Source organism: Podarcis erhardii, assembly GCF_964252035.2.
Source record: "Podarcis erhardii genome assembly, chromosome: 17".
Lineage (NCBI taxonomy): Eukaryota > Metazoa > Chordata > Lepidosauria > Squamata > Lacertidae > Podarcis > Podarcis erhardii.
In genome coordinates this window covers 2,472,001-2,695,065 of record NC_138515.1, presented here as the reverse complement: position 1 = coordinate 2,695,065, position 223,065 = coordinate 2,472,001, and the positions used below count along the sequence as shown (strand labels likewise).

General features: G+C 47.9%; 5 protein-coding genes and 2 long non-coding RNA genes across 13 annotated transcripts; 3 read left to right on the top strand and 4 right to left on the bottom strand.

The window, feature by feature from the left end:
- Nucleotides 1-7,019: 7,019 nt before the first annotated feature.
- On the bottom strand, nucleotides 7,020-33,447 carry LOC309331941 (uncharacterized protein). 2 transcript variants are annotated; one of them, XM_081844527.1, is made up of 10 exons: nucleotides 33,359-33,447; nucleotides 23,969-24,235; nucleotides 19,171-19,479; nucleotides 16,767-17,942; nucleotides 15,498-15,613; nucleotides 15,061-15,193; nucleotides 11,519-11,676; nucleotides 10,018-10,157; nucleotides 8,909-9,235; nucleotides 7,020-8,211 (listed from the first exon to the last, which is right to left on the bottom strand). In XM_081844527.1, exons 1-10 carry the CDS (start codon nucleotides 33,396-33,398, stop codon nucleotides 8,031-8,033), a joined length of 2,847 nt encoding a protein of 948 aa, XP_081700653.1. In that variant the 5' UTR covers nucleotides 33,399-33,447; the 3' UTR covers nucleotides 7,020-8,030. The 2 variants fall into 2 exon arrangements, with proteins under 2 accessions (XP_081700653.1, XP_081700654.1); XM_081844528.1 differs by lacking the exon at nucleotides 23,969-24,235 and having other exon boundaries at nucleotides 33,359-33,443.
- An 11,714-nt stretch (nucleotides 33,448-45,161) lies between these two features.
- Nucleotides 45,162-59,155, top strand: HAUS7 (HAUS augmin like complex subunit 7). Of its 2 annotated transcripts, none has more exons than XM_081845858.1 (10): nucleotides 45,162-45,256; nucleotides 46,147-46,262; nucleotides 48,393-48,460; nucleotides 51,089-51,150; nucleotides 54,670-54,743; nucleotides 56,387-56,545; nucleotides 56,821-56,917; nucleotides 57,400-57,627; nucleotides 58,143-58,254; nucleotides 58,963-59,155. In XM_081845858.1, the coding sequence occupies exons 1-10, from the start codon at nucleotides 45,206-45,208 to the stop codon at nucleotides 59,034-59,036; spliced, it is 1,041 nt and encodes a 346-aa protein (XP_081701984.1). In that variant the 5' UTR covers nucleotides 45,162-45,205; the 3' UTR covers nucleotides 59,037-59,155. The 2 variants fall into 2 exon arrangements, with proteins under 2 accessions (XP_081701984.1, XP_081701983.1); XM_081845857.1 differs by having other exon boundaries at nucleotides 45,190-45,256; nucleotides 46,040-46,262.
- Nucleotides 59,156-76,525: 17,370 nt separating this feature from the next.
- Nucleotides 76,526-160,113, top strand: LOC309331933 (filamin-A). Of its 4 annotated transcripts, XM_081844498.1 has the most exons (48): nucleotides 76,526-76,964; nucleotides 91,286-91,777; nucleotides 101,010-101,258; nucleotides 101,756-101,853; nucleotides 102,235-102,382; nucleotides 103,203-103,321; nucleotides 103,452-103,529; nucleotides 103,629-103,791; nucleotides 105,519-105,719; nucleotides 106,209-106,346; nucleotides 108,779-108,905; nucleotides 110,313-110,449; nucleotides 111,063-111,256; nucleotides 111,938-112,051; nucleotides 112,215-112,358; nucleotides 112,714-112,837; nucleotides 116,099-116,259; nucleotides 116,355-116,445; nucleotides 117,241-117,410; nucleotides 117,882-117,999; nucleotides 120,389-120,651; nucleotides 121,801-122,398; nucleotides 123,138-123,311; nucleotides 123,843-124,005; nucleotides 124,998-125,158; nucleotides 126,339-126,509; nucleotides 126,592-126,715; nucleotides 127,453-127,609; nucleotides 128,404-128,593; nucleotides 128,852-128,875; nucleotides 132,774-133,021; nucleotides 137,098-137,205; nucleotides 140,079-140,169; nucleotides 141,112-141,252; nucleotides 141,376-141,504; nucleotides 141,916-142,089; nucleotides 142,228-142,389; nucleotides 142,524-142,727; nucleotides 143,862-144,014; nucleotides 147,681-147,803; nucleotides 149,293-149,559; nucleotides 151,096-151,233; nucleotides 153,517-153,632; nucleotides 154,378-154,510; nucleotides 157,636-157,812; nucleotides 157,909-158,127; nucleotides 158,525-158,713; nucleotides 159,200-160,113. In XM_081844498.1, exons 1-48 carry the CDS (start codon nucleotides 76,541-76,543, stop codon nucleotides 159,385-159,387), a joined length of 8,475 nt encoding a protein of 2,824 aa, XP_081700624.1. In that variant the 5' UTR covers nucleotides 76,526-76,540; the 3' UTR covers nucleotides 159,388-160,113. The 4 variants fall into 4 exon arrangements, with proteins under 4 accessions (XP_081700624.1, XP_081700625.1, XP_081700626.1 ...); XM_081844499.1 differs by lacking the exon at nucleotides 128,852-128,875; XM_081844500.1 differs by lacking the exon at nucleotides 137,098-137,205.
- LOC309331980 lies at nucleotides 138,185-140,072 on the bottom strand. Its single transcript, XR_014152028.1, has 2 exons — nucleotides 139,042-140,072; nucleotides 138,185-138,878 (listed from the first exon to the last, which is right to left on the bottom strand). It is a non-coding gene; the product is annotated as an uncharacterized lncRNA (long non-coding RNA).
- Nucleotides 160,114-160,197: 84 nt separating the features above from the next.
- On the bottom strand, nucleotides 160,198-181,466 carry LOC309331978. Its single transcript, XR_014152026.1, has 4 exons — nucleotides 181,249-181,466; nucleotides 180,598-180,798; nucleotides 173,770-175,035; nucleotides 160,198-160,293 (listed from the first exon to the last, which is right to left on the bottom strand). It is a non-coding gene; the product is annotated as an uncharacterized lncRNA (long non-coding RNA).
- Nucleotides 181,467-181,594: 128 nt separating this feature from the next.
- Nucleotides 181,595-187,106, top strand: SSR4 (signal sequence receptor subunit 4). Its single transcript, XM_081844578.1, has 6 exons — nucleotides 181,595-181,756; nucleotides 184,037-184,155; nucleotides 184,606-184,680; nucleotides 185,527-185,616; nucleotides 186,120-186,185; nucleotides 186,974-187,106. The coding sequence occupies exons 1-6, from the start codon at nucleotides 181,684-181,686 to the stop codon at nucleotides 187,076-187,078; spliced, it is 528 nt and encodes a 175-aa protein (XP_081700704.1). The 5' UTR covers nucleotides 181,595-181,683; the 3' UTR covers nucleotides 187,079-187,106.
- Nucleotides 187,107-189,336: 2,230 nt separating this feature from the next.
- PDZD4 (PDZ domain containing 4) lies at nucleotides 189,337-215,652 on the bottom strand. 2 transcript variants are annotated; one of them, XM_081844530.1, is made up of 8 exons: nucleotides 215,303-215,652; nucleotides 201,561-201,832; nucleotides 199,598-199,688; nucleotides 198,122-198,199; nucleotides 196,127-196,189; nucleotides 195,932-196,033; nucleotides 193,540-193,650; nucleotides 189,337-191,530 (listed from the first exon to the last, which is right to left on the bottom strand). In XM_081844530.1, the coding sequence occupies exons 1-8, from the start codon at nucleotides 215,360-215,362 to the stop codon at nucleotides 190,196-190,198; spliced, it is 2,112 nt and encodes a 703-aa protein (XP_081700656.1). In that variant the 5' UTR covers nucleotides 215,363-215,652; the 3' UTR covers nucleotides 189,337-190,195. The 2 variants fall into 2 exon arrangements, with proteins under 2 accessions (XP_081700656.1, XP_081700655.1); XM_081844529.1 differs by having other exon boundaries at nucleotides 198,101-198,199; nucleotides 215,303-215,651.
- Nucleotides 215,653-223,065: the final 7,413 nt, after the last annotated feature.

Below are 223,065 nucleotides of genomic sequence, written 5' to 3'. Positions count from 1 at the left end.
AAAAGTAGACAACTGCATGTTACAAGCAAACAAGGAAACCCAAGGCAGCTACTGGAACCCTTTTGCCTCCCTGCTGTTTTCCATTCAACAGTCCCTCACCTGCACCCCATCAGCTCTTGCATGTACTTCAGAGAAAAGAGCTGCAACAGCAGCTAGATGTCTTGTAACAACTAGCTCAAAACCGCGTCTCTTAAGAGAGAAACACCTGAGCATATAAAAACAGCCCTGCCTAGTGGGTGGATCTCTCTCTCTCTCTCTCTCTCTCTCTCTCTCTCTCGTTTGCCTTTCGGATGTTGGGATACCGTGAGGCAGAAGAAAGCAGCTGGCACACGGTTGTACAATTTCTGTTTCCCAAAGAATTCAGGACAGGATGTGCAGGATATTTCTTGACCAAGAAAGTGGGTGAGAGAAGGAGGCGGGTGGTTTTAGAGAAGAGAATGGAATTTCCCCAGCTGGAGTCAGAACAGGAAACAGGGGTTAACAACACACTCCAGCTCTTGAGGCTCTGGAAGTTTGGACAGGCTTCAGTCTTCCTGGGGTACTTGATTACTAGGAGGGGTCTCATCCGCCCCATACATTTAAAGCATTTTTACAGCACTTGGAGAATCCTGGGAACTGCAGTTTGTTAAGGGTGCTGATCTTACAGAACTACAGTTCCAGCACCTGTGACAAACCCAGTCACCACTAGCTAGAGAGGAATAAAGGTTGTGGAGCAGTTGCACTTGCAACCCACTTCTCCCAGTAAGAAATTCTGAGCTTTGGGGATTCAGCCACTCAGAACCTTTAGGATGTAATTTTGAAAGTATAAATAAAGTCATCCACAAAGGGCACAGGCCATCACAGTGGGAGGCAGCAGCACAAACCCACCACACGCAAGGCAGCGCCCTTTTTTGTCCAGGATCAATACCCATCTCTCTCCTTCCTACTAAATGTTTCAGATGGGGGGGGGGTCCTCTCTCTCTCTCTCTGTGTGTGTGTGTGTGTGTGTGTGTGGCCTTGTTGACCCCATTGGGCAGGCAGGCGAGAGGCAAAACAAAGAATTGTATCCGTCATAGTGTTTCATGAACTTTCTGCTTGCACAACGATTTCTGCTTGTACAACTGAACATTTTCCTTCTCTTCCTGCTCCTCCTAAATCTGTTCTAGGGGCTTCTTCTACCTCTATAACATATTCAGGCAGGGTGTAGTGGGGGGGGGGGAGAGAGAGAGAGAGACAGAGAGAGAGAGAGAGAGAGAGAGAGAGAGAGAATATGAAGTAGTCCTGTTGCCTGGGCGGAAATGCCTGCGCTGACAGGATGGGTTGGTTAAGTACCTTCCAAAAATCTTTAAAATCAAGCTAGAGGAGCCATTCTTCCAAAAGAACGGTAGATTTGTGATGAATGGTTTACAACAAAAAATAACACACATTTGTGTGTAAATGTTCTATTCTGTCACAAGACATTCATTTTTGTCTCCCTGACCCCAAGTAAGTTTTTAGGATAACAATTCAAATATTTTAGTGCACTCAGATATTAAATATTCTAAAGGCATCCAGTTGCATAACACTCTAAGCTGGTTTTCCTGGTGAAGAACAGAGGCAGTTCCTGTGCCGTGTTAAGTAATCTTCTACTCTGACTACAGCTGCAGTGATTTGGGGTGAGAATTGTCCATCAGATTCTCAGTTTTCACATTTGCTCACTTTTAGATTCATGTGACATTTTGCTTGTGTTCTAACTATGACTGCAAAGCAGGAAGGACTGAACATAGAAGTTTCTGTATGCAAATCGTGTGCTCATTTTCCTGCATTCATTTCTGCAGAGCTTCTGTGGGAGAACTTACCTGCACAGTGTTCCCCATTATCCAACCTATCTCCTGTTACAATTCGGCTACCCTTACTGGGACCCAGCGTCCAATATCTGGGAGCCAAACTATATCTGGGAGACATCACTGGTTATCAGTGACTACTAACCATGATCGCTGTGCTGGTTGCTGGAATTGCAGGTGGGAAGAGTGTTGTTGTGCTCTGCTTCTGCTTTCAGACTTCCCGTAGGCACCTGGACAGCCACTGTGACACTAGGATGTTGGACTAGATGGGCCTTTGGCCAGATCCAGCAGAGCCTTCCTTATGTCCCCATGAAAATCTCCCTCCCCAATCTGCTATTTGCATCTGGTCCCCTTGACACCAGTGGAAACTCCCCTGCCCTGGAGCTAATAGCAGCTTAAGGGGGGCAGAATGGTAGTCAGAAACAAAGTGTGAGAGGAAGGCTTAACTTCTTTCCCTATGTGCTGCTGTTCCAATCCTGCTGCCTTCAATGACTCCCTCCCCTTTCTCTTTCTGTATGTTTGTGTGAATAGACAGATAAATAGAGCTAGAGATATATTATGCACATAAATTGCTCACAGTAACTCTGTCAGGTCCAGATCCCAGTAACTGGGGGGCATTCCCCAAATCAAATATGGTAAGGGACAAGGAAGTGGGTGGGGGGATAATTGCCTGGGCTGGCACATATCCCTTCACTTCAATAAACAAGAAAGCTGACTTTAACTAAATAGTTATTGCAAAATATTAAAAAGCAGCTCCAAGCAGTGCTCTTAAAAACTCTGTTTTTCTCTCTCGGCTATTTAATATTGTTTATATCCAAGAGCAGGCCTTTAAGCCTTCCTGGAATCTTGAAATAAGGCATGGCACTCTCAGGAATCAGGCACATCTAATCTGATTGTGACTAAACAGGGCCAGGCTAACTTCAGTCTCTTGTGTGGTCTGCTGTTTTCTTCACTAAAATCCCCTATGGCCCTCCAATCTGTTTTTAATGTACGAAAAATAGTGCATCTGTAGGATATCCTAAGGCATGGCTAGTTTATATTAAATGATCCTGAGAATGCACTCCTAGTCAATATTGGAACGGACTCTGTCAAGAAGTGGTGGACTCTTCTTCCTAGGAGGTTTTTAAGGTGAAGTCGGATGGCCAATTGTCAGGGATGCTTCGGTGGAGATTCCTGCATGACAGGGGGTTGGACTAGATGACCCTCGGGATCCCTTACAATTCTGTGATTCTATGATTCTGCCCACCCCCAGTTTAAAGCCCCTGAGTCCATCTTCCCCACTACTGACGCACATGCACACACAAGTGAAAGGGTCTTGGCACAAAATTAGCTCTAGCTGTCTTGTGGGTGGTTCCTCCTTTGCGGGCTGTTGACCAACAGGTGACCCAGCCTTTAGTGCTGCATCGCATCTTATCTGTGGTAACAGGCAAAGCAGCGGCAACAGCAGGTGCTGGAAGAAGAGGCCTCTCCCTGCTGCTCCAGCACTCCTTGCCCTGGAGCACCAGATGGGCCGGAAGCCTGAGGAAAGAGGAGCCGCTTCTGTCGGTGATGCTAATAGGGGCAGACAAGGCTTTGGCTGGTCACATCAGGCACCGCAGCACATGGCAGGAAGCGAAGGCACTGGGAAGGGAGGAACATGTTGAGAAAGGGGGAGACACTCATTTCCTCCGCAATTACAGCAGAACTCCACCTGTTCTTCTGCTATCACCTCAGATGTAATTTCTTTAGCAAGTATTTGGTATATACTTTGGTATATATATATCCAACAAACTAATAGGGGAGATAATTGGCTGCTTTGTTAGGATTGCCTTTCTTAAATATAGGAATGACTATACTAATATTCCACTGAGCAAGGAAGTGACCACTATTATTAATTTCTGTAGCAGAGCTGCAGGGATAGAGGCCCAGAAATTGCAGGCTGCTTTCTACACTTCTCCAGTGATTCCATCTTCCCGAGGCACCTTCCCATTTTTTAGATTTCACTAGGAGTGAAGGCTTTCCTCTGTATTGACAGTAGGGAGGTTGCTATCTGAACAGGGTTTCAGAACAAGGCCTTGGGGAATGGAATGTTGAACAGCTCTCAGAAATGGGCTCCCAAACTTGTGAGGGAATATTTGTCTGCCTCAATGTGCCCCTTGGCCCTCAATAGCTAACCAGCATCACAAATGTCAAATGAAGAGAAACCTTTACAGCTCTACGGCTCCAGTCCACGCACTCGACCAGAGCTGGATGGATGCCATCACCAGATCCCCTATGAAGAGAGAGTTTGCCCATGTGGAAGTACTTGCTTGTTTGTCCCACCTACAAGGACTAAGCAGCAGACTTGTTCAAAGATTTAAATCTCCCAGTAGGGAGATCAATTGGCTATTTGATTAACTTTTTTTTAGGGGACAAGTCCCCTCTGAAAAGTGGTCTGCCTTGCCTTTAGAATGGCAATTCTAAGGAGAAAAGCTTGTGGGGATCATAAGTTCAACACTTATCTGATAAAATGTCTGTTTTTAATAACTTTTTAAACTGTGTAATGTATTTTTTCCTGTTTTGTGTATTTTATTTTTGTAATAGCTTTGGCTAAACAAACAAACAAACAAACAAACAAACAAACAAACAAACAAACAATATTTGTGTTGCATTTGTATTTCCTCAGCACTGAGTACCTTGTTCTAGCTGCCCTGCTGTCTTTTCCCTTCTCACCATCCATTCATCCATGACTTGCCTTTGCTGTGATGAGGAATATGCCACAGTCCTACTGGAGAGTGGAGGCAGGCTTTATATTTGACGGAGGGTCTGTCTGCATCCCACTGGCAGAGTGTGGCCCTCCGGGTCTCTATCTCTGGCCCTTGTTAGGACTCTACCCAAGCCATGCCTCTCCCTCCCTAGGCCATGCCCTCTCACCCCACCCCCCACACGGGCTCTTCTGTCTTCTCCATGTTCTCCTTGGGTGATTTCCCCTGCCTGTAACTTGTCCTTGAACTTTGATAGTGCTTCTGGTTTGCCGAGACAGAGAAAAGTGTGTGTGTGTGTGTGTGTTGCAAAACCTCTGTTCATATCCCATGTGGCAAGGGGGATCCTCTGCCCTTGCCCCATGTTCCTTCAGTCCCCACTACAGCATTTCTTCTCTCAGCTGACGTGCTCCTCTCCCTTCCCCACAGCTGGGCCCCACGAGGGACCCGTCAAGAGCAGGGAACAGTTAATGCCCAGCTTGCAGCTACAATCTCCTCCTGATCTGGATCACAACAAAGGCACTTCCTGTTTGGGGAAGGTCAGAGGGGCCAGCAGCAAATGCTGGCTTTGGCTCAGGCTCCTGCTACGCCTTCCAGTCCCCACGCCGGGTTGACCTAACAAATTGACCTCGCAAATTGGAACCAGCTTGGGAGGCTGCATCATAAGCGTCGAACCCCTGCCCCCACCCCCACCCTGAGCCATTTACTGCGCAGACCGAACAAGGCTGTGCGGTCAGGATGAGCCTCAATGTGTCCTGCCCAGTGAGAGGCTACAGTTGCTCTTACGTGATGCCTCTAAGGGAAAGGCAGTGGTTATTCAAGGAGGTCTCCTTCTGAATCCATAGGGGTCCATGCATTATGAAGTGGCAGGCTGGAGGTTTAACAGATGTTGGCTCTCATTTTTCTCCTTTGGTTTAAAGCAGCCGAGGTGAATGGGAGCATTTGGGTTGGGGCTGCTGGCCCAGAGCCTGAGGCCCAGAGCGGGTTCCCATCCCCCCACTTTCCCTAACTCGATATCCAGCTCTGTGGTTCTGTGATGTCCCTCTGCCAGCAGACTTGCTTCCTCCTCTCTGACATCAAGGGAGAACTTCCCTCCTCCATCCCTGGGTGTCCCCTGTGTTGTCCCACTCTCTGATCCTTCTCTTTCGTCCAGTGCTGCCAAAACATGCCAGATCCTGATGGAGCCAAGGGATCCATGCCCAAGGCTTACCCAAAAACAGGCTTGAGGGTCAAACGGATTATGTCTGAGGGCCAGAGATTCTGCACCTCTTGCCGCTGAGCAAGTTGAAACAAAGCTCAGTCAGTAGAGCATGAGACTCTTAATTTCAGGGCCATGGGTTTGAGCCTTGTGGGCCTTTGCTTAACAAAAAAAGGGCCAAGTGCAGATGTGTTGCCATACAAATTACATTGCTGGGGGAATGTCTTTCTCTGCTCCCCTGGCTGGAGGCAGTGTCATCATGGTGTCTGTGAAAGGGGACAGAAGAGGCCTTATTTGCTCTCTGTGAGAAGTGAATGCTATGGGAAATCTCCATGCGTCTATTGGAATGTTAATGCTGTGACTCTTCCAGTTTGTGCTCAGTTTGTATATGTGTAAATTAAACCTTCTAATCACAGAAATGCCATCAGCCCAGTGACCTTCATTCTAAGGAAACCAAATCTGAGGGACATGTTGGAACTCCTGAAACCTTTTCCTGCTCAGAGATTGGGGTTCATGTAACAGTACACAACGTTTTGCAAAGGGTGATGCAGAAGTTTCAGCAGCTTTTTCAATGTCCACTGCTTTACTGGAAATCAGTTATAAACAAGCATAGTGTGGCCTTTCGCACAGGAGCACCCAGCATCTTTGTTGTTCATGAGTTGCAGCCAAGTTGACTTTTTTACTCTTCATGAGGCATATCAGTGTTTTGAACTTTGGGTCAAGAGCATTTGTTTCGTCATATGGTTTGCAAACCGCAAGCTCATCCTCTCCCTCTCAAAGGAGTCAGTGTTAACTTTAAACTTTGAGATACAGTGATACCTCGGGTTAAGAACTTACCGTAATTCGTTCTGGAGGTCCATTCTTAACCTGAAACTGTTCTTAACCTGAAGCACCACTTTAGCTAATGGGGCTTACCACTGCCGCCGTGGCGGCGTGATTTCTGTTCTCATCCTGAAGCAAAGTTCTTAACCTGAGGTACTATTTCTGGGTTAGCGGAGTCTGTAACCTGAAGCATCTGTAACCTGAAGCTTCTGTAACCCGAGGTACCACTGTATATCCTGGGTCACTGTTAGGAATGATTAAGTAAGGTGCAGCAGAAAACAAAACACTTGAATTAATATGTTTTAAACTATTTTTTATTTTATTTAAAGAAGGTTTTTTAATTCACAAATTGAAAGAGCAAAAACAGTTATACATAAAACAATTGTGAAAGATTTCAACGTAAGTGAAGAAATACAGAAAGTATATAGCACCAGACATATTAATAACATTTACCACATAAAAAGGAGGTTGGATAAGAGCACTGAGCTGTCTGATAGAATTTGTGTTCATTTGTTGTTGTTGTTTTAAAAGAAAACTTCTTATCAAACTGATACACCGGAGAGAAAATGCTACCATATTGTGAGTTTTTGCTGTGGAAAGTCTAAAGAGAGAGAGTCTGGAATGCACCCCCCTCACTCTTTATATGTAGCAGAATTTGGAGGGTTATGAGGTGGTAAAAGCCTCAGGTGCTGACTACAATGGGAGGGAGAGTAGAAACAACGCCCTTGGAAATGTTGTCAGTACCATACAGATGACAAAACACAGACCATCCATAACAAAACCTATCTACCTTCTGGTGCCAGACAGAAGATCTCGTTTAGGGATGTGGAATTGGTGGCCTTTCAGCTGCCTTTGGACTCTCATTTCCCACCAGCCTGAGCATAGCACGGCCAATGGTCAGGGATGATGGGAATTGGAGTCCAGCAACATCTGAAGGGCCACAGGCTTCTCCATGCCTGCACTAGAAGAACTTCTCTCAAGGCTTTTTCACAATTGCTTTGCTAAAGGTTCCTGCTAAAGGCCTTTGATTAACCGGTGGCAACAAGCTAACTGTCCTGTCCACCTGCTTGAAGAAGAGTCTGGTGCTGCAACAGAGTCAGCAAAGGACACGGAAGCCTTGAGTTTTGTAGCAGGATGACAAGAGAGGTTCAAAGATATGCTGCTGTTTTGGGGGCACCGGGTGTCTGTGTGGAATGTTGTCTGCTAGGTATTCGCCTGGCCATCTGTGTTCACCTTTGTACATTTGTAATGTTTCCAGTACTCTCTCATCACAAAAAAACCTGATTCCTTAAAAGACTGCCCCTGAAGCCTCTAGTGGGAAGCATGAAACAAGTGACAGAGAAGAGACAGGTGCCTATTTTCTTGCCCCTGCAGCACTGTGATGTCTTGAAGAGCAATATCTCTCCCCATGCCCTCAGGTTGGGACAGTGTTTGGTCCCATAGCTTGTGACCACCTCACAGCTGTTGTGAGTGATCTGCAAGGCACCTTTAGTAGTCGTCCTCTTCATTCTGTTGCGGCCGCAACACTACACTGTGGTAGGCTTTGATGCAGGAGAAGGCTGTGGGTGGGATCCGGCGGCGGTCAATCAAGTTGTTTTCCAGGTGCATCGACACAATGTTCGAGTCCTCTGCCACTCGCGTGTCACAGACAGAGTTCAGGGGGACATGCCTGCCAGGAAGAGAGACTAAGAACCCTCAGCATCATGCAGCCCTTGACAGGGCTTCACATACAGTACCTTCTCTCCGCAGTACAAACAACAACCCTGTGAGGCGTCTGGGCATGATCCCCATATTACAGGTTTGGTCAGGAGAGGTGCTGACTGGCTTACCCAAGACAATGTAGTAGTGAGTTCATGGATAATAGGAGAATGAAATTAAAACTTCTTGACTCACATAAGTCATCTTTAAAATGAGGGTGAGAGTAGCAAGGCTAGGAATCTGATTTCCCGTGTTTTATCCCAGGAGCAAAATACAACCTCAAGATACCAGGTACTGTATTTAAAATAGTTGCCTGCGGAGCCTGACAATAGATGTTCTGTTGTGTGCTGGTCTGCCTGCGTGCTTGCTTGCTAATTGGTTTATTTATATACATTCAGATTTTACACAAACGCCACCAGTCCCCACAGCACTCTTTTCTCCAAACAGACTGACTGTAATGCCCTAGGATTTCTCATCGCTTGTGGATGCAAGGAGCACAAAGGAGCAAGGAGCAGAGCAGGCTCTCTTTTGGAGATGGAGAACCTGTGCCTTTCTCATTACTGATGGACTCCCACAAGCCCCAGCCAGCATGGCCAATGGTCAGGAATGATGCAAAGTGGAGTCCAATAACTATGCAAAGGGCCACTGTCTCCCCATCCCTGCTTTACCTGATGCGGTTGTGGCTCAGTCTCAGAACCTGCAGCCCCTTTAAGTTCAGGATGCCACGGGGAATGGCTTGGAGCTGGTTGTTGTCCAAGAGCAGCTCAGCAAGGGAGCGGTAGAGCCCTAGGAAGGAGACGGCGTGGATGCCATCGTCCCGCAGTGCATTGTGTGACAGATGCAGAAACTCCAGGCCAGGCTTCATATGGGCAAAGACGTAGCCAGGGATGCGCTCAATGCGGTTGTGGTGCAGAGTCAGCTGCTTCAGGTGCCGGGGTAGAAATGAAGGCACGTGCACCAGGCGGTTGTGAGACAGGTCCAAGGCCTCCAGCTTCCTGAGGAGGAAAAAGACACACACAGCCCTTGGGGATTCCTGAGTTCCCAACACTGGTGTCCTGGATTTCCTCCTATATACATGAATTGCTGCCATTCCCTTCCTTGGGGAAAACATTGCACTTGGGGGCATATTGTAGTTTAATATGGACGATAAACTTCTTTTGTCCATATGACAGTTACCTCCAGCCAGACCTACAACTTTATTATGAGGCATCTTGTCTTTGTCTTTGCTAGCTAGATGAGTGGTTAGTATTGAAAAATACACAGGTGTTAGACTTGGAAGGACATGGCAATAAGTTTGGCTCGCATTCATATTTATGGTATGTTAAAGTTAAAATGTATAAAGGTTTCATGAATCATGTTATCAGGAAGAATTTATATGAGATAAATATAAAAATTGGTTAGAAAAAGACACCTTTGTGGCTTTCTCCCATAGAAGCTATATCAGTGAAAAAATGAAATATGAAAAACGAGTAGGCAACATGTAGAGATTCTTAATGGATGGAGATGTTAAAATAAAAAGGTCTGGAGAAGATAAGTATAGTAACAGGATTACAATATCATCAACTTAATGAATTGTTCAAATTAGATAAAAGAAATAGATTTGTTAATCAAACCTCACAATTTGAAAGAGAACTTAAATAAATTTGTTTTTTTAAAAAATGACAGTCACCTCCAAATCACCTTCCCACACTTTCCCCTCCCCCCTCAATCTGGATTTTTTCATACCCTCTCCTTTTGGAGTATCACTGGTATGAGAAAATGATGCTGAGGTACTCACGGGAGGTTTATCCAGGCACGTGGAGCAATGCGATCTTCCTGCAGTTTGTTGTTGCTCAGAACCAGCACAGTGAGGTTCAGGGTTTTGTTGAGGACACTCTCGGTCACCTCCTCAATGCGATTAGAGTCGAGGTGAAGCTCCTGCAAGGGTGGGAAACTGTTTATTTTAAATCTGTCTTTTAATATGACTTCAGCTTCACACACACACACACACACCACACAGTTGATTCCAGCATCCCCCCCTTCCTTGGTTCCAGTTCTGCCCAGTCCCTGTCCAGCTTTGTGTCGCAAACAAATCCAGTACCTATCTCACACAACCCATCCACCTCTAAAACAACAACATACAGAAGAACTCCGGAATGAGACAAGTTAAATGGGGCTGGACTGGAGACAGTCATCTTTAAAGAGAGATGAAGGTGGTATCACAGGAGCAGAGGGAAATAACCCTGCTGGACCAGCCCTAGTTCAGTATCCTGTTTCACACAATGGCCAACCAGGTGACTCTGGGAAGTCCACAAGGACATGAGGGCAACATATACACCCCTCCCATGGTTGCCGTGCTAGAAACTGAGACATGAAGGCTAGGAGATACAGTAATTGGAATCCTTAAACCTAGGTTTAACAATGGAATGTCTAGGCACACTTTTTTATAACAAGAATACAAAGCTGAAAATGAATGAACTGCAGCTAAAATATTCCCTTTTCACATGGTCTAGTCCTTCCCCTGCCCACCCCCTAATATTCTTAAGAGGGTCTCTTCTCCAGTCTTCATATTGTAGCTGGAAATGGGGAGGCAGAAAATGGTCCTCTTTTCCTTCCACTCTGCAGTTTTAATCTTAGGTGCAGTACTGTGCCCAGTATTTGGCTGATTTGGACAGTGGTGCTGCTGCCCTGAGGAGACAATGCAGACATCACTGGCTCACTTCAGAGCTTCTTTCTCTATCCTGGCTGCTGCCCAGAGGAGAAGCGGCGCCAGGTGAGAGCTCTGCAGTGCATACCACTAGCCCAGCTAGTGACCTTCTAGGGTGGAGCGGGCAGGAGAGACCCACAGACAGACCAGTTTGGCCCAGAGGGGGTCTAAAATAAGCACAGCTTAAAACACATGTGTTAAGGGGGGGGGGCGGGAAGAGTATGTTTAAGCTGAAGAATGACAATGGGTAGATCAGGCATAGGCAAACTCGGCCCTCCAGATGTTTTGGGACTACAACTCCCATCATCCCTAGCTAACAGGACCAGTGGTCAGGGATGATGGGAATTGTAGTCTCAAAACATCTGGAGGGCCGAGTTTGCCTATGCCTGGGGTAGATCACTGCCCGTTTTTGATACTGGGTAGTAGTTCACAGCCTCTTTGAAGTTGGACATTGCTTGCTGTACGGTATTCCTTTCAAATCTCATACATTGCATTATACCCTTTGACCTACCAGGTTTGGCTCCTGGTTCAGCTGACAGCCCCCTGACTAGGGTCTGGTCCTGTTACAAAGAACAACCCCTGCTGTGCTCACCTGCAAGGAGGCAGGCAAACCTGATGGGATGGCTCGAAAGCGGTTCCGATCCAGTCGCAGGTAGATGAGTCTGCTCAGGGGCTTGAAGGTGGTGGGGAGCACGTTCCCATCATGCAGCTCATTTGCCTCCAGCTCCAGAGTGAGCAGCTTGAAAAGGCCTGTGCAGAGGAGAGATGAATCCATGAATGCCCTCTGACCACTTGCAGCCAACCTGCTTATTGAGCATTCATCCTGATGATGTTTGGCAGGAAGATTGTGGGAACATTATATGGTGGCAGCTATTTATTAAGCATTTGTTATTTCTTTGCAGAAAGGTGATATGATGTTGCCTCAAGCATATCCCACACTTTCTGGGGCATTTCCCCATCCGATTGATTGATTGATTGATTGATTGATTGATTGACTGACTGATTGGTTTTGATTGATTTTGATTGATTTTGATTGATTTTGATTGATTTTGATTGATTTTGATTGATTTTGATTGATTTTCAAAATATAAAAGAGCAAGTTCCCCCCACAACTACAATAAAGAAACTTCCCTGTTCCTTCCCATCACATTTCCTTGCTGCAGAAAGCCCAGTTTTTTTGAGGGGAGGACAGTTTTGTTGCACAAGACCACTGAAGCTGTTTTAATTGTGCAATATAAATTTGCTGCTATGCCATTTAATTGTACCTGCAAGAATAACAACAGTCTGGATGTGCCATCACAGTGCTGTGGCAGAATTAATTCTTTGAAGGCTCATGTATGAGATGAGAAGGGGGGCTCCCCAAATGTATTATGAAATGACATTCAGAAATCAGTCCAGTGCTGGAATTATACTGGGACAGGCAGAGCACCCCTTAAGGAAATGCACTAATCTCACTCCCTGAATTCCTTCAGGTTTAACCAAATCATGCCCCCCATAGCCTTTGAAAAACAGCTGCAAAGGAGGACCTCACAGAAGCTAAGAGGGCTACCCCCCGCAACCGAAATACAGGACTGATATGCAGGTCAATATACATTTGAATATGGGTCAAATATTCCCCTCTCTGCCCACCCCCACCCTGCCTCCCATTACCAGCCTTGCTCTTAAGCTTTGCCTTTTCGCTGACATGGAGGGATTTAGCAAAGAATGGAGAAAGCTTCACCTGCCAAATTTCTGCCTCCCCAGGGTGCTTGGAAAGACACAGGGACAACAACAGTTTAACAGGGGATAAATATATCGGCAACACAGCTATCAGAATCCCCCAATTGTTAAGGAACAAAAATTTCAAATTATATAAAATTAATGCATGTAAGCATATTAGTCCAGTTTTTACATTTCCTTTCAGTTTCCACTGCTGGAACACTCTCAGGATGGACAGAGTAGAAACAACGGGCCTCTGTTAGCAACAGAACTTGCTCCCAGGAGGCCCAGTGTGTATCCCAGCTTCCTGTTTAGCCCCCGTTTATCAGCTGCTAACAAACTTTTCAGGAAACAACCCACACACATCCAGCACTGGGCAGTTATAGAAACAGAAAGACACTAGACCAGTAATAGCAGGCTTCCTGGCTTCCAAACTGATAGAAGATCTTCACACCGATATTGGAAATAGCATAACATGTCTGCATGAAAACAGTGCATTGCATTCAGTAGAGTGCTGGCTTTGTCAAAGGACAATGCGGGGGGGGGGGGGACAACATATCTAGATTTGCCTTTGTAGTAGCGATCCATGAGATTTGTTTATGTGGGGGATCTCTTTTTGCTACTGTTGTCTACTTTCAATGTGTCTGGGCAATAGTTTCAGGTCATTTAGACACATGGATGCTGTTAGCAAAATGAGGTCACTTGAAATCGCCGGGCATCCCGTTATGTAATTGTTCTACTGTGCATCTTGATAACATGTGTGTGCACTGTGTATGGCTGCGCCAGACACCGTTATCTGCAATGTAATTTGCCTATAAGGGTTTACAATACAAGCCTATGCATCTCTCCTCAGAAGTTGTTGGCACCTGTCTGTCTTGGGAGACAATGGAGTGTGCCTCCAGGGGGGCAGGGAGCCAAACTGCTGGAGAATCACATTGCCTGAAGTGACCTCCCTGGGGTGCAAGCCTGGTCAGTGTGTCTAGAGCAGGGGTAGGCAACCTAAGGCCCATGGGCCGGATGCGGCCCAATCGCCTTCTCAATCTGGCCCGTGGACGGTCCAGGAATCAACGTGTTTTTCCATGAGTAGAATGTGTGCTTTTATTTAAAATGCATCTCTGGGTTATTTGTGGGGCATAGGAATTCGTTCATTATTTTTTTCAAAATATAGTCCAGCCCTCCACATGGTCTGAGGGACAGTGGACTGGCCCATGGCTGAAAAAGGCTGCTGACTCCTGGTCTAGAGGTCCTGGGCTGCCCAGATGACAAGCCCCTCCCCCTCTTGGCCTCTCCAAAGGAAAGCAAAGAAATGAGTTTGGCACCAGCTGGGCTGCAGGAGTTGCCAGAAACAACATGTACAAAATGGCATCCAACTGTCTTGGAAACTCCACTCCAGATTTGTGTAGGATTTGCTCCTCAGCCTTTTCTTCCCCTGAATATGTTCCACAAGGCAGCAGGGGGGCAAAGGGAAATAAGAATGTGCCCTAGGACTCTGGAGACTAGGATTCAAATTCCCACACAGCCACAGAATTCATGTTGGGCAGGCACTATCATTCAGCATCACCTACTTCGCAGGGTTGTTGTGAGGCTAAAATGGGTGGGGGAGAACTGTATGCTGCCTTGGGTTCCCTGGCAGCAAAGTGGCCTATAAATGTAGCAAATCATGAGCAAAGGAACGAATTCTTAACATCTTATTAAGCGGTTGCCATAGCTCTAGTCCTGCCTAAAATGTGGAGATCATAAAACAGAGAGGTTGTAATCGCCACCACAATCTTAAATATTAATAGCGGCTATTCTACAGAAATGCCCACAAGCAACCTTCTCAAGAGCCCTTTGGCCAATTAAACTATCTGTGGCCTTTTAAGTTGTGTATATGGGGTATTGTTTTCATTTCTTACTATGGTATGTATTTTTGTGTTTTTATATTGTAAACTACCCTGTGACCTTCAGATTAAGGGCAGTATAGAAATTTAATAAATAATGATATAATTTCCATGTCTCAGTGAAGTTCTCTTTGCTATGGAAAATGTATATTTTTTTTCCTAATGATGAAGGGCTTCTGCACACTTCCATTCGTTCCATGCCTAGAAACCATGGGGATCTGAGCAGTTTTCTGCTTGCCCCACTCCTTCTCCAGGGAAAACCTGAACTTTAGTGCTAAATAGGAGCAAACTTCAATCCTAAGAAAATCTGAATTACTGTTTGTTCCGACTGAGTGTTAAAGAGCACCTTTCCCTGAGGAAAGTGGCAGAACAGCAGGAAGTATAGATGAGCCCCTAGGTATCTATCCCAGAGTTTCAGAAATCTATAGGAAATGTGACTTAATAGGGTGCCGCCTTGTGTTTACAAAAATTCCGGCACCTAGGAATGAGGGCCTCTGGTCATATGCAAAGTACACACACACATCCAAGGAAGGACTTCTTATAAAGTGACCCCTACCTCGGAAGTTGTGTCTCTGAAGTCCTTCTAAATTATTGTCATTCATCTTTAGCTCTTGTAGTGAACTGGGCAAAGCTGGGACTGCAGTGAGGTGGTTCCCATCCAGATTCAGGCGCTTCAGCTTGGTGAGATTCTGCATGGAAGAAGAAAGGCACTGACGGGGTTGTGATCGTGTTCAATAGCCATAAAGAAATGATTTGGGTATTATTGTCTTGCAAATGGGCAAATTATAGAGCAATGGCCCAACACATTCTTTGCATGTACAGTCCTAGTTTCAGAATCTCCTTTAATTGAAGAAGTTAGGAGTAATTGATCTCCAAAAGTGCCTGTAATAATCTATTTCCCCCTCAGTCATCCCCACCCCCGAATAAATTGACTTCCCTCTTTGCTTCTGAACCTTCCCTTCATAGCAAAAGGTCTTTCCCGTCTCCACTCACCTTGAAAGCTTCTGGGTGCAGACCTGCAGAATCCAGCTTGTTCTTGCTGAGATCCAGCCATTCTAGATTGGGCAACCCCAAGAAAATCCCAGCTGGGACATGTGTGATCTCATTCTCTGGGAAGCATAAAAGATGGAAGGTTACAGAGAAGATCACGCTCTGGGCCTTGTAATGGCAACTTTTTAAAAAAATCAATTTTATTAAAGGTTTTCAAACTAATATTCTATAAAATTCCAACTAAACTAAAGAGAATAATAGAAAACAATTTATCAAACAGAAACAACTAAAGAGAAAGAGAAAATGAAACACATTAATAATCCTCATATGATCCTTATAAGACACAAAATTATGCATACAGGTATATCTATATAGCCCATCAAATCTCAGTAACATATTTGTCCATGTTAGTCTATAGTTATTTCCCTGTTAAATCATCCTTATGTTCCATCCTCATAGTCTCGTTCCATCTTTTCCCTCCTCATAACCATGGTTTGAATGACCTACGTTCCCACTTCCTGTGCACCAATTCCCTCCTCCAGTCTCTGCTTCCCAGTACCACAAGTTTGCAGGCAAACTATGGTTAGTGCTAACCTCCTGTGATACATTGATGGGCCCCTGTATTTGGGTTCCTGTCGGAGCAAAAGTCATGATATTGATCCCAGCAGCACACAAACCTTTTGGGAATTCCAGATCTAGCTGGCTTCTATCCACCACACAGACATTTGGAAAAGGGGGAGAAAGGGCCCTTCCAAACTGGTGTTTGGCTGCAAGTGCCTTCTGCAACATATCCTCGCACAATTATAGTGGTGGATTTTTTCCTGCTTTATTTTTTGTTCCGTGATGCTTCCCCAATGCTACCACATTATTGCTGTCCAGAGGGGCTACAGTGCAACAAAAGCAAGAGGAAAAACACACCAAAACATTTGTGGTATGAAAAGTTAAAAGGATTTCAGCACTGATTGGAAATTAAACAGTCTGATCACCTGAAAACTTTGCAGGCACAAATAGTATTGAAAGCAGGATCATTAATAATGAGCGCACTGCAGAGTATCGACTGAACAAGGCTGCAATCCTATACACATTTACCTGGGAGTAAGTCCTACTGAGCTCAGTGGAGTTTACTTCTGAGTAGACATGTATAGGTTTGCACGATAAGCCAGTTATTGGGCCCAGAAGAGTGTTTACACTGGGAATGAGGTGAGGAAAGAGAAGCTGGAGAAGCACAGGTTGGTGAAGAAGAAAAATCCCTTTCCTGTCTCAGATATTCACCTGCCAGGTAGAGAGTTCTGAGCGCAGTGTCACTCAGCTTGGGCACATGTTTCAGGCGAGCATTGCCACAAGCGATGGCATGCTCAGAAAGCAGGCAGGTCACAGGCAAGGATGGCATTATGGGTTCATCTCTTTCCTTTGGCACGGCAGGTTGCCATTTTGGTGTGCCTCCTGCTCTGAAGACATTTTTATGAGATACGTTTTGCTCTTTCACAGCCTCAGTTTGGGTGACATTTCTGAAGGGGACACCAGGCAGATTCCTTGCTCGTGCCTGTCCACCTTTCCTGTGCAGGATGGCATGTTCGGCCCCTGCCAGTGACCGACTGACATTTCTGCGGGAAGAACTGGAGTCTTTCCTTGGCAATGCCCAACTGGCGTTCTGGTGAGAAGGTCTGTGCTCCTTGTTAACCTCTGCCCAACTGGTATTCCTTTGCTGGGAGCCATCCTGCTTCCCTGGCAATGCCTGGCTGGCATTCCTGTGAGAAAATCTGGGTTTTTCCTGTGGCGCTGCCTGGCTGGCATTCTTATGGGTAAGGGTGGGCTCCTTCCTGACCTCAACCCAGCTGGTATTCCTGTTTGGGGTGATGAGCCTTTTCCCTGACAGTGCCTGGCTAGCATCTATGTGAGCAACTTTGAGCCGCTTATTCATCTGTGCCTGGCTAGCATTTCTCTGGGAGATGCCCTGCTTTTGCCGTGTCAGTGGCCAACTGGTGTTTACCGATGGAATGCCATGTTCTTTCTCTGATTGTGCCTTGCTGGCCTTTTTCGGGAGAAGCCTGGGCTCTTTCACTCCCTGGGCCTGAGTGCCATTCCTAGTGAGGCCACTATACTCTTTCCGCATTGGGGTGTGACTGGCATTTCTGAAGAAGGGGCCATGGTCCTTTCTTGATGCTGGCTTGCTGGTGTTCCTGTGGGGAGAGATGTTCTCCTTCTGCAGCAGTGCCCGGCTGGCATTGCTTTGGATTATTCTGGGCTCCTTCCCTTCTTTTGCCTTGCTAGTATTTTTGTGGCTAGGACTAGAGAGTGCCTGGCTTTCATTTCCATGCCAAGGGCCTGGCACTTTTCCTATCTGTATCCGAGTACTATTCCTAGATGTGACAGCGTATTCCTTTCTTGCCTTTGCCTTCTGCGGGGTAACAGGTTCCCTCACTGGTGCTTTCTCTACGTGGATCAAACCTGTAGAGAGAAGAGATGCGCAATGAAAGGCAAAGCAGACTAAGACATTTTGGCACCTACATGACCCATCTCCGCTCCACCCCCACCTAACAGGGGGCCCAATACCTAATTAACAGTCCTTGATTAACTTGGGGCACCATTGACCAGGTAGTTGCCCTGCACAAAGGCAGCATGGCTCACTCTCTCTCTTGCCCAGCTGTTCATTCAAACGGGGAGTCATGGGTTAGATCAGTCTTCCACTCAGCCACATGTTGAACTCCACTATCAGATGCAGGTGCCTTGTGCTTGGAGCCAGGTCTCTCGGAAGAGGCCTTCTGCATGCCACCGTTTTACATTTCCCACAGGGCCCCTTGGCAACACTATGTTGATGGTAGCTAAAAATGGCACCTTGCAGCTCCCCACGACTGTTACCAAATAAACACCATTGATAAAGGAAGCGTCCCAAAGGAGTGCACTTCTCTGGGGCTCCCGACAGCCTGAGCATCAACCCTACCTGTATTAACTGTACAGTTAACCTCCACGGAGATTAGTGTGGGATGTTAGCATCCAAAATGCATGTGTCAAGGGCTGATGTTTGAAGGGGCCGTAGGACCTTGTGATTTCCGTTGGTTCTGTTATTCACAGTCTTGTGAGTCTTAGCAGTCAGAGCAGCAGGTGTCTTGTGTTGTGCTGCTGTCTGCCTTGGAGTCAGTATCATCAGTCTGTAAATGTTTGTTAGTCTGCAACAGCTTAATCTAGGTGAGATGTTTTAGTGACTAAAAGAAACATCCACCTGTATTGTATATTTAATCTGAAACTGCAAGTACACTAAGTAAAAGTCATATGTTCTTTAAACTTTAAAAGAGAGTGTATTGCGTAGTTTTTATAGGAGGGAAAAGAGAACTAAAGAGTCAAACAGCCCAGGGCTGCCTTCTGCATACTCTGCAAATGGGAGCTTCAAGTCTAATTCCCACAATTAGAAGTAGTTTGTTAAGGGCACTAGATATAGTAGCTCTGTGAGGAGTGAACTACAGTTCCCAGGACTCTTTGCAGGGTGTGTCTCCTCTAAATGTATGCTGCACACAAAGCCTTACTCAGAAGTAAGGCCCACTGAGTTTCGCAGGACTTACTTCCTAGTAAGCATGCTTGGAATTGCAGCCTAAAACTGGTAGGCAAGCTGAAAAATGAAACTGGTCCAAGCTTATTCACAGGCTGGACTTCATCCATTTATTCCCACTCTTGTTCATACCGTTCTGAGGGTACATACTGCCTGCCTGGGTCAGGCTGAGGTTTGTCGCAGGGGCAGCGGATTCTGGTTTTGCACCCATGCTGCTGCTGGCAGTCTCTGCTCTCTTTGTGCCCAATACCTTCTTTCCAAATTTGGACAACTTCTTCGGCACACCTCCCTGCCCCACATTTTGGCCATTCAGGTACTTGGGGAGCGCTGCCTCCTTCCTCCTCAAGACACTGTTCTTCAGGACCGAAGGCTTTCCACCTTTCTGGCGCAAGCCCTTTTCTCCTGCAACACTCTCTACATTGGCTACAGATTTGAGGGTCTCTGCAAATTCGAAAGGGGAAACAAAAACCACGACATCTCGGTTATTTACTTAGGATTTGAAAAATGCACATCCTGCCTACCTATGTAATAGTCAGCTTCTAAAATTATGCCTCATCAGAGTGATCAGGAAACAGGACCAAAGTATGCATATTATGCTAATTAAGCAGATAGGATCAGATTTGGCCCCTAAGGCCTGGGATCATTAGGGGCAAGAAGCAGGTCAAGGGGCTACATCAGTGGTGTCTCTGAGGGCATTTCCTTTCCCCTCCCATGTGCATCAGCGGCTGCCAATAAGTCCTACCAGAAAATTCAGTGCGCTTCCCTTGGGAGTACTACAGCAGGATGGTAAACCTGACTCTTGGTTCTAATGTGATGAGGGGCGCAGGGCTCACCCAGACTTCCTTTGGCACCCTGCTTTCCAGGCACAGGTCCGGGCTTTAAAGTTCCCTGACCAAGCAGTTTTGTGTTTGCCCCACAGCTTTCCCTGGGAAAGCCCATGTTTTACTGCTGAAATGGAGCAAATGACCATCTGTGGAAAACCTGATTTCCATTTGCACCGATTCAGTGGTAAAATGCAGGTTTTCCTGGGGAAAACGCCGAGATAAAATACAAAATACTTGGACATGAAGCTTTAAAGCCTGGACCTGTTCCTAGGAACTCTGCACAAAATGAAGTCTGTGTGAGCAAGTCCCCAGAGAAAAGATTTTCTCTCTGGGCACTTCCAGGTGGCCGATTGTTTTGGGTGGGATTCACTGGCCAGTCACACATTTACAGTTGATTGGGAGGTCTCACACAAACAAACCCACTTCCCCAAAAGACCATAATTTCTTTGATAAGGAATATGGCAGAAAAATGCATGGGTGATGATCAATATGTGGTGATGATCATTAACCTGGACGGCTTCAGAAGAGAATTAGGCTTATTCCTGGAGAATAAATCTGTCTGTCAAAACCAGCCACTGGGAGAAGGCTGCTGTATTGCCTTTATGTCTGGCTTGTTGACTTCCTCGGAGGCATCTCACTGTCCACCGTGGGAAACAGGATCATGGATCGGATCAGAATTTAGGGCTAGACAAGATAGAATCGAGGTGACCGGGCTTTAAATGCATAGTGCAGATGTAGACATTCCTTCGATATTCACAGTTTATTGGTTCTCCAAGTGGTAGGGAGTTCCAAGGACAGCCATGACACAGCTAATTTCCTTATGACAGCATTTTTGTGACAATGTGTTAGTTACATGTATATAGTTTGAGCTTGTGGGAACAAGCAAGAGCTCCAAACAGAGTTTGGGCAACTTATTTCTTGAAAGTTCATCCTGGGGTTAGTTTGTCTTGCATTCATCCTCATCTGCTATTAGTCATTTGTTCAGCCCACACTCTTCAGTGCATTTCTCCACCATGTCTCAAACAGCAAGAAGGCCAGATTAACAGAATACCTCTTTTCCCATCGACCCCAATTTCTGGCTACATTTTAACCACTAAGTTTTTCCTGGTGCACACACTCTCTCACATTGGTATATAGTGGTACCTCAGGTTAAGAACATAATTTTGTTCTGGAGGTCCGTTCTTAACCTGAAACTGTTCTTAACCTGAAGCACTACTTTAGCTAATGAGGCCGCCGGAGCACAATTTCTGTTCTCATCCTGAAGCAAAGTTCTTAACCTGAAGCACTATTTCTGGGTTAGCGGAGTCTGTAACCTGAAGCATCTGTAACTCGAGGTACCACTGTACACAGACATATACACAGATAGGACACTGATCTCAACTTCCAGCATGGCTGGTAAGATGTGTCTAGTACTTAGTAGCCAGCAGCTATCACAAACCATAAATGCTAATTTAAGCAAGTATCCTCTAGGAGTCAGTGCCCCTTTTAATAACATTCCCCTCACAATACTTTTATGTCCACTTCCCCCTACACTGCACACCTCAATGCTGTCCTTAAATTCTATTTTGGAAACTTCAGCTGGTGTAGAATTCTGCAACCCAGTTGCTTGCAAGGACATATTACTCCAGTTTTTGCTCATCTGCACTGGCTTCTTGCTCGCTTTGGGGCACAATCAGGACCAGCCTTCCAAATGGATTAGAAAGGTCCATATAATATTAATTTATTCTATACTCTCAGTGGAGCTACTGCAGTCTGGGTCAAGTCGATCCTGGGTGAAGCATAACATGATGAATGCTGTGACTTTGTTTGCTGAGTTCGCTGTGCACATCAACAGAATATTTTCTGCTGATTCTTGGGGCTATCCATCAAAAAATCTGGGTCAGCCCTTGCCAGAGGACACATACACAAGACCACACTTTTTTTTTTGACTTTGAATGAATGACTGCTGAATCACAACTGCTCTTTCAGGCTGTATTTCTAAGTTGATTTGCTGCTGGAGTCCTTTAGAACTGCTAACTGCCAAGAATTGCCTTTCCATATTAACTGGAAGTGGAATTAAAGCAGAAGTTCCGCATAGCGTGATATTGGTATTAGTTTGTGGGTGCCTTGACTCCCCTAAACTCCTGGGTCTGGTGGGTCTTGGAGTTTGATCAGTGCTTGGAGTCGTAAGATGGGCTGCCAGGCAGTGTGAAAATACAGACCAGCCTGATGATGTCCTCTAAGTATGAGTCCTTAACAGAGAAGAAGGAGAGGGGGGATAAGCCATCAGCCAGCAAATGGATGGAGCCCAGCCCTGGGCTCTGGGTAGTTAGCAGAAGACAATGCCAGAGTTTTTAGGAGCAAGAAGTTTCAGGATTGCAGTTAGGTATGATGTAAGCAGGAGGAAATACAGCTGCAATTTGCAAGCAGCAACATGCTGAAGGGCTGGGGGAGGTCAGAGCACAATGTGAGCGGACACTTTGAATCTGAGGCTGCAGGAATAGGAGACACATAACCCTCCTGGAGTATGATGCTGGGAGCCCCTCCATTGGAGGCTCAGACGGTACAGGTGAGTAAATAAACCACATCTCATAAAGACACCACAGTCTCTGCTGTTATAAGCACCTGGAGCCTGAAATCTAACTCTGCTCAGAGACTGGGGTGGCATGTAGCAATATTATCCCGTTGTTAAACAATATATACCATAGCTAAAATCTCTCTACAATGTTTGCTGGCAAAAAGTTTTATTCAGAAAAAGTCCTTGCCCATGTAAAATGAAAATCCTGCCCATGTTATTTCTTTCCGTTGACTGGAGGATTGTTGGTGATTGAATAACCTCAATTAATTGTCCCTGTTGCCGTTTCTCTTCCTGTCTGATAGAGAGGCTTTGATTACTGGTTTTCTTGCTCTTTTACTTTTTTATTTTTTATACTAAACAGTGTTATTTTACTATTTTTTAAAAAAAACAAAACCCAAGTACTTAAAGACGACCACCACATCCATGATCAGAACACCACACTGGGCAATTAACAGTCTAAACCTATTTACTTTGATGTCCATCTTACAGAGTCTAAAGCACGTGTTGGATTGCAGCCTAAGAGATGTTATTCAGCAGTAACCCTGCAGACGGAATAAACAGGAAGCAATAATATGGGGAGGACCTGCAAACTGGAACTTTAAAGCTGCAGTAGTCCTCCAACAGTCTGTGGAGACAACCCCCCAAAACACACACATATACCAAGTCTGCAAATTACAGGAGAATAACACAGAAACCAATGGACTACAATGATTTGACAACAGCATAATTTCTTCTCTCCATTAAAAGTATGTGAACAAAGGGTGGCAATTTCAGATACCAGTGTGGAAGTAACCATAAATGTTGAGCAGAGGCTAGCTCCATGCATAAATGTATACTGAAAAAATGTGGGGAAATGTGCGTCCTTTTACCCCAGGAAAAACAACTGACGGCTTAAGGAACATATTTGTCCCCAGATGTTTGTTATCTGGGCCCTAGATTACATTTTGGTTTGCCTGGGGCTCATTAGCATAGCCATAGCCAAGAGGCTCACATGTAGTTTTGCCAAATGGCTCCAGTTGCTGCCATACGCCACTTGCTAAGGGGCTTATTCTCACATGGTAGCGCAATTTACACACATTCAAATTTATGGTCCACAACATCATTTATAGCATATGCAATACTACAAATGGCACTACCACCAACCCCTACCTCTCCAGCGTGTGCAGCTTGTGGGAACGTTTCCTTTTGGTTTTGCATCCTCCAGTTCCGGCAGCGGGGTAAGATTCTAGCTGAGCCTGCCTGCAAAATCCCAGCTGCATGTGGGACAACTCTTATTTGTAAATGTGGGCTGACACACTGCAGGACGGACGGGGCTAGACAAACAGGGCACAAAGTATTGAAGCTGAGCTTCCCTTCTTCACAGTTGCCTTTTTTTCTGCAAGTGTCCACAGGGGTGAGAGACTGTATCAGTTTGGTACATTTCACTATTTTGTGGTAGTCTGCACGGCGGCCCACTTCATGTCCCCACTGCTTCACTTTTCAGCCACGCCCCTTTGGAAGCCCCTCCCTGATGCAGTTCCACCACCCACACGGCCTCCCCCTGACTCACCTTCCGCCACACCCTGCCCCAAGATCAGCTCGCTTGCTGCCTGCTGCTTCCGTCGCTTCCCGGGATGGGCTGGCCCATCGAGGGCAGGGGAGGATGAGGAACTCAAGCCCTTGCTTGGGCTTTCAGGTTTTTTCCGGGCAGCCCAGCCAAGGGGAGCCCACAGAGCCAAGGCAAAGAGAGCAGGGAGAGGGAGCTTCATGCTTTCTCTGCCTTCCAGACTGCAAGCCTGCAGAGCTCCAGGCTGGTTTCCCCACTCGGCGCATATTCCTGCACAGGGAGAGGTTTATATTCTTCATCCCCACAACTCTGACGACGGGGAGGAAGAGGGAGGGAGGGAGGGGGAAAGCAGGGCTTTGACTGGAGCAAATGGAGGGAAAGCTCTGGCAGTAGCAAGGGGGTTCTGGCAGTTAATGTCCGTTGGGGGAGCCGGCTCACCTAAGACAGGGGAGTTTGTCTCTTAGCACCTGGCCAGGCTCCGAGGTCTCACTCCAATGAATGGCCCTTCTGTGCATGCACACAACCAGCTACTGTGCAGAAACCGTGAGCGGCTCTTGTTAGAGAAGGCGATTTGACGCCTCCAGGGCCTAGCTGGCCCATCCCAGCACACTGCCAGGTCTGTGACTACAGAAACCAGCATCTCTCTGGTGGAGGGGCCTGGGGTTTTGCTGGCTGTTGATGCAGCAGAGGGCCCTACAGGGGTCCAACATGGTCTCAGGGATTTGGGCAGGTTGTGAAGCTTCCCTTGAATGAGCCCTTTGTTTGGGGGCACCATAACACTCAGAATGGCCACTGTATCTCTCAAAGCAATGGCTTCCAAGCTGCCTTCTCTGGGGTACCTTGGAGGTTCCTCCTCTGAAGCTTACCAGTCTTACCTCAGTTACAAACTGACAAGTTTACCACAGCCTACTCAGGTCACCACTACTTTCCCTGCAATACCTAGTCCCAAGGGGTGGGTGGGTCTTTAAAATATTTTGCAACCACTGATCTTCAGAAGATTCCAGGGTGGTGTACAGAAGTGTTAATAAAACTGTTCACACAACAAAGGAATACAATCTTATTTATTTTAAAAAACATAACAACAACAACATAATTTGGGAAATGTTTGTCCAGTATTGTTGCCAAACTCAGCACAAAGGTTCCCAAGGTGGGGGGGGGGGGGGCGCAGAGCCTTGTGTGGATTCCAGGGGCCATTTTGAGTCAAGATGGTGGACAAAAGCATCACTTTGGTGCAACATTGCCTGTTTTTTTGGCATAGGTTTGGCCACATCTTGAGATACCATTTCCAAATTCAGCGTATGGGTTCCTGAGGAGGGGGCAGCAATCTTTGTCAATGTTTGGATGCTGGACAGTTGTCCTTTCTTTCTCCACACTGAATAGCTGCCAATCTGCTTTCATGAAGATTAATGCTTTCCAATGTGTATGTGTATATGTGTATGTGTGTGTGTGTGTGTGTGTATGTATGTATGTATGTATGTATGCAGGACATGGGTGGTGCTGTGGGTTAAACCACAGAGCCTAGGACTTGCCGATTAGAAGGTCGGCAGGTCGAATCACCGCAACGGGGTGAGCTCCCGCTGCTCAATCCCTGCTCCTGCCAACCTAGCAGTTCGAAAGCACATCAAAGTGCAAGTAGATAAATAGGTACCGCTCCAGCGGGAAGGTAAACGGTGTTTCCGTGCGCTGCTCTGGTTCGCCAGAAGTGGCTTAGTCCTGCTGGCCACATGACCTGGAAGCTGTATGTCGGCTCCCTCGGCCAATAAAGCGAGATGAGCGCTGCAACCCCAGAGTCGGCCACAACTGGACCTAACGGTCAGGGGTCCCTTTACCTTTACCTATATAGCATATATAATTAGTTTAACGTCTTCTTTCAAAAACCCCACCACACTTCACCATGCAAAAGCAGCTTGAACATAAGTGGGCGCATGATGCAAGAGGCAGTCCCATTACGTCAAAACCTCCACTTTCATCATCCCATGTGAAAGACGTGTGTGCTGCCTGCATTTCCAGCTTCTCACCAGGGGGTCCCAGGCAGAGAAGGCAAAGTACTGGGTTACTGCCTATTCTCCTGTCTCGTCCCAGTTGGTGTGTTGGGCAGTGCAGGCATGATTCATCTGAAGGGGCAGATTCTCCAGACAGGCTAAATGTTGTGTTTGTCTTCTTTGCGACCAGTATTATTTGCTTCCTTCTGCCTCAGTCTACCCATGACTTCCTCATCTTTCATAAATGTGTTCCGTTAGTTTTGCCATTATTGGTTTGAAGTGGCATGTGCCTCCACACAGGGTTGATTTGGGGTGAAACAAGGAGAATATTGTCCATGGTTTACAAATGTCACATTCTTTTATTTATAGCCTGAAGTGGTACTACCCGTAAAAAACTATACCTGAAGCTGGGAGAGAGAGTTTTTCCTCAGGTCTAAACTAGACATGATGGGGTTTCTCCAGGAATACTTTGGGACATCAAATTATTTTGAAATCATCTTTTTCAATATTATCCTGACCTGTTGGTAAAGATCTTTTCTCCACTGCAAAATATTTGACTGCCAACTCCACCCATTAGTGGAAATAATTTTAGGAGGTCATTTTTGCTCAGTCCTACTGCCCTTTTTCAGACAGAGACACCTTACCCCTTTCCCTGGCCGCATGTGAGTGTGTGAAATGCAGATGAGTCATGTCTACCAGCCATTACCTAGACTTCTTAGCTCCCATAGAGTCATGTCACCAGAACACCAGCTCTTCACGGTTTCCATCAAAATTGGAGACTCTGGTCAGATATATCCTTGGCCCTCGGGACAATCCATACTGAGAACCCTTTTCACAGAAATCTGTTGGGCAACTCATAAAAATATCCTACTTTGATACCAATATGTTTTGGCTCACAGGGCAAATTGCAGCTTTGGTGTAATATCAATCAGAAAACTGCTCTATAGAGGAAAAGGTTAAACCCTCTACACACACACACACACAGAGAGAGAGAGAGAGAGAGAGAGAGAGAGAGTGTCACAGTCACAGTATGAATTTAATGGCTGCAATTAACCATATTAAGGAATCTCTTGTATCACAACCAGTTGGCCCTTGAAACTGATCATCTTTCTCCAACTCTGGTTGCCCTTTTTTTTAAATTATTTTTTTTAAAAATAATATTTATTAAAATTTTAAAGGTTACAAAAAGAAAAAGTAAAAACACCACATTGAACAAAAACAAAACAACACATCACAATAAGGAAAAAAAAGGGGGGGGGACAGCTAATCTTTCCATAACTTATGTTTCATTTGCTTGTTTCCTTGACCTCCTCACACCTCCCTTTTTTGTATTCTAGTTCAGTTAACTATTTCAGCAAATCCTTTCCATCTTTTCCAATTTTTGTTCTGTAATTTATCTCAATATAATGTAACTTTACTTTCCCTCCTTTCACCAATTAACAGTCTATTTTTTTCTAAACCCTTATAACATTTCTGCTAAAACCACATAACTTCATTCCAACATCCTTCTAACATTCATTAATTTTACAGTGTTTCTGTAGATAGTCTTTAAATTTCTTCCAATCATCCTCCACCGACTCTTCTCCCTGGTCTCGGATTCTGCCAGTCATTTCCGCCAGTTCCATGTAGTCCATCACCTTCATCTGCCATTCTTCCCGGGTGGGTAGACCTTGTGTCTTCCAATACTTTGCAATAAGTATTCTTGCTGCTGTTGTAGCATACATAAAGAAAGTTCTATCCTTCTTTGACACCAATTGGCCGACCATGCCCAGGAGAAAGGCCTCTGGTTTCTTCAGAAATATATATTTAAATACCTTTTTCATTTCATTATAGATCATCTCCCAGAAATTCTTAATCCTTGGGCATGTCCACCAAAGGTGAAAGAATGTACTTTCGGTCTCTTTGCATTTCCAAAATTTATTTTCGGGCAAATGATAAATTTTTGCAAGCTTGACTGGTGTCATGTACCACCTGTAAATCATTTTCATTATATTCTCTCTTAAGGCATTACATGCCGTGAACTTCATACCTGTGGTCCATAACTGTTCCCAGTCAGCCATCATAATATTATGTCCAACATCTTGTGCCCATTTAATCATAGCTGATTTCACCGTTTCATCCTGAGTGTTCCATTTCAACAGCAAGTTATACATTCTTGACAAATTCTTAATTTTGGGATCTAGCAGTTCTGTTTCCAATTTTGATTTTTCCACCTGGAAGCCAATTTTTTTGTCCAAATTATATGCCTCCATTATCTGATAGTAATGAAGCCAGTCTCGCACTCTATTTTTTAGCTTTTCAAAACTCTGCAGTTTTAATCTGTCTCCCTCTTGTTCCAAAATTTCCCAATATTTCGGCCAATTGGCCTCCATATTGAGCTTATTCTGAGCCTTCGCTTCCATTGGTGACAACCACCTTGGGGTTTTATTTTCAAGCAAGTCCTTATATCTTAACCAGACATTAAATAATGCTTTTCTGACAATATGGTTTTTAAACGCTTTATGTGCTTTGACCTTATCATACCACAAATATGCATGCCACCCAAATACATTGTTAAAACCTTCTCGGTCCAGCACGTCAGTGTTTTCAAGAAGCAGCCATTCTCTCAGCCAGCAAAAAGCGGCTGATTCATAATAAAGTTTTAAGTCTGGCAGGGCAAATCCACCTCTTTCTTTAGCATCAGTTAATATCTTGAATTTTATTCGAGGCTTCTTGCCCTGCCAGACAAATCTAGAAATATCTCTCTGCCACTTCTTGAAACAATCCATTTTATCCAAAATTTGCAATGTTTGAAACAAAAACAGCATCCTTGGCAATACATTCATTTTTATCACAGCAATTCGGCCTAGCAATGATAGCTTCAGATTTGACCATATTTCTAGATCCTTTTTCACTTCCATCCAACATTTCTCATAATTATCCTTTAAAAAATTCACGTGTTGTTTTTTTAAAAAAAATTTAAATTACTACAGATATTTCGATCCTATGAGTCACTGTAGCACTGAAGGAGCCGTGCCTTTCTCAGATCTTTGGAAGAGATGGTGACAGGTCTGGCAACAGCTCCATGTGTGCACTGGTGTGCAACAGCTAATCATTATCCGCCACTAGCGACCAGGATTAGGATGGTGCTGGAGTTAGGGTGATGCACATCGCTGTTTGCTCATTTCGGCTGAAACTGCTTCATAGGCACAGCCATTAAAAGTATGAAGTTGCAATATGGAAATGCATTAAATGCTCATTTAAAAAGAGATCTTCCAGATCTGCCCCTCTAATTAAAGAGAATATTAAAATATGCCTGCAGTAAGTGTGTGTGCTGTAGAATCCAGCCTTCAGAAGACAAAGATTGAAAAAGTCAAAATCATAATTATGCACGTGCTACAATTCCACAGGAATGCAGAAAAATGCATAGAAATCATATTCCCAATAATTTTAGATTTCTTGTTTGAAAAAGCATCTTTCTAGTCTTGAAATGCAGTTATCTGCTAAAGCCTTTGAAACAGGAAAGTGGCTGGAAAAGCCTGTATACACATTACCAACTGTAAGTCATTATTTCTCTCAATTTGAATTGAAGCTGGTTTTGGGGAAAATGCAGTCAAAACACAGTATTTCATAAGAAATGGCAAGATAAATATGAATTGTGGCTAACATCATGTGTACAGCAGTGGGAGTCCACTGGATGCAAACTGGAGAGGACATGAGGCCTAATATTCCCAGTAGTGGGGCTTCAGTGCCCCTTCAGTCCCTGCTCCACCCCCTAACTAGGGAAACAACCCTAAATAAATTAGACAAGTTAATATGAATTACAAATACATGCCCAATTTATATATTTAATACAGGAATTCAACTTTTCTTGGCAAAAAAATTAAATGATCTAGTAGCAGAATTCTTCATTCATTTATTTATTGCATGTTTACTCAGAAATGGTTCTGCTATGTCGTGGAGTTTACACATATTAACTGTGCATAGCATTGCTGCCCTTGTGTTACACTTGTTTTATTTTTCTAATAAATTACTACACCAATCAAAGCTTGGCTTTGTTTTTAAAACATCTCATATGTTCTGAGCCAGTCTCATGATTTCAGTGCCAGCACTTATTAAGTGTTATTAATAAGCCTGCAATTCAGGGCTATTAACCAGCACTTTTCCTAACAAACATGTTATTAAGTACTTGACAGTTCGTGAATGTACTGTAATTCCCTCCTATAGTGAACTGACATTGTTGAAATGAAATGGGGACACCTAGACATAGATATGTCTACATAGAAAATGACATTTTATGAACAGCAAAGGTCAAAACAAAGGCTAATTTCAAAAAGCTTAAGGAACTACTCAGTGAAATCCCATAGTCAGAAATAGAGAGAAGAGGGTCCAAGATGGATCAGAGTTTCTTAAAGGTGGAATCCTGAAGTCACAAAAGCAGACAATTCTAAGAAGAAAGAAAAGTGAGAGGCACCTAAATAAACCAGTATGTCTGCTTAAGGAGCTTAGAGATGAGATTTAAAAAGGGCATGTATCAGAAAGGGAAGAAAGGGAAAATATATACAAGTAACCAACATTTGCAAAGAGAAGGTCAGATGAGCCAAAGTTCAGAATGAACTCAGGCTTGCAAGAGAGGTTAAAAATAATTTTAAGAGGTTTCTTTGGCTATGCTTGAAGCAAGAGAACAAGCAAGTTAACAGGTCCTTTGCGTGGAGAAGATGGAGACATGCTATTGGGTGACAGAAAGACGGTGGAACTGCTCGACACCTACTCTGTTTTCACCCAAAAGGAAAGCAGTGGCCAGCCAAGCTGGTGAAAACTGGGTGAAGAATGCAAGGAGGGAGCTGCAGCCCAAGACAGAAAAAGAGGTGGGAAGGCATTTAGTTGACAGTCCTACACCTCTCTCTTTGGCGATCCCTCGTAGCCGAGTAAGATTGTCTTCCATAAACACGGTTTGAACAATGAGTCCGTAAGTGACTGTGGAGGCCAATTCTGGATCCACACGTCCTTCCACTGTGGGGATATTGGTTTCCGGGCGGGAGTTGATCACGGTGTGGATTTGCCAAGCGTGCCTTCCTCTTAGCACGTTTCTCCCTTGCGTCCTGAGTTAGAGTGTCTTCAAAGCCTATGACACCTTTGGTAAAGGCTGTTCTCCAACTGGAGCCCTTGCAGGCCAGTGTTTCCCAGTTGTCAGTGTTTTATACTACATTTCTTTTAGATTCCTACACCGCAGGGGTTGGACAACATAATCCTGAGGATTGCATCCAACTCTACAGTTCTATGATTCTGTTATTCTAACCTGTGTGACAGAAACCTGTGAGTTCACAGATGCTGCATACCCACCATATATTTAAAGACATGACCTTCTTTAAATAATCAATTAACCAATAGAGAGCTACAATTCTCAGCACCCTAAGTAAAGTAGTTCCCAGGATTCTTGGGTGAAGTCATGTGCTGTAAATGTGCATTGTGTATGTCACCAGAATGTTGATAGCCTGAAGCATACCCTCCAACATGCCCAGAGGAAAACTGGAGCACACATATTTTGGGGCTGTGATCTTGTGTGAGCCAGGTGACTCGTTGCTGCACCACACTGTTGACTCATGTTGAGCTTGTGGTCTACTAAGACCCCTTGATCCTTTTAATGTGTACTACTGTACATGCGGGTGGCACTGTGGGTTAAACCACAGAGCCTAGGGCTTGCCGATCAGAAGGTCAGCGGTTTGAATCCCCGCGATGGGGTGAGCTCCCGTTGCTCGGTCCCTGCTCCTGCCAACTTAGCAGTTCGAAAGCACGTCAAAGTGCAAGTAGATAGGAAGACACAGGATCTACCCACCCAGGAAGAATGGCAGATGAAGGTGATGGACTACATGGAACTGGCGGAAATGACTGGCAGAATCCGAGACCAGGAAGAAGAGTCGGTGGAAGAAGATTGGAAGAAATTTAAAGTTTACTTACAGAAACATTGTAAAATTAAGGAATGTTAGAAGGTTGCTGGAATGAAGTTATGTGGTTTTAGCAGAAATGTTATAAAGGACTAAGTAAAAATGGATTGTTAATTGGTGAAAGAAGAGAATGTAAAATTACAGTATATTAAGATAAATTATTAGGATAAAAACAAAGATGGAAAGGATTTGCTGAAATATCTAACTGAACTAGAATACAAAAAAGGGAGGTGTGAGGAGGTCAAGGAAACAAGCAAATGAAAGATAAGTTATGGGAAGGTTTGATTTGTTTTTTAATTGTTTGTATTTTTCTGGTGTGTTTTTTGTTTGTTTGTTTTTACTTATTGTGATGTATTGTCTTTTTTTTTTTTTTTTGCTTAATTTGGTGTTTTTCCTTTTTTCCTTTTGTAACCTTTAAAACTTGAATAAATATTATTTTTTAAAAAAAACAAAGTGCAAGTAGATAAATAGGTACCACTCTGGCGAGAAGGTAAATGGTGTTTCCGTGTGCTGCTCTGGTTCACCAGAAGCGGCTTAATCATGCTGGCCACATGACCCGGAAGCTGTACGCCGGCTCCCTTGGTCAATAAAGCGAGATGAGCACCGCAACCCCAGAGTCGGCTACGACTGGACCTAATGGTCAGGAGTCCCTTTACCTTTCTTTACTGTCAAGCCAGGTGTCCCCCATCTTATATTTGTATATCTGGTTCTTCCCGCCTAAGTGTAGAACCTTACATTTGTCCCTATTGAAATTCATTTTGTTAGTGTGGGCCCAATTCTCCAATCTTTTAAGGTCATTTTGAATTCTGATTCCGTCTTCTGCCACATTGGCTACCCCTCCCAGTTGGGGGTCATCTGCAAATTTGAGGAGCATCCCATCAATGCCTTAATCCATGTCATTTCTAAAGATGTTGAACAACAATGGGCCCAGGACAGAAACCTGTGGCACCCCACTTGTCACTTATTTCCAGGATGACAGTGAACTATTAGCAAATACTCTTTGTGTTCAGTCAGTCAACCAGCTACAAATCCACCCAACAGTTACCTTGTCCAGCCCACATTTTACCAGCTTCTCCACAAGAATATCATGGGGAACTTTGTCAAAGCCTTACTGAAATCAAGATACACTATGTCCACAGCATTCCCCTGATCCACCAAGCTTGTAACGACAGAGAAAAACCCATGCTGGGGCTTAGTAATCTCAGCATCTTTTTCCAGGTACTCTCCACAAGTTTGGAGTGCGAATGACTGAACTGGGGAACCTCCTATATTTGTGAAGTTGTCCGTGCATTTTAGAACCTTAATATGAGTAAGATATTTAGGGCTGGGGAAAGGTGTCACTATTCCTTTTCCTGTACCTTAAATATGACCCAAAGTCTGAGGGGCCAGTTATAGCCATAAAACAGAAGCATGCCACTTAGTGACTTAGGGATATGCTGCAAAATTTTATTGCAAGTCCCCCTTATAGGAACAATTTATCTGCCCACCTGTACAGCTGTCTGCCCAGATTTCCTCTCCAAGGCTCATCCCTGCCTAGTGAACACATGGCTTCAGTCAGCAGCTCCTGGTCCTCTTAAATGTGGTGATGCAGCCTTGGGAGCAAGAAGATGGGAAGACCGATAAATAGAGAGGTAAAGTTTATTACCATTCTTTATTCCAGAAGGGCTGCTGATGTGTTTCCCTCCCCTTTCCTGTTTTCATTCAACCTGGCCTCATTCTACTGATAGAAACCATCTTTCCCTCAGCCCAAGCGGCTGGTTCCCATTATGACACTACCCCCTCCCTGACCCCCTGAGAAGGCTGCTTATAAAAAACAAAACATTTTATGTAATTTTGTCCAAATAAATTCATGGCACACAAGACACCACCCCAGGCTCAGCATGGGACATTCTGAACTTCTAGCTTGGACGACTTCCCAAGCTTGGCTTGTGAGATAAGACATCAGTCAGAAGAAGAAGAAGAATGGGCTATCTCCTCCACCAAGGATAGAACAGGCCAAGGAAGTAGTTTACTGACTCATGGAAAATGGGGGGGGGGATTTTTGATACAATGCACTCCTCTCCCATCTACATCTCTCTGCCAGGCTGCTCTCCCTTGGACAGTACAAATATTTGGTTTGCCACCACTGCAGAAGCTAGGCTCAACATGGCATGTAGCAGCCAGTAACATCCATCCATTAACATCCATTATTAAGAATATATCTGTGCACAAATCTATATGTATGCTACTCTGTTTTTCACATGCATTTGAGTCCATAGCTCCATACCAGTCAATGATAATAGAAGGTGGCAACTGATCTACCCACCCAAAACTCTGGAAAAAATCCTCTGGAGTGCTTCAGAGCCCATTTGTCCACATCAAATTGGATTATCCACATATTGGGTAAACACAAATTTGTATGGGAAAGGAATCAAATTTGGTGTTGTTTGAGGGTAGCATCATGTGAATTTAATGGAAATGCAAACAGCTGCTAACACACAGTGAAGCCCAGTGTCAATGAGCCCTTAGTGAGGCTAGAATTGTACTTTAAATTGCACTTGTGTTGAGAGAACTGTACTGCCTCACAATTGGATCCCAGGCATAACTGAAAAGTGCTGGTTTTAATATTTAAAGCCCTAAATGTTTGGGGTTTGATAAGCCTTTTCCCATCCAAGTGCACTGATGTTCTCAGGTGGGGCCTTCACCGCGTGCCTGACTTGAATTGTTGGATTTTAGGTTGGCTGGCAAAGTGGCCGAGCCTTTTCTAGGGTGATGTCTGCCCCATGAAATTCCCCGATGACGTGTGATGGGCCTCTTTGGTTATGGTTCCCAGGAAATGAGTGAATATTGCTTTAGCTAAGAAAGCATGTGGAATTTAAACCCCTGTCCACTTCAGACCATATTGTGACTGCAGTGGGAAAGTCTGTAGCTGCTACGGTTTTGTTATACTTCTGCTTTCCTGTTTTTAATAAGTGAAATGTTATTGATGTAACTGTATATCTTCTGAGTTTTTATGTTGTAGGCCATCCTGAGGGATCTGTTAAAAACTGTGCAGCAGAATATAAACATGAATAATAAACAGCAAATCCTGAGCGCTCTTACTCAGATTTAAGTCACCTTGAGGAGTCTGTGGGATTTCTGAGTAAACATGCATACGGCTCATGACCTGTAACCCTCAGCCTGCTTCCTTGGAAGTAAACCCTCTTGGAAGATATGGGTCTAGGGCCAAATTACACATCCACTTCACCCCATCACAGCCATGGCTTCTAGTTTGTCGTGTTGTGGGAACAGCAGAACAACTGGAGGCGTTCCATCGTTTAACCAGGAACAATTTATTGTTATAAATGGTCTGGAAAATCCAGGAAAATAGATTGGTACAGTACAGAAATAGCAAGTTATCTCAGCTTTACTTTGGGGCCTAGCTCTTCCTGTGTCCTTGAGGTGATATACAGTGACACCTTGGTTCTCAAACTTAATCCATTCCGGAAGTCCGTTCCAAAACCAAAGCATTCCAAAACCAAGACACACTTTCCATAGAAAGTCATGCAAAATGGATTAATCCGTTCCAGACTTTTAAAAACAACCCCTAAAACAGCAATTTAACATGAATTTATTTATTTTTTACCTGCACTGATGATAGACATTGTTTGGATGGGGGGCTTTTATCCATTTCTGCAGTCACACAATCAATCAGTAGCTGAATTGGGTTCCACACAGTCACAAAAACAAATTAACTAAAAAAGCCTCAAAAACAAAACCACAAAATAAATAGCAAGAACAAAAGCGCCAAACTTAATCCATTCCGGAAGTCTGTTTGTCTTCCGAAATGTTCGAAAACCAAGGTGCAACTTCTAATCGGTACAGGTCCCTCAGAAACAATAGCTGACAGCCACATCAGACGATCGGCTTCCGAAAAACATTCGAAAACCGGAACAATTACTTCCAGGTTTTCGGCATTTGGGAACGAAGGTACCACTGTACTTGCAGCTGCTACCGCTTCTACTGATGCAAAGAGTTTCCTGACCTGAAGCATTCTGCCATAATGCACATTTGCCCCTGGAAAATGCAGTAAGGCATGGGTTACAGCCAACTCAATCTGTGTGGCGAGATGTTGTTGGTAGTCTACTGTATAGCCATCATGACTATTGGCCATGATATCCTTTTCCGCCACATATTAAGGAATGGGATGTTAAAGAGGCCTATGTAAAGAATAAAAATACTTGTGAGGAGAGACAATATGATGAGCCATTAATTTATAGGAACAGAGGGCAGAAGGGATGAAGATATTGGCTACCCAGCCTTCCTTTTTTCCCTGTGGCAAGGCTATAGTGTTTATCCAAGGTACACTGACTTGGTCTTCCCATTTTGTTACTCCAGGTCACTTGATAGTAGGATGTTCTTTAATATGACAATCTCAGTAAATTATTATGTGTGGCTTGGGATGCCTGAGGGAAGACATTTGTTACGATTGTGCAAGGATCTGTCAAACAACAGTACAAACAAAAATGTTTTCAGACAACTGAGGGACATGAGAAGGCAAATAGGACTTGGTATTATAGATGGAAGGTGCAAGGAAGGAGAGAAGGAAACTAAAAACATCATTTGAGCCAGGCCTCACTGAGGCTTTGCCCCAGAACTTGTTAACTTCTTCATATCAAGCTATGTTTTGCCAAAGGCAAAATGGGTTCTTTATTAGGGATCTCTGAAGCATGGACAAAACACAAGTAGTGAAGAAAGTCTGAAATTTGTTGAGCTGCAATACCAGGCAGAGTAGAATACCAGGCAGAGGGCCTTCTCAGTAGTGGTGCCTGCCCTCCGGAACACCCTCCCACCATATGTCATGGAAATAAGCGGCTATCTTACTTTTAAAACAAAATTAAAAATTCCTTCCAGTAGCACCTCATAGAAGTGTGCATATACACGAAAGCTCATACCAATAACAAACTTAGTTGGTCTCTAAAGTGCTACTGGAAGGAATTTTTTTATTTTGTTTCGACTATGGCAGACCAACACGGCTACCTACCTGTTACTTTTAAAAGACATCTGGAGGCAGCCCTGTTTAGGGAAGTGAGCCACCCAGAGTGGGTGGGGAAACCCAGCCAGATGGGTGGGGTATAAATTATTATTATTATTATTATTATTATTATTATTATTATTATTATTAACAACAACAACAACAACTCCTTGTCAGCATCGCCCTTGAGCCAGTGTCACCAACTGGACTCATCCACTTCAACCCCGACTGGGCTAGGCGAGCTGGGTAGCACTTCCAGAGACCACCTTCTACACAGGAACAGGTCAAAGTGCTGTGGACTCACAGCTTAGAGTTGTGAGCACCGGATTCACTTCCACAATACAGTCATCGCACAGCAGAGTATAGCAGAGTCTAGCAGTGTATACACGACTCGGAGAGCAGCTCTGTAGAATATCTTCTTTTATTCTATAACTACAACTATAATACAAAACTATATACAGAGCTAAATAGGTCTAAGCATAAATGAATGCTGCACTGAGTGTCTGTAGCTGCTCTTAGCAGCAACCTTATCTCTACACATGATCTCTAACACTCAGTCTCTCTCTCTCTCCCCGACACACTGACTGACTGACTGACTGACTGACTTGGTGCTGGAGCTGAATAAGTAGAAAGCAGAACACTGCTCCTCCTCTCTGGAGAATCAGCAGACTCGTCAGGAGATTCTTGGATATGGGAGGGGTGAAATCTCCTCACTCCTTTCTGCTACTGGGAGCCCCAGGGATGTAGAGGCTGAGTAGACCTCCACCTGGCCAGGCTACGCAGCACCTGTATGTTGGTTCAGGCCAGCATCATAGCTCCCCACGCTGCCTCTCTGACTCAAACCCTAAGGTTGTTCTGTGCCCCAAGTCCTGAGGCTTAATTGCTAAGCTAGCCTCTCCTGGCTTGATTGTTCAGCTACCTTGAGCTAGGCCAGCAGGCAAGCAAAGTAATTCATCTACAGCTGTGTTATCTCTGCAACAGGGCATTCAAGTCAGCAAGGAGGCTGCATTAGAGTCACTACTGCTGAGCTTAGGGGAGCCATGAAGCCTAATGTTATGAAGGGTTAATTGCGCAAGGCCAACCACACCTCCTTGTATTAACCATTTACCTTCCACTTTTCCACTGCAATTCCCTGTTAAAGGCACAGGAGCAGAGGTTGGAAACCTTATAGCTACACTCCATTTTAATGTATTTTTTGACCATGGACCAGTTAGGCTGGTCCTTTAACTCCCATCCTCCTGCCCCCCCCCCCCCGCCTCCACTGCCACATAGGCAACTATGCTGGCTAATTTGGCCACCTCCATCTCATACCCTGCAGGCCAAGCTCTTGTTGCCAGGCAACAGTAACACAAAGGCCCAGATGAAAGGAGGTCTTTTACAGCAGCACTTTGCTTGGTGCTGCACTCAACTCATCCTGTGCTGCAGTGGGCAGTGGGGGTTGTTTGTGCAAAGCTGCAGTGATGCCACAGTGCTGTTGTTTTTTTGCAGAGAACCTTCTCCAGATGTGGTTTTTTAAAAATTTCACTCTACATGGAATGGCCAAAGCGTTTCTGAGTGGCACTGACCTCCCTTCCCCCTCCCCATTAATATTCTCTGCCATTCTTTATTTATCCAGACACTTTTGAGTCACAGGTGACCCTGCCAAGCAGTCCGTCTAGACGGAGAGTCATTCCCAAGCTATTCGGCTTTTCATTTCCTCCCTCTTGCAATTGGTGAAAACTACCCCCTTCCCCTCGACTAGGCCAGCTAGGTCTGTTTTACTTTCAGATCGCCACATGCGGAGACTGGCTTGCACCAGGCTACATCTGATGGGTTGCCCAGCAACAAGAGCTGGGCCTGGAGTATGTGAGGTGAAGGCAGCCAAATTAGGGAGCAAAGTGGCCTAGATGGCAGAAAGCAGCATGTGGTCAGGGGAAGGGTCCTAACCAAACACACGGAGGTGTAGGGTTGCCAAATGTTTGATCTGCAGAAATCAGCAGGAGACTTTACAGAACAGAGATAAGAATACTACTCACCATACTGTGAGAAATGTCGGTTAGTAATTTTAATAAAATTTCAGTTAAGGAGGAGTACAGGAGCAGTACAGACTTCTTTCCTAACCAGGTGGCAACCAACATACAAAAGAAAATTAACCTACAGAATATGAGTTAGCTCAGCTAATATACTTATTTATATTACTGACAAATGTGTTGCTGTTTACTCACTGTAGAGTGTAGAAAGTGGTGGATCTTGCCTGTCCTCTGAGAATCTCAGTCTGCAATCTCAGTCATACTTTATAGATTTTAAATTGCCTTCTGGTATATTGTTTTAAATGAAAGCTGGAGTAGAAATTTAAATAACAAGCAAACCAGCACTTTGGTCAATTGAAGTGTTATATTCTGATTACCGATGAATTAAAGAGCCACACGGAGTTTAATATATGAGAACATTCAATGGTTCTGCACAACTGGACTTTAATGCCTTGAGCACAGCTGCCATGCAGAATAGCATTTGGAAAGTTCAGAGTTTCTCCCTTTTTTTAACTGCAGAACAGTTCAGGAAGAAGCTGCAGCTGCAGATGTTCCATTTCCCTCAGACCATTCATGCTTACATGAGCAGGAGTGTGAGCAGCAAGCAAGCCACTATACTTGTATTTCTTGATGCTCAAAACCTGGTCCAGGAGCTGGTGTTCCCACTAAAAAAACTCCTGCCAGATTTGGGCAGTAGCATCAGAAGGGGAGCAGGAGGGTCTGATTCAAATCTGCCCCACTGTCCTCCTCCTGGCCTCACACAGTCTCTTCTTCTGAAAATCATGCTTTTCATTCTCAGGAGGAGACATGCTCACACCAGCTGACTGATGCATACTCCTCTTACACACATGAGACAGAATCCATAGGCTTTCCATGTGTCGGGTTGGAGCAGGAACTGGGAGGATGCTGTCAAACTGGACACAAATGAGCTTGGGGCGCCCCCTGCTGGTGACTGGCAGGCATTACATTAACCAAACCGGCCACTGGTGGCCATTTGAGGCCTCTCAAAGGTATAATAAGGCCAAAAGAGAATGAAAAGTAACGCATAAACGGGGAATGTAATATTGGGGTGTGTGCGCAGTACCAGAGTCTTTTTCTTTTTTATTAATATTTTATTTCATTTATAAAAAGAGTGAGAAGGAAAAAAGTAATAAAAAGCGAGAATGAAAAGAAAGGAAAAATACATTATTACCATACATTAATATACAGATGTGTATATTCTTATTCAGATCTGTGGACATAAAGCTCACACATTCCCCAAACAATTTTGTTTTTATTCACTGTCACACATTATGCTTCTGCTGAATGTACGTCTTTCAAATATTGACCCATGTAGTGTATATGGATATTCACATCTGATGCTTGTTCACAATGATGTATGTACAATTTTCCTGTATCTTTTCTACTTCTTGAAATATTTTTTAAAGTTACAGTAAAACCATTACCATCTATATTTGCATCATCAAGTTGAATCCAACATTTTATCCTATATGAAAGCACATTTTAAGAAAAAAATCAAGGAGAGATGATGGGAATTTGCATGGATGCAATAATTAAAAAAAAAGCTTTGGAGGCAACTGGACAACACTGTATTTGAAGAGACCAGAAAGGCCGCACCCAGAGTAGATCACAATTCTAGGGTTATATGTGTGATATGGTTGCCAAACATAGGCACTACAAAAAACAGCAGAACAATTGGAAAGTGTTGGCACTGGAATTAGAACGGAAAAAAAATTGTACTTTTTTGTTTTTTAAAAATCTCAAAAAGGACTTTAAAGAAACAACTCCATATTTGAAACTATTAACTTGCAAGCTCTTGCTTTCCAAAGGGACAGAGATATGTCTTGACATGTTAAAATGAAATACCTGTGTTTGACTACTCAGAAGGCAATCCTGATAGGCTCTTTGGGGGCTCTTCTACATATGTATGTTTCAAACTTATAAACTTACCATAAAATAAAAAAATGGAAGGGGGTATTACCCAGAATGTGAACTTACAAGACAGATAGTTGTCTTGCTGTTTAGCAGTTGTGCACAAGTCTGGTACATGCATAGATGCATTGAAAAACAAAGGGGAAGGAGGGCAAGTCTAGTAAGGCTCCACCCCACACTGAGAAAGGCAGTAACCCACTTTTGGGGGTGTAAAAAATGTGGGGGGTTCAGTACAATAAGGTTGAAAACAATAGCACAACTTTAGCATTAACTTGGAATGGTGGCTTCACATATTTCTTGATGTGCTTTCTGCAAAACTTTTGCCAGACTTTGGCGGCGGTTTGGAGTGAATCAGACAACACTGGCTTTTGGGTTGACCCCATGACCCCCAGGTTTGAGGGTCTATCGCTCTGTTTGTGGGGCTTCAAAACACAGGGTTTTCGCCACAAAACTTTTGCCAAACTTTGGTGCCAGTTTGAGGTGAATCAGACGACATTGGGGTTTTAGGTGTTAACTACAAACCCCAGTTTGATATATCAATTTGTGGTGCGCTGCAAAACAGTTGCAAAACTTTAGCACCATTTTCAAGGGGATCCCAGATTTTGTGGTTCGCAGTCTTAAAGTGGTTACTAATAAATGCTACAAGATACAAAGGAACATTTTGCTTTTAAACAAGCTAGCAATGTGGTCCCATTTTCCTTAAGTCCTTAACTCACTTAAATACTTTCCTTGCTCTACTCCCAGAGAGATCCTAAGCGACTTGCTTGTTCACCATCTCAGGTTTCAGCTTCCTGCTGTGAGAGATTGCAGCTCAGTTTCCAGGATGAGTCACCAATTAGCCTAAAGGCTGAAACAAACATCCAACTTCTTTTGCCTCATTTGCCAGAGTGAAACCAGCTGCGCCAAATACAAACTTTTCTACTTTGCATTTTAAATACAATGCACATAAACATTGCATTTTATGTGCATTAAATCTTACATCTTTAACATGGGGAAGGTTAAAACAAAATAAAAAAATTCCTTCCAGTAGCACCTTAAAGACCAACTGAGTTAGTTCTAGGTATGAGCTTTCGTGTGCATGCACACTTCTTCAGATACACGAAAGCTCATACCTAGAACTAACTCAGTTGGTCTTTAAGGTGCTACTGGAAGGAATTTTTTTATTTTGTTTTGACCATGGCAGACCAACACGGCTACCTATCTGTATGGGGAAGGTTGTTGAGCCAGTGGTGGCTAGTCAGTTCAGATATGACTGGGGGGGGGGGAGGAAAGGATTGTGCTCCAGATTCAGAACTGAAAAAGCCTTGGCACGTTGGCCGATGACCTTTGAGTAACTCCTGCCTTTCCATGCCGTTTTGGGAAACCAACGCTGTGCAATCACCTTCTGAGAAGGCTGGCAGCTCAAGGTGGCATACCTGGTTCTCTCCCCGCCCCCCATTTATCCTCATAATAACCTTGTAAGGCAGGCTAGGCCAGGCATAGGCAAACTCAGATCTCCAGATGTTTGGGGACTACAATTCCCATCATCCCTGACCACTGGTCCTGTTAGCTAGGGATCATGGGAGTTGCAGGCCAAAAACATCTGGAGGGCAGAGTTTGCCTATGCCTGGGCTAGGCTGAGAGACTGTGACTTGTCCAAGGGTCACCCAGCGAGATTCATATTGTGATAGGAATTTTGAGGTCTTATTTATATGTTAAATGTTCATAAGTGTACCAACCAAGCACGTACATAGATCAGCACAGGAAGACCAACCTGGAACCCTTTTTGATTCCAAAACTGTCCCAAACTGACCAAATGTTTTCTCTGCAAGGTCAAACTGGAAAAAGCCTCCCCATTGTCTCTTTCTTCACAAATCCTGTCTTAAGGGCACATTTAAGATATGAATAGGGTGTGAGCCTGTGACCTGGCCCAGGAACTAAGTATTTATCATTACAAAAGACTGGCCAGGCTCCCCAGGCAATCCAATCAAGTAACCTGCCAGACAGGAGATAAACAAGGACAGGAGAAAAACAACATTCAAATTTCTGTTTTAGACCGCCTTTTCTGTGATGTAGGTATGATGTATCTGGGGGGTAGTCTTAGGTTACACCCCTTCTGTGATGTATGTATGATGTTTCTGGGGGTGGTCTTGATCTACAGGGTGGCAATTTCAAAAGTCTTGATAAGGCCTTGTGCGCCATTTTTCTGGGTTCCTCCTCCTCTCCTGCGGGTGAGGGGAGCACCCTGTTGCAACAGATCAATAAAGATCAGGCTTGCAAGCTGCTTTGCTTCTCAATATTCTCTGGTTGGCCTCTGTTATTTTCTCCTACCAATAGGAAACCTATGTAAGGACTCTATATGGGCTCTTGGATACCCCATAAGGGAAAAGGGCAATTTTTGTTTACAACAGAAAGAATGATTCCTGCTGGAGGCTGCAAGACTCAAGTTCGCCTTGTGCCATGTCTGCCACACGAATGGTAGTTTCTCCCTGTGAGTTTTGAACCCCCTCTCCTGGCAGAACACTGCTTTTATTGTAATTGGTTGCATGTTTTTAATAGATTTTGTTGTTTAGTCGCTTAATTGTGTCTGCCTCTTCGTGACCCCTGGACCAGAGCACGCCAGGCCCTCCTGTCTTCCACTCCCTCCCGCAGTTTGGTCAGACTCATGTTTGTAGCTTCGAGAACACTGTCCAACCATCTCATCCTCTGTCGTTCCCTTCTCCTTGTGCCCTCCATCTCTCCCAACATCAGGGTCTTTTCCAGGGAGTCTTCTCTTCTCATGAGCTGGCCAAAGTATTGGAGTCTCAGCTTCAGGATCTGTCCTTCCACTGAGCCCTCAGGGCTGATATCCTTCAGAATGGAGAGGTTTGATCTTCTGGCAGTCCATGGGACTCTCAAGAGTCTCCTCCAGCACCAGAATTCAAAAGCATCAATTCTTCAGCGATCAGCCTTCTTTATGGTCCAGCTCTCACTTCCATACATCACAACTGGGAAAACCAGAGCTTGAACTATACGGACCTTTGTTGGGAAGTTTTTAATAGATAGGACCAATTAAAAACATGCAGATTTCAGATTTAAATTCGACCGACGTTTACTCGTATTGTGCTGTTGTTTTGTGGCGATCACACAGGGCCCCCGGACGTTTCACGGTCTATTGACCCTGTGCCACCACTGCGGTTGCTTTCTTCGCTGCCACCACCCCGCTTCTCACGGGGACACACGGAGTCCAGACACTTGTTAACATAAACAAATAATCAAGTTTATTTTTAAGTGCAGGAACAAGCGTATGATTGCAGTTTATTTTCCTCTTGTCAGTTTCCTAATCTTAGTGCCCTAACAACTTCAGACTGTATTATTCCAACTAACTATCTGCCTCAACCTAACAAGTCCTCTCACTCTCTCACAAGACAACTCCACCAACCCACACCTATGCCTCCCTCTTCCTTCTCCTGCACCCAAGCCTCAACTCCCAGCTGACAAACCTCAACTGCCTTTCAAAACCTCCCACTCTATTTTTACTCCCCCCCTCGCCTTCTCACTGGCCAATCACATCACACCCATTTTAACCCTTTCCTTGACGCATCCTAGGAGGCAAATGCCACAGCTTTCTATTTTATTTTTTTAAAGGATATTTATTAGAATTTCCAATTTAATACAAAAAGCCAACAGAAAGCAAATAATGCACAAAAAATAACAAAAATACAAAAATACACAATTAAAAAGAAAAACAAAACAAATATAATTCCCATTACTTATTTCCATTACCTTGTTTCCCGGACCTCCTCTCACCTCCCCCCTTTGTATTCCAGTTCAAATTCTTAGCTCAGCAAATCCTTATTGTAACTTAATATAACTTAATTTAACTTATTGCTCAACCTTTGCATTACAGCTGGTAACCACTTAATTTCTGTCCAGCATCATTCTAACATTCATTAGCCACAGCTTTCTATGTTTTGAGCTGTTCTTATTTTATCTGTAAGCCACCTTGAGGGAGTCCCTTTTAGGGAAAAGGCGGAGTGTGCATAAATTCATAATAAAAACTAGCAGGGCAGCCACAAGGGTTCAGCCGACGTCTACGTTTCCCTGGTGGGGGGAGGGGAATGTGTATGATTTTCAAAACTGAACCATAAAAAACCACACCGAACAGTGAGGGAACATACAACACGACGGAAACAACAACACAAAACCCCAGTGTTTGTGAGGTGCGGGTGTGGGGAGCATAAGGCGTTCCGGAGGGGCAAACCAATTTTCAGCCTCCCCCCCCCGTCCCCGGCTTGGTACAGCTCAGAAAGTTATGATTGACGCGGCCGCCCCGCCTCCTCCCCTCCTCTCCCCGCCCTTGCTTCCAATCAGCTTCGAGGTTCCTCGATCCGCGGCGAATAGGAGTGGAGCAGAGGCGGCGCCTTGTACTCGGCGGGAAAATGGCGATGGCTGCTGCTGCTGCTGCTGCTGCGCTGTTCGGGCGCTTGAAGGTATTCCGGGAGCGTCCTCGGGGCAGAGGCCTCGCCAAGCAGAGAGCCTCCCTCTTAAGTGCGGGGATGGGCCTCGTGGGACGCATTAAGACCCTCGGAACCAGGCTGAGCGACGCCCAGTGCCTGGCCCTCAGCGCAGGGGTCTTCCCTTATCGCAGAACTTGGAGACACAAATAAGCCGGCTGGCTGCAAAACGAGGTGGTAACCGTCTCGTGAGCATAGTAGGACACGTGTAAGCCATGCCAGCAAAGGCCTCGAATGCAGACCTTGGGCTGAGGAAATCCTGAAGGATCCTGACATCTTCCTATGCAAGGTTGAGGTCTGGGAACTTGTTCGATGCATTACTGTATTTTAATATTTGGTTGGAAGCCGCCCAGAGTGGCTGGGGAAGCCCAGCCAGATGGGCGGGGTAGAAATAATAAAGTAGTAGTAGTAGTAGTAGTATTATTAGTATTTCTGCAAAGTGGGTGAGCAATGCCCAGTGACACTGGCTGAGCAGGACTGGCCCTGAGCACAGGTGTCTTCCGTTCTGTTGGGTCTGGCTTATCGCATAACTGGAGACACAGCTGGGCTGAGGAAATCCTGAAGGATCCTGACATCTTCCCACCTTTTATGCAAGGTTGATGTCTGGGAATTTGATTCTGGCAAACAAGACCTCCTGCCTGCTACGTTTGGTTGATACAAGGCTGATTTCGGTAACATGCACGAGATTCCTTGAACGCTTGCGATCCTGTATGTTTCCTGAGTATTATCACTGGAGTTTAAAATCGCTTCTTTCTTCAGTGAGTGCATATGAAGGTGGGGAAATGAGCACTGCACGGCTTAAAGAGACTTGTAGGGTGTTGCAGAATGTGATTGGAGTGCACCTGTCCCTGTTTGCCCTCTTACAGGAACTGGGCTGCCCTGCACTAGATGGTGTCTACCTGTCAGAGGCTAAAGACATACAGAAGTTGCTATGCGCTCCCTCCCCGCATCGCCTGGACATACTGGAATGGATTTGCGGCAGGTGACGGCCATCACCGTTCGATCCTTATTCCTTTAGTATTTGCCACTCTCTTCCTACTTCTAGAGCAGTGATTCTCAAACATTTTCTCTGGGCCACACTTTCAGAATAAAAATTTGCTTGCACCACACTGAATTTGTTATGGATAAGAAATGCGTTGGCAAACAAAAAGAATCAACTCCTAGCACTTGTTGATTTATGTTATAGAACACAACTACTTTATTATATGACCATAGGCCGTTCAGAAAATATAAAACAATTATTTTGATTCTATACTACACTGAAATATTTAAATGTTTCTTTGATTGTCCTTGAACCTACCCATCACACTTTGCAGCCTCTCCTTCCACACCCTATTGTGCTAGGATCAGCTTCCCTGAGCAATGCTTGGCTCCTAATGGGAATCTGTAGCTTGAAGCAAACACAGCTTTTGTTCTTCATTTACGTATCGTAATACCACTTCTGCGGCTAGGCCAAAGTCCAGGGTCTGACAGCCCAGTACCCCCAAAATGACCACACGGAGAGCAGCAGATAGTGAGGGCAGCCCTGATCAGGTTTGGCATTGGCTGGGCTCGCTGGGGCTGATGACTGGTCAGTCATTCTTGTTTTTTAAGCCCTCATAGGTGGAGGACAGACATGTACATGGTTACAGGTACACCTTTTATTTTTGCATTAAAATATACAATGTTCTCTTATTTCTACTACAAAACGGTGTTTAACATAAGTTAGCAGAATCGTGATAGTACTGTGATTGTGATAGTACCGTGACTTGAGTGAGTTTTAATGCACTATACTATACCATTCTGTACTGTCAGCTGTCAGGAGCAGGTCAGCAATAAAACACCTGGTGTTCATAGTCAACTATTTATTCAAAGAAACCAAAACAGCTCAGGCCTAGTGATCAGAGCCACTCTTCCCAGTAGATCTTGCCCCAATGAGGCAGTTGCGAGGACTGAAGATCTCTGCCTTCTCACTGCTCTCTGACTCCTCCCCCAGCAACCTGAACCTCCTCCATCTTATCTCTCTTTGCTTTGCCCTCTTCCTTCCTCTTTGTGTTCTGGGAGACCAGGGGGAGGAGAGCTGGTCACAGCAGGAGGGGCAGACCCCCTGGCTTCTTCAGCAGCCTGCCTCCGCTTTGCTTCTTGACCTGCTCTCTGCCACAGCCTCTTCCTGCTCACTAAACTGTGTTGCCTCTTCAGCTCCTGACACCACCTCCTCCTAGTCTTCTCCCTCCTCTCCCGCTGACCCCTCATAGTCATCCCACCACCAGTCCCCTGGCTCTGAGCCTTCTTCCCCTGGGGGTTCCCAAGCTGGTGCCCCCCCCACTCCTCTGCTTCCAGCTAGTCCATGACATATACTATACACTATACTTGCCAAGCAACAACTTACCAGCCACAAGCTGCTGTGCAGCACCATAACAGCCCGCTTTTCTAGGGAAATGGATCTCTGAGCAACCTGGGAATTTTGTGTAGTTGCTCTTGTCCCTTTGCTGTTGACACTTTTTCCCATACTGTGTACCATTCTACTTTCCCTGTCGTTATGATTATCCACCAACCCCCATCAAATTGTGAGCAGGGACACGCTTACATACAGGTTTTTTTGTTATGAAGGCACTTTAGAAAATCATCATTATCGCCTCTGTCAGAACTGATCTGATTCTGAAAGAATCTTAGAATCAGAGAATTGTAGAGTTGGAAGGGTCCCTTGAGGGTCATCTAGTCCAACCCTCTGCAATGCAGGAATCTTAACTAAAACATTCCTGACCGATTGTCATCTAACTTCTGCTTTAAACCCTCTAAGGAAGGAGAGGCCACCACCTTCTGAGGAAGCCTCTTCCACTGTCAAACGGCTCTTACAGCCAGAAAGTTCTTCCTTGTGTTTCTATATAGTTCTGTACTTTTTGCTTTCTCAAGCTTAGTCAGTAGTAGTAGTAGTTTTTAACTGCCCATCTCTCAATAATTAGAATTAATTTGTTATTAGTAGAGGGCTGGAGTAATTTGTCTGGCTTCTCGGGAATCAACTGCAGATGTACTGCTGAATCCAAATTTGGAGCAGATATGTGTCCCTTCTGCAGCTCATCAGCAATGTTGCAGCAAGACTGTGGCCCTCACTTTGTTTTGTTCTTCCTTGCAGTGTGTCTCCAGCCCACCGAAAGCAGTTGTCATCTCTTGGAGAATCGCAGTCAGATTTGAAGATAAAAGGTACATATTGTGCTTTTGTTGGAAGGACAAGCATGTAATAATTGTCAGTCAAAGGGATTTGTTGGAACCGTATTGAAATGTGTTTGCCTTTGTGTGTGGGCATGTATGTGTTCAGAGGACCTGCACGTTACAGGGAGCCTGATGGGGGAAGAGGTGAGGGAGAGTTGCAATGCATCACTGTGCTTTGTATGCAGGCACAAATTGTATTTGCCTATAATAATAATAATAATTATTATTTATTATTTGTACCCCGCCCATCTGGCTGAGTTTCCCCAGCCACTCTGGGCGGCTTTCAACAAAGATTAAAAATACATTAAAATGTCACGCATTAAAAATTTCCCTTCAGATGTCTTCTAAATGTCAGGTAGTTGTTTATCTCTTTGACATCTGATGGGAGGGCATTCCACAGGGCGGGCGCCACTACTGAGAACACCCTCTGCCTGGTTCCCTATAGCTTTGCTTCTCGTAATGAGGGAACCGCCAGAAGGCCCTCGGTGCTGGACCTCAGCGTCTGGGCAGAACGATGGGGTGGAGACGCTCCTTCAAGTATACTGGGCCGAGGCCGTTTGGGGCTTTAAAGGTCAGCACCAACACTTTGAATTGTGCTTGGAAATGTAGGTCTTTCAAGACCAGTGTTATGTGGTCTTGGCGGCCGCCCCCAGTCACCAGTCTAGCTGCCTATAATCTCCTTGGGTCTTATTCACAGTAGCACTGAGCGGCATGTCCTGTTGTGCCAGCAAAAATTGTTGCACACTAAGGTCAAGGTCAAGCAATGTTGGGTGTGATTGGCAGATGTTATTCCAACCTGTTATTTGCCCCATCTAAATGCATGGCTAATATTTACTCCTCTGCAAGGGGAATAAAGTGATAGCATTTGCGACAGCTATAGAAATGGAAACGAAACCTGCTCCTGATGACCACAGATGGGGGCGAGGCAGCACAGCTCTTCTGTCACTTCTATCCTAGATTCCCACTTGTTTAGCTTGTCCCGTAGAACTCCATGGAAACAACTGAAAATCAAGCCAGCCACTGTCTGTATTGCAGACGGAGATGAGAAGCACAACCTCCTCCTGAGCTCTGTTTTTGGTCACACTAGAGTGTAATGGAATGTAGAACTAACTTTATTTACAGATGGCTAGATATATCTGACTAGAACTGGATTCCATCTAGTCTTCTCATTGGATTTCAAGGCTAGGAGGAGGATATCTTAAGCTGCGGGGTTGTGAGTCTTGGAACAGTACACCCCCCAGAACTCTTAACAAGCAAAAGGAAGGTCTTGCTTAATGCTGTGTTTTATGTACCAGTTAAACATACCTTCTAGGTAGGACAGAGGAAATGGCCTGGTACTGAGTTGATTCTTTAATTCACCTAGATTAGTATTGTCTTCACTGACTGGCTGTGACTCCCCAGAGTTTCAGACTGTGAAAATTGCCAGCTTTGCCTGGAGATGCTGGAGACTGAGACCTTCTACGTCTTTAGCTGTAAATCAGAATGCACTAATCTGACAACTAATATGCACTTCTGCTTAGGAAGATGTACAAATTAGAAATTTGTGTGAAGTGATTTCAGTTAACTGAAATCAGTTGCTCTCTCCCTTGCAGATTTCTAAATCAGCCTACCTTCTCTCTCTCTTTTTCACTCACTCACACCAAAGTAAGCAAATATAAAGCAAAATGATGGAAGGATGATAGTTCCCTTGTCCTTTTATGTATGTATGTGTGTGTGTGTGTGTGTATAAAATACTATTTCACTGCCACTCAGCACCATCAAATCAATACTTGTGGGCAGGCCTGCAGCCCACTGCAAATGCATAGCAGATCAGCTGCTGCAAGGCTGAGCTTTCATATCATCTAGAAATGCTTGGGCCTCCTTTCAGAGACTGCCTTTTCTCTCCTAGTCTCAAACTTTATGACATGGTGGAAGATTCAGCCCCATCATTGACCTCTGCCCTTGCCACTTTTATTTCCACCAGGTTCATTTCTGGTCTCTGAGCCTAACAGGGAGAGAAAATGAGTTCTAGTGATAGACTATGGGGAAGTGAACCCACAGATGTGGGGAGCATCCAGGTCTCTTAACCGTCTCCTGCTGCTCTAAAATTCACCACCAGCACCACCTGCTTCCTCTCTGATTGAACAGATGCTTCTGCCCCTGTTGCCTGTAGAATGAACCTCAGAACAGTGAACCAAAGGAGGACCATCATTTTCTCCACAGGAAACACAGGATTCATGGATCAACTAGCATAGTCCTGTAAGCATGCTGAAATGGGGTCTGAATGTAGACTATGTGGTGAAGCAGTTGCAGGAATGATGACTTTCATCAAAATCCCAGTTCTTGGAGACTTCAGTCTCTGGTATCTCCCATTAGCTCCAGATGTGTGAAAGGAAAACCAGAGTAGGAATGCCATGTTAGATTGGCCAGTGGTCTGACCTGTGCAAGGGGACTTCAGAGTGCCCAAAGTGCTTCACAAGCTGCATTATGGATGGGACTTTGGTGCATATTGCTGCTAAGGAAATTGATGGTTTCTTTAAAAAAATAAAGCAGGTGCTCCAGACCATATTTAAATTTAGGGGAAAGACATTCATATCAGTGGCTCAAGCTATTTACCTAAAACTTATTCTGTCCTGACAGCAATGGCAAACTTGGGATATCACCTGATGCTCTGTCGAGCCAATGACTTGGATCTCATTGAGGTAAGCACTGGGGGAATTTCTGCAAAATGAGACTGTCTCTTCATAGACAACTTATTCCATTTCTTAACTGTTCCCTCAGGATCCCCTCCCCTTTTAAAATTTTAAACCGCTGTCCCCTAATTTCGAGACTCCTGCAGCTTGATTTGCCTGCACTGAATGTGGTGAACAGTTGTTCCCCTTCCTGAGATCATTTTAAACTACTTTTGAAAGTTCAGGTTCCAGTATGAAAAAAGACTAATAATAATAATAATAATAATAATAAATTTTATTTATATCCCGCCCTCCCCAGCCGAAGCCGGGCTCAGGGCGGCTAACAACACTAAAACAGTACAACATTATAAAACATTATAAAAATGGATTAAAATGAATTAAAATCAAAATTGATGGCAACCATAAACTAAAGTTTTGTAAAGATTGCCAGAGGAGGGAGTCAGGCTGCGCCCTGACCAAAGGCCAGGTGGAACAGCTCTGTCTTGCAGGCCCTGCGGAAAGATGTCAAGTCCTGCAGGGCCCTTGTCTCTTGTGAGAGAGCGTTCCACCAGGTTGGAGCCGCAGCCGAAAAAGCCCTGGCTCTAGTTGAGGCCAGCCTAACCTCTCTGTGGCTTGGGACCTTCAAGATGTTTTTATTTGAAGATCGTAAGTTCCTCTGTGGGGCATACCAGGAGAGGCGGTCCCGTAGGTACGAGGGCCCTAGGCCGTATAGGGCTTTGAAGGTTAAAACCAGCACCTTAAACCTGATCCTGTACTCCACCGGGAGCCAGTGCAGCTGGTATAGCACCGGATGAATGTGATCTCTAAGCGAAGACCCCGTAAGGAGTCTCGCTGCAGCATTTTGCACCCGCTGGAGTTTCTGGGTCAGTCTCAAGGGCAGCCCCACGTAGAGCGAGTTACAATAATCCAGTCTGGAGGTGACCGTCGCGTGGATCACAGTGGCTAGGTCAGGGCGTGAGAGGTAAGGAGCCAACTGCTTAGCTTGGCGGAGATGAAAGAATGCCGCCTTTGTTATAGCTGCAATCTGCGCCTCCATGGAGAGGGAGGTATCGAAGATTACACCCAAACTCTTAACGGACGGTGCTGGCACTAATTGCACCCCCGCAAGAGATGGGAGTTGCCCCCTCAGCCCCCTGTCGTCCCGTCCCAGCCAGAGGACCTCTGTCTTCGAAGGATTTAACTTCAGCCGGCTCCCACGTAACCATCCAGCCACAGCCTCCAAGCATCTGATCAGTGTGTCTGGGGCAGAGTCCGGGTGGCCGTCCATCAACAGATAGAGTTGGGTGTCATCAGCATACTGATGGCAGCCCAGCCCAAAACTCCGGACAAGCTGGGCGAGGGGGCGCATAAAGATGTTAAAAAGCATTGGGGAGAGTATTGCACCCTGGGGCACACCACACACCAAGGAGTGGCGGGATGACAATTCCCCCCCAAGCGCCACCCTCTGTCCCCGACCGGAGAGAAACGAGCGCAGCCATTGAAGGACTGTGCCCTGGATCCCCACGTCGGCAAGGCGGTGATCCAGGAGTTCGTGATCGACCATGTCGAAGGCTGCTGACAGGTCTAGAAGAATCAGCAGCCCCGACCCGCCTCGATCCAGCTGCCTGCGGAGATCATCTGTTAGGGCGACCAGAGCCGTCTCAGTCCCATGACCAGCGCGGAAGCCGGACTGGAATGGATCCAGAGCCGATGTTTCATCCAGAAACCTACCAAGCTGTTCAGCAACCGCTCTCTCAATCACCTTACCCAGGAATGGAAGATTCGAAACCGGGCGGTAATTGGATAGATCTAAGGGATCTAATGATGTTTTCTTTAAGAGCGGGCGCACCACTGCCTCCTTCAGTTCCCCTGGGAATGTCCCGGTGCCAAGGGACAGATTGATGATATCCCCCAGGGGGGCCCGCACCTCGTCTGGACACGCTCTAATCAGCCAGGACGGGCACGGGTCGAGAGGACATGTGGTGGGCTTTCCAGCTCGGAGGAGTCTGTCCACATCGGCTGGGGATATCCGGTCAAAGTGGTCCAATACTGAACCCGAGGGCAGTCGAGGGGCCTCCAGTTCCTTTATTGTATCCAAATTGGCAGGGAGGTCATGGCGGAGCAACAAGACCTTCTCCGCAAAAAAGCTCGCAAATGCCTCACAGCTGTGTGTCAAATTGTTATTTAAATTTGGCTGTCCGAGGGACGTTAAAGACCGAATTATACTAAATAATTGCGCCGGGCGAGAGCTAGCGGATGCAATGGAGGCCGAGAAGTAAGACTTCTTAGCGGCCTTCACTGCCATCTCATAGGTTTTCATAAAAACCCTATAAGATGTTCTTGAGGCTCCGTCACGGGCACCCCGCCATACTCGCTCTAGCCGTCTGAGGTCCCGCTTCATTTTCCGGAGCTCCTCGGTAAACCAGGGAGCCCGGTTTCTGCGGGGTCGCAGAGGGCGCTTAGGTGCGATCTCATTGATGGCTGCCAGGAGCTGGGTATTCCAGGCCTCAACAAGCTCAGTCAATGAGTCGCCAGGGGGAGAAAGGTCCCGCAAGGCTTGACGGAATCTATCAGGGTCCATCAGCCTTTGCGGGCGAGCCCAAATTGGCTCGCCACCCAAGCAGGGTGGGGGTGGAACGTCAATCCTGGCTTTCAGGGCATAGTGATCAGACTAAGGGGGTAACCTATCCACCTCAACCTTTCCTCCTGGCTTTCCTTTCCTAGAGCCTTTGAAATGTGTCTTGTTTTCAGTGACCCTCTGTATACAAGTTGCTGAACATGGGGAACACATGGTTGTGGGGGTGCCCTGCCCATGGCAGCCTCTGGAAGCCTCTAACAGGCAACAGTTTGGTGCAATGCTGGAGTAGAATAATAAGATGGTAGAGCTGGATGAGACTCCAAGGGTCCTCTAGTCCAGGGATAGGCAACCTAAGGCCTGTGGGCCAGATGCGGCCCAATCGCCTTCTCAATCCGGCTCACAGAAGGTCCGGGAATCAGCGTGTTTTTACATGAGTAGAATGTGTCCTTTTATTTAAAATGCATCTCTGGGTGATTTGTGGGGCATAGGAATTCATTCATTATTTTTTTCCAAAATATAGTCTGGCCCACCACATGGTCTGAGGGATGGTGGACCGCCCCACGGCTGGAAAAGGTTGCTGACCCCTGGTCTAGTCCAACCCCCTGCAATGCAGGAATCTCAACTAAAGCATCCATGACAGATGGCCAGCCAACCTCTGCTTAAAAAGCTCCTGTGAAAGAGAGCCCACCACCTTCTGAGGGAGTCCATTCCATGCAGACCCTCTGCCTGCCTGCCTGTCCCAGCAGGGCTAGTCTCCAAGTTCTTTCCTCCTTGTAGCACCTATGCTGAATGTCATGCTACAATAGATGGGTAGTCCTACTTCCTTTCTCAAAAACCATCTTCCTGTTAACACAGCCCAAATGATCCGTACTTTTTGTATTGTATCAATTGCAGTGTAGTCTTTGTCGCTGTTAATGCTGCCACCCCCCAATAACTGGAGAGCTATGTGTTTATGTGTTGTATTTTTACAGGGAAAGGTCTCTGCGCAGGAGCAGCTCCACTTCCTGGAACAACTAGTGGCTGTGATTCCTGCTCAAGCACTCAGGTGAGAGAGGTTTTTCAAGCACAAAAGGATTGGAATCTCCCTTGCCAAACTGATGAATCTGGTAACTGTTATGCTAGCGGGATCTATTGGACTGATGGCCTTTGTGGGGTATTTAGCTTTACTGTCAATCTTGCTGAGCAGGATTGAATTAGTTGGCAAAGGGTACAGAGTTCTGTGCCTGATAAGATGCCAGCAGATTCCGAAACTTGGATTAAATCAGCACATCACAAGTGTGTCCTTGGCAAGTTAGTCCTGGATATTTTGTGGTCAAAGTTTCAACTGCTGTGGGTATTTTGTTTTGTTTAAATAGTGGACCAGAGAACGAGGAATTAAATATTTGAGGCAGAGTCGTAGATGGACAGGAGCTGGGGGACTATGGTGAGAATCCTGGACATATCCTACATACTGGCAACCCAGCAACAGCCCCTCTCCCTGATTCCTAAGGCCTTCAGCACACCACACTTCTACCCGTCTTTCTCTGTAACCAGGAGGACTAGAAGTATTTCTAGGGCTTGGCTGTAAACACCCAGGGATGCCTTTTCTCAGGCTTCATAAGCAAGGGAGACAAAGAGACCACTCCACAGTGCACAGAAATCAATTTTGAGCTTCACGACTTGGGGGCAGCTGAATAGGGCTGCAGGGGGAAGTGACCTGCTTTATATGGCACCATAGGGCAGGAGGAGAATAGATGAAGGTAAGGATTTGATGTCTTGAGTGGTGTGGTAAGATTATTTCGCAAATTATCAGCCCTAGGGGAGGAAGATTTTGTGGCCTAAACCAGAGCTCAGATGCCAGCACTGAACAGGTTGCTTCAGATTGTTTGTAAACTTTTAAGCAGTTCCTCTGAAGAAACTGGATCAGGTTCCCCTAAAATGTGTTGTGAGCCAGTTTTAGGGTCTAACACGCTTTGGGGCCACTTTCTTCCCTTTGTTTCCTGTGCTCGTGCCTCCCCCTTCCTGCCTCAGTATCACGAAGCTGCCCTATTTTGAGCTAAGCACTGGCTGTGGTATGTGCCATACAGCCTCTACTAGCCCCCTCCAGAATTCATGGGAGGTCCAGGTACCAAGATAGAGCTCTGAGCCTGTTCTTCCTTTTATTATACCCAAAGCAGCATATCCTTCCAATACAGTGGTGCCTCGCAAGATGAAATTAATCCGTTCCGTGAGGCTCTTCGTATAGCGGTTTTTTCGTCTTGCGAAGCAAGCCCATTAACAGCTTAGCGGATTAGCACTATTAGCGGTTTAGCGGCTTTTAGCGGATCAGCTGATAAGCGGCTTATCAGTGGGATCAGCTGATAAGCAGCTTAGCGGCTTAGGAAAAGGGGGAGAAAAGGGGGGGGGACCCGCAGGAACTCGCAAGACATTTCGTCTTGCGAAGCAAGCCCATAGGGGAATTCGTTTTGCGAAGCGCCTCCAAAACGGAAAATCCTTTCATCTAACGGGTTTTCCATCTTGCAAGGCGTTCGTCTTGCAGGGCACCACTGTAATAGGGTTAAACCACAGCTTTCTTGATTTCTTTGCTCCACTGTTCACCTTAGCAGAGCTAGGAATAGACCAGCCTGATTGATGCCTGATAAGCTGTCCTGGGATGTGCTGCCATTGTCACCTGTCTGTAAGTTCTCACCCCTCCCCTTCCTCTTCCAGCGCAGTGGAATCTTTCCAAGAGATAGGTAGGAAGAATGAGGCATTTATGAAGCAGGTTTTCACCAGCCCTTACCTGCAGAGTGTGCTGAACCCAGAGTGCCATCCCTGGCCTTCGGACATCAAGGGCCTCCTGTTGAGAGAAGATGTGCTGCAGGAAAGGTGAGCTGCTCGGTTTCTGTGTCAATGCCTGCATGCGGAAAAGAGCCCACAAGTTCTGACACCGTGTTTCTAAAGCTAGAATGAGACACGAGGCCAAACCAGAGAAAGACTTGGTTGTGTAAGCCTGAAGTGGGCATGGAGCCCCCATGAGATGAATTCCCAGGCCCCATGGCTCCCCCATCTCCTTCATTCCCTATTGCCATATATCCCCTTTGGACACCAGTGGTGGAATCCGGGAGTCGTGATGCCCAACCTCCCTTCCTGTGTCTATCAAGGTCCCTTCTGTCTGTGACTTCTCATGAGGAAACCCTGCTAGAGGCATCGAAGGAGCTGGAAGAGGTGGTGGCAGCTCTACAAGATCTCAGGAAAGAGGTAAGCAGCCTGCAGACTGGTCTGGGTGTCTTCCAGGGAGCAGGGTTGAGTGAAGAAGGGGTTGCTGCTCACCCAGTCACCTCGAACTTAATTAACTCCTGGCCCAGCTGTAAGGTGCATCAGTGCTGTCCGTGGCCCCCTATGTTCTGATGGCTCATGGTGGGATGTTGGGAGACTGGCCTTATAGTCTGAAATTCTCTGATTATTTAGATTTTGCTAAGGATACGCTCACTAAGTGCTGAGCCTGCATATTGAACAATGACCCTAAAGAAGGCAGGAGAGTTGCCATCGCCTTCTCATCCCACCACCTGTGTTTCCCTTGGTCCTTGCGCTCGCATCTGGACTAAGGCTCTTTTTGGGAAAGGCTTAACAGGGCTGGTTTTTTTGCCCTGCAGTGAAGGTGCATAGTATTATTTGTACCCTACCCATCTGACTGTGTGGCCCCAGCTTCCTCTAACCTTCACAAAACTCTGCCTTTTCAGTGTTCCTTCCTGCATGGGGATCCGGCTGGTGCAGATGCATCCTCTGGCCATGCCACAGCTCTGCAGACCCTCAGACTGATGGCTTCCGATTTCAGCCAGCTGCTTGTGGCCTTCAGCCAGGTGTATGAGCGCCAGCTGCAGCAGCATTGTGAGCGCCCGGCTCCTGTGCTGAGCTGCCTTGGCCCCCTTTTCCACGAGGTCCACCTTGGCCTGCAACTCTGTGTGCAGGTGAGACTGGAGGTGGGGGCGGGTGGCAAGGAAGGAGCTCAAGGGTGAGCAGTCAGGTGGCCATAATATAGGGAAGCAGTTTTTTAGTTCTCAAATGATGCCCAATGGCTCCGATATTTAGGGAAATGGAGTGGAGTAGTAATAATACAAATAGCTAAAGCATGTCACAATTGGTTTCCTAGCAATCACCCCGCTGTTTCCCCAGGGCTTTTGTACCTTTCCTAGGTCTGGTGTTCATTAAGTTACTAAGACCTATGTCTAAGTTGTACCACTTCAGTCTGCAGGTAGGGGCTCATGTAATGGACTGCTTTCTGCGTGAAATTAACCCTAGATGAGTATGTGAGTTAGAAGGCTGGTTAGATGATGTTGGGGCAGGTCTTTGCTCCACCCCAACTCACCTGAAATCCTGGAATCTGGAACACAATATAAGACTGTTACTAGTGATTAGGACACCAGGCTAGTGAGATGATGCAGCTGATCAGGCTCTTTGGTTTCATCAATGCTCCTACCTCCAGGAGTTGCAGGCTTTGCTCCAGGTTAAAGAAACTTCAGAGTGCATCGTGAACACCGTGAAACAGAAGGAGCAGGGGAAAAGGTTTTGGAGTGGCAGTGCCAAAGCCACACTGTGTGAGTACTGTGCCCAAGAGGAGATGGTTTATTGGTGTATATCATTATTACTATTATATAGATATATAGACTGCTTCACAGCATAAAGCCACTGAAGAGGTGTACACAGTAAAAACAGAATAAAATGCAGAAACTCAAGCACTCTAGGAACCATGAAGTGGATCCAACAAGTTCTTAATATGCCTGCATGCTTGGTTGTCCCTGCCGCCCTTGGCACAGAGCCTTGCCTATACAGCATTCCAGTCTTCTCCTGCAGGTTGGAATGGTTCCCAGCTGCAGTGCTAAATAGAGAAACTCCATTGCTGCTTAAATCCAAGGAGAGGTCACAGTGTGGAGATGTGATTTGTGACTGGGATGCTTTCTGAGCTCACGTTCCTTCCATCCTAGTCTAATCCTGTGAAAAAAGATCTAACTCTCGCAGGAAGTTTGCATTTTGGGGGAGCTAAAACTCTACCTTTAGAGCTACAAGGAAGAAGGCTCAAGTGCACTGTGTACTGGCCAGGTAGTGGCATCCAGCAGTTGGGTGAGTGAGTTCCTTTATGCCCCTTCTAAGCATAGCCTAGCAGCTTCCATAGCAGCAGTGTGAGGAACAACGAGAATCGAGAGGCTGTCTGGCTCAAAAGGAAAAGGGGGGAAAAGCCAGTGACTTCAGGACCCCAGTGCCTTTTGTAGTCACTACCATAACTAGCCAGTGTTTTGCTTTTCCAGCTTCAAAACTTGAAGAGTTGCAACAGAAGTACAAGGCTATCCATGCAGCACTCAAGAAGTGCCAACAACCCTGAGTTCTAGTCATCTGCAAATTGTGGGATATTATGGAGGAAAAGACTTGCCTGTTGCGTTCCTAAATTTAAATATATTCTTCTGTATATATTCTTTTGTGAGAATAAAGAGCATGTTTGTACTTTTGTCCTTATTTCATCAGGTTGAGGGAACACTCTCTCTCCATGGTCTTCTGGACTGTTGTTCAGGTGCAGTTTAGATTTCTGTAATACATTTTTTTTAACAGCCCAAGTTGAAACTCTCATCTTAGCTACTGGCTTTCCAACATTTTTCTGGTTTTTAGTTTAACTCCTATTGAGATGAATGAGCAACTCTCCTCTGCTGCCCCTGCATCTTCTTGTTATCGAAAGGACAATAGGTTTAGTTTCCACTTCTGTCATTTAAGCACCATGTTAGCTCCCTCTTTGTGACTTCTTACTCATTAGCTTTCGCCTGTCACCTAGTTGGTTGATCTGGCCTTGCTGTGTTGGAAAGAATTAAATTCATCTCTAAATCATGTTAGACAGGCTTGTTCACAGCTTCATAAACCAATAAGCCAGAGTTCCCGATTATGTCTGAACAGGAGAACTCTGGCTTAATGCCAGGCTCTGCAGACAGAAGCCAGCAGGTGGCAGGAGGCAAGTGAGGAATACAGGTGATACCCTGATGTTATAAACAATGGTACAGACATAATATGAGCTATTAACCATTGTTAGGTAATTTAGCTGGCGCATGCAGATGGAGCACTCCTGCTTCCCTCCCCTCCCTAAGGGAAACAACTTGGTTTTCTTGGTTTCTTTCTCCCAATGAGCCTTGGCTTCCTGACCACAGCTTGTTCAGGAGAAAAACCACAAGCGCTAGCTAGTCTGGATGCAGTGCTAAGCAGGAGCTGCCTGTCCAATTTTGCCACCTCAGGTGAAATGGAAAGGTGCCCCCCCCTCCCGCCAAGCCTCATTTACTTGAGTCACATGGCGGCTGCTTCCGGTGACATCTCGCCATACAGTCCCAATGGCAGGTGGCACCACCCCATGAGATTCTGCCACCAAGGTGGGCTGCTTCACTCCGCCTCATGGGCCCTGATGCCCAGTCAGTTGCTCCATGGTTTGTTTCTCACAGGAAGGAGCAAAGCTGGAGTGCTCAGGCTGAGTGCAGTAGCTAATTTCACTGACCATAGCTAATGGCACCGGTTATAGAGAAATGCAGCCAGTATTCCTTGGAGACTAAACAATTCTGTAACTCTAGAGAATTTCATCTTAAGTTGGAAAAGGTCTTCCTAAGGCATCAGATTTCTCCATAAGGTAAATTATAGAACAGGTTTCCTCAACTGCGACCCTCCATATGTTTTGAGATTACAGTTCCCATCATCCCTGATCACCAGTCCTGCTAGCTAGGGATCATGGGAATTGTAGGCCAAAAACATCTGGAGGGCTGAGGTTGAGGAAGCCTGTTACAGAAGGTCAAATTTTCCCTTGTATTCTGAGGGAGTGAGAACTATCAATGGATTTATACACATGGGAGGGCTTATTTTTATACCAAAATGTCACGCTAATTCATATTTCTCATGTCACCATTCCTTCATTATTATTATTATTATTTTTTAAAAGGCCAGCTCAATACTGGAGAGAGAAGTCTCTGAAAGCTATCAGAACTGCTTTGTCTCCTAGCCACAAGCTAAATATGTTTATATATCACCTGTATTGCCACCAGAGAATTGAGGAAACTTGGTGCGGATTGAGGCTGATGGAAGTCATAGGGCAAAACATCTAGAGGGCACCAGGTTGGCAAAAGCTGGTGTAGATGAGCAGGAAAACTAATATGTCTCATTTCAAGCTTGTTTATGTAGAATAGAAGCGGGGCTTTTTTTCCAGCTAGAACTCACCAGAACCCAGTTCCTGCACCTTTCAGGTGGGCGCCATTGCCATTGTAAGAGAACAAGGGAGGTGTTCAGGGTGAGTTCCGGCACCTCTTTCCCCAGAAAAATAGCACTGAATAGAAGCATTTCCATTTTCTGCCAATGATAAGATGAAACATCGTACGTTCTCCTGGCTGTTTTTAAGACTGTTCTCCCTTGCTTCCAAGGCAAGAGTACTGCTCTATAAAGATCTCACTTCAAAGGTTTCCAAAATATCCTTTTCCCTGTTCACCATTAATGGGCATCAGCTTGTTGATAAAATCTGTTGAGTCATACACACAGGATTTGATGTTGGGTATGAAATCCTTAAGTGGAGCACAGACTAAGGAGAGTGGCTCAAAGACTGAGCTGTTTGCTTGATGCAATTGGTTGTCCTGGAGGTAAAAAGCTAGTCTTACAAATCTTCAGTTAAACCATCAGCAGTCCTTGGGTATTATGTTTATATAAAATCTGTATTGATGGATGGCTGTATTCTATTGCCAAGTTGTTTTCCAAAAAATTATTCCAATCCTGGAGTGGACTAGACTCTCCTATACACTAGCAGAGTAACTTCTTATGGCCAGAAGTTGCCAGGAGACATATTTGTGCTGCTGTAAATGTGTGTGCATCTTCCTAGCAGTAGAAAATGCAACATATGAAGTGACCCTTATACAAGTATTTTCCCCATGCTATCTTCAAAGCTAGATAACTGGACCAGCTTCACTTCACAACAAGACCCCCCCCCCCTCGGCCTTGCTAATGTGCAGCTGGCTCACACCACTTATTTTATTTTATCTATTTATTTAGCAACAGTCCCCAGTAAGCAGTAGCTGTTATACACAGTTTCTGCTCATTCCAGATCTACTGTAGTTTAAAGCATTGAGCTCTCCTTTCCTCCTCCCTGGGGTATTAAAAGTTGTGTCGAGTGGGAAGCTGGTCATGGCAGTAGCTGAGAATCTCTGAACTCAGCACACTCCGCACACTGGCATGGAGCTGGTGCAACTCTCGTTCTGTGAAGATGTGGCCAATCTGACCATAAATTGCAAAAGGGAGTGCAGTTGATCACCTTGCATGTAGCAGGTTCGACTGGATGACCTTTGGGGGTCCCTTCCAATTCTACAGTTCTATGAATTGCTCACTCAGGAGGTAAGCCCTGCATTGTGCTTGTACAGTGGTACCTCGGGTTACATACGCTTCAGGTTGCACACTCTGCTAACCCAGAAATAGTGCTTCAGGTTAAGAACTTTGCTTCAGGATAAGTACAGAAATCGGGCTCTGGCGGCAGCAGGAGGCCCCATTAGCTAAAGTGGTGCTTCAGGTTAAGAACAGTTTCAGGTTGAGAACGGACCTCCGGAACGAATTAAGTACTTAACCTGAGGTACCACTGTATGCCCTATTTCCCCCCCCCCCATATTCTGCCTGGGAAAATGAATGATGTTCATGTGCAAAGTGGACCCTTTGGAGCCGTCCGAGATTCTGGCTGCCGCATGAGAAAATAAAAGGCCCAGACTGGAGCCTCCACTACACCAACCAGAGGGAAAACTGGCTCCACTCAGCTGCATTGTTTCTCCTGGTGACTTTCAGTGGGGAAAGCAGGTCAAGTAAAACAATATATTCTAGACACGACTGAGGACAAACTCTGGAAGAGTGAGCTTCGACTGAAAACCTGAAAGGGGGACATTTTATCCCTAACACACTAAACAGTGCCCATGGTGTTTATTCCCATATTACAGACATTCCAGCACCGGATGACAAGCCACATGAGGTAGTTGGGGGTCGACTACAAAGCTGCATGTGGGTATCTGTCTGCACTTCTGCATTAGATTTGTGGGAGCACTTTCAAATGCAGCAGGGTTAGGGATTTTGCCACACATCCAGTGTGATGATGAGCTCTGGAGAACCCGAAAGCTTGCACACTGTTTTGTAAACATTTTGGTTTGTAGCAATCCTGACAATGGTGTAGGAAGATTACAGGCACACGTGTGTGTGTGTGTGTGTGTGTGTGTGTGTTGCCCAGAATTAAGTCCAGCTCACCAGTAGTCCTATAACAAGCCATTCCTCCTTTCCTTTCTTAATACTCTCGGTCTCATCTGTGCACTGCCAAACTAGGTAATCCAGTGAAAGTAAATCATTTCCTCCTCCTCGCTGCAGCCAGATCCAGACTTCAGCCTTGCTTACTGCCAGCAAGCTTCTTGTGTTTGGCTGAAAGATAGACTCAGCAAAATAGTGATGCGGCCCCAACCCACCTCCCCTCTGTACTGTGTTCATAGAAAGGTTGATTTGATAATGCAAAAAACAACGAACACCCAACCCTCATCTTAATCAATGTCATTGTTACATGCAAATATGCAACTTAAGATGCTTGTTGTTTTTTCTAAAGTCAGTGATGTGTGGGGACAAAGCCAAATACAAACATTCAGAAGTGATAATCCGAGTACCATGGAGCAGTCAGTGGTTTCCCTCCATTACTGTAGATCTTTTAACAGCCGCTATGGGGATCCTGTTACCTTCTAGAGGCTGTTGGGACTACATTTCACATAATCCTTAACTCTTGCTGATGCTGATGGGAGTCAAAATCCATAAGCACCCCTTTTCCCTCCCTGTTGTTGGCATCCATCTGTCTCAAGAGACAACGCAATGCACCTTCTGGGGTGAAGAATCACAGCGCCTGCTGTAGTTGCAGAGACCAGTAGTTTGTAACTGCTATGTTAATAGCACAGTAGTGACCTCTTTGGGGGCACAGGTCTGAGCCGTGTGTATGGAGGTCCCCCGATTGGCCTCACTGATGTGGTCCAAAGGAAAGCAGAGCAATACATTTGGCACCAGATTGGGACTCGACTCCAAATCAGTGTAGGGTTTTTAAGCCTTTTCTTCTCCTGAAGATATCCTACCAGGCAGCAGAGCTTTAGGACCAGAGTTTTCCTTCTCCTGATGGGCTACCTTCTCAGGTTTATGAGCCCCACCTGCCCCTCACTTCCCTCTATAGCACATGCAGAAACCGCCTTCTTGACCACTGATTGGACCAACTCTTGCTCTTGTCCGCTCAATCCACTGGAGCCTGTCTTCTCATGCAGGGGAAGTCCCTGACTCACCAAGAGTTTGGGACCCATCAGCTACCCTCATCTAGTTCAGCTGGCCAGTCAAAGCTGTTTCCCAGGGTGTGGCTGCTGTCACATGCCGACAGCTTCTAGGAGCCACAGGTGAGAGCTTTGTGCAGGGTGGGGACCAAAGGTGGATAAACGACCCCAGAAGGAGCATGACGTTTCCCACACGAGAAGTACAACCCCTCCCTTAACGTCCCATGCAGCCCTCCCTGAGATCTACCTATCACATCAGATTGTGCTTCTGAGCTCTTCCATGGAAGGTTTCTCTGGAGCACAGCCTGCTTTATAGCACAAGCAGTAGGAGTTTCATTTCTCTGACTAGGACAGCAGGGGGCACCAAGAGACCATGAGCAATGCTCTCTGTAGAGTCTGTGTAGGTTAAAGTTGTAGGCTGTGCCCCCAATCCTTCCATAGAGCTCAAGATGCCTGAGCCCCATTTCTTCTTATCGCCCTATTCGTTCTTTCTTTTCCCCCTTACCTCCCTCGCCCCCCAAAGAAAAAATAGCAAAAAAATCATGTGGAGGTTTCAGAAGCAAATGTTTCTTGATGTGCAATGTCTCCCTTAGCTGTTCATCTCTGCAAGTCTCTCCTATCCCACCCCCCAGAGCTCAGGAATGCAGGCCTTGAGCTGAGTCACCTTGGCTCACTGTAAACACAGCCCCAAAGTGGAGTGGCTGCCTTATAGGGGAGAGATTCCAGTGCCCTCCCTGCCTGCCTCCCTCCCCCAGCCAGGAACAGGCCTCAACAGGCCTGGCTCTCAGCCCAGCCGCCCACCCCCATTCTGCAGCACTCTCCCCATGTCCTATCCAAGAAGAGAGGCGGCGGCGCCTGGCTTGCCGCTCTTCCTCCAGTTCACTGCAATCTTGGCAGACTCAAATGCTGCTGCCCCAGTAGCTTAGGGCTGCCTGCCTGCGCATGTGCTGTGTTTCAGGCAGCTGGTTCTACAAGGGCAGTAAAGGGCTATTAACCCCTTAGGGGTGCACATGTCTTGTGCTGCTGCATGTCAGAGCTGCGGAGGGCCGAGGCACATCACAATGACAGGCCAAGCATGGGAACCTTCCTTATACTGAGTTCCATCTTGCTCAGTCTCTTCTATGCACTAGCTGGCATCAGCTCTCCAGGATGTTAGGCAGGAGACTTTCTTGGCACAGATACTGGAGGAATGAACATGGGCCCTTCTGCAGGCAAGGCATGTGTCCTGCCCCTGAGCGGCAGAGTTGCTGCAAACTGCTCCCCTCTGCACACAGTTCACCAGGGAACTCTTGGTGGTGAAGTTCCTTCTGCGCTGGGATCCTCAGAGAGAGCTAGAAAGGAAGTGTGTGTGTGTTGATTGACTGACAGGCGGACAGGAGGAAGCTCATCCCTCTCTAACCACCCAACTTTCCTTTCCTTTCGGAGCCAGAAGTCTTGCCTCTGGTCTTTCTGATAACACCATCCCTCCTGCAACTAGGAAAAAGAAGCCAGGAGGACTGCAGGCCCACATCCACCCTGTTCTCATCCGCTCCATTTTCCTTTTCCATGCCAAGGGAATGAACCCAGGAGTCCTGGCTTGCAAATGCCCCCCCCCCAACTTCCCTTTAAGTGAGGAGACATGACCTCCTCACCCAGCTGGTATTTCTCAATGACGCTTAGGTCTATCTCCAGCTTCTCTCCCCCCCCCCTTTTTTTTTCATCCTTGCAAGGCCAGATTCCTGAGGGACTGAGGTAATGGGTGGGAGGGACTGGCTGCCCTGTTCACCCCCATCCTTGCTGTCATCATCTGGCAAGAAGCCAGGCCTGGTCTTGAGCATCCGGCTTGGCTCTCGGTTCCTCTGGGCTGCAGCCAACGCCCAGGCCTGCTGCGGAGCCTCCTGGCTGCTTCATGGCTGCTTCATGTCCTCGCAGTGGGGCAGAAGCAGTGGCAGAGGGGAAGGGCCCTGTGGGCACCCATCAGGCAGCTCCTTTGCATTTCCGCTCAGCTGCTGAGTCGGCAAGTTTCCCCTTTTAAATTACTTTTAAGAAGAAGGGTAGTTGTTGAACCTGCTTCAGTCAGCTCTCCCAGGATCCTTGGGGGAGCCCTCATCCTCCTCTTGCACTGGTTTCAGGATTTGTGGGGGGAGGCTGTGCCTGTGGGGAAGCAGGCCATCATCAGTGGGCCCCCTTAACTGGCAAGGTGAGCCTGAACTGGGAGTGCTTCAGAGTCCTCTGCCCAGAGGACTTATGGAAGCTAGCCAAGCTGCACCACATGCCAAATTGTTTTTCCCCTTAAAAAATAACAACTCTGCACCTTCCAACTCTCCGTCATGCAACTAAAGGTCAGCTTCATCATTTTCTGGAAATGTGCTGCTGCCCAGGAACATTGTCATCCTAGGTTTGTCGAGTTCCTTCACCTCCCCTTTTCCAGTGTTGCTCCCAGCTGCCCACCCTAGAGAGCTGAGCATGCATTATTCTCCCTCTAACCCATGGGTAGGCAACCTTAGGCCCGGGGGCTGGATGCAGCCCAATCGCCTTCTAAATCTGGCCCACGGACAGTCTGGGAATCAGCGTGTTTTTACATGAGTAGAATGTGTCCTTTTATTTAAAATGCATCTCTGGATTATATGTGGGGCATAGGAATTCGTTCATTTCCCCCCAAAAAATATGGTCCAGCCCCCCGCAGGGTCTGAGGGACAGTGGACCGGCCCCCTGCTGAATGTTTTCTGACCCCTGCCTAACCCCACTTACATGGTACAGTCACAGATACTGTGATGCGCTTAGGTGATTTTAGACTCTGGACGGGATGGTCTAAGCCGTTGGGGGCTGAGCTATCTGTAGATGGTTCCTGTTCACTTCAAATGGGCTTAGCCTGTCCCGCGGCATTTGGGAGCCCTCCTACCCATTATGCTGAGTGATGCCCTGGAAACAGCCCAAAAACCTTGCCTCGATGACACCACTGCCTAGAGAAATTTTATCTATTGTTGAATGTAAATCCCGCTTTTCTCCAAGGCATTCAAGGTGATATACATGAGTCTTTGTCCTCCCCACACTCCCCTTTGTCCTCACAACAGCCTTGTGAGGTAGGTTAGGCAGAGAGAATGTGACAGCCCCAAGGTCACCCAGAGAGCTTCATGGCAGGGTGGGTGTGCGTTGAACCCTCATCGCCCAGGTCTTTATAGAGTTGGAAGGGTCATCTAGTCCAACCCCCTGCAATGCAGGAATCTTTTGCCCAATGTGGGGCTTGAACCCGCAGCCCTGAGATTAAGAATCTCATGCTCTGCTAACTGAGCTGGTCCTAGTTCAACACACTAACCACTACACCACATTGGTTCTAGTGCTCTTCCCTGTAAAGTCTCTGTCTGTTCACTTTGAGGGATGCCTGTTCAATGTGCCAGCAGACTATATAGCTGGTTATGGCAAACTGCTTCAAAAGCCAGTGTATGGCAGGCTCTTGCAAAGCGAATAAAGAGCCACCTTTTCAGCTGCCCCCTGGGCTATTTAACACATTTATTCCACAAATTCGGAGAGGAATCCCTAAGATGGTTGGATGGTGCCTTGTACCAGGGCTGCCATATGTTTGGGATTTCCTGGATATGACAACATTTGCGTCCAGATTTTCACTTTTCAAAATATGGCAACGCTATTTATATGCCTCCTCCTAGCAACTCCTGAAGCCAAGCTGGTGCCATACATATTGCTCTGCAGCAAGGCCAAGAGGGGGTCTTGTCATTTGGGCAGCCCAGGACCTCCACACACACAGCCCAGGCTTATGCCCCAGGGAGGTCACTTCAGTGCTGCTAATGCAGTGATTTGACTTCATCCCTGGAGGCACATTCCATTGTCTATCAAGCAGTGGCGTTGCAGCGTTTGCTGGTGCCAGGGGTGCAGAAGGCAAATAGAACCCGCTGTGCCAGCCCAGACCTCCTTCCCAACACTGCCAAATAGGAGTGCCCCCATGCCACTGGAGCCAAGCGGGGCCACGCTGCACCACCTGCCCACCTGCACAGGGAGAAGTCTGGCTGGCCGGCGCAGCCCTTAGTGGGTAAATTCCCTCCTTCCAATGCTAGCTGGGCAGCCATTCAGCAAGGGGGTCAGGGATGCAGCAGAAAAGCCAGTCTGGGCTCTGAGCACCAGGGCCCCGGGGCTCAGCGATGCCTGGTGGCAGGGCAGGGCAGGGATCCCTGCATGAGGGTGTCTGGTTCTGGCCCCCTCAGAATTGGGCACCCGGGGCTGAGGCCCCTCTGCCTCCCCCAACACTATACCTCTGCTCTCAAGACAGGCCAATGCCAACCAATACCAAGTTTATCAGCACACCAGAAAAAGGCCACTGTCTGCTAATTGCTACAGCTATTGCTCTGGTGGAAGGCACAGCTAGACAATGTACCTATGGCAAGCAGGGAACAGCTTTCAGCAATTTGTAAATGTGGAAAAGCGAGGAGAGTAACTGAGTGATCTGCAGTGGGACAATAGAGGGAAGACAAGAGTGTCCCTGTTTTCATCCAGGAAGTGCTGTGGGGAAGAGTGGGCCATACACCCTGCTTTCTGTGCCCTCCATCCCCAGCAGGCAGGTTAGTCCTCTGCCTTTCAATATGGCCATTGAAACCACGTCCCAGCCTTTGTGCAAAACTTCCACTAGCTCCTTCAGGGTATCAATAGATGGACATCCTGTCCGGACATGGGAGACCTGCTCACTGCTCTCTCTGAGCCTTGCAGTGAGATGTGTGCCCCAGAATCAGGGTGGGAGAACAGGAGAATGCACAACCCCCAAAGAGCAAAACCAAAAACAAAGGCTTGCAAAATAGCCAGGGATTTTGGGAGGGAGGGAGCCTTGCTGGTAGTTGTGTTACATTTTCCCAAGAGGCTTAATACTTCCACCCTGGAGATTGCACAGTTGCTGCTCCTTTCATTTGTCTAATGCCTCTTTGGCGATCTTCAAGCTGGTGGTCAACTGGCCAGAGCTTAGCAGCAGAGCATCTGCTTTGTGTACAGAAGGTCTCAGGTTCAGTCCCTGGAGCCTGAAACCTCCCAGGAGCGGTGGGAATGTCTCCTTTCTGAAACCCTGCCAGTCAGTATAGACCGGGGGGGGGGGGGGGACGGGACACCTGGCCCTCCATCTTGCCTAATCACCAGCCATGCTTTCTGGAGGGGGGGGGCAGGATGGAATCCAGCAACATCTAGCAGGCCACAGGTGTGATGCAGCGGCGGCAGCAGCAAAAAAAGAGAATGCTACTCTAGGCCAGGAGGCAAGGCTGGATGAAAAAGGTTCCTCACACCTGACCTGTACCTGAAGAGAGGTTTCAAAACTTGCTATTAACTCTTGTTTTTCAGCTTTGTAGTTTGCTTTAAGAAGCAGCTTGCTTGAAAGCTGGCCTAGAAACTGAGCAAATAATATTTACATTAGAGACAAAACCAAGTGACAAAATAACACATGGCATGAAATGAAAAACCCCGTCCCAATGGCGGTTGCATTGCTGTTGGTGACAAGGAGCCCAGCCCAGCGCAAGCAACAAGAGAGAGAAGGGGAAGGAGCGACCTCCCCTCCCTCCCTCCCTCGCCCCCTCCTTCCTTCCCTCTCCCTGGTACTCCTCCTCAGCTGCAAATCCACTGCCACTTGGCCCCCTCTGACACCCCAACCTGATCTCTCCTCCTCCTCCTCCATGTTCAAGTCTCTTGAGGTGGGAAGCCAAATGCAGAGAACCCACCTGCATAAAGGAGAGGGGAGGATTTGGGGTTATGAGAGTGTGTCTCCACCCCGACCTGTCCTTTATTTTGTTCAACCTGCCCCATATTTTGCATGACCAAAGGTGGCAACCCGAGCTGAGGGCCACTGCCCCAGAAGCACCTTCTGCCTCTCTAGTGTTGCTGATTGCACTTTTGAAAGATGTGTTTCCCCAGCAGCAAAACAGACCGGACCTTCTTGCCAGATTTACAGTTCTGGCCACCACTGGCTGCCTGGGGACTCTATCTGGACTGGATTCCCGCTGCTTGCAGCCTAGTTGTGGGGCTATATAGAGACCACATGGCTGCAATATTTGTGGATTTGCTGTTCCATTGCTCTGGGCTTACCTTGCTTCTCCCCCTCCTGCTGGCTTTCCTCTATTCTAGCTTGAACAAGCCCTTGCCTGGCTCAGAAGTTCTCTCTCTGGCAGCCATCAAGTGAGCAGGTAAGAAAGGTCAAGAAGGCAGGCTTGTTTCACTTTGTCTTTGGCAGGTGTGGCAGCCAGAAGGAACAGGGTCCAGGATGCTGGAAAGGAGAAATCCTCCAGAGGATGCAAAGGGGTCTCCAGGGGATAACTTTGCAAAGGAGGAAGACTAGGAGGTTTAAAGGAGGAAAGGAGACACAGAGCAGCACGGAGCCTTGCAATCTGGCACTATGGTGAGCTCTGCAGATTACGCTGAGAGAACCCAATTCTTGCAAGTCACCATACCAGGAGATAACATGGCACCTCCAGAAGCATTTCATTCTGGTTATTGTCTGACTTATTTCACTTCCTCCTATGTTTCTTCCCTTATTTTGAATTAATTTCCTTTTCCTTGCAATTAAGCAAGACGTGTTCATTAAGCAAGACATAGAATGGGCAAGAGAAGTGAACTGGGGAATTTTTAGGGCAGAGACAGTCCATGATTTAAAGCTCTGTGTCTGAGCACTCTTAAAAAATAAAAAATAAATTAACTACTACATTGCTGCAACGCGACACTCCAACTTTACGACATCTGTGCTGACTCTCAGATTTTGGGATTGGTGAAATATATTTAACAAACAAATAATCCACTTAAACTGTGTAACCCAAATAGGGTCTACTCGACCCAAAGAATTTAAGCAATGTGGACTATAGTCACTTCTGGGGTCCCTCCGGAATCCGGGGCCCTGGACCTAAAGCATCATTAGTTTCATAGTAGATCTGCCTCTGCTGACATACCAACCAAGGACCAGATCTGTCAGGAACCAGACCAGGCTGTCAGGAGGGTCTCAACCTACAAACACCTATTCCTCCTGAGATATTTCAATGCCATAGTTGGGGACGATCATCGTGCATGGGACACCTGCATAGACCATTTTGGTATTGGGAACATGAACAGGAACAGATAAAGGCTGCTGGAGCTGTGATCCTATCACAGCCTCTGCATCATGAACACATTCTACACGACAAGGCAAAATGGCAAGTGTCCTGGAGACATCCAAGGTCACCACTGGCACCAGCTAAACTTGATTATCAGCAGGCAATCAGCACTGAACTGTATTCGCATCACACAGAGCTACCACCGCACTGACTGACACAGATCCCTCCCTGGCAGTGAGCAAGATCAATCTCCAGCCAAAGAGGACCCATAGTACTAGCCTCAAATCGATACTGCCGGAACAGTTACACCTGAACTGTGAACGCTTCTCTGAATCTGTAGAACATGCTCTACTGAACTGCCCCAGAGATCACATCAAAGCAAGGTGGAACCGCATCAAAGAGGTAATCGACAACACAGCTCTGGCCGATGCTCAGGCATGCTGGGAGTTGGAGACCAACAATATCTGGAGGACCACACAGGTTCCCTGTCTGCTTTAGCCAGATCCAGTCATGAGCCTGCAAGCAGCTGAAATAGTGACCAGCAATGCACAACATCCCTATTCCTTCCATGGTCTTAGGAACCACAAAGATAGTGTCTGGGATACTTGCTAGATGAAGCACAGGACTGGAATCCTAGTGTGACTTTTCTCCACTCAGAGAATTGCTCCCTCTTAAAAGACAAAATCAGCCATTCAGATCCAACTCCACTTCCTAAATTTCCCAGGTGTCCTCTGGATCTATGGAAAATGAATAGGAATTCTGGATTGGAAACTCACACCCTGCTGTATGGTGTTCATGGTTGTGAAAGGGCCCTTCCTCTCCCAGCCACCCTCAGACACACGTGGGGGGGGGCTCTTTTCATCACTGTGAGGGTTTTTGTGCCGATTGAAACATAGGAAGCTCCCTCAGACTTCTGGTCCACTGGCAGAGTCTGAACTGACTTGTGCCTCTCCAGAGTTTTAGGCAGAAGTCTCTCCCCGCCCTGCCTGGAGATGCCGGGGACTGAAGCTGGTACCTTCTGCACACAAATTGGATGCTTAGACCTTCCCCTAAGGACTTTGGGCTTCTCCTTCACAAATGGAATGTTCTTGGGTGTTTCCTCTTGCTCCCACCTCTAGTAAACACTGTGAAGTGTCAAGCAGGGAAGAGTCCCATTCATGGATGTAAACACCCTGAATGTCTCCAGGCCTTGGTGTGCAATGGTAACATCACTGCTGCACACCAGGACCTGGAGAGGCCTCAAATATTGCTTGATCTGCATCTGTCTCTATACAGCCCTGAACCCTCCAGTCTAGGGACATCCAAAGTGGACTGGGAGGTTGCAGAAGTCTCCTAATCTTGGTTCAAAATCTAGATTTGTCAGGATTTGATAGGATTTTTTACACCATGTGAGTGCTCTGTGTAAACCAGATCAACATGCAAATCTGTCTAAGGGCTCACAGTTGGGTGTTTACTTACAGCTGAAGGAAGCATATGTCACAAGGAATCTGTTAGTCTTTGTACTGCCAAAAGACACTTTGCTGTTTTTGCTTAGTGCTGGAAGACCCAGCAAGTTTACATTGTTTCCTAGTTGATATCTCAAAGAAAAGGACGTTGCAGAGCAGAGCATCACTTACGGGCAGAAGCAGCTGAGCTGAGAGTCCTTTGCTGGGCAGCCTCATCCACTCACCCCCCACCTAGCACCCCCTATTCAAAGCAAAGGAACATCTAATCTCAGTATTGGTGTGAAACCAAGAGAAGCGGCCGTAGCTTAAACTGGAGTGCTTGCGTCAACCAGACCAAAAGGAAGTACTCTTGCTGAAGGGCGGCGTTAAAGTGGGTCAAGATTCCTCTTCTTTGAAAGCCTGCCAGTGTGAGAGCCTAAAATGTTCACAAAACTTCATTCCAGGTATGCAAATATGGTAATGCGGCAGCTGGAGGAATGCACCCCATTGCACTTCCTATGACTTTGTACCCTTGCACATATACATTCCATTAAACTGACTGGGCGACTTACTGAGCAACATCACGATTGGATTCAATTTTTGACTTAGCCACATATTTTTGCCTAGCTTTGGAAAAGTTTCTCTGGTTCATTTGCTTCGTTTGAGACATGGGCATTATTATCAATAACAATGCTTCCACATGCTCCTCCATTTCAGCTGGTATGATGGTTTTGGGGCTGTGGGGGGCATTTATGTGTATTAGAACCCCAGCACTGTTTCTTTTTTCAAGAAGAGAACAACAGATTGGAGAGAAGCAAATTGCTTGATGTTTCTATATTCACAATTTTCCTGCCCCACATCCTCCCCACAAGCAGCTTATTCAACTCTGCATTCCATATACATTTTTTTAAAAAGGATCTCAGGTTGGAGTGATGGCAGGGGCAGCTGCACCCGAGCCCTTGGAAACCTGCTAGGGGGGAGAACCTGTGGCCCTCCAGGTCAGCATTTCTTAACTTGGTGCCCCCCCATATGTTGCCAGACTCCAACTTCCCTCATCAGTAGCCATGCTGCAGTCTGAAACGTCGGATTGAGAAGCTGCTTCAGATGTGATGGACTCCAGCTCCCATGAGCTCCATCCAGCACAGGCAACAGAACACCTGGAGAGCCAGGGTTGTCGTTCCTGGAGTAGAGGAACCAATGGTCTGAGTCAGTAAGAGCAGCTCCACACTCTCACTCTTGGTTGTCTTTGTCCAGTGTGCACACACCACTGAAGCATGCATGTTTTATTCTACCTCTTTGTTGCAATGAGCTTAGGTGAGTTGAACATATAGGAGCAGGTCCGAGGCAACTCACCAAGTTCATTGCGACAAAGAGGTAGATTAAAGAGGAGGGAGAAAGGTTGTTTTCTGCTGCTCCAGAGAAGCAGACACGGAGCAATGGATCCAAACTACAAGAAAGAAGATTCCACCTAAACATTAAGAAGAACTTCCTGACAGTAAGAGCTGTTCGACAGTGGAATTTGCTGCCAAGGAGTGTGGTGGAGTCTCCTTCTTTGGAGGTCTTTAAGCAGAGGCTTGACAACCATATGTCAGGAGTGCTCTGATGGTGTTTCCTGCTTGGCAGGGGGTTGGACTCGATGACCCTTGTGGTCTCTTCCAACTCTATGATTCTATGATTCTATAGCAATATAAAGCATTTCATTCATTAAGGCTGAAATGGATTTGTTGAAATCCACTGGATTTGTTCCTGAGTCACCATGGAGAGGGCCAGGTTGTAAAACTGCCGTAGGCACAATCCTGGCACTCTGCAGAATGGCTGCAGAGTGTGTGCTGCATGGAGCCTCCTGTATCACATGTCATTTCCTGTGTGCCAATTTGTGCCTCTCCCCCAAATATTATTAAATTTAATAAATTTTAACAAATCAGCTTCAACTTTAATACGTATTTCCCTTAACGGTTTGACTTCCCATCTTTACCTCCATGATATTTTTAATTCCTTTCTCTGCTGCATTATGTTGCATATATATATATATCCTACTTATTTCCTTTATTACAACTGTTATCATTTCTCTTCTCCTACATGTATTTTGAATCCTGCTCATGACTTCATTTGGCCACAATACTTCCTCAAATAGTCCAAAAGGGGTCTCTACTTTTCAATAAAAGTTCATTGTTTTGATCTCTTACTCTTGCTGTCAATTTTGCCATTTCTGCCTAGTCCATTAGTTCTAAGATCCATTCTTCCTTAGTTGGAACTTCTCCTTCCTTCTATTTCCGCACATATAGGATTCTGGCTGTTGCTGTTGTTGCGTACATAAATAATTAAATCATCCTCATATGCAGAGGATCCTGAGGTGTGGATAGTATATGGCAGCGAGACTACAGCCTGTCACTAGATGAGTCAGTACCTTGCTGCTTGGCCCTCAGAAGAGTGGCTCCCTCAGGAAGCCAATTTTGGACACTTTGAAGGGTGACAGATAGGTAGATCTGGCCCTTGGGGCTCAACCCACCAGGAAGTTTTTCTAAGCAAAGGAGCAGATTCAAGAGGAGGCTGTTCCAAGAGAACTTCCCAATGGATTGTGCTTCATTTTACATAGGAAGCTTCCACTGGTCCATCTAGCTCAGTAATGGTCACCAATGGCCCATAGTTCTCCAGGGTTTCAGGCAAGAGTCTGTCACTGCTCTACCTGCACAGGCCAGGGATTGACTGTGGGACCTTCCGCATCATTCTGCCATTGAGATGGGCCCTACCCCAACATTTTCCATATTAATCAATGGAGAGGAAGTGGGACCATTTGGATTTTGCATTTTAGACACCAGAATGCCTGGTCCTCGCTACACAGTTTTCTGGTGTAACAATTTCCGGATCTCCCCTCAATATGGGATCCAGCAGTCCACTTGCTTTTCTCATGTGCTCTGTCTTCAAGGAAATAGATTCGGAAGATCACCTCTCTCTGCCCTGCACTGGGTGTGCAGCTCAGGGCTCCATGTTCCATATTGTACAAGCCTAAAGCATGCATCTGTGCTGCTGACACACATGTGCACACACACAAGCTGCAGCACACAAGTGCCTGCATAAACACCTACACAGACATGCCATGGAGCAGGCAAACACATCGCATAGGAACTCCCGCGCATATAGGCTTGCTCAGCTGCAGACATACATCCACTGACTCAGGTGGGTAACAAATCATGTGCCATTTTTAAAGTTGATAGGTTTGCCAAATTTTAGACGTAGCTCTGGGTTCTTTGTATGTCATCTCTTACAAATAAGTAATTATGTATTCTTAAAACCCAGGCATGGCCAAACTTGGCCCTCCAGATGTTTTGGGACTACAATTCCCATCATCCCTGACCACTGGTCCTGTTAGCTAGGGATGATGGGAACTGTATTCCCAAAACATCTGGGAGGCCAAGTTTGGCCATGCCTGTTATAACTCTTGTCATTCTCTCTCTCAAGTCTTTTATCAGCCATGCCAGCCACTCAGCCGTCTTGACTGCGGCCATTCCCAGCAGCAGCTTATCACCCTCAACACCCAGGCCTGCCATGCCTCACTTCCTGCCACTTCCTGCCCCCTCTGTCTCCATTCCCTACCCCCGTGCCCCACGTCCCTCACGAGCTGACCCTCTTCCTTCCCCTTCTGTGCCCATGATTCATGCCCAGCCCATAGTGATGGGGCACAGAGTGGCACCATGACTAAGCGGAAAGATCCCTGGGTCAATGTGGGCATGGCCATGGGGGTTAAGGGGGCTTGCGGTGGTCTGCCTGGCATTTGGGGGGAAGGAGGTGGCCTAGAGGTGGGGGGTCGTTTTGGGGCTTGAGGAGGCAAGTCCAATTGGCCCTCTGCCAATTGCCACAATGAGGCTCTTCCTGTGTCCACGGGGTAACTTCCAGGAGGCTTCTGCAGGAGGGCAGCCGTGTGAATTGTACCCCTGGGGAGCAGAGCAGATCTGTCCGTTGTGCCCCCCCCCACCCTTCAACAATGTCCAAAGCCCTGCAAACTCGACATAGCGGCTTTGCCCTGCTTGAGGCCTCCACTCGCCAGTCCCCTTCCCCACATGGTGGCTGATGTCCCCTAGTGGAAGGAGGGGGATGCCCCTTCCGTGGCTGAGCTTCCCACGCCCCGCTTGCAGTGGAGGGCGAAAGGCCAACGACCGGCGCGCTCCCCGTGGGGCGCCCTCTAGAGGGGCAACCCTTGTACCCCCGGGTGGACGTCGCTCTGCGCTCCCCCCGGGGGCGGCGCCTGGGTCCCTCCTCCTCCGGCTGCTCCCCCCATCTGCTGCCACCGGCCTCCCCCCGTCCCTCCTTCCTCCCGTCGACTCTGCTCTTTACCAATTAAGGCTTGCTGAGCCGCCCGCCCGCCCGCCCGGTGTCCTCCTCGCCGCCGCCCGCCGCCCGGCCATTCCGAGCCCAGCTCCGGCCCGAGACGCACGCACCGCCCCGTCCCGTCCCGTCCCAGGCAGGCAGGAGCCCCAGCCCGAGCCCTGCCCGCCCGCCCGCCCGCCGGTCCGGAGAGGTGAGATGGGCCAGAGGGAGCGGGCGCCGCCGGGGCTGGACGGGCGGCGGGGACCGGGAAAGGGCGGGGGAAGGAAGAAGGCGCCGGGAAGGAGGAAGACGGAAGGTGGACCAGGCAGGGAAAGGAGGGAAGTCAGGCTGGGGATGGAGGAGGGAGGCCGGGAAGCGCAACCAGGAAGGAGACGTCGGCGGGGAGCACGAGAGCCGGGATGCCTAAGCTGAGAAGAGCCGAGGCGGGGAGCCAGGAGGACACGCGGCGGAGGGACCCGCGTGCACGGCACGTCGGGATGCGGGAGCTGCGCGGAAGAGGGAGCAGGGGAGCGGGAGCGTCCGGAGAAGAAAGGGGTCCGCTGCTAAGCAGAAGAGCGGAAGGCGAGCGGGGTCTCGGGCCTTCCTCCCCTCGCAGCGCCCCCTCCTGGGCCCGGGTCCCACCCTTCATCGCCCCCTGGGTGGGCAACAGGAGGCCTGTTCGCGTGACCGAGAGGGAGTTGTGGAGGGCAAGGTGCTGGTGGGGCGTCCTCGGGTGGACCAGCGGCACGGAACCTCCCCACTCCCCTTCCAGTAGAACCATTTGCTCAGCTGGTTCCTCGGCATCATCCGGCCAGGGGCAAGGGATCTGTGCATCACGCATCAGGTACAACAGACACGTGATAAGTGGCCACCCGCGTGAACTCCTGCTCAGTGCAGAAGCGCGGTAACCCGCCCATTCCGCCGCAGGTGACTTTACCTGCACGCCCTGGTTAAACCCAACAGCCTTTTCAGTTCCCCTTTCTGCCAGCCTGGATTGCAGCTGTGTAGGTTTCGGTAGGCGGGCTGGGAGGACAAGTCTGGAGCTTGTGAGCCTGTGGTTCTTGCAGCACAGCCAGAGCCACCAAAATCTTTTGGCCTTTGATTAGTAGATCAGAAGATAACTAGCATCGGGGAAGGTCGGGAAGTCTCTTGGAATTCGAAATAGACCCGCGCAGGTTCCGTGCGCCACCCTTAAAGTGCCCCCACTAAATAACATGGGGCACAGTCATGGCATCGCATATTACTCGGTTCTGCGCCCCCTAACATGAATCCTGCCCCTCCTAAAATAAATCCAGACTACGCCCATGGGCACAGTCTTCTCGGAAGCCCTGCAAACCGTCGAAGCGGTGGCACCCCTGCCTATTTTAGTGAGGTGGGAGCAGGAGAATTTCCCCGCGGATTTTGTCTTCCGCGGGTGGGAACTTTGCTGGCTCTCACTCTGCTGTCCTTAAGGGGACCACCCCCCAAATCCACCTTAGGGGGGCTGCAGGGCATCGTTTCACAGTGAGGCTGCTTCTCAGGGAGAAGAAGCCCCACCTCTTAGCACCTCTTTCACCACATCTGATTCGGAATACAAAAGTGTGTCATCTGGTCTAAGCAATTTCTGGGTGTGTGCTTCGTGGCTGATGGTGCTGCAAAATGTAGAAGTTTCTGGTCACTTTTTTCCTGTGTGATGGAGAATGTGCAATTATGGGCTCGTGATTGTGCCCCAGGTTGGTTTCTGACACCACTGAGTGTCAGCCACAACTGGGTGTGGCCGGTGAGAACAAGGGAGAAGAATACACATTAGAGCAAATTAGCTACCCCTGAGCATTGTTTTAAACATCTTGTCATCTTCACAATCCTGGAAGCTGTATTACATTGCATTACATTGTTTGGAAATGTAATGTAATGTAATGTAATACATTGTATAGTATTATATTATTTATCCTTTCCCTAGCAAGTTCATGGTGGTGCACATGGTGTTATCCCATCCTATCCTCGTAACAACCCTGCAAAGCAGACTAATCCGAAATGCTCATAGCTACTCACAGCTACAAATTGTTGAGCTCTAAGGCTAACACGCTGCACCACACTGGCAAATGTGAAAATTGTTTTTCCCACCAACAATTTTAATGCATATTTTATTTTATTTATTGAATTTCTACACCACCCTCCATCCAAGGATCACAGGGTGGTTTGCAGTATCAAAGCACAAAAATACATAACATGGTAACAAACAAAAACAATAACCTCCATACATAGTTTAAATGTTATTATAATTAAATATATTATTTCAGGAGTCAAGTGGAAATTCTAATGGCCATTAGTGACTGTAAGCATTTAATCAGGAGAAGGTGATATTTATTCTGGATGAATTAACAAAAAGTCTAAGGGTATGATTTTGTGCCTGTCGTATGAATGCAACCTCATTTAATCCTTGTTCACCACCCATGTGTCAATAGAATTGTGGTAATTAAAGAGTACGGCCCCCACCCCTAGCTCTCTCAGTGCATACTCATAAACGCATGCTCAAGATAATGTAAGGCGAAAACCAGCATGACCTTATGCCGTTTATGCAGAAATAAATCCCACTTTATTCTATTAGGATTACTCCTGGGCATACCATAGTTACTTACAGTAACCATGTCTACTTGCAATTAAAACCTTCTGTATTCATTGGGATTTACTCCCAGGTAAATGGGATTAGGATTGCAGTCAAGCAGTCTGCAATCCTATAATAATTTACATGGAAATAAGCCCCATTAAACTTGTCTGATGATTAGACAAGTATAGGATTGCATTATTAGAAGTCCCTGAAAAGTCATTAACTATTCCTATGTGTTCACAATTAAAGAGAGGACTTTCCTCATTCTTAAAATGCACAATTAAGGGTAGAAGTCACATTACAAATCATGGCTATGCAACCTGGAGGGGGTGATATAATCTCAGTCAATTAATCCATAAAACAGCCATTGGACACCTGGGGCCCTCCAGATGTCTTGAACTACAACTCCCTTCGGCTCCAGGTAGCAGGGCTGATGGAAATTGCAGTCCAAAGCAAATGGAGGGCACCAGGTGAGTGAAGGCTGGCATAAAAGCTTTCGTGAGCCAGTCAAGGGGTTCCAATGTGCTTTAGAATTGTGAATATAGTACAAGTATTGTTATTGCAGATTACCCTGGAAAGAATGAGTATTCCAAAAGTATATTGCATCAGAAAGAAGGGTGAGGTTCGGCAGGTGGAATAATATAGGCAGGGTGGGTGGTGGGTATGGGCACAAGGGATGAGAATGTAAAAACCTAGGACTCTGTTCTAGACCAAGTGGCCCATCCTTCCTATGCCAATCCCAAATGCTATAAGGATGTCCCTAAAATCCCTTTTAGGGATGCAGGTGATGCTGTGGGTTAAACCACAGAGCCTAGGACTTGCCAATCAGAAGGTTGGCGATTCGAATCCCCGCAACAGGGTGAGTTCCCCGCAACAGGGTCCCTGCTCCTGCTAACCTAGCAGTTCGAAAGCATGTCAAAGTACAAGTAGATAAATAGGTACCACTCCAGCGGGAAGGTAAATGGCGTTTCTGTGCACTGCTCTGATTTGCCAGAAGCTTAGTCATGCTGGCCACATGACCAGGAAGCTGTCTGTGGACAGAGCGAGATGAGCGCGCAACCCCCGAGTCGTCTGTGACTGGACCTAACGGTCAGGAGTCCCTTTACCTTTAAGATCCCTTCTAGGAAGTGTAATGTGTTCTGAATTATGCTGCCCTAGGAATGTCCTGGGAATGAGGAAGGATGAAAAGATATGTCCTCAATGCTGGTTTGCTTTGTGACATGTTAAAGCATCGCTGAATACATTAAAAAAATAAGAAAAAGGAAGACCCTGCATGTCTTTTGGCAACTACAGTCCCACTTGCACAGAATCCCTGGTGATGTCCTCAAGGTGCGTTGCCACAGCTTAGAAGGCTTCCTGTCCCATAGCTCTGTCTGTGTGCAGGGAGAAGAGAGGGGGGAAAGAAGAAGAGCCACTGTGTCTTGGTTAGTATGTCAAGCGAGGGCCAAGGAGCTCCAGGCTCAATGCCTCACTCAGCTCACTAGATGATCCACTGCCTCTCATCTTATCCTACCACACAGGGTAAAAAGAAAGGGGAAGCCGTGTAGGCCACCCTAAGGAAACTGCAAACAAAAAGGTACTAATATGGAAGTTGGGGGCTGCCAAAATCTCTTGGGGAAGTACTGGAACATGGAGGGCCACCCCTTTTATGCATGCCTGAGGGAGTAAGTCCCACACACCCTACCGTGACTCCCACTGTTAACACAGGGTACAATGCATAAGAGCCTAAGAAGACCCTGGCTGCTGGATCAAGCCAAAGGCCCTTCTAGGACCAAATCCTGTTTCTGAAGTGGCCAGCCAGATGCTTCTGGAACGGCCACAAACATCCTCCCGGAGGTTATATTGCATGAGCCTCACCAAAATGAACAGGAGCAGACCAGGAGTGTGGTTTGCTTTGCTGTCCTTCATGGCATCCCAAACCTACTGCCTCACTTGGCCTCACTCTGGGGGCTGCCCCTCTGGCAGAGATAGCCGGAGGCATTTTGGTGCCTGAGGGCAGGAAAGCCAAACAGAACTCACCAGGAAAATGCAAGCATAAGAACAACCATTGACATGCTGCTGCTGTTTAATGGACTGTCCCCCTCACAAGCCACCTGAGGCAGCTGCCTCAGATTACCTCATGACAGGCCCACTTTTCCGGCCACGCTGCCCTAGGCTCTTGCTGTGTGCTAAGCTGAGCCTGCGCCCGCTTTTGGCATGCCATCGCAACTGCTCAGAAAGCTGGCCGAGCCCCTGGTGGCTGGGTGACAGGTGGGAAATGGCCAGCTTTTACACAGGCAGCCCAGAGTTTGCAGCCGTGTGGGAGAAAGTCTGTGCTGGAGGCACTAAAAGAACCATGGCCGTCATGGCCTTCAGCGGTTGTGTGAATGGGCTTTTGGTCTCACCGGTGTCAGGAAAAATGAGCAAACAGGTGGGACACTCTCAACCTTTTATTGCCTTGCAGTGTAGTGGTTAGAGTGTCAGACTAGAACCTAGAAGACCAGGACTCAAAACATGCACACTGCCAGTCAGCCCTGAAGCTCATCGAGTGACTTTGAGCCAGTCCCTGCCTCTCAGCCTTGTAGGGTTGTGGTGGTGATAAAATGGGAGGGGAAGAGCCAGGTACACCACCTTAAGCTTATTGGAGGAAAGATGGGATAGGAAGGCAATAAATATTCCCAGTGCTGCATCCTTCATTTAGCCCAGAGCTCCCCTCAACTACGCTGCTTCACACACAATTGGGGTTGTTAAATATTTGGGGTGGAGGGGATGACAGGGATAGACCGTCCCTTTCTTGCCCTTTCAAAGCATGTTCATGAGGAAAGTGGGGATTCCTAAGCCTGGTGAGGAGAGCAGAATAGGGGTGGGGTGGGGGTTGGGATGACTCTTATTCCAGATTAGGTCATGCAGAGTAAAAGAAGTTGTTGTTTTTTCAAACACCAGCTCCAAGAACTCGGCCCCCCACCCTTGCTTCAGCCTTAATTTCTTACAGCTGGGGCTCCCCCTTGCTCTGCCACACACCCGCACTGCCCCCACCCCAACCAAGCCATAGCCTTCTTGCACCCCCAACCCCAGTGCTTCCTTCCTCAGCTGACTGACACCCTTCTGCCCTGATTCGCAGCCCACTGCAATATCCCTTTCCCCCAGGGCCCTGGGGAGGGTCTGGCTGGTTATTTTAAAAACCCAAAGAAATGAAACTCTCCAAATAAGGGGAAAATATGAAGCCAGGTCCCTAGGATGGGAGTTCTTCTGTGTTTCTTGAAGGAGGAGCAGCAGTGGGGGAAAGAGGGGGGAGGGGAGGGGGGAGCTGGGAAGGGAGTCAAGAGGGCCACCTATCGATAGAACCTCAGAACTGCATGCATCTCTTTTACTAGGCACCCCCACCCCACCCTGCCAAGCCTTTTCCATAGAGCAGGGGTCAGCAAACTTTTTCAGCAGGAGGCTGGTCCACTGTCCCTCAGACCTTGTGGGGGGTCAGACTATATTTTGAAGGGGGGGAATATGAACAAATTCCTATGCCCCACAAATAACCCAGAGATGCATTTTAAATAAAAGCACACATTCTACTCATGTAAAAATACGCTGATTCCTGGACCGTCCGTGGGCCGGATTGAGAAGGCGATTGGGCCGGATATGGCCCCTGGGCCTTAGTTTGCCTACCCATGCCATAGAGGGACTTACCTGCTCCGTGGGTTACCATAAGGTGGAAGGGAGATGAAAGGCATTCCTTAAAGTTTATTTTCTGCACCACAAGGAAAATGATTTCTCAATATGAGTGCTCACCAAAGAAGCTCTATAAATCAGGACTGATGAGTAGTGGCTGCTTGGGTGGGGTAGGATCCATAATATACTTTACAGAAGTGTCTTTGGTTCCTCTTCTTGCTGGTGTGTGTGTGTTTGCCCAGCTTGTATTTGCATGAGTGCCTTGGTAGCCAAGTCTCTTCTATGATCGGGCAAGAGCAATGCATTAAGAATTAGCATTCTGTACCAAATCTGGGTGTCCTATGGTCATCTCAGCTCCACAAGCAACCCAATCTCTTGCACTACTTTTAAGGGTTCCAAAGAGGCGGTGTGTGTGATCCAAGAGGGCACAAAGACACACACACACACCCCTTGCAATGTTGTGGTGGGTGCTAGAGCTCAACCCATGAAACCTGTGCAGATACCTTCAAGGGCTGAGCCCATTGGCATAGCCAAGGGGGGACAAGGGGCAGTCCCCCCCCATCCACAAAATTATTGAGAAGCATTGAAAGTACTGTGTTAACTGAGTTTCTGCCCCCCCCCCCAGCAGAAGCCTGCCCCCTGTAATGCTTTCTCTTTGGGGGTATATTTACCCATGATTTTCCAAAGAAAGCTCAACAACTGGGGGGGGGGGCGGAATCTCCTAAAAAATGTTCAACAACTTTGGCTCCCCCCCCCCAAAATTAATCCTGGCTACGCCCATGGCTGAGCCTGAGCGTTATCTCTGTGGCTGGAGTGCATCTCTCAGATTGTGCAGCGGGGGGCACAGCTGTTTAGGGCAGCAAGATGCCCCCTGGCTGGCCAAAGGTGGCTGCTGAACCACAGTCTGGAGCTGCCTTTCCTTGGCGGTATGCCAGAGCCCCAGCATGAGCATATTTCAGGGTCCAGTTACGTGAACCCTTTGGCACCAGTTGCCAGTGCGAAAAGCCTCACTTGTATTGATTCCTAAATACATCACTCAGCAAACACACTGCCGGTCATCATCTGTAAGCATGTTAAAGAATCAACTTTCCCTTTCTGAACGTCTGTGATGGCACACCAGGTGTTGAGTGTGCTCACGGCGACTGCAGAAGCCTGAGCTTAGGTGGGTGGGACTGCAGACTTAATGGTGAATTTGGGGTGCTTTTATGGAGCTGGGGAGCAGTGTGGAAGACAGGCAGCAAAGTGCACAAAAGTACCCCGTTCACTTCAGTGGGCGCTGATGTAGGGAAGCTTTCTGGAGGACTGTGCCTCATGTTGATTGGTAGGATGGGGAGCTAGAAGCATTGCCATGTCAAGCACCAAAATCCTTGGGGTGGCCCACTGACTGGCCTGGAAGAAGCCAATGGTGACCAAAAGCTAACTTGGACAAAATATTTCCTGTCGCTACCAAGTTCTGAAAGTGTTTGGTGAATGGATGTTTCTGTTCATATCTACTTGTTCTTCACTAACATATTCTTACTTGCTCTGGGACTCCAGGATAGAACAGGATTTCAGGAATTTAAGATTTTATTTCCTTATGAAAGCCAGGTCCCAAGACCTGAAAAAATGAACTGTAGATTTGGAGGAGGGGCTGTTCTGGAGAAGGAGCTGGGCTATGTAGATAAGCACAGTCTTGATTCTCAAAGGCTTCTATGGGACCTCTATGGGAGAAAGTAAATAGGTGGCAATATGGGACATAGATGAGAAGGGAACTCACCTGCTTCAGGTGACTTATTCAGGGTGTGGGTAAGAGGGAGCAGGTTTAGCCTCTATCGCAGTGGCATCCCTGAGTGTACCCTGTTACTTTCTCCCCAGATGCTAATAAGAGCAAGTAAAACACTGCATTTTGGCATTAAGGGGGGGGGCAAAGAAAGAGATCCTTCAGGGTGCAATGACCAGAGATGTGCACCAGCACTTGCCCCATCCCTCCATTTGCCACAACAACAGACACTTTGCTGGTAAATGAAACTGCTTTGCAAGCCTCTAAGTGGCTCTGATGCAAAAATGCCCTGATAGAACTGTCTCTCCCAGCCACCCAACACCAACAGAAAAGGCACTGACCTGCCCACCATGACTGGGGTGTATTACTGAGAATCATTCTGAGAACTTTAGCATATGTATTTGCACATGTATACACAGCAAACAGACAACCACCCGCTATAGCAACTTACAGATAAAATTCACACACACAGTCCCATATACAGTATGCATACCCAGAATATGGATATAAATGATTGTGTGCATGAAAAGAATTAATTTCCTCCAATACCAACGCATGGCAGTTTCCATTGTGAGTGGTGCATATTAAATGTTTAAATGGTGAGGCTTTCCAACCATGAACACACAGTATGGGATCCCAATCTTTTTCTGATCACTGTTTTCATGTTGCAAGGACAACATTTGTTTAAATAATTGCATACTGCTCATAGCTAAAAGTGCTGCATGTGCATTTGCTCATTTAAACTCTTGTGGTTTTTCTCCACTTCAATCCGCATGCAAAATGTACATTGGGGGGAAATCTGTTCCCATGATATGTGTGCATGAACAGCAGCCATACATTTCAGACACATGGAAGCCACTTTAACCTTACTGACTGTTCCTGATACACATTTATTTCCTCTTCCTCCACTCCTGCCCTAGCTGACAAATTAGATTTCCAGAGGGGTTACAGTGCTTTAAGAAGTGCCTACTAAAATCTGAAAACTACTCTTCACCAGGAGTGCAACATTCTTAGAAGAGTGGATACACTTTTATTTTGTATCACTATCAGAGGGTGCTATTGAATGGTTCCTAGTGACATCAGTAATTGCAAAATATGGTTCTCCACACATCTGCCCCCAGGACTGCAAATCTAGAAATGTGTGTGCATGCGCAAATACTTAGCTGAAAAAGAAGAAGCAAGCATAACATGAATTAGTTGTATGCTGTGGTATGTGCCACCAGTGATTTGACTAAGGCTGCAATCCTAATCCCACTTACCTGGGACAGTAAGCCCCATTGAATCAGTAGGGGTTACTTTTGAGTAAGCATGGCTAGCCTTTTAACTGTAAGCAACTAACCGCATGTTGATGTCTGTTTTAAACACAAAGTGTATAATTTGCTTATAAATCCCTGCAGCTGACTTCATAGCCTAGGCAAGCTAATAAACTCTTAGTGTTGCATATGCACACCTTGGAATATAGGGGAGGTGATACCGGCTTTCCTTGTAGAGATATTGTTTATTATTACTTTATCCATTTATGCATTACACTGATATCCCACCTTTCCTCCAGGGGCTCAAGGTGGCGGACATAGGTTCCCCTTCCCATTTTATTCTCACAATAACCCTGTGAGGGAGAAAATGCTAAGAATGAGTGAGAGGCCCTAAGTCACCCTGTGAGCTTCATAGCTGAGTGGTGATTTGAACTCTTGTCTCCCACACTCTAACCACACCACCACACTGGTTGCAAGACTCACTTAATGAAAATGCATTATGTAATATGCTCTGAGCACTTGAAATGTACTATATAGATGCTGCTATGTAGATGGATAATGCCTTCCAGACAGGCGCGAGGCCTGTCAAATTTAACGTTAAATGCTGACTTCTAGGCATATTTGTCTGCAAAGAGGCTGTGTGTGAGGAATTTAACCCCCAGGCCTGATTCTTAAAAGGGACCAAGCTCTCAGAGAGAGACACAAAAGTGCAGCATGGCAATTCCTGGCTAGACCAGCAGGGGGCACCCACGTATCCTTTTCCTTCCCTAGCTAGCCCCACCCCCACCCGTGTTTCAGCTGGGGAGAAAAATGGAGGGGACAGGAACACTTATACGTGCTCCAGTCATTCAGAGCATCCCACACTTTGTCTTCATACGCTTTCAGAACAACCCTGCATGGTAGGCCAATAGTATTACTCCCCATATTGCAGAAGTAGGGAGAGCAAGCTGAGGCTGAGAAAGATAGGCTTGTCCGAGGCCACTGCAGTGGGAGTGCAGATGATTTGAAGCAGGCGGCCTGCCCTGGTGAAGAAACAAATCAGGCTGCACGACTCCAAGGGCAGGAAATGGGCTGAAAGGCGATGGACACAGGCAGCACCTCCTGCCCTCATGCTCTACCAAGTGGCCCCTCCCCTCCCTGTCAGAGCCTGTTGATGTTCCAATGCCAGGACTGGCCCTGCAACCAGTGTCTGAACCTGCTTGGTACCAAGTCAGGCCGTGGGTCCGTCTAACACAGGACTGCCTACACTGGCTGGCTGGCAGTGGCTCTCTTGGGTTGCAGGCAAGGTGCCTTCTCCCAGCCTTTTCTGAAGGTCGGGGATTGAACCCAGGGCCTTGGGTGTGCAGAGCATGTGCTGCACCACTGAGCTATGGGACCCATGTTCCTGTGGGATGGAAATGATACTGAGTGCCATGCGGTGCTGGTGCTGGCCCAAGGGGACGGGTAGGGAGGAAGGCAAGGAGCCAGAGTCCATGACAGGCAGAGCCAACACCTGATGTGCAAGGGAGGCTGTGCCCCATTTGCCCTAACTGACCAGCCTCCCCTGGTGGCACCAAACATGTGCTGTGTTCCTTCGCCACTACCACCCCGTCACTGAGTCACTCCAGTAAGCCTCCAAGGCAACTGGAATTAGAAGAGGAATCTCTTCACAGTTAACAGGGCCAGATGTTTTCATGTCTCCCCCATCCAGATAGAGTTTGAGCACTTCCTCTAATCTTCTCTAGCAATGGGGTCCCCTTACTGCACACAGTGCTTTGTCTGATCTGCCCACGACCTTCCCCCTGCCCTGCAAGATGGGGAAGTCCCAGGGTGGGGTGCACAGGAGCTGGTACAAAATGAGAAATTTCAAAACCCGTCTCAGGAAGTCTGGGTGGGGCTGGGGCTGCTTTGACAAAGCCGTTAGGCCACTGCAGCTTGCTGAATCACAGTAGGGCCTGAGAGAATGAGTAGGGCAGAGATGGGAGCTGGGGCAGAACCACAAACACTTCCCACTTGTAGGTGTTGCACTGCTCCTCCAGCACGAGGGACTCTTATGAAGACAGTCCTCCAACTGTCCATCCCAAAGACTGCTGTTAATACACAAGCAAGACCCTGCCTGGTTCCCTCCATGCACAGAAATGCTCTGCTCTCCAATGTTTAACTCAAACTCCCATCATCCTCTGGCTGTCCTACTGGCAGGGGATGATAGGAATTTGAGTCCAACAGCATTGAGAGGGCCGCAGGTTACTCAGCCCTCTGTTAAGGCACCCCTCCACCTTGGACCTGAGCAGGGCTTTTTTCAGCTGGAACTCAGTTCCAGCACCTCTCATGTGGGTGCCATTGCCATTATCAGAGAACAAGGTGACCTCCGGCACATCTTTTTATAGGAAAAGAGCACGGGACCTGAGGAAGTCTTATTAAGCAGAGAAGTGCTGTTCGGCAGCTGCAGACCCCCAGGCATTGCCCTCTTGTGAAAACAAAAACACTGTAGTGTGCACAAAGATACATGCATGTGACTTTATTCCAGGAACTGTAGTTTGTTAAGGGTGATGGGAAGTGTAGTTCCCGGGACTCCTGTTTTGGGAAGCCATGTGCTCACCCGTGTGGCTGGGCTGGGCTGCCACTCTCCGACCTCATGGGAATTCTGGGTGGCCATCTTTGCAGTGGGTGGAGGTGCTGCTTCTGAGTGAGAGTCAACATTGTCTCCCTTCCACAGTGGTTGCTCACAATCGGAATTTACCCCAAAATGCACAGGCTGCAGAATTGCTGTCACTGCAGTAGGTGGTTTGTTTTTGTTTTTTGAACCTGCTGTGTGTTTGTTAGGAAGCATCATCCATGGCACTGTGCCAAGGGCCTCCTGGAAGTCCGGCACTGGCCTTGCCGTCTCCCAGCACCAGCTGCCTCACTCTGCCTAATAGTAGGGCTGGCCCTGGTTGTAGCTGCACATCTCCTCCCTCAGGTCTCTCCCCGTCTCTTTAGCTTTGTGACATGGGAGTGACATAGCAAGTTGGAACAGACTGATAAGGCCATGGCAAAACACACACACACCTGGCCCAGTGTCAACGAGTAAGGCGGCTGAGAATGGACCTCCTTGGCTCTTCTTAGCACTGTTGGTGGAGCGGGAAGAGTGAAGCAGTGATGTGGCGACACCAAGAGGCATGACTTCAGGTGGTGATGGCAGCTCAGCAGGACATGCCTTGCCCAGGTGCAGTCCCTGGCAGCTCTAGCCAAAGGGACCTTAGGTAGCCAGAGTAGACAACACCTGAGCCAAGTCACACAATAGGCCAACTGGTGGCTTCATGTGAGACCATTTTTGGTTGGGTCTAGTTAATTTTCTACAAATCAATGCTGCCAGGGTTTCTCTTTTGTCTGAAAAATTACAGGGCCCTTAACCCTAGAACGCACATGATGTGCAAATGTGTGTGTCTATGTCAGTCTGAGAGTGGCCTTTGCACATGTTCAGAGGTACTCTAGCCTCTACCACAGATGACCCAACACAAACCATTCAGCAGAGAATGGGAATCTTTGGCCATGAATAAAACCTGCTCCAGAATGCCTCTCCCCAAGCCACTTCCCTCTGTATGGTGGGCCCAAGGAGGCTTGTATAGTTGTAAAATAGGAAGGGAGCACGAAGGTCAACTAGTCTGACCCCAACCATGTAGGAATCTTTTGTGCTGCATGGGGGGGCTGGCACCCCCCCCCGCAGCACAAAAGTTTGTGCAGTCACAACTTGAATAAACATTATTTAAAACTTGAATAAACATTATGGGGGGGGGAGTTTGTGCAGTCATCTGCACAAATATCCACGTATTTTAATTATTTACACGGTAAGGATCTTTGAATTTTTTTTTAAAAAAATTGAAGGTTGCTTCTTGTGGAAGCCCTGAGATTAAGAATTTCTCGCTCTACTAACAGAGCGATCCTAGAGCAGCAGCTCAGCCGTGTAGGTGTCGGAGAGGGCGCGCAGCGGAGGGAAGGCAGGCGGGCAGGCGGGCGGGCGAGCAGCTGCAAGCAGATGACAAGCCGAGACCGGCCCTGTCGCCGTGCGGTGTCGAGGGCGAGAAGGAGGGAGACACAGAGAGAGACCCTGGACCGTACCCCTCCCAGGAAGAGGAGACACCCAGGGCGGCCAGAGCCCCAGTCGAGGCAAAAGAGGCGCAGGGCCGGCCGGGGGGCGGCAGGAGGGGCAGGCGAGGGGCAGCTCCCGCCGGCTGGGCCTCATTGCGCAGGAATTCGGGAGACGCGCGCTTCCTAGCCCGGAGGCATTTCTCCGGCGCCTTCCAGCTTGGGGAGGGGGGCTCACCGCAGAATCCCCCCGCTTCAGAGCTGCCTCCCTCATGGGGCAAGTCTCGTTTCCTTCTCTGGGGCGGGGTGTGTGCGGGAGACAGAGAGAACAGCCGGGATCAGGGCCTTCCAGGGCGAGGGCACCTTTCCTCCCGCCTTGCCCCCACAGCATCCCCCACAGCGCCTGGTGCCCGAGATCCTCACTTTTAAAAAGGAAGTGGTGGGCACGGGGGGGGGAGAGAAGGAGGCCCCACGGAAGGCGCGCCCCCCACTCTTTCCCCAGCTGCTCTCGCGCCTCTTTCGAAGGTGTGGGGTGAGCGAGCTGGTCTGGCAGCGTCTGCAATTCCCAAGCAACGCCCCCCCCTCCCCTCGCCAAAGGGCCCCGCGAAAAGGAAAGGCCTTGGCACCCTGCAATTCCAGGCCCATATGCTCCAGAAGAGGGACCCGAGAGGTTTAGGGCCTCGTCCACCCTGCTTCCCAAAGTAGCCTCCGGGAAGCCCTCGCCCGGGCAACCCGCCAACCGCGCCCCCCCTCCTCCTCGCAGGTACACTGCTTCTGCACATGGAGGCTTCCTTGGGCTGCCGTGTCCCTTTTAGCAGATCTTCCGCTTCACTCCTTTTTCAGGACCCCTCCCTAAGCTCGCTGACCCACCTTTAAGTGGGCTAGGCACTTTTGCAGCTGTTGCCTATATATATAAACTTACTCAAGAGTAGATCCCACTCCACCCCCGCACTCCCAATTGGGATTGCGCGCCAAGTGAGCGTGCACAGGACTGCAGAAGCCTCGGGTCTGGGGATTCCTTCCTGCCCCGCCCGCCCGCCCGCCCGCCCGACTACCAGCCCCTGGAGGTGCGCGCAGCTTGGAGGCGGTCGCCGCTTCTGTGGGGCTGCTGCTACCGCCTTGCCCTCCTTGGAGCCCAGTCGCTGCTGCCCCCGAGGTGGGCGTGTGCCTGGCTCTTCGGCGAGCATCGCCGTGCGCCCTTGGCCGCGCCTAACTTCACCGCCTCCCTCTCCTCTCTTGTTCTGCAGGATCCTGCGCCTTTAATCCCGGGCCCAACCTACCCAGCGCCGGGGTCCCACCCACCCCGAGCCCAGCCGTTATAATGAGCGGCTCTCAAGCGCGACTCCATCAGGCCGCAGGAGCGGGAGGCGTTGGTGGCGGCGGCGGCGGCGGAGCAGGCAGCGGCAGCAACAGCAGCAGCAGCATCCAGGGGGAGGTCGCTGCCGAGATGCCGGCCACCGAGAAGGACCTGGCGGAGGACGCGCCCTGGAAGAAGATCCAGCAGAACACCTTCACGCGCTGGTGCAACGAGCACCTGAAATGCGTCAACAAGCGCATCGCCAACTTGCAGACGGACTTGGGGGACGGGCTGCGCCTCATCGCGCTGCTCGAGGTGCTGAGCCAGAAGAAGATGGGGCGCAAGTACAACACGCGCCCCACTTTCCGGCAGATGCAGCTGGAGAACGTTTCGGTGGCGCTGGAGTTTCTGGAAAGAGAGAACATCAAGCTGGTCTCCATCGGTAAGTCCCAGCGAAAGAGGGGAGGGGGAGCGGGGGGGGGCAGAGAGGGCGAAAAGGGGACCTGAAGGGGGCATCCTAAAAGTGGGGGAGTGCGGGGTCTTTGGAGGAGGCGGGGCGGCACCCAAGTTTGTCTCGTACGGCGGGGGGAGACTGGAAAGGCACCCCGCTCGCCTCTAGATGGCGAGGCCCAGGTGAAGAGGAGAGGGGCGCGCTTGGCCCCTCCCGCGAAGGGGGCGTGCGTGGATTCGCGGGGTTGGGCGGGGGGGAGAAGGACCGCTGGCGGCGGATCGGGGCCGCCTCGGAGTTGGGGGTCCCATTTCTGTAGTCCTGGGGTGCCTTTTGGGGAGAGTCGCGCGTGAGTTGCAGGGGGGCGGAAAGCGAAGAGGCCTGGCGGGCGGGCGGGAGGACGCTGCATCTGGGCGTGGCGGGGAGGGTGGCAGGAGGCGGCTCCGGTTTCAGGCTTTTTGTCTGGAGTCTGCAAAAAAGGGGGGAAGCCCCCTTTCCTTCAGCCGGGCCTCGGTTCGCGGTGCTGCGCCCTCCGCCCCGCGCGCCCTCCTCCATCTCTGGCCCGGCCCACCCCGGCGCGCTCCGCTTCGGAAAGGCCCGTTAACTATTTAGGAATGGGAGGAGGGGCGGCCAGGCGCTTGCCTTCCGCTGAGCCATTTCTTGTAGATGCCTTTTGAATCGCCGGTCGAGCGAGCTCCTGACACGCCGCACGCACATTTTCCAAGCTCAAACAGTTTTGTCTTCTCCTTTTCTCCCCACCGGCCGCATCAAATTTGAATTGCTGTACAGCTACATTGAGGGGGAAAGTTGCCCGAGAAGTGGAAGTGGGATGTGGTTGAGCCAATATCTGCTCTCTCCTAGATCACTAGCGGCAGCCCTTCGAACCCACAACCGGCACCTGAGGCAAGGGGAAGCCTTTGTCTTTCTGCTCTGATTTTGGGGTAAATCTTGGGTCAGGGCAGAGTCTGGGCAAAGATTCTCCCTTAAGGAAAGGTGTCAGGAAGTTGATGGACTCTTGAGCTCTTCCAGCTGTAGTAATGCCCTAGTACATACCATCCAACATTTCTACCATGAAAATAAGGACATCCTAAGGAAAAGTGGGACATTCTGGGGTCAAATCAGAAACTGGGGTGAAATGGGGACACTTGGAGGGTCTGATAGTAGTCTGGGATATTGCTACAGTGGCACATGCTGGGGATGAACAATAACACAGAAAGAAGCTATGGCTCCAGATGGGGCCCTTAAGTAGGCTAGACTTTTAAGTACAGTACCCAGTTTGTGGGAGAGCCTCCTTATCTCTCCATAGATCTGGAGCTGCTCATACATAAACTATAACTAATGAACTGACTGGGTTTGTATGGAATGCTAATCCATAGTTAAAGTGAGTAAACCAACAGCCAGCAACAAACCATGGCTTATTTTTGCTAACAAAACCATAGCTAACTGTAGTTAAGGTGTTGGCCTGGGTTTGTATGCAACACCAAACCTTAACTAAGGTTTATTTAAACCATGGTTTAACACTGTATGTAAACTAGACCATAGTATCTCACATTGGAATTATGTGTACTGAGCAAAGATTGCATTCAGTTCACTGATCCTTGTATTCCTCTCGCTTTGCCATGGACCCCTAGCTCCTGAAGCAAAAGTTCAACTACCTCCTGTTTTGGCAGAAATACAAAAAAGCAAATGACTGTTAATTGCCCTTTGCCTTATAATAGGAGCAGCCTTTTCTTGGAAATGGGTGGTGACTCTCAGCTGCTTCCATGCTTGGGCAGCTTGAATTGGCTTGGATGCTTGGCATTTATGGTCCCAGCAAAGGGAGCCTTTTGGATAGCTTACCAGCCATCTAGGTTTGGACTGACTGGTGGTGGCTCCGCTTGTAAAAACTCCATGCAGTAAAAGCTATGGATGGGTGTGTCTCTGAACAATGTAACATTGGCCCTGAGCAGCCTGGCTCTTGCATTGCCTGGTAGAGGAAGTGACCGATTCTAGTTTAGGTCTGACTCATTAATGTGGGAATCCTGGATGTCTCATTAGCTCTTCAGAAAAACCAATGGCTTATGCATACCTTGCTTTTGCAGGGAGCTTCCGGTGGCCTCTCCTTCAGATTTATCATGCCTGCTCAGCCACAGCACTGCTGAAACATCTGCTGTTGCCAGACAATTCACTGGGCCCAGACATCCCCACTGTTGATTCAGGGTCATGAGCCTGTTCTGGGGTTGGGGTTTGCCCATAGCCCTTTGTTGAGGAAGTCAGCTAGACCAAACTTGGATGGAAGACTAAATACTGACTAAATACTGTTATAATTTTTTTTAAAACCCACAGTCATCTCCTACTGCTATCCTTTGGCTCCTGGAATGGCTGGTGTCAATCCATGTTGCCAATATAAGCAGAAAGTATTTTCTGTACTGATGCCCCGGTCTCATTCCTGCTCTGTCCCACACTATCAGTTTGTAAAGACCTGGTGTCAGCTGGGATGTGTTGACATCCCAACACATGTAGCTCCTTGTATTCACTAAAATTGGGCCTGTGACTCTGCAGGCTAAATACAACCCAGCAGCGTCTTCATAAACCTCCTGTTTTAGCTATGTTTGGCCCAGGGTTGCAAAAATGTGGCAGCGTGTTGAATGCCTGGCAGGCCTTAGTACTAGTGGGCTATGATTAGGTGGATCCTACACAAAAGGTGTAGACCTGTGTTACCTTATGTTGGACCTGGTGTGGTTCCTTGTCCACTTGACCAGGAACTCTATATCTTGGGGTAAAGTTGGGGTAACACACCTTGTAATACAGAGACAGCTTTCAAAGGCCTAGTTACTTTGAGTACCTCAAAGTCTTAAGTAGTTGTTCCGGTCACTATCCAGAGGTACAAAACCACCTATTATCCTGAAGCTGCAGGGTTTTTTATTATTTCAAAAAGTTCCCTATTGCCTATTTCTGGCAGCTGCCCATGTACGTTGCTGCAGGGACCACTCTGTTGATGAAACCCTCTTGGTGTATCTGTCTGGGTGTGCTCTACACGGTTGTGAGCTGGTAATGATAGGAAAATCTGGATTAGATTGACTGCTGTGGTAAACTTGCTAGATATTCAGCAATGTGGTGGCTGTGTGTAACACTTGTAAAGCTGTACTGTATGGGAAGATAAGGCCCACCGAAGGGATACTGGCTTTCATTCCAGCTCCCTGTAAGTGAGGCTCTAAACGGGCCCCATGTTGTTCAGCTCCAACTTGCATCTACTCTACCCAGTGAGGTCAAGAAGGGTGGGAGTTGTGGTCCAGCAAGAGCTGGACAGAGGGTTCTACCCCCTGCTCTGTTTGACTCCCCCTGGAGCCTGCAGAAGACCCTGAGGACAGTGGGAGATGAGAATCCTGCGCTGCCCGTCAATGCAGTGAGTCAGTCCCTGGGCCACAGACTCTGACTCAGACAAGGTCTGGCAGCAGTTGCTGAGAAGTGGAAGGGCGTGCGCACACCATAACCATGCCTGTAGGCTAGAGATGGGTAGCCCTGTGCCTGGGTGTGCCTGTCTGTTCCTCCTCCTCCTCCTTGGGTTGGGGAGAGGAGAAGGATGGGCTGGGCAGGTCTTTTGCTCCTCTTCACAGAGAGGCAGGATGTAGGAAAGGCGGGCAGAGAGGGAGGGACCAGGCCAAACATGTGGAGGGGGCGTTCTTTTCCCTCCCCCTGGAAGGAGAATCCTGTTGGGACAGAGGAGCTGCTGCCTGCCGGCCACTCCATATAAGGCTAAAAAATGCTGGAGCGGTCTGCTCTGTGGCTGGGTGGGCGGTGCAGAGCCGGGTGGGGAGGTGGCTGGGATGTGATGGCTTGCCTTCTCCCTGTTCCTCCCCCCCCCCCATCACCACCCAGGGAAAAAAAGGGGCAGGGAAAGCATGGCGTATTTAACCCTGCCAGAGGGATGCATCTGCTCTGGCACTCCAATAACAAAAGCTCAAGCGCATGAGAGCTAATGGGAAGGGGCTCCCATCCCAGCTGCTCTAGCCTTGACTGGGACTCTGCTCCCAGGGAGGGAGGGGGCATGTGGCCTAATGTGGGTGAATCTCAGTGGCCTCTGGGTCTTAGATTCCCTTTGGCCCTCCTGTCCTCTTTGATAATGCTTGTTCTGCAGTTTACAGCTTATTCAGCTCGACAGTGTTGAATGCTCCTCTCCAGCTTTGCGACTGGCCCTGACGCCTGCCCTTTTGAATGCTCCCAGCTGCTATGGGGCTCAGTGGATATGGAGGGCAAAAGTAAAAGTGTGTGTGATGGGGAGGGAAGAATGCAGAGGGAAGCTTGGAAAATGCCTTTTTTCAGGATGGTACTCACTCCATGTTACCTGTAACCAGATCCTGCAATCTGCTGCAGAGGAGGGAGAATAGCAGCTCCCTCTAATACTGTTGAGGGTTGTGTCATGTTAACTACTTGGAGGCCACAGACTGCTTGGGTAGGAAATGGGCTGCAGCCTGTTGGGTCCAAGTGTGTATATTGTGTGGCAGTAGCACATGTGTGGATGCTAGGAAGCTGTAGTTCAAGGGAGGGAGATCCCTTTTCACCGCGAGGGCCACATTCCCATCTAGCCAAACTATGGGAGCCTCATGGAACTGGTAGGTGGGGCCAGAGCAGCAAATGTAAAATTTAGCTTTGTACACTAGGCTAGTAGTCGTACCTCAGGTTGAAGTAGCTTCAGGATGAATATTTTTGGGTTGTGCTCCGCGGCGACCCGGAAATAACGGATCACGTTACTTCCAGGTTTTGTTGCTCGCACATGCACAGATGCTCAAAATGACTTCATGCACGGAAGCGGCAACCCGTGCACGCACAGTCGCATCTTGCGTTTACTTCAGGATGCGAACGGGGTTCAGGAACGGATCCCGTTCGTATCCAGAGAGACCACTGTATCTACAAACACACTCTCTTCTCCATCCAGTACCTGTTGAGTTTCAGTGGCAGACAGAGGCGCTTTGAGGGTTACATTTGGCCCTTGAGCCTGAGATTCCGCACCCTGTTGTAGCAAAAAACAGTTCCATAGCATATGCAACAAAACACACATGCATGGTCCTGTCACTGTGGGGGTCCCTAGCCACAAGCACGTTCCCTGTAAGCATGTAAGTATATTCTTCCAGAAGGTGCCAGATACTTAATTTCTTCCTTCATGGACCATAAAACAGAGTTGCTTGTTTTCCATACCAAAAAGACAACTAACCTGTCTAAATTATGCAAGTTAAACCATTTTTCATAATTCTGCTTCCCCCTACTGTTATGGGGTGGAGGAGCATGTAGACTCCTTCACTGGAGGTCTTTAAGCATAAAATAAATTATTATTTATACCCCGCCTATCTGGCTGGGTTGCCCCAGCCACGCTGGGTGGCTTCCAACACATATGAAAACACAATGAAACATCAAACACTGGAAACTTCCTGATACAGGGCTGCCTTCAGCTTGGGGGAGGCTGTCAGGGATGCTGTAGTTGAGATTCCTGCATTGCACAGGGTTGGGCTAGATGACCTTGGGCTACCTTCCAGTTCTGCTGTTCTATGATTCTATATAAATGTAAAGGGCACTGAAAACCTGACCTCAAACCACTGGAAGGTTTCTTCAGTAATTTTTATGACTTCTGTTGCATGCACACCCACCCACACCCCACATGCACTTGCGAGAAGCCTTTTCCCACTTCAGTGAAAACCACCTTCTTGTGTTTGTGCAGCTGCAGGAATTATTTATTACATTTGTATGCTGTCCTTTATTGGAAAATCAGAGTACAGTGGTACCTCAGGTTACAAATGCTTCAGGTTACAGACTCCGCTAACTCAGAAGTAGTACCTCAGGTTAAGAACAGTTTCAGGTTTAAAAGGATGTCACATAGAGGAGGGAGAAAAGTTGTTTTCTGCTGCTCCAGAGAAGCGGACACAGAGCAATGGTTCCAAACTACAAGAAAAAAGATTCCACCTAAACATTAGGAAGAACTTCCTGACAGAGCTGTTCGACAGTGGAATTTGCTGCCAAGGAGTGTGGTGGAGTCTCCTTCTTTGGAGGTCTTTAAGCAGAGGCTTGACAACCATATGTCAGGAGTGCTCTGATGGTGTTTCCTGCTTGGCAGGGGGTTGGACTCGATGGCCCTTATGGTCTCTTCCAACTCTATGATTCTAGGTTAAGAACGGACCTCCAGAACAAATTAAGTTCTTAACCCAAGGTGCCACTGTAGTTCACCACATAAGGCACTTAAGGATGTGCTTGGCTTGGTGATGTCTTGGACATGGTGTTCCACTTCCATGTTGGGAGTCAAATGGTTGGCTTGGGGAACCACCCTGCCCCTCAGATTTTCCATCTTACACCTAGGAACAGGTTCTGTGCTTCTGAGACTAGACCATCGCTTTGAATTCATTCTAGATTCTCTTCTGTTGCCTTGATCTTCATCAGTCTCTTTCACTTTGTATCTGGAGGTTGATTCTTCCTTCATACCTTGTGCTCCGGAACCCATAGGATCTGTACACTGGCTTAAAAAAAAAAATAGAATAAAAGAATGCACAACATCAAATGCATTTAAAGCAGAAGAATGCATAATAAATAGCAATAGTCAAGCAGTACAATGCTGACATTGAAAATAGCCAGGTCTTCACTGCCTGCTGAAAAAAAGGCAAACCAGTACTAGGCCAGGTGGGTCTCCCTTGGGAGTAAATCCCATAATGGTGGTGCCACAACTGAAGGCAAGGGAATACAGGGCAGGGCCTTGGGCTGTTCCTTAGAGCCTGTGGGAGTTCAGCTTTATCCAGCTTGCCTACCCTTGGGGTTTAGAGGAAGGTTGCTTAAGACTTGTCTGAACCTGAGCTGAGGGAGAATAGTTGGGCCCCTTTCAGCTGCTGTGTCTAGTCTCTGGAGAGGTTAATCTTGGCAGGAGGCCAGTGCATTGAAGGAATTCTTTGTTTCCCTGAATCTGGTGTGTTTACATCAATCTGCTGCTGCGCAATCCTGGCCAGGCCTCTTTCTGCTGCTGCTGCTGCTGCTGCTTTCTCTTCTGTTGTTTCTAACCATATACAAAGGGTGGGATTCCTTCATACAGTTTCACCAAGTGGCTCTTGGGTAGTGTCTCCTCCACATGTACACTTCCCATCCCTATCTTCCTTTGCTCCAAATTCCCTCCATGACTTCTTCTGACTCGCCAATTTCTTCTTTTGAGTCGTCCGGCACGCAGTCAGCGCAGCAGAACACCTGAATTAAGGGCTGCCTGAGTGATGCTTTTGCTTTGCAACATTTCTGCTTTTTCTTGCTTCAAGACCTCAAGGTAACAAAAATCTATGTTTGGTAACAGCCCACATACTGTGGGATTCATGGCAGTATGTTGCAAACAAAAATTGTAGGAGAATCTACATAAGAGATACATATATGGGCATAGAAATAAATAAAGTGGGGCCAACAAAGGGCATGGGGCAGAAGAACATAGCTCTCCCCCCACCCCCAGGCTTCATCGGCTGCATTTCTTTATGGCCTTGTAGCAAAACTGGGCCTAACTGTGGGGGCCATTTTACACATGCATGTTTAGTACTGGATTTTTTCAGCACTTGTTGACTTGCTCCTGAATAGACTCACTGGTAATAATTTTGTGTTTTAGCATTCCTTTACTTAAATTTGTGGCAAAAATGCTGTAGCCGTTAAAATGAACTGAACTGCAAGCAGATAATGTTATTAAAACAAAACAAATTAAAAGGCCTGTGCAAATAAAATGATGTTTACCTAGTCCCTGAAACTCAATTAAGGGTTGGCACCAGATAGGGTGAGCTGCTGAGGGCAATCTAGAGTTTGGGCATCACCTCTTGAAGTATCCCTGGATACAGTCGACTTTACCTCAGGAGGAGGGCAAGGGAGAGAATGACTCTTATGACCTGTTTCAAGTATTTCCAATATTCTAAGGGAAAAGGCTGTTAGGTACAGGGGCAGACACTTTTATACCACTTTAACAGTCATGGTGTCCCCCAAAGAATATTGGGAACTGTAGTTTGTTAAGGCCGCTAAGATCACTATTCCCCTCACAGACCTACTGTTTACCAGTCAATCCTTCTTCCCAAATAACTCTGGGAGTTGTAGCTCTGTGAGGGAAATGAGGTCATGCAACAGCATCCTTAACAAACGTCATTTCCTAGGATTCTCAGGGGGATGTACCATGACTGTTGAAAGTGATACAACTTTATATAGTGTATAATGCCGGTGGCTCCTTACTTCCAAGGACGTGTACCTGAGTCTGATTCACAGCTACAGTAATACTCATCTCACTGTCATGTTGCCAAAGTAGGGGGGCATTGTTGTCACCACCCTTTGCAAGGAAAAGGAGAAAATGAAGCAAAGCTATAGCCACTGAGCTCAGTACAGTCCATTCAGCTTCTGGTGCTTTCAGATTTATCAGGTTTTAAACTAGTTTGCATAAAGTTTGACTGCCATCCTGAGTGGCTGGAGAACTGTATTCGCATCAGATTCAAATCTCTACTCAGTCATGAAAGCTTACTGGGTGATCTTGAGACCATCATTCCCTCACAGCCAAAACTACCTCACAGGGTTGTTGTAATGAAACTTGAGGGAGTATGGACCATGTATGCCACCCAAAATTCCCTGGATGAAGCAGGGGATAAAAATAATAAATAGAACCCGCAGCAAGAACAATACGTCAAGTATCAATTGCAACTTGTTTATTTTCTGTTGTCACTGTTATTTTCAGATAAGGTTAGGAAGTGTAGATGTGGAAGAGACACTACCAAAGAGACTTGAGACTGTATAAAGGAAAGCCATTCTTTGTACATGGTTGGTGGCAATGATGGCGTCTAAAGTGACAGGGAGTGGCCAATGAGTGAAAAAGGCATGGTAATAACCAGCACACACAGGCCACTTTAAAAATCATTTTTAAGTTTCTTCAAACATGTTACCTGCAGTCAAATTATGGCCATTCTTCAACAAAATCCCTCCCACCAACTTCTTCAGGCCTCTAAGGGCAGAGTCTCTTGCTAGAAGCTTGTTCTGTAGGTCTGGGATCTATTGAGGTGAGAAAATGAGGGAGTGGACTTATTACTTGGTGGAAACTGCCTGCAGGCTTCCTCTTGGGTTTCCTTTGGTGTAGAGACTGGCCTTCCTCCTACTAAAGGAGAGAATTCCGAGGGGAGAAGGCCTAGGATGTTTCTGAGTGGGGCTCGTCTTCCCTGAAAGTCCAGACCACTGTCCTCTTTTGCGAATGCTGAACTGTGCTTCTGACTCTCAGACAGCAAAGCTATCGTGGATGGGAATCTAAAGCTGATCCTGGGCCTGATCTGGACGCTCATCCTGCACTACTCTATCTCCATGCCCATGTGGGATGAGGAAGATGACGAAGAGGCCAAGAAACAAACCCCCAAGCAGCGACTGCTGGGCTGGATCCAAAACAAACTGCCTCAATTGCCCATCACCAACTTCAGCAAGGACTGGCAGAGCGGCCGGGCACTAGGCGCTCTTGTTGACAGCTGTGCCCCAGGTAAGCGAAGGAGCAGCACTGTTCATGTGGGGCTGGGAGGGTGAACTTGAGAGGTTTGCAGGAGGGCTCTTCTGACTTGCTCACATGGGTGCTGGAGGCCAGCACTACTTCCTGTGTTAGTTGACCCATAGATCAGGAGTAGCCAATTAGGATCCCTTCAGATGTTTCTGAACTACAACTCTTGTCATCCTTGACCGTGGCCATGCTGGCTGGGGCTGATGGGAGTTGGAGTACATCATCATCTGGAGGGCACCAGCATTGGCTATCCTTGTCATTGATGCCAACTCCATCTTGGCCCTGGGTCTAATATTCCGCTGAGGGTTTGGGATGCCTGTGTTGGAGTGGCCTGTGCTGGATGCCTGCTCCTTTGGCTTTATTTCTACCTTATGTTGTGGACGGATGCTACAGTGCCCCAGAGCACTGTTCCAGAGATCTGTATGGAGGAAGTGTCACTACTGTGTGTGACTGACAAAGAGCTGGGACTCTCTCTCAAATAGGTCTGTGCCCTGACTGGGATTCGTGGGATGCTAGCAAACCTGTCAACAATGCCCGGGAGGCCATGCAGCAAGCGGATGACTGGCTGGGCATCCCACAGGTAAGCAGCACAGATACTTGGTCTGTGCTATACAGAACTTTGTGTTAAGCTGAACTCTGCTATGGGTAGGTGTATTGGCAAAAGTGTTTACTGCTTCCAGTTATGGCCAGGGGCAAGTGAGCAATGTAGAGTCCGAAGGTGTGTTATCCCTTGACCCCCACCCCAGGATGCTGCTTAGATTTCCCAGAAATGCTTAAAATAGTTACATTCTAGGGCCCCCTCTGCAGCCTTTAGGGCTAGAAGTCTGCTTTTTGAAAAACAAGCACTGGGCTTCTTGGGAGGCTGCATCCTGTGCCTGCTCTGTACTTGACTCCTGGCGTGTGAGAGGTAAATTTGGCTCTTCTTTGCTGTCTCCAGCTATTTGCCTTCTTTCCTCTGTAGGTGATCACTCCTGAAGAGATTGTGGACCCCAATGTTGATGAGCACTCCGTCATGACATACCTCTCCCAGTTCCCCAAAGCTAAGCTAAAGCCAGGAGCCCCCCTTAGGCCCAAACTGAACCCCAAGAAAGCCAGAGCTTATGGCCCAGGTGAGTCCAGGACTTCTTAAACAATTGGGAGATTGACCACAGTGGGGGCAGGTGGGTGTTGACAAGGGATCTTTCCTGGGACGGCGTTCTTCAACCTTGGGTCCCCAGATGTGGTTGGACTGCAGCTTCCATAATCCTGCTATTTTAGCCAATGGGATGATGGGAGTAGTAGCCCAACAATCTCTGGGGACCCAGGGTATCGTGAATAGAATAGCTGCCTCATAGGGCTCGACTTAAAGGTGTTTGTACTTGGGTGGCACTGTGGGTTAAACCACAGAGCCTAGGACTTGCCGATCAGAAGGCCGGCAGTTTGAATCCCCGTGATGGGGTGAGCTCCCATTGCTCGGTCCCAGCTCTTGCCAACTTAGCAGTTCGAAAGCATGTCAAAGTGCAAGTAGATAAATAGGTACCGCTCTGGCGGGAAGGTAAACGGCGTTTCCGTGCGCTGCTCTGGTTCGCCAGAAGCAGCTTAGTCATGCTGGCCACATGACCTGGAAGCTGTACGCTGGCTCCCTTGGCCAATAAAGTGAGATTGAGCGCCATAACCCCGGAGTCAGCCACGACTGGACCTAATGGTCAGGGGTCCCTTTACCTTTATGCTTTTTTAACCTCTTCCTTGCAACACCCTGTGATCGCCTTGTGATGGTTTGCTCTGTACCATCTCTGTGGCTCTCCCATCAGCTCTAGCTAGCATGTGTTGGCTTTCCTGAGGTCATCCAGGCTGTACAGTGGAGGTGATGCTAGAACCACTGCTGTACAAATTGATGGCATCATGGGCCAGGGGGTGGTACAGTTACTACTGTGTCTGATCATTTCACAGGCATTGAGCCCACAGGCAACATGGTGAAGAAGAAGGCAGAGTTCACCGTTGAAACGATCAGTGCTGGCCAGGGAGAAGTGCTAGTCTATGTGGAGGACCCTGCTGGACATCGGGAAGAAGTGAGTCCCTCTGGGAGTGTGTCCTTGGAGGTCTGGATGGCCAGGCATTGAGGCGGAAGAGTTATGGGGGGTGTTTTGGGTGGGTTGTACAATGCCAACCACTACTGAACTTCCTCTGTCTGTCCTCAAGGCGAAGGTCATTGCCAACAATGACAAGAACCGGACGTTCTCTGTGTGGTATGTGCCAAAGGTGACAGGAATCCACAAGGTAAGAGTCTGTATATCGTGTAGGTGATTGGGAGAAAATTCTGGAACTGGGCCTTCATCTCAGTGATCAACATTTGATGACCTTCACTTTTTGCTCCAGGTGACGGTACTGTTTGCTGGGCAGCACATTGCCAAGAGCCCCTTTGAGGTGAATGTGGACAAATCGCACGGGGATGCCAGCAAGGTCACTGCCCAGGGTCCTGGCCTGGAGCCTGTGGGCAACATTGCCAACAAGACCACCTACTTTGAGATCTTCACTGCTGGTCAGTGGATGGGGGCGGGGTGCTGGTTCTGAGAGGGTGGAAGGGTGTTGGCCAGCTGAAGCCTGGACACAGCTTGAAAGCAAATGACGTAGTTGGCTGGTTTCTTAGAAACTTGTTATAAATAGTTTAGCCACCATTCCCCAACCTGGTGCATTCTAGGACCACAGCTCCCATCAGCCCCAGCATTCTTGGCCCCAATGGTCAGAGGATGGGAACTGCAGTCCAGCAACACTGGGGGGGGGAGGGAGTACTGTGTTGGGGACACCTGAATTGTTGGGAATGAATAAACTGTTGTTGGAGAACTTTTCTCACTATGAACTGAGTAATTGTGTTGGAGGCTTCAATTTCTCGCCAAAGTGGAACCTTTCTAGCTCTCCTGCTTTCGGAGTTGCTTGTCAAAGCATCATGTCTGCAGAGACTAACAGCTCTGGGTAGGTGGGCTTCCAAGTTGGGAACAAGTCAGGCTACACATAGCATTTTTGAGTGAATACCAAAAGGAAGAGATTGTGAGTGAGTAGCTTGCCTAAGGCTGTCCGTGGAGGAGGGCAGCTTAGTTGGCTTAACAGCCCCACTCTGACTCCTTCAATGTAGGCTGTGGCTGGAGGAACTAAGGCCTGCTGTCCAGGCCTTAGTTGGTCAACATTTTGGTGAAGTTTATGCCTGTTGCTTCAGCATGCCATAGAGTAGGGGGCAGAATGATCAGACATTTATATTAGGAATATACAGTTTCATGATTCCACGTGTTCTTAACTTTCATATGTGTAATTGTGAATTCAGAACTGCCCTGAGTAATATTGTATTCAATGTGGCAGGATATGAAACAAAACAATGATTCAGAGTACACAGTAGAGCTTGCTTTGAGATCAGTCATCCTTGATTCTCTTATCCAGGAATGTCACCCTCTCTCCTTGCCTGCCTTGAAACTCTCGGCTCTTCTCCCTTCAGGCAAAAGGCAACTTCCTTGTCCCAACAGCCCTTTGCAAACAATTGGTCTCTTGTCTTGGCGTTTCATTTTTATTTATAGCTGGATGTTAGAACAGTCTCCTCTGAACTCTTGAGGCTGACTCTTGAGGCTGAAGATGAGTACCTTTGCTTCCAGACTAGTTGCTGCCTAAGCAAGTCTGTCTGAATTGTTGGCCTCATCTTCCAAGCATGAAAGGTCTCCCACTAAATCCTAGCTGAAGCCTATCCAGTGCTAAGTAGAGCATAACTTGCAGCCCACAGTAACTGTAGCAAACAAATCTTCCATTTCTTTGCTTTCAGAAATGGGTCTGTTACCAAAGGCTGAAACATAGCAAAGTTTTAACTTGGGGACATTGTGGTGTTTTCTCCACTAGCTAGAAAGAAGCTGCAAACAAACTTTAAGGCTGCTCTTAAATGTCTTTAATTGCTAGGTGCATGGCTACAGGGTGCACTAAGCATGGAAGGTAGGGATGCAGTATAAATAGCACTTGAATTCTGTTCTTAAGCTGCTGCCCCAAGAAACCTGCAATTCCTACGTAAATTAAATAGAGCAAGCAAAACTTGTATAATGTTGCTCTTGCATAGCACTGCTAATGGCAGAAAATGCCAAGGAGCTGTGCAGGGCTTAATCTTTTCCCTGGAAACTCATTGCTGTGTTCTTGGTCCAGATCAAAGGCCTTCCTGTAATTGAATACTTAAGGTTGCATGCACTATCTCCACCTAACACCTGCCTCTCTTCATCTTACCCTAATCCCTCCCCCCAGGTGCTGGTGTTGGGGAAATCGAGGTAATCATCCAAGATCCGACTGGCAAGAAAGGGACAGTGGAGCAGCAGCTGGAGGATAAAGGCAATAGCACCTATCGCTGCACCTACAAGCCCACTCTGGAGGGCACCTACACCATCTACATCACCTTTGGGGGCATCCCCATCCCCCGCAGCCCATATACGGTCACCATTGGCCAGGGTGAGTCTCCCATCTGGCACGGGGCTTGTTGGTGGGGTCTCTTTTAACCTTAACACCACTGCTGCTGCTTGGTTTCCTCTTTGTGACCAGAAGGGGGGTGGTTCTTTGTTCTGCTCCTAACGCTTCTCCTCTCCTCTCTGCCTACCTCCACCTGTCCTGGCCCAGCTCTCCTCTGCTCTGTCCTCTCTTCCTCTGAAGAGCCATCTCCCTGGATCTCTGCTGGCACTCATCTCCTCCCAGCTGCTCGGCGCCTGGATCCAGGGCCAATGGTATTTCACTCTTGGCAGGTGTGGGTGGGGACCTGTGGCAAGGGTGCATGTTGCTTCTGTCCAGGGGAGCAGTCTATGGGCTTGAGATCCGGCCTCCCTCTCATGGGTGGAGCTAGTTGAATGCCTGGCGTGTTAATGATGGCAAAGACCCACCCAGTTGGGAAAACTGGAGTTCTACTTGGACTCGATAGGGACGCTCACCCTCTCTCTGCTGCTACAGCATGCAACCCAAATGCCTGCCGGGCCGTGGGTCGAGGCCTCCAGCCCAAAGGTGTCCGAGTGAAGGAGACAGCAGATTTCAAGGTCTACACAAAAGGCGCTGGCAGCGGAGAGCTCAAAGTGACAATAAAAGGCCCAAGTAAGTCCAGTGTGTGTGTTTGTCTTCCCCACCCTCTGTGTTTCAGACATGGGAGGGTGGGATTTGCACTTAACCCAGAAGCTCTGCCTTTTGGCCTGGAAGTGGTATAGTCTAATTACTCTGTGTGGGAAATGTTGGAAGCCTGATGACACTTTGCATAGGCTCAGAGGCATTCGGGGTGCAGCTGCTGCACATGTCTTAAAGCAGACCCCTAGCTTGTGTGGTAATGCCCCTTTGGAAGGCAAGCAGTACACTGCAAAGCCCATCTGGCTAGTGCATGCCCAGATCTGTTTGGGGAACATGAAGAAACTGCGGAGCAGTGTTCAAAACACCCATTGTTCTAAGCACATTTTGTGACGGGGAATTTCATTAGTGCAAGAGGTTTCTGAGCTCTGGGCGCAGAACTGTGCCTAAGACTTCAGATTAAAACTGCGGAGTGGAAAGAAAGGAGGACTTTTTTCTGCCTCCTCACTTCCAGCTACTCTCTGAAGACTGGAGAAGAGACCCTCTTAAGAATATTAGGGGGTGGGCAGGGGAAGGACTAGGCCATCTTCAGCTTTGTATTGTTATAAAAAAGTGTGCTTAGCCATTCCTTTGTTGCGCCCATAACCTAGGTTTAAGGTGCCATTTAGCTCCTAGCCTTCATAACTCAGTTTCTAACACGGCTGCAGAGTTATTTATAACCAATGGGGGAACAGGCTGATTGCACAGGAGGCTGTTGCTTCTGCTGTGCTGGAGCATCCATTGATGGGGACGTGGTGATTTGGGCTCCACTGACTCTCAGACATGGCAAGCTCTAGAATCTCTTTGAAGCCTAAGAAGCTATCAATCTCGCTTGCTTGCCCATGGACTGTTTTAAAATTCTTGGGTTTTACAGCAGGAAGTTCTTCTGGTGCAAGTGTAATTGGTCTATAGGAGGGGCTGATGGTGCCATTTGTACTTTGTGCAAGCATGGAAATGTGCTGAGGCAAGGAAGCAAAGCAGTAAATTGAGTGGCTGTTGTGGAGTCATGGCGGGGCAAGCAGAGCCACAAACCACTGTAGAAAACATAATTGGGTTCTTGTCTGGGCTGGAAGGAGAGGCTGCTGCAATGCAGAGAGGTATGTGAATGATGGAGGAGCTGGATTTTGACAGTTCTAACCCTGGGTTCAAACCGCAAGCATTCAAAGCAGAGGTTGGGTAACTAGGCCCCAGGCAGACTTCAGGAGCCTGAGACATTTGTCGGAGCTGAAGATCTCTCCCAGCTGGAAGATAACATCTTGAGAATGTGACTGCATTTTATTCCCTTGGAGGCTCTAGCCTGCAAAGAGCCCTCAAGGGATGCCTGGGTTTGTCGGTGATGGGGAGCAGAGCGCAGTATAATGTTACGACATCCAGGACTCTTTGGAGCTGCCAAACGCAAGCTGTACTTAAGCTGGTTGCAGCTGTGTGTCAGTGTTTTGATCCAGGCCCCTTCCATGGGGCTTTGGTGTAAGTAAGGGCTGCAGTTTCTAGAGAAGTGTGGTGGGGGAATTGAATGCAAATGGGCACCAGGGTGGGGGAAGACCAGAGTCCCACCCACCAGCCCCACCTCCTTGCCAATGTGAGGATGGTAAGAAGCTGCTGGTTCCTTTAGCTCAATATTGTCTAGCCAGGGGTGGGGAATCCTTTTGACCAAACCCTGTGGGCGAACCTGTCAAAGCTGACCAGCAGGAGTGAAGGGAGATAGCGGTCAAGTGTGATCGAACCCCCTGCACATTAGCTGATGTGCTAGAGTTCAGTCCCGCTTTCTGCAGGGAATCTAGCTGAGTCTTTACCTGCCTCACACCTGACATTGCATATGGTGTCAGGTGTGGGCAGGTGGGCATGCTTTGGGGAAATGGCCTGGTAGGACAGATTTCGCCCATGAGCCAGAGGTTCCCCACCCCTGGTCTGAACTGATGGGCAGTGACTCACCAGGATTTTAGACAGGGCATCCCTGGAGACACCAGGATTTGAACTAGGGACCTGCATGCATGCATGCAGAGCAGATGCTCTTCCACCTCTGAAGCACTCTCAGTGGCAACCTATACTTGTTCTTGGCAGCATTCCCAATTGTATTCTCTTGCCTTTCCTCCAGGGTGCTCAGAATAGTGTGCATAAGAGTTGAATCCTCCTTTTTGTCCTCTATTATTTGGGAGTAAGACTGGGATAGTGACTGAGATCAGGTATATTCCGTGTGCTTCATGGACCCAGTGGGCATTTGACCCTAGTAGCTCTCCCTGGGAGCCGCACTGAGATGTGTGATAAACATGATGTACAAGAACTCATTGGCTAATCTTCTGCAAGGTGAGGGCATGCACGCATGATCTTCCTTGGTAATATGTAACTGGCAGGTATATGGGTTTTGTTTTGCTTTTTCTGTATGTTGTGAAGTTCCTTCCACCCTCAACCACCACAATCTCTTCCCACAGAAGGACTTGAGGAACGTGTCAAGCAGAAGGACCTGGGTGATGGGGTGTATGGTTTTGAGTACTACCCCACAGTTCCTGGCAACTACACAGTCACAATCACTTGGGGTGGGCAGCATATCCCCCGCAGGTAAGAAGCAGGAAGGCTGGGGAAGAACTATTTCCATCTGAAAGAGAGGAGGGAGGGGATGCTTGCTGAGACTCAGGGAGATTGAAGGGTGCCTTGAATCTCTTCCTTGCCTTGATCCTTCTAGCATTCAATTTGATGGTCTCAGCTGTAGAGTTTTCATTTCATTTATATTTGAATAAAAATTTAGATACTACTTTTCAGTCCTAAATAGAGGTCCCCAAACACCTTATTTCTGAGGCCTTTTAGTATGTGCCCCCCTCCCCAGGGGAGGTCTGGAGGGCGGCAGCTTGAGAACAGCCCTTTTCGGTGGTGGCTCCCTGCTTGTGGAATTCTCTCCCCAGGGAGGCATTCCTGGTTACCCTCTCTATCAGTTTATGGCAACAGGCAAAACCTTTTATTTCCGCCCATTTGTTGCATCTTCCTTGCTCATCTTCTAGACCTGTCTTTTTATATCTGATTGGTATGTTTTTAGGTTTCTGATCTGGTTGTGGTTTTTTATACTTGGTTGAAATCTTTGCTTTATAATTCACTTTGGTCCAGTTTCCATGAAAAAAGCAACTAACATGCTGTGAACCACCCTGGGAGCTTTGGATCAAGGGTGGTGTACAAATTTAATAAATGTAAGAAATAAAATAAACAGACCATACAACTAAAATCCTAGGTAAAATACACTTAAAAACAGAGCAGACTGGGGGCTTTGATTGCAATTAACCAACAGGAGAGCCGGCATGGCTTCCAGAGGGGGTGGAGATCTAGCGTTGGTGCAGTAGGTCTCCTCTTCTGGGGGAATGAGTGTTCTTTCAGCCTGCAGACTTAGATGTTCCCATGTTTTGCGCAATTCCCTGAGGGGTGAGAGGGGCAAACACAATCTGCTACTCAAGAGATTTATAACTAGGCAAACAGACTAGGTAGGACTTAATTAGGGACCTGTTGTATTTTTGGGGATGGGTGGCTGTCCAATCACAGCAATAGTGCACACGGCCTGACCAAGGCATTTGCTGCTTAAGTGGAGCAATTGATGACTCCGCCTCCAAGCCTAAGTGCTCAATCAGCCAAGCTGTTTTGGCACCGGAGGCAGAAAATCCCACAAGGGCCACTCCTTCTTTCCCTGGCAGTGTACAACTTAGCTGTAATAAATTAACCATTTGCAGTCCTTTTGTGACACACAAAACCAGCTGGCCCCTCAGTCTACCAAATGATAGGGCTGGCCTCCTGCAGCTTTCTTGTTCTGTAGACTGATACCTCCTCATGTGATAACTTGCAAGTGTGCTAGCTGCACTGCTGGAGCAAACTGGAGCAGGCAAGTTTCATTAGCAAATCGGCCTGTTAAAACAATCCGTTTTATCTTAAGGCTGAGATTGAACATTAATGTTTTTTATCCCCCCCGCCTTTTTTTTTTTTTTTTAGCCCATTTGAGGTAAAAGTGGGAACGGAATGTACAAACCAGAAGGTGCGGGCCTGGGGGCCAGGCTTGGAAGGAGGCGTGGTCGGCAAGTCTGCTGATTTCGTGGTGGAAGCCATTGGTGATGACGTTGGCACGCTAGGTAACCGGCAAAGTTGGGAGAGGACCAGTGGCTTGGCGTTTATGGGATTGGTGTTTACGCAATGCGTAACTGACTTGGGGAATTCATTGTCACGGTGTGGTGGCCTCCTAGCTTAGATGGCTCCAAAGCTCAAACAGATTTCTGAAGGACGCGCTTCTCAGTCAGCATTGGCCTTGACGCTAAATGGAGCCTCCAGGTTCCTGGATGGTATGACTTGGTGTTCAGGGAAAAGGGACAGTCAGGGAACCAGTAACATCCTTACCTGGGATCTCTTTGCCTGAGGAAGCCCACCTGCCCCTTCAGCTGCAGCCGCCTTGGGCAGTTTAGGGCCTTTGCTTAGGTGGAGCTTTGTTTAGCCACCTTTTTTTACTTTTACCTTGTCTGTGTATTCAAAAATTGTTTAAATGACTTTCATTTGGTTCTAAGCAGCCTTCAGAACCCGTGTAGGATTAGTAGTCAGCCTTAGACACCGATATGCTATCAGTGTTTAAGCTAAATACAAGCATCTGCAGTCTTCAGGATAACGTAACTGTTGTCTAGTGGCTGGGATAGGCATTTCTGAGTGTTGGTTTAACTGTGAACTAATGCCTGGTTCTGCATGTGCTCCTGGCAGGCTTCTCTGTGGAGGGTCCCTCACAGGCCAAGATTGAGTGTGATGACAAGGGCGATGGCTCCTGCAATGTGCGCTATTGGCCCCAGGAGCCAGGCGAATATGCAGTCCATGTGCTCTGCAACAACGAAGACATCAAGCTCAGCCCCTTCATGGCGGAAATCAAAGCTGCTCCCAAGGACTTCTACCCAGAGAAGGTAAGTGTCTGCATGAAGGAGACTCCTTTTGGGATGGTGCATCCTGGCACTATTGTGTTTCTATGTATAATGCTATGAGGGAAGCAGAACTGAGAACCAGTAACTGGCCCATGTTGGTGGCTTGAGAGCTCGTCACGACCGCGTCCGTAGGAGTGTCTTGCCAACTGCTCTTCTGGTGTGAGCATATGCATTGTTGGAAAGCTGATCTTGGCTGTAAAGGTTTTAGGCCTTATGACTGTGGAAGAGCTTGGGGTAGTTGGAGGTCACAGTTAAGGGAAGGGCTGAGTGGTGCTTCTGGTTGAGGAGTGGCAATGGTAGAAAAAAGGTCTTCAAGCACATTGTGCACTTTGGCAAACTCAACTTTTATTTTGATTTGCTGTCAGCCAGTGGGGTTCTGCTGTCCTTCTCCCCACCACCAAGTGCTCCAGATGGGGATTGTGCAAGACTAGCTCAAGCTACATGGGAGTAGCATCCCAAAAAAACATTTCCAGCATGGAGTTGTGTGCTTGGCACAGCTCTCACAACCTCAAGCATTGTGTCCATGCTCCAGCCACTCCTGCTGAATGAAGGGACCCCCACCCACCATTTTTTAGCTGTAAACCTTATGATGACCAGTGCAGTGTGTTCTAACTGTGCAGAAGTTGCTTTGGAGTTCACACCTCTCTTCCAACCCCTCTCCAGGTCAAAGCCCATGGTCCAGGCTTGGAGAAAACGGGCGTTGCAGTCAACAAGCCAGCTGAGTTCACAGTAGATGCCAAGAGTGGTGGAAAGGCGCCTCTCAAGGTGCAAGTACAGGTGAGACTTGGTGCTTGTGCTACGGAGGGGGCATAGCTTTATCTTGTGCTGTCGCTATGGAGAATGGGAGAAGAGGCTTCCAGAATGCTGATCTTACCACAGAGGATGACTAAGGAAGTGTGCTGGATGCTAAGCTGCTCCTGTTTTTGTTTCTCCGTTGCAGGACTCTGAAGGATCCCCCGTGGATGTCTCTGTGAAGGACAATGGCAATGGCACCTACAGCTGCTCCTACCTGCCCAAGAAGCCCGTAAAGCACACAGCGATGGTGTCGTGGGGCGGAGTCAACATCCCCAACAGTCCCTACAGGGTTGGTGTTCTCTGTATTCCACCCTACTCCCAAATCACACTCTGAGAGCAAAGGACGGATGGATAGCTTAGTTGGTTAGAGCGTGGTGCTGATAACACTAAGGTTGTATATTCCTGCATTGCAGGGGGTTGCACTAGATAATCCTCAGGGACCCTTCCAACTTTGTGCTCCTTTGTGTCTTTCCCTTACCAAGTAGCTAAATAAACTTATTTCCCCTTGCAAGCAGATAGCTAGGTCAGGTGTAGACTATAGCTGTCTGTGTGCAGAGTCTTACTGGGCTGGTGTGCTTGTTGTGTAGATTTTTAAATTACTAAACACATGTTACATCACATTGTTTTTCCGTCTCTCACTCTAGGTCAACGTTGGTGCTGGCAGCCACCCCAACAAAGTGAAAGTGTATGGTCCTGGTGTGGCAAAGACTGGCCTGAAGGCTCACGAGCCAACCTACTTCACAGTGGACTGTGCAGAAGCTGGGCAGGGTGAGTCTAGAAGGGCTTCTGCCACCTGGAGTCCAGGCCAAGAAGCCCCAGGGCAGGACTGGTCATGCTGGAAGCACAGCTCTGATAAAGCTAGTTGTCTTCTGTTGATGCCCCCCCCCAACAGAGCTGGAGGGGGAAGCTCAGATGTTGCTCCGTTCTGGAGGAAGACACTGTGTCCAAAACTGTGCAGGGGGCTTGCTCTGGCCCACTGCCCCAGAATGGAGACCATATACAGTGGGCCCGCAACTTACACTCACATTACATACACAATTGCAACCTATGCGGGTGGGTGAGAGAATAAATAAATGGAGAGCAGGGCAAACTTGCCAGTCGCCTACACTCTCCATTTGTTTAACCACCACCCCCTGCCACTCGGCTGTTTTTTCTTGCTTACTGGGATCAGGGCAGGTCGCAGGAGAGTCCTGGGATGCTCCCTTCCCAGAGCCCAGGATGCAGCCCTCTGCCTTGTTGAGGTGGTGGTTTCCTGACTTTGCACTACTTTCTTTGTGTGTGGACAACTGCAACTGGAACCGAGCCCTTGGGCCAACTCTAATGAGCTTCACCAGGTCCTTGTCCGTGGCCTTCCTACAGCCTCTGCCTTTCAAAATAGCAAAACAAGAGTCTCTGTAACAAATTCTGTCAGTTGAAACCCATTCACTTTTCATCCTTTGAAGCCACAAAAGCTTATGCCATAATGAATTTGTCTGTCTGTCTAAAGACTGTCACAAGACTTTGTTGTACTGTATTTGTTCCCAACAAGCTGGCGCAGCTACCCTTCTGTGTATTTTTTTACCTTTTTTGAGACTCCTCTAAAATATATCCCAGTGGCTTTAGCCCCCAATGGCTAAGTGGAGTGTCCATGTTGGAAGCACTGCCCTTCTGGCCCCATAAGCGGCTTGTGTCATTGTACATGTTGCCTACTATTGGGGAGAGAGGATGCTGCACTTCGCATCAGAGTTTGTCTGCCGCATTGTGTGTTCTTCATATTCTGTTGGAGTGGCTGGAGCAACCCAGACAGATGGGTGGGCTTACAAGTAATTACAAGTGGTGGGGATTGTCAGTTAAGTGGGAGTAGAGAAGAAACTATTTTTCATTGAAGGGTCTCTCTCCCTCTTCTTCTGCTGACAGCTAAGGAAACAATAGACAAAGTTGTGCAATCTGTTCCTGCTCCCTCTGCAGAGATCAGCCGCTCCCTTCTTTATTGCCCAGTTCAGCAGATCCCTTTGTATCCTAATAGCTGTTGCTTACTGCCTCATTTAATGTTTAGAAGCGCTGACCCTTTAGAGTTCCTGTAATTGGGAGGGCTCTCCAGGGCTACGCATCCTACAGTGCGGGGTGAGGGAGAAGTAAGGAGAAAGGGAAGAGCCATGCTTCTCCGGACCCCCAACACTCACTCTTGTGCTTGGACCAGTGACATAGCGTTGGTTGCCAGCACCTGGGGAGAGCGCTTGCCAGCCCAACCCTCACCACCAACGCCGCCAGAGCAAAGCAAGGCTGCCCTGAGACGCCTGCCTGCCTGCCTGCCTGCGCAGAGGGGATCCTGGCCAGGGGGGATCCTTGGCGAGTGGAGAGAAGCACTGAGGTCAAAAATTGTGCGCCTGGGGCCATGGCACCCCTGGCACACTACACCCAAGGCTTGGGCCACACTAAACCATGGCTTTAAGGTCTCCAAACATGCTTTAAGGCTTCCAGGCTTCCAAACATCTGCTTTTGCTCCCTGCTTGGCATTTCACCTTCTAGCTACAGTGAACTGCAAAAGTGGAGCAACAGCTATCAACTGTGCCTTATCTGTTTCAATGTCAATGCTAAATAATAGCTAAACTTCCTTCACTGTTGTCTTGCATTAGATCTGAGTCAGGCCACACTCTAATACTGTTTAAGTGTGTCCCTGAACAGTTATTGGCAATGAGATGAGCAGTCCTTGTTTGTTTTTATCATCATTCTCTTTCCCTCAAGGCCTCTTCCCTGTTAGTTGCTGACTGCTCCTCTGTCCATGAGACACAACAAGGGCATTGTTGCATATGAAGCTAGAAGTGCCTTGAGTTATTTACCCACTCCATTGACATGTATGGCTTGCTAGATTTTCTTTGCTGTCATTTTGACAGTTGTGGTTTTCCCAAAGGGTTCTGGGCATTATAGCTTGTGGAGGATGCCAAGAAACCTATAGCCCTCCCTTGCAGAAATCACAGCCCACACCCCAGCAAGCCTGGATGCTATAGGACAGAATGCTGGCCTCTGTTGCCAAACTGAAACCTGGTCATGAAGACTCTTCCTCTCTACTTCAGTGGACTCCTGAAACTACTTGGAATCACTTCCTTTTGTGTTCAATAGGGCTTACTTTCAGGTCAAGGTTTCATAGTACTGCTGCCTTAGGTCATGATCTCACACTGCATCTCCATCAGAGGCCAAGAATGATTATGATGATTCCCTGCTCTCCACTCCAGCTGCAAACCTTTGGAGCCAGTCAGTAGCTAGGTGTTACTTGAGTACCCACCTGTTGCCTTCAGTATTAGAGACCTGCTACACCAGGAATGCACGTGGCGCTGCGGGTTAAACCATAGAGCCTAGGACTTGCCGATCAGAAGGTCGGCGGTTTGAATCCCCGCAACAGGGTGAGCTCCCGTTGCTCGGTCCCTGCTCCTGCCAACCTAGCAGTTCGAAAGCACGTCAAAGTGCAAGTAGATAAATAGGTACCGCTCCGGCAGGAAGGTAAACGGAATTTCCGTGCACTGCTCTGGTTCGCCAGAAGTGGCTTAGTCATGCTGGCCACATGACCTGGAAGCTATACGCCAGCTCCCTCGGCCAATAAAGTGAGATGAGTGCCGCAACCCCAGAGTCGGCCACAAGTGGACCTAATGGTCAGGGGTCCCTTTACCTTTACCTTTACACCAGGAACAGGGAACTCATGATCCTCCAGATCAGCAGGTCTCAACCTGTGGGTCCCCAGATGATGTTGGACTACAACTCCCATCATCCCTGAGCTCTGGCCTTGCTAACTAGGGGTGATGGGAGCTGTAGTTCAACAACATCTGGGGACCCACAGGTTGAGAAAGGCTGCTCCAGATGGTGATGTTGGACTACAACTCTCATCTTCCCTGACCACTAGCTGTTTTGATTGGGGCTGATGGGAGTGGAAGTTAAATGCCACCTGGAGGGCCACAGGTTCCGCATCTCTGTGCTGCACCTTTGGGAAGGCCACAATAAAGCAACTGGGTTCCAGTTAAAGCTGCTGTCTCACTCCCACTTTTTACTTCTTAAAAGGTGACGTGAGCATTGGCATCAAGTGTGCACCAGGCGTTGTGGGCCCAGCAGAGGCAGACATAGACTTTGACATCATTCGGAATGACAATGACACCTTCACAGTCAAGTACACACCCCGCGGTGCTGGCAGCTACACTATTATGGTGCTTTTTGCTGACCAGGTAAGAGCTCCTCTTACTGCAAAAGGGTGGGGGTGGGGAGGAGGCAACAAGGGTGTAGGAAGCAGTGTTTTCACTTTCTTCATGTTCACCTGCAGGCCACCCCCACCAGCCCCATCAGAATCAAGGTGGATCCCTCACATGATGCCAGCAAAGTCAAGGCCGAGGGACCTGGACTCAACAGGAGTGGTGAGCTGGGGGACGCTCTGTAAATGGGGGTGAATTGGGGCTGAACTTATGGCTAGGTATCAGGATCCTTGGAGCCTAAGCTGGAGCAAGGATGACTAAAATTCCCCCCAAAGGTACCTGTTTCTCTTAAAATTTGTGCAGGAGCTTTGAAGCTCCAACTCTTTAGACCCACTGATTCCCATGCTTAGAAGTATGCATGACTCTGGATCCAGGACGGTGCTTGTGTTATGGACCGCCAAATAGTGGGGGCATGATTTATCAATCCTTGGTGGGATGGGGCTTTGTTAGTCCTCAGTACTCCTTGAGTAGCATTTCTATCCCTCCCTCCCATACTGATAGGATCCTGCGAGTAACCAGGGATTATTGGGAATGCTCCCAGGAGGTCACATGGTGGGGAAGGGGCTGTGGTTGGGTTACAGGCCTTCCTTCCTCTGCTGTCTAAAGTTTCTCTCAAGTTTATGAGGAGAGGGCATCTAAGGGCATTCTCTCTCCAGTGTTGTCCCATCTCTTAGGCAGAAATCCTCAACCACCCCTTTGGAAGTCAAGAGTGGATGGTGTGAGGAAGGAAATGGGAATACTGAGCCTCTAGTATGGACAGCTGAAGGCAGCTGACAAAAGCATTTTATTGAGTGTCCCAATTTGCAAAATCGGTAGAACTCAAACCTAGGCAAGAGGTGGCTTTGGGCGAATGGTTTGTGTCCTAAACTGGATGATTGGGGTGGGGGGATTTTGGTAAGCATTGTACTAAGGAGCTTATTAGAAAAGTTGTTTAACTTTCACCTCCCTTCACTACAGGTGTGGAGATAGGCAAACCAACCTACTTCACAGTCAACACAAAGGCAGCTGGCAAGGCTAAGCTGGATGTCCAGTTCACTGGCCCGGCCAAAGGAGAGGCTGTTAGAGACTCTGAAATAATTGACCACCATGACAACACTTATACTGTCAAATACACCCCTGTGCAGCAGGTGAGTGATGGGGAGGAGACATGGGATCTTAAGGGCTCTCTTATCCCTGAGGCAAGATTTCTTAGTCAGTAGCAGACTTCATCCCAGAATACACAAAGCCGGCTAGGATCTGACGTCTTCAAACTCTAATAAGAGCAAGGAAAGAGGAGCCTGGAGTGGCAGCTTTAGGCAAATGGGATGGTTTGTGGCTTGCATTTAGGGTTGGTGTTCTAGCCTAGTCTTGTCCTGGATGTGCTGTATGCAAGGTCTCCCCCTCCCCTCGCGGAGAAGCCCTTGCTAAGTGTTGGGAGGTGTTGCTGTCCAGATACAGGCTTACAGTCTCAGTTAAAGTAGTCTTTAAAATCTACTCAGGTAAGAAACTAGATTTGGCTGTGGCTTGGAGTTGGCAGGATGAGGGCGGAAGAAGGCTGTCTCTTTATCACTCAAAAATGGTGTCTTTAAGTGATGACAGTCATGGTTCTTGACTTTCAGGGTAACATTGGAGTGAATGTTACATATGGAGGAGACCACATCCCCAAAAGTCCTTTCAGTGTGGGAGTGGCACCCACCCTGGACCTCGGCAAGATCAAGATCTCTGGACTTGGCGACAGTATGTATCCCAGTGACTTAAATGCATTTATGACATCATTATAGCATACTTTTGGCCAGCATGAGGGCTAGAAACCTGCTTCTAAAACAGGCATATGGATCTCCAGATTTTTGCAGCAGTAACAGGACGGGCTCTTTGTGAAGTCACCCTGGCTCTGGTTGCATCACTGCCTCTATTATTTCATCTGTTCAAAATTTCAAGCTGCGGTCTTTCTTGGCTGGTATACCCAAAGAAAATGTCTTTAAAATGTAAAAGTCTTTGCTCATTAGAGTAAGCCTAATTTTATAAAAGTAGCACAAGAGTCAAATTTGGGAATAAGGTAAGATAGCTCTAGTAAAGGTATTGTGTTTCTACAAGTTATAATTTGATCTAAACCCAGCCTTAAATTAGTTAGTTTGTCTCTGCCCCCCTCCATTCAAATGAAGATTGAGTTGAACTAGTTTAGTCTTCCCCCAACTTGGTGTTTTCCAGATGTTTTCAACTACAATGTGCTTGGGGCGAACCATGTTGTAGTCCGAAACATCTGGAGGGCACCAGATGTGGAGGAGGGTGATGCCTGAACTGTACAGCTGCTGTTTACCCAACCCTTGTTGGGTTTATTTTTTTTTTAAAAAAAAGATCATTAAAAGGTAACCACCTAATAAAAAACTGATCTATCACACGCTTAAAGGTCTACTCTGCTTCTCTGCAGTCACTGGCTTGTCTGAAGTAGGTCGGCCATGTCAACTTAATCCCTGAGGATTACAATACAGCCAGTGTTTGCAGCTGGCTGGTAAAGCCTTCTGGGATCAGACCAAGAGCCCATCTGTTCCAGCATCCCTTGGGAGGTTTTGGCCCCTGCAAAGCGGATCCAGGCAGCTCAGAAGAAATGTCCACATTGAGAAGTCTTGCATTAATAGGGTTTTGCAGGCCCGCAATTTTGCAGAGCAAATGTAGAATAGTTTTGCTCTGTTGCTTGCTGTCTTGGGTTTATGAGTTCCAGGAGGCATTGTCCTTCAAGCATACTCACTTTTGCAAAGGTACTTTTACAGCCATAAAAACTAGTGTGGGACCTTTCCTGAGTCTTGGGGCCAAATCACATTGCCCTTAAAACACACAGAGTTCTGCCCAAAATGGCGGCAGCAGCACATCTAGCACTCCTGGTTCTCATCCGCATCCTCTCCCCCAGCAGCAACTCACCCATTAGAACTTGCCCTGGGGTTTCAGTCAGCTGCATTTTTGCCAACCCAGCTCCCGCCATCCTCTTCACCAGCCTGTGATGTGAAGCAGCGACATCATAATTTTATTTGTATGCTTCCCTCCTACAAAAAAATCAAAGCAGCTTTTGCAGCCTAGGAAACTGGAATGCATCTCAATCAGTTGTCACAAGAACAATTTCACGGCAAAAGAAAATCGCAATGGCAAATATAATAATGTACAAAACCCATAATTGCAGTGCTATAAATATAACAAGATTACATTAACACCACATTTCCTGGCAATAGCAGAAATAACAAGGGGAGCTGGGTGGTTTCCCCTTGGTCCTAGCAAATGCACCTCCCATGATGTTGCCTGTTGTGGCAGGGCTAGCAAGTCTCCTGCATGTTAAGGGTGAAGCTCAATGCAATGGCCTTTGGAGTGGCAGCTGTGCGAGTCTGCAGAATGATTCTAAGCTATTGCAGCAGCATTCTCCTTCTGCCCATCTCCACCCTCCCCCTTGACACATTGCAGTTTCTGTGCTATGCATGTGTGTACATTCCTCCCCATACCATGTGGCAGAGCCTCCACACAATAAAAATCCCTGTCAACCCATCTGTGCTACCAACATCAGCAAGCTTTAAACTGGTCTTGTGGAGTCTTGCCCCAACAAGATTGGGGGCATTTTGTCACACAGGCAATCATCTACTACACCCCCCCCCCAGGAAGGGTTTTGGGGTTCCATGGAGGTCAAACCATGATTGGAAAATTCCCCATTTTTAGATACCTCCCAAGTGGCAGCTGGATTAAAAATCTTTGCTTCCTGGAGACCTGCCAGGGCCAAATGATTGGAAGCACTCCAAGGTCTTTGTTTTTTTTAGGAAACATTAGTCATGCCAGTATTTCTCCCTCCCCACAAGTTAACCCCAGCCACAAAGTATTGTCACCTTCTCTAGGCCTTAGGAAGTGGTGCCATAAATCTGAGAAACCGCTGTCTAGGAATCCAGTGGATGGTTCTGTCTTTGCAATTCTTAAGCCGCTCTCTATAGGGCAGGCAGGGCAGTGTACTTGGGGGTAGGAATACTTGGCCCGGAAGAGGAGGATCTCTCCCCTCCTTTTTTAATTCAAAGGGCCAAATACACTTAAGATCTGACACAGACATGCACACGTATGTATACCCCCACTCTACCCCCCCGCACATTGTTTTTTGCAGAAGTGGAAGTGGGCAAGGACCAGGAGTTCACCGTCAAGTCCAAGGGGGCTGGTGGCCAAGGCAAGGTGGCTGCCAAGATCACAGGCCCCTCCAGCAAGCCTGTGCCCTGCAAGGTGGAGCCAGGCCTCAGCTCCGACAACAGCGTGGTGAAGTTCATCCCCCGGGAAGAGGGGCCTTATGAAGTAGACGTGACCTATGATGGTGTGCCAGTCCCAGGCAGCCCCTTCCCTGTGGAGGCTGTACCCCCCACCAACCCATCCAAGGTAGGAGCTCCACACACACACACACACACACACACACACACACACACACACACCAGTTAACATGGCAGAGGGATTGGGCCTTGTTGGCTGATTCATAGTCTCTGTGTGGAGGTGCAGAACAGGCGTCTGCTCACCACCTCCTGTGTTCTAGAACTCTGTGCGGTTTCTTGCAGCATGTATGTGGTGGTGGTCTCATGGGGCATGCACAGAGTGCCCTGTTTTTGAAGTGTCTTTCCTCACCGAATTTGTTTTGTCCTAAATCTTGACTTTTCTTTCTTCCTGTCTCAAACCTTCCATTCTTGTAACTTCACAGTACAATAACATTCTGACCTAGCTAGTGAGCTCTAGCCATTTCATGTACTTAAACCAAGCCAAGTGGGCATACAGAGACCCTGTGGACAGGAAACCTCTATTATGCAGACAGCAAATCCTCAAGAGTCTAGATTAATCTGACAGTGTGGGTGTTGGTTCTTCCAGTGGGTGGGGGGGCTTAAATATTTGTGTGTGTGCACGTGCCTAATAAAGTGTATGTGTGACCATAGTAGGAGAGATGCATCCTCTCCCTGGGCAAATTAGTGCTTGAGTTTCCAAAAATACCCTAAAACCTGAATGCCCTTAATTCTTCTTTTCTGAAAAGGAGGGCTTGTCTAGTAGTGCAGACGAGTCGAGGTGGGGGCTGTACTGACTAATTTCTGGGTGGGAGAGCCTGCTGTTCTCCTCCATATGTTGTAAGACTCCCAAGTCCTATCATCCCTGACCATTGGCCATGCTGGCTGCTGGGACTGCTAGGAGCTTGGAGTAAAATGGCACCTGGAAGAGGGGCCCCGGTCCCCCATCCTCCCTGGACTAGAGCCTTCTCCTCACTGTGTTAACTTGTCTCTGGGTGGTTGCCGCTGTAGATGGAGATCGGCACACATCTCCATGAACTCAGTCACTCAGAGCCCTGCATAGATCTGAAGGGGCAAGTTGACCATTTATAAAGCATTTATCTTCATCTGGGTGCAGCAAATAGTCACCTTTTGAAGGTGGGAGGGTTTGCCTTGATAAATCCTTTTTATTTAAAGGTCTTGTTTGATGGGACAAAGTGACCATGGAGCATTCTTCTTCTGTCTTCTTTTTCCTTTTCCCCCTGCCCTTGGCCTGTCCCAGGTGAAGGCCTATGGACCAGGCCTGAAGGGCGGCTTGGCTGGCGCTCCTGCCCCCTTTACCATAGATACCAAAGGGGCTGGCAATGGAGGCCTTGGCCTGACTGTGGAGGGCCCTTGTGAGGCCAAGATCGAGTGCCTGGACAATGGAGATGGCACCTGCTCCGTCTCTTACCTGCCCACGGAGCCTGGCGAATACAACATCAACATCCTCTTTGCTGACACCCATGTGCCGGGCTCTCCCTTCAAAGCCCAGGTGCTGCCTGGCTTTGATCCGTCCAAAGTGAAGTGTTCTGGGCCAGGGCTGGAGCACGCCACGGTGGGGCAGGCGGGAGAGTTCAGCGTGGACTGCTCCAGCGCCGGCAGCGCAGAGCTCACCATTGAGATCATTTCGGAAAGTGGCACACAGGCTGAGGTCCACGTGCGGGATAACGGCGATGGCACCTACACCATCACTTACATCCCTCTCTGCCCGGGTGTCTACACCATCACAATCAAATACGGTGGGCAGCCTGTGCCAAACTTCCCCAGCAAGCTCAACGTGGAACCAGCTGTGGACACGTCTGGAGTTAAAGTCTACGGGCCCGGAGTGGAAGGCAAAGGTGAGGCTGGCTGGGCCTTCTCCTCGGAAGAGTGTCCCAGTGGGACTTGGCGTTGAGTAGTCTGCAGCCTGTCCTGGGAAGGGTATGGCTTGGGGTTCGGAAAGGAGAAAGGGAATTGCTGTGACAAATTTGTGCCAGCCTAATTTGAATTTACATGGCTTGCCTGAGCTGCAGGAGGAAAACATAATTGCCCGTCTGTATTTTTGGGAATAATGTTCCCCCCTAGTTATAGGGCAGAGGCATTGGAAGTTTCAAACAACCCTCTTGGGGCTTCCTTCAGACTTCACCAGGCATTATCCTTATAGAAATTTTTGTCACAGACAGAAGGGGTAAAAAGTCAAACCTGTTATATTCTGGTGACAAGTGGGCGCAGGATGCTGGCAAACCATTTTGTCCTGAGCCTGGGACTTCATAATAAGGGGACTGGAGGTGTAGGCTAGGGAGGATAGTAATTGGGTTGTGAAGACCCTTCATGTCCAGCTTGGCTGTGATAGATGGTCTCCATCTTGCCCTGAACATGTCTTATTTGGCCTGGGGATACGTCTGGCGATGGGTGCAAACACCTTGGGGCTTTGGCTCAGACCCACATTCCAAATTACTTTCCCAGGTGATGCTGGATACAGTGCAGGGCCTCAGGTCATTCATGAAACAGGATGCAAAATGAGACTGGGTTGGGAGAGTCCTGTTGTGCAGCCTCCTTCTGTATTCTGTGACTTCTGACCCTGCTTGTGCTCACCAGGTGTGTTCCGTGAAGCCACCACAGAGTTCAGCGTAGATGCACGAGCCCTGACTAAGGCTGGAGGCCCTCATGTCAAGACGAGAGTCTCCAATCCCTCAGGAAACCTGACCGAGAGCTATGTGCGTGATAATGGGGATGGGACCTACAATGTGGAGTACACTCCATATGAAGATGGTGAGAGAGCTGTGCAGTGGCAGGGAGGGGTGTTCATGGAGTGGGGAGCCCCCTTGGGTACTGATGGTGCAGACCCTAATGGAGGGGCTGTGGATATCCAAAATCCTATTCAACGCTTGCCTCACAAGCCTGCCCTTTTTGCTTTGAAAATGTGCCCAGTTTCATGGGCAATTAATGCTGTTGTTCAGTCTTCAGTGTTGGTTACCTGAGACTTCTGGCCCTAGCATTGGGCAAGATGAGGTGACCTCCTTTTTGGAAACTGTAGAGAGTGAAAATGTGTGTGTAGCATGCACACATGCTCTTTAATCATGACTGTTAAGCATGTGCTCCATCAAACATTTTTGCCTCATATATCAAAATGTCTTGGGTTGCTTGAACCTGGGCATTAAGGGAATAGTGCCAGAGGTGTGAGCTTGGCTGCCACCAGACTGCACACACTTGAGGTCACAGGAGGGCTTCCGCAATGCATAGGCTTTGAAGTTCGAGGCATAGCACCCAAGAGCTCCAGCTTTCCCCCTTCTTCCTCTTCAGGTGTCCACTCTATTGATGTGACTTACAATGGCAGCCCTGTGCCGAGCAGCCCCTTCCGGGTGCCAGTAACAGAAGGATGTGACCCCACAAGGGTTCGAGTGCATGGTCCTGGCATCCAAAGTGGGACCACCAACAAGCCCAACAAATTCACGGTGGAGACCAGGTAAAACTGGAGAGAGACCAAGGAGGATTGCTGTGCAAAGGGGCCTGAGAAGGGCATTGCTGCCTGGTTTGGGCAGCCGACCTGGCCTGCTCCCTTGGGAGGTGCAGCCCAGCCCTCAAAAGAAGCTGTGCTAATCTGGAATGGGCAGGAAGGAGGTCATCTGCCACCCTCTAATGGATCACCTTGGTGACTGCTAGGAATCTTGCAGGAATGCTGGGCTTTAATATGCAATAGCAAAAAGTAAATTAAAAGTTTTGTGCTTTTTATAATATTGCAGGCGAAGCACCTTTAGTAAAGGTTTTATTCTTTTAGTGTTTTGAATCTTAGTCAGTTGCTTTTGTGTGGTAAGTGACAAATGTAATAAATGTGAAAAGCATCTCTTTAATGAGATGAGATCTTGTCCAGCTTTTTGTAGTCATAGTAATGCAGCACTGAGCTAGTTGGAGAAGCAGCCTGGAAAATGAAGTCGGCTCCTAGCAGTAGCACTTCTAAAGGTGGTGACTTCTAAAGGTCTCTCAGTTGGGATTCCTTTGCTTTGCATCGTATCTGCTCCCTTCATGGCCCAAAGATTGGTGTTAAAAGGATAAGCAGGAAAACATGGTTGAAAGGGCAGATAAGACTAGGCAGGCTGTGATCTGATCCAGCCACCCAGGCTCTTAAGTCGACAAAACAAGATAGCATACTTAGGGTACAACTAATCCTTAAGGCAACCAAAATGGCTTCTTGCTCTGTGAATTTTAAAATGGCCTGTGGGGATTTTAGCTTTTTAAGAGTTCACACAAGATTCATTGGCCCACCCCAGAACTGTTCTTAATGGAAGCACTTCCACTTCCACTGCACTTCTAAGTTGCTTGAACAGGAGCTTCCTAGTTCACTTCCTCGATCTTCTTTGCCTGAGGCAATGAGTCTGTGGCGACTCCCAACTATCACAGGCTTTGATTTGTTGATCAATTGGGGCCTTTTAGAGTCAAAACTGGTTTCTTCTACTACAGGGGTGCTGGTTCTGGTGGACTGGGCCTAGCTGTTGAAGGTCCCTCTGAAGCAAAGATGTCATGCACTGACAACAAAGATGGCAGCTGTTCAGTGGAATACATTCCCTATGAACCTGGCACCTACAACCTCAACGTCACTTATGGTGGCCACCAAGTGCCAGGTACCGATTGGGGCTGGGTTGTGCGTGTGGCAGTGGTAGGCAGGAAGTGGCAGGGGCAACTGATTTATAGGTTGGTGATGGTGGTATCTTCTGTCGCTCTTGGCATACATGGCCCTAGAGAGGGAGAGGGAGCCTCTGGCCCATGGTCCTAGTGAGGCCTGGCAGGAGTCCTAATCTGGCCCACAATAGTTTCCCCTGAGTCCTGCCCACCTGCCATCATACAGCATTTGGTGTGAGGCAGGTAAAGATGCAGCTTCCTGCCTAAAGTGGGATTTGACTGAATTGCTGTTGGGGATTGCAATGTTTTGTGCCTTTGGCCAAGTGCTTTGATTTTGCACTGCCTGGGCAAAGGAAACACATTGCCAGCTGCCATGGTGACATCAGGTGATTGACACCTGGGTGGCCCTGCGCACCTGCCAAAATGGCTGACAAGGTCTGGGTGACCTAAGGATCTGGTCCACTGACCGGAAAATATTGCTCTTCCCTTGGCTCCACAATTCAATTGTTGCTCTTGATTTTTCACCACTTTGGTGTTTTCTTTTTTGCGGGCAGGGCACTGGTGGAAATTTAGGCTGCCTTTCTAGCCAAAAGAGAGGCATATAGTCCCATTAGGCTCTCCTGGTACCTAAATAATGAAAGCAAGATTTCAAACTGCCCGAGGTTCCTTGGCCTAAATATTCTGCAAAACAAGTTCATATCCATCTCTGTTTTGCGTTCTTGGTGCACTTCTTCAGCTCTCCTCTGAGCAATCTCCAGCAAAGCAGGAGTGGGCTGGGCAAGCAGGATGGTGTAATGCTTAGTGTGGGATCAGAGGCTGCGGACCGTAGGGCATGCCACATAGGGGTGGGGGACCTGTGACTCCCCAACTCCCATCATTGCTGAGGATTGGTCCTGCTGCCTGTGGCCCTTCCAGCTCTACAATTCTATGGTTTTATGATTGTATGCTTCACTTGAGTCCCCTGGAAGATCAAAGAGACAGGCAATTGGATTGCAAATAGGACTTGCTGGTTAGGAAAGTTGGCCTCCTGAAACATAAGCGTGGGTGGGACTCAAAAGCAAGAGACTTCTTTTAAAACTGCATTTGATGTAAGGAGTGTGTGCTTTACCTGAAACCCTGAAGTGGTTTCTGGGCTCAAATCCAACTTTTTTCATCCCCTTCTCTCTCTCTCTCTCTGCATAGGGAGCCCCTTCAAAGTGCCTGTGCATGATGTGATAGATTCATCTAAAGTTAAATGTTCAGGCCCTGGCCTGACTCCAGGTGTTGTCAGAGCCAATGTCCCCCAGTCCTTCACGGTTGACACCAGCAAGGCAGGTGTGGCACCCCTCCAGGTCAAAGTTCAGGGCCCTAAAGGTAAGCAAATCTCGGCTTGACTAGACCAGTAGTTCCTTCCTGGGGCTTGGCTCTTCTCTCACCTGTTGAACTCTTCCTGCAGGAGTGGTGGAGCCTGTAGATGTGGTGGACAATGCTGACGGGACTCAGACCGCAAGCTACGTGCCAAGCCGGGAAGGCCCATACAGCATTGCTGTGCACTATGGAGATGAGGAGGTGCCCCGCAGGTATGGGCTGTGGGTTGGCGCTGTAGGGCAGAGGGAAGACAGTGAGACTCTGAAGCCTCCTTAGGACAGAAGCTTGGTACACTGAACATTCATAAGAAAGCTTCTAGCCTCTCTGAGCCAAGGCAGAGACTCTAACAGTGATGGCTGCTTTTTGACGTTTCCAAAGCTTCAGATGATTTTACCATTTACTAGAAATCCAAAGTGTTTGTAAACCCAGCACTTGAGAATCTGAGGCTTGGGGACTTGCCTCTCAGGATAATGTTTTTAAAGTTGCATTGAACACGTTGGGCAAGTTGTTTGAGAGAGGGCCTCTGCAAATCTTTTAAAGAATCCCGTGTAATCAATGTTGGAAGCAAAACCTCATGCCACAGATCTTTTTGTCTCTTGCTGTTGACAGGCAAATTGTGTTAGAGCAAAAACTGGCACAAGACTTGAAAGCTTTTCCTGGAACACTGAGCCCAGTGTACAGTGTCTTGCACTTACCAGTTGTTTCTGCTGAACGTGCTGTCCTGTCAATGGGAACTTCTCATTGGTAGAGGATTCCATCAGGCTGCAGTGGCCTCAGATTGGTATATAATGCCTTTATTCTGTGTAAGAGAAAGATGAGTGACCCTTAATGATCCTGTGGGGGAACACCTGTGCACCCTGGAATTGAGGGATGGGGGTGTGGTCATTTCTGTCAGTTGCCTAACATTAACAGAGGCACTTCTCTCCCTCCCTCTTTTATATGCTCACAGTCCATTCAAGGTTAAGGTTCTTCCCACACATGATGCCAGCAAGGTAAAGGCTAGTGGCCCAGGGCTGAACACAACAGGTGTGCCAGCCAGCCTGCCTGTGGAGTTCACAATTGATGCCAAGGATGCTGGAGAGGGCTTGCTGGCCGTCCAGATCACTGTAAGTGGAACAATGTCCGAAGGGGAGATGAATGCAGGTTGGGGGTTGTTGTGAGAAGGCCTTCAGGGCAGAGGGGTTGGTTCCACGGTAGATACTTGGGGGGAGAAATCAGTCAGGTGGACTGTGAGCTCCTTCATTCATTCATGTGGTGACACTGCCTTGTGGCAACATCCTCACTGATTGCATAGCCATACTTGCTGTCTTGTACAGGGGTGGGAGCTTTGATAGCATTTCCAAATGGCAGAAAACGCTGCCTTGTTCATTTTCCAGAGCTTTCTGCCCTTGACTACCCTTCTCATCCTGTACTTAGAAGGGCCACCAACTCTTCACTTGGTGAGAGTCTCTTGACTCCTGAGTATCCCACTGCAGCAAGACAGTAGATTTCAGTACTCATTTTGAACCAGAGGTCTATAGTGGTGGCAAGCCTTAAGCTGAGCTTGCATCTAAAGCATAACAAGAGTTTTGTGTAGGTCACTGACCAATTTCACAACTCCACCTTGGTAATCCCAGTTTATTCATGCCTTGCTCAGCCCCCCACCCCCTTTTTAAACATAAAATGTCCTTTCAGTGCTTTCCTATGTAACAGCAAGAAATGCTTGTGGCGGCGGCTGTCTTCTTGTGCCATACTGGGTTCAAGTGGGTTTTCACTCATACAAATTCCTGTCAGATTCTCGTGACCATAACAACTTTGGGGCAGGGACCTAGGTTTTGAATGGCTCCTGCAGTTGCCGCCTCTTAACTTGAAATGCTTGCCTTCCTTCTAAACCCTCCTTCCTGGGCTGTGCCGTGGCCAGGATCCTGAGGGCAAGCCCAAGAAAGCCACCATCCGTGACAACCAAGATGGCACCTACACTGTGTCGTATGTCCCAGACATGACCGGCCGGTACACTATCCTCATCAAGTACGGTGGGGATGAGATCCCCTACTCGCCGTACCGCATCCGGGCCCTTCCCACTGGCGACGCCAGCAAGTGCACCGTCACAGGTGAGCGCTCCTCCCAGGTGAGGGTCTTGTGGGGGCGAGGGCTGCTGGAGGGTGGGGTGAGCCACGCTAAAATAATGCCACGCCCTCCCACCACATTGACTGCTTTTTGCCGGGCACATCCGGCCACACCGCTCACCCACTGTGGGGAGGGAAATGCCACATTGCCTACGTTCTCCTGTGTTTTATTTTAATTGTGCACTGTTCCGTGTGATTCTTGTCTCACTCTGATTACCCTTGCTCTTTGCCCTTTCACCTCAGTGTCGATTGGAGGTCATGGGCTAGGTAAGCAGCTTGCTAATGGCTTCCTTCCCCCACCCCAAGTATGCCTGCCTGCCTGCCTGCCTGCCTGCCTGCCTGCCTGCTCTCACTGCTTCCTTTTCTGCTGCATGGTCTCACACTGGCATCGGGCTCCACCTCTGCCCCAGGTCAGAGAGGAGAGGGCAGTCAGGCTTCCCTGCCCAAAGGGCTGGTTGGAATATTCCATCTGGAAGAGACCTCTTGTTCTCAAAGCAGGTGCCTGCTGAAAACTGGGTCAGTTGCTGATATAGAACTTCACAGAACCTGGATAAAAGCTGCCATTTCCCTGGTTAGGCTACAAAAGATGCATATGTATTCCTTGGTCTGTTAAAACCTTGCCAGGACCAAAATGATCAGGCAGGCGCTTAAAGTGCAGTGCCACTGATTTGTCAGTTAAAGCTTCTAGTTCAGGGATTGGGGGGGGGGGGAGGCTGTGGCACTTGCAGTGGTGCACCTCCTCCCAGGCATAGCCAGCATGGCCCAGTGGTCAGGGATGATGAGAATTGTAGTCCCTATATCTGAAGGGACACAGCTCTGCTTTAGTTGTTGTTTGTTTTGGGCTTTTAAAAAAATTATCTCCCCTGCACTTGATGCTAAACAAGAACTGTTTTCAGTAGCTCCCTTTGATACCCGTTCCACTTTCAGCAAACATGTGATGAGTTTGAATGATAGGACTTGTGCCAGCATAAGGAATGCCAGCTTTACAAGTAGCGCACGTGAAGACAGTTGGGGCCTGTACTTTGTCTTAACCCATTATGGACTATTGAAATCAGTAGTGGCTCTTCAGGGTCCCAGGCAGAGGCCTTTTGCAGACCTGCTAGGGAAGCTGTTCCTTGAAGCAAAGATGCTAGGGGTCAAAACAGGGTCCTCCCTTTCTTTTTCATTTTTCAGTTTTTTACTTGCAGAGATGAGCCACTAGTTTGCCCCTGCTAGAACATATTCACTTTTTGCTTCTACCAGCAAGATAGGATTGCTGTGAGCTAAGCCTCTGCTTCAGAGGCAGAAAAGAGACAACTTTTGGGGAGGGGGAGGGAGCGCTGGAAGCCGTGCATTTTCTCCAACCCTAGCCATTGATATGAAGCAAGGAGGTGGATCTGAATGTTAGTGGTGGGTTGGATTATGGCTGTCATGGTACATTTTCCCCTTCCACCCCCTTCTCTCCACCCTCCCTGCCTCCCCAAATAGTCCTCTCCTACCCTTTGCCTCCCTCTCCATCTTCTATCTCCTGCTGTGCTTGCCTAATGAGGGGCGTGAGCTTGTGAATCAGGAAATGGATCAGGTACATGCATGTTTCTTAACTCTGTGGGGAAGGCTTCTGTCTACAGGCAGGCATGTTGCAAGCATTGTGGTGGCTCAGGGGACCACCGAAGTTTGTGGGAGTCCTGTTGACGTTGTCCTGGCTTTCCACAAGAAGTGTGCTTCAGGGGTCTGTATCAGGCACGTGAACGGATTTTGTTTGCCACATTTCTATACTGTCAAATAGCTTGAAAACTCCGAGCAGTTCACAAGAATAAGAGGCTAAAACTAACACATAAAAATCTAAAACAACTACAGAATAAATTATTATTATTATTATTATTATTATTATTATTATTATTATTATTTATACCCTGCCCTTCCCAGCCAAGACCGGGCTCAGGGCGGCTCACACCAAGTATAAAACAATTGATTAAAATACAACTTAAAAACAAGATTAAAATACAACATTAAAATGCAGGCTCATTTCAGTACAAACTCAAATCAAAAACAAAAATGTCATCAAACCAAAGCAAAAGCAACAGAGCAGCAACACTTCTTTTGAATGCAAAGGCCCTGGGAGCATTGAAATGTCTTCTCCTATCATCCAAAAGATCAGTGCAGGTGCCAGGCGAGTCTTTTTGGAGAGGGCATTCCGCAGCCCAGGTGCCCCCACTGGAAAGGTCATCGGGGTGAATTCCTGGAAGAAGCTTCAGACCAGGGAAACTGATAAGTGGTTGCCATCTTCAGGGAAGCTCGGTTCCCCACCCCAAGTGTAAGGGGAAAATAACACCTCATGGTCTTCCTAAGAAGATTAGAGGAGTCATAAGCTGCAGATAGAGCCCGAGACCACAGTGAAGAAACATCATTATTTATTCAATTTATTTACTGTCCTTTATTAATGAACAGAACATCAGAATTAATTACAGAACATCAGTGATAAAAACATAATAAAAAGCATACTGGCAGACAGCCTAATAATAAAATAGTCATCATCATAACAGTCCTCCCCCCCCCCCCCCCCCGCTGCATTTTTCCAGGTTGTGGGCCATAGCCATAGGCCTGGGTAAAGAGGAATGTTTTTGCCTGGTGCCTAAACATGCACTATTATTTCATCTCCCCCCCCCCACTTGCATCCTCCATGCAGCTTGACAGGCAAACTGGTAGCCCACGGCTTGTCTTTGCTATCCAGAGGGCTTAGGAGTCAAATTTGACTGGACATAAATCTAAACATTTCCCCTTCCCAGCACTCATTCCCCAAAACACACTCTCATAGCCAGCACTAGGGGCCCAGTTTTTATTACTGTGTGTGTAGCTTTGATCATGATTTGCCATTTTACAATAGGAACCTAAGCCAACAATAGAAATCTTGATTCAGCTTGAACTTGATGTTGTTGTGATAGGGGGGAGAACCCAAACATGATATTTACAGCAGCTTCTCTGTTTGTTAACAGTGTTGTTGCTTTTGGAAATCTCTTTAAGCCAGAGCCCTCTCTGTAAGAAGGATTAACCCATTGTGGTGCCTTCCAGATCTTGTTGGGCAAACTCCCATTGGCTCCAGTTTCTGTGGCCATTGGTCAGGTAGGATGGGAGCTCAAGGGCGCCATGCTGGCTGCCTCAGGTTAACCCTTTAAGCTACTTTGAAAGTCTGTGGCTCAAAATCTCCTCTTGTGCTTTGATTGCATAGGGTTTGTTCTTCAGTGAGAACAAGCTCTTCCTTGGCATTGGCCGATCCCTAGTCACCCAAAGCTGTAACATCCCTTGCTTTATGAGCAACCAATGCTGCTGCTGCTGCTGGGGTCCAATCATGGCTTTAGTTGCCTTAACTCCATCTTGCTTTAGTCCTTTTAAAAAAATGTTATGTTATCTGACTGTTTCCTTGGGGGGCTTGGTGTCAGATGGCAAGAGTTGGGTCTGATCCAGCTCCCAGCCTCCTGTGCAAGCTGGAAGGGTTTTTTGACCCCCCCCCCACCTCAACACAATTGGCATGGGGGCTCTGACAGCCTCTCCTCTGCACCTCAACCACCTTCTCCCTTGCATGAGCACATCTGAAAATGGGAGTGAGCCACTGAGGTGCATTGGAGAAGAGTGTCTGGTAGATAGTGGTGGGTGGATGGGTAACATATCTTGGCTGAGTTCTAAACATTGTCCTGCCGAAAACTTAACTGCTGACCAGGCTTTGGTATTGGCTGGAACAGCCATCATTTTGAGCCAATTGTGGTGTCTGCAAATGCAGGCCTCTCATGTGAATGCAGGTATTCCTGGAAAGAGCTTGCGTGAGGTGTGAACTGGCCCTAGTGTTCCAGCCTGTGTTTTCCTACTTGCAGAGTTTCCTTTCATTCTCTGTCATCCATTGTAAAAGCCTTTGGCTTTATACAATAAAACTGATCACTTGTACTTGCAACTGAATGGGTGAATATAGTCCATTGGTAAGGTGCTCTGTTTTGACCTACAGTGGCTTAATTCATCTATGCAATATTGGTCCTCCCACAATTTGGTCAACCTGCCCTCTGTCTCAAAGTCCCCATGAGGCCATGTCAGCTGGTATAAGAGGCTGGGGGCTTAGGGAGACCCATGGCGCATGATGGGAAGGAGTTGGGAATTGGACTCAAGTTCTCCATTCCTCATTGGCTTTCCCTTCTGCCAGGAGCCGGCATTGGGCCCACCATCCAAATTGGTGAGGAGACGGTGATCACGGTGGATGCCAAGGCTGCTGGGAAGGGCAAGGTGACTTGCACAGTATGCACTCCTGATGGCACAGAGGTGGACGTGGATGTGGTGGAAAATGAGGACGGCACCTTTGACATCTTCTACACGGCGCCCCAGCCAGGCAAATATGTCATCTGTGTGCGCTTCGGAGGAGAGCACATTCCCAACAGTCCTTTCCAGGTTACGGTGAGTCTTGGGGTGACCAGCGAGCAGTATGTGGCCAGAGGTGTCTGGTTCAGCAAAGGGCTTAATGGCTAGCACGGTGCTGATGTTGGAAGGCTCATAAATGTGTGCAAGGTCAAGTCTTGTCCTGCGGTAGTTCTTCCTCCTTTAAATGAGTGATAATGGAACTTCCTGTCATATTGACTTAGAAGCCCAGAACTGTGGTGGTGAGATGATTTTACCTGAAAGAGCGGGGGCAGTATTAGCAAAGGAGCTCGGTCTTTGTTTCGGATACTTCTTGTGTGTCTGTCCCAAAACTTGTGACATGTTAGATGGAACACTCCTCCTGGCACTGAGTTTGGATCTAAGCCCTGGGCTACATCTGAGCTGGTTAACACGAATGAACATGCATACATACATGGGAAGTGGGAGGTGTGTCCCCTTGTCAAAAAGAAAAGCTCATGTGCTTTCTAGATCTGAGAATTATACGTTCTGGGCTCTGCTTGTTTGCTCTAGGGTTGCATGTTCTCAATGGCAAAAATCCAAAATCCTGCAGAAAGGAGGCTCTGTTCAGACTAATTGGGGTTGTTGGGATTTTTTTAGAAGAAATTGCATCCATGATCAGATTAGAAATATAGTGGTTGTTCCCCGTTCCCCCAAAATAGAGGGTGTCATAAGAGCACAGGCAGAGGGAGAAGTTCTGTGCAGTGCAGCATAGCATATAGAATGCTCCCAGCTGCTTGAAACAAAAGCTGCTGAAAACTCCACCTCAGCCTCAGATTTTGCCACATTGCAGTCTTGGGGTTTTATAACCTGCTGCTTTTTGAGGGTGGGGGTATAGTAACTTCTGGGCAGAACTTGCTCTGTTTCTTGCCTTTAGGTACTCTTTGCAGGAGCAGATGTCTCAGTTTGCTTCAGAATAATCAAGTGGGCAGCCCCCTGCTCACTCCTATGGAGGATACATGTGCACTGGGTGGCAGAAAAAGCTGTGCTGCTCTGATGTATAGATTGTTTGTTTATCTTGTTATTTCATAAAATTTATACACCCCTTGATGGTAAAAACAATCTATATTTGCTCCCTCTGCTCTTATTTGTGTGGTGAGGAGATCAAGTAAAAGGGATCATTACTCAGAAGTAGCAGAATTCTCATCTGCAGATGGGAAATTGCATTTTTGAAGGCTTCTCCATGTACACTCCCTGCCTATGGTGTATTACTGCAGCATAGGGGCCATTTCTGGGGGGACCTGGGTGCCGAGGGACCCACAAAATTTTCACTGGGTCCCGGGGGCACCCCAACGCAGCGCACGCATGACATTTCATGGTGCGCCAAGGCACAGTGGGGCTCGTTGCAGCCACAGGAGGGACAGTTGGGCCCCATCAGCCCCCCTCAGGCCATGTGATGACATGCGTGTAACGTGCTGGGCACCCACAACATGAGGTGGAATCTGGTGTACGTGTACAGCAGCGTGTGATTTTAGTGTACCCCTCTGTCTAATGATCTTCTTCTGTGCTACTATTTTTGAAAAAAATAGGGTTCCTTGAAATGGTGCAAATTCTACTGACTGAGGGCTTATCCACACTTACTTTTTCCTCCAGGCATAAGTGTACTTAAAAACTCGTATGTCAGAGTGTTTTTCTCTCACCTTGCCCTGGAGCTTTCTCCACAAAAACCCGCTCTTTAGTGCTCAATCGGAGCAAAGGTCGATTTGGGTTTCCTGCGGATTGCCATTTGCTCCAATTGAGCTTTAAAGCAGTGGCAGACCTTGGGGTCTCAAATTTCAGCGTCCCCCTCTGCAACACCAAAATTTGGCACACTCCCCACCTCTTGCCTCTTTCATTCTGTGTAATAGTTGTGCTCCCAAGGCTCCATGCCCAGGGCAGCCAAATCGGCCTCGCTACCCTAAACCTGCCTCTGTTTAAAGAGTGGGTGTCCGTGGGGAAAAGTCGTGAGCAAAAAGAAGATGTTTGGACACCATGCCTAGAGAAAGTGGAGGGAAAGTAAGTGTGGATAAGCCCATATTCTGCACAATATGTTTATCTGGAGCCCAGCATCAAATCTGTTACATTCAAATTGCATTGATGTGAATGATCCAAAAAATGTGTTTTGTTTTGTTTTTTAAAAAAATGTGAGCTAGGAACTTGCACACAAATGTTACATGCACGCACACACACAAAACTTGTCCTGCTGTAACATGTGACTCATTGGTTGGCTTTTGTAGACCCAGCCTTCCTGTTTAATGCATTACTCACTCTTTCCAGGTTCCAATGCAAAAGGAACCCTCTGGCTCAGTCACAGAACGTGGAGGAAGGGAGGAAGCGGTTGGGAAGGGACAGTGTCCCTTTTTTCTTTATGGGCATTGTCTTGTGTGTGTTAGAAACAAGCAGGCAAATGTTCCTCTGCCAGGGAAGTTTTGACTCAGTGGAAAGCATTTTTGAACCTGATTTCTTCCTCTTCCTCTCTTACCCCACCTCATAGCCAAGAAACTGGAGTCTCTCCACTTGAGCACAGATTTTTTGCACAACTGAACTTCTGCTTTAACTCTGTTAAAAGCATCACCAGCAACAAAAACCCGCTAATATTTTTCTTCCCCACCTCCATTTCATCCTTAACATTTTTATAGCACTTGCAGTCAGTGCTGGGCATCTTTACTTGGAAATTTACTGAGTTCAATAGACCTAGATGAGTCCCAGAAAAAATTGCCTAGGATTGCAACCAGGACTGGCCCAGAACATTTTTCTCCCTGAGGCTCTGAGTGTGTGTTGTGTGTGTTCTTTCCCCCTAGTTCTGCTGTAATTCAGTCCTACATCACAGTAGTAGCTTATACCCCATGAATTACAGAAGTTCAGAAGGGACCCCAAGGGTTATCTAGTCCAACCCCCTGCAATGCAGGATCAAGGTTCCCCATCCAATTGGAAACCATACCGGACCCTGCTTAGCTTTGCAAATATGCTAGCACCTACCTTATTACCCAGATTTTTCTGGAGTTCTCCTGCCCCGCCCCGCCCCGCCCCGCCCCCTACAAAGTGTCTCTGCAGAATAAAATAAGTCCTGCCTATCTTAACTCTTCTAGTCATTTATTTGCATCCACTTCATGCAGGCTTCTTAAAATGGCACAATCCCTCCCTAGGGAATAGAATGGCTATGATAGAAAATCCAGATCATAATTCATTCAGCAGGGTATTCTCCCCCCCCCCCACACCTCCAGCTCTATCCTGGAGAGCTATAAGGTGTGTGTGACCATCCCATAAAATAGCCAGAAGACTTTTTAGCATTGCAGTTTCCTGTGCTTTTTGTGTGCAAAAGGAGAAACCCCATTCTCAGCACACAGGCCACATTTTTGGGCTGTCTCTCTGCCCTAGACATAAATTGGCACCATGTTGCAACATGTGCGTTTCAGGCAATGAGATCATTATTTCGCGTTGGCAAACAGAATTGGTTTCCTTGTGCAGGCTTGGTCATACAATACTTCAGCTACATGCAAACTTGAAATACTTTGCACCAGAGTGTGCGGCTTCTATAATTGTGGACATTATTTTTGGGTCGTGGCTCACAGGGGTGCTGTCACTCCCCATCACCTTTTTCCTGGTGTACCTGTGTTATAGCACAGTTAGACTTTCTGAACATCTAATCTTAGGTTTCCTTTGAAAAGCAAGTTCCTAGCTCCATTGATTGTTGGCTACTTTTGGGGGGGGGATTCCAGATTCAAGCCCTTTCTGAAGCAAATAATTCTGCAAAACAATCAAAGGTGCCCTATGTTGCCATATTGCTGTGGGAGATATGTGTGGGATACTATCCTCTGGCAAAGAGCTAGTATCTGAGAGAAGATTGGATTGTTTTGTGCAATAATGACCGAGCACTGAAGGTTTTTCCTTAAAAAAAATTTTTTTTACTGTTTTTGCAAAGGGGCTGGACTTGTCCCGGGGAGATGATGAATATGGGATGACATGATGGCAGCAGGCTTGCCAGAATGGACCACTGGGCTGTTTCCCCTGTTCCTGTGGTTTTAAGTTCTGAAATGGAAGCACGGCAGGGTTGTCCTGGCCCTGAGCCGGCCTCTCCACTGGTCCGTTCTAACACTCTTGCCCCATTCCTGCCACAGGCCCTGGATGGCGAGCGCACGACCCCCCAGCAGATGGCCCAGCCGATGCGGGCCCCACCCTACGCATATCCACCTGGTGCACAGCAGCCCTGGGGACCGGCAGTAACAGTTCAGTTTCTTGGAGGAAAAGCTAGCCCAGGGCATTCTGGGTGGGGGGAGCACCCCATGGAATTCAGCCGCCTCTGCTTTGCGCTGTTTGCCACTGCTTGGGAGGGGGGAGCTGGTTTTCTGCTTGAGGTCGCAAGATCAAAGGTTCCCTGCTCCTTTAAACAAAAACATCTGGTGGCAGGGTTAGATTATGAACCCACATCTGGAAACTGCAGATGGGTTAGAACGTGCGCCAAGAAATGGAAACCCACTCCCAGGAAAGGCTCCAGCACTTGCCTTTGCCCTGAGAGTTGTTGAAACTGATGTTCAAATTATTGTGTTTTTTTTTTTCATTTTTGGTGATTCTTGGTGGAAACAGAATAATCTAACCCAGGGTTTCCCAAACTTGGATCTCCAGCTGTTTTTGGATTACAATTCCCATGATCCCTGAGCACTGGTCTTGCTAGCTAAGGGTGATGGAAGTTGTAGTCCAACAACAGCTGGAGACCCAAGTTTGGGAAACCCGGATCTAACCCAAATGATCTCTTCTGCTAGAGCTCCTGAGGAGCATCTGCTAGTTGGGTTTCCTTCCCAGGAGCAGCAGCAGCAGCAACCTCCTCCTTTTCTCTGGAATTTCTGAGGCCTTCTGCACACAAAGCAGGTTGCCTGTCACTGAGCTACAGGTCTCTCTCCTTGGCATTACAGGCAAGCTGTGAATCTGTTTGCGCTTGCAGCCGAACTAGACACAGTGCCATTCACAAAACTCTCAGTTGTTCGTTTGTTTCCAAAGTGAAGAGTAAGCAAGGGTGGCCACCAACCCAGACCAAAACTACGGTGGGGGCAAAGGGCTAATGGTCCCACGTCCCCTGGGTCTAGGATCTGGAGGAAGCCTCATCAGGAGGAGATGGCCTAGAGGACATTCCTTCACTGAATGGGAAAGTCACTAAGTTTCATGACCACCTTTTCTGAGGCAGCAACTTAAAAAAAAAGAAAGAAAAAGAACTGAGCCAGGAGACGATTCACCATTTCCCCAAACTTTGTGATTTTGGGCTTACAATCCTTGGAAATAGCTGCCTTTTATTGAGCAGCTGTGAGTCACACACACACACACACACGGTGTCCAGTGCTAGAAGTCGTCGTGTCAACTAGGAAGAGAATCAGAGCAGAATCAATGCAGTTTGAAACTCTGCTTCCTTTGCTTGTGCAGAAAGCTTTTGTGGGGTGGGGCAGTGGCTCTGCTCCTGCAAGTGCCCCACAAGAACCCAAGCAGTGGGCTCTGTGGCTCTTTTGGGTGGTCTGTCTGATGCCCTGTGCAGACTCTTCATCACTTCTCTCTCTTGCCCCCAACTTTGCTTTGATACTAACGCAGGTGGGCTGCTTTCAGAAGCAACTTTATGGGCACCTCTTCTTCCCCACCCTTGCTTGGCCTCTCCCACACCTGAATTCCAAGGGGGGAAGAGACCCCCCCAGAATGTGACCGGATCAGGGCTTTTCCTAGGGTGTCTTTGTCTTTGAGGTCACATCCCTTTCTCTCTTGATGCCGGGGAGGGGGGCCATCTGTGCTTTGTATGTCGTCCTTGTCAATACCTCCATTCTTTTTTTTGGGCGGGGGGGGGGGTCTGCCAAGTCATATCTCAGGCAGGTTGTGTGATGTTCACCTTTCCAGGATGCAAAGAAGGATGCTTCTCTGTCCCCTGGGGGTGGGCATGGCTAGCATTTGTCCTGGGCAGACACAATTGGGAGTCTTACTTGGCTTGCATCCTTGTAACTGCTGATAGACATATCTCGGGGGGGGGGGAGGTGGGCCTTCCATATATTGTTGTTGTCCTCCCAACTCCCATCAGCACCAGCTGGAACAGTCAGTACTTGGGGATGATGGGAGTTGTAGTCCAGCAATATCTGGAGGGTCACACAGGTTCCCCAACTGTGCTGCAACAGTTGGCTGCACATCAGTGGGATTCCACTCCAGTGAAACACAGCCACATTTGGGACAATCACTGTCAAACAAATGGGGGCATTGCAGCATGGGTGTGTGTGTTGTAGAGTAGTAACTCCTTTCTGCATTAGTGCCTTGCAGTGCTGTCCTTTTCAGCTGATGATCATAAAACTGGCATTCACTTTCTCTCCTGTGGATGAAATATTCAGCTACCAAATGACAGGGCCATGGGGGTGGGGACAGAATGAGCCGCACAGAAGCAACTGCCCTTCTTTCCACTTGTTGCGCAACTCCTAGATACTACAGCAAACGCCACCCCATTGGGAATGCTTCCTGAAACAGCTCTAAAACCAAACCAAACTCCCTCAGCTTCTGTTTAAACCCACCATGAAATAGAAAGGGGGCAGGGGGAATAAGTGTCATCTCTCCAGAAATGTGTTCTTGAACTAGGAACAAAACCAAAATCGAGTTCTGGCTCTTGCCAGCTTGAGTGTGTTGAGTCCCAGGACCTCTTTCTGCACTGAGCAGCTATTGGAATGGCTCTCTCGGTATGTAAAATGACTGCTGAGCTCCACTTCAGAACCCAGCATTGTGCTTAGTTCAAGAATCTGACTCCAAAACTCTCCCAAGCCGATGTTTGCAATACAAACTTACCAAAGCAAACCTGAAATTTAAAAGCATTTAAAGGGAAGAAGGTCCACCAAATCCATTTTTATGCAACAGCTCAGGTGGCTTGCTGGCCAGCTTGCCTGTCTACACGCTCTTTCTCCCCCCCCCCCCCCCGACTGTCTGGTACCTGGTGGCTTTTCAAGGTCTGTCTTTGTCTGCTCCATGTTCCATCGCTGTTTATGAACTCCTGCCATTTCTTCCCATCCCTCCTTGTCTTGTCTGGCTCTCGAAAAAGCAAAACTGATTCTCACTGCGGTGTTGGGTTTGGGGGTGCCTCTGTCTTTTCCAGGCAACAGACCGTCCTGTTAATGGACTGGATGCCGGACTGCGGCCTTTCGACTTGGTCATTCCTTTTACCATCAAGAAAGGAGAGATCACAGGTAATGGGATGGGAGGGGGACGTGATCAAAGTGGTTTAGGACTCTGCCTTTTACAGAGGTCAGGGCAATAGTTTATAGCCAGGCTGTGTTTTGAGCAGTATGCTTGGAGCACAGAATGTAAATGGAGGCAAAACTCAGCTTCCTGATCTCTGTTAAGTTCCTAGTCCTTAAGATAGATTGTGAAGCATATGGCAGTGTCTGGCAAGATCAGAGGGCTGCCTGAATAACTGTTTATAGTGGCTAGGGTGGGGGCTTCAGTGCCCTGTCTGTTTTTTGTTTTGCCTTCTCCATAACTAGCATAAGTAGAATAAGCTCTAGAAGGTTTTATGCAGATTCTGGTTCTCTTGATAAAGGATATGGGTTACCTGGGTGCAGAACGTTTGATGCAGAACACCAAACTTTCCTAGTTTGCTTCAGTACAGTCTGAAAATATAGCTGTAGCACTTGCTGTTACATGCCTGGTATATAAGGATTTGGATATAGATCTTAATCATGTATCCATCCTTGGTAGCATATTTTTATCTCTAAGAGTCATGGAGCTGGAAGGGCCCTAAAGTCTAACCTCTTAGTCCAACCTATGCAGGTCTAACCATCTAGAAAGCTTATCTACTTCCTCACCTCAAATTAATAATCTGTTGATGGCGTAGCAAATAGAGCTTTGCCAAACCAGTTCAGTTTTTCAAACTCCTAGGATTGCAGCATATTAAATGTCTCTCCTTTCAACAGCTCTATGAAAGGTAGATGGAATTACAGCTTTACATGAATCCAGTGGCCTAGCTAAGCCCAGTGAATTGTGGACCAGTGATTTTAATCCAGGTCCCCTTAAAATGTCCTCTCTGGGGTCCTTGCAAAAAACAGATTCCTGGGTCCTTGCATTCCTACACTGGTGAACAGAACCCACCAACTTAAAAGGGCTTTATGTGGTTTCCTCCCTCCCCACAGGTGAGGTGCGCATGCCCTCTGGCAAGGTGGCAAAGCCAGACATCACAGACAACAAGGATGGCACAGTGACAGTGCGCTACGCCCCCACAGAGGCTGGCTTGCATGAGATGGACATCCGTTACGACAACATGCACATCCCAGGTAACACACACAAAAAGGTGTTTGGCTCTGAAATTACCAAGCTCACATTGGTTGGAGCAACTAAATGTGCGCTAGTAGGTATCTAAAAGATGTTGATGCCATACCCTCCTCCCACCTCCATAGGTAGCCCACTGCAGTTCTATGTGGACTATGTCAACAGTGGCCACGTGACTGCTTATGGACCGGGACTCATCCATGGGGTAGTCAACAAGCCAGCAGTCTTCACCGTCAACACAAAAGATGCAGGAGAAGGTGAGTCCGCAAGGCCCACTTGGTGCTTGGAACTGCTCCTGCCCTCTGGTTTTCTGGCCATTTGGGCAAGGCTGTTGATGCTTCTGTTCTGTGTAAATGCACACAGCAACTACCTGATCCCTCCATTCCTTGCTGCAGGGAAGCAGCAGCGAAAATAGGCTTAGGATTGTGTCTTCTTCTTAACAAATCTGTCATTAAGATGCCTAGAAAAACCAAATATGCAAACTTGTATAGTAAAACACACACACACACACACACACACACACACACACACTCTTTCTTGGGGGGGGGGTCTGCCTTGATTTTCAGCACAGGAGCACACTGCCCTATTTTGGGGCTGGCTCAGTTACTGGGTCACTAGGGCTAATGGCTCTTCCCATGCTTGAGGTCTGATGTTCTGCTTGTTTCCAGGCGGCCTCTCTCTGGCCATTGAAGGCCCCTCCAAGGCTGAGATTGGCTGCACTGACAACCAGGATGGCACTTGCACAGTGTCGTATCTTCCCGTTCTGCCTGGCGACTACAACATATTGGTGAAATACAATGACAAACACATCCCAGGAAGTCCCTTCACTGCCAAGATTACTGGTGAGATCTGGGGCTGGCCCACCTGGGCTAATTAAGGAAAGAAGGGGGCGGGTGGTAAGCTCACACTGAAGGGGAAGGAGAAGGTAGGCTGCAGGCCCACCTTGACGGCACAATGCCTGCCTTTCTCTGCTTCTGCAGGAGATGACACGATGCGCATGTCCCATCTCAAAGTGGGCTCCTCTGCCGACATCCCCTTGAACATCACCGAGACGGACCTGAGCCAGCTGACGGCCACCGTGATCCCACCTTCTGGCCGTGAGGAGCCTTGTCTGCTCAAACACCTACGGAATGGGCATGTTGGTGAGTGACCGAGAAGACCTCCGCTTTTCTGCTTATATCTCAAGCCGATTGGCAGAGCTCATGGGTAGAAGAAAAGTTTATATAGGTATAACGATTCTCTTTTGCTTCTTACTTTCCACCCCATCTTTCTGTAGGAATTTCTTTTGTCCCCAAAGAGATTGGAGAGCACATTGTGAACATCAAGAAGAATGGGCTGCACATCCCCAACAGCCCCATCACAGTGATGATCAGCCAGTCTGAAATTGGCGATGCCAGCCGCGTCAGGGTCTCTGGCCCAGGGCTCAGCGAGGGACGGACATTTGAACCTTCAGAGTTCATTATTGACACAAGAGATGCTGGTATGCAGGTTTATAATCCTTTGGTTCAAAGACAAGGGCTACTCGCCATGGTGGCTGTCCTGTCAGAGGGTGTTTGCTTCAAATGAGGACCAGTTGCTGGGAGTGGCAGGTGGGGCGAGTGCTGGCAAGCTTCCTTTGGGCATCTGGTTGACCACTGTTGGGCTACGGTGGGCCCTCTGGCCTGATCCATCAGGGCTCTTTAGTTCTTATTGTTCTTGGGGAGCAATACACCAGAAACACAAATCACTAAGTCAGTAAGATCCTTGGTTTGTTTTCATCTCTTCCACCCCACTGATCCAATCTGTTTCACCATGATGACGCTGGCTATTTGTCCTCCAGCTGACAAGCCCCCATCTTTGGCTAGCCTGATGTTCAGGAATAGACATAGGAAAGGTAGCATACTGGTGTTCTACTGCTCCATGCATACTAGTTACAACCCTATGTGCATAGGTGTTTAGAGAAGCCCTTCTTGAAAAGTGGACCATGTGACTTTTGCAGGATGTACTGTTATGTGAGCAAGGTAGACTAAAGAGTAAGAAGGAGGGTGCAAAAAGAGGAGATTGCAAAAAGAATTGGGAATCCCTGGAGGAAGTGGGATCCCTGAAGTGCATCTCAGGGGCAGAGCTCTCAAGTGCTTTTCACTCTTGCAACTGTTTCCAAAGCACAGTGTGTGTTCATATGTACGTGCCTGTATGCACATGTATAGCTCATGGTAAAGTTAAAGGGACCCCTGCCCATTAGGTTCAGTCATGGTTGACTCTGGGGTTGCGGCGCTCATCTCGCTTTATTGGCTGAGGGAGCCGGCGTGCAGCTTCTGGGTCATGTGACCAGCATGACTAAGCCGCTTCTGGCAAACCAGAGCAGCACACGGAAATGCCGTTTACCTTCCCGCAAGAGCGGTACCTATTTATCTACTTGCACTTTGACGTGCTTTCTAACTGCTAGGTTGGCAGGAGGAGGGACCGAGCAATGGGAGCTCACCCCGTCGCAGGGATTCGAACCGCCGACCTTCTGATCAGCAAGTCCTAGGCTCTGTGGTTTAACCCACAGCGCCACCCGCGTCCCCTATAGCTCATGATGGTGATGTCCAAACATATAACAAAGCCCTCTTACTACAAACTGCCTCTCTCTTAGGTTATGGTGGGCTGAGCTTGTCCATTGAAGGCCCCAGTAAGGTCGACATCAATACTGAGGACCTAGAGGATGGTACTTGCAAAGTCACGTATTGTCCAACAGAGCCTGGCAACTACATCATCAACATCAAGTTTGCAGACCAGCATGTTCCAGGTGTGGGTAGTCTCCTCTATGGTGGGTTGTTGCATGGGGCGAGGGGAGCAAAGGTGCATTCAGGAAGTGCTGGTGGGACCCTAGAACATGTCTCCAATTGAAGATGGGACAGAGGTGTCCGTAATACTTGGGTTGCTGGAACAGATTGCAAGTTACCTTCCAGTGCTTGCTTCTGGTTGAACTATGGATACAAAGCATTGCAGGAGTTGAAAGCAGGGGGTTCATCACTTGTAAAACAAATATCTGCTCCAATGTATATGCAGCCTACACACTGCATGATCAGCAGCATTGCTTGGTGCAGCTTTTTGCTGCTCAGGGTTGCAAATAAAGAGTAGTCCAGTGCTCCTCTGCCTCCTCCCCAGCAGCAGACCAAGGCAAAGAGGCCTGCCTAGCTTACTTCCTGACTTGGTGTGGCTTTTTTATTTTTTATGTAGGCCTTGTATGGAGAACATTCAGTCCTTAGCTTTCCAGTTAGTGATAAGTCTAAAACGTGTGACAAAATGATTGCATAGTTTTCTTAATGAGATTTAATGCCAGTTGAAAAAAAATCCTTAAATAAGAGACACGGGGGAATGATTAATGGACTTCAATGTCTGTACACTAATGCTCAAAGCATGGGAAATAAACAAGATGAGCTTGAGCTCTTGGTACAGCAAACTAAATATGACATAATAGGCATCACTGAAACCTGGTGGGATAAGTCCCACGATTGGAATACAATAATGGAATGTAAATACAATCTATTTCAGAGAAACAGACCAGACAAGAAGGGAGGAGGAATGGCGTTATATGTCAGGGATGTGTATACCTGTGAAGAGATCCAAGATTTAGAACCTCAAAGCCAAAGTGAGATCATTTGGGTCAAAATTAAGGGAGAGAAGAATAACAGTGACCTCATTGTGGGAGTTTACTATAGATCCCCAAGCCAAACGGAGGACATAGATGATGCCTTCCTGGAACAGATGGCCAAGCATGCAAAAGGAAGGGAGATAGTAGTAATGGGGGACTTCAATTACCCGGATATTTGTTGGATGTCAAACTCAGCCAAGAGCATAAGGTCAAACAGATTCCTCACTAGCCTTGCAGACAACTTCGTTGTCCAGAAAGTGGGAGAAGCAACAAGAGGAACAGCCATTTTAGATCTTGTCCTAAGCAATGTTGATGACCTGGTTAGTGGGGTAGAAGTGGAAGGATCATTAGGCGCGAGTGATCATGCTCTTCTGAAGTTTACTATACAGCGGAAAGGAGCAGCCAAGAATACTAGGACTCAATTTCTTGACTTTAAGAAAGCCGATTTCATAAAACTTAGGGAAGTGCTGAGTGAGATCCCATGGACAGTAATACTAAAAGGAAAGGGAGTTCATGATGGCTGGGAGTTTGTTAAGAGGGAGATAGTAAAAGCACAACTTCAGGCAATACCAATGAGACGGAAACATGGAAGGTGCCTAAAGAAGCCAGGGTGGCTATCTAAAGAATTTTTAACTGAGTTAAGATTAAAAAAGGATGTGTACAAAAAATGGAAAAAGGGGGAAACCACCAAAGAGGAATTCAAACAAATAGCCAGCACGTGTAGATACAAAGTCAGAAAAGCTAAAGCACAGAATGAACTCAGGCTTGCTAGAGAGGTTAAAAGCAACAAAAAAGCTTTTATGGGTATATTCGTAGCAAAAGGAAGAACAAAGAAACAGTGGGGTCACTCAGAGGAGAAGATGGTGAAATGCAAACAGGGGACACAGAAAGGCCTGAACTCCTCAATGCCTTTTTTGCCTCAGTCTTCTCCGATAAAGAAAACAATGCCCGACCTGAAGAATTTGGAGCAAATGATTCAGCAGAGGAAACACAGCCCAGAATAACTAAGGAGATAGTACAAGAATACTTGGCTAGTCTAGATGTATTCAAGTCTCCAGGGCCAGATGAACTGCATCCAAGAGTATTAAAAGAACTGGCAGATGTGATCTCAGAACCACTGGCAGTCATCTTTGAGAATTCCTGGAGAACAGGCGAAGTCCCGGCAGACTGGAGGAGGGCAAATGTTGTCCCTATTTTCAAAAAGGGGAAAAGAGAGGACCCAAATAATTACCGACCAGTCAGTCTGACATCAATACCAGGGAAGATTCTGGAGCAGATCATTAAGCAAACAGTCTGTGAGCACCTAGAAAGGAATGCTGTGATCACCAATAGGCAGCATGGATTTCTGAAAAATAAGTCATGTCAGACTAACCTGATCTCGTTTTTTGACAGAATTACAAGCCTGGTAGATGAAGGGAACGCAGTGGATGTAGCCTACCTTGATTTCAGCAAGGCATTTGACAAGGTGCCCCATGATATTCTTGTAAAGAAGCTGGTAAAATGCGGTCTTGACTATGCTACCATTCAGTGGATTTGTAACTGGCTGTCTGACCGAACCCAAAGGGTGCTCATCAATGGTTCCTCTTCATCCTGGAGAAGAGTGACTAGTGGGGTGCCACAGGGTTCTGTCTTGGGCCCGGTCTTATTCAACATCTTTATCAACGACTTGGATGATGGACTCAAGGGCATCCTGATCAAATTTGCAGATGACACCAAACTGGGAGGGGTGGCTAACACCCCAGAGGACAGGATCACACTTCAAAACGACCTTGACAGATTAGAGAACTGGGCCAAAACAAACAAGATGAATTTTAACAGGGAGAAATGTAAAGTATTCCACTTGGGCAAAAAAAATGAGAGACACAAATACAAGATGGGTGACACCTGGCTTGAGAGCAGTACATGTGAAAAGGATCTAGGAGTCTTGGTTGACCACAAACTTGACATGAGCCAACAGTGTGATGCGGCAGCTAAAAAAGCCAATGCAATTCTGGGCTGCATCAATAGGAGTATAGCATCTAGATCAAGGGAAGTAATAGTGCCACTGTATTCTGCTCTGGTCAGACCTCACCTGGAGTACTGTGTCCAGTTCTGGGCACCACAGTTCAAGAAGGACACTGACAAACTGGAACGTGTCCAGAGGAGGGCAACCAAAATGGTCAAAGGCCTGGAAACGATGCCTTATGAGGAACGGCTAAGGGAGCTGGGCATGTTTAGCCTGGAGAAGAGGAGGTTAAGGGGTGATATGATAGCCATGTTCAAATATATAAAAGGATGTCACATAGAGGAGGGAGAAAGGTTGTTTTCTGCTGCTCCAGAGAAGCGGACACGGAGCAATGGTTCCAAACTACAAGAAAGAAGATTCCACCTAAACATTACGAAGAACTTCCTGACAGTAAGAGCTGTTCGACAGTGGAATTTGCTGCCAAGGAGTGTGGTGGAGTCTCCTTCTTTGGAGGTCTTTAAGCAGAGGCTTGACAACCATATGTCAGGAGTGCTCTGATGGTGTTTCCTGCTTGGCAGGGGGTTGGACTCGATGGCCCTTGTGGTCTCTTCCAACTCTATGATTCTATGATAGGCGATGGCTACACTGGAGGATGTTGAGGGCGTGTGTGTGTGTGTGTGTGTGTGTGTGTTGTGACATTCAAAAGCTTACACAGGGAAGTTGATGCTTTCTTGGGCTCCTGCCCCGAAACCTACCCCCACCCAAATCCATGATCTCCTCTCCCTGAAAGGGCCAATTGGATCATGTGGCTGAGCCAGTAAGTCCCTTTCCCTCTGGCTTACTTTCTTTCCCCCTCCATCTCTCTGGTGCAGGGAGTCCATTTTCTGTGAAGGTGACAGGAGAAGGACGAATGAAGCAGATGATCACGCGCCGCCGCAAAGCCCCCTCGGTTGCCAACATTGGCAGCCAGTGCGACCTCAGTTTGAAAATCCCAGGTGAGTGGCTTAAGGATAGGCTTTGTGGTTTGGGGTGCTGCCTAAAACAAGCCCAGCAGTGGAGAGCTATTGCCCAAAACGAGCTATTAAGTACCCCTCCCACATGGTCAGGATTATTCCAATCCCACCCTTGAACTTGGCACAGAGAAGTTTGGAAGGCCCATGGACAGTGCCCAGCAAAATTTTGGAACCCAGAGTATGTGTTCAAATCTCCATAAGCCTTGTTTTCCAGCTCAGAATGATACAGTGCAAAACCATAGCATATTCAGCCCAGTTCCCCCAGTTGGCACAGAGGCTGTTAGAATGGGAAAAGTGCTGAAGTGTAGGACAGGCATGGCCATCTGGGAGTCCTTCCAAACCATAGCCAAGTTGGTGCTACACTTTGGTTTAAGACACAGGTTGGTAACTGGGAGCCACTTACAGCCCTTGACCTCATGTTATGTAGCCCTCAATGCCTCCTAAAGTTTTCCCGTTCTCTCATCCCAGCACAATTACTTACTTTTCATTTCTCCTGTTGCTGCTTTCCCTTTAATATGTAGAGTTTCAGAATTTTATTTCAGTTTTTTGGTGTATATGTGCTTGCTTTTTTCCTGGTTGTAAGGCTCAGAAGTAAAACTGTGACTAGACTGTTGTGTTTGCAAGTGGAGTGAACACTGCTTCTATTTGAATATAAATCAGCAGTTTAGGGCATTGTGTCCAAACCCCTAATGTCAGCAGAACTACTCGGAAACAATGAGGGTAATTTCATGCATGTTTTGAAAAGGGGAAAAGGACCACTGCAAATCTACCTCCTTGAGGGGGGATCTCTTTGGGAAGGCCGCATTCCTCAATGCACCACCACAATGTGCATGTTCTGTAACTGGTGGTGGCTACCAGTACAGACCTCACACTGTGCTAGAATTCAGATCGCCTGTGGAAGAAGTGTGACATTTGTACAGTGAAATACCTCTGCTTGCTAGTGGTCTCTGCTCCTGCCAAGGCTATTGTGGGAGGGATCCTGTCCTGGCCTTCATCTAGCATAGGCATCCCCAACCTGCGGCCCTCCAGATGTTTTGGCCTACAACTCCCATGATCCCTACCTAACAGGACCAGTGGTCAGGGATGATGGGAATTGTAGGCCAAAACATCTGGAGGGCCAAAGGTTGGGGGTGACTAGAACAATAGGGGTGCAGTATCACTTGCCTTGTATTTACAAGGGTTGTTTTGTTTTTAGAAGAAATATTGGGTCTGGAGAAAATTATTAAGATCTGACTATTCAGACAAGGAGCAGCATTAAGTTACCTTGAGAATGGGGTAGGGAGACAAGGGATTAAGTGGTGAACTGGACTAAGATCCAGCTGCTCTGAATGCCCTGTGGGCCCCCCCTGCCATAGAATGCGTGTGGGTCTTGATGGTCTTAGCACAGTGGTGTTGGCTGATGGTAGGGAAGGAGCGAAGCTGCGGTTCCATGTTTCTACAGCTGTTTTATTTGCTGCCCCTTCTCCCACAGAAATCAACAGCAGGGACATGACGGCTCAGGTCACCAGCCCTTCAGGCAAGTCCCACGATGCAGAGATCTTGGAGGCAGAAAACAACACTTACTGCATCCGCTTTGTGCCCACTGAGACGGGCATCCACTCAGTCAGTGTCAAGTACAAAGGGCAGCATGTGCCCGGAAGCCCCTTTCAGTTCACCGTGGGCCCTCTTGGCGAGGGTGGTGCACACAAGGTCCGCGCAGGTGGCCCTGGACTGGAGAGAGCTGAAGCTGGCGTGCCAGGTAGGACTGTGGCCTGGGACGGGGGGGGGGGGGACAGGATAGACTTGAGTGTAACTTGGGAGTTGTGGGAGGGAGGGGTGTGAGATGCTAGCACTTAAGCTGGTACAACTTGGGCCTGAAAAAGTCTTTTGATGCAGTGATGGGGACTGAGGCAGGTCAGCCTCTATTCTCAGACATGACTGCAGGGGTGCCTTGGAACTCTGGAATCTCAGAACTGTAGAGCTGGAAGGGTCATATGGTCCAACCCCCTGCAATGCAGGAATCTCAGCTAAAGCATCCATGGCAGATGGTCATCCAACCTCTGCTTAAACACTTAAAACAGCGAAGGAGAGTCCACCACCTCCCAAGGGAGCCCACTCAACTGTCCAATGGCTCTGTCAGAAGCTTCTTAATGTTTAGTTGGAATCTCCTACAAGTTTGCTCCCTCTTCCATGTAACAGCCCTCTAGATACTGGTAGAGGGCTTTCCTATCTCTCCTCTTATCCAGGCTAAACATACCCAATTCCCTCAACTGTTGCTCATAAGTCCTAGTTTCCAGACTTGATCATCTTTCAGCAGTTGTTGGGACCCACAACTCTCATCAGCCTGAGACAGCAAAAAATGGTAGTCAGGGATGATCGGAGCTGTAGTCCATAGAGCCATAGGTTAGGCACTGTTTAATGATAAGGAAATGATGGGGAAATGTGCCCAATGTCATCTTCCGCCCACCGGGCCACATTGGCCTTCCATCTCCCTTCAGTTTTCAGCTCCCATATCCCGAGAAGAGGGGCCTGTCCCCTGGGCATGTTCTGTAAAACTCAAGTGTACTTGGATGATGATTATATAGCACCACCAGTCTTGCTATCAGAATCCCCCTGGGCCTTGTGGCTAAGGGCAAATCCACAGCATACACTTAAAGCACATCACTTCCCCAAAGAATCTTGGGCCCTGTCATTTGTTATGGGTACTGTGACTTGTAGTCCTGTGAGTGGGGAAACTGTGGTTCCCAGGCTTCTTTGGGAAGGTGCTTTAGATGTATGGTGCAGTTCTGCCCTAAGTTGGGAGTAGCCAACATGATGCCCTCAAAGATGCTGTTGGACTACAGGTCCCATCACCATTGACAAGGCTATGCTGTCTAGGGCTGATGGGAGATGTAGTCCAGCAACACCTGCAGAACACCATGTTGGCTGTTTTTTGGTTTAAGTGTTGTATCAGAAGAAGCATCCCCAAACACAAGGGTCAGGATCCACACCACCTGCGAAGGTGTCCCACTAGAGCACCCTTCACCATCTGGGTGCCCTCCAGACATTTTGGACTAAAACTCCCTGCCAGTTTGGCCAATGGTTGGGGTTAATGGATCTGAAATCTCTGGAGGACACCGGGTTGGGGAAGGCTATGCAGTAGTTACTGGAACAAACTCTGCAAAGGATGTTTCGGATATTAGTAAGAGAAAGGCTTTTTGTCCCAAGCTTAGTGCTAAGGTGGAACTTGCATTAGCAAAAGAGGACGATGGAGTGCCAGTTATTCCTAATAAGACTTGTTTGCCTTCTTCCCCAGCTGAGTTTAGCATCTGGACGCGGGAGGCTGGTGCTGGTGGCCTCTCCATTGCTGTGGAGGGCCCCAGTAAGGCAGAGATTGCTTTTGAAGACCGGAAAGATGGTTCATGTGGTGTTTCCTACATTGTGCAAGAACCTGGTAAGTGGTCATGGGTGCTGCATGGAGAAGACGGCTGCATGGGCTGAGGGTTTTTAACAGGAGATTTAAAGAAGGGAGGGCATGGATGCAGAGGGGAAGGGGGGTGTTCTGTGTGCCTGAGAGGGTGAGGTGGGGCAATTTTGCCAGCTGCAGCAGATGCATGAGGATTAGGGAATACTTAGTGAGAGATCAAAATGTTGGGCTCTGCCATCTCCAGCTTTCAATGTTGGCCTTCAGCCTTAGGAGAAGAGGCCACCAAGATGAGGGGTGTGTGGACTGAAAACAGGCTTTATCAGCACTACAGGGCCCTCTCCACCAAAAGAGGGGATGTTTGGTGTCAGTGCAAAACGGCCTTTTCTGGGGCAGGTCCCTGGTTCTGGAATCCCCTCCCTAGGGAGGCTAGACTGGCCCTGTCCTTGATGGTTTCCAGGGGGAAGTGGCCACCGTTTTTATTACATCCAACATTTAATTCAATGTTGAAGGGTTTAACTCTTTTCTTCTTGGTTTTCAATATTGTGCTCCAATTCTATTACTGAGTGGGGTAGCCAACATGGTGCTCTCCAGATGTTGTTGGACCACAGCTCCCATCATCCCTGACCATTGCCTATGCTCCCTAGGGCTGATGGGAGTTGTAGTCCGGCAGCTTCTGGAGAACCCCCGCCACCACCTCCATCATGGCTATCCTCACTCTTGGCGTTTGCACTGGCTTTCATACTTTTCCCCCTTGTAAACCAAGCTTGTGGAATGGCCCTTGTTTCAGCCGAAAGGTGGTATACAAATGTGGTGTTAAATGGATGTAGATGGCTCCCAATTTAACTGAATCTGAGGGGGTTGGGGTGAAGGTAGCCCTGTCAAGGTAGTAGAGAATGCAAGGGCAGCCTTACACATCACTGTGGAGAGGGGATCTAAAAACAATCCATCTAGGTTTTCAATGGCCAGGTCAAAGGCCTGGAGAATGCAAGGCTTCAGGCTATTTCTAGGCAGAGGGATAGGAGCCAGAAGACACAGGTATTAGAGAGAAAGAGAATATGGCTGGTGTAAAGCTCAGTGCGGGGAGATCCCTGCTGCTCTTATCTGCCTGAAGCAATAATAAAGTAAGGATCGTGTTCCAACATCCAATTCAAAGAATCCTGTGTTGAGCACAAGGCAGATGGAAGTTTTATCTTGCAACTCGGAAACCGAGGTCTGTTCCAACGGGTGGCGGCTGGAGAAGCTCCAGAGGCAGGCCTCCCTCTCTCTCTCTCCAGAGCTGGTTCTAGCTCCTTCTCTTGGGAACGGCTCCCATAAGCCACTCAGGGAATCTGCAGGCAGCCAACTTCTGGAATCCAACGGGCATCGTGTTGCCAACTACCTGGAATGGATCCAGTGCTCTAAAGAGCTTTCTGTTTGCTAATGAGGCTGGCAGATCTTTGGAAGCGGCCATCTGGAACGCAAGCTGGGTAATTGGCTGCCCCACAGTTTGCAAGTAGGGGAGGGAATCTCAGCTAGATCTCAAATGCTTTTTATTGAAGGCGGGGAGGGGAGGGCTGCTTTCAACAGATGATTGTATTTGGGAGATGCATTATTATAACCTCCATCCTTATCAAACACAATGTGTTAATTAAGGATTGAGGCTTGAGGTAGTATGGTGTTTTAGAAGAACTTCTACATGCTAGAGGTGTGAATTTTGAAGTCTACTGAAAACTTTTAAGATACAGAAATCAGCACTCAAAATGTTTTTGGAGCACCTCTCACTCCCATTTTTGGCAGTTCAGTTGTTGAAATATGTAATTTCAAGCAAACTGCTAAATATGAAATACAACTTCATGCTGTGATTCTGCTATTACCCAAATAGTAAATATGTGGTAATTGTTCCATATGGGGACCCATCTGCACGTCAAACTGAAAATGTGATAAAAGAGAAAATACAATAATTACAAACATCATTAAATTAAAAAGTCATTCAATTAAAATTGGCAGTGGCAACATCTAATATTTCTTTTTTACACATTCTATTAATCAAATGCAGACTGAATAATAATAAAGAAATCTTCAGAGTGTTTCCTTAAAAATCATCAGTGATGGACCCGTATGTATTTGCAAAGATGTGCATGGCCGCTGCTGAAAAGCCCCAAATACCTGCCAGCCTGATGCAGAGCAAGGCTTCAGGTGCTCCTCTCATGCTCAGGCAGGTTAAAATCAAACAAGAAAAAACTCCCCATGCCTGGATTCCGGTTAGTCATCCATTGACTGAGCCTTTTGGATAAGCATCCTTAATTCCTCTTCCTCCCTCTTTGCTTGCAGGAGACTACGAGGTTTCTGTGAAGTTCAATGATGAGCACATCCCAGACAGCCCCTTTGTGGTACCTGCCACCTCCACCTCAGATGATGCCCGTCGACTCACTGTTTCTAGTCTTCAGGTGAGGCACTGGGAGAAACCGCCCATTTGCTCCCCCTGCTGGCTGGATTGAGTTGGCACTGTTGCTCTCCTGGGCTGGCTGTTCCTTGATCCAAGAGACTTGGATCCTGAAAGTGGGGCAGGAGGAGATGCAGATTGGGGCGAAGGTGTGCTCCCAATGTGTACTGATCTGGGGGGGGTGGTATGGCTGAGGGTATTTGCCAAGATAAGGCGATTAAACAACTTAGGACAAGATGGGTTCAGGGGTTGGACCCTTGTGGTCCCTTCCAACCCCACAGTTTTATGGTTCTGTGGGTGCCTTGTGCCAGCCTTGGGACAGCCACTGTGTCAGCCCTGCTGGCCATCTAGGGATCTGCTCTGGGGTTTTTCTCGTGTCTCGTTTAAAGGCTGCTAACAGTCCCCTGCTCCTTTTGGCTGCTGGGGCTTAAAGATGGAGAGCTTCCCTGGCCCATGCCTCTGCCAATCTTGCTGCCATCCTTTTGAAAACTGCCAGCCTCCCTCTTTCAGGGTACTAGCCTAACAAATCCTCCCCTGTTGCTGCTTGCCTGCCTGCCTCTTGCACTGCGGCCCAGTTTCCTGGGGCAGCTCTCCCTCTCTAAGCCACCTGGCTCTCAGGTAAGTGACCTTCTGCCTTGTCCTCAAGGGGGTGGGGAGAGCGAGGGGAGGGGTGGGGTTTGTGGTAGCCGAAGCTTGATGCCATTGCCCGCTCTGCCCTTTCTGCTGCCTAATGTGCTGTGTGCTTCCAGGAGTCAGGGTTAAAGGTGAACCAGCCAGCCTCGTTTGCCGTCAGCTTGAACGGGGCCAAAGGTGTGATTGATGCCAAGGTGCACAGCCCCTCGGGGGCCCTAGAAGAGTGCCATGTCACAGAAATTGATGAAGGTAAGGAGGGCCTGGCAGAGCAGGGTCAGGCTTGCTGTACAGTGGATGGCCCACCCCCTTCCCTCCAAAAGGTTGAGCTGTTGGGTCTGTTTCTCTTTTGACAGTGAAATGGACTCCCTCGGGAAGTGGTGGATTGTCCTTCCTTGGAGATTTTTAAGCAGAGGTTGGGTAGCCGCCTGCCAGGGATGCTTTGGTCAAGATTCCTGCATTGCAGGGGGTTGGACGAGACTAGGTCACCCTTGGGATCCCTTCCAAATCTACAGTTCTATCATTCTTTTCTAAAATGAACTCCTAGCAACTGTAATGGGGGAGGGCAGGCATCTGATGGTGTAGAGCAGGTGTGGGAAACTTGTGGCCCCTCCAAGTGGTGTTGGACCGCCATTTCCCATCAGCTCCAGCAAGTTTGGATTGTAATTCCAAAATAATTGAGGCCCACAACAGGTTCCTTGGGCTTGAGATTTTTCTGTGTGCGGTTGGCCTCTTTCCCATTGAGGTGATCTAAGGTCCAAGCAGATCCAATGGGTTTGTTAAAGAATGATCTGCTTAGACATTGTGAACCTCCCTGAGATCTTTTGATAATGAGGGTGGTGGTGGTATAGAAGTCTAATATATAAATAAAATAGATACTTTGCAGTCGGAGGCAGAGTCATTATTTAATTGTGTTGGAAGATGGTCATTCACATCCAGTTTTAAAAGCAACTGCTACAAAAACTCAAGGTGAAAGAGAAACGGCAGTGGTGGCTTGGGTCATGGCCTGAAAGAACACTCAGGATCTTTGTTTAGCTTTTTAAAAAATATAAAAATAAAAGCCTTTTCCATGGCAAAGGCTGAACTCCACAAGAGCCCCTGGCAGATCTTGTTTTCCCTCTGATGGAAGATGCTCCCAGAGATAGATGCTGGTCTAAAACCAAGCAAGACTTTATAAGTCAGCACCTTGAGCAAGATTGAGCAAACCTCCAAGTAGTTTGTAGCAGAATGACCCATCCCCGTAGCATATTCTGCAGTTGTCAAGGCATGGGCACTGGAGTTCTGTTGTAGCTGGAGTTCCCAGATAGCATTTGTCAGGTCCATATAAAAATGTGGAACCTCTGCCCCCCAAGTATTCAGCTTCCATTCTGTAACAGCAACCCATGCATTGCATAAAAATCTCAGCGGTTGCTTCTGGGACTGGATGTGTTTTAGATTTTTCTGTTTTGTTTTATGCTGATTTTTGTGTGAATGTTATGTGATTGATGTGATAAGCCACTTTGAGTTGCTTTTGTAAAAACAGTAACTAATAATTGGTGATTCAAAGTGACTTATCACTCCATTAGGTTCCTTGATTTCAGTAGGCATACTCCGAGTACAACTTACTTGACTACTACGCCGTACAACTAAGAATAGGTGTGGTAACAAAAAAAAGGCTGTCTGGAGGTGGGGGTTGATCCCAGTTCCCAGTTGCTGATTCAGTTGGCAATGCAGAAGAGGAAATGGGAGGGGCAGAAACATGCCCAAGGCCAACAAAAAGACAAATTTTAAGCGCCCAATTGCTTCCTGCTGGCTTGAGGACTCTCCCAGCACGGTTCTCTTCATGGAATTGTGAGTGGAAGTGGGCAGGGTGTGTCTTATGCTGTGCAGGACAGAAAAAAGCAAGACCCCTTCTCTCCTACACTGTCTCGACTCAAGCTGTAGGGTTGGCAATTGCTGCTCACGAGCCACCCGCCTAGAGTGCCCATTTTGCCAAGTTACTTTACTTAGGAGGTTGCAACCCTGTTGCTGCGACCTCTTTGCAGGCTGCTGTGTCAAAATGCTGCTGAGTCTGCACAGCTGGTTTCCTGTAGTGGCATCTGCTGTGTTGGTGGTGGTGGTGATAGCATGTGAATGCCCATGGGCAGCTTCCTGCCACCTGGCTTGTGAGCCATCATGCCAGCCCACAATCTCCTGCCTGGTGTGACTCCACACTTTGAGGCAAGGCTGCAGACTTTACAATAAGTTGCAAAAATTAGGCCAAGCTCTATTGTGGTTCAAGATAGATAGATGTGCAGCTCATCTATGAAATTGTGAAGGGGGGGTCCATAATATTCAGTTCCCCAAATCTGCACCTATTTAGGGTGCTCAGTAGTATTCAGGGGCAGATCGGGGCTGTTTCTGTAGAGCAGAGCTTTCCAAGCTGTGTGTTGCATGAACTCTCCCTGCACTCCTTCCAGGGTGGAAAGGGGTTAGTTTAATCTCTGGTTTGCTAGTAAAACTGAATTCCTGTGTCGTGAAATGATGCATGTCTAAAAAGTGTGTACCAACATGAAATGTTTGGAAAGCTCTGCTGTAACAGCATACAAAGTAAGACTGGCAAGGGCTGAAATATCCAAGGTGTTTCATTTGCAAATAAAAGCAAGGCGGTATAAACTGCAAAATTGCGCTTTGTTATGTAACCTGTAGCTGCAGATGTGTGTTTAGAGTAAGAAACAGGGTACCTTTGGGAGCTTTAAAAACTATTAGTAACCGTCACACTCGTGTGTATCGTACCCCTATCTGGATCAGGACCCATGTGCTTATTTTTACTAGAGAAGGAAGCAGACACAGAACTACAGGCTACATGTGAGGAGCTTGGCCTTGGGAATATTCTCTTCTAGAGAAAAGGGCAGGTGAGGGGAGTGGAAATGCTCTCCATAGCCACTTCTCCTTTGCTTCTCCCAGCCAAGCTCATTTTGGTTTTGGCATGCCCACTGGCAAATGCCTTTTGCTCTAAACCAAGTTCCACTTCAACTGTGCTTTTTTAAAACCAGAGCTTACCCCAGCAGGTCTCTGTCTGGCTTTTAGCTCTTGATCTTAAGCAGTTAAGTCAGCCCCAGCTAGCAGGCCGATGATGAGGGATGATGGGAGAGGTAGTCCAACAACATCTGGAAGGCTCCAGGTTTACTGAGCTACCATTAGCCTGTGTCATTCATGCTGGCTGAATTTGCAGGATATATTTTACTATATAGGAGTCATCTCCACTAAATGTCCATTTCCTTGGGCTTCCCTTCTGGGATCTGTTTTGTGGTACATGCATGGGCGCGCGCACACACACGATTTCTCACGGAGCCAATGACAACTGCTGGCAGGCCGCTTACACCTGCCTGTTCTTCCTCCTCTCACCTTTCCCACAGACAAATACGCTGTGCGTTTCATCCCCCGTGAGAATGGCATCTACTCTGTTGACGTCAAGTTCAACGGTAGCCACATTCCTGGCAGTCCCTTCAAGATCCGTGTTGGGGAGCTGGGCCAAGCTGGGGACCCAGGGATGGTGTCTGCCTACGGCCCTGGCTTAGAAGGTGGCATGACAGGTAATAAGAGAGCCTAGAGGAAGGGAGGGGGAAGGGATGAGAGGCTGTCCAGAGCCTTGAAGAGAAGCTGCCGCCTCTTGCTCTTCTCCCCTGCAGGAAGCCCTGCTGAGTTCATAGTCAACACCACAAATGCTGGGCCTGGGGCACTGGCCGTCACCATTGATGGTCCCTCTAAGGTGAAGATGGACTGCCAAGAGTGCCCAGAGGGCTACAAGGTCATCTACACACCCATGGCACCTGGCAGCTACCTCATCTCCATTAAATATGGTGGCCCATACCACATTGCTGGCAGCCCCTTCAAGGCCAAAATCACAGGTAAGAGCCTGGGCTGGGGGGCAGAGAGAAGCTTGGCTTAGGCAAGAAGATGCCCCGCTTTTTAAGGGCTTTGCCGTCACTCCAGACTATGGACCATATCTGAGGACACACGAGTAGCATTGTAACCTTCCTGTTGTAGCAGAGACTGCAACCTTAACATAGATCGGCCAACCCCAATTGCCCTCCAGAAGCTGGGTGACAACTCCCATCAACCCTGCCAACTGGCCATGTTGGCAGAGGCTGATGGGAGTTGGAGTGCAACGGCATCTGGAGGGCACCAAGATGATGAAGGCCAATTTTGATGGTAATTTGGGGAAGGGGAGGCAAAGAGGGTGTTGCCCAGATACAGCCTTACACTCCTTGCACCTGTGTAATCGTCCTTCCTTTTCCTTGGCAGGGACCCGTCTCGTCCCCAGCCACAGCCTCCATGAGACTTCCTCGGTCTTCATGGATGGAGTGGCCAAACATGATGGAGCAGCCCCCAAGTTTGCCTCTGATGCCAGCAAGGTGGTTGCCAAGGGCCTGGGCCTCAACAAGGGCTTTGTGGGGCAGAAGAACTCTTTCACTGTTGATTGCAGCAAAGCAGGTGAGTGTAGAACATTTATTGGCAGGTGGGGACGGGAAGGGCATTAATTGGCAATCTAGTGAGGGCATTAATTGGCAACCTGTGCAGGGGGTGGGGGGAAGGATGGGGACTGGAGAGTTTATAAGAGGGTCTGAAGGAGAACAAAGAAACAAAAAAAGTAAGCTGTTTGTTTACTTGCATGTTTGGACCAGTTTCCCCCAATACTGGTGCCCTCCAGCTGCTTTTGACAACAATCTCATCAGCCCCAGTCAGCAGTAAATCACCTGCAGGGCTCAAGATTGGGGAAGGCTGGTCTAGAAATGGAAGGAGAGAAGAGTGGGGAGGGATAATTGAGTTAGTGAGACATTTGGAGCGAAACACCTTTTTGTCTCTCTTGTATACTTAAATATTAGGTCTTTCAACAGGATTAGCTCTTCCCAACCTAAATATTACAGCATGCCTCACTTTTGACTGGACCCCCACTCCCGCCCCTTGCTCTGTCCACAGGGAACAACATGCTGCTGGTGGGGGTACATGGCCCCAAGACCCCCTGCGAGGAGATTGTGGTGAAGCACCTGGGCAACCGGCTCTACAACGTCACCTACCTGCTCAAGGACAGAGGGGATTATGTGCTGGTGGTGAAGTGGGGGGAGGAGCACATCCCCGGCAGCCCCTTCCATGTCTCCGTGCCTTAATCCTCCCCCCACCCCCCTGATTATAACACTGCCCCTCTTGAGCCCTCTTTGTAATGCCACTACCCCGACTCGCCCACCTGAGACGCTGCCTCTTAAACTCCCTTGGCAGGCTTTGTGCCGGTGTGGTGGGGAAAGGGAGCAAGTCGCCCTTGGGATGGGGGGGGCGGATTCCTGTGGATCTGTTTACATGCAGCACTAACTCTTTTCAACCAGTTTTGTCAGTGATTTGCCCCCTTCCCCACCCTTTTTTGGAGGGGAGGAGTGTTGAGGGGCAGGATTGATTTTGCTTTTCTTGCCAAAGCACTGGCTTCGTGCCCATGGACTGAATTTTGTGCCTCCCTCCCTGAGTTTGCCAGGAAGGCGTCTTTCCTGCCTCAAAAACAGGCACCTGGTACCACATACCTGTATCGGTGCCATCCACTGCTTGAGAGAACGAAACAAAGCAAAAACCACTGCACCCGATGGAACTGCAGGCGGCCTGTCCCTTTTCTCTCTAGATTTTCACTTTCCCTTCTTTGGCTTGAGATGGAAGCTCCATTGATACACAGATAAGTGGCGGGAGCTGCTGTTGTGCCTCTCCTTGCTTTGCCAGTTTATAACCAAAAATCTTGTTTTAATCCTTCCAAGTCTTAAGTCGTCATTTGTTGTTGTTATTGTTGTTGTGCACAACTGCCGGTCTCCTTTCTTTTGAGGAGGGAAGGGAATAAAAGTTCTGCTTCAAATGGCTTTTGGTTGTCCTGGTCAATTCTGTTGACTTGGTCCCTTTGCAAAGGCGGACTCAGCTGTTCGTTTGTTGGGCTGCGTTGATTTCCACTTGGAGCCAGTGTGTTCGGAAGTAGAAGACACGTGGAGATCCTGTCCATGCTGTCCTGATAATGGACTCCTGCACACCTGGGCCTCTGCCCTCTGGTCAAACAAACATACATAACAGAAAGGCGGTGGTCCCTGACTAGTTTCTCACAGAACAAGCGAGACCTCGTTTGTACAGTTCTACAAAGGCTGGAAACTTTTCTAAACCTAAAGCTGGGAATCTGAATTAATGGTTAATTCAGGGGAAACATCTGTATCTCTCTCCCTAATAGCTGCCCATGGCTTTATCTAGCAAAGGATTCTGAACTTTGTGCACAAGGGTTGCCCCCACCCCCCACCCCCTCATAACACCAGGACTCCTGGGCATCCAGTGAAGCTGAAGTCCTTCTCACAGCACATAGTTAAACTATGGAACCTTCTCGCCCATGAGTTTGTGGAATCCTATCAATGGCTGCTGGCCACAGCGGCTCAACGGTTGGAGGCAAGATGCTTTTGCACACTGGTTGCTAGAAACTCTGAAGGGGGAGAATGCTCTTGGGCTCAGGTCCTGTTCACAGGCTTCTTTTGGGCATCTGCTTAGCCGCTGTGCAAACAAGATGCTAGATGGGCCTTGGAGCGGAGCCAGCAAGGCTGCTCTAAGGTGCTTAATGGCTGCACAGTCCCAGAGGTCTGGTGGGCAACCTCCCCCTAGGAGAGTCCCTTGCTAAGATGAAGATGAAACTCCTGGGTTACTAGGAATACTTTGAAAATCATTAGCTTAGAATGCAGCAAATATTTCTCAAACCTATCCCACCTAGACCAGAAGGTAGTTGTGGTTCAAAATCTGCCTTGCATTTCTCCAGAACTGAGCAATAGCGCTCAGCTAAAGTTTTGTGTTCAAAGTTTAGCTTGGTTAACATTTTCAGATTGTGATCAGTATTTGCCACAATCAAAATGGGCCTTAGTGCACCTTCTACTCCACTATTTCTTCAGTAAACGTCCTTTTTGCCCTTTTCATTCTTGCTTTTTGTTCCCCACCCTGCTTCTCCAGGCCAACTGATCAAAATTCAGTACTTATTGAGCAAAATAAACAGCTAGGCAGAAACTGAAAAGGGTACAAGAAATAATAATGTATGCTGCTCCTCAAGCTCCATGGAGGCAAATGGAATAGCATTGAAACACATTTAAGCATCAAAGAGAGAAGCATGGGTCTCCCATGTTTAGCTTGAGCATTATGGCAGCCTCATAGCTGTCAACCTTCCCCTTCTTTTGCGGGAAATTCCCTTATTCCAGCGCCATTTCCCACTGCTTCCCGCTGCTATCCCAGATTGTTAGATATCCCATAGACTGTCCCTGAGACAGGTGAGGCAGCTGATCCCTTATTTTCAAATCGGAAAGTTGACAGATATGGGCAGCCTGTAGGGCTATTCCCTTAATGCAAGGACACTTCAAGGATAGGGCTCAGCAGTGTTGTTTCTGCTTAACTGAGCTTGCATGGCAGGTGGGGGGGGGGAATCAGACTGAGGGCCACAATCCCAGCTGTGCAACTATCCAGGGGCTACCTGTAAGTGGTGGGTGGGACAATAGGCAAAGGTGGGTGGAGAAATAAACCCATTTTTAACCTTTGTATGGGAGGCTGCTTTCTACCAACACTTGTGTAGCCAACTCTCCATCTAGGCATCCAAGAGGCAGAGTTCAAGGATGCAGGCCAGCTTGGCAGAAACACTCAGGGAGGCTGAGGGTATGAAGTAGAATGGAAATGAGTGTGGAATTTTTTTTGGGGGGGGGAGGGAGGGAGAAGAGTCATATTTGGTACAGAGAAACCTGTGCCTGCTAGTGAAAAGGACTACAGGGGAAAAAAATAACAATTGGTCCTTTTTGTTTAAAAGCCAGTGCATTTTCTCTTCCTGACAATAAGCGTGACTAGCTCGTCGCTCTATTCTTAGGGTGCTTCCAGGTGGCCTGATTTTTTATTTTTAAGCATTTGTCCCAATTGGTTTCTGGGGAAGTTAAATGGTGCATCAAAGCAAGTGCTGCCCCACACTTTCCAGTGCACTTTCCCATTACCTCCCTTAATGCAAAAAGGCCAGTCGTTTGAGGAAGTGGGGTTGTTGTGCAAAACTTCCCAACCCACTGTGACTGCCCAATAAGAATTTACTGGTGTGTGGTTGTCTCTATTTTTGGGTGGGATTCAGTCCAGAAGCGCCCTTGCTCAGCTGTAATTGTAAGCAAAGCCTACAACCAACCAACATTCCATGCTGGCTCTCTAGAGTGGGGTGGAGCGCTGCTCATTCACCATATATGCATCCCCCTAATAGTAGGGTTGTGTATATGCTGCATTTCTGTGGAAGTGGGGGAAATAATGTGGAATGTAGTGTTTGGCAGCGAGTTTGGTGGTTTTCCATTTTGACGAGAGGGGAAGCAACTTTCTATCGTCTTTGATTGCAAAGATAACGCTTAATATGTGGGCAAAGGTTGCTGAAATCTCAGAAGCCTTCGCATAGTTGAATTGAGTGGGTGGGGGCTTCACTGCTTATTATGTCATTACTTTTCCCTGAGTTGCAAAATGAAAATTATGCAAGGTAAGAAAACTTGCATATTTGTATAATTTAGATGGGGAGGGGGTCTATAACTTGATTATCTTGGCACAGAGTTCAGCGCTGCTTGCTTGCAACCCCAATTACATTCCCTCCAAGTCAGGGGCCCCCTCCAGATGTTGTTGGAGTCCCATCAGCCCTTGACAGTAGAACCAGTAGTCAGAGACAATTGGGAGTCCTAACATCTGGGAGGCAACCCCTATATGATAAGTAACCCCCCCCCCCAACAGTGCAGGACTTAGTGAACTGCTGTAATGTATTTGCTTTCTTTTTACATATACATGCAAGGACATAAGCAGGAGATGCTTCTGCAGAAGATGTCCAATCCCTCAAACTCTGCTCCCAGTTTTCTAACCCTTGGGATGTAGCACTTAGTTCATCCTCGCCTTGCATGTGCTCCTTCCAGAGCAAACTGTCTCCTTCCACGTGGCTTCACCTTCTCAAAACACTGGTGGCTGCGGAGGATTGCCCAGCTACCCAGAACATGAATGCTAAGGCTCCTGGCCACTCATTTGCAAGTTAGCCAATCTCAAGCACTTTGCCAAAGCCCTGGGAGTTAAGCTCTGTCTATTCTGGTTTCATGTGCGAATATATGGTTTGATGTACTCACTAAACCTATTTTTAAACAATCTCATTCTGCTACAGCGGAAAGAGGCACAGTATGGCTGTGATCTGAGCTCACACCACTGTGGGAACTCAGTAGCTGACAGTTTAATAAGCAGGCTGGTGGTGGAGGTGCTGAGGCTGCAGCTGCCTGTGGTTCATTATGGCCAGCAGCTCTACCTGTGCATAGCACGGAGGCCTCTACCGTGCAGGGGAAACTTCAGTGTGCCTAGCTATGAGCTGGCAGGTTTCACATCTTTGCACCCTGCTGTTTCCTGGCTTGCCACCAAGCATGCAGCAAAGAGCTCAGCAGCAAATTCCAGGGGAAGGGCCACAGCTCAGGGGTAGAGCGTCTGCCTTGCGTGCAGAAGGTCCCAGGTTCAATCCCCAGTGGCACCTCCAGGTAGGACAGGGAGTGGACCCTGCCAAGCTGCTACCAGTCAGCGCAGGGGCGGAGCAGGGTGTGTGTGTGTGCCAGCAGGGCAGTGGCCCAGAGCACGGATTTTTGACCTGGTATGAAACAGGTGCCTCCGGTGTTCCCCTCCTGGCATCAGAGGAAGCAACGCTTAGGGTGGCCATAAAAGTTGTTGAGATCCCCCTGCCCTTTTGGGCCAAAGTTGTTGAGCTTTCTTAGTTGTGGAGCTGTTTTAAAGGAAAGCTGGCAAAAATGACACGGCTGACATGGATTGCCGTATGTCTGGATTTCCCCAGACATTTTGATGATTTCTACCTGGACACTAGAGGGACACGGGTGGCACTGTGGGTTAAACCACAGAGCCTAGGGTTTGCCGATCAGAAGGCACAAATACAAGATGGGTGACACCTGGCTTGAGAGCAGTACATGTGAAAAGGATCTAGGAGTCTTGGTTGACCACAAACTTGACATGAGCCAACAGTGTGATGCGGCAGCTAAAAAGCCAATGCAATTCTGGGCTGCATCAATAGGAGTATAGCATCTAGATCAGGGGAAGTAATAGTGCCACTGTATTCTGCTCTGGTCAGACCTCACCTGGAGTACTGTGTCCAGTTCTGGGCACCACAGTTCAAGAAGGACAGTGACAAACTGGAACGTGTCCAGAGGAGGGCAACCAAAATGGTCAAAGGCCTAAAAACAATGCCTTATGAGGAACGGCTAAGGGAGCTGGGCATGTTTAGCCTGGAGAAGAGGAGGCTAAGGGGTGATATGATAGCCATGTTCAAATATATAAAAGGATGTCACATAGAGGAGGGAGAAAGGTTGTTTTCTGCTGCTCCAGAGAAGCGGACACGGAGCAATGGATCCAAACTACGAGAAAAAAGATTCCACCTAAACATTAGGAAGAACTTCCTGACAGTAAGAGCTGTTCGACAGTGGAATTTGCTGCCAAGGAGTGTGGTGGAGTCTCCTTCTTTGGAGGTCTTTAAGCAGAGGCTTGACAACCATATGTCAGGAGTGCTCTGATGGTGTTTCCTGCTTGGCAGGGGGTTGGACTCGATGGCCATTGTGGTCTCTTCCAACTCTATGATTCTATGATTCTAGGTCGGGCCACGTGACCCGGAAGCTGTACGCCGGCTCCCTCGACCAGTAAAGCAAGATGAGTGCCGCAACCCCAGAGTTGGCCACGACTGGACCTAATGGTCAGGGGTCCCTTTACCTTTACTTAGGTGAAGGACTGCAGGTCACCCCTACCATTCCCACCCCCTGCCCACCCCCCGTTCCTCCTAAGTGAGTCAGGCCAATTTTAATTTGCTTACTGGTGTGAGGAGGGCACTCTGTACCTCCCCCAAAAATGGGTTTATTTCGTAACATTAATCCCTGTTGCCTTATAAAACAAAAACAAAAGGCAGTAGTCAACTACCAGGGGAAATTCATGCTAAGTATATCCATTCTGAAGGAAATCAGCCCTGAGTGCTCACTGGAAGGACAGACCCTGAAGCTGAGGCGCCAATACTTTGGCCGCCTCATGAGAAGAGAAGACTCCCTGGAAAAGACCCTGATGTTGGGAAAGATGGAGGGCACAAGGAGAAGGGGACGACAGAGGACGAAATGGTGGGACAGTGTTCTCGAAGCTACAAACATGAGTCTGACCAAACTGCGGGAGGCAGTGGAAGACAGGAGGGACTGGCGTGCACTGGTCCAGGGGGTCACAAAACGACTAAACAACAACAACATATCTGGTTAAACGAAGAGGAGTGCTGCCACACAGCCAAGCTGGACCCAGGACCTTCACCTTCTTATTTCTGCCACGACAAATGTCCCTGGTGTTTTGATCTGCCTGCCCAAGGAACCAAGACTCCTGCCCCCCCCCCCCCCGTGATTATGCATTGAGCAGGTGGGGCAGGCAGCTGTGGTTTGGGAAATGTTGCCTCTGACCAATTTCTTCCCTCCCTCTCTCTGTACTGTCAGAGACCCCTCCCACCATCTGCCCTGCTGTGGCTTTTTTGACTTCCTCTGTGCCAGAGAGCTGAGGAAGCTTTGCTGCTTGTTGTCTGCCAGCTAGGTGGAACCAGCTTGCAGCAAGTTGAATGCGGCAGGAGGTTTTTTGGGAGGGGGCAGTGGAAGCTGCTCACTTGCTCAGTCCATGAGCACCAGCTCTGCCCCCAATGCTTGCAGTTGCCAATAATATTCACACGTGAGAGAGGTTTACAGCGCGCTGAAAGCCACTTTGTAACCTGCAAACTGTTTCTGTACATTCCCACAGTTCACAAAAGGATGTGGAATCTACACCTTTCAGATGTTAAGTCAAATCCTCATCAGAACCAGCAAACATGGCTGATGGTCATGGATGATAGGAGGTGCAGTCCAAAAACCTGCAGCCTTTCTCAACCTGTGGGTCCCTAGATGATGTTGAACTACAACTCCCATGATCCCTAGGTCACATGACCAGTGGTCAGGGATGATGGGAACTGTAGGCCAAAAACATCTGGGGACCCAAGGTTGAGAAAGGCTGGGAGGATCACAACCTCCTCATCTCTTTATTTGGTAGGAGGATAATTAATTTTTCTGAGTGTAGCAGCACCTGATCATTCTCTCCATGCAAAAAAAATACTTATCCTGCTGACTGACTGCTGTTAAGGACACGGGAGCATGCCAGACTGATATTTTTAAAAAAGAAAATTTATGGTCAGTTGACAATCCTACCCAGTGGTAGAAAATGCACCCTGTAGGCGCTTGCTTCTTTCAAGGGAGCCTTGGCGTTTCATGAGCAAAGGCCTGCTGGAGGGGAGAACCTCCCTCACTCTCCTGCAAAGCGCTGCCTCACTTTGCATTGTAGGCAAAGGAAGGTTCTTCCCCCCCCTTGCCTTAGGCTAAGGGTTTTCCAGGAAGGGTGTGAGCTTAACAGCAGCCATGCAGATTGCTCAACGGGTTATTGTGGCAGCTCTGCAGTGATTCAGACGCCTATCTTGCAGAGTTCAGCAACAGCTGCCAAAGTTGTCGTTCAAATCAGCCCAAGCCCCGCTGGCGCCTGCAGATTGCGAGTGTGTTTAAGGCAAACAGTATCTCAGCCCTAGACACCAACAGGGACACCAGGGATTTCTCCTGTGCAAGCCAGTTAATTGACCATACATTGAGTGTGTACAGGAGAATTTCCAAGGGGTTGTCTCCCAAACTAGGTGTCCTAAATCAGCGGTGGCCCTCCAAAAGCTGCTGGACTCCCAATTTCCATCATCCCTGACCATTGGGCCAGGCTGGCTGGGGCTGATAGGAGTTGTAGTCCAACAACATGCAGAGGGCCAGAGATTCCTTACCACTGCCAGTCCAGGGTTAGAGTAATCTATATGCTGACTCTAAGAGACATAAGGCAGCTTCACAGTATTTTACAAGCTTCCATAAGATACACATTCAGGACCCACATAGGAATTCCTCTCTCCCACCCACTTCAGTCCCATTCTAATTCAAAATGTATGAAAATATGAAACTCCCACAACCCTGACTTTCTGTCCAGTATGTGTTGCTTTGCAAGTTCTGTGAAGGACAAAGGACCTTTGTTGGGAAGGAAACAGCATTTTCCACTTTTAAAAAAATGTTTCCGTATGAAGATGTCCTCCTTTTAGGATTGTGTGTGTTGGTATTTGGTAACTAGGATGTCCTGGACAAGATGGGCATGGGACATTTCAGGCTTCTAGATGGGGAAGCACTCGAACAGGCTTTGGGTAGACCCTGTGCATGTTCCAGTTCCAGACATCTTTCTGCATGACAATAGAGAAAGCATTGATTGAAAATTCTATAAAATCAAAGAGAAAGAGTGCCTCATCTTCCATCAAGAGTGCTGTAACAAGCCATTCTAGAACAGTGTTTGAAGTTGTGGATCATCATCATCTGACTTAAAACAGGGGGGAAAGTAATTTCTATACCTTAAAAAAAAAGAACTCCTGTAACAATGGGTAGATTTAGCAAGCAGCTCAGAAACAGAGCCCACAAACCATAAACTCCACTGCAGAATGCTTGGTTGTTTTATCAGGGTATCTGAGGTCAAGATGAATGGGCTCTGCTCTGCTCCCTGGCAAAAAATATTCCACAACCCTTTTATTAAAAGCATATTTGAGATGAAAGTTCAGGTGCCAATTTAGCCTGGTTTAGTGGTGCCAGGACTTACTTTGATTTGGACACCACTTTGCCATTGTGGGGACCATTTACTAAAGATCAGAAATATGGTGAGCAAGCAGTAAAGTGGATTTGTTGGTGTTTTCTCTCTCCAGTTTCCCAAAAATAGTAGTAAAGCATAATACACTCAAAAGCAGGTCACAGAGCAGGAGCCAAAGCCAATGCCCATTCAGTACCAGCTTGAGCATACTTCCAGACAACTTGTTCACTGAGCATTCACCCCGATTTGTTTGCAGGGAAATTAAAGGGTCAAAGCAAGTGTTTTCCCACACTCTCCAGCACTTTCCTTATCATGAAAAGTGAAGTCTGTGGGGGAAGCAGGTTTGTTGCACAAGACCTTGAAAACAACTTTAATTGTGCAGTCTGAAATTTGCCAGGATGCAGAAGCACCCCAGGACTTACCAGAACAGTAACCTTGGGGCCTTAGGAACCTAGGAACTCTGGGGTTGCAGCGCTCATCTCGCTTTATTGGCCAAGGGAGCCGGCGTACAGCTTCCGGGTCATGTGGCCAGCATGACTAAGCCGCTTCTGGCGAAACCAGAGCAGTGCACAGAAACACTGTTTACCTTCCCACCGGAGTGGTACCTATTTATCTACTTGCACTTCGTGCTTTCGAACTGCTAGGTTGGCAGGAGCAGGGACCGAGCAACGGGAGCTCACCCCGTTGCAGGGATTTGAACCGCAACCTTCTGATCGGCAAGTCCTAGGCTCTGAGGTTTAACCCACAGCACCACCCACATCCCGTCCTTTGCCTAGGCACTTCTAAAAATTAAACACAGACTCCACTGTATTCCAAGAACACAGCCGTGTGTTAAAACAGCCTGTAATGAGACGTCCACTTCCCACACCCAGATCCAGGAAGACCAGGGCTGCATCTGACAAAAAGAGCATCCATCCTTTATGCCAAGTGTGGGGAAGCTGTGGCCCTCCAGATGTTGCGGAACTACAATTCCTATCGGCAGCAGCAAGCATAGCCAATGGTCAGGGATGATGGGAATTGTAGTTTAGTCCGGTCTGGGGAGCCAAAGTTTGCCTGGGCCTGCATTGTGATCTCTGGAACAGTGGTGCCCCCTTCATTTAGATCGGCCTGAGCCAGCTTGGCGTTCTCCAGGTGATGTGTGCAGCTCTCCTCGTCCCTGGCCATAGCCCATTCTGGTTGGTGCTGATGGGAGTTGGAGCTGGGCTGGTCGTGTATTGGGGTCTGCAATGTGAGTAAGCTACCAGGGAGGCAGCAAGGCAACAAGAAGTCTCTGTGGGGAAAGAGAGAGATATATAAACATAAGGAAAAAAGTTTGGATTCCAATTCTTGGCCTTGTCAAAACGTGTTCTGGAAAGGAGTCAGGAAAGAAGATCAAAGGCAGACATGACATTTTTGCAAGAGCAAACTTAGAAGCTCCTGGATTTTGTTCGGTCCAAGTGTAATTCCCTTCCTGGAGGTTGAGCTCTGAACAACATTATTACAGCAAAGCCAGCTAGGCAGCCTCCCAATTGGCTAATACCAATCATCACAAAACCCCTCTCCCACCCTCAAGCCCCAATTCCCAGAAGAATTGCTTTTGGCTTTTGTTGTTGCTACATTCCTCCTCTTGTTGCTTTTGATGTTGAAATAAAATAGAAGGGGCAATCTGCTTGAAGGATTGACAAAGGGAGCATGACTGATGGGCGAGTCAGCGTTCAATGCTCCGAGATGCACATTTGTCACTTCAGTTGCAAAACCAGGTTCACGCCAAGGCTGAAGGAGCCACTGTAAGCTCTCTTTTATGTCCTCCTCTCTCCCACCACCCCAACAACTTTCTGTGCCTTCCAGGGCAGACTTTCCAACAGCTGCTTACAAACCCCCTGCTATACCCTGCAACTGCAGCATAGCGCAAGTACAGTGGTGCCTCGCAAGACGAAATTAATCCGTTCTGTGAGTCTCTTCGTCTAGCGGTTTTTTCGTCTTGCGAAGCAAGCCCATTGACAGTTTAGCGGATTAGCGCTATTAGCGGTTTAGCCGCTTATCAGCGGATCAGCTGATAAGCGGCTTAGCAGCTTAGGAAAAGGGGGGGAGGGGGAAACCCGCAGGAACTCGCAAGACATTTCGCCTTGCGAAGCAAGCCCATAGGGAAATTTGTTTTGCGAAGCGCCTCCAAAACGGAAAACCCTTTCGTCTAGCGGGTTTTCCGTCTTGCGAGGCGTTCGTCTTGCGGGGCACCACTGTATCCCCAGCTCCACCTTAGGCCTAACCTACTTTCTCTCCTCCTCACTCCTTCATCTGCCCAAAGGGGAATGATAAAATTGGCCAGCCTCACAGGGCTGTGCTACAATGACCAAAATACTACCCATGAAGATGAGCACTAAAAAGAAATCCCGTGTTAATTATCCTTTGACACTTTGTTTATGAGCTGTACTGAAGATTAATTTAGAGTATGGTTACCAGACATCCCCGTTTTCCTGGGACAGTCCCCGGATTTACAAATCTGTCCTCAGACAAAATCCATCCCCAGAATGTCCCCGGATTTCATTTAATGTCCCCGGATTTATATTTTAAATGTTGTAGATTTATTAGTAGGCAATGAATGTTGTGTGATTGTTTCAAAGGCATAAGACACATCATATGGGGATTTTCGGTGAGGCAAAATGGCGGTCACCACGGCAGCAAACAGCTCCTGAAGCCAGCCAGAGCCAACTGCGCTACCAGGCTGGCTCCAGGCTGCTGAGACTGCCGCTGCCACTGCCACCACCGAGGGGGAACTGGGGACACCCAGCGCATCAACTGAGGGAACTGCTGACACACACACCCCGCGACCCAAATCAAGCCGAGAGCCAGAGCGCCCGGCCAACCGGCTGACTGCCCAGCGGCGCTCCGGGGCCAGTAAAAACCCAGAGCCGGCGCAGGGAGGAGGAGGAGAGGAAAAGGAAGAGAAAGAGGAAGGAGAAAATGGAGTAAATATTTTTTTTCTCTTTTTTTTAAAAAAAGTTCCCTGGATTCTTTGAAAAAAATCTGGTAACCTTAATTTAGAGGTATTGTTTGTGCATCAGAAAGCTAGGCTGCATACATCCTGCATTTAAAGTAACTTTAAAGCACATGACCCCCAAAGCACCCGAGAGACACAGTTTGTTCAGGGTTGCTGGGATTCGTAGCTCCGTGAAGGGTACACTACAGTTCCCAGAATTCTTTGGAGGGGAAGGCATGTGCTTTAAATGTGCACAGCCCTAGTCTCTGCCCCGCTGATGCCTCCTGCAGATGGACCCTTTCCTTGGGTGCCCCCTCACTTGCTTCCACGGCAGGCGTGACTCGAGTTCTGATGGCGCCAGTCCCAGACCTCTCGCGCCATGGATTTGTGGAGCCTGCTGATGATGGCTGTCAGAGCTTAAGAGAGGCCAAGGTGAGCTTAGGGTTTAGCTCTCCTGGGACGTCTTGGCTGGCTTGGCACAGAAGTGATGCTGGCACCCAGGGCAGCGGCTCAGGAGCGTCCTGGAGAGCGATGCTCCACAGCTCAGATATTCCCTTCTTTGGGCATCGCTCCCTCTGGCAAGCGGAGTGCTTGGCTCGGAAGGCAGCACCTCTTGCCTGCCTTTCCGGCTGCAGTTCACGCCAGGAGGAGGGGCGTTCCACTGCATTAAGCCCTTGTTCTTGGACCCTGATGCCACCAGCTGGGCAGGATTTCTCTCGTTAGTGTCCTTGTTTTCTCTCACACATATGCAGACACACAACCACAACCCCTGGCCCTCCTCGGACCTGCTGCCTAGATTTTTTCAAACAGCTGGACAATTTCAGCCGGTCTTGTGGAAATGGAGGAACAAGATACTTCCTCTGGACAGCTGTAAGCAGACCGCAGCACCCCCACCCCCTTCACAAACCATTCTCTTGCCACTGCTGCCCCAGAGATCCCAGATGGGCTTTCGCTTTGGCCTTTAAGAGCAGCATGCATGGCCACCTGGTTCTCCGCACTGGGGGACAAGTGGCAACTGCTGAAGTTCTCCCTCGAAGGGGACAGTTGAGGGTGCCATTTCATATGCAGTGTGGCACCCCGGGACATGCGCCGTGCCCGCATGGGAGTCTGTGGAGGTGTAGGCTGGTTCCAGCATGAGACCAGACTTGCACTCTGGCCTGGCCCTCTTGGCTCGGCTCAGTGCACGGGAGGCCAGACTGAGCTGTCCCATTTCGCTGCCTGAGGCTGTCATAAGAGAATCAGGGTGTTACAGGAAAAATCCGAGGGCTCCCTTGGACAAAACAAAGACACCAACCAGGATAACTTGGAGCAAAACAGCAGCCTGTAGGCTTGGCCTTTATTGAACTGTTGCAACAGGGTATTCCCCTCACGTGCAGGAGAGAGGAAAGACCCAGAATAATGGTGTGCAAGGTCTTATAAAAACTTTTGAAATTCCCCTCCTCTAGATCAAGCCCACCCCCAGAAACATCATGAATACATTACAGAAAGGAGGGGCTGAGGGAGGAGTTGGTGGTAACTTGAGTGTCTTGTCACCTGGCTGGTTCCCCTTTTCCCCCTCCCCATGAGTACTTTCCAGGTGACAGAGGGGAGTTGGCAGTTTCCTGCCCCCTGAGGGAAGATCTGATCATTGTCCTTTGTTTCAGTCCATACTGAATCCACTCCCATATGCAAGTTCTTTGTGATCTTGATTGTCTTCTGTCTGGGATCATCAGGGTTGGTATGGGCAGGGCTCCTGTTTATGTGCTGAGACAGTGAAGGGATTATGGCTGACCAGGACTAAGTCACCCCCCTTTGTTAGTTCTTGTCATATGGAGTAAAATAAAAATGGAACAGTGCAAATCCAATGTATGGTTGATTTTCTAAGAATTTATAACAGGAATGTGGCGTGTGTGTGTGTGTGAAGTTTATACAAACAGAATGATTGGGGTGGGGGGGTTCCTGCTACAAGGGTCAGAGAGGGGAATAAAGGAAAAATGATCCTAATGATATCATCGTACCCAAAAGTCCCACAACAATAATAAACTGTGCCTTAAAGAACACATTGTTGGGAATATGCCATCTTACTGTGTCTTTTCACGTATCATTGAATGTAATATAATGTGTGCCTTTTTAATGCATCATCTTAACGTAACGTGCCTGTTGCCGTTCCTGTGTACCTCTTTCTCCATGAAGCTATCCTTTTAAAATGTATTTGTGGATGTATCTTTAATGAAATGCCGTACTATGCTGTACTTTTCTGAATGTATCCAAAATGTAGTTTTTAAAGAATGTAACAATCTAAATATTTCAAAACGTATATACTTGACTCAATATTGTATCCAAAAGGCTGCCAAAACTCAATCCACCACACTGCCTCCTACTGGGTCTGCAAACCATACCATGAATACACACAGATAGGGGAGGCAATTAAATATTTATTTCAAGGCGAAGCAGAAGGGGCCGGCCTCCACCGCCAAAGCCTCGCTTACTGAGGTGGTGTGATGGCAGCTTGCGGGTTCTGTCCAAATCTCACCAGAAGCCAACGCTGCAGCCATTTCTCCCAGCTTCTCCAGTGAGGCCCCACCTCTGCAGTCGGCCTCATGGGTGGGCCGGCCATGACTAGAGAGGCAAAGCACCCCAAGGAACAGGGGCCAGGTCCCTCACAGCACTTGGTTTGCCTTAGATACTAGGCCAGACTATTTGGCTGTGTGCACACTGACCTTTAAAACCCACTCTGTTCCTCAGAAGGGATTTGGCCACTGGGGTTTATCCATCAGAGTTACAATTCCAAGAAACCCTTAACAAACTACAGCGCCCAAAATTCTTTGAGGGAAATAATGTGCTCTAAAGGTACAGTATAGAAGCAACCATAGTCCATTGAGCCCAGTATTACCTACTTGGACTGGCACCAGCAGCTATCCAGTACTTTGGCAGCGAGGGGCCTGATCCTCTGCCACCAGCTACTTGGTTGTCTGCATCTAGAGCCTTCCGCATGCAACACATGTTCTCGGTCTCTGAGCCATAGCCCTGCCCCCACTTCAGACCTTCTCTGAGGCGTGCATGCCAAAGTGGTGGGCCAACATTAGTTTTAAAAAAGCGGAACCTGCAACAAAGTTTTGCAGCATGGAATACTTCTGTTCAGAGTTTCTCCCCTCCTGAGCTTTCCATTTTTGCCAGCAGTCTGCTGGCATTCTGCGGTCACTGAGCATGCTCAGTGGAGCTTGGGCAGTTTGGGGGCAAGGGTGGCTGGCAGAAAGGGGTACAGTGGCCCCTGGTCTCTCATCTGCCACCTCCCTGAGCTTACTGGAGGGAGAAGGGTAGGGCAGCAGGGAGGGCAGCACAGGAGGGGTGCCGTAGCACAAGCGCTGGATTGGCTTCACCACCCCTTAGAGATTTCTAACAAAATAATTGTTTGCACTTCCACAAACCTTTGGGGTTCCCCCAAACCCACTGACACCTCCCTCTGTGCAGAGGGTGCTGTTCTGGTTACGTTAGGATCCACAGTCAGCAAATTCGGGGTTGGTTCAGAGTTCAGTGTTGGTATATAAGCTCTCCAGGTTAAGCGGAGAGCAAAAGGTTAAAGGTTAGGTTCAAAAGATGGTCTGCACATGCTGATAGAGGAGCAAGCACATTTATGTAGGTGATCTCATTGTGCCCATCATCCACAGGCAATGCCCATTTTACAGATGGATAACAGAGACTTAAATACTTGAGCATACCCAATGAGTCCATGGCTAAACTAGAAGCTGAGCTCAGACCTGAGAGATCTGAGTCAAAAGCAGGATCTCCTGGCTCTGGATCAAGTAACACTCTGCTCCTCTTCCCCTGTGATGTCGTGATGAAATGGTTGCAGTTCATTCCCAGCAAAAGAGGCAATGTCCCCTGCAGAAGAACAATGCTCTATTTAAAGAAGCCAATTCCTTGGAAAGCAGGTCAGAGCCACATTCTTCCTTCTCCAGACTGACAGACATGTAGACTGTTGTACCACAAGTTACAAGGAGCCATGGGACAACGGCAATCACAACCCTACTTGCCTGGGAGTAAGCCCACTGAATTCAATAGGACTTACTTCTCAGTAGACACAGGTGGGTTTGTGCTGCAAGACATTATTAGTGGGCTCTAAACCATTATAGGCTAAATAGCATTTTTCTTAAAGAATCTGAGGAAGGAAAGACAAAACTGCATGAAAGTTACGTAGTTATTGTTGTTTAATTCCTAAAACCAAAACTCTGGTGTCTAAGCTTCAAAAGCCTGCAAAATATTTTTTCTTAAAAAGGATATGAACAAGGAAAGGCAAAACTTGCATGCAAGTTACAAAGCTCTCGGTTTTCAAAAATTCCTAAAACCCTGACTCGTAGTATCCATTCTCCTCCACCACACCAGAAGACTTTTAAGATAAAACAGAAATGCAGATGGGGTTCTAAAAGCATTTAAATATATATATAGAAACCAAAGCAAACCACAACCAGTTTGTGCTTTGAAATGTGCAGAAAAGAAAACATCCTTCAGTCTCCCCCTGACAATCCCTGAGAAGCCCCATTCCTTCAGATGCCCTTAGCCTGAGCTTCTGGGCTTTGGGGAGTTTCCGCCCAGTCACAAAGGACCCTCCCCACCCGCCACAACCTCTCTCACCCCTGCAAGGCAAGGGTTAATGGCAATCGCTCCTCGCCATCTAAGGGCAGCAGAAACCCAACCCCGTCAAAAGCCATAAAAGTCCATTTTCAGGAGCGAAAAGAAGGCTGTGATTTATTCCCCTTCTCATAAATAACAGTGTTGAATTAAAGGATTAAGGAAAAGGAGACCTATTCTGGGAAGATGGGACTCTGAACAAAGAACTGGGTGCCAAAACAGGATTCAGGATGCCTAGTCAAGAATAATTAACACAGAGATTAGTTGGCACCTAACAACATGTCCTGTGCCAGTCTGCTGTATGGGGTTTTTTCTTTTTAAGTAATAAAAGGGTACTTTTCCTTGCATCTTCTGGTTTTTGATTGTATGGTTGGGAATGTAGCAGGAAACACCCCCCCCCCCCAATCATTTAGTTTGTACAAACTTCACACACACTCACACTCACACACTACATATGCTGCGCTTCTGTTATAAATTCATAGAAAATCAACCATACATCGGATTTGCACTGTTCCACTTTTATTTTACTCCATGAAGGAAGGACTACAAAATGGGGAAGGTTTGATACAGGGCAGCCATAATCCTAGAGCATACCAGTACATACACAGGAGCCCTGCCCAGTTGCTATGCCAACCCTGATGGTCCTAGACAGAAGACCATCGAGGTCACAAAGAACTTGAATATGGGAGTGGATTCAGCACAGACTGGAACAAAGGACAATAACCAGCTCTTCCCTCTGGGGGCAGGAAACTGCAAACTCCCCTCTGTCACCTGGAAAGTACTCATGGGGAGGGAGGAAAGGGGGAGCCAGCCAGGTGGCAGGACACTCAGGTTACCACCACAACCCCTCCCTCAACCCCTCCTTTCTGTGATGTATGTATTTCTGTGATGTATCTATTTCTGGTGATGTATGTATTTCTGGGGGTGGTCTTGATCTACAGGGTGGCAATTTCAAAAGTCTTTATAAGACCTTGCACACCATTTTTCTGGGTCCTTCCTCTCTCCTGCAAGTGAGGGGAGCACCCTGTTGCAACAGATCAATAAAGGCCAAGCCTACAGGCTGCTGTTTTGCTCCAAGTTATCCTGGTTGGTGTCTTTGTTTTTGTCCAAGGGAGCCCTCGGATTTTTCCGTTAACAGGAATACTTCTAAATGGAGCTGTGGCCAAGGGTCTCTCAAATTTCTCAATCCCAGTTGTGGGCAGAGAACTTTTTTGGGGGTGGGGTGGGGTAGATTTTACTTAATTCTCCAGGAGACAGAGAAATCCTCCCACATTTTCTCAGGTGTAGGACTTGTCATTAGCAGTGGCCGTGGCGCTGTTCCTTTACTTTTTGCACACAGTTCCTTTCTCTTTTTTTCTTAAGGGGTGTTGTTGTTGTTGTGACAGTCAGGGGCAAAACAAGGCTTCATTCCACCCGGGTCAACGACCCAGTTTGGCACCCTCCCATGTGCATTTGCATTCACACGCAAGCTGAGAGCTTCAGTGGCACCCTCTGGGGGCTTCACCCGGAGCAACTAACTTGGTTAGCCCCTCCGTGGCTCTGGTGACAATAACAGCACTTTTACTAGCTGCCATGCCACCATTATGCATCCTTCACAGAGTCCTGGACCGAGTCCTGGGATTCTTTTTAGGGGGAGATGTGCTTTAAATGTTTGGTGCTTATGCAGCATGAGACCCAGCAACTGGCTTGCCTACCCTAGGTAAAGGTAAAGGGACGCCTGACGATTAGGTCCAGTCGTGGCCGACTCTGGGGTTGCGGCACTCATCTCGCTTTACTGGCCAAGGGAGCCGGCGTACAGCTTCCAGGTCATATGGTCAGCAGGACTAAGCCGCTTCTGGCAAACCAGAGCAGCGCATGGAAATGCCGTTTACTTTCCCACCGGAGCGGTACCTATTTATCTACTTGCACTTTGACGTGCTTTCAAACTGCTAGGTTGGCAGGAGCAGGGACCGAGCAACGGGAGCTCACCCCATTGCGGGGATTCGAACTGCCAACCTTCTGATCGGCAAGTCCTAGGCTCTGTGGTTTAACCCACAGCGCCATCTTGCGTTAATGCCCTACCCCCACCATTATTTCCCACTCCCAGTAATTCTGTAAACACAGGCCCTAGCAGAGGCTGATCTGTTAGGGGAATGGGGCACTGCCCCAACAACCTCAATCAACCCCCACCTGCCCTCCTTTCCCACTCCCAGCCTCTCCAGGGGGTGGCACTGCCTGCCAGGTTTCCCCTCCTTAGTCCCAGCATTGCTCCTTGCACACTCCGCAGGATGAAGGATGGGGGGGAAACTAGAAGGAGTTGTCTCTGCCAATTGTGGGTTCTCTGGCACCACCTACTGTTGGGCTCCCTGCCTCCCACCCTACCAGTCCCAATGGACAGCAGTCAGCCATAGCAGGTCCTCAGTTCTAACTAGCAGCCCAGTTCCTCACTATTTTAGCAGCCTGACTAAGGGGTGCAGCTGGGGCCTCAGGCATTAGAGTTTGGGTGCCACTAACACAATGGACAGACCCATCTGACCCATGGAGCACAAATCCATAGCTGAATCCCCACAGAGATGAACAGGAGTTGTGCAAGAACAATGGCTGCTCCTTCATTGTAGTGGATGTTTTATCTTGGGTCCCAATACATCTGGGCCAGCCCATTTCCAGACCCATCCTATCCACTTTATTCAGTTTCTGAGAGACACCTGGTGGCAATAGCAAGGAACTGCATATATCACTTTCTTCAAGTTGAAGCAAATGTTTGCATCTGCATCAGGAGTAGCCAACGTGATCACCACTGGATGTTGCAGGACTACAACTCCCATCATCCCTGACCACAAGCCATGCTGTCTAAGGATGGTGGAAGCAACACTTGGAGAGCACCACATTGGCTATCCCTGACTGGGGGATCTTTGGATTGTGGTTATGAGAAGAAACAATGATCAGGAAAGTATCAGCTGCACAAAGTCTGGCATGTAGGTGTGCACAGAACATTGGGTTGGAGGGCTGAAGGAACTTTATCCTTAGGCATTGGTGATGGTAGAGCACCAGACACCCTGGTTTGAACCCTTGGGGTCAGATCCCATTCTGAAGTGGGGTGGAAAGGCAATTGACTCCATAACCCTCCGTAGGGCAGGAGATGGCGTGGATCAATTACAGCAATATCCTGGTCTGGTCGCTGTTCACTTCCTGACAGGTTTGAGCCTTAAGAGGTATGCTCTCTCCAAAGGTCCAGTCTTCCTTAAGAAACTGAACCCTTTGAAGGGACCCCTCAATATTCTTATTTCAGGAATAAAGGCAGAACAGGTGGGGCAGGGATGATAGCCCAATTCTCTCCAATGCAAGTAGGTGCATATCCCATTCTTCTAGATCCAGGTTCCTTCTTAACACGAAACAAGAACTTGGGAGACTTGGGGCGCTTGTGGTCACACCACAATATTTTGTCCTCATTGCCTCCCAATGCTGCTGAAAGCTCCACCTGTGGAACTTCTGTTTTTCTGGCAGCTGTTGAGAGAGAGAAACTCCACCAGAAAAAAAGATGTCAGGGCTCCCATTACTGGTGTTGTAAATAAAAATATGCCCTTTTCCCTTATGGGGTATCCAAGAGCCCATATAGAGTCCTTACATAGGTTCCCTATTGGTAGGAGAAAATAACAGAGGCCAACCAGAGAATATTGAGAAGCAAAGCAGCTAGTAAGCTTGATCTTTATTGATCTGTTGCAACAGGGTACTCCCCTCACACGCAGGAGAGGAGGAGGACCCAGAACAATGGCGTGCAAGGCCTTATAAAGACTTTTGAAATTGCCACCCTGTAGATCAAGACCACCCCCAGAAACATTATGCATTCATCACAGAAGGGGTGTAACCTAAGACCACCCCTCAGATACATCCCACCTACATCACAGAAATTTAAATGTTGTTTTTCTCTTGTCCTTGTTTATCTCCTGTCTGGCAGGTTACTTGATTGGATTGCCTGGGGAGCCTGGCCATTCTTTTGTAGTGGTAAAATACTTATTTCCTGGGCCAGGTCACAGGCTCACACCTTTATTCAAACACAGATTAAGACAGGATTCGTGAAGGAAGAGACAATGGGGAGGCTTTTCCATTTTGACCATGCAGAGAAACATTTGCTCAGTTTAGGAATCAAAATGGTTCCAGGTTGGCTTTCCTGTGCTGATCTATGTACGTGTGGTTATGAACATTGCCATATATCTAAGACCATAACATTCCTATCACACTGGCACCTGCCCTGCAACACTCCTTGTGGGTAAAATTAGATGGCTTCGTAAAGTAAAGCCAGAAATGGATTGTTGGTTGGTATGTACCTCAGCATTAATAAGGTTTGTCTATATAAGTCCACTCCCAAATAACTGGATGATGTTTCTATGATAGCATTCACTAATTCAGACCCTCCAAGTGTCCCTATTCTCCAGGGATGTCCATGATTTAGAGAAGCCGTCCCGGTTTATGATTTGATCCCAGAATGTCCCACTTTTAGATAGGTAGCCGTGTTGGTCTGCCATGGTCAAAACAAAATAAAAAAATTCCTTCCAGTAGCACCTTAAAGACCAACTGAGTTAGTTCTAGGTATGAGCTTTCGTGTGCATGAAGAAGTGTGCATGCACACGAAAGCTCATACCTAGAACTAACTCAGTTGGTCTTTAAGGTGCTACTGGAAGGAATTTTTTTATTTTGTTTTGTCCCACTTTTGCTTAGGATGTCCCTATTTTCATTGGAGAGTATGGAGTTATCCCTGAGCCGTCTGAAGGCAATCCTGTATAAGGAAGTGCTTTAAATGTTTAATATTTTATTATGTTTTTATATATGTTGGAAGCTGTCCAAGAGTGCTGGGGCAACCCAATCAGATGTGTGGGGTATAAATAGTGAAATTATCATTACGGAGTGGGATGTCCCTATTTTCATCGGATAAATATTGGAAGGTATGCTAAATAGCATTTAGTTCAGTACCCTGCTGTATCTTCCCTGCTACTGTCTTTGCTCCTGGGAGAATGGAAATTTAAACTCCTGTGGCACTTATGCGTCTCAAATTGCTGGAGGCCTCTCATCAAATTGGGGAGATGGAGAAAATATTTTGTTTTTGTTTCAGACTTACCTTCCTTAAGCTGGTTACAAATTATTTTTTCTCCACCAGGCATAATATGTATGTGCCTCCTGATTTCCACATGTGATTTGTGGTCACTGACTCAATCAAAACCCCGTCTGCAGTTTCAATGTGTCTCTTTTAGGCGCTTTACTGTTACGATTAGGCTCCATCTTTTACTTCATATAGACCACACACTTCCTGCATGAGAAACTGTGTATAGGAAGTGCAAATATTCCTGTAGAAACACACACTTTTAACTTAGGAGTGCATCTCTTTGCAGAAAACAACTCCCATCAGCCCCGACAAGAATGGGCAAAGGCCAGGAACGAGGAGAGCATTTCAGCTCCGGCACAGGTCTGCCACTCCAGTGAGAATCAGGCCTTGGGCACAGATGCTGTTGGAATAAATAGAACACCCACTGTTCCTGACTACGGGCCAAACTGTTGGGGCCGATGGAAGTCTGAACCCAAGAACCTTGGGATCAGCAACTGGGAACCACAGGGCCAAATCCGCCCCCCTGTGCTGCACCAATGAGAGAGCCAGAGAGAGAGAGGGGGGGGCTGCAGCCTATAAAGCTGTGACCGCCCGCCTTGACCTATTAGGCACAGTTACACAACTTTCATCCCACTGCTTATCATAATGTGGATCTCATTGGCTTACCCTCATACATATACATCCCGCCCAATCGTCTCCTTTGTCCAATGGGCAGGGCCAGGCAGCCAAGGATGACCAATGACAGAAAACGTCTGACCGCAGAAGCGACGTCCAATCAGATGCTTCCGCCTGAGTTATTGGCCGAAGGAAGTTCGGCGCGAAGGAGGGAATAGCCTGGACAAGAGAGGCTGTATGACAAGATGTGTTATCACCCACCCACGCATGCGCAGTTGGAGGCCGCCACTCGGTTTCCGGCGCGACAAAAGTCGCGGGCGGCCATTTTAAGGAACCTTCCAAGGAAAGGCCACGTCTCTTTCCCTTCGGCCGCCTCGCGTCACTCGGTGACGGAGCAGCGGATTGGCTGTGGGAGCCCTCGGCCCCAGCGTCCCCCGCGCGGGAGGCGGGCCGCTCCTTTTCCTCGTCGCGTCTCGCTGGTCGGCGATGGCGGGCGCCGGGCTGAGGCTGCTTCGTCTGGCGGCGGCGGCGGCGCTGCTGGTGCTGAGCGGGGCGCGAGGTACGCTCACCTCCCGCGGCTGCGAGGGCGGGCCGGCCCTTCCTCCGGCTTCCCGGGGGCCTGGGATGGCTCGGCTGGTAGAGCCTGAGACTCGCCCCCCCCCGGACAAAGAGGCTCCTGCCTCGCAGGGGTGGGCTAGATGACCCTCGGGTCCCTTCCAGCTCCGCAGTTCTCGGGTTCTGTGGGCAGCGTCGGGTAGGGGGAAGAAACGCGTGTGCGAAATGTTGGGGACACGTGTCTTGGCCCCGGGAAGCTCGCCCACCTCGCGGGTCGCTGTGCGGGCCCAGGGGGCGGGTGACCGAGCTGTTCGTGCTGCCCTCAAGCCTTTCCTTCCAGCTCGGTTGGACTTGTCTAGCGCACGGTGTAAACCAGGCTTCCGCAACATCGGGCCTCCAGATGTCTTTGAGACTACAATTCCCATCATCCCTGACCACTGGGCCTGCTAGCTAGGGATCATGGGAGTTGTAGGCCAGAAATATCTGGAGGGCGAGGTTGAGGAAACTCCCCACTTCCCCCTCGGTATCTCAAGGCTCCCCACGTGGCCCCACCTGCGCGCCAGGCATGGCCGCCCTGGACAGGCCTTGTGAGCTGACCCATTCCAGGGGTTTTCTTAGGAACATAGGAAGGTAGTCAAAGGATTTTCCCACCTAGCCCCCTGTTGACTGGCAGCTGCGCACCAGGGTCTCAGGCAGAGAAGGGCCTGAAGGCAGTGGACTCTCCTTCCTTGGAAGTTGTTAAGCAGAGATTGGATGGGCATTTAGTGGAGATTGCTGCATTGCAGAGGGTTGGACTAGATGACCCTCAGGTCCCCCTTCCAACTCTACATTTCTAGGATTCTATGAGTAGAAACACCTCACAGCCACATGCCAAGGCTCAGCCTGATAGGGTTGGGGATTGTCGTTTTTCACAAAGTGTAGCTGAATCGTTATTGGTCTTATTTGGAAGTTATGTCTAATTCAGAGGGTCGTCTTTGGAATCATGCAGTTGGGCCTAACTCTGCCTGTAGTGCCTCTGTTTCATAGTGGCTTTTTTACCATATGCCCGTATGACACTTCCCATCTGCTCCCCTCCTTTGTTCTCACTGCTTAAGCTCTGGCCTGATGAAAAGTGTTGACAAACACTAAAGCTTGCTCACTTCTTTACAGCCTTCCCCATTTGTTTCAGTAAAATATATTGTGTTAACTTTGGATTTTTCCGTCATCCTGGAAGATGTTAATGAAGTATTCCTGGAGCAGTTCATCCAAACAACAGCAGGAGCTTAATGTCAAGTTAGAAAGCAGCAAGCAATCATTTGTGTTTTCACAGAGCTCTTTCTTGGGGCTAGATCTTGCACAGAACAGAAAGGAGAAGGGAGAAGAGAAAATATACAGGGATACTTAATGACTTTCTTAAAATGGTGCTTCAGGGGAACATAATGTATGCATCTTGAACACTTCATTGCAGCTCCTACTTGTACCTTTATAATGTGCAGTTTTACCAGTGTGCATGTGTATAATGAGGCAGTACATGAACCGGTAAAGGCCAGGTACATAAACCGTACATAAAATGGTAACAGCCAAGTTAAAACTTACTAGCTTTTATTGATGGGGTTTGGATTAATATTTGACACATCTAGAAACTTTATTTTATCTGACCTTTCTTAATGTTTTGACCAATTTCTAGCCAATGCTGTTGAAGCAGTTGGCAATGCAATTTGCAGAAAATGATAAAACAAAAATATGAATCATAATCAACCAACGCATACTAAAATCAATGTTCTGTAGTTAAATCTAACTCAGATTGTGAGCCAACATTACAAACACCCTCTGAAAAGACCAGCTGTCTAGCAATTTTGAGGAAGCTGATAAGTTGAGTCTTCCTAAGATGGGAGTTCCACAGTTGGGGTGCCACCACATTGAGATGTAGCAATTCACAAATGGCCCAGTTTTATAAATATTTCATAGATTTATGGGTATGTGCATGGACACACATGCCTATCTTGTCACGAATGCGAGTAGCTTGTGATTATTACTAACTTTTGAACGTTATTTTTTTAACTAGTAGGATGTGTGTTTTCTCTACTACTTGAGCCTTAGATCCAGTTCTCTCAACAGGATCCTTTCATTAATCAGTTGGTAGCAGTAGGTGGTTCCAGCAATTCCTTAAGGTGCATTCTGACATCTTGAGCTCCGTAGGAACATTTCATGTAGACCATCCTCTATGAATGGCCTCAGATGCTTGCTTATCCCTTTTCAGGTTCATAATGTGTTGATTCATAAGCCATTTTCTCTTTCCTATCAGCTGAAACCTGTACAGACCCAGTCATCTCTCCATCCTACTACACTACCTCAGATGCTGTAATCTCTTCAGAGACTGTCTTTGTTGTTGAGATCTCCCTCACCTGTAAGAACGGAGCACAAGTGAGTGCTGGAATACTTGGCTTATTTCATTTCTAAAAATAAAGTGCCACCTTGTAGATTTGATAATGGGCTAGGGTTTCCCGTTTTGCAATGAGCGCATCCCAAGTATCTGCATGGATTTGGATTTATGGTGGGTCCCAATCCATGGGCTTTCCATAGTGTACCCCATGCTACATTAACTTGCCTCCCCGAACCATTGGCTGGCCTGGCTTGCTGTAGTGCCCGCCACTGATGTGGGTGGCACATGTACATTTTGGGAAAGGGACAAAAAGGGTGCATCCAGGGGCTCTCTGGAATCTTTACCAAAGACCCTACAACCCCTATAACTTGGAGGGGATGTTGGCATTTGACCTAGAAAGATTTGCCTTTCCCATTGTCCTTGAGCTTTCAGTAGGGCATGCTGTGATTCCCTTTGATTTGATATTCATCCTACTCTCTCTCTCTCTGTAGAATGTTGCTCTCTATGCAGATGTCAATGGCAAGCAGTTTCCTGTTACTCGGGGTCAGGATGTTGGCCGCTATCAGGTAAGAACAAGCAGTGATTTCTGGTAGAGACAGCAAAATGCTAGTAACACTCTGGGAAGAACAGTCTCAGATTTGAGTTTAAATTCTAGCTCAGTCATATATCTTCTGGATGGGGCAAGCTTAATTGACATTAACTGCTGGGAATATTTTGAGAATGGGCATTTTTAATACATCGTGTGTAGAGAATGTGCTCCCTTCAGGCTTCTCTGCAACGTGTGATGCATTGTTAAAATCCAGAATCCTGGATATTTCTTCCAGCTTGTTTAAGCATTTTTTAATGTTCATTTTCATTACTTGAAAACGTAGACAAAAACAGTGAAAACTAAGCCAGATTCATCAGACTTGTATAACAATCAGGGCATGTTTTACACATGGGGATAATGGTAACCAGAGCAAGAATATTGTAGAATACACCCTTTTCTACCCAATATGGTTTGTTCGTGATGGTGATTGGAAAGTTGTGCAGTTTGCCAACAACTAAAGAAAGTAGGCTCTAACTGCCTTATGTTTTTTGGGCTTAATGTTTGACGTTGGCATTGCTGAACAAGTTGACAGTCTTTATGCTGCATAAATTCAAGTTAGGAAATTGCAGTCCTTCTGCACAAATGCATGGCTCTGGATTTATGGCGGGTCTGGTTCCATAGATCCCTCCATAGTGTACTCCATGCTAAAGCAAGCTGCTACTCCGAACCATTGGCCAGTCTGGCTTGTTGTAGCCCTGGCTACTGAAGCGGGTGGCACATGTGCGCAAGCATCTTTTGTGTGCGTGCCCATCTGTGTTCCCCTCTGATCAGGGGGAGGGCCCATCCTCACTCAGCACTGATTACCCATCCCTTTCTTTGGCAGGTCTCTTGGAGCATGGAGCATAAGCTGGCTCGCTCTGGCACCTACGAGGTGAAGTTCTTTGATGAGGAGTCCTATAGCATCTTGCGCAAGGTGAGGTTGCCCCCTGGTGGGTGAAGGGGATGGATTAGCTAATTACACAGGCTGTAGGTGACATGACCTTGCTAGTACCATAAGGAAAGAAAGCTCTTGCTGGTACTCTTGGCCTTAGTCTCACAGCTCTTACTCCATGTCTTCTAACATTTGTTGTCCTTACTCTGCCTCCCATTTTGAGAAGTATGCAGTGTCTCACTTACCACTGAGCAACTGAAGCCTGTCTGCGCACACTTGGAACTCGAAAGAGTGAGCCTTCCTTTAATGGTGGATGGCAAGGATCCCATGGCAACCTGAGCCCCAGTACTTAAAAAAGAAAAGAAAATATTTCAAATCTTAATATGTTAGTCCTCCCGGTCTCCACTGGACATTTCCCTGCAGAGCTATTCCTTGTAGGAGAGTGATACCAGATCTGTGGAGAGAAAATTTATCCCACAAGGAGCCCTGTTTAACTGTATGTAAACTCATGATATCCCAATTCTATCTCTCCCCCCCCCCCCCAGGCTCAGCGCAACAATGAGGATGTCTCTGAGATCAAACCCCTCTTTTCGGTCAATGTGGATCATCGAGTGAGTAAAGGAAGAGGAGCTGGGCAGCCTGCTCCTCTCTGGGGAAAGGGGCTGCTTCCAGGGGTGGCCAGTGCCCAAGACAAGGTGGAATGTCTTTTACAGCCATGCTAGATCTTTCAGTGCTCTAATGAGGATGGTAGTTTGTGGGTCTATTCTATGATGGGCACCATGGAACATTACCCAAGAGTCCAAATTTGGGCCCCTTGCCACAAGGCAGAAGCCGATACCTGGGCCCCACCAAAACGGGACTGTGGAGCATGGGTCATCTGTGCACAAGGCAGAGTATACTCTCTGTACTTTGATTTTTGGGTTGGATGGAGAGGTCAGCAAGTGCTGGTGGAGGAGAACCTGCAACAAGCTATTGGGCAAAAAGGGATGGTCCAGAAGGAGGCTTTTTATGTCCCTTTCAATTTGGTTGGGGTGGCTGTGATTTGCACTTCGGGCACTGGCTGAAAATGTCTCCTCAGTTTGAGGCCTGATCCCCAATTTGTTGCTTGACTGTTGAGATTATTTCTACACCTGAGCCAGGGTTAAACCTTGAATGCAAATCCCTGCCCTCTGTAGAAACCATCTGCCTTCATGGCCAATAATCTTTTAAGTCTCTCAAGGCTCCTTATCCTTGGCGCTGCTGTTCTGTGATCTTCCCTGGAAGTGCACAGCAGGCCAAAAGCGGGGATACCAAAAAGATTCAGCTACAAGGTTCCTGATGCCTCTCTGTATGCCTAGTTCTGTGACTTACATGTTTTCTGTTCTCTTTTCTCCTCCTCTCCCTTGCCCCAATTAATAAGGGTGCCTGGAGCGGACCGTGGGTCTCCACTGAGGTGCTGGCAGCTTTCATTGGTCTCCTTGTGTATTACATGGCTTTCAGTGCCAAGAGCAACATCCAAGCGTAATCTGTTTCAATAAAACTTCCATGCCAAACTTGCTGTGTGTGTGTTTGCCCTTGTCCTTTCCGGTGGTGGGTGAGGATTTCTTTACACTGGGCTCCACCAAGAGCCTCATCACACAGTGCAGCTCCCCCTCTGGCATGCCAATAATCAGCTATTGGGGCTCTTGCCGGGAGTGGGGGATAAGAAGAATGCAAGGACCAGTAGTGCAGCTCAGGATAACCAGTTAGGATTCAGGCAGGAAATGTTTGCTCCTACTGGACTTCTTCCCTCCTTTTCTTGTTCCTAAAAGTAGCCTTTTGAGGATGCTAGGATACTTAAAGGAACAAGCACCTCTCGTGAATCCACCTCCTAGACTGAACCTGAACCCATTTTTGCAGCACAGTCTTCTAAGCAGTGGCTGGCTCTGTGGTGTGGATGTGCTGTAATGGCAGCTGCCACCCCACCCCTGAGGTTTGGTCTCCTTTTCTTTGCCTTAATCCTGTTAAGCAGCAATATTCGCACCACAGCTCCTTATCCGCCTAATGACAGCGGCTCCTGGTGTGAGCCAGTGCAGTGCGGCTGGGATTACACCATTGCTCTAAAGTTGTGCTAATGCCGGATTAGTAAGGGAAAGCTTGCCACAAAGGGGCTGCAGGGAGTATCTCTCTTGAATATCCTACTGTGATCCTAGAAAGGCAGTGAATCTTGCTGGTTATGGAGAGGGCCTCATTTGCCATTTCCTTGAGCAAGCAAAGCTATCTGGCTTGTGCTATATCATCTCTGCTTGAGACTAGCTTGGCCTTCCCTGCCTTCCTGAGTTTTTTTCCAGGTGGCTGCCCGCATCTCTGACCTGCTTGACATGATGAGTTAGCATTGTTAACCATCCAATGTCTTGGCCCCTTCCTAGACACTTGGGGACTGACTTTGAGTGCTGCTTTGTCTTGACGTAGCTAGGGTAAAAGAAGTGGGAGTCTTGCCTTTGTTAGAATTCAGGAGGGTTTTTTGAGTCCTCTCTCTAGGCAATCTAAGCCCATTGTAGAAGTCCGCTACAATGATACGAAATGTAAAATTAGTTGAATGCGATGCAAGTTCACGTTAAATATTGTTTGAAGTGGGGGTAACTAAAGGTTTCCTAAACATTTGATTGCTAAATTCAAAAGCTAAAGAAAATAAGTATGTGTGGGAGGGTAGGGAGGGAATGTTCCATCTAGAATCCGCTGCTTAATTGAACCAAGAGTAGGTATGGACCCAATATAAAACAAACATCCTCTGGCTGCAGCTGCCACTCCCTTCACTGAGGTGTGTGATATAAACTTCATGTACTATACCAACCTAAATGTTACGAATTTCCCTAAGGAACTTGGGGGCTTGTAGTTTTGTTAGAGCAGTGCACGCAGGGATTTATGCCCATGCAAAAATATACATATTTTCAGGGGTTCATCAAAAGGGTAAGGAAGTAAAAATCCATAAATCAATTTTTCAATACAGATATTGTCCGTAAGACTACGCAGTGATAGCATAGAAGAGCATTAAACAGCCTTCAGTTACACTTTTTTAAAAAGGGAAAGAACCTATATTGGGAGTGAGTGCTCACTGTGTTCCTTCTGTCTGGTTCTTGCCACAAGGCCATATCTGATTGTGTTCATGTTCTAAAACAGCTTCAAGCCTTTTCACTGTGATATGCACTAACTGGATTGTCGTGTTGAAAATGAGTCAAATGTTAGTTTAAGTTACTTTATACACTAAGCAGCAATTAGTCCATCTCCCTGTGGGCTTCTTCACTGCTCCTCTGACTAGCTCTGCAAGGTCTCGGGGTAGAACCCTTCCCAGCTCTGCTGCTTGAGATCCCTTTGATGAAGCCCAGGGCTTCATGCATGTAAAACGTGGCTGCTCTGTTAAATCTATCTGAGGTGTTTAGAATAATATTTATTTACTGTGCAAATAAGTTGCATGTTTCCTCAGAAGCCCCATTAGCTTCAATGGAACATGTTCCCAGGTAAGTTCTTGCAGGATTGCAGCCTGAGGGGCTGCAGGAAGGGATGCTTGCAAGCTCTTGGTTGTGGGGTGCCACCAGGATTTGGAGAGGGTTTTTGCTTGTGCTCAGCTGCTCTGCAGTGCTCTCTTCCCAAAGCAACTCCATTTTCAGTATCTGCCAGCATGTTACTCCTTAAGTGAGGGGTGGGTGGGGGTGTTTTGTAGGATTGTGCTACGGTGTGAAAGGATTTGCTGTTTTCTGGTGTTCTATACCACTAAGCTTCAAAAATAAAGCCCCCGTGAAACGGTTTTGTACGGTTTTTTGAAATGAGTAAAAAGTTTTCTTTTTATTGTAACAATGCAAGTTCAGCCTTGGATACAGGGTTTTACCACAAGCTCTCTGCTCCACAGTCTCTCCCCCCTCCCCCCACTAAGCTAGAGCCCCTCTCCATGGGGCAGGTGGGGCGGGGTAAGCAGGTGACAGAAAATGCAGGAAGAGGACTGTCAGTTGCTTGTGGGATGAGCCGCCAGGGCCCAAGCTTCCATTTAAATAGAGAAATGAAAAAGGAATTGAGATCCACGACCACAAAAGAGAAAAGAGAGAGAGAAAGAAAAAGAGAAAAGAAAGATGTCACAATATCCCAAGGGGAGGGGGTGAGGAGTGCCTTCATTGGCCTTGGCCAGTACGGACAGGGTGAGCCTCCTCACTTTCCTTGTGCTCCGCGTACTGCACAGAGAGGAACACAGCTGAATCCTTGTGCTTCCAAATGTGATGTGCTGGGGATAAGCTGCTAAAAGCTCTCAGGAAGGGTCAGGTGAGTGAGCTTCCCTGCACAATCACCTTCCATACAGGTAATCTGTGCGTCAGGATGGGGACAGACCTCTCTACAGCAAGCTCCTGGTGGATGCAGGATCGGGGCTATGGCCCCTCTTGCCCTCTGGTTCTTAAGGCTGCAAGGGACTCTGGGCTTCCTGTCCCCTCGAAATTTGGTTCAAAGAGCCCAACGGAGCTCTGGCAGCAAACGGCGAACGATTCCTTGGTGTGTTCAAAGAGCAAGCTTCCTGATAACAGAGGAAAGGATTGGCCCATCTAGTCATCTTTCTCCAGCAAAGCCGGAGGGAAGGAGAACATCACCGCAACTCCTTCTGTTGCTCCTCCCAATGCGCTCAAACCGTGGTGACAGACAGCAGTGGGTTGTAAACCCTGCGCCCGTCTGCTGAGCGAGTGCCATGCGCCAGCATCTCCTGGATGGTTATCCAGTTGTCCAGGATGCGCCGGCTCCGTTTCTTCATGGTTTTGCGGTGACTCAGGGCCAGGATGTTGACCTCGCCAGACACTCCCCGGGCTTCGCTGCCTTCTCGCTCCCTCAAGCAGTCCAGCCGGCTCTGCATCATGAACTCGCGGCGCTTCCGCTGCTCCCGGGCGCGGATCAGGTGCTGCTTCCGCTCCTCCTTGCTCCAGTACCGTCCCATCTTCATCTCGCTGACGGCGTCGTCGTCCGTCGTCATGCCGCTGCGCTCCTCGCGGATCTTCATGGCCCTGGCTTTGAGCAGCCGGTCCCTCACTGGCCTCTTGGCCACGTAGCGCGTGCCATCGCTGCGCACCTTCACTTTCCACTCCATGCGGGGCTCTCCTTTGGCCCCTAGAGAGTCCTTGCATATGCTGGCTAAGCTCATTGGGCTGATGGGAGCGGGCGGCTCCTCCCGCTGCCGCCGCCCCAAGTACGGGCTGCCTTCCCCGCCTGCCTTGGGGCTGCGCCGCACCCGCTCTTCACGCCGGAATTTGGGCTGGGGCGGCGAAGGTGGGGCAGTCCGGTTGAGGTTGGGGGGCTCTGCCAGGCGGCGCAGGGGGCTCTCCAGCAAGGGGGTGCTTCGGCAACTCTCCCCGGTGTTGTAGGCACTGGTGCTGTCCTTATCGGAGCGTTCTGGCAGTTCGGTGATGTCGGACAACTCGTGTTTCTTCGGTTCACCTTCCAAGGTATACAGCCCTTCCTCCTCTAGCAGCCAGGCCTTCATGCAGCGCTCGCGCAGCTGCTGCATCTTCTGGGCTCGCAGGATGTTGCGGCACTTGAACTCCAGGTGGCGGAGCTCCTCCTCCAGGAGGGCCACCTCGTTGCGGTTAACATCCAGCGCAGCACTCACCAGGCCTGGCTCGTTGCCGTTCTCCAGGTGGCACTTTAGCTCCAGCAGCTCACGGTAGCGCTCGTACTCTTCGTCAGTAAGCCCCGGCATCATGTCGGTGCCCACGGCGCTAGGTGGCTCCCCTGCCAGCAGAGAGTCCATGCTGTAGTGGAAGTCGCGGGGCTGCAGGCTAGGCCCAAATTTGCGCAGGGTTCCCGGGGTGTTGGCAGCACTAGGTGCTTCATCTCCCAGGAGGTCATGTTCAGAGCTCTCCTCGTTGCGAGTGCTTTCATCAGTGCGGCCAACACCACTGTCCAGCTCCTGGCTGTTGGTCAGAGGAGTGGCCGGGTCTCCAGGAGGCTTTTCTTGTAAGGGTTCATTCTATGGAGAAGGAAGGAGAGGGGACCATTCAGAGAAAAAAGCATGAACACCACCTTATGCCAGGCTTCTGGCTCACAATTTCCTACATGACACCTTTGTGTGACTCATAGACAGACCCCTGATTGGCAAGGAAGCTTCTACAGGTGCAAGGATGAAATGCTGCCTGAGGGGTATGTGTGTGAAACCCATTCCCTCCTGCACCCTATTATACACTGGGATGGCCACTGTATAAGTTGCAACACAGCAGGGATCCTAACCTAATCAAGTGTCTGTGAGTCAGGGACAGGGCAGCCTTTCATTGAAGTCATTGCGAAACAACCTGGAGTTAGAAATTGTTGCTAGTCTACTGCGGTTCATCCAGCAACATGCAGGTAGATCTTGACCTATGCAGTAATGCGTAAGCTGAGATATAGAGAAATGGAAGTGAGTAACTCAAGTGCATAATAAACTAAAAAAAACAACAGCTAAAAACTAATAATAATAAACAGCTAAAAAAGCCAATGCAATTCTGGGCTGCATCAATAGGAGTATTGCATCTAGATCAAGGGAAGTAATAGTGCCACTGTATTCTGCTCTGGTCAGACCTCACCTGGAGTACTGTGTCCAGTTCTGGGCACCACAGTTCAAGAAGGACACTGACAAACTGGAACGTGTCCAGAGGAGAGCAACCAAAATGGTCAAGGGCCTGGAAACGATGCCTTATGAGGAACGGCTAAGGGAGCTGGGCATGTTTAGCCTGGAGAAGAGGAGGTTAAGGGGTGATATGATAGCCATGTTCAAATATATAAAAGGATGTCACACAGAGAAGGGAGAAAGGTTGTTTTCTGCTGCTCCAGAGAAGCGGACACGGAGCAATGGTTCCAAACTACAAGAAAGAAGATTCCACCTAAACATTAGGAAGAACTTCCTGACAGTAAGAGCTGTTCGACAGTGGAATTTGCTGCCAAGGAGTGTGGTGGAGTCTCCTTCTTTGGAGGTCTTTAAGCAGAGGCTTGACAACCATATGTCAGGAGTGCTCTGATGGTGTTTCCTGCTTGGCAGGGGGTTGGACTCGATGGCCCTTGTGGTCTCTTCCAACTCTATGATTCTATGATTCTATGAAACTGAGAGATCTGTTGCTGCTCAGAGACGGGAGCAGGGAGACTACCAAACCAAGTGAAAGTACAGGCTTCTACCTTCCTGCCAAGTGGAAGCAAAGGCGTCGCATCATATTGCAAACCTTTGAAATGAAAGTTTGGCAGCCAATCTAAGCACCCCCATGACCATTCCAGGTTGAGTCAGCTGGGATTTGCAGTAGTCAGGGCTGTAGCTCCATGGGATATGGTGTGCTTTGCGTCTGGCGGGCAACTTCCCCATCACAATCGTGAACTAGGAGGACCAAAGGTCTGACTCTGCCTAGAGCAGCTTCCCCATCGGTTGAAAGTGAGCTTATCCTTTAATGCACATGATGAATTTTTTTTCTAGACATTCTATCTGTACATGATCCCACCCTAAGTCACTCCCTATCAGGTAATACAATGTACCCCAGAGTTAACCCTTTGCTGCTTCTTGTGTCTCAAAATCCTGCAACACACACAATATCCTAGTGTGGGGGAGGGGAACTGCATGCTTAGAAGCTAAATCTGGTCCCCAGGCCTCCTCTCTATTCTTCCCTTGGGACGCTCCTCAGGCCACACCCCTCTCCCTGGGGTGCCCTCCTCTCTGGCCCTGCTCTGAACCCTCCTTTAGTGCCTTTCCCAGGCTGGAAAATCTCTTTGAGGGGTGATGATGCCTCTTGCCTGCCTGGATGGAGGTTGGGGAGTTTTGTGGGGGATGTATAGAAACCTCTGGCTTTCGTGGGTTTGGAGTTTAGCCTTCTCTACAAAGATGAAAGTCTCATCCGTTGCTCCATCTGCTTTTGCCTCTGGTCCCCAGAAAGTTCCCCAGGAGAGAACTCTTGGTTCTCCACCCCAACTGCTTTTCAGAGCAAACTGCTGACTACCCGCCACTTCCCCTTCTAGACCACACACCTGCTGGTCTGGTGGAGAAAGGAGTCGCCGGGGCTTTGTTCCGGCTTCATGTTCAGAGCCGAAGTCATCCAGGAAATCCTCACGGTCACTGTCCTTCCAACGCTTGGACAACTGGAAGGGTGAAGAGAACAACAGTGAACATGGCTGGGAATTCCACTGCCTCGCCCAGGGCTGGAGACTTGGTTGCCCTCCAGATGTTGCTGAACACCCATCAGCCCCAGCCAGCAGGGCCAATGGTCAGGGATGATGGGAGATGTAGGCCAGCAACCTATGGAGGGCCCCAGGTTCCCCATCCCTGGCCCGGCTTCAATGAGCCCCAACCAAGTGTCCTTGCATCAAATTAACACACTATGAACTTTTTATTTCCAAAACAAGTGCAATATGTCAGTAAGGGAGTGAAATCAAATGCGTTTTACAAAGCGTGTGCTTTTTGGGTAACTCTGGAATCAATGAGATCCACATTCAAATCCTTGGGCCAGCCCCTGGCTCTCAGCCTAACCTACCATCCAGAGTTGTTGCAATTGCAAAATGGAGGTGGGGGGGGGGGGGGAAAGAGCCATATACATATCTTGCTGTGAGCTCCTTGGTGGAAGCAACACCAGATTTAGGGTGGTGCGGGCGGTTCTGTCCCACAGGGCGCTGAGCCAAGGGGACACAAAATTGAGAAGATATACTCTGTTTTTTCTTCAGATCGTATAAATTAAGAAGTTCCCTAACTGAGAAGAGTGATCTGGGACTGCCAAATTCAGGGTGCCATAACACCAAAGATGACCAAAGTCCATCCCTGGTGGAAAGACTGGATAAAAATATAAATGAAGGATAAATGAAGGGTGGAATTAAATGTAATGGCAAGTGTCTCATTTCATCGGCACAAGGATTTCTGCTTGCACTGTGGGAAATGATCCCCTTCTTCCCTCAAGCCCCCCAAAATCTGTTCTAGGAGTTCCCCCAACCCTTTGGAACAGATTTTGGGAGGGGTGTGCACAGGGGTTGGGCGGGTTGTAGAAGCAGAAATCCTTGCCCTGATGGGACATGGCAGTTGGATACCACCCAAAATGCCTAGGGGGGGAATGGGCAGGAGGAAAGAGTGGCCGCTGAAACTATCCTTCACCCACTAATTCACAAGGCTAACAAACAAGGTTCAGGATCCTATGTGTTTGCCTTGCAACATGTTGCTCCATCCTCAGTTTGAAGTTTTAAATATAGGCTTGAGTAATACAAACTAAATGAGATATAAAGGGAGCCCACCTTCTTTCACCAGGGCAGGGGCTTGGGGGGCTTATGGAAACGGACTTGCTGAGGAGGAGCTGCTGCTGCTGCTGCATAAATGTCAATCCATCCCTGTACTGGTTGACAGCCGAAGCACCGGCTGTTTGAAATCAGACATGGCTTGATTATTCTGTAGCCATCCACTTTTGCCTGCTAGAGGAGAGCAGCAGCTCCCAATATATATATTCCAATATTATTACCTGGGTTGCCTCTGTCCTTAGTTTGGATCTGCCTACTTGCTTTCTGCTTTAATTTTTTAAAAATTATAAAATTATGTTTGGAATTGGCACACGATCAGTTTGCCAGAGTTTTCAATGCATATCTCCACAGAATTGCCAACATGGACCAGCACCTAAATACACTATTAGTATAAATCAGTACAAAAATGAATCCTGATTTGATTGCACAAGGATTATTTTGTGCTGTGATTTAAAACCAATGTGCAGTTGTAAAAGGGAGAAAGCAACTAAAACTGCAGCCAATTGTGGACATACAGGCATATGACCCAAGTCCAGATATAGTGTGTATGTGTTAAAAGGAGAAGAATGGGTTGCTAATGTATCACTGCTGCTCTGGAAACAAGGGCAGCTTATTCATAATTTTAAAATCAAGAGTGAGAAATTCAGATAGGGAGGATTTCACAAGCACCCCTAAATAAGAGTAGGCAAGGCTCACCAGCAGCTCACACTCCTTCTCAGCGTCAGACAAGTCAAACAATAAATATGCCAGTCCCTTTGAGCCTCTCTCTCCACGCCCCGGCCTGCAAGGGACATTGGCAGGAGACAGCCTACTTCCATGCAGCTCCATAACAAGCAAGCAGAGAGACACTCAAATGCACCTGTTCCCTGAAACACATTAAACAGCTGCAAGTTTCTTTCTTACGTGACAGGTTTCAACAGCTGAGGTTTGATCCAGCAGCCTATCTCCCCATCCTCTGACTCTGGAACCAGAGGAGGTTGCCTTACACAGACTCAGATAACTTGCCCCAGTCTCTCCTTGCCCTACCTGAACATGCCAGAGATTAAACGTGGTGCCTTCTGCATGCAAGCCTTGTGCTCTGCTACTGAGCTTTGGCCCTACTCCATTCACCTTCTGCTTTGTCATGCATCTAAAGACCTCTCACCTCAGTCTCAGGCCTAGCCAGCAGCAGAGAAATATTTGTCCGCTCCTCCTGGGTGAGAATTGCTACAGCCTCCTCCCGGTTTTGTACCTCCATGCCATTTATCTAGGATTGGAGGAAATGTATAGAAGGGCAAGTTTAAATTTGTGCATTAAATTATCCTTCTTAACACCCACCACAGTCGCCCACAGGATTCACCTGGATTATGCGATCTCCTTCCCGGATTCGCCCATCCTTGGCAGCAATGCTGTTAGGATTTACCTGGCGTAAGAAAAATTAAATGAGCATCAGGAGGTGAACTTAAGTATGCTCCTTCCTAGTTTGTCTTCCAGCCTGCTAAGAACCTACTAATCTTTGAATGCTGAACAGGGAACCCAGGACCCCTGTCCATCATCATAACGGTAGCACACACCAGACCTAAAATCCCTTCCCTTAGACGCAAGCTTGAACTTGATTCTGCTTTGCTCTCTTACATCTTAAGACCTGGAAGAAGTATGTGCATAAGGCCTGTTTCTCCTGAGTGTGTACCACAGCACTAGGCAATGCAGCATAGGATATGGAACAGTATGGAAATTAACTCTCCATCTAATGCTAGTTGATCTCCAGAAGTTGCTCTTTTCTAAAGGGCTGCCTTGCCAGCTGCACACTGGTATAGCAAGGATACACTTGTTCAAATCCCTCAGTGTTCCACGACACTCATCGGGTGGTCTTGAGCCAGTCATACCCTCTCTCAGCCCAATCACCAGCTAGGATTGTTGTGAGGGTAAACAGAGGGTTGAGGGATGGATGGGTGCTAGAATAAAAATGCAATACCTAAACGATTTAGAGTCAGGTGTCTTGCAAATTCCATGCCTGCCTAAAAAAATTATTCACAACTGCACCAACAGATAGGAGAAACAGTTCCATTAATTACTGAAGAGCTCCTTGACAGGATGCACTGATAGCTTTAGGGAGCAGTTGATGAAAATGTCTTAAGTTGACATCTTCAGCTAAGCAGGGTTTTCCAGATGGCACAGTCTACCTCTGGCTTTCTGTGGTGATAACTTGGTGCATTCTGTTTTCCCTGCTTCCAACTCTTTTCACAATAGCTATAAATTCAGCTGTGCTTTGAGCCCAGAGTACCAAAGATGCCCCCTGGGATATTCCCCACACAGTAGCCCCTAATGTTCCTTGGGCATATGCAGCTAACACCACACTTACTAGGGCCAGTGGTTTGTAGTAATTTAAGATCATACTATGTGGTGGCGTGGTAGCACTCCTGGTTATATTCAAAAGCATGCTCCTGGAATCTTGACTTTGGGGGCAAAGTAGAGGCAATGCTGATTGTATGAATGCAATGAACATGCATGGCTGTTACCGTATTTTTCGCTCTATAAGACGCTCTTTTCCCCTCCTAAAAAGTAAGGGGAAATGTGTGTGCATCTTATGGAGCGAATGCAGGCGGGAGGCTCTGCTCAGCGCTCCCTTTAAAGAGCCGCGTGGAGTGTGTGTGTGGCTCTTGGGGGCTTTTCCTCAGGGAAAAGCCCCCAAGAGCCGCACACACGCTCCACGCGCTCTTTAAAGGGAGTGCGGCTCTTGGGGGAGCCTTCCTCCCGTTGCCCGGGAGAGGATGCGCGCGGCTAAACCAGAAGCCAGAACAGCAAGCGGGATCCTTGCGCAGCCTCTCCTGGGCAGGGGGAGCCTTCATCCCGCTGCCTGGGAGAGGCTGTGAGCAGCTATCCCAGAGGCCAGAACAGCAAGAGGCTATCCCAGAAGCCAGATCCCTCTTGCTGTTCTGGCTTCTGGGATTCAGAATTCCCTCCCCCCCTTGTTTTCCTCCTCCAAAAACTAGGTGCGTCTTATGGTCTGGTGTGTCTTATAGAGCGAAAAATACGGTAAAATGTAAAGCTGATGCACGGGGACCCTGAGCAGCACCCAGCCAGCACGGCCAATAGACAGGAGGTGAGCAAGGTTCCCCATCCTTGGTTTAACCCAATCCCAAAGAAATCTCCCTCCCTCCCTCTCTCATACAGGCTTATTTTTTGCTCCTGCTGCTGCAGCAGCAATGAAACCTGGAGCTCCTTACTCTCCATGGCTTCATAAAGCTTGACAGCAGCTTCCTCTCGCCACTTGCCTGCCTCTGCCTCCCCAGGCCACACATCGCACCCCACGAAGAGTTGCCCCCTCCCCCACCTCTCCAACGTAGATGCCTACATCGTCCTCATCATCAGTTCGGTAACAAACCATCAGGCCCAGCTTGTCCCGGTGACTGGATTTGTACAGCTCCACCTCCTGTGGGATAGAGAAAGCACCAGGCAAAGTCACACACGGTTGCAAGCCCTCAGCCAAGGCAGGAGAAGAAGGTTCGTTTCAACAGACCTTCTCAAGTACATTTTAATGCTTCATTCAGTCAGCCCAGGTAGAAAATCATAGCTAAACTGTCCCTTTAGTCTCTCTGAATCGGCCCTACTTAACTTTCCCATCCTTTCCTAGGTTTGCAGTCAAAGGTAAATAGTGCCAAGATCTTCTACAAGGGTCATTGTTACCATTATTTAAATTTATATACTGCTTGGTAGTTGAGCGACACTCAAAGTGGAACCATCTGTAACCACCTTAGGATCAGTTCACACCTGCATGCTCATCATTAATGTCAAGAATGAATGTGTGAACGATGCCCATCATAGATCAAGCTTATTCCAGGAAGAGTGTGGGTGCAGCCCCTATATGAGCAAAACCCTTAAGGATAAGGAGAACAAGGGGGGCTGGTGACAAACTGTTGCAGTGTCTTCTTCCTCCAGAGCAGGAGTGCTCCTGTTCAGGGTTCCAATCAGCCATTTCCCCCAAGCAGGGCATTCCATTTCCTCCCCTGATTCTGTTTTTCTTTTCCAGTTATTATTGTGCTTACTGAGTATGCACAGTCCTCTTTGGGCTGTGGAATTGCCCCCTTAGAATTGATTTTTAAAACTTCTTTGTACTTTTAACAAATTTTCAGATTCTCCTGAGTATGCTGAGGCCCCCTGTTGTTTGTCACTGGTCCCCTTTTGGTTACAATCCTGGTGGCACTCAGGAGACCATACTTCAGCTCTTTCCGCACTCCAAGCTGCCTCTTGACAACATAGGACTGAACTCGCAGAAAGTGGTTATTAAATGGAAGCAAATGCTCATGGGGACCTGACCTAAGAGGGATGAAACAGGGCTCACTGGAGATATGAAGCAATGAGAATCAAACAAGCAAAGCACCGGCCACCCCAGTGTTTTCCACAGTGCCACCAGTCTCCTCACTGGAAGGCAATATGTTGTGGAAAATACCTGCTCTGGGATTTGGGGGTCCCTTGCGCAAGGCAACTTTGGGGTTAGCCTGGAGGAAGTGAGATTTGCCAGCTAAAACCTCTTCTATGTATGCAAAGTTGAGAATGGCAGTCTCTAGGGTGGCAGGCTCTTTGCCAGCCTTGGCAACCTTGCCAATGCCCAACCTTGCAGCTCTGTGCGGCCAGCCTGAGACTGAATGTCTTGTAGAAACACAGCACCACATTAAATAACTGAGCAATGTGCTGTCATTTAATGGTACCCAGAATGGTCCACTTGACATGGTTTGCCTCGCTCTGCCTAATTGGCAGGGGCCAGGCCCTGCTTCCTGATCTGTTGATATAAACCCAGAGACTGCCTTTTTCAGCTTCATCACATTCTCACCTCATATTCCAGCTCCTCTGCCCGCTCAGTCTCTGGGGCACCTCCTTCCATGAATTCCACAGGGTCATAATATTCATGCCCAATTGAGGGGCTGTGAACAAGGAAAGGCATAAAGCAGTTAGGTGAAGCATCCATTTGCCACTCAGGAGCACCGTTACCCTTAGAAAACTCCCAGAGCAATGTCTGCACATGAACATTCAGCACATGCAAACTAATGTGAAAACTTGATCCTGGGACCTTGAAACATGAGGTTTGGTGGCCGTGGTTAACTCAGGGGTGAGAGAATTTCATTTGTACATGCATGTGCTTTTTAGCCAGGCTGCATAATATAGGAAAAGTGAACTCAAGAAGCCAAGAGCAGCTGTGACGGCTCCACAGCCCTGATGCTGGGAAAACAGACACATCATTTGAGAGTGAACAGGGTTGCCAGCTGATCAGGAAAATGGGCTGGCCTGCTCTTGTGAAGACATTTATAGGCGTTCAGGTGTTGTTTTTGTTGTTGTTAATTCCCCACCCATCTGGCTGGGTTTTCCCAGGCACTCTAGGCTGCTTACAGCATATATAAAACTTCCCAATACAGGGCTACCTTCAGATGTCTTCTAAAAGTTATGTATCTCCTTGACATCTGAAGGGAGGGTGTTCCACAGTGAGGGCACCACTATCAAGAAGGCCTTATGACTGGTTTGCTGTAACTTCGCTTCTTGCAGTGAGGGAACCAGCAGAAGACCCTCAGAGGAGGACTTCAGTGTCCAAGCTGAACTATGGGGGTGGAGATGCTCCTTCAGGTATACAGGGCCAAGGCCATTTAGGGCTTTAAAGGTCAGCACCAACACTTTGAATTGTGCTCAGTAACGTACTGGGAGCCAGTGAAGATCCTTTAGGACTAGTGTTATATGGTCCCAGTGGCCACTTCCAGTCACCAGTCTTGCTGCTTCATTCTGATTAGTTGTAGTTTCTGAGTCACCTTCAAAGGTAGCCCCATGTAGAACGCATTGCTGTAGTCCAAGTGGGGAAGAACCAGGGCATGTACCACTCTGTCAAGATAGTCTGCGGGCAGGTAGGGTCTCAGCCTGCGTACCAGATGGCGCTGGTAAGCAGCTGCCCTGGACACAGAATGGACCTGCACCTCCATGGACAGCTGTGAGTCCAAAATGACTCCCAGGCTGCGCACCTGGTCCTTCAGGGGCATAGTTACCCCATTCAGGACCAGGGAGTCCTCCACACCCGCCCACCCCGTCCCCAAAAAACAGTACTTCTGTTTGTCAGGATTCAACCTCAATCTGTTAGCCGCCATCTATCCTTCAACTGCTTCCAGACACTCACACAGGACATTCACTGCTTTCACTGGTTCCAATTTAAAAGTTAGGTAGAGCTGAGTGTCATCCACATACAGTGGTGCCTCGCAAGACGAAATTAATCCGTTCCGCGAGTCTCTTCGTCTTGCGGTTTTTTCGTCTTGCGAAGCACGGCTATTAGCGGCTTAGCGGATTACCACTATTAGCGGTTTAGTGGCTTAGAAAAAGGGGGTGGGGAAAGGGAAAAAACTCACAAGAACTCACCCGACGTTTCGTCTTGCGAAGCAAGCCCATAGGGAAATTTGTCTTGCGAAGCACCTCAAAAGACGGAAAACTCTTTCGTCTAGTGAGTTTTTCGTCTTGCGAGGCATTCGTCTTGCGGGGCACCACTGTACTGGTGAACACCTGGCCCAAACCCCCTGATGATCTCTTCCAGCAGCTTCATATAGATGTTGAAAAACATGGAGGAGAGGACAGAGCTGAGTTTATCTCAGTGCTGCTAAGTTCTACATATTGAGCTGCTTTAAAATACACAACTACAAAGACTAGTTTAAAAACTGGCAGCTCTAATAAGACAGAGTAGTAGGAGGGGACCATGGGGCTATAACTGATGGAAGGGCATGGAGAGCGAATGCAATGGGGAAGGTTTTGCTTGGGGGAGCACTCACAGATCAGGCAGCCCATAAGGTTCCAAAGTCACAGCTGGGGGGCTTGGGGGGTGCATCCTGCTTAGCCCTAGTAGGTGTTCAAAGGTGATGTCTGTCTGAGTTCCGCTGTCCACCAACGTTGTGGGGTCCCCCTGGGGGGCAGCTCCTTCACTGGCACCACCCCGGCTGCGAGGGCTGCGCCGCAACACCTGGATGACCAGAGGCTCTTTGGAGCACCGCAGGGCTTCGAGGGTTTGCTCCTGTGAGAGACGGGACAACTCCCGACCATTGACCTATAGAGGAAAGGAGGAAACAGACAGGGAAACAGACAGACAGACAGACAGACAGACCGATAGAGCCTTGTAGGTCCAAAGTCTGGTGCTTCTTTTCACCAGTCCACTGAGAACTCCAACCCGCCCCCTCAGATAACATTATTCCTGGAGTGGTTCCCTTCCCTCCTAAGGGATGTGTAAGAGATGCACTCATGTTGGGTTCTGCATCTGCTCAAGGTTTTGGCTCGCTGCCTTTTCTTCAAGAAATCTGAGCATTCAAAAAGTACCCGCACCATCCTATATGCCATGTGTAACCTGCAGCTCACTCCTCCACAGCTGACCACACTGTAACAAACAATCCCTCCTGCAGGGAAGGCCTCCACATCTCCCCACATCCCATCCTGGCAATGCTTGCTTAGAGCTGATTCCCCCCCCTCCTCCTAAGCAGTTTCAATCTTTCACAAACCCATTCAGACCAGGTTTGCCCAAGACATTTTGCTGCTTGAAGACCAGTCAGCACATCCCCATTCAACCCACAGAAGCCAACGGTGGAAACCTGCTTCAAAAGTGGAAACAGGAGGGCATCCTCCGCTGCATATAACTGAGGACAGGCTACATGGCTGGCGCTCACACACAGCTCCATCCTCTGACAGAAGAGAATGGCAGGTCCACCTGATATTGCTGCCCTGCATATATACCCAAAGTTCTGTTGCCTGGGGCACCTGCTTCCTTCTAATGGCAAGAACGGCACCAACATGAGTTCCCTTCTCCCAGCTGACAGTAGCATTGCCACCTTTCAACATGGCAAATTATGGGTGGTCCAGCCATTCAGCTAGTGGGGAAAAACAAGTAGAATGTCAAGGGGCTTAGTGCAAACATGCTGTGATAAAGAGATTCTAGCAACAAGTACTTTAATTATTTTAAATATAAGGATAAAAGAGAAATGCCTTGTGGCCTTTATAACTCCTTATTGCTTGAAAACTCTCTCTCTCTCTCTCACACACACCCACCCACCCACACACACACACACAGAGAGAGAGAGAGAGATCATGCAGTTTTAGACACACACCCACACACCCTATTTCATAGAAACATAGTATTGTAGAGCTAGAAGGGACCCTGAGGGTCATCTAGTCCAACCCCCTGTAATGCAGGAATCTCAACCAAAGCATCCCTGACAGATGGCCAACCAACCTCTGCTTAAAAATCACCAGTGGAGGAGAGTCCACAACCTCCTGAGGGAGTCTGCTTCACTGCCAAACTGCTGGTGTTTAGTCGGCATCTCCTTTCTTGTAACTTGAAGCCATTGGTGACCAGTGACCTCTCATTCACGTAAAATATACTTTGGTTGTCCATCAGGATTTTGTTTCCTATGCATAATTACTATCAGGGCTAGTACCAGACTTTGAGGGACCCTTGGCATAGTACTGGAATGTCCACTACCAGTCAGGGCAGGTACTGTATAGTCCTACCTGGACGACAGATCTATAGGCATTACATTTTGGGTTACTTAAATGGTGGACAGCCACCAGGGATGAGAGCCAGTGGCCAACCTGGCTGACTGCTGGCATAAGGACTGGTTACCAGCAAAGACACACACGAAATGAATGAACTCCTTATTGGGAGTTTCCAATCATTCTGGAGAGAACCACCAAAAACAAGGGCACCCCAGGGATATTATGAACCAGTGGCATCCTAGTTGCCAGGTGCACTGATCTTAAGTCACACTATTTCTCTGTCTAACTCTTCCACAGAGAAGCTCAGTGCAGCTTATAGAAAGCTATTTCATTTTGTCCTGACACCACAACCCTCTGAGGTAGGCCTAGTTCTCACTGAAATGGAAAATCTGTGTGAGTTACACCACAACCACTTATGACCGCAGCTGGGGATTCATCTGAGTGAATACTCTTTCAGCAAAATAAATAAACACCATTTTTTGCACATAAAAATCTTGTAGGGAAAGGGTTCAATTAGAACTCCATCAACGCACCTCTTTTCCTTGTGATACACTCCAAATCCTATACTTAAAACAACGACAACTATTTTGTTTGCCTACTCAATCATTCAGTGATCCAAGCCACACTCTTCTCATGCCAGACAATGGCCAGTTTTAAACTTGAATAATTGTTGTCTACCATGCAGCTGTTAAGGGCACAGGGTGCTTCCAGAAAATATGACAGACCTACTACTCATGTCTAGGACTGCCAACTTCTCTTCTGGCAAGGTTCCTCTGTCATCACTAACCTCAGGGGTTCCAGAGGGATAGCCCTGTAAGCAGTGTCAGGTGTGCTTTGCTACTGGCAGAGGTCCAGTTGTGACCATGTGGAGATCTGACATCTCCACCTGACTGGCCTCTCCAGCTTTCTTAAGCAGATAAGCGGAAGAGCATATTTCTTGCATTTATATCTGACCTTTTTCACCTTTTTCTCCAAGGAGTACATGGTTCACCCCCCACCTTGGTTAATCCCTACAACGACCCTGTGAGGAAGGTTCAGAGGCTGTGACTGGACCAAGGTCACCCAGTGAGCTTCAGGACTGAGTGGGGATTTGAACCCTGGTCTCCCAGGTCCTAGTCTGGCACTCTAACCACTACTCCAAACTGGCTTCCTAGGGTATTTCTGCTATGGGGCAGCTATATAAATTAGGTAGGTAGGTAAATAAATAAATATGGGGAAAGCAAAATGTCTCTTGGAGAAGGATCTGAAATATCTTCCTTGAAGCTTAAATTTGTTTTATTCTGGATTCCTTTATTTGATATTTTAATTTGTTGTAAAGCACTTTGATATTTTTCTCTTTAAAATATAAAGGTGTATATAAACAAAATGAATAGTAATAATAATAAAAAATTTCATTGTAAAAAAAGATGGCTCCTAAACATTCTGTTGTGGCAACCACAGCCTTTGTTTAACGTGCCATTTGGCGATTAGCTTATATATCTGAGTTTCTAACACTACCTGTAAGTCTGTGGCAGCAAAAGCAACCTCAAGATTGATCTAACAGGAGTGACACTTGCCTACTCAATATGAGTTTACCCACCTAAGGAATTACATATTTTGTCCTGCCACACCTCCTCCCTGAACACTTTGGGCCATTTAAAGGTACCTGTTTTTCTATTCTGGTACCAAACCAGGCCTAAAACCTAGTAAGGACCAAGAGCCAAGTGCTGAGATAAAAAAAAAATGGCAAGGAAATTCTGCCACAAAATCTGGCTGGAAGCCTAGCTGGAGCCGAACAGCAGGCCATCTTGGGGAAAACCTGCTCCTTTGTTTACCACCAACTGGTATTCAGATGGACAGAAACATAGGCAGCTGCCCTATACCAAGTCAGACCACTCAGTATTGTCTGCACTGACAGGAAGCGTCTCTCCAGGGCTATTCCCAGCCCTATTTGCAGGGACTGAACCTGAGATTTGTACCACTGGTGCGGCTCTTTCATGGAGCTTCTGTTTAGCAATCACAGTGGACAATCACTGATACAGCACTTGTGTACACCATTTACAGAGTTTTAGGATTAGACGGTCTATAAATCTTTGCAGATAAATCAATCAGTCCTCCATGAATTTGTTTCAAGCCATCTGAGCCTGGCCAATATGTACAAAGTAAGAATAAGGTATCAAAATCCTGAAGTAGGAGAATGACTTGTACCAATGTAAATGATTTCAAGCACAGTGGGGAGCGGCACACCAAAATTTCAAAGACTCCCCTCTAAGAAATTCCATACAAATGGAAAACTAATCGAGGCAGGAGCAGACTGGGACACAATTCTTCTCCCTGATGTGCTGCAGGGGATAGGCGAGAGGGTGGGGAGGATTCCACCCACCAGATGGAGGGAATATGGAAAAAAGGACTCCCCAACACACACACAGTTTAAAATGATACAGTCTCTACACCAGGGATTCCCAATGTGGTGCCCTCCAGATGCTGATGTGCTCCAAACTGCCATCCCCCTCCGCCAGCATGGCCAGAGATTGTGGGAGGGTGCAGTCCAACAGTATCTGGAGGGCACCATGTTGGCTAGAATCATAGAATCATAGAATCATAGAGTTGGAAGAGACCACAAGGGCCATCGAGTCCAACCCCCTGCCAAGCAGGAAACGCCATCAGAGTACTCCTGACATATGGTCGTCAAGCCTCTGCTTAAAGACCTCCAAAGAAGGAGACTCCACCACACTCCTTGGCAGGAAATTCCACTGTCGAACAGCTCTCACTGTCAGGATGTTCCTCCTAATGTTTAGGTGGAATCTTTTTTCTTGTAGTTTGGAACCATTGCTCCGTGTCCGCTTCTCTGGAGCAGCAGAAAACAACCTTTCTCCCTCCTCTATGTGACATCCTTTTATATATTTGAACATGGCTATCATATCACCCCTTAACCTCCTCTTCTCCAGGCTAAACATACCCAGCTCCTTTAGCCGTTCCTCATAAGGCATCATTTCCAGGCCTTTGACCATTTTGGTTGCCCTCCTCTGGACACGTTCCAGTTTGTCAGTGTCCTTCTTGAACTGTGGTGCCCAGAACCGGACACAGTACTCCAGGTGAGGTCTGACCAGAGCAGAATACAGTGGCACTATTACTTCCCTTGATCTAGATGCTATACTCCTATTGATGCAGCCCAGAATTGCATTGGCTTTTTTAGCTGCCGCGTCACACTGTTGGCTCATGTCAAGTTTGTGGTCAACCAAGACGCCTAGATCCTTTTCACATGTACTGCTCTCAAGCCAGGTGTCACCCATCTTGTATTTGTGCCTCTCATTTTTTTTGCCCAAGTGCAATACTTTACATTTCTCCCTATTAAAATTCATCTTGTTAGTTTTGGCCCAGTTCTCTAATCTGTCACGGTCGTTTTGAAGTGTGATCCTGTCCTCTGGGGTGTTAGCCACCCCTCCCAGTTTGGTGTCATCTGCAAATTTGATCAGGATGCCCTTGAGTCCATCATCCAAGTCGTTGATAAAGATGTTGAATAAGACTGGGCCCAAGACAGAACCCTGTGGCACCCCACTAGTCACTCTTCTCCAGGATGAAGAGGAACCATTGATGAGCACCCTTTGGGTTCGGTCAGTCAGCCAGTTACAAATCCACTGAGTGGTAGCATAGTCAAGGCCGCATTTTACCAGCTTCTTTACAAGAATATCATGGGGCACCTTGTCAAATGCCTTGCTGAAATCAAGGTAGGCTACATCCACTGCGTTCCCTTCATCTACCAGGCTTGTAATTCTGTCAAAAAACGAGATCAGGTTAGTCTGACATGACTTATTTTTCAGAAATCCATGCTGACTATTGGTGATCACAGCAGGCTACCCCTGGTCTGCTCCATGACTTCAGGGCTCCATCACCTAGGGTGGCCAGATGGAAGAGAGGAGAAGAATGATCCTGCACCTTTATACAAAATGGAAGATGGAAGTCATACCTGCTAAATTTCCCTCTTCTGCACATCTATTAAAGGTGCAGCAGGAGGAACTCTGTGTTCCTTTCCATCTGTCCACCCTATAGGATAGGTGTGTGCACAGGGAGGGCCTTTTTGAAGGCTGAAACTGCTGGTTTACACAACTGCTTTGTTCCAGGACATGCGATGAGGCAACGGGCCCCAATCGTGCCAGGGGTTACTGACTGTCAGCCTCATGAGCATGTAAACAAATTGGAGTCTGTTTCAGGGGATGTTGTCACAGGATAACTGATCATGTAAAAAAGCCATTACAGCAGTGGCAGTAAAATAAGATAAGGGACTTGCTTACACATTCAGAGATTGCTTCAAAGGTTGTCACAGGGTTATTATTATCCCCTGAGGCAGAAGTCTCTGTTTACACATAGACAAAGAATGCCAGGGTGCATTTTGGACTTGAATCCCTGCTATCTTGGACCACTCAGTTAAATTTTGTCTGCGGAGAACTCTATACTCTGTTCAGCATTTGCATGCCTGGTGGAACAGATTCCAGAGCCCTTGACTTGATCCTTGCCTTTAACCTCACTTCAGTTGCTGATTTGCCCCCAATTATAGAAGCAAGTTAGAGGCCAAAACAAAGTAGAGGGTTGCTATCCCAGGTTAGCTGATTATGTAGCTAAGCCCAAGTACTTCAGCTCATAGAATAATTGTGGCAATAGCATGAGCAACCCTAAGGCTATGGCACAGTGGATCACCTATGCTTTTAGATATACTTGCCAGCTTTTTAAATTTATGGAATTGTGTCTAAGTTCTTAACAGCAGCAAGATAAGAAGAAATTCAGTCAGTGTATCATTTCTGAACATTTCTGTCTAAAGCTTAGGAAATATTTCACCTGCTGAATTTCTGATACATAATTAAAGACCCGAAGAAAAAAACCACCCTTGTACAGTTGTGTGATTTGCCTCAGCACAAGCAAATACCCAAGACATCCCTGATGCTCTCAAGTATCAGTACATAAGGATCATGAAATGTTCCACTACCCCTCATTCAAACATTTATTTAATCTCCATTTTATCACTCCTCTTTTCCAGATGGAAACCTGAAGGGGAAATAAAGTCATTCAGGTTGTCCCCGGACTAGGTAGTATCTGATACTGGCTGTCAAACTCTTACCTAATCCAAACCCTGGCAGTTTGGGGTCCATTTTGTCTCGCCAAAGGTCCATGACAACACGCCCAGTTTCCTGTATGCACAATGCACGTAACTCAACACGTAACTCAACAGACTGTAGTTATTGTGGGAACCTACACAACCACCACTTCATTATGCGTCATGGGTTGATGCATCTGTAGGTGCGTCATTGTACAGTGTGTGCCCTCATACAATGTGCAGAGCAGTTCTGTGTATTGTGTTGCCTTTTGCTGCACAGTCTTGTGTGCGTCTCCCTCTCTTTCTCCATCACTGCAGCTGCAGTTGCCATGGAAACTAGAGTGATTGATACAGGCATCTGCAGCTGGGGAGAAGGAAAATATGGGGAAAGGGGATCAAAAGCCGAGAAAATCTCCTCCCCACTCCCTCTCCTCAAAGTCAAGGGTATCATTAATTCCCATTTCCTCTTCCACTATGAAATATGGGGTGGGGGGAGCCACCAGGACAGCAGATGGATTGCCTCTTCAAATGGAGGGTCATCCCCCAGAACTGGAGAGGGAGAGCTTTGGGCCGGAGTGGAAAATAACTGAGAAGGGGGGGCGGGCACAGTAAACTGATGATGAGGAATCCAAAGGGCTAGAAGGTGGAGAAATGAGGCTGCATGTTTAAAAGCTTGGAAGGAAGACCCTAGACTGGTGGTTTGGGGAGGGACTCTGCCTCAGGAAGACCCTGCAGGAATTTATAACAAATGCTAATCACATTCCTGCAGGCAGGTCTGGAATGAGATCCAGCCTCAGGCCTTCAGCAGATGGTTCCCACAGCTTCCCTTTGTGTGTTTCTTTTCTTCTTCATCTTTCCCAAACTGCCTTTCCAGCAACTCTCCCCGCCTCTCCCCCTCCCTCCAGATCCCGACTCTATAAGCCTCCTGGAGAGCCTTTTCTCTAATGTATTCTCTGAAGCCTTGGGCGCTTCTTATATTTTATGATTCCTCCTAGCTCTGACCAAAAGCTCCCCCAGTCCCCTTTCTGCAAGAATCTCTGGCTAGTGACCAGCGTTAGAATGCGCAGCCTTGTCCCACTGCAGCAGAGAGCGTGCAAGCGAGGGGTGGTGGTGAAAAGGTGTTTAATTATTTTTGTGTGAAATGTGGTTGGGTCTGGAGTGTAGAAATGTAACCCTGTATGTGAGTAGCACCTATGAAATCTCAGGAATCATAGCAGTTGTGACTTTGTGGACATATGGCATTGTTTGCATGTGTAACTACTATTGGGGTGTGTGTTTGTGTGTTATATTTAGATCTCTGTTTTTGTCTGGTCTTGGTGTGTGGGTGTCCATACAGAAAGTGTCTGCAAAGGAACTGTCTGGAAAAGTAATTATTTGGTGTGAGCAATGTGTGTATGTGTACACACAGAGAGACACAGAAGAGTTTAGCCAGTATTGCAAGAGGAACAGTGTTTACACACTTTTATGGTTCTATTTTCAACCCATCGACTTCTGATAAAAGGAGCTATGCCCTGTTTTGTCCATTTCTCTTTGTGTCTGGCACTGATTATGTAACTATTCAAATTTAGACAAGGCATATACTGTATTTATGTCACTAGGTTTATATCTCACCTGCTTTGCGTGCATTTCTACAGGTGTGCTTGGTCTTTTGTGTCTAACCTAGTTTGCATGTGATTTCATTGTTGTCTTTGGTCTTTTTGTATGAGGTGTTCATCCAACTGAGTTTCTCAGAGAACCCGTGCACCAGGCATTTCTCTATCACATCTCTTTATGCAACAACTTCAGAGAAGTTCTCTGTGACATCCTCAATAAAGCAGTTAAATCCTCTACTCAGATCATGACACTCTTAAGCCACAAGTACCAATATGTATGCCCTTTGTGGAAAATACATCACCAGTCAGCCTTGTATTTGCAAAAATTCCTTCACCAGAGACAGACAACCATCATACTAGACAAAAGTTGTCCTAGTGAGTCTCCTGGGGTCAGAATGGTGACAGGAGGCTTATCTGAGTCTTCAAATGGAGCTAAGCTAATGCCTCTGAAAAACTCAAAAGCAGAGTGTGAAAGCAACATCGCTCATTGATGCCTGGCATTCAAAAATATACTGACTGAACATTTCGCTATCATAGCTAATAACCATTTGCTAGGCCTCTCTTCTAATAACCTGTTTTTAAAAGCCTCCTTTTTAAAAAGCCATCAGGGGTAGACTTTGGTAACATGGTGCCCCAGGTGAGGACAAAGTTTGTACAAAATTAGTTATTTTCACAATAATTCCTTTTGGTACAGTTGCTTTTTATGGCTCTTCTCAGTAGGTACCCGTATGATTTTGATTTTGGTATTATTATTATTATTATTATTATTATTATTATTAACCCTCTCAGTTCAGCATCCTGTGCGGCAGAACCGCTGGTACCACCCCAAATCCAGTGCTGTAAAGCTACCTGGCCATCATCTTGTGGCTATAAACTCCCAAGTTAAGTAAGCTACTGAAGCTCACACATCCTGGATCTGAGGGCAAGAAGCACAAGAAAATCATATTGTGTGCTTTAAAGATGCACAAGGAAGGTAACATAGAGCAAAAGTAGATAAAACAGGGTAGCCCTGCTGGCCAGTAGGTAGCCACCATCAACCAATGAGAAATATGGATCCACAGCCCACTCCCACCCCCGTGTCTGTTATAACCAGTGCTTTTTTCCTAGAAAAAATAGGTGCCAGTACTGACCATGCAGTTGTTACAGTAAGTGCCACACTTTTAACAACAACAGCAACAACAACAACAAGAGATGCCGGTAACCTTGAGAACCCCCTGGAAAAAAGCATTGGAAAAAAAGCACTGGTTATAACTAGGGAGTATCAATAAGGTCAGAATTAACTAACCAACAGCCTTCCAGGTGTTGTTAGATTACAACTCCCATAATCTCTGGCCATGGGTCATGTTGTCTTGGGCTGATGGGAGTCCAACAACACCTGGCAGGCCACAGGTTCCCCTGTGATGTCCTGTATTGATTGGGAGGAGCCTGAGAAGATCACAGTTCTATTTCATCAACCCCTGGAATGTGGGTGGAAACCAGAAGTCAGTTCTCCTGTTTGTATGTCCATTGGCGGCTCGCCACTTGATTACTCAATGTTTCGTGACTCAGACAACTACGTGAATTGGCTCCACTGAAAAAGCCGTGTGTACAAGGTGCTATGAAAGCTCCATGGCTGCGTTAGTTGGTTTGTAATTGCTCAGACATGCATGTGAAGTCTTACACTTGATGCTGCTGTTAGCAGGTGGTGAACAGGCACTGTGGAATCAACCCAGGCAGGGAGGGACTCAAAACACACCCCTTCGCAATGGCCCCACAGATCACTCTTAGCACTTTGAGAACAAATTACCTATGAACTTGATAGGAACAATTCCCAAATCCCAGGACTCCAAAGTGTAAGAAGCATTTTGCCTGCTGTCAGAGCCCAGGGTGAACCTGGAAAACCTGCGTTCCAGATTTGTCTTTGCCATGAGTAAGTTACTCACTATCCTACAGCCTTTGTCCCTCATTTGTCAAACAGGAACAACAACCACTTCCCTCACAAGGCAAAGATAGAGTTGTAAAGCTTTAAGAATATTCTACTCATACACAGTATGGAAAGTTATAAAAACTGGCAAATGTCACTTGACATTAGAAATTCCTCATAATCGTAAGAATATTTCACAATGAAGTTCTTGGACGTATCCCTGGATGTGTTACTTGGTGATCTTTGGAAGTTTCATCTATAAGTGATAAATTAAGTGTCTGCGAGAAATTGACCCATTACCTATGGCATATGCTACTATAGGTAAAGTGTCTTCATTAAAATGAGAATGTGTGAAGCAACCCTTAAAAAACAGCCAATATTAATTCACAATTTAACGCTAATATTGTATTTCAGAACTTATTACTTGGCTCTCCATGAAACTTGTTATTTATTATTTCTGATCACCCACATATTATTTCTGATCACCCACAGCCAGGAGCAACCCCCCCCCCAAAAAAATCCTTCAACTTTCTAAAATTTGCTTGTCTAAATAAGCAAAAATCTGTCTAGTCAATGCATTTCTACTTTTGAGCTTCCTTGATTTCCTGTGCACTAGACTGAATATGTAAGCAAACTCTAGTAAGTGAAGCCATAAGAATATGAATCAGCAAAGGTTTTCTGAAAAGGTTCCTGATGGCAGAAATTTTTATCTAGAGCCTCATTTCCAAAATGAATCTTTAAATGCTATTGATAAATTTTAATAACTATGCTTATAGCTTAGCTTGGAAGAATTAGCATACATACCAAAGAAAAATCAAAACCATTTAAACTGGACAAGAGAGAGATTATTGTAGCTAGTATTGGAATCACTTGTGATAAAGGGCAGGATAGGTAGGTAAATAAATGGCCCCTGGCCATTCTCCAAAGTGACCAAGAGATGAGGCAATGCAAAGCAGAGGAGCAGTAGAAGCCTCAGTTCTTCAGGTCTGTCCCTGCCCCTCCACTTGTAGAAACTCAGCCTGAAAGACAGGGCTTCTGAGGAAGTTAGATGGGGTGGGAAACAGCAAGAACCCCTGTGCACCTCTCATGTGACAAGGCTCAGCGTCTCCCCATTCCTCTTACATAGTGATGCACACTTAGTTAGTTTTGTTATAAAGAGACAAAGAAAGGAATGGCTTCCGGTTATCTCAGTCAGATAATAAGTACGTTTTGGAACCAAAAGCTTAGTTCATAACAATATTGGCCCTTCTCTGTAAAACGGAGGGGTGGAACCTGTGGTCCTCCAGATATTGTTAAACTTCCATCAGCCTCAGCCAGGATGCCCAGGGATCAGGGATTACAGAAGATGTTGTCCAGCAACATCTGGAGGGCCAGAGGTTCCTTATCCCTGCTTTAAAATATTATAATGAGACCATTAGCTAGTCTGACCTTCCCTATTGGAAGGAAATCTGGTTCCCACTATTAAAAACTGAACTGGAATTATGAAAGAACATACACATCCCTTCAAAGTAGACTTTGCACACAGGTAGACTAAATACAAAGTCTGCCAGGGCAAAAAGAAGGCACTTATTTGACATGGCTCAAAAGAAGAGGAAACTTTGAAGGCAAACACCTCCCATTTTCCTTAGTCAACACAACAGGATCCTCTTTGCTAGATTACTGGTTGCCGTGTTCAAGTAACAGCCCAAAGGAAAGATGGGTGTTTCCAGAGATGGATGTTTAGTGTGGGATGGGGGCTCCTCGTGCATGCATTTTCTCCACAATGTCTCCATGATGTCTTTGTCATCAAAATGCCAGCTGGTAATTCCCTCCCCACTTTGGTCCAGAAATCTGGTACTTAAAAAAAACAACACACCTGTTCCCAACAACCCATTTGCAATATCTGAAAGACTCATTTACAATATTACACCGTTGTCTAGAAGACCCAAACATGCATGCTTTCTCTGTGTATGTAAATATATGTATTACTGAATATGCAGATATACATGCCATTGCCTATATATATATATATAAGTAGGAGGGGTGTCAGGATAGTAGGCGAAGATGTTATTAGAACCTATACAGCATAAACCATAACTTTGGGGTCATTTCTCTCACTACACATGGCAGGCTTATTTGCCACTTGTACACTGCCTTTCTATGAATAAACGCCAAGGGAAGAGATTTAAAAAGCAAGCCAAAAAGAAAATATACTGTCTCTTTACTGTGCAAACAAGAACATGTAAACCTACATTTATGTCCAATAGCCAGTACAATGCACACTGGCAAATATACTGATGCCCAGGCACACAGAAAGAGGGAGAGATTGATTGCATCTGGGGGGCACCATGTTGGCTGCTCCTGAGCCTAGACACACCACCTTCATTCTCCCTCAAGCCTTTCTCTGTTGCCCTGAGTCCCAGAGTCCCAACCAAGAGATCTGACAGGACCAAGTTGGAGATGTGGGAAGGTGCCTTTGTACCTGTAATCTGGGGAGGGGAGGGGGAGACCAGGAGGGATGGAACATATAAATGGGCAGAGAGGGGAGATGGGGGAGAGAGTGAGCAGAAAAGAAAGATATGAATGAACAGGGGCTGACACAGACAAAAAGAAGGGAGAGAGTCTGAAAATAGATACCTGAACAGGCAGAGAAAGGGCAGGCGGGTTAAGCAGATGCAGAACCATACAAGGACTGAGGGATGGAAAGTGAGTGGAGATGAATGGATGGATGGATGGATGGATGGGGGGGGGGGGACTGGGGCTGGTGGTGAATGAATGCCTCCCTCATGTGAGTCTGTCCCATTCCCTCTCAGACCCTTCCCCATCCTTTGCTTCCACCTCAGCGGCCCTTTGCCATTCCCCCCAATTCCTCTTTCTTCTCTTTCGCACAAGCCCCCTCCCCATTATTTCAGGCACTGTGTGGCATGGGAAAATGGGGGGGGGGAGAGAGTTGGAGAAGGACCAGTTGCTAGGCAACCTCCCCCTACCTGCTCCCCTCCCCCACTGCAGCATCACCCCCCTCCAATGCCACAGAACCTCCTCCCCAGAAAATCAGGGATTCCTCCCCTGATGTGCCCCCCTCCAATAATTCCAGGCCGCCTTCTCTTTCCCCAGTGCCCCCCCCTCATTCCCCACCCCTTCTCCTCCCTTACATTCAAAGGGCTCTTCCTCACGTCCAGGACAGTCACCCCACCGCGCCCCACCGAACCCCACCCCATCCAGGAACCCCTGGAAACTCTCGACAGCCTTGCCGAGCCTTCCTTGTCCCCAGACAACCCCCCGGAGCCCCAGCCCCCTTTTCATCCCCACAAGTACCACAAACGCGCCCCCATAGGCAACCCCTTCTCGCCCCCGCCCCGCCCCACCCCATATGCAGCCAACCCCATTCCCCTCCACTCCCAGAAGGGCTTCCCGCCGGTCACCCCCCACCCCCAACTCTTCTCCTTTCCCGCCCCCTTTCTCCCCCCCCCCCCGCCGCGAGGTCCCCCTTACCTGCAGCATGACCCTATATTGTTCCTCAGGCTTCTCCACCACACACATGTTACATCCCATGGCGAGGCCGCGGGAGGGGGCGGCACCGGGGGGGGGCGGCTGGCAATTCGGGAGGAGGGTCAGCTCATGGGGACCCTACAGGTGGGGGGCGCGGGGCGCTCGCTCTCCCGGCCCCCCCACCACCCTGGCATAGCCCTGGGCAGGGAGGCTGGGGGTGCCCTCCGCTCGCTGCGCCCCATTCAACCCCCGGGGGGCATGGCGTGGGGGGGGCGGTGCTGGGAGGTCGGCTTGCCCCGCTTCGCTGGGGGTCAGCCGGGGTCCCCTCCCGGAGAAGCGCGCGCGCTGGTCCGCCGTCCGCTCTGCTCTGCCTCGCTCCTTCGCTCCGAGTACCAGAGGGAGGGGAGGGGGACGCGCCGCCGCCGCCGCCGCCGCCGCCTGATAAATATGGATGACTTCGGGGAGGGGGCGAGGCGAGGGGAGGCGACTCCGAGCCCGCCCCAGTCGCTCTTGGCGCGCCGGTGCCCAGCGGCCCGCCGGGGCCGGCCCGCCCTGCTGCCTCGCCCGGTCTCGGCCGCGCTTCGTTGCCCCCCCCCCCCCGGGCACAGCCCCCTCGGTCCCGCATCTCCCTCGTCGATTCCTTTCCCGCCAGAGAGAGCATCTCTCCGCTCTCTTCCAACCTCCTGCCCTTTCAGACGCCCCTGCTCCGCGCCCCTTAAGGCAGCGGGCAGCAAACTTGGTCAGCAGGGGGCCGGTCCACCGTCCCTCAGACCTTGGGGACCATATGGGGGGGGGGACGCGAACGAATTCCTATGCCCCACAAATAACCCAGAGGTGCATTTTAAATAAAAGGACACATTCTACTCATGTAAAAACACGCTGATTCCTGGACGGTCCCCGGGCCAGATTTAGAAGGCGATTGGGCTGGATCCGGCCCACGGGCCTTAGGTTGCCTACCCATGCCCAGGCAGAATCTGGCCCGCCACCTCCACGTCGTCCATTTTTCCAGTCACCCACCTCTAGAGAGCCTGCTATCAGATATAATGTTATTATTTAACACAGGAGAGAAACGTCAGAAAGGCAGATGGGCAAAGAGGCCAGGGACTGACCACTAGGCATGGCTTGCAGTAAGTACGGCTCCTTGGCGGTGGAGGAACTCAGGGTCCTAGGTTCAAGCACCACTTTGGGCAGAGGATTCCTGCATTGCAGGGGGTTGGTCTAGATGACCCTCCTGGTCCCTTACAACTCTAAAATTCTATGATTCTTTGTAGTCATCCAGTCATCTCCTTCAGTTGCTACTCTCTGTTACTGTTATGTTTTCTACAGCAGATGACATACTACAAAGGCTAAGTCTGTTTACTACGCTACTACTAAACCTTTATTAACTTCAGTAGTATGGTAATAGATGTATTGTACTGCTACCATCCTACCCTACCATTTTAACATACTTAGCCTCAGTAGTATGTTGTTGTTTCTACCTTTTCTCCAGATTGCAACTCAAGGTTTGCAGATAACATACTAGATGTACTAATAGATGTACTACTACTATCTTATCCTACTAGTAAACATTTTTAATTAGTGCCAATAGTACGCATTACCATTTTCCTACACAACTATTAGCAAACATTTTATTAGTTCCAGGAGTGTGCCAGGCACCTTCTGGCGGTTCCCTCACTGCGAGAGGCCAAGTTACAGGGAACCAGGCAGAGGGCCTTCTCGGTAGTGGCGCCTGCCCTGTGGAACGCCCTCCCATCAGATGTCAAAGAGATAAATAACTACTTGACATTCAGAAGACATCTGAAGGCAGCCCTGTTCAGGGAAGTTTTTAATGTATGACATTTTAGTGTATTTTTGGTCTTTGTTGGAAGCCGCCCAGAGTGGCTGGGGAAACCCAGCCGGATGGGTGGGGTACAAATAATAAATTATTATTATTATTATTAATCCCAGTAGTAAGTTAATAGCATGCACCACTAGTAGTAAACATTTGATTAGTCCCAATAGTATGCTTAGAAGCGTGGTGCTGCTACCAAGAGGGCTTAGCATCTGCAGTAGCAAATGGAGGTGAGATATTGACAACTAGTGGCCTTAGAGTAGAGAAGATCCAGTCCCCTTGTTCTCAGCCTTCACTTCACCCATCTTCTGCCCATCAGCATTAACCCATCTTCCCATTGATAAAGTCCTTTCACAGAGCCTGCCACTGAGTTGAGTTACTTAAAAATACATCAGGATAATGTGATGGCCACAAGCATAAGGAGGTTGTTGTTTTTAACGGATAGACAAATTTATAGAGCATGGTATAAATTAACCAGGCTAGCTACGGATGGAATACCTCAGGTGAAACACATGACAGATGACTAGCTGGGGACAGATTACAAGCAGGGGGGAGGGGGATGGAAGCACCTGTCACCTCCCCAACTTGCTGGCCAGGTCAGAATACTTCTGTCATCCATCCGGTGCCTAAATGTGGGGAGGGGGCAAGGAGAGATGTAGCTACGGGGGGGGGGGAGGAAAGCTAGCTGGGGGGTTTTGCCCCTAGTGAAGACTCCAGAGGAGTGCCATTGAGGCTCTCAGCCTGTGTGTGTGTGTGTGTGTGTGTGTGTGTGTGTGTGTGTACGCAAATGCACATGGGCATGTGCCAAACTGGGTCTTTGACCAGGGTGAAATAACGCCTAGTTCCCCCCCCCCCGGGAACCGGGAATCCTTCTCCCTACCACTGCTCTGGGAACGGAGGAGAAACAAGGCAGGGATTAGAAGGGGTAAGTGAAGAGAAAGGGGCCCCATTTGTTACAGCAATGCTTGCCGTGGGGGTCCCTGCGACATCTCATAAATGATTCTAGGCATGGAGGGAGTCAGGAGGTAAATTGATTCTTTGATTCATTGTGACAGGCCAGGGTTGATGAACAGCAGGAGAAGGAGCAGCTAGTGCAAGGAAGTAGCGGGGTTATGAAATGCACAGCTGTTTATAAGGGGATTCCTCTCCTGATACTATCCTCTCTGAGGGCTTTTATATGCGTGTCTCCAAGAGCCAACCCCTTGTTGAGATGCAACTGCTTCTGAGGTGGAACTTGTTGATGCAAGCAGTGTTTGTTCCCCAAGGTGTGTGTCCTTGCATGCATGGCTGTCAAGAGAAAGGCCCTGCATATCATGAAAATGCAGGACGGCCCGCTTGCGCTGGACCACAGAAACATTAAAACAAACAAACACAAAAATAACAATAAAAATTACTGCCCTGCTCATACAAGTTCAATATCTAACTGGAGGCGAGTTCAACAGCTTATTTCACTGTAGAACTTGTAGAACCTGAGCCCAGGGGATTTTCTGAGAGACTAAGCTTGTACTGTACAGTCTTGGGATATGACCATTTCCTTCCAGACATCACAATGGAATCAAAATGTATGTCATAAGCCATGGAGAAGGAAGTTCTTAGCGTTCTGTCACAGGAGCATCATACCAAGAAAATCCAGGGAGAGGAATATGTGGAGGAAGGGGCAGAGTTATGCAAATCGGGTCCACCTCTATTCTCAAGACATGTCCCTGCAATCTCTGAGAGAAAAACAATGTGCTCTAATCCAGGATGCAGTTGAGGGCAACAAAGGATGATTTCCTAAACCAGGCTTCCTCAGCCTCGGCCCTCCAGATATTTTTTGGCCTACAACTCCCATGATCCCTAGCTAGCAGGACCAGTGGTCAGGGATGATGGGAATTGTAGTCTCAAAACAACTGGAGGACCGAGGTTGAGGAAGCCTGTCCTAAACCATGGGGGTCATCAGGGTGGTAGGGCAATTTATCCCCCCCCCCCCGTCTGCACATAAATGGGGTCCATAGAACACTCTCTTACTTTCCCCATGTAAATTCATGACTACCATGCACTCCTATGAGTTGCATATGGAAGCAGCACCGCAAGTGGGAGCAAAGATCAAACTAGGGGTGGCCTGGTCAACCTAGAGCAGGTATCCCCAACCTGCGGCCCTCCAAGTGTTTTGACCTACAACTCCCATGATCCCTAGCTAACAGGGATGATGGGAATTGTAGTCCGAAACATCTGGAGGGCCAAAGGTTGGGGATGCCTGACCTAGAGTAACCCTTCGGTGGGTGTAACAGCTCTTTGCACATAGCACACAGGGATGCACTGCGGCTCCTGTGAATGGACTCAGTGTGCAGCAGTCTATCCATTCACACATAACTGGCTTCTCATATTGCTAGGGGCATTTTGGTATAACATTGCCAAGCCAGATATACTTTGCTCAACAGATCTTCTCAGAAGTTTGCTCTCACCCCATTGGCAACAATGGTAGCAGGGAATTTGCATGTCCAATGGGAGCTGTGGCAAGTGTGTGCTGAATATCCCATGCGCTCCACTTTTCAGCCCACAGGCAGCCAGCCATGTGCATCACTGCCAACCTCACGTCCGAATAGCAGTTGCTGGAACCCACAGGAGGGGAGAGAGGGGGCTCTCATGCTCAGATCCTGCCTGCCTATTTCCTATGGGCAGCTGTTTCGCCACTATGGAAACAGGATGTCCTGATATGTTCCTGGTGCAGTGGTACCTCGGGTTACAAACTTAATCCGTTCTGGAGGTCTGTTCTTAAACCAAAGTGTTCTTAAACCGAGGTGTGTGCTTTCCCTAATGAGGCCTCTGCAGCTCCTGTGTTTGGCTTCAGTTCGGCTTCCGGGGCAAAGTTAGCTAACCGGAACACCTACGTCCGGTTTTGCGGAGTTCGCTGTCTGAAGTGTTCGTTAACAGGGCTGTTTGTAAACCGAGGTACAACTGCATTCATATACTATGCAAAGCAACCCAAACAGGACTAGAGCACTGACTTCTTCGAAAACTTGTTAAAAGCAAAAATAAGAGTTTTCCTTCTTATAATCAGTGGTCAGCAATTTTTATTTGTTAAAACTCTAAGGGTTCGCACTTTAAGTGAAATTGTCAACTTTCAGGACCCTTCAAAAAACACCTGTGGTGAAATATTGCACTGTGCAAATCATTGAAACATAACCACTTAGTTCACCAACCAATCACCTGTGGGTGCATAGCATCCACAAAGACTGGCACCCTAGACAGGGGCCGGACTTTGAGCTTTCAATAAAAGAAGCCTCATAGTCTCCAGCCCTCCTAGAAAGTAAGTTATGAAGCAGAATACGCAGTTAACATTCTACATGATTTTTGTGAAATGAGTAATCCTGGCTGCTCCCACCTGTCCATGTTTTGGTCAGTAAGTAAAATCAGAGCTGCAGTTGATAAGTGATTGGAATCTTTAAAGAGCTGCAGTTTTCCTCTCCCCTTTAAAGTATTTTTCCTGATTCTGTCTCATTTTCAACAAGCTAAGCCTTTGCTCATGTGGAGATACAGTTATGGAAAAAGCTCCACCTTGATTGTACTTTCTCTGGTGCGCTATGCCACACCTGCATGGCAGCAGCTATTTTGTGACATAATTCAAAATTCAAAGTGTGCCTCCTGGTCCAAAAAGGTTGACTATCCCTGACTTGCTTCACTGGGTAAGGATCTGACAGAATCAACTACAATATCTTTAATCAGTTGCTTGGCAAGCTTCAAAATGCTAAATAGTTGGTACCTTGTTCACCAGAAGGCTAAAAACATTTGCCTTAACAAATAGCTTTGCTCTCTGTACTTGAGAATTTGCCACCTTTCTCTATTGTCAGAAGAAGAGCTCTGTGCAGCTTGGAAGTCTGCATTAGCCCTACATCAATAGACGTTGCACTAGCGTAAGATATCCCCTTTATTGCGGCTCTGATGCATCTTGTTCATTCAAAGTTCTTCTCACCACTTGCCGCCACAACTCCCACCGTGTGTGTGTGTGTGTGTGTGTGTGTGAGAGAGAGAGAGAGAGAGAGAGAGAGAGAGAGAGAGAGATGAAGAGAGAGGTTCCAGCCCTATCACACACCCCTACCTTTGTTAGCCTGGATGGTTCTCCTGCCTGATTGTGAACATGCTGGTTGTGGGTGTGTGGAAACCCAGGGTCAGAGATTGAAAAGGGGACTCATGCTGATACTGCAGACATTTCCCCAGCCTGGAGAACAAAGCCTCTCTCTCACAGTCTCCCTCCCCCTCCACACTGCTCAGCAATTCACCTGGAGCTGCTGACAAAATAGCAGGCACAGGCTTTAACCCAGGGACAAAAGCTGACCCAGGTCTCCCTCCACCCCACGTCTTTAGACTTTTTCGGATGACACAGGGGAGAGGAGGGTTAGGTTTGCACTTGATTCTCCTGCTCCCAGCCTCTGCCACAAATATTTGACCATCTGCACAGGGCCTGTACAGGGCAATGACAAACCTAGACAACATCTTAAAAAGCAGAGACGTCACCTTGCCAACAAAGGTCCGTATAGTTCAAGCTCTGGTTTTCCCAGTAGTGATGTATGGAAGTGAGAGCTGGACCATCAAGAAGGCTGATCGCCAAAGAATTGATGCTTTTGAATTCTGGTGCTGGAGGAGACTCTTGAGAGTCCCATGGACTGCAAGAAGATCAAACTGATCCATTCTTAAGGAAATCAGCCCTGAGTGCTCACTGGAAGGACAGATCCTGAAGCTGAGGCTCCAATACTTTGGCCACCTCATGAGAAGAGAAGACTCCCTGGAAAAGATCCTGATGTTGGGAGAGATGGAGGGCACAAGGAGAAGGGGACGACAGAGGACGAGATGGTTGGACAGTGTTCTCGAAGCTACAAACATGAGTCTGACCAAACTGCGGGAGGCAGTGAAAGGCAGGAGTGCCTGGCATGCTCTGGTCCAGGGGGTCACAAAGAGTCAGACACGACTAAACGACTGAACAACAACAACAGGGCCTGTGACACCTGCCCTACATATGGTTATGATTTGGAGGGGGGGCTAGGGTGTGTGCTGAGATCCTTCCAACCCCTGGATCCAGCAGGTGTTAAAAGAGAAGCCAGGCTAGCTTCCTGGTGAGTTGATAGTTAGGTAATGTGTGAGAAGTCTCTGTGGAGAGGAAAGTGTGCCTGGCTTGGAGAAAAGCAACTTTGGGGAGGCATGAGGGAGAACAAAATAACAACTGTGTGCATTGGGGGGGGGGGACGACAACTGCAGGTTAGGGACAGAGGGTTTGTTTCCTCTTATCTGCACGACCCTCTTACATTTAAATGACAACCATTACCCCTGGCTTTACACGCGATTTGGATACCCCTAGGTGCGATTTTTGATTATATGAGTTTTTGATCCACGGTTTATGTCTAATCTTGGACTAATACAGCATTGCCTCTTTAGTGCAAGCTTATTTTAATATTGTTTCTTTTTACCTTCTGAGTCTGCTCCACTGCCTGCCTCTTGAGCTGCACTGAGTCAGAGGCGTCCCCAGCAGGAGGCAGGCAGAGACTGGGCACCAGTAAGGACAGCAGAAGGGGAGACCGACCAAGCTGATCCACTGAGAAGTTCTCCTGCACAAGTCCCATTGTCACTGTGCAGCAACATGTCTAGGAATTTTGTCAACCTCTGGTGGATTCTGCCCCACCAGTTAATTAAGCAGAAGTGATGTTGCAATTTGGATTGTTCAGCTAAATGTCTTGGAGCAGCAAGTTACACCAAGTGTCAGCTTTAAAGGCACATTTTTATTTGCTTTGTTTGTATGCCGCATTTTGTCCAAAGAAACCCCCCAGGAAGGCAGCTCACAAAGGTTGACACCGAAAGAAATGGTAGAAAGCAGCTTGCAACAACAATATCTCCATAATAACATATTTAAAACCACAAACCAAAAAGCAATCATATATTTGCTCCTGTCTGTCTCAAAGCAAAA

Bases quoted from the DNA above. Each gene is read 5' to 3' on its own strand.
- LOC309331941 (XM_081844527.1), bottom strand. From the start codon at position 33,398: ATGAGCCTTGGAGAGGAAATCTGGGCAGACAGCTGTACAG. The intron at 9,236-10,017 runs GTGAGTACCTCA...TTTCCTCCTCAG, and splicing joins CGTGCCTGGATAAACCTCCC to GAAGCTGGAGGCCTTGGACC. The intron at 8,212-8,908 runs GTAAAGCAGGGA...TCTTCCTGGCAG, and splicing joins CTGAGCCACAACCGCATCAG to GCATGTCCCCCTGAACTCTG.
- HAUS7 (XM_081845857.1), top strand. From the start codon at position 46,063: ATGAGCACTGCACGGCTTAAAGAGACTTGTAGGGTGTTGCAGAATGTG. The intron at 46,263-48,392 runs GTGACGGCCATC...TCTTCCTTGCAG, and splicing joins CTGGAATGGATTTGCGGCAG to TGTGTCTCCAGCCCACCGAA. The intron at 57,628-58,142 runs GTGAGACTGGAG...TCCTACCTCCAG, and splicing joins GCCTGCAACTCTGTGTGCAG to GAGTTGCAGGCTTTGCTCCA.
- LOC309331933 (XM_081844498.1), top strand. From the start codon at position 76,541: ATGCCCCTTCCGTGGCTGAGCTTCCCACGCCCCGCTTGCAGTGGAGGG. The intron at 117,411-117,881 runs GTGAGTGATGGG...CTTGACTTTCAG, and splicing joins AATACACCCCTGTGCAGCAG to GGTAACATTGGAGTGAATGT. The intron at 127,610-128,403 runs GTAAGTGGAACA...TGCCGTGGCCAG, and splicing joins TGCTGGCCGTCCAGATCACT to GATCCTGAGGGCAAGCCCAA.
- SSR4 (XM_081844578.1), top strand. From the start codon at position 181,684: ATGGCGGGCGCCGGGCTGAGGCTGCTTCGTCTGGCGGCGGCGGCGGCG. The intron at 184,156-184,605 runs GTGAGTGCTGGA...CTCTCTCTGTAG, and splicing joins CCTGTAAGAACGGAGCACAA to AATGTTGCTCTCTATGCAGA. The intron at 184,681-185,526 runs GTAAGAACAAGC...TTTCTTTGGCAG, and splicing joins AGGATGTTGGCCGCTATCAG to GTCTCTTGGAGCATGGAGCA.
- PDZD4 (XM_081844529.1), bottom strand. From the start codon at position 215,362: ATGGGATGTAACATGTGTGTGGTGGAGAAGCCTGAGGAACAATATAGG. The intron at 196,034-196,126 runs GTGAATCCTGTG...CTCCAATCCTAG, and splicing joins AAGGAGATCGCATAATCCAG to ATAAATGGCATGGAGGTACA. The intron at 193,651-195,931 runs GTGAGAGGTCTT...TCACCCTTCCAG, and splicing joins TGGCTAGGCCTGAGACTGAG to TTGTCCAAGCGTTGGAAGGA.